At 38.3% G+C, this 227,490-nt stretch overlaps 1 protein-coding gene and 1 pseudogene across 2 annotated transcripts; both read left to right on the top strand.

The window, feature by feature from the left end:
- The first annotated feature begins 67,663 nt into the window (after nt 1–67,663).
- On the top strand, nt 67,664–204,062 carry BVES (blood vessel epicardial substance). 2 transcript variants are annotated; one of them, XM_044002998.1, is made up of 14 exons: nt 67,664–67,882; nt 92,955–93,676; nt 100,110–100,218; nt 102,017–102,169; nt 112,615–112,620; nt 134,148–134,155; nt 137,532–137,539; nt 146,984–147,220; nt 149,176–149,300; nt 153,040–153,227; nt 153,908–154,016; nt 169,366–169,533; nt 171,532–171,673; nt 199,221–204,062. In XM_044002998.1, the coding sequence occupies exons 2-14, from the start codon at nt 93,192–93,194 to the stop codon at nt 199,361–199,363; spliced, it is 1,881 nt and encodes a 626-aa protein (XP_043858933.1). In that variant the 5' UTR covers nt 67,664–67,882; nt 92,955–93,191; the 3' UTR covers nt 199,364–204,062. The 2 variants fall into 2 exon arrangements, with proteins under 2 accessions (XP_043858933.1, XP_043858932.1); XM_044002997.1 differs by lacking the exons at nt 67,664–67,882; nt 92,955–93,676; nt 100,110–100,218; ... (2 more) ...; nt 134,148–134,155; nt 137,532–137,539 and adding exons at nt 136,537–136,976; nt 137,731–137,851.
- A 9,580-nt stretch (nt 204,063–213,642) lies between these two features.
- Nucleotides 213,643–214,835, top strand: LOC122755103 (annotated as a pseudogene).
- Nucleotides 214,836–227,490: the final 12,655 nt, after the last annotated feature.

Here is a 227,490-nt window from a genome sequence, read left to right as displayed (position 1 = left end):
GAGTGTTAAGTGTCTGAGGCCAGATTTGAACTCAGGTCCTCCTGACTCCAGGGCCGGTGCTCTATCCCCCTCGGTTTCTTTAACTGTGAAGTGGGAACATAATAGCACTTACCTTCCAGGGTTATTGTGAGGATAAAGTGAGGTAATATTTGTAAAGTATCTGGCATATAATAGGTGCTTAATAAATGCTTATTCCTTTCATCCTCTTCCCTCTATTTTTCAGTATCTTGTGATCTTTATCTTAAGTTTCACTCACTAAAGAATTAGACTGCTGAGCAAACAAATAGTTCACTCTTAAATTTAACTTTCCTCCCAGGTATCTCATCCTAGAATCCTGAAACTATTCTTTTTTAATAGCTTTCACCAGTAGAAATGGAAAATCACCAATAACAATTGAGGAAATCTTCAGATTTCCAACTGAAGTGAAGTGAAGGGTTGGCAATCAGTTTCAGATTAATTTTATACATTTCAGCCTTTCATTGCCAGAAGATTTAACAACCACAAATGTATATTTGCCTTAAGTATAAAATGTATCTAAGACACTCTTTTTTTTCTATTTGTGTGGCTGAAGATGGGAACTTGCATGAATCCTGAAAGAAAGGCCTAGCCATCGCTGTCATCATCATCCTTTAATTACTAAAGACACTGGCACACTGATAAACCACTTTTCTCAGGATCCATGCCCGGCAACTGCCTTATCACTTCATTTGATTGTTCAGTGATTAAGTTCCCTGGGATGGGGTCCATGCTGAACATCAAATTCCATTTTACAAAAAAAATCATTAAGTGCCACTGGTGTAATTTCAAAGGACATGGTGCTACACTGGACACTCCACCAAGCAAATGAGAAAACATGGCACCATAGTCCTTTCTAGCCATGTGTTTTCACTCCATTTGCCCTCTATAAACTTTTCTTGGAAGCTGAAATTTGATGCCTTAAAATCATCCAAAAGGGATGGAATTGGAAAAGAGCCTATTCATCATGCTGGCTTAGGACCCCAAGAGAAAATGGCCAGCCCTATGGAAAGAGTTCAATCCAGTAAACCATAGGAAGCAACCCTGCTGCCAAAGATAAAAAATACGCTACTCAGAGAGTGCAATAACAAATGAATTTCATTTTAGCCTTTTGTAATTATCAGTTTGCTTCTGCTATATACCATCACATACAAGATCAGGCCAAATAGAGCCAACATATCCTTCCATTAAGAAGAGCTTTTGGATGTGTGATTTGCAGCTATTAACACCTCTCAACTGTGGATTTGGTAATTATTTCTATATTACATTATCACCACTACCACCACCACCCCTTTTATTTTTTTTTACTACAGAGTTACTTTTCCCCCCTCACAATCAGAAGATTTTAATTTGGAAAATAAAATGGAGTCATTTCTTTCCACCAAGGTCCCTTCAAAACAAGATACAACTCACCTCTGCTTGGGGTTCAGGATTCAAATGTGGTTTGGTGCATCTCTGTGAAATGATCAGATTCTCAGCCTCTATCCTAAAAGATGAATTTGGCTTTCCCTGAAATTCACAAATAAGAAAATTGGGTTGCAGTAATTGGAAGGTATTGTGTGGCTTGATGGCACTAGGGGCCAGTCTTATTTGATTCCAAAGAGATGCTTCAGTCTCTGCCTATTGAATTTTGCAATCTGGATGAAAGGGGGTATAAAAAATGCCAAATCAGGGAGGAAAACTGACTTGAAAGCATGTTGCTTGCCTACGTACAGGTGTGTAACAGCTTTTATTGGTAATGGACCTCATGCCTGTGCTTTGAAGAGACAGTAAATACCCTTAGGTACAGTCTGTCTCTCAAAATGGACTGAGCATCCTTTCCTCCACATCCATCTAGGAAAAACTATTACTGAGGAATCTGTTCAGAAGCCTGCTTCTTCATTATTCTTTGGCCTTTCAGTCCATCAGTAAAAACAGATTATATCATTCCATTTGCAGTTAATTCTATTTCATTTGCTCAAATGTTGCACTGAATCTCCGGAAATGAAAATTTCCTTCAGTGGATAAGCCGAGCCCTTTTCTTTTCAATCAGATAAACATAAACAGAAAGGCAAATATGATCAGCTCATTAACAATAAATTTTTTATTCTATGTTCTCCAGCTTGTCTACTTAGCCTGCATAAAAACAAGTTCTTTATTTTTAATGTATTATGATCATTCTTTAGCACTTACATTGTATTTTCTGTTTCCAACTGTGATGGATTCATTTATTAGTAATATCTCTTGTTTTCCGATAGGAAAACGAAAGCACAGTTCATCTAGCCCAACCAGCTGCACACTCCTCTCCTAAAGGTTTGTGGGATAAGGTTGGAAGCATGGGGTTTTCTTCAAAATAGTTAATGAGGATGAAATGGTAAATGAGAAATCAGAAGATCTTGGAAAAACATGAGCCTGTCATTCTAGCTACTTCACAAAACTACCAAAACTAATGATATTATTATCAATAATAAGAAGAGCTGCCATTTCTATAGCAGTTGGAGTTTGCTAAACATCCATATATGTTGGAGGCTCAAAATCACCCAGGAAGAAAGTAAAGAAAGAAGGAAGGAAGGGGGGAGGGAGGGAGGGAGGGAGGAAGAGAGGAAGGAAGGGAGGGAGGGAACAAATATCTGTTGTGACCCTCCTTATATAGCCTAAACAATTCTAGTTCCTTCAACTGGACTTCATGTGGTCTGGACTCCAATCTTCCTCAGTGTTGGTTGGCCTTTCTCTAGAAGTTCTATGGCTTGTTAATCCTTATTAAAATGTAATATCCAGGGGCAGCTAGGTGGCACAGTGGATAGAGCACCAGCCCTGGATTCAGGAGGACCTGAGTTCAAATCTGGCATCAGACACTTATCACTTACTAGCTGTGTGACCCTAGGCAAGTCACTTAACCCCAATTGCCGCACCAAAAAAAAAAAAAAGTAATATCCAGAACTGAACCTCGTATATTTTGTATGGTTTGATCTATCAGACTGTACTTTAAATTAAACTTTTCAGTCATGCTCCCTGAATTTGCTTGTGCACAGACCAAGGGATTCATGTAGTCACTTGTAAAGTATAGTGCTAACTTCTCACCTCACCATTTTTCACCTACTGTAAGCATGAAATAATAGTAATGATAGCTAGCATTTATATAACATTTGCAGTGGACAGCATTTTGCAAAGTGTTTTGTTTCTTTTCTTTTTTCTTTTTTTTTTTTTTTTGGTGAGGCAATTGGGGTTAAGTGTCTTGCCCAAGGTCACACAGCTAGTAAGTGTTAAGTGTCTGAGGCTGGATTTGAACTCAGGTACTCTTGACTCCAGGGCCAGTGCTTTATCCACCAGAGTGTTTTGTTAATCTTATATCATTTCAAACTCACAGAAACTCTCAGAGGTAGGTGTTGTTATTATTATCCCCATTTTACACAAGGGAACTGAGAAAAGCAGAGACTAAGTGATTTGCTTAAGTTCACACAGTAAGTGTCTGAAATTGGATTTGAACTCAGGTCTTTCTGACTCCAAGTCCAGATTTCTATTCACAGTAGAACCAAGCTGCCATAAATTTAGAGACAGCTTTAACTTCTTTATGACTTCATGTCTAGTCACTGAATCTGTGGGGTACTAACTGTGGGGCAGCTAGGTGGCACAGTAGATAAAGCACTGACCCTGGAGTCAGGAGGACCTGAGTTCAAATCTGGCCTCAGACACTTGACACTTACTAGCTGTGTGATCCTGGGCAAGTCACTTAACCCTCATTGCCCCACTTAAAAAAAAAAAAGAAAAGAAAAGAAAACATGTATCCCTTCCCTCCTTCCTCACTCCTTCTTTCTTCCTTCCTTCTCTTCCATCTTTCTTTCTTCCCTCCCTCCCTTCCCTCCTCCCTCCCTCCTTTCCTTCCTTCCTTCCTTCCTTCTTTCCTTCCTTCCTTCCTTCTTGTGCCCATTGACAGCAATGCCCTTAATCTATGGAGAGAGACACCATGGAAAATCACAGATAGGGGTTTATGGCCATGACAACCAGCTGGGAGATCTACCAGTCTCCAATCACTCTACTTTCAGCTGAATTGTAAAACTGCATCCTGCCTCTCCACAACAGTATGTGCCTTTGCTCATCTTGTTTCTTGGGCCTATAATGCCCTCCTCCCTCCCTTGAGGGTAATGTGATGTCATGGAAAGGGCCCTGCACTCTGGAAGATATGAGTTCTAGTCCAGTCCCTGATACATCCAGGCTGTGTGACCCTGGGCAAGTCACTTATCCTCTCAATGCTGTAGGCAGGTCTGTAAGAGCATGACTTGCAGAGAAGATGCCAACTCACATCAGTGACAGTGCATAAACTATGTTACCAACTCTATTTACTTTCTGATAGGCTCTTTAATTACAGGGGTGACTTTCCATAGGTCCTCTCCCAGGGCTTTCTCCAGTCTTTTCCAAGAAACAATAACTGTGGAAGGGCCACAAGGTTCTTCCTAGAGAAGGAAGGGAAATTTGCCCTAGAATGGAAAGTTTTAAAGGACAGTGACAGTTCTTATATTCCCCTAAGGAAGGTTGGACAGGCCAGAGCTAGAGACAGGAGGGTTCAAGTGGGTCTCGAGTGAGACTTCTACCCCAGCTGGGTTAGACATTGGACTCTAACTTCTGCTCATAGTACATGAGGTGGGGAGGGGAGGGTGGCCGGGGTGGGAATGGGGGAGGGAACCTAGAGGTTGGGAGGGAAAACTGGCCCTGGCCCAATGAGCTGATCCCCTTAGTGACAACAACAGTACCTTTTTCAAGGCCCATCTGGCAGCTGTGCCCTTTAGGGAAAGGAGGAAGTCCAGAGTTAAGCCTTGCTTCTATTCATCAGCTCCCAGAAAGAAGGATTGGCCCTGCAGGAGGGGGCAAGCCCAGGAAAGGCAGATAGACCCAGGTGGCACTTGGAGTGAATTAGGGTTTCCCTCCCTGCTCCACTGCTTGCCTTGAGCTGCGAGATCTGAGGCCACCACTCTGGAAGAGCCCATGAGAGGCTAAATTTCAACAACCTGCCTAATAGAGACCTAGACTAGAAGTCATGAGACCTAGGTTCTGGTCCCTGCACTAGCCCTGGGCCTCTATAAGATAAGGAAGTTAGGCAAAGTAGTTTCCAAAGCTCCTTCCAACTCCCATAGCCCACATTAGCCTGTGAGATTTGTGCTCCATGTGACTCTACCTCATCTCAGCCTCAGGGTCAATGAGTCAGATAAGCTTTCCTCTGGAACCTTGGGCAAGTTTCTTTGTCCTCTGGAAGCTCAGTTTCCCGCTCTATAAAATGAAGACATTGGGTAACATTATACTTTGAGGTATATCCCTCCCCCACTTCCAGTAATCAGTCTTCTTAGATGCCAAATATGATCAAATAACTGACTTTAGCAACTGAGCATCAAGAATAATATGTTCAAATAGGAAGCTACCAGATGGTCCAATTCAAGGGGGAAGGGGGCGGTCTACCCAGAAGTAGCCTCTTGATGCTCCAAATTCAGGGAAGGAAAGGAATTAAGCTTTCCCTTCCCCCTCCCCCATGAGAAAGCCTCATGCCCATTTTCTGTGACTCTTGAATTTTTGCATGATGTTATGTTTTTGATGTTTTAAAATTGCTATGTCACCCTTGGGCAAGTCATTGAATCTCTCTGGGTCTCAGTTTCTTTATTTGTAAAATGAGGGAGTTTGTTTAAATCTTCTCTAAATTTGGTTGGTTAATCCAAAGTAAACAGGATAATTAAATTAAATGTACTCAGTTAATATACCTGGATGATTAATCATATTACTAAGAGTGATTAGGTTCCCAGACAACTGAGGTGTGAACTACTGAGTTAGTAATCTACTGATAAACAAGGGTTGGTTTTTTTGTGTTTTTTTTTAACGAAGAGTTGCTTAATCTTCACATGAATTGTTGACTAAGGTTTCCACTTCAGTGAATTTTCTTCAAGACTGCTAAATAGATTTGACAATGTTCTTAATCTGAATCTCTCTCACATTTTTATTTTAATGAATAATGTATGTCTTGTAATACTTTCTACTTTTCATTTCTGACAAGGATGCCCCTGTGCTTTTAACAGAGATTTTCATTCAGGTCATGACAAGATGCCAATATGAAAGAATACCTCAGCACTGGTATAATGGCATTCCCTTAACAGGGTAGGAAAGAACTAGCTGATAACTAGGACTCCATAGTGGAGGAATACAAGACCTATCACTACATGCAAACCCCTCAAGGTATTGACCTCTGTATTGAGCCTTGAGGAAGTTCCTCAGAGGTTTGCAGCTATCTTTAAAATAAAACTAGGAAGCAGTCAGTGTACAGGAGAATGGAAAGGCATTGAATTTGTAGTGAGAGACCTTATCTCCTTGTACCTCAATTTTCTTTTCTACTAAAAAGTGTTAGGGGGAACCTACAGTTGGATTACATGAATTTTATGGTCTCTTCTGATTATAAATCTTAGAATCCTGGAAACTTCTCAGCCCCTATATTAGACACAATCAGAGATATGATCCTTTCAATCTATGATCTTATTGTTTGGTTTGGACCTGTGAGTTCATTGGGTGGGAAAACCCTTCCTCTGATGCAGGGTAGTTTGTAATTATCATCTTAGAGAATTACCTGAAGGCATTGAGAGGCTAACTCCCTTATCCTTAGTCAGATAACTAGAATATCTCAGAGGTATACTTAAACCCAGGCCTTCTTGACTCCAAGTCCAGCTCTCTATCAATTAGGCCACACTGCCTCTCATCAAGATATTTAACATATCAGTAACTCAGCAATCATTTATTTATTTTATTTCAATTAAATTTTTTCCTTCTTTTCAAATAAAAATCGTCCTTGTCTCCTTCCCACTGTCCCTCCCTACCTCTATTTAGAAAACAAAACAAATAGAATCCCTATCACAAACATATAGTCAAACAAAACAAATTCCAGCACTGGCCATGTCCAAAATATTTTGTTTCAATCTTCACTCTGAGTGCATCAGCTCTATCTGGAGGTGGATAGCATGTTTCATCATGAGTCCTTTGGAATTATGTCTAGTCATTGTGTTGATCTCAAGTTCTTTCAAAATTGTCTTCACAATATCATCATTTTTGTAAAAAATTGTTCTCCCTGCTCTGCTCATTTTATTCTACATCAGTTCATTCAAGTCTTCCAAGGTTTCTTTGAAACTGCCCCTTCGTCATTTCTTATAGCAAAATAGTGTTTTATCACAGTGATATGCCATAACTTGAAAGTTATCATTACAAGCCATTTCCCAATTGATGAAGACTCCTTCATTTTCCAATTCCTTGTCACCACAAAAAGGGCTGCTATAAATATTTTTGTCTATATAGATCCCCTTTCTTTTTTTGTGTGTTTTTTTTTAAATGGGAAATGAGGGTTAAGTGACTTGCCCAAGGTCCCACAGCTACTAAGTGTCAAGTATCTGAGGCCATATTTGAACTCAGGTCCTCCTGAATCCAGGGCCAGTGCTTTATCCACTGTGCCACCTAGCTGCCCCCGATCCCTTTTCTCCTTCTTTAATCTCTTTGTGCCATAAACCTAGTATCAGTATCTAGGGATCCAAGGGAATGCACATATTAATAGTTTCTTGGGCATAGTTCCAAATTGCTTTTCATAATGGCTGGACCAGTTCACAACTCTACAAACAGTGAATTAATGTACCTGTTCTCCCATTGCCCCTCCAGTATTTATCAATTTCCTTTTCTGTCACCTTCGTCAGTCTGATGGATGTGAAGTGGAACCTCAAAGTTGTATTCATTTGCTTAGAGCATTTTTTTCATTTGCTATTGATAACTTAGATTTCTTCCTCTGAAAATTGCCTTTTCATATCCTTTGACCATTAATATAGTAGGCACTTAGTAAATGTTTATTGATTGGTTGATTTATCAATTGTGGATTGGCTCTTATCAATTTGAAGCAGTTGCCCTATATGTCTTAGAAATGAGACCTTTATCAGAAAAACTTATTGCAAGGATTTCTTCCCTTCCCCTCTCCCTCATTTATCTGCTTCTCTTCCAGCAAACATTTATTAAGCATTTACCACATGCCAGGTTAGACATTAATATATAAGTTTACATACTCTGTTTTCCCATGTATATTATTGGTTTGTTGATCCTCTTTTCTATTTAGATTATAAACAGCCTGAGGACAAAGTCCACTTCTCTTATTCCTTTCATAATCCCGAGGAATCTGACATATTGTTCTGTACACAGTGAACATTCGATAAAATTCATAGCCTGGCTGGTGAGGCTGGGGCATGGAACTTGATCATTTGCTTTGCTCTCCCAAGAAAATTGTATGAGGACTTTTTTTTATGGTCACCAATAAAAAGCTGTCACTCTGAATTTCATAAGATTATTTTCCTCAGTAAAACATTTATGTTCTTAAAACTTAATTTTCCAGTGCTTAATGATAAGAAATCAGCAAGAGATTTAAAAGATTATATCTTATTGGGCAGAAATGTGGATTTCAGGTATGAAGAAATCCAATTTGGATATTTAGCTGTAGAAGGGCTTCTGATCTAAGCCAACATCTAACCATGTAAGATTTATTGGATATTATGTTGAGAACTTCTTTATCAGAATTCAAGGCATGTCTTAATTTCCTGTCATTACAAAGAGCCTGGGAGCAGAGATGGGTAGGCAGAAGGGTCCTATGGGAGGATAAATAATAAACATGCTAATGTATGGATCTCAGACTAACCTTTTCTTGGACAATCAGGTGCCTTTGTAGAGGTATCTATAGTAGTGACTAGCCCTGATGATTTTGGACATTGCTGGCAGCATTTATAGAAAAGCAAGGTAATTTTAAAATACAGGACATTTTTTGATTGTCTGAGTTTGGGACTTGAATTTTATGCTAATGATTGACTAGGACTCTTAAAGGGCCAGTAAAATTTATCAATAACTTTGAGTCCACAAGTCAATTCCAGGCAACTTATTTTGAGACTGGCTTCGAAAAATCACCTGGACAGCAACCAAATGAAATTGGAGAGGGACAGAAAAGGCCCTTGCAGCAAAACAGTGGCTTTGTCAAGCCTGGAACAAAAAGAAAGGGTAATTTAAAATTAATTGGGCTTTGTTAAAAGGCAGTGTGAAACCAGCTAGCCTTAACTGTGCCATTTGAGACAGCTCAGAAACTCCAGAAAGCCCCCTAGCATGTGAGAGGATATTGATAAGAGTGTCATAGGATATGAGGCTATAAATGGGTTAAAGTCTGAATCATTAAAGACAATACTCAAGTCAAATCAACAAGCACTGTCAAGCACTGTGCTGAGTAGTAGAAATACAAATACAAGCAGAAAGAAACCCAAATCACTAAGATCACAAATTTTTGAATGTCTGCTTCAAGAGGCAGAGGTGGTGGCAGGGGTCAATCGATTCCCTACATGGGAGATGGTGTGAGCCTAATAGTATGGAGACAAGAGAGAGAAGACAGGCAAGCATGGGAGTCAGGATTAGTCTAGCTAAGCTAGAACATGGACTATGTGAAGAGAGATAATAAGGGAGAAGGTGGGATAGAACATCTGAAGTGACTAGAGGGTCTTAAATTTCAAGGTCAGGAGTTTAAATATTATTTGGTAGGTAACAGGGAGTCATTCAAGGTTTTTGAGTAGAAGAGTGACATAATGATGGTGATACATTTGGAAGCAAACTAAAGCTATGATATGGAGCAGAGTAGATAGGCCAAAAGCAGACGCAATCACTTAGCTAACTATTCCAGTAAGTAGTCTTGGTGAGAAGAGATAAGGACCTATATACTAGGATGGTTGTAGTGGAAGTGGAGAGAAGGAGCAGCATACAGCAATAGGAGAAACAGCAGTGTTACTCCAAAACACTCACTACCTGTGTGGCCTTAATAACTCATACCCCTAGGCTTCAGTTTTCTCATCTGCAAGATGGGACAGTTGGACAACCTGGCCTCTGAGGTAACTTCCAGCTCTAAATCTATGATACTATGACCCTATGTGTCAGTCAGTCAATTAACATTGAAGTGCCTACTGTGTGCCAGGCAAGTTCTGGGGATATAAAGAAAGGTTTAAAAAAAAACACCAACTACTTGGGGCAGTTAGGTGGCGAAGTGGATAAAGCACCGGCCTTGGATTCAGGAGGACCCAAGTTCAAATCCATACTTACTAGCGGTGTGACTCTGGGCAAGTCGCTTAACCCTCATTACCCTGCAAAAAAAGCAAAACAAACAAACCAAAAAACCTCCAACCAACTACTTGCTCTCAAGGAGCTCCCAGTCTAATGGGGGAGGAAATCTGCCAACAGTTATGGATCTCCCAGCTCTAGAAGACTATGCAAAGACCAAGCTACAGTATGGGCTAACAAAAGACCTGGTCTTGACCCTTCACTGTGACCAGGGGTTATTAGGATAGCATAAAACTGATGGTAATAGGGTTCCTTTTCTAGAATTCCTAAGTTTGCTTTCTTTCTAGAAGGAGTCCAAACCCGTACAGTAGCACCATTAGGCTATGTGTTTATTCCAGGGGTAAACATGAGTTTCATCAAAATGTGTATGGGTGTTGCATCTCCAGAGACTTTGTTTCTCTTCTGAATTGAGTCCAAAGATAGGGTAGCACTATGAATCTGCAAGAGCTTGTAGGGTCTGGGACGAGGCGGGGTTGGGAATGAGACTCCCTGGAAAGTGAGGAGAATTGTGTCAGTTCTTTAGGTGCTACTGTGAGTCCTTCATATATTTTCTGCAGTTTTTGTGGAAATGAAATAGTTTATCCTTTTATCTGTTTTTCATTGTTCTCTTGAATGCTTGAACAGGAGACCCAAAGGGATACTTTTACCCACATCTGTAAAGTTATAGAGTACTGGGTCTGGAGTCCAGAAGATGTGAGCTCAAATCCAGTCCCAGACACTTATTAATTGTATCACCCTGGGCAAGTCACTTCACCTCCATCTGCTTCAGTTTCCTCATCTGTAAAATGGGGATAATAATAGCTTCTACCTCCCAGGGTTTTTGTGAGGATCAAATGAGATAATAATTGTAAAGTGCTTAGCACACTGCCTGGCACATAGCAAGTGCTATATAACTATTATTGTTGTTGCTATTATTACTATTACGTTACTATTACTAACTATTACTATTACTATTTTAAAAAACTATTACTATTTAAAAAACATTTATTTATTTATTCATTAATTCATTAATCCATTCATTTTTTATTTGTTTGTTTATTTGTTTATTATTTCATTCATCTATTTTTTGCAGGGCAATGATGGTTAAGTGACTTGCCCAGGGTCACACAGCTAGTACAAATCAAGTGTCTGAGCCTAGATTTGAACTCAGGTCCTCCTGAATCTAGGGCTGATGCTTTATTCACTGTGCCATCTAGCTGCCCCGTACTATTACTACTACTACTATTATTACTACTACTACTACTACTACTACTACTACTACTACTATTACTCCTACTCCTACTCCTACTATTACTACTGCTATTACTATTACTATTACTACTATTACTACTACTATTACTATTACTATTACTATTACTATTACTATTACTATTAATTACTATTACTATTACTATTACTATTACTATTACTATTACTATTACTATTACTATTACTATTACTATTACTACTGCTCTGATATTTCCCAGAATGAACTCTGAGCAGGGGGAAGATAAGCCAATGACAGTGATTTGGGGATGATATTGTGATGTTCTAAGTACAGCTTCAGTATCAGAGGCATCTCTCCTAAATATTCTACTCAGAAAGTTTTGCCCTATTATTGAAATTTAGTGTTGATACTTTGACCAAGGAGCTATTTTATGACTATCTTTCCACCTTGTTCTTATTATGTTCCTTTGCCCCTAGGTTGTTATGAACCCAGTACTGCAATCCATAGAATATGATGGCTTTCTATCACGGTTCTCTTTTTTTTTTTTAAGTCAAATCTTCACATATTCTTGAAAATTCAGTATGATAGCATTCATTGCTCTTATATGTTCAAAATATGAAAGGAGACAATAAAATTCCCCCCAAATTGTATATACCTAAAAAAACCAGTTCTGAAAACCTCTCTGTAGAAGTGTGGCTTTGAACATTTGGCACATGGGTTTCTATAATGTACACTTATCCATCTGTCTGTCTATGTGTATATTACATATATAATACTATATACATACATATGCATGCTTATATAGGTATGTAACCTTTATGTCTGACTGCAGTGTTTTAGGTCTCACTGACATATACAAATGATTTATTGAAAAGATGGGCTTTTGCTTTTGAGGGAGTAAGCTTGTAAATCCACATATCCATGTATATACATAGATATACTGACATATAAATACAAATGCATTTGCACATATATACAAAATGTCATAGAAAGTAAAATGTGTGCTTCTTTGTGTATACATATATACACATACACATTCAAACTGAAAACTCACATCAGGATCAAAGTTTCCATATATTCTCCTTCCAGAAAGAAACAAATAAATTGTTCCTGCACTAATGAATGAGCAATACCATATGGAAGAGAGAAGATAAGCCAGTTTAGTACTGGATCATATTATTATTATGGTTGTAGGTCATTACTATTTATACTCTTAGATGCACCAAGAGCAAATAGATATTTCAGGAATGACAGTTACAGGAATTCTTAGAGCTCTATCATAATGAAGGTAGCATAGACTGGGAAAAGTTCCGAAAGGGCACTTTACCATATAGCATACTATTCAAAGACTGAATTACTGACATCCTGAGTTTAGAAATCCTGAATGCATCTTAAGTTCTAAAAAGGATCACATCTGCATTTGTTGAATGTCCTTGCCATTAATGATAAGTAAACAGATGTTGGCAGTTGTTTTGTGGACCCATTAATTTTCATGGTCTTTAAACCATGAATATTATACTAAAAGTTCATGAGCATCTTGTGATCTGAAGAGGTAAAACTCAGTTTCAAAATGTGATTTTAAAATTTTAGGTAAAAACATAAATCTGTAAGTTCACTCCTGAATATAATCCAATGGAATATAGTCCATAACTAGTAATGATAATGTAATGTAAAGATAACAAATTACATTTAGATCAGGCTTTCAGATTTGCAAAATTATATACATATACATATATACAATATATACATTCATATAATTTTATAAGTGCAATTTACAGAATAAAATTATATATATTACACACACATACTCAACTGATTCTTACAATAACCTTTACAAAGTAGTATTGCAGATATCATTATCCCCATTTTATAGATGAAAAAATTTAGATGCAGAGGAGTTAAGTGATTTGCCTATGGTCACACAGTTATTAAATATCAGAGGCCAAACTAAAAAGTTGTTCTCTCCACTTCCATTTCAACATTCTTTCTTTGACCACTCTGCTTCTCAGTATTTGACTCAATAATTATCTGTTTTAATGGAAGGAATCATGGTACAAATAATACAAAAGAGAAATACAAATAATATATATTTTTAAAGGCACATGCATGCTGATGACTTCTATATTCAGAGTAATGAAGACTATGAACTAGATAATAACAAACTGTGTTGGGTCTCTGATTACACAACTAGGGTTTTGTAATAAAAGAAAAGAGAGCCTTTTGGGGGAGGCAATAGTCTCACATACCTGTTAAGAATTTCCAAAGTAAAATTGCATTTATGGCGAATAGGAAGCAAGTCTTCTGGTTCCCTATTCTTCAATTTCAAAAAGAATGGATAGTTTAGCTTTGTCTTTGTGGGACTGACTGGAAACACAGAATCACAACATTGGGAAGGACCTCAGAGATCATTCAATCTAACCTGTACCTTATAAGTCTAACTCATACCTGAATGTCCTTGACAACATTCTGGCAAATGGTCATCCAGGCAATACCCAGACTCTTCAATGACCAGGAATTCATTGATTTCTTATTCTATTGTCCAGCAACAGATTTCTATTACTATTTCTCCCAGAATCCTGCTACCCACAAATATGACAAGTATACAGTCTATTCCTATATCCAAGTCATTGATCAAAATGTTAAACAGCATGTAGGCTAGGCAGAGATTCCTGGGACACTCCACTAAAAGCCTTCTCAAGTTTGAAATGGATCCATCAATGATGGCTCTTTGGGTTCAGTCATTCAAACAGTTCCAAATGGAGCTAAATGTACAATCACCTCACCCACATCTCATCTTATTTACAAAAGTATCATAAAAAATATTTGCAGAATCTCAGAATTGGCATGGAATTCAGAAGCCATCCATCTAATCCAACCCTTTCCTACACCAGAATCCCACCAGACAATTGGTTATCCATCCTTTGCTTGAAGACCTCAAGAGAGGGAGAACACAATCTCACCTGAGGCAGTCCACTAGACTTCTGGATAGCTCATAATTTTAGGCAGTATTTTCCTCATATTAAGCCTAAGTGTACCACTTTGCAGCTTCTGTGTATTTATCATTTCTTACAGAACAGCAACATTCTATTACATTCATGTATAAGCACAGTTTGGTAGGACATTCTCCAAACCATGGGCATTTACATTGTTTCTAGTTCTTGACTATTAAAAAAAAATGTCAACAGCCAATAAGCATCTATTAAGTACCTTGTATGTGCAGGCACTGCTATTATAAGTATTTTCTTTCCTTCTTTCCTTTTCCTTTCTTTCTTTTTTAACTAATTGGATATTTCTATAGCCGACCATTTTGGATTATATACTTAATAACTGGAACCTCTGAGTCAGAGGAAATGAACATTTTAGTCATTTTCTTAGTATAATTACCACTTGAATTCAGAATGATTGGGCCAATTCACAGCTCCATGAAGTTTTTAAAGATCATCAACAGCAACTCAGTAATCCTTTTCAATTCAACAACTATTAGCCACACAAAAAGTTCAAGGCACTGTTATAGGTGTTGGGGAGATACAAACAAAAATGTAACACAACTCTATCCTCAAGGAGCTTACATATTAGAGGGAGAATGCAACAAGTACACAAACATGTACACTAGAATATTGTTCATCTGGGATTGGGGATTTGAGTATGCCGAGGAAAAATAATTGCATTCTTACATTCTTATTAATATTAATAATATAATTGTATTTATATAGTACTTAGAGATTTGCAAAACACTTCACCTATAGTATTTCATTTAATACTCACAAAACCAGATATAAAACTGAAGCCTAGAGAGATTATATGACTTATCTGTGGTAGCACAGCTATTTGAAGCAAGATTAAAACTCATGCCTTCTTGACTTCAGATCCTACACTCTATTGACTGCACCACATAGCTGATTCAGCTTTAATGTAATTCTCCATAGTAAGGAAACCAAAATTTCAGTAGGTCTATCTGCTTTTCATCATATGTTATCATCATGCTATCCACCCTGAGTGCCAACTCTATCCCTCCTATTAGCCTCCTCTTTTCCTCAACTTGTCTTTGTTATGATAGATAGCTTTAGCTCATTCATTTTTTAACTCTAATGCTCTTGAAACTATTCTTTTTCATTTATTTTCTATTACTTGTCTGCCTTATTTTCTATACATATCTTCTTAAAGTCTGTTAGTCAATGAATTGTCTATGCATCTACGTAGGTCTCTTTAGACCTTTCTTCATTATTAGAATTGTTTGCGTTTATGTCATTGGAATTTTATTTTTGAACTAGGAACACTTGAACATAGTCAACAAACATTTGTTGAATGCTTACTCTGTGCCAGGCACTGCTCTAAGTGTTAGAGATACTAAGAAAGAGGAGGGAGTAAGTCCCTAGTCTCAAGGAGCTCACAATCTAACGAGGGAGAGAACATGCAAACATATAAAGAAGATATATAGAAGATAAATCGGAGATGATTAACAAAGGGAAGGCATTAGCATTAAACGGTCTTCTCTTAAAAGATGGGATTTTTGCTGGGACTTGAAGGAAGTCTCGGAAGCTAAGAGCAGGAGATAAGGGAGAGAAAGAATTTCAGACATGGGGGACAACCAGTGAATATGCATGGAGCTGGGAAATAGATTGTCATGTTTGAAAAATTGTAAGAAACTCAATGTCATTGGAGTAAGAGGGGTGAGTAAAGAAAGATTGGAAAGGTAGAAGGTGGCCAGATCCTGTACAACTCTGAACTCTAAACAGAAAATTTTATATTTGATCCTGGAGATTTTAGAGAACTATTGGAGTTTATTGAATAGAGCAGTAACATGGTCAGATCTGGGTTTTAGGAAGATCAATTTGACAGCTGTTGTCTAACCTAAAAAAGAAAAGAAAAAAAAAACATTACCAGGACAAGAATTTCCTGTTCATTAAGAACTTCTGGAAAACCAGAAAGCAGTTTCCTATCTTACATGATACATCACAACTTATGCTATATACTAAAATAAGCTCCAAGTGAACAACCAATATAATAAACATAAAAGGTCATGTAATTTTTAAAATGTAGAGAAGAAGAGAAGGAGGTACCTTTTATTATTCTGGCTATGAGAAGAATAAAGAGGTGGCCATAAAAACTTACATAAACAGGTCCAAGGACATAAAATTTTAAAAGCTTTTGCACAAACAAATCAATGCAGCTGCAATGAGAGGAGAAGCTATTGATTGGAGGGAAAATCTCCCCATCAAATATTACTGATAAAGATTTGCTATCTAAGATGAAGAATTGCTAGAATTATGTAAAAAGATCTATTTCCCAACAAATAAGTGATTAAAGAATATGAATAGTCAATTAAAATAAGATTTGCCAGCTATCATGGCCTACATGAAAACATGTTCCAAATCACTAATAATAAGAGAAATACAAAGTAAAATAACTCTGAACTTTCACTTCCCACCCAATTATAAATGTTGGAGAAAATGTGCAAAGGCAGGAACACTATCACACTGATTTTGAAGCTATCACTTGTTTCAACTATTCTGGATAGAGATTTGAAAATACACTTGAAAAATTACCACATTCTACATTCCCTTTCACCCTGAGTTATAACAACTGAGTTTATATCCTAAGGGTCAAAGAGAGAATGGTTCCATATATATTTATATCACCACTTATATCACTTTTTATCTTTATGTTTTTATGTTTAGCAAAAACTAGGAAAAAAGTATATTTTCATCAATTAAGGAATTGTTATTCAAATTTTAATGTATAAATGTTTTGTCCCATAAGAAATGGTAAATATGAATAATTCAGCCATTAGGAATACATGTAAGAACTGATATGATATTATATAAGCAAAATCAAAACTATGATTACTTAATGACCACAATAGAGTAAAGGCTTGAAATGTATCAAAACTCTGGTCAATGCAATTACTAACCTTGCCTTCAGATAATTCATGGTGAAACATATTTCTCTTCTCTTTGAGGAGTCTCTGAGTTATATGTTGCTAAACAAGGTCTATTTGTTGATATGCTTTACTTAAATATATTTTTTTTTCTGGCAAGGGGAGAATTTCATCATTGATAAGTGACAGCAATGCAAAAAAAACCCACCAATAACGTATGGGTATGTTTTTAGAGAATTGCATTGTTGAGTGCATCCTATTTCCTTTGTTTTGCTTTTCCCCCTGTAGAATTTAGGCCATCCCTAAATTGGATTCTGGCTATCCCTATTCTGAAGTCTTTGAAATCCATACTTCAGATATCATGGTTGTAAATTAAACTATACCCAACTCTCTCCTGGGATGGAGTTGTCACTTTTTTTGTGTGTGTGGGGCAATTGGGGTTAAATGACTTACCCAGGGTCACATAGCTAGTAAGTGCCAAGTGTCTGAGGACAGATTTGAACTCAGGTCCTCCTGAATCCAGGGCTGGTACTTTATCCACGGAGTTGTCACTTTCAAGGATCCCATTACTTCTATTTAAGCAAACACTTCAGTCCTTATTGATCATAATAAGGTTCAGAATAATAGCTCACTTTCTTTGCCTTTTGAAGAATGAAACTGTCATTAAATCAAGAATTCTTGAGCTGCTCTGCTTTTAGTAGAAAGAGACCTCCACCACATGTCCAGATAGTTGAAGTTCATCATCACTATTATATCATGCCTCCGTGCTAGGTTTGTGATGTAGTTCATTGATTCCAAGCCCATTGTCTATTTCCTCCCTCTGCTTTGGTGGGTTGTAGTATATTCCTATTGCAAATGACATTTCTCTTTTTCATTTCACTGATCACTTCTCAGAACATGCCTCTCCATGTTGGTTCCTCCTTTCCCTCGCATTAGTGCATCTAATTTTCAATGCTATTTCACCATCTATTTTTATCTAATATATTCCTTTTAAATAAAGTGTACCCTTTCAAAGGCATAGTGCAATCATGACTCATACCACTGTCTTAGAAATACCCATGATGTCAAATTTACTTTTTTGCTTCGAGTGCTATAATTAAACTTATTTGCTATCCATGCTTTGCAATTTGTATATAGACATTTGAAGATGTGTCTCATGGCTATCTTCCTTCTTGAATATTGCCATTCAATAACAACGGGTCCTAATATGCCCCGTCAACTACTTTTTGTGGTTTCTGGGTTGGTAGGTAGAGATAGGCACTTTCAGTTTAAAGTGTTCTTGATAATATTTGAAAATCTTCTGACCCAACATTCATATATCTGAATTGCAAATCCAGCCTTTGGATATCATCTTCTTAACCACCCATGCTGACTTCCTAAATCTGCTTTTTTATTCTGAAGACACTCCCTTTAAATTGGCAATAGGGATGAAATCATCACTTTTTCCTCTAAGGTCTTCAATCTCTTACCCAGGAATTCAGAATCCCTAACATTGATTTCTACATTCCTTCTAGCAGTATCATTTGTCCCCATGTGAATTTGCAGGGTGGGTAGTGAACATCTGCTTTGACAATAGTAACCAGGAACATTAATGTAGTACTTTAAAGCTTGCAAAGTTTGAAAAAAATCTTATTTGAGATGAGAGAGAGAGAGAGAGAGAGAGAGACTTAAAACTGCACAAAGATTTTTGGGACACACTGCATAAAGCCAAAAGAAGTTTTAGAGGCCACTTAGTCCAACCACTTTATTTTTATAGAAGAGGAAAGTGAATCAAAAAGAACTGTATTCAAATCTAGGCTCAGACATTTACTAGCTGTGTGACCCTGTGCAAGTCACATGCTTCCCACAGTTAAATATTTGCTGTCCTCAGCAAATAGACTGAAGTATAATTGGATCGATATTCCCAATTCTGGAAAGTACTAAGGGCTCCAGCATTGTCTTTTCAAGGATCTCCCTAGTGTCTTGAGTTAAACAGTCTCCAAAAGGTCCATATGGTAATAGTTTTTAACCATTTCATAAACACAATGTAAATAGTCCTGGAAGTCCACAAAACATACTTCTTACACAGTATTGTTTAAGGAGACCCACCATAGCCCAGGGCAATGAAGAGCCCAATCACTCCAAGATACAAAGTTTTGCAAATTCAGCAAACACAGGACATTTTACAAAGTTCTCACAGGTTATTTCAGTAAAGCTTGTTGATCAGTTCTTTTCCAAGGTGGGCACACAGAGTCTCAGTTTGCCATGTGGATGCCTATGTCGTTTTACATGATGTAGAGACACACTCAGCTATTCTCTGCTAACAGGGCTCCTCGGACTTTTTCTTGATATTCCTTTATCCCCCAATAAATAGGATGACTTAGCAGAAGCCTGACAAAGAAACACTTTTGAAGAATGATCTTCACATAAAAAAAGATAAGAAAAAACTGGTCCATATTCCAGAATAAAATGTGTTCCTATGTTATTTTGGGAATATTCCATTGAATCTAGAAATTCAACCAAATAACTCATTCAGTTATGATTTCATTGGTTTAGGGAACTCCTGATTGAAGAAAATCACCCTATCAATGCAAATCTGCAATTGCTCTTTACCTTATAGTCTTAAAGAGTTGCCTAGGGTATTAAGAACTTAAATGACTTACCCAGGGTAATACAGTCATCATGTGTCAGAGGCAGGAATTAAACCCAGGTCTTCTCAGCTCCAAGGCTGGCTCACTACCCACTATGCAACACTAACTCGGCCAAGGAAAGCAATTTAAAAAGAAACTTCATTTTTATTTTCAACTCAAAGGGAATAATAGATTGTGGTCTTTGGGTAGCTGTATATTTCAGTAAACTGCTACCTGGTGGTGTTTGGCTGGTCAGTCATATCCAAGTCTTTATGACCCCCATGGACCATACTGTCCATGGCAAAGATACTGGAGTGGTTTGCCATTTTCTTCTCCAATGGATTAAGGAAAACAAAGGTTAAGTGACTTGCCCATGGTCATATAGCTAGTAAGTGTCTGAGGCCCAATTACACTCAGTATTCCTGATTCCAGGCCTAATGCTCTACCCACTGAGCCATCTAGCAGCCCCTGCTATCTGGCACTTGGGTGTTTTCGAAGCTATTTTCACAAGACCTTCTAATCTTGTGTGTTTCAGATTTCTCTTAGTGTCAATCAATTCTCAGCAGCTGACAGAACAAAATTCTTTCTATGGTCACATCTCTCACAGAGTTTTATTTTGATGTACACATGAGAAACGTGATGTCTGAGGAGAGCCTCAAGATAGCATTTTGCTCTACTGAGTCACACACTTGTTCCTGTGAAAGGCATTATTTCTTTTCTCTAAAAATAAACCTCAAAGCTAATATGATTTAAGTTCTCCTTCAACTTTGACAGTTGACTTTGTTCATAAAATCTTATCTGTCAAGGCCACACTATCAGAAAAAGACACTGACAAACCTGAGCATTTTCAAAATCTCTCCCCTTTACTTTGTATCTAGAATCTTCAACACCCTATACTTGGGAATGGCCCAACCTAGTAATTTCCCAGTTTATTCCTGATATTCCTTTCTCTTCTTATTTCAAGAAAAAGTTATTTTGTCATAGCAGAACTAGAATTCCTTAATGCCTCTTATTTGGACTTCCTGAATCTTGGGGAGAAGTATCTGCTTAAATTCTAAACACAGTGTGGTGGCTTCTTCCAAGGTGAACTTCACAAGAGTCATAGAGTCAAAAGGTTAGAAGGTATATCACAGGGCATCTAGTACAACACATAATATTAAAAATAATAATAACTGATATTGATATAGTACTTATATTATATTTAAGTGTTATTACTGTTCCCTCCACAAAGCAGGTATTATGAATCAGTTAATCAACAGGGGGTGGGGCAGCTAGGTGGCACAGTGGATAGAGTACCGGCCCTGGATTCAGGAGGATCTGAATTCAAATCTGGCTTCAGACACTTGACACTAGCTGTGTGACCCTGGACAAGTCACTTAACCCTCATTTCCCCACCCCCCCCAAAAAAGTTAATCAACAAGTATCTATTAAATGCCTAAAAACTATGCTAGGTGCTAGAGACCCAAAGACATAAATGGAAACAACCCCTGCCCTTAAGAAATTTACATTTTACTAGAGGAACCAACCTGTTCATTTCAAAATATATGCAATTATATTTGAAATAAATATGAGGTAATTTCAGGCATGGGGGAGACGCCTGAAGCTGTCAGAATCAAGGAAGGTCTTACATAGTAGGTGGCATTTGGATTGAGCTTTGATGGAAACTAGACATTCTACTGGGAGGACTAAGAGATGGAGGGTGGAGAGTGTGCAAAGTCAATGAGGTGAGAGGTGGAATGTTGTGTGTGAAGAAGAGCAGGTATAATATTATAATAACATAGATATTGTTATCCTTATTTTTACAGATAAAGAACCTGAGACTCAAAGAGATGAAATTAATTGCCCGTGGTCATAGAACTAGTAAATGTTAGAATTGAGACTTAAACCAAAGTCTCTCATGATTCCAAGAATCCTCTCTATAACATTACTAATGATTAGACATCCAGCTTCTGCTTGGAGAGTTCCAGGAAAAGAGAACAACTACCTCTCAAGGCAGTTGAGCCTGTGGCCCAACCAACTCTGGACCATCATAGATTTGGTTTTAAATCTTGGGGATTTCCAATGGTAATTTACTTCTCTGGTTCTCTATTACAGTTATCTTGTTAGAAAACTGGGAACTTCTAAAAGAAACAGATCAGATTATTCAATTAGACATTTTGCTAACAAACCTGTGAAAGGAATAGCATTGAAACAAAGAAACACTTAATTTAGGCAAATCAATATTATGGCAACATCAGACAATTTCAGCTCAGTCCCAGTGGTTCCAAAGGTTAAAAACTTATTTCCTTCCCCTTCTTTAATCTCTACTGCTTCTTCTTTCCAGAGTAATTTGGTTTCTGAGTACCTCCAAGCTTGTGAATCCAATACACAGTCCTTCTGAGTATCAAGAGTGAGGAATTTGGAACCCTCAATAAAGACAGCCAGCTTTAGCATCCTACTGGCATCTTACTCCCAGATGCCAATGTCAATATGTAGCTCCCAACTTGGCTTGTCTTACTCATCATAGACCACTCGCTCTGCATCTACCCTCACCCTGGCTTGTTTCTCCTTCTATGTGACTACAAATCTTGCAGAGTACTAGATTCCTCCTCCAGTCTCCTGGAACTCTTTACATTTCAATAACTATTATATTATAAGCACTTAGTCTTATGGGAAATGGAGTTCTTGTTTTCTTCCACCTGGCACTTATTCTCTGGGACCAGGAATCCTGGAAATTGTAGTCCTTTCTCACTTTGGCCATAATTTGATCAATCATTCTTTGAAGTACCCTCAAGGAACTTTTATTCTACCTGAGGAAATAGAACATTAATATATAATGAAATACAAAATAATTTGGGGGAGGTGGGACACTAGTTGCTGAAGGGTTCAGGAAAGTTCTAATGTAGAAGGTGGAACTTGAACTGAATTTTAAGGGAAGCTAGGTCAAGAGGCAAGGAAGGTGTTCATTCTAAGCTTGGGGATCAGCCCAAACTAAAGCTGAGACAAGGGAGGTGTTATTTATGAGGAACAATAAATGGGTCGGTTTGACTGGACCAACAACCTGATTTTTAAATGCACACTAAAATAACGTAACATGATATATTATTAAATCCTTTACAATGCCCGTGTTTACCATTTATCAAAACAATAACCATGTTAATACTATTAATATGTGAGCTTTTAAAAAAAGTACTTGTGTAAATCTTGTCATTGATGATTTTGTTAGTCTTAATTCTTTTCCAGCCATCAATCAAATGTCAAGAGCATATCCCGACTTATGGTTGTTGTTCTTTATTCTCAAAGAGGACCAAAATGACATCACTATATTAGAGTCAGGTTATAGTGTGTCTGACTGTGGCCAATCAGACCAATACAAGCTCAGAATGCTCTATCACAGGTCAAGCACAAATAACCCATGTGAACATTTGGATTGGATTCTCTAAATTTGCTCATCTCCCATTTCTTTTGAGCTGCTTCAGTTCTACTTTGTCCACAGAGCACAGCGCCTTCTCTGATGAAGGCATGCCATGCTGGACAGTCCTGTGCTAGTGTCTCCCATGCCATGCAATCAATTCCAAAGTTCTTAAGAAAGACCCAGATCTTAGAACACTCCCTACCCACAGAGGATGTGCTCCATGGTTTGGAAATCTTTGCTTTAGATTATCTTAGTATTTGATGACTTGGCAATTAGGACAAGTAAGTCTAAAACTGAGTGACCAAGGGGCTTTATTCAGGATGGCATCTACTCTCCTGTGTGAGTTCCTTTCAGCTTTTAAAAATGCTTAGGAAAAGCTGAATGGAGTTCTCAGATCATGTTACAATAGAACTAAGAACCTTTAAAAGGCTTCCATTGTCTTGCTGTCTTAATACTGATTTATATGTGGATTCATAGTCCACAAAGGAGGAAAAGCACATAATTAATCAAAGACACAAAGAAAAGGCACACTGTCTACCATTATTCATTAGGAGACTGTTTCCAGCAATATTTATTTTGGTAATTCAAACCTGTTCACATGAATTGGAGGAATGAAGTTGAGATGCATGAAGGGATCTGTGGCTATTTTTATACCATGGAAGTAAATGTTGAACTTACACAATCTGCAACTTTCTAAGGGGGGTGTGTGTGGAGGGGGTGGGTAGAGATAGGATGTGGAAATCAGAGGAAATAGGTAGGGTGGGAAGAAGATAGTAATGGTCCTAAAGATGCAATCTGAAACCCATATAACACAGGTAGAACTACTCTGAGCAGTGTCAAATGGAAGAATGAATGCAAAGGATTGGGAACCAGAGGACCTGAGTTCACATCTTGACTTCTATTTAGCTGTGTGATCCTGGTCAAGACACTGATCCCCTGGAACTCAGTTCCCTCATCTAGTAAAAGGAAGCATATGGACCAGATGGTTTTGAAAGCTCCTTCTACTTCAAAATTTATTTTTATGAAAGTGTTTTTTTTACAAATGGAGGTTATTACCTCCCTGACAAATCAGGTCATAAGAAAGGGACGAAGTAAAGACACCTTTGTTTATATGAAAATGTCAAAGAGACTGATTTTCTACTCATCACACAATGTCATCATTCTTTCGCAAGTCAGATATAGTGACATCAGATTGATAGAACATGATTGAAACTCTTCCCAATCTATTTCATCACTCTCACGATGCCTGCCTCTAAAATGATAGTGAGGATGCTATTGTGGTATTTTAAAAGTTTGAGAGACATAATTTCTGGGTAATTAATCATTTAATTAGTAATGCTAGCATTTTAATAAAAGAGGTCAGTAGCACTCTTGAATGCCAAAGACCCCTCATGGTGGTGGGCTAACATTTTATAAGGCCTTGGAAGAGTAGATGTTCTTGGCAGTGGCAATCAACTCTGATTTAGTCAACCAGCAATGAGAGAGAATGAATATTATAATGGAAGGTGAGCTATATTACATTAAGGGTCTTGGGGTACATGATTTATATCACTCGAGTCTTGGTCAAAGAGACATCAATTTCTACATCACCTATCTGACAAAAGGGAGAATCACCATTTTCCCAGACCCATGTGAGTAAACACAATGAGCAGGAATCCACCCATTAACCTAAACTTAGAATTTCTTTTGCTGTTTTCTGATTAGATCTTTAGCCTGGGTAAGTCTTAAAGAAAGATTTCTCACACTGGTTGATTTCTGGATGAGGAAGTAGAAAAGGATATTGAAAAGCCTTGGCCCTGATTCAATAATTAGTTATTAAACTCAAGAGAAAAATAATCATTTTTTTTCAGTATCCATTGGTAGAGCTACCATAGGTCTTGAATTTTAAAGGACAGTCTCAGTGTTAAGGAGAAAAGGTATATATTTAATAAGGTTTTGCAAAATGACTATTTGTTGTCAGATCATGTGTCCCAATTTTTAGTTCAGAAAATATGGGGCTTAGAATATAGAAGGTGCTTGACAAATATTAAACACAACCTATCTATCAGAGGTAGTAATGTTGATAGGGTACTGATGGGTTTTTCCAGAATTGACAGGGTTTTGCTAATAGCATTTGAGAAGTTATTCATAACAGAGAAGAATGACTATTTCCCATGGATAGGAAGAAAGTCTTTCCTGGCCTTGAACCCATGTGAAACCGTGCAAAACTAAATCACTTACAAAGATGCTAATCAAGGGCAGACATTTGTTTGTTGGTGGAAAATGTTACTGTTCAGTACTTGAAAACTAGCTACTGTCATGGGGCGCAGAGCACCCCAGAATTTCTCTGGGGCACACCGAGGAATCTTCTCCTTGAGAAACTAAACCAGAGGACAGATAAGGCCTAGAGGAACCAAATCGGACTGAGCTAGCTTGGGATTTCTACCCTTCATTCCGGTCTCCCTTATCCTGGGGAGATAAGTTTGGGTGTGGCTTCGGCCTTTGTGTTCTGAGGAGGGATCCGTAGCCACCCCTCACCCAATTCCTCTAGTCACTACTAGTGGGGGATGGTCCACCTTCACTAAAGGAACTTTCCACAGGCAGATGGTCCACCCCCATCAGGCCTCTATAAAAGTACCTTCCAGTCTCCTGTTCGAGGAGATTTGGTACCTCTGAGCCATGTGCTTTATGCCAAATCTCCCCATGAAAAGTCTAAGGATTTCTTTCATGGTTTCCCTCCCCCCACCCTTCCCTTCCCTTGCTCCTAAATAAACTATCACCTTGTTCTAAGTTTTGTGTGCAAGAGGGTGTAATTCTTTAAAGAGGAATTCCTAAGAACCCCAACCCCAACTCGTACCCCATTTTCCCACCATATCACTACTATGGTCCAATCACTGAAATAGCCCAAGTATGTGTCTAGTTTCACACAGAGCATTTCCTTCGAGATATAAAGGTAGTCTTGTATATTTCATTCTTACAGGAGTAGAGTCATAGATGGCTCTCCAAAGATACTCCCAAATAATCAAATGTATCTTGATATCATCAACTTAGATGTTCCCCTCCAATGATACATATAGCAACTCCTCTATATCTATTTATTCAGTGAGACTCTTTTCTGTGCCCTTCCATAAGTTTTCCACAGGGGGTCCACCAAACACACTAGAAGCTTTTCTTGATTTCTCCTGACATTACAAGTCTTGTGTGGGATTTGGCTATCTACTTGTCAACCTTAAGCCTTTTCATGTGGCCATGCCAGCTTCTCTTTGTACCATGCATTTTCATGATGAAATCTGTTACTCACGTTCTTTTTCAAAACTCCTCATTGGTTCTATGTTGTAGCCTACTCACTATTACATCATATACTTATCCAATGTTCTCTGATATTTATTTTTTAGTTCTTTAGCCTTAAAGATCCTCAGCAAAGTAGTTTCCCTTCTCTTGACATCCTCTAGTTTATCAATATCCTGCTTAAATCATGTCATCCAGAACTGAACACATATGCCAGAGACAGAGTATGATGGAATTATCATCTTTCTATTCCTTTAAGCTATGCTTCTCTTAATGCAACCTAAGATCACATTAGCTTTTCTTACTGCCACATAATACTGTTTACTTTGGATCATCTCTCTTTATCACAAATTTCAGGAGGAAGTTATCATTTCCCATGATGAAATGAGATAATATTTTTAAAAAATACTTATCACAGGGGCAGCTAGTTGGCGCAGTGGATAGAACACTGGCCCTGGGTTCAGGAGTACCTGAGTTCAAATCCAGCCTCAGACACTTGACACTTAACTAGCTGTGTGACCCTGGGCAAGTCACTTAACCCTCATTGCCCTGCAAAAAACGAAAACAAAACAAAAAATGCTTAGCACGATGCCTGGCACATAGTAGGTGCTACATAAATTCTTATTCCACCCCCTATCCCCCACAAATCCTTTCCATCCCAGTCATCAGTTCTTCTCCGTTGATGTGAAACAGATCTAGCATAGAATTTACTCTTGTTGGTTCCATGTTCAGTGTAGGCTGTTTTGAGTAATCTGTTTTATAATTCACAATTCGAATGTTCATCTGTGCTACATCCTCTATTTTAAAACCAGGCAATCCACAAATCCCAAACCAAAAGCATTTAATTAAGATATAAAATCAGAGTGAATAACAAAAATAATATAGTAACATTCTTTGTCCCCATGCTCAAAAAAGGGGTGCCAACCTCTTCATAAACTCAAGGAAGATTATAATTTAATCCATTCTTGATCTCCAATAGTGATAGAGTAAATCCTCTTCAATAATTTTGAGAGTTATAGAATTTTGCTTAAACTCCTGGGCTTGGGGATGCCTTAACTAGATAGGTCTATGTGTTCCCCTTCCATGTTCCTGCTATGACCACAGCTCATGGTTTCTCTACTACAAAGCTTCTTAAACTTTGGTTGCGACCACAAAGGGGGTAACTGAATGTGAGGGTTGTGAAAAATTTGGCAACAGTAAAAGGTTATGTATAACTATTTTATATACCTATATACCCGGGATTGTGTAAAAATTTCTCAGGTGAAAAGGGGTCTCAAGTGGAAAAAGTTTAAGAAGCTTTGCTCTACTATATTTCTTTTCGCCTCCAACAGCCCTGTGGTAAACCCTAGGATAAATGCAGAGTTTAGAAAAGATCCATGCCTTCCTGAAGTTTACTGTCTAGTAGGGAAGATAGGACATATACACTGATAATTTAAGATAAAATAATCCATGGTACCTGTGCTAGAGAATTGCTTATGTGAAATCTCAGAGAGAAAGCTATTATAGTCAAGGGCCTCATAAAAAAACTTCCTGGAAAGAGTGGCCTTTAAGTTGAACTTTTTTTTTTCTTTGTTTTTGTTGTTGTTTTTTTGCAGGGCAATGAGGGTTAAGTGACTTGCCCAGGGTCACACAGCTGGCGTCAAGTGTCTGAGGCTGGATTTGAACTCATGTCCTCCTGAATCCAAGGCCAGTGCTTTATCCACTGCACCACCTAGCTGCCCCCTTAAGTTGAACTTTAAAGGAAGAATGTGTATTTAAAAAGTGAAGGGCAGAACATTAAAAGTACAGGGAAGGATTAGAACTAGGAACAATGATTGGAGATTGCAATAAGTCAATATTTAAGGTCTGATCTCAAATAAAACTTACTAAGGGTTATCAGAAAGTAGAAGAAACTGCCTTGGGAAGTTTCCCCTCTCTGGAGGTCCTCAAACAGATGCTGGATGACCACTTGTCAGGTATGATATGGTGAGGGGTCCTTTCACATATGGGTTGGATTAGATGCCCCCTAAGGTGCTGTCCGTTCTAAATTCTCTGATTCACAGCTGAGCTGGGACTTTGCATTGTTCCCTGGCATATACTGACTCTTGCATTTGCCCATCTGCACTCACTAAAATCACCCTCACCTGACTTCCTCCCTTTTCCTTTCACTCCCTCTTCTCCTTATAGGCACTGAATTGATCCTCTAAAATGATCACTTTTTCAACATTCTCTCAGTTACCATTTCCTCACTGCTGTTAAAATCTCTAAGCAGTCAATACCTGCTCAAAACAAATGCTAATTCTCTTTTGGAGCTCTCAGAGCCACTACTTCCAGGCTGGTTTAACCACTCAAACACAAGCCCTGAGAGTATCTTAGATCCAGAGGATTGCAGGCAGTTGCATGGAGGCTTCCATACCCCACCTAGACACCAACATATAGCTTCAGGAATAGAGCTCCTTCTCCATTTAATCATGTAGCATGTAAAAATAACTCTACAAAACTGTGAAAGTACACAAAAGGCACAAAGTGCTAGAGAAATTTAAGAAAGGAAATATAACTTCTAGTTGGAGAGAAAAGGAGCGCTTCACAGAGGAGGTGGTATTGGAAATAGACCTTAAAGGATGGGTGGGATTTCTACATGCTCTGTCTGATGGAGACAAGAAGGTAATCTAAGCATATTGGATGGCACGAAGAGTTTCATAGAGGTGGGGAAGAGCAGAATGATTTTGTGAAACAGTGAATAGTCTAGTTTGGCAAGAGTGGAAAGTGTGAAGGGGAATGCTAAAAGATAAAGCTAGTAAGATAGGCTACAGACATATGGCCAGCTTGTAGATACCATATAAAAATGCATGGACTTGGAAATGTAGTCTCTTATGTGAAGAACAGCAAGGAAGTCAGTGTCACTGGAATGCCAAGTACATGACGGATATAAGGTTTAAGAAGCCTGGAAAGGTCAAAAGGGGCCAGATTATGAAAGGGTTTAAAAGCCCAATAGAATATTTTATATTTGCAGTAGGTGCTTAATAAATGCTTATTGAACAAACCTACTCACTGCTTGAAAAATCCCTATAGGCACTCCTACTCTGTTTCTCTAGCCTTTTCAGAGGTTTTTAACCCATTAGATCTGTTCTAGTTTCAAGTCATTGATGATAGGACATCTTTCCTGGGTTCGGTATTATTTATCTTTCATGAAATAACCCTAGGAATGAGTTTGAAATTTTTTTCTCCCTACTCCTTTATTCTTCAATCTGTTCTGACCTTGACCAGAATAGAAATTCTGGAGGAAATGCATGCAATTAGTCCTTTACAGTCTTACTAAGATCTTGTGACACCACTTTTCAGATAGGATGTGGCTACTGACCAAGGAGAAAACTCCTTAGCACTTAATTTCCCATAATGTCTGAAACCTACAGAACATCTTTCATTGGAATAAAATCCCTAGACTATGTTTCTCAAAGAGTATGTATGTTGAGACACACAGAATGGTAGCATGTCCATGTGAAGACTCTGATTGGTAGAGAGTCTATGACCCTGTGATGGCATGTGCCATGTTCTTTGGGACTCACTTGACACATTTGGGGAGAAATTATTTATCTGTGAGGAGTATACAACTCAAATCCCACTGCCCACATACCCTGACATTTACCCAAAATGTGAAAACAGTACCCAAGACGAACTAACTCTAATGTATTGGATGAGGGCCAGCCTGTTTTAGTGAGTAGACAGCCACTAGAGTCAGAGATGGATAGGTTTGAGTTCCACTTTTGTCATAAATGGGACATATGAGCAGGTCACTTAACTTTTTAGTACCTGAGATAATTCTTATAGACTATGGCTGAAGAGCTGCCAATTTGCACTCAAAGGTTTTTCTCACTGAGAGCTCCCTAGACTGATGAAATCACAAGTTCCGATTTTTTTTAAATTGTAAACCTCAAAGTGCTATTCAAATGTTAGCTATTAATACAATTACTATTCTTAATAATGAGGAAGCTAAATGGCAGAAGGGATAGAGCTCTAGTCTTGTGGTCAGGAAGATTTGAGTTTGAATCCTGCCTCAGACACTTACTAGTTATAAGATCCTGGGCAAATCACTTAACCTCTATGGGCCTCGATTCTTTATCTCTAAAATGAGGATGTTATACTCAATGACTACCATAATAGCACTGGCCCTGGATTCAGGAGGACCTGAGCTCAAATCCAGCCTCAGACACTTGACACTTACTAGCTGTGTGACCCTGGGTAAAACACTTAACCCTCATTGCTCCGCCAAAAAAAAAAAATGACTACCATAATGTCCCTTCCAGCTTAAATCCGTTATCCCATGATCCTTTTTCAAAAATGGCTAATGTGGAATCAACAAACAGGACCAGGCTCTGAAATAGCAGCTATTCGTATAGCCCAAAGTACAGTCTTTGGGTAGATGTGTGTGGGCAGAAGTATAGGTCATGTGTCAGCCCTTTCAGGAAAAAAAAAACACATTTCATACAACAGACAATGAAACTTACATTATTTATGCTACAGTCCATATTTTGATGAAAGAGACCATTCCTTCATCTGCAGAAGGGACCTAGTTAATTTGTTGATAACTGAACCATAATTTGAGAACAGTGTGCATAATACAAAGGCTCTCTTCCATCTTTGTATAATTTGGTTTGGATGCAAGCAAAAGAAGTGGCGCTGTATTTGCAACTGCAGTCATGGTCAAGTAGTGATATTGTAATGAAAGAACATTTGTGTTCCCCAAAAGCCACTTCTCACTGGAGCCCACCTTGGGAAGAGGAAAGTTCTTAAGTGTCAACTCCATGAATACCTCTCTATGCTTTGACACCAAAAATACACCTTGAGATTTATCTCTGGCTTACCTCAAAAATGAAGTTGAACAGCATCCACCCTTTGAGACCTTGTGAATTGTTTGCCCCTCAGGATTCACAATCATACTTCCACAGGTCACTGTTGTGTCTATGAAGTTCAGTCCAGAGAAATTAAGGGAAAAGATTATGCCCCATCACGTGAATGGTTACCAGTCAGCATTTTCCAGGTCTATGAAAAAGGGCTCTGTGTTTACATAAGATTTTTTCCTTAAGCAAAAGAAAATGGAAGTAGACTCGGCATCTTGTATTTGAAAAGCAAGTGAACAGATGTAAAAGTGGACAACCATATGAGCATCCCATTGAAAAGTACTGGATGATTAATACACAACAAACAGTTTGGGACAGCATGATTTATATCTATCTCAAAATGGAAACCTATGATGCAGAAAATGAGGTTAAAATGAAAAATGTAGAAATCATGACAAACAACGGTAAAACAAATAATCTATGTTTAAAATGAGGTCATAAATTAAAAAGAAAGGCTAAAGCTGTCTGTGGAAAGGACTCTAGGCTATACCAACAAATTCTGGTCAGTAAGGTTGGATTACTTTCTTAGATAAATCAATTTCTCTACCACAGGACCATACATTCAGTATGCCTAATATCCTCAGGACTACTTTTCCACTTAAAAAATAACAATGTAGGGAAAGGACAAAAAGGAGAGGTGGAATTCACTCAAGTTTGAATGCCAAGCAATGGGAAGCTTCCTATACTCTTGGTATAGAAACCATTTAGCAGTTAGGCCAATTCACACCTGGATCCAAAGGGGACTGATTAATGACTCAATGTCAATCTAGAGCAAAGGTTGGCAAACCATAGCCCATGGACCAAATCTGGTCCACTGCCTGTTTTTATATGACCTGTAAGCTAAGAATGATTTTTACACTTTTAAATACAAAACAAAACAAACAAAAAAACAACACCGTAAAGCTATTCTTAGCTCAAAAGTCACAGGTCATACAAAAACAGGCAGCAGGACAGATTTGGCCCACAGGCCATAGTTTGCTAACCCCAGACCTAGAGGACAGTTTCTAGAAGACTTCCATAGGGCTCTACCCTTGACTCTATTCTGTTCAACATTTTAATGAAGGCATAAATTGTATGAAATCAAACTTTTGGATGACATGAAGCTGAAATAGCAAATAAATTGGATTGATGGAATTAGAATGTAAAAAATACCTTGATGGGCTAGAATGATCTGCCAAACCTAAGTAATACAATAATATTTAAGGGGAATGAGTGGAAAGACTAATTGATATGCAAATGTCAAATAGTGGGGGGTTTTGGTGCTAGCGTTGTTAGAAAAAGCATGGTGCAACAGAGAGCTAGTTTTGGGGTCAGGAAGACCTGGGTGATAGTGCTACCTTCCTAGTCATTCTGGCTGTGTGATTCTCAGGGCCCCTGTGCAACTTTCAAAGACTAGAAAGTGTCTAGAAGTTGCTGACCTGAATTGCTAGAGGGAGGAGCTTCGAAGGCTGACACGTGAAAAGATTACATTTGTTCCATCTTTTTGGACCCAGTAGACAAGCCTAGGCAAAATGGGTGGAAACTGCAGAGGCAAATTTGGATTTGAGGTCAGGAAAAACTTTCCAAAAATGAGAACTATCAGAAAGTGGAATGCATTTCTGCAAGAAGTAGTGGATTCCCACTCTCTAGAGATCTTCCAACAATGGCTAAATAACCATTTGTCCCCTATCTTGTAAAGAGGATTCTTGAGAAGGGTTGGACTTAAATGGCCTCTGGTCCCTTTCAGTTCTGAGTTTTTATGATTCTTTTTTTTTTTTGGTGCGGCAATGGGGGTAAGTGACTTGCCCAGGGTCACACAGCTAGTTAAATGTCAAGTGTCAAAACCAGATTTGAACTCAGGTCCTCCTGACTGCAGGGCCATTGCATTATCCACTTACGATTCTTAAAAAAGGAAAACTATTATAAAGTTGGTTGTTTGCATAGGAGTTAGCTCTGTGGGTGTTTTTGAAATTTCACATTTTAAAAATATTTATTATTATATCCTTATGATTTTAAAAGTATTTAATGTTACTCATAATTCAATGTGCATGTCACAATTCTTAAAGCACTGGTAAATATGATTGTAACATCAATGGGAATGGAAAAATTATTGTTAAAATTTTTGCTTAAAATCTTTCCAGTGATTCTTTTTAAAATGATATATTGAGATTCTGACTACAATTTAAAACCAACAATTCCCAAAATTTATTAGTACATATTAAAAGAATTCATTCTTGTACACAAAAAGGAAATTCAGCATTGCTAATAAAAACCTGATACATCTTCCTAAGCCATTTGGACACTCTAATACATCTATGGAAGAAATGTTTATATATTGCCTTTACTAATAAATCATTTCAAACAGGGTTTTAAAAAAAGTGTTATTGAGGCCTTTTGTTTTTTGACAGTTCTTCCATAATATACTGCCAGAATTTTGAACTTTCTCTTGTAAAGCAGTAAAAATAACTGCAAAACCAGCTAAAACATTGTCTAACAGCAAATTCAACATTACAAAGTCATAATCCCCTATTCTCTCCACACCCTATCCACAATGCTCCCCCCACCCCCCAACCCAATCTATTTTCTGGACTAAAGACTAGTCATGAAAATTCCTCCTCTGGGCTCTGCTCCTGATTCTTTCCACCACAATCCAACAGTCTTCTCATTCAGTAGATCCCTCTTCCCCTGCAGTTCTTTCCTTGACTTGATCAGTTCTTCCCAGAACCCCCTTCTCTGGGCCTTGCTCCTACCCTTCTAGACTTTTTTCTCAAATCTGGCTCAGCAGAAGGAGCCTTCTCCTCACCCCCCTAATCCATTTCAGTTTCCTCTTATGAGTTGTCTTCTACCATTAGAATGCAAGCTGCTTGAGGGCAGAGTCTGTCTTTATTTTTGCTTCTATCTGAATTCTAAAGATTTAGCACAATGCCTGCCCTGTGGTAAGTAACTACTTGAATGCTTGTTGATTTGACTTTATGATTTGATTATAATTAATCACAGATTGACTTTCAGTGGTCCCTTGCCAATCTGGATATGGGGACTCAGTGACATTTAATCTCCCTAACTAAGGATGAGGCAGATACTTTCTACCCAATGAACTCCTTATGCCAATCAGAATTCCCACCTAACCCATGACACCCTTAACCTGACACTGACCAGGGAACTGGTGACTTTATCTGATCTCAGAACAAGATCATCTGCTTCATCACCGTGTACCTGAACTCTAAAGCTGGATGTCTGACCCCACCAGAAGCTGTATCTGTGGTGAATCAGTGTCACTCTAGGAAAGAGATCTCCCTTGTCCATTAGTTTCTTAAATACAGCCTTAGTAAGATATACAATAAGGACAGTCTGCTTTTGGGCACACTGCTGGCTGACCCTCTCCAGCCTTTCTTTGTTCTTTCCCTGGCCGAGGTCCCTAACCCTCAAAGGGTTCTATATACCTTGGGGGAAAACTCAGATCCCTCCCAATTTGCATGTCTCCTTTCTTCCTGGATGATTCAGACAATTCACTTATAGAAAGGTCTTGTGGGACTAAGTGGTAATATTTTGGAGTGATTCTTGCTTTCTAACAACTGTCACTAAATAGCTATGATAAATGTGTATTTGCCTCAAAGAAATGGGATTCCCAGATGACTTGGCGGTCATCCTGAGGTAATCTTCAGGTAAACGTGAGGAAGATAAAGGAGAATCCTTTTTTAATCTCTATGAAATATTGGAGAAATCTCTCAGCAGAGGATTCAAAAGGGCTAGAAGGGTATTATTTCCACAATGCAGCTTCTAAGGGATAATGAAGGGCAAGTCTTACTATCAATGCTGGGATTAGGGACAGGCTGTTTTCAAGAGAGTAATGACCCCTCAGGGACCTTACCACAGATGATGCAAACACATGATGAAGAACTGGCTTTGCTAGATGTGTCATCATCTGTGTTGTGACCCTAATGTTCGTGGTGTTGTTCTTACTCATTATCACTATTTTTCATCAAGAAACCCAAAGTGAGCTACAAAGACCTCTTATATTACTACTACAAGTGACTCTAACCTGTGATGAAGAATTGTTGACTATGCCAGGGATATAATCATCTGTGATGTAGCTCTAATATTATTGATGCTGCTCCTGTTTATCATTTTTATCTTACATCAAGAGATATACTATGGGTTGCAAAAATTTAGCTTCACTCACCACATGGACTAGATTATAGTAAGGGTATTTGGTCCTTATAAAATAGGGAGGTAAAGCCTAGGAGTTCTGGCCAATCTTGTCCACATCTGGTCACTCCTTCTGTGTAAAATTAAATGTTTTGCTCATTTGTGTTAATTTAGTTTGTTTCTTCTTTTTTCTCCAGTATTGCTCATGCTAGGTTCCTTGTGTTCATGAGATTAGTGTCGTCGAATAATAGCTGTAAATCCATTTAAAAGGTACTCTAGAATCCTTTTGGGATGTTTCCACCAAGAGTTGGGATGGGACAGGATCAATATCTACCAGAGTTCTTCCTTGACATGTAGGTTAGGTTCATTCTTTCCCTAGAAGGGAAAGACATTGCCTCCAAGATTTGATTGGCTCAGTGGGATAAAGAAATACTGTGAGGTAGGTACTACAGACCTACTTCAAGCCCAGTCTCCAAGATCATCATTGAGAGCAATATCATTATTGAGAACGAGCCCACCTTCCTCACCACCAGCAGCAACGATTGCTAACCTCTACCATGGCTGAAGGAGAGAGAGAGATCAGTGAACACCCTTTAAATTTTGATACACTTTCAGTTAGTTTTGGCTATGGTATTGGAAAAACACTGAACTGGGAGTCAGAAGACCTCATTTCATCTCAGGCACCTCCCACTTATTAATTATGTGACCCTTGACAAGTCTTCATGAGCTTCAGTTTCCTCACCTATAAAATAGCAATGTTATTGCGCTGAGTGATTTCTACAGTCCCCCTTGCCCTCCATGGTTCCATGAATTGCCTATAAGCATTGATTTTCATCATACCAAAAGCTCTGTGCTCATTTTCCCAGCTGAATTGTTAATATAACTGTGTCAATACCCGAGAGATACCTGGGGCATAAACTCTGTTGCCTCCAGTAATCCAGACGAGATGTGAAGGAAGGGTTTCTTCCTTCTGTGGCTAGGGAGAGTGAGGTAATGTCTAGTCAAGTGGGAACAATCAAAGACATGATTTACCTCCTAGTTCCCACCTATTTTAAGGAAACACTGGAGAATAATGTAAATAAAAAGGGGAAATTTTGCAACCTTAAATCTGTCTCCTCCCTTTACTCTTGACAGGGTGTGGGAAATCTGAAAGGTAATTAATCATTTTTGCTTCTTTTCCTTATTTTCATCTTACTAGTCCTTCAGATACCTCTAGTCAAGATAAAACAAAATAATGGATTGTTAGGCATAGTAGGGACTTGAAATAATTTCAGCTAAAATACATATTTGTATTTAGTATGCTATGCCAATTTATCGTTTCATATTGATTTCTTTGTAAAGCACAAGAAACAAAAGTAGCTCTGGAATGAATCCCAGCAGAGTACAATGATTAAAATGGTTCAGTACAGAGACCTACTATTGAGAAACAGTTCACATAGTCTGATCACCTACGAACACTATTTTTAATTTTCCAATTTAATTTTACCATTTTGCCCCTTCATTTTTATTTCCATGCTTGTTATTATACCTTGCATGGGGTTAAGCAGGTTCAAGACTTCCAAACCCAAGACTGGTTAAGAAAGACCAGATTTTGATAACACAATTCTTCTTCTGTCCTTGGGTCAGTATTCTAGCTCTGCCTCAGGCTCTCATCTGTAGAAGTCAATGTGAGCCCAGTTCTCTTGTCATACTAAGGCCAAACTGGGCATACTTCCCAGCCCTTTGGGCATTCATTTAGTCAATACTCATCTACTAGCATTACTAAATACCACCCTAGTGGCATGGAAAAATCAAAGCTGCTTCTGGGAGTATACAATCTTGTTACAAAGAGCAGCTTACTGTCTCAGACAGTGATGGATCACTAACTCCTCAAAAGAATATGACTACCAAAAAAAAAAAAAAAGGAATATGACTACATGCTTACACCATGCAGAATTGGACTTCCTGATGGGTTTCACATCTTAATTGACATTTTCAAAGGTATATTTCATCCACCATGGAGTTTTTTTTTCTCTCCTATGTGATGGAGTTTCCTGAGAGGAGGAAGTGGACATACTTCCGTGTAATTTCTTCTTGTGGTAGGAGCAATATCCTGATTCTCTTTCTCTGCGAAAGTCAGGATATTTTCTCTTAAAAGGCATTGAGGGGCAACTAGGTGGCGCAGTGGATAGAGCACTGGCCTTGGATTCCAGAAGACCTGAGTTCAAATCCGACCTCAGACACTTGACACTTACTAGCTGTGTGACCCTGGGCAAGTCACTTAACCCCAATTGCCTCATAAAAAACAAACCAAAAAAAAGGCATTGAGACATTCCTTGAGACCTGGTTGGTTCATAGAACTAAAGGTTCAGACTATTGACATAACTTGCTCATCTCCTGAGTACAAGACAACCCTGAGGATCTGGAGGTTTGGACTGTTGTATCCAAGATGAATAAGCAAGGGAGCTTCATCCAGATGAATCAACTTGAAATGTCTTTAACACCTATCCTTATTGAATATCTTTTGCCTGCTATGGCTAAATAAATCTCCTTTTGTTAACTATCTTCAATGAACCAAAATGATAAATAATCTAAACTACCAGGGCTCTGGCTGAGTCAGGTCTAGCCTAGAACGCTTCCCATTTCATTTATTTTCTAAGGGGGATGCTAAAAGTCCTGCCCAAAGGGCTTCTGATGAGCTATACATTCCTTGTGAGTATACTTCTTTTTTTTTCTTTTTTTTTTTTTTTTTGGTGAGGCAATTGGGTTTAAGTGATTTGCCCAGGGTCACACAGCTAAGTAAGTGTCAATTGTCTGAGGCCAGATTTGAACTCAGGTACTCCTGACTCCAGGGCCGGTGCTCTATCCACTGTACCACCTAGCTGCCCTGTGAGTATACTTCTAAGAAGTGCCCATACCAAACACAAATATGGGTAATTGTAAAAGGAAATACACTTCACCCATCTTTACTCCTCAGTTCTCCGTCCCTTTGTTGACATTTTTCACTATCTTTTTTTTTTTTTTGGTGGGGCAATGAGGGTTAAGTGACTTGCCCAGGGTCACACAGCTAGTAAGTGTCAAGTGTCTGAGGCCATATTTGAACTCAGTTCCTCCTGAATCCAAGACTGATGCTTTATCCACTTCGCCACCTTGCTGCCCCCTTTCACTATCTTTTTGATGCCATACTCTTCCTGAATAAGGCTTAATAATTCAAAAACCAAACTACAAGGCTGTCAGCAGAGGGTTGCCTTTGTGAGACACTCTCTATAAGTTGCTTAGTGGAAGCAGCTGTGAGTTTTGCCTCTATGAGTGTGTGTGTGTGTGCACATGCACAAATGTGTGCATTTAGAAAAAGCACTTTATAAGTACATAATGTGTATGGGAGTGACCTGGAACTGATATCTTGTAATTGTATCTCCACTTGCTCTGCATATCTATTCAAAAACCTGTACTTGTCAGCGGGCAGCTTAATTGGAAGGCCAAATAAACCCAGCAGGCTAACATGATCTTTCCTCTGACTTTCCCCATGAACAGCTTGCAGTAGCTCTCTGTTCCAGCAAAGGAGCACAGGCTGCCTCGCAGGAACGGCTTGCTCATTCTGCAGATGAATTAGTAGCATCCGCTTGCCAGAAACAAAACAGCAATCTGGGGAAGATTTCTGCAAAACTCAATCCTTCATCCAAATGAGAAGAAAAGCCGCCAAAGAAGCCCTGCTACTACCACTGCCGCGACGAGATAACTTGGAACGGGGAGTCAAAGTAGGCAGTGCCAGCCTTCTGCCCAAGAAGGAACTGTGCCAGCTGCTTTTCCTCGGCTCCCTGTTTATATCACAGCGTTCTAGAAGAGTTACAAAGCTAAGTCTAGTCTGGCCTTCTAGTCAGAGGATCAGAAGTAAGGGTCAAAGGATGGAACCCCTCAAGTTGGACAAGGATTGGCAGAAACAGTATTGCTTAGGGGATAGGCATCTTGCTGGATATGGTAATATAGTAACACTGGGTCATAGCTAAGAACTAAAATCATAGGTATAACAGGAAAGTTGGGGATTGGATGATATAATCTGGTCTTTTAATACTGACTCGTATGCCATATGGCCAATTATTTACTTGTTCTTTGGGGGCCTCAGTGTACCTAACTATGAAATAGGTATAATAAATTTTGAGGGTAGCACTAATAAGAATTATGTAAATGATGGGAGGAAATAGTTTAAATTCATTTTCCAAATTCAGAGGGAGTTATCCCTGAGGATTGGTTCTGATTGCTAATTTTCTACATCATTCACACATTTCTGATTCATATATCATTAACGGTTCAAAATGTTGCCTTTTACATCTGGGACAGCTACAGTGCAAGGAGATTTACGAATGCTTTATGACCCAAGTTTGAGTATGGAAGCAGTTTCTTTTTCTGAATTCCACCTCCCTCCTTACCTACCCTTCTCCCCAACACATTCAGTTTCTCTACTAGCCAGCATTTCAAATGAGGGGAGAGAGCTGAGGAACAGAAAAGAAATTGGAATGGTTTCTTTTCCATCAACCTTAGCTATGTTTTGAAGAAGGAAGAGGTGAGTAAGAAGAGAAGAAAATGGAAAAGGAAGACTTCCAAAGTTCTCGGTACTATTTTTTCACCTCTTAAAAGTCATCATTTGTGGAATGGCTAAGCAAATTATGGTTATATGAATGTAATTGAATAGGTACTAAGGAGCCATAAGAAACAACAAATATGAAAAATACATGGAGGCACAGAAAGATATACAAACGAATGCAAGTGAAAGAAGTAGACCAAGAAAATGACATACACAATAACTACAACAATGTAAATAGAACAGCAAGGAGAACAGAAATTGAAAGGGATGGTTTTGTAATTTTAATAACCAAACTTGACCCCAAAGAAAAGCTATGTAGAGGCACCTCTCCTTTTTTTGCAAAGGTTTTTTGGGGTTCATTGATTAATTTTATTAAATTGTTTTAATCTTGTTCTTTTTTTTTCTTTTCTCATAAGAGATGGTTCTCTGGATGGGGATAAGGGAGGGATATATTTGTGGATATAGGTAGAATAAGTGTGGAGAATTGCACATTAATGTCAGATTTTTGGTTGATTCTGATTAACTTTTTTTCTCTTTTAAATTCTTTCTTATAAGGAATAGTTCCATGAATGGGAGGGGGAGGAATCTATTTTAAAATTAAGATAATGTAAAAACAAAAGGTATCAATTTAATTTTTTCATTAAAAAAAAAAGTGCGAGAGTAAAATTTAAGTGACCCCAAACAGAGTCATTTATTGCCCTATAAGGCCAGCCTTGGAACTGAGAAAGCCTAGGTTCAAACCTTGCCTCTAATTTATACTATGTCACCATGAGTCAATCGCTTAATTTCTCATTACCCCCAGACTGCTCTTCAAGACTCCACATACCAGTCATCAGCCTATGTCAGGGGAGCTTCCACATCGAGAGTTTCCTATACCAACAAAATCACAGGGTCAAACAACCTTCTTTCCTACAACTTCTCCCTCTCCTTCCCCCACCCCAAAAGAAAAAAACCCAACAACGGCATGTTTAATTAAGAAGGTAGGAGACATCAGCTGCCTGCTTGCTTGGTCAGGGTCTCATGCAGTGTCTATGCCTACTATGGTCCACGGTTCTGGTCCTCAGCTTTGCATATTCAGGAATTTGATTTTGTTAGTTCCTGTAGGGTAATCAGGCTCAGAGGGGCTGTTTCACACCTACCAAGCTCATAGAAAGCTGCATGCTAAAGCAGAAAGAAAATTTATTAATTTAGGCCTAAAAACCAAGGGTTTGGTAATGTTGCCATCGGCTATTTCTAATAGGAATATACTTGGGAAATCACATTAAGACCAGGATACAGTTTAATTCAACTGGCATTTAAGCACCTACTATGAGCCAGGCACTCGGGATAGAAAGGTAAAAACACAATGGTTCCTGATCTCAAGAAGCATGTAGTCTATTAGTAAGAAGCTACACATAGGCACACACATGAATAATTACAAAATAGATATGCCTTTGTTGTACAGTCTTTGTTGGGAACAAAAGTACCAGGAAAGGCCTTTTGAAGAAGGTGGTACTTGAGGGGAGCCTTGAAAAAGAGAAGGGTTCTGAGAGGCAAAGGTGAGGGAGAACATTACAGATATGGGAGACAGCCTGGGCAAAGACATGGAAGAAGGAGGTTAAGTGTCATGACCATACAGGTAAATATTGCTCATTGTGTGTAGGGCCAGAATTAGAAGACTTAGATGACCCTGATAAAGAGAGTCTTCAATTTCCATTCTAGGCATATACCTGCTGAGCAGACATCCTCATGTCAACCAGTCAAGATTGACCAGATTAACTCTCCTCTAGATTAGTGCTGAAGGTAGCTTAACAATGTCATTCTCTTTGACTCTCCTTTTTAGTAAACTCCATATAGACTTTTGCTCCCACTCTTCTGTTATGAGATTACGTTGGATATGTAACATTTACTTAGATCACATCTTTTATGTTAGTTATAATCTAGTCTTTTTAAAGAGATTCGAGAGGCATCTTACTTTCCTTAAGGCAATTTGGCATAGTGGAAATCATTTCAGATTTGGAGTCGGGAAAAATCTGAGTTCAAATCTTAATTTACTGTGTGGCCCTGGGCAAATCACTTAGCTTCTCTGAGCCTCAATTTCCCTTAAAATGAGAATAATGAATATTACCCGTAGCACATTTTTCATGAGTCTCTTGTAAGGATTAAATTAAATCATTTATGTACAGCATTTTGCAAACCATATATAATATCAGATCTCATGATTTCATTGACAGAGGCTAGAAAGAATCATATATTCTTCCTTAGGTTAATAGTGGGAAAAGGGCCTTAGAGATCAACTAGTCAAAGCATCATATAATTATAGATTTGGAGATGGAAGGAGATCATTGAGTTCAATTCTCCTCATTTTAGAAATGAGAAATCTAAAGTCCAGAGAGATGAAGTGACTTACTTGAAGTCACATGGGTGCCAGCCCCTAGATGAAATTTGGGAAGCAGTGTCAGCTCAGTGGCAAGCCATTTTTGTTTGTTTGTTGGTTTGGGGGTTTTTTGGTGATGAAATTGGGGTTAAGTGACTTGCCCTGGGCCACACAGCTAGTGTTAAGTGTCTGAGGCCGAACTTGAACTCAGGTCTTCCTGAATTCAGGGCCTGTGCTCTATCCACTGCGCCACCTAGCTACCCCCGCAAGCCATTTTAAAAAATCTTGCTCCCATAATCTGAATGAAGACAAGCCCTATCTGGGGCTTGCATTTCCCCTAAGAACTTACCATACCCTTCACCTCAAACACTGTGCTTACATTGTTTAATGTGTCAGGAACATTAAATTGGACTAAGACAGCTGAAAATCAATTTGGATACCCTTGAGCAAGGAACTACCATATCTGTGTAAATTCAAGGTGTTTATTATGATAGTGGTTGTTCCAGAAACACTGGGCTACCTTAGACTGAAGGAATAGAAGCTGGAGCAAAAGAGCCTGTCACCCAAACAAGCTCCTTGGCTGGGGGTTGGAGTCAGAGAACCTCAGTTCAAATCTCAGCTCTGCTACTTACTTCCAGTATCATTTTGCATCCCTTGGTCTCAGGTTCTTCATTTGTAAAATGAAGAAATTGGAATAAATGGCTCCTGAGGTCCTTTCTACATCTAAATCTATGATTTGGTTCTCATAGATTGATATATGATCCATGATCACAGACTGATAGATTGGCCTTGATTTAGATGCTGCCCAGGATGGATCAGACCTTTGTTAGAGAACTATGTTGCTTTTGAGGTTCTACAACTTCAGCACCAAGCATGGCACCATGAACACCTGTCACTTCGTTAATGACTTGTTTGGGAGGACTTCTTGGTGTGGTAAAAACCCATCTATAACTCAGTCTTTTTTTGTGTGTAGGGCAATGAGGGTTAAGTGACTTGCCCAGGGTCAAGTGTCTGAGGGCAGATTGGAACTCAGGTCCTCCTAACTCCAGGGCCGGTGCTCTATTCACTGTGACACCTAGCTACCCTGTAACTCAGTCTTAAAGAGCTGACTGAGGCACATGGTGAATTGCCCATGGTCATAATAGTTAGTGTCAAGGGTTAGATTTTAATTCAGGTCTTCCTGACACCAAGTTTAGTAATAGATCTACTTTATTATACTTTGCTTATTATTATTGTTGTTATTATTTTGCTTTGTCCTAGGCCTTTGTTTTATCAATGTAAACAACTCCTAATGAGAAAACTCTTCCCACTAATGCAAATTGATAATTCCTGCAATTTTGAGTTTCCGGGAAACACTAAGAGGTTAAGTCAGTCACTCAGTAAACATTTACTGAGTGCCTACTACATACCAGGCACTCTGCTAATCAATAGAGATATACAGAAAGGTAAGAGACAGTCTCTACCTGCAAGGAGCTCACAATCTAACAAGGGAGACAAAATGTAAGCAATGCATATAACATAAATTGAGTATAACTAACAAAAGGAAAGCAGTAGAATTAAGAGGGATTGGGAAAGACTTCCTGTAAAAGATGGGATTTTCCTTGGAACTTGAAGAAAGCTAGGAGATGGAGTAATTTATCCAATGACTTTAAGTGATTTGTCCAGGGTTACACAGCCAATGTGTGTCAGGGATGGACTTTGAACCCAGGTCTTCCTAATTCCCAAACCAACCCTCTTTGCACCATCCCATGCTGCCTCTTCACCTTGTTCATAGTAGACTAGTGATAGATGTCCAGTTAAACTAGGATTCCCACAGAATGGACTGAATCTGCACAAGACCAATTCCCACTGGAGAAAGGCTTTACACTCTATCTTAACCAGTTCCAAAGAGGCTACAGGTTTGTTGGGGCTGGCCCAATTCTGGCCTACTCCCCAGGCAGGACACAATACTTCAGAAATTCTGGAATTGCACCTCTGGAACTGTGGTGGTTGTGGTGGTGGTGATGATGGATGGTAGTGTAGTAATAGTTGTTGTTGTAATTAGCATGGATATGGTATCTTAAGGTTTGCAAAGGGCTTTATGAATATTATTAACTTTTATCCTCAAAAATAACCCTGGGATGCAGGTGTTGTTATTATTATTATTATTATTGTTGTTATCATTATTATTATCCCCATTTTACAGATGAGGAAACTGAAGCTAAGAGAGATTAAGTGAATTGCCCAGAGACACACAGCTAGTAAGTCTCAGAGGCTAGATTTGAACTCAGGTTTTCCTTACTCCAAGTCCAGTGCTCTATCCACTGTAATTGTCACTGCAAAGAAAAGAAAAAAATATATCAAATTATCCCTATGGGAAAAATTATTGAGGCTTTCTCTCTATGAGGGAATTGCCATTTTTTTATAGTTGCTGTATCATCTCCCTAAGTAAACTTCCCAAAGCTAGGGCTTAAAGAGATAGAAGCTCAGGCTAGAAAGATGCTGATTCCTTCCTGCCTGGGGCTTTCTGTCACACCCCTTCCCTGTTCTTCTCTCTCCTCCTCCCACACATAGCAAAATGCTATAAACACATTAAAGCTAAAATCCAATCTGGCTGATATTAAGATTAGCTAGCCATCTAATTTTCATTTTAGCCAGAATGTTATGGCTAATATTAAATCTTTTTAAATATAAGCAAAAATGAACACTACCCAGAGGCCAAATCTTGTGTGAATAATATCCTTTTTTTAAAAGCTCAGCTAATGAGAAAAAGGTAATATTTGCTTTTCTGGGAGACTTAGCTGTGGCTAGACTTCTCAGGTGAGTGATATGATTCGATATAGCCAAGAGCTTAGATTGTAGTCGCATTTTGGGGAGATTCTCTAAAGATTGATTATTTTGTTCATTTTCCTTTTTTGGGGGGGGGTCCTTTGGCTGCTAATGTTGGTGGCAATATCAACATTTGAAGTGATACTAATGATCTTGAGGAAAAAAATGTTGAGCTAAACAAAGAGAATCCCATTTTCCATGAACATAAATTTTGGACTATAGCCTCTAGCATTTTATATTTTGGCCAATATGCTTGCAATACAGTTTGAGAGTGGATAAGAATTTTGAAAATTAATATCAAAGTAGGCCATTCAGACTCTTTTTCTTTTCTCCTCCTCCTCAGTTTTATTTGTTTGGACTTAGTCTCTATTTTTTCCAGTGATTCTTTGAGCAAAAATTATTCTTTCTCTAATGCAGTGATAATTTATGTATTAAAAAATCCTTAAGACTCCTGAATTTTAATATGGTCTTATAGTAGATCCTGATGTATGGCCTTCTAGTATGTGTGATTTGTCTGTATAGCTCCTTTGTCTCTCTTTTCTCTGTGTGTCTATTCCATCTATTAGTTAAAAGGCAGGGGGGAGAACATACCTATCTTTTTACTAATAGGTTCCATAAATTAACACAACCAAACAAATGAGCAGAAGCATAGGGTTTATAACAGGGATGCATAATCTTTTTTATGCCATGTATGACCCTGGACAAGTCTTTTAAATTCTGTCTGCCTCAGTTTCCTCAAATGAAAAATGAGAATTACAGCCACTTCACAGGGTTGTTGTGAAGATCAGATGAGATATTTGTAAAGCACTTAGCACAATGCCTGGCACATATTATATGCTATGCAAATGCTAGTTGTTGTTGTTGTTGTTGACTCTTTGTCATTGTTTGTCCTTCATTCTTTTTTTTTTTTTTTGGTGAGGCAATTGGGGTTAAGTGACTTGCCCAGGGTCACACAGCCAGTAAGTGTTAAGTGTCTGAGGCCAGATTTGAACTCAGGTCCTCCTGACTCCAGGGCCAGTGCTCTACCCACTGTGCCATCTAGCTGCCCCCTGTCCTTCATTCTTAAAGAGGACCATGATGACATCATGACTTGCAGTGAATTGGATTTAAGTGAGGGAGGGCTGGGCAAGGTCATCAACCTCACTCTCTCCTCCACTGTCATCTAGGTCCAGTGGCAAGATTTATATCAGGACAACTAGATATGCCCCTGGATGTTTTAAAGCAACTGGGGTTAAGTGCCCAGGGTCACACAGCTTGTAGGTGTCTGAGGTTAAGACTTGAATTCAGGTCCTTCTCACTTTAGAGTCAGTGCTTTATCCACTGTACCACCTAGCTGCCTTTTATTGATCCTTTGGCAGTCTGGTTAAAACTATGGACCTTTTCTCAGAAAAATGTTTCTAAATTCATAAAATAGGATATACAAGATTACAAAGAAATTAATTGTATAGTATATGTATAACATAATATTATATAATATGGTACTTTGTAAAATAAATAAATTGTAATTTTTTACTTACATCAAAATTAAAATGTAATTTTTTCCCCATTCAAGTTCATAGATCCTCTTCTCCCCTCATATCTATCAATGGTCTTTCCCAGGTTAAGAACTCTTGTTTTTTTTTTTTTGTTTGTTTGTTTGTTTTTAAAGGAGACTTGGTGGGGTAGAAATTGGTTGAGGACTTATTCATATGCCTAAGGGTTATAAAACTGTGCATACCCTTTGGTTCAGCAATACCACTGCTAGGTTTATATCCCAAAGACATTTAAAAAAGAGAAAAAGACCTATTTGTACAAAAATATTTCTAGCAACTCTTTTTTATGGTGGTTAAGAATTGGAAATGAAAGGAATGCCCATTAACTGGGGAATGGATAAACAAGCTGTGGTATATGATGGTGATGGAATATTATTGTGCTATAAGAAATAATAAGCAGGATGATTTAGAAAGGCCTGGAAAGACTCACATGAACTGATGTATAGTGAAGTGAGCAGAACCAGGAGAACTTTGTGCACAGTGACAGCAATATTGTTTAATGAGGAACTGTGAATGACAACTATTCTCAGCAGTACAATGATCCAAGACAATCCCAAAGGACTCATGATGAAGCATATTATCCACCTCCAAAGAAATAACTGATATTGATTGAACACAGACTGAAGCATGCTCTTTTTCACTTTATTCCTTTTTTACCTTTTGTTCAATTTTTTATACAAAATGACTAATATGTCAATGTTTTAAATAATTGCACATGTATAACCAATATCTGAATGCTTGCTGAGGGGGAAGGAGAGAGAGGGATAGAAATTAGAACTCAAAACTTTAAATAAAAATGTTTATTAAAAAGAAGAAAAAGTTATTTAGCTCTGCTTTTTCTATTTATCTTTCACTGAAAGTTGAGTTTAAGAGTGAACTTTGAATATATTTTAGTATGAGACTCAAATATACCAAAAGATGCCAAACTGGAGAATAGGCCCAAAGTGACCAGTGTGAATTTCTATATTTGCAACAGATGTCACCAATTAGAGGATATAGATCCTTTCGAGAACTCTAGCCATTCCCAGTGCTTATAGTTACCAAGAAACCTATCCTTACTTGGAAGTATGGATAGGGGAATCACTACTTTAAAGGGTCTAACAGATAGTAGGCATTTAATTCCAGAATCTGAGATTTCAAAGGAACAATAGTGGGCATCTAATCCAACCCATACAAGGAATCCCCTCCATAACCTAGTCAATAATTGGTCACCCCTTCTATGCCAGAAGGGCAGGAGGGAGACACTGTACACCACCTCTAGAGGTAGCCTATTCCACTTTGGGGAAGCTTTAATTATTAGACATCAAGTATAAATTGGTTCTTTCCAATTTCCATCCATTCTTCCTGATTCTCCTCTCTTGGATGGTACAAGACAGGACAAATCTAGTTCATCTTCCATACTTGAAATACTTGAAAGATATCAGCCCTTGAAATACTTAAAGATATCTGTTATGTCTCCATCTCTGCCTTTCCCCAAACTAAAGCCTCAGGTTCTTTCAAATGATTCTCACATGACATAAACTCAAAGCCCTTCACCATCCTAGTTGTCCTTTGAATATTCTCTGGCTTATCAATTTTCTCCTTAAACTGTGCTGCTCAGATTGTTGATTGATGGATGGATCAACTAAGAAGTAGCTAAAAGCCATCTCCATGCAGAAGAGAAGGAATACCATCCCTTCCATTCCTCCTTCCTTCATGTATCTTATTCCCCCTTCTACCACCACCACCATCACCAACAAGGGAGGCAGGGTTAGCAATGAAGAAAACATCACAAGGTCATAAACTTCCTAAACCTCAGAACACTGGCAAAAGTACAAATAAATCCCAAGTTCCTAAGAAGCATTTCCAGTGAGAGTCCCATTATCCTCTGTGATCAACAACTCATATTTAAACAGTACTTTTTCCCCTAAAGTATTTTCCTCACAATGACCCCATGAGTCAAATATTACTATGCCCATCAAACAGATGAAGAAACAAAGACTCAGAGAAGTAAAATGACTTGCCCAGGTTCATATGGCTAATAAATGACAGAGCTAGGACTTGAGTGAGGTCTTCAGATAAGTTCACTCACCTTTCTAGATTCCTTCCACTACTATGAATTGGGGTCTCCTGAAAATAAGTGACCTTAGTAGACTGACCCTTCCCCAAGGTTACTATAGATTGATGGATAATAATATAATAATAATGGCTGGCCTTTATATAGTGCTTCAAAGTTTACAAAGCACTATATATATATATAAAATTTGATCTTCACAACAACCCTGTAATCTAGGTACTATTATTATATCTTTCATATGACAAACTGAAACCGAAACAAGGTTAAATGATTTGTCCAGGGTCACTAGTCAATAAGTAGCTGAGGCAGGATTTGAATATTGTACTTCCTGACTCCAAGTCCAATACTCAATAGATTTTTTTCCCTTTATGACAGTTAATTTAATAATATACAATTTTAGAAGGAGGGCCTCAGCCATTGTGCTATAAGGAGATAGTAAAGAAACAGCCTTCTGAGTAGGACCCAATTCTGACTACCCATGATCATGAACTATCTCTCAAATAGGAAGCCCCTCCAAAACATATACACCATTCATTGTTAAGGGGAACTTTCCATTTTGTTAAGTCCAGAATTTTTTTTTTTTTGCTTTTTAATTAGGTTTTGGCCATAGAAGATAAAATCCACCACAGAAGATTATTTTAACACAGTCTCTTTCTAATCACCTCATGATTAGGGATGGAGGTCCAGTACCTTGATAAACAAAAGTCCATTTATTTCTTTTGCAAGGACTGAAGAGATAATGGAATTTTGTTTTCTATGTGCTCTGTTATAACACATATACATGTATGTATACACTGTGCCATCTACTTGGATAATCATAGATGAGCAAAGGTAGATTGAGAGAACTGAGAGAAATTATTTTTCTATTATATTAATAACCAATTATCAAATTGAGATCCAGGATTTCCCCCTCAATTTCTTTATTGAGGCCCAGCAACTGTGGAAAATCAGCCTCTGAAGGACATGGGTGATTGACAGTAATCTAACCCTCATTGAATATACTCTTTGGTCTTCTGTCAGATCCCACCCAACTAGAAGACCTTACTTCTGTTTAAAGTGTAAACAGAATCCAGTCTAGGTGAGTTCTTATCCCAAAGGAAATTAGTCCCTGTCCTTGTACCCCTCCATTAGAATTTAGGGTGACCCAGCTCATGAAGGAGAAAACCAACTAGAGTGGTCCAAACTAGAGATGGATTCCCCCCTGTCTAGATTGTTGGAGGTGGCTAAGACTCATGATCAAGCCACATTTTCAGCAAGAGGAGTTGAAGACTTCTAACCTATCTTCTCATTAAATGTCCACCAGTCAGGGTTGATTGTCAGTTATCAAAGGAATTCTCTTTCAAGTATTATTTAAAACTTTCAAGCTCTCCATGTCTTTTACCTTTGGTTGCACAAAGAAACCCCTGACCATCAATTTATTGATTACTAGCTAGCCAAATTAACAAATTGATTATTAATTACCCAAACATCCTTTCTTGAATTTTTCCATTCATCACAAAACAAAAATGACATGTTTTTAGAATATCAGTACTTCAGGTCCGGGTTGATAAGTATTGGACACTTAGTTCAGGAGAGTTGTGTCAACATCCACATTGCTACAACTCCTGCCCATACTCAAGGAAGGGTTTAGGCCACTGTAGAAAAAGATCCTAATAGCAAGGGAGGAGTGACAGAATCAGAGAAGCCCAGAAGCTATCTTTTTTTAAAAAATAAAATTATTTTTTTATTTTCCAATTTCATGTAAGGATAGTTTTCAACATTTGTTTTCATAGGATTTTTAGTTCCAAATTTTTCTCCCACCCTTCCTTTCCTCCCCCTCCCCAAGATGGAAAGCAATCTGATATAGGTTATGTAAGTATATTCACATTAAACATATTTCTGCATTAGTCATATTGTGAAAGAAGAATCAGAGCTCAAGGGGAAAACCTCAAAAAAGAAGGAAAATAAAACAGCCAAAAAGTAGAAACAGTGTGGTTTAATTTACATTCAGAATCCACAGTTCTTTCTTCTGGATGTGGAAAACATTTTCTATCATGAGTTCTTTGAAATTGTTTTGGATCATTGCACTACTGAAAAGAGCCAAGTCTATCACAGTTGAACATCACACAGTGTTGCTGTTACTGTGTACAATGTTCTCCTGGTTCTGCTCCTCTCACTCAGCATCAGTTCATGTAAGTCCTTCCAGGTTTCTCTGAAATCCTCCTGCTCATCATTTCTTACAGCACAATAGTATTCCATTACATTCATATACCACAACTTGTTTAGCCATTTCCCAATTGATAGGCATTCCCTTGATTTCCAGTTCTTTGCCACCACAAAGAGAGCTGCTATAAGTATGTTTGTACATGTGAATCCTTTTCCCTTTTCTATGATCTCTTTGGGATACAGACCTAGTAGTGGTATTACTGGTTCAAAGGGTATGCACAGTCCCATAGCCCTTTGGGTATAGTTCCAAATTGTTCTCCAGAATGGTTGGATCAATTCATGGCTCCACCAACAATGCATTAGTGTTCCAATTTTTCCACAATTTCTTCAACACTTATTATTTTCCTTTTTTGTCACATTAGCCAATCTGATAGGTGTCAGGTGGTACCTCAGAGTTGTTTTAATTTGCATTTCTCTGATCAATAGTGATTTAGAGCATTTTTTCATATGGCAATAGATAGCTTTGATTTCTTCAGCCCAGCAGCTATCTATTCTAGATATGCATAAGAATTTCCCTTCCCATTCCTAAAGTGTGAATGCCTTGAAGTTAGGAATTTTTTTTCCTTTTGTCTTTGTATATACTCAGTGCCTACCATATCTTGTACATAGTATACCCTTAAAATGTTTGTTGACTTGAATTGAGCATTTTAATGAATTATCATCAATTACTGACAGACTAAAGGGAACCCTTCCTTCAGTTGAGCCTCATATCTTTCTAAAGGCTATAACCCTGAAATCATGGTAGATGAGGATGCAACCTTTTTCATTAGGGACCAGAATCTAGACTAATAGATCCAAATTCTTTAAGACCTAGAGGATCAGAGTTTTGGTTTTGGGGGTTTTTTTGTTTGTTTTGTTTTCGTGGGGCAATGAGGGTTAAGTGACTTGCCCAGGGTCACACAGCTAGTAAGTGTCAAGTGTCTGAATCCTGATTTGAACTCAGGTCCTCCTGAATGCAGAGCTGTTACCTTATCCACTGTGCCACTTAGCTGTCCCCTACAGAAGAGTTTAACTATGAAGTGCCAGGAATACAAGGTGGAAGTAGTCTCTTCAGGGGAGAGGGAGAGGGAATAAGCATTTATTAAACTTCTTTTATGTGCCAGGCATTGTTCTAAATGCTTTACAAATATAAGCTCATTTGCTTTGGGCATTCATTGAGGGTAACAAGCCTATTAGGAATTCTCTCTGTTATTAATGAAAACCCCAGTATAATAGAAACCTTGAACTAGAAGAGATCTTAGACACTGATCAGTCAGTAAGTCAATATGCATTTATCAAGTGCTTACTGTAATGCCCGGCACTGTGTTATAACTGGGGATAGGAAGAGAAGCAAAAGTACAGTGTCTGCTCCCCAGGAGTAGCCAGTCTAATAAGGGAGACAAACATGAAAATGAGGAAGGACATATGAAATAGATGCAGAGTAGGTGGCAGAGAAGCAGCTAGGTGTCACAGTGGATAGAGTGCCAGGCCTGGGGTCAGGAACACTTACCTTCTTGAGTTCAAATCTGCCCTCAGATACTTACTAGTCACGTGGTCCTGGGCAAATCACTCAACCTCGTTTGCCTCAGTTTCCTCATCTGTAAAATGAACTGGAGAAGGAAATGGCAATATCCAATATCTCTGCCAAGAAAACTCTGAGTGGGGTCATGAAGAGTCAGACACAACTGAAAAATGCCTGAATTACAGCAACAAAATAGAGAGGAGATAGAAGATCATCTCATAAGGGAAGGCACTAGGGGGTGGAGGTAGGGCAGGAGGATGGGTGGGTAGGAGCCAGGAAAGACTACCTTGAAAAAGAGCCGGTAGATAGAAAGAAATTAAAGAATAGAGACAGTGGGGATGAAAAAGGCAGTGATCAATTTGCTAGAAGATGGAAGAGATTTGGAACAAGAATTCATTATTTTGTAAAAATTGTTGGAAAAGCTGGAAAACAGTCTGGCAGAAACTGGGCATAGACCAATATCTTACACCATTGACCAGGATAAGGTCAAAATGGATACATGACCTAAGTATAAAGAGAGGCATTACAGGAAAATTAGAAGAACATGGAACATATTACCTAACAGATTTATGGTCAGGTAAATAATTTATGAACAAATGATAGAGCAAAGTTAGGTGTAAAATGGATCATTTTGATTACATTAAATGTAAAAGTTTTGTACAAATAAAACAAATGTAGCCAAGATCAGAAGGAAAGCAGAAAATGGCATGTGGGGGAGGGGTTAGAGATAGTTCCTCAGATAAAGGTCTCATATCTCAAATATATAAAGAACTTTGTCAAATCTATAGTAATATGCCATTTCCAAATTAATAAATGGTCAACGGATATGAAACAGGCAGTTTTCCAATGAAGAAATCAAAACCATTTATAGTCATATAAAAATACTCAATCATTAGTGATTAGAGAAATTCAAATTAAAACAACTTTGAGATGTAATTTTACACTTGTCAGATTGGCTAAAATGATAGAAGGGGAAAGTGACAAATGTTGAAGGAGATATGGAAAAAAGGGGACACTAATTCATTGTTGGTGGATCTGTGAGCTGGTCCAACAATTTTGGAAAGTAATCTGGAATTATGCTAAAATAGTTATTAAACTGCCTAAATTCTTTGACCCAGCAATACCACTACTAGGTCTCTTTCCCAAGGTGATTAGGGAAAAGGGGGAAAAACCCTATATGTTCTAAAATATTTATAGCATCTTTCTTTGTGGTGGCAAAGAACTGGAAATTGCAGGGATACCTATCAATTAGGGAATGTATGAATAAGTTGTGGTATATGTCCATGATAGAATATTATTCTGCAATAAGAAATGATGAATTCAATGATCTTAGAAAAATATGGAAAGACTTGCATGAAATAGGGAAGAGTGAAATGAATAGAACCAAGAGAATGTTTATACAGTCACAGAAACATCATTTTAAGAATGATTTTGAGTGACCTAGTCGTTTGATTATAAATACCCAAATTAACTGCAAAGGTCCTATGAAGGAAGATGCTGTTTGCACCCAAAGAACTAATATATACATATAATATAATATAGATCTGTGTGTATATGTTGATGTAGATATAGATTGTAGATGTAGATCTAAATGTATGTATATGTTTCATATATACATAATATATATGCCATGTGTATACATGGGTATGTATATAACACACGCATATATGTGTGTGTTTATATATACATATATGTATCACAAGACATCCCAGGAACATGTACACACATGTGTTTGTATATATATATACATATACACATGCACATGCATACACATATACATATTTGTGTCTAATGGTAGCCATCTCTAGATTGGGGGAGAGGGAGGGGAAAAAAGGAAAGTTATATGATAACTGTTGTATATTTAAAAGGAATAGCAAATTGTAAATAATAGATCTGTAATTTCAGGTCCAATTCTCTTTTCTCCTATTCTGCTTTGTTATGGAAATCCTGTTTTTATTTCTTAAGTTCAGAATTTTAAAAAATATAAAATTTTAAAAAGAAGATGGGAGAGGATAGACTTGAGGGCTTGGCCTTGGCAAGGAGAAGAACTACCTAGTCATTTAAAAGAGGAGTAAAAGAGAAGGTGGTGAAGTAAGATGACTGTGAGGGAACAAGAAGGAGCTCTCAGAGAACAGCCTCTAATTTTTCAGTGATGTATGAAGCAAGATGCCCAGTTGAGAGGGTGGGAGGGTGCTGTAGAAAGCCTGAGGAGAGTGCAAAATACTTGGAACAGCTGCTGTGGGGAGAAGGATATCCAATCTATTTGGGAAGAGTAGAAGGAATGCCTTGTGACATTAGGGCACAGCTGAGATTGGCTAACCTAAATTTGTTGTGGTCTCAGTCAGCATTATGCTGTGATTTCCTTCAGCTCCATTCAGGCCCATGTGAATAAGAGTGAAGGGGACAGGTGGTGGCAGTAATCCAAGGCTGGGGTTGGTGAAGCATGATTGGCAAGAGTCCAACAGCTTGGTCAAAGGATAAATCCCCTCTATAATATTCCTGACAAATTGTCATCCAGTCTCTGCTTGAACCATTCCAAAAACAAAGAACTCACTACATCATGAGGCAGCCTACACTTTTGGGAACTATTTTAATTGTTATAAAGTTTTAACTCTGTCCAATTTGTTCTAATTTCCTTTTTCTATTTTACATTGTCTTGAACCTTCCTCATCTGGCCGACCTCCAAGCCTCAGGCTGCCTATCTCTATGACCTCATTAGAATTCTGCAAATATGCTCAAATCCTGCCTGAAATTGTGACCTGTTTCAGCTCTGGCCTGTTTGATAAAAAAAAAATATATATCTTCTGTGTAAAGTTTCTAATCTCCGGCCACCTTCTCCTGCCTGCTGCTACTATTTCTACCCACTGCTTTGGCTAAGATATTCCAACCACCTGTTACTCTCTCAGTGTCTTTAATAATTAAGAGTAAAGCATATTCATCTTGCCAACCTTAAAATTACATTTTTCACTATTTTAACTCTACCCCTTTTTATTTCACCACAACTCTGTCTGCCCCTTACATTATACACCCTCTATAATTCCATTCCATAACTAATAAACTTCCCTTCATTTTGGATCTTTTACTCTCATGTACCTTCTACCTCCTGTACCTCACTCACAGAGATCTGACTTCCCCCAGACAACATTGAATCACTGATCCTTCCCTCAAGCACTAGCCGAACCTTCTCTCTTGTACTCTGAATAAAAAACAACCACTGCTGGGCCAGGCAGACAAGAGGAATTGCCTTCTCTTTCCCTTCTAAGGGGCCCCTCTTCTCTGGACTAGGGAACTTGCTGCCTTGGTTCAGTCCTAGAGGAACCTAGCCCCTAAAGAGAGAAATGAAGTAAGAAAGCATTTATTAAAGACAAACTGTGTGCCAGCCACTGTGCTAAGCATTTTGCAAATATTATTTTATTTAATCCTCACAACAACCCTGCAAGGCGGATGCTATTATCATTCCCATTGTAGACTTGAGGAAACTGAGGCAGAAATTAAGTTGACTTGCCCAGAGTCAATCAGCTATTAAGCAACTAAAGTTAGATTTGAACTCTGGTCTTCCTGATTCCAGAAAATATGGAGAATTATTTAAAATTATGGTTTAGCTCATTTTTAGGGTCTCCCCCCAAATAGCAATATACTTATTGTACAGTGTAAATCAGGTATAGCTGAGCTATTTCCTCTATGTAAATTAAATGGTAAACACACATGAAACTCACAAGCATTCATTGCCAGAAAAACAATCAGCAGTAATAAAATAACTATTGTTCTAGTTTCCAGGGAGGTTTAGATTGTTTATATTTCACCTTAGCTCTACCTTGTCTAGACAACACAGACTGACCAAGCCCATGTGTTCTGGGCTCACCATTCCACTTGTGGTCATTCTCTCTGAAATGGAAACTTCATGCTGCTAGTTACTTCTGGCTAAAGGATCCAGGAGCTCCAATCTCTCTTATAAGACTGCCTTCAAGGCTAAACATGTACACCTCAGCATCCCTATCCCATCACTCACGTTCAGAAAAGAATCAGAAAGCAGAAAAGGCAGCTAGGGACCCAAAGCCTAAACTAAGATCACCCAGTTTAGCTGCCATATATAGGAAGATGTCATGGGGCTGGAGTGCTTAGAAGGTCACTGCCCCTCCCTGACACTTCACAGGAACTTCACAGGAATCTCAGGGAGAGAAAGCTACTTGTCACACATTCCACCGACAGGAAGGAAGTTATCCTTCCTTTTAAATTGATGCAGTGCCCTGGCCTGCCATTGTCAAGGTCATCAGAGAGACTACCTAGAGTTTGCTGGACCATACAAAACACCAAGTCCTTTCAGCATCGAGCCACATGTTTTCCTGAAAGTGGCTTGGGTGCAGGCTCAGCTTGAATATGCTTTAGCTAGGGCAAGGGTGGAAGTGCTGCTCCACACCCGCCCTTTGCAGTTCTTGGATAGAGACCACCCACTTGTTCCTTCTGACCTCCCCTTTTGCACCATTGCTTGGCAAGCTCTTTTGGTTTTGATTTTTGTTTTGTTTTTTGGGTTTTTTTAGTGAGGCAATTGGGGTTAAGTGACTTGCCCAGGGTCACACAGCTAGTAAGTGTTCAGTGTCTGAGGCCAGATTTGAACTCAGGTCCTCCTGACTCCAGGGCCAGTGTTCTATCCACTGCGCCACCTAGCTGCCCCGCTCTTTTGGTTTTTGAAGTTCAAAATGCATCGCTAAATCCAGGTCTGAGTGTCCATGACCTCCTGCCCCACCCCCCTCCAAGCATCTTCCCTCTTTTCTCCAGTTGTTCAGGACTTGATCTTCCTCTCATGCCAAATTCCTGACCTTACACTAGGGGACTTCAATGTACCTGTTGGTGCTCTAGCCTCCTAACATCCTCACCTCCAGTTCCCTGATCTCCTCAAATCCTATGGTCTATTCCACTCTACCGAACAAAGAGTCACACCCTACATTTGACCATGACTCACAAGTGTTTCCCTTCCCTGATCAAAATCCCAAATATTATTTTATCTGATGATAGCATTCTATTATTCCATCTTTGCCTGTGCATTACCCACCCCAACCTATTTTGGTCCTCCCTGTGACCTCCAATTCTTCTACCTCTCAGAACTATTTAGGCCATTACCCATGTGCTGGATTGATTTTCTTCCCTTCCTAATCTCAACCCTATACTTAAGTAGTTCAATTTTACACAGTCTTCTCTTGAATCCCTGCTAATACCTAATCAAAACCAAGGGCTGAATTGTTCCCATCATCTCCTTCCATTGCTACTCATGGGCTTCTATGTAGAGCTATCGCTATCATCCTTTGTTCTCGAAGAGGACCGTGACATTGAAGTGATGTCATGACTTGCAATGAATTGGATTTAAGTGAGTGCAAAGTCACCAGCCTCACTCTCTTCTCCAGAACCACCTGGGTCCAGTAGCAAGATATGTATCAGGACAACTGGAGATGGCCCTGGGTGTTTAAGACAAGTGGAGTTGTGACTTGCCCAGGAACACACAGCTAGTAGGTTTCTGAGATCAGATTTGAACTCAGGTCCTCCTAACTTGAAGGCCAGTGCTCTATCCACTGAGCCACCTAGCTGCCCCTGTGTAGAGCTAGAAAAGTTCCAAAGGAGCTGACTCCACTACAAATTTATGTTATCTAACCTCAACTAAGGTTTTACTGTAGAAAAGCAGATTTTTTATTCTTTCCTAATTGATTCCCTAGCTCATTTTCCACATAGGTTTCCCAAGCTTTCTCTTCTCTCCTCAAACTTTCCACACCACCTCCCAACCCCACTAGGCTTTCAAAGTAAATCTTCTTTTCTTACTTTACTGAAAAAAATGAGGTCTTTTTAAGGGAAGTCTCTATTTTCTCCATTTTCTTCATCTTAAACCCTCTGGCATCATCCCCATCTCTCTTCTTTCCACCAGTCTCTGATAATCAAATGGCCCTTCCCTTTGCTAATCCCTCTTCTGTGCATTTGCTCTCATTCCCTCGAGTTTCTCTAGCAGATTACCCCCCTCAATAATTTCCCTCTTTTTAATCTAAACTTTAACTTCTCCCTATCTATTTTCCTTCCCTATTTCCTTCAAACATACACAAGTCTCCCAATTCTTAAAAAAAAAGCCTTTTGTACCATCCCCTCAAGCTATCTTTCCATACTTCTCCTTACTCTTTCTTGAGCAAACTCCAAGAAAAAGCTACCAACTATACTGATTGCCTCTACTTCCTCTCCTCTACCTGGTTTCTCATCCCTTTGCAAAATCTAGTTTCTGATCTCATCATTCAACTGAAACTACTCTAAAATTATCAATGATCCCTTAATTGCTGAATCTAATCATTTTCCTCAATCCTCCTCCTCCTCCTTCCTCTTCTCCTTCTCTCTCTCTCTCTCTCTCTCTCTCTCTCTCTCTCTCTCTCTCTCTCTCTCTCATTTTAATCTCTTTGCAACTTTGATACTGTTGACCACTCTCTCCTGCTGGATACTTTCTCTTCTATGGGTTTTTATGGCACTACTCTTTCATGTACTCCTACCTCTCTTGCTGATGCTTCTTAATCTCCTTTATTTGCTAATCATCTATATCATGCTCCCTAGCTGTGGGTGTATCCCAAGGCTCTGTCCTGGTCCCCCTTCTTCATCTTTCCACTCTCTCATAGAGACAGTATGGTAGTGGGGTGGGGTGGGGGGATATTTAATCAAAAGCTCTGGGTACCAATCTCACCTCTGATGTCTATTGCCTGTGGGACTTTGTGCAAATCCCTTAAACTCTCTTGGTTTCAGTTCCTTCATCTGTAAAATGAAGGGGTTGAACTAAGTAATCTCTGAAATGCTTTTTAGCTCTAGCTCTATGATCCAGTGAAAACTCATAAGCTCCCATGAGTTTAACTATTGGTCCATGCAAATGACTCTATGTATCCAGCACCAATCTCCTCATTTACTTTCAACCCAACATCACCATTGCCTATAGATATTTCAAACCAGATATCCTATAAACATATCAAAATCAACACATCCCAAACAAAACTCATTATCTTTCCTCAAAAGTTCCCATCTCTTCCAAATATCCTTATTTTGGTCTAGGGCACTAGCCTTCTTTCAGTCTCTCAACTTCATATTTTGCCATTATCCACCTCCAAATGGCTGTCAAATCTTGCAATTTCTGTCTCTATACTATCTCTTATATTCAACCTCTTCTTGATACTCCCATAGGCAACTCTGTGACTATGCCCTCATCATCTCTCATGTGGACTATCAGAATAGCCTTCTAATTGTACTACCTGCTTCAGGTCTTTCCGCATTTCAATCTATCCTCCACAAAGCTGCCAAAATTCCTTAAGTGATCTGACCATGTCACTCCCTTACTCAATAAACTCCAGTGGCTCCATTTTTCCATTAACATAAATGTATAAACTCTGCTTGATTTTTTTTTTTGCAGGGCAATGAGGGTTAAGTGACTTGCCCAGGGTCACACAGCTAGTAAGTGTCAAGTGTCTGAGGCTGGATTTGAACTCAGGTCCTCCTGAATCCAAGGCCGGTGCTTTCTCCACTGTACCGCCTACCTGCCCCTCTGTTTGATTTTTAAATAACCGCCTTCACAAACCTACCCCCAGCCTACCTTTCTAGTCTCATTATACATTACTCCCCTTCCTGCACTCTATGTTCCAAATAAATTGGTCTTCTTGCTGTTTATCACACAGAGTTTTCCATCTCCCACCTCTATGACTTTGCCTTGGCTGTTCCCTCTGCCTAGAACCAATCCCTTCTCACCTCTGCCTGACAGAATACCTTATTTGTTTCAAGACTTAGTTCAAGGGCCACCTTCTGCATTAAGCCTCTTTGGAATCTTTCAATGTCAAGTGCCCTCGATCCTTAAAATGCTTTGCATTTATTTTGTATTTCTTTTTCACATGTGAACTTTATTATACATTGTAGGCATACACATCACCTTTCCAAATAGAATGTAAGTTCCTGGAGTACAAGCATTGTTCTTTTTGTCTTTTGTATTCACACATCTTAACACAGTCCCTGGCACCTCCCAGGCATTTAATGAACACTTATTGTTTAACTGAATTAAACTGTCAGTTGTTAAGGGAACTACCAAGAAAGAACAGTGGCCCAAGGATTTGGGGGTTAGAGGAGATCTTAGCCTATAGAAAGGGAAATGAAATGGGAGGATCCTAAGATACAGTGATTATACTTTTAATTTTTATATCACATTCATTTGTGAATACATCCCTCTTTCCCCTTCTACCAAGTAAGCCTTTCCTTGCAGCAAAAAATTTTTAAAAAGGAAAAAATTCAGACAAACCAACTAATATATTAGCTGCCCACAAATACATCATCCGACAGCATTTACAATATTTCATACCCATTGTTCCTCATCTCCTCAATGAAGGGAGGGAGGTATAATGATTTGATTTAATCTTGTACCAAGCCAATTATAAAAAATAATTTATACTTTATTTATTTTAACATTCATTTAAAATTTTTTTTGATTTCTAAATTCTCCCTCCAGCCTTTTCCCCATCCATTGAGAAGACAAGCAATATCAATTATACATGTGAAGTCATGTAAAACATTTCCATGTTGTGAAAAAAAGCAAGAAAAATGAAGTGGAAAAAAAGTATGCTTCAATCTGAAACTCCAGAGAGAAAGAACTGATGAATTCTGAGTGCCAAGATAATTTTTATGTCATTTCTAACAAACATTTATTAAATGCCTATTGCTTGCAGAGTATTCCATGTTTCTAGGAGAATTCAAAGTTTAGAAAGGATCCAGTGTCCATCCTCAAAGAGCTCACAACCTCATGGGTATAAGAACCCAACACAGATAGCTGTAATAAGAACTTTTACATGGTAAGTACAATTGTTACAAAACAAAGTGCCATATTGAGTGATCACATATACTTAATGTGCACATGGACTTGATCTCGAAAGTCCTTCACACTGTGGTCAAAATAAATACTGCCAAAAATACTGTGCCTGTTCTAAATCTACCATAGTGTATAGATAGATTGAGGGAGGGATATAGAAGAATCTCAGTAAGTCCCATGGCCCCGGTCTTTGAGTAGAAATCTTTCTCTTGATTTTCCTGGTGGCAAGTGCAAAAAGTTAATCAAAGAAGTGGCAATAAGGCATCCTTCTGGGCAGTTCGAAGGTGCCTGTTACAAAAGATTCCTAGAAAAGAGGGCTTTCTTGGTGCAGCTAGGTGGTGCAGTGGATAAAGCACTGGCCCTGGATTCAGGAGGACCTGAGTTCAAATTTGACCTCAGACACTTGACACTTACTAGCTGTGTGACCCTGGGCAAGTCATTTTAACCCTCATTGCCCTGCAAAATAATAAAAAAAAGAAAGGGACTTCTTGGATAGTTTGACCACCTCTGAGAAGTCTTGTCATTTCCTACCACTTTTCATAGGATTATACACTTAAAACTAAAAGGAACCTTCAAGTCTTTAATCCATTACTTACATTTTACAGGTAAGAAAACTAAGGTCGAAGGAGGGGAAATAACTTATTCAAGGTCATGCAGGTAGTAAATAGCAGAGCTGAGATTAAACTCAGATTTTCTAATTACACATTGTACATTTCCCCCAGGACACCACATTGTTCCTTATACTTTGCCTTTCTAGTGTTTTTGTATATTTCTGGGGGAAAGGCTCTGAGCTAAGTCTTGGTGGAAGTATGAGAATCATAGCAAGCAAAGGTCTAGATCGGGAAGGGACCTTGGAAGCTGTCCAGTCCAAACCCATCACTTTTTAAAATAAGGAAACTGATGCCCAGAGAACTAAGGTGACTGGTCTAGGGTCACACAGGTGTGTCAGAGGCAGGATTCAAACCCAGGTCTTCTTACTCCAGTGACTGTGCCTTTCTGACTGTACCCCACTGCCTCTGTAATCTATCAGTCAATAAATATTGATGAAATTCCCACAATACACCAGGAGCTATAGTGACCCTAGGGATACAAAGACAAAAATGAAACATTCCTGAGATGACACAATATACCTAGAAGCATAGATAAAATCCATATTAGGTGATTTCAAAGGTGAGACTCAAGAAAAGTTTCATTTAGCGCTTGGGATTTGAGAAGTATAATGGGGAAATTGAAGGGGGCTTGGGGTAGGGGTCTTTAGGAATTCCTCTTTAAAGAATTCTACCCTCTTGCACACAAATCCAATTAGAATAAAATAATAGTTTATTTAGGTGCCAGGGAAAGGAAACCAAGAGAGAAATCCTTGGACTTCTCATAGAGAGAAGGCACGGCACAGAGGCGTGGCTCTCTGAGATACCTTCTTTCTCATCCAGCAGGAGACAGGCAGATACTTTTATAGAGAACCGATGGTGGTCTGATGAGGTGACCTCTGACTGTGGAAAGTTCCTTTATGGGGGAGGACCATCCCCCACTGATGGTAGCTGGGGGAAATTGGGTGAGGGGCTCCGGATCTCTCAAGCCATCTCTGTCCTCCTCATGCCACAAAGGCAGAAGCCACACCTAATCTTATCTCCCCAGGGGTGGGGGAGACTGGAATGAAGGGTGTTGGTCCTGGAGCTAATTCAGTCCGGATCCATCTCTTTAGGTGTTTCTGTTCTTTGGTTTAGTTTCTCAAGGAGAAGGTTCTTTTCTTTACCCCAGAAAATTTCTGAGGTACCCAGGAGCCCATAACAAGAAGAAAGAAAAAAAAGGTTTTTGAAGGGTAAATGATTAGCCTTTCATTTCAATATTGCCAGAAAACAGGCTCATTGTTCTATGTAGTCATGCATGATCATGTGAAAAATCATATTTGAATATATTTATTTACCTGAGTTTTGAAAAAATCAATTTGGGGCAGCTAGGTAGTGCAGTAGAAAGAGCACTGGCCCTGGATTCAGGAGTACCTGAGTTCAAATTCGGGCTCAGAGACTTAACACTTACTACTTGTGTGACCCTGGGCAAGTCACTTAACTCCAATTGCCTCACCAAAAAAAAAAAAATCAATTTGGATGTAGTCATGAGAAAAATCATAATGGAGAATGACCCTCTAGTTGTGGGTTGTCTAATCTTAAAATCAAGACTAAATGCAAGTCATTTCTGGAAATATTTGGGTTCATCTGTCCATATAAAAGTATATTTTCTTTCATAGAACCCCTTAAAGGGAAGCTGATCGATGCTATATCTTTGTAAAAAGAATTAGAATAACCATGAACGAACATGTAGAATAGTTCTAGAGTTGTAGGTCAGTTGAGAAGTATCTATTAAACTACTACTGTTTTGTCAGGCACAGTGCTAAGCACTAGGGATACAAAGAAAGGCAAAAAACAGCCCTGCCCTCAAAGAGTTAACATTCTAATGGACAAGACAAACATGACAATTAATTAAGTGTGCACAAGATAAATACAGAGTAAATGGAAGCAAATCTGAGAGTTAAGGCACTACTAATGGCAACTGGGGAAATCAGAACCAGCCTCCTACAGAACATGAGATTTCAGCTGAGTCTTGAAGTTTGATTAAACTGGAGGTTTGGGAACATCTCCTGCATTACTGATAAGAAATTATTATCTTTGATCAGCTTGCAGGCTATATTTCACTGTTGCTATCAATAAAAAATTCATGCCTACACCCATATGGATTCCTGATTACATGGGCCACTCTAGAAAAATTGTGAATTGCCCTTTCTAAGTACAGTAGTAGGAATTGTGAAAAAATGGTTCAGTCAGGAGAGTAAGGGCTGCTGGTAGTGATGATAGCAATCATACTAGCTCTCACTCCAGAATCTGAGTGACTGGAGTTGTTGGGAAAGATGGGGATTGGAGGGGGGTGGAGAAGAGATAGACCATCAATGGAAGCTAGAGCTATTTCTCACCTGGACCATTCTTCCACAGGGCTCAATAGACTGATGCTGTTCTGACTGAAACCAAGTGGAATATGGACTGATAAATGGAGTCAAAACTGGAAGAAACTTTTAGGGCAGGTGCTTTCCAAGGGATTGAATCTGTGATAAGGATTCTCTTTCTAGCAATACAAATTGGCAACTTATGGTCTTGGGAAGTTGCCTAGAGCAGAGAAGTTAAGTAAATTCAAAATGACTAATATGGAAATGTTTTACATAATTGCACATGCATAATCTATATCTGATTGTTTATTCCCTCAAGGAAAGGGGAGCTGAGGGAGGAAGGGATAGAATTTGGAAATCAAAATTTCAAATAATTTAATAAAAAAGAAGTTAAGCAAGTTACCCACAGTCAGTACATGTTGGAGGCAGAACTTGAACCCAGGTCTTTTAGGGTATTCTGCTTATATTTGTATTTCCAGCATTTAGTTTTGTGTCTGGCAGCTAGTAGATGTTTAATATATTATTGTTGACTTTTGAAGCTAGCTCACTATTGTGAGGACCAAATTTATTATGGGGAGAGTTAACTGGGTGGCTTGCTGTAATATTGGGGTTCAGAAAATAATGAGAGACCTCTAGGTCCAAAGTTTCCTCCCTTCCAAACTGCCTTTTTTAGTTATTTTTCCCAGCCTAAAAAGAAAGGAGATTAACAGCCTCTTTTCCACAAACAAATCAGGTTTTATTAATGGGAATAAAATTTACAACAAAGGTGAAGTTAATAAAGCCAGGGACAATGAAATAGGGGAAGAGAAAAACGGATAATCTCCCTGGCTTTAGCAAAGACTGACTCAAACCCCCAAATTACTTCCAGCTCAGCTAACTCAAAGAGCTGGCCTTGCTTCTAATAACTCACCACCTGGGGTCCATAGTTTCAATGGGAGTTAGCTGTGTAGTCCCTCTCCGGTATGCTCTCGAAGTTCACCAAACGGAAAGAGACTTCTCAGAGCCAGCGTTCCCCCTCTTACTTTCTCTCTCCCTTCTCCAAAGGGGAGGTCCTTCAAGCTGGTTGGCTGAGAGTGCTCCCGTGTTAACGTCAGTAGTACACCAACACGTCACTCAGGGCTGGCCAGGTGTGGCTACAATTTAATCATCCCCAAGTAGGTACTTAGCCAGTTTCTCATTCTCACCCAATTCAAACAATACTAAATCAATCAGGTGGGACCCCTGGGCGGCTGCTAAATTCCATTATTTTATCACACTATTAATTAATAAGTTGATTGATAAGCATTTATTAAGGACCTATTATGTGTCACTATGCTGTTGCCTTTCATTTTAATTTTAATAAGAATAAAATAAAGCATTTTCATATCTATGGCCTCATAAGAAGAAAAGCTTTGAGAAAGAATGGATATGCAATAAATTACAGCAGAAAACTATGGACTCATATTTGCAGGTCCAAATAAAATTAAACATTTCATATCGGGGGTCAGGAATTTCTAGGGGGGGAGAATGATGAACAGTAAGGAACAATAAATAGCTGCCCTGTGGTGGTAGCAGCTGCAAATGTCGAGGACATGTCAATCAGCAATCAGTCCCTGAGCACTTGCTGTGTGCACAGCACACAGACATGGCCTCCACCTCTGAGGAGTTTACAATCACCTAGACAACTAAGCTTCTCAGGGAGGACATTCTATGTCCTTAAATTAAAAACATGTCACCAGAAACTGGAATCCAGATTTTGGCACCACAGAATTGACTAATAAGCATGGCACATCTTATTAGTGCTTCTTGAGCAAAAATGAGGCCTCAGAAGACAAAAGATGAGAACAAGACTTGCTTATGAAACAGTCCCTCTCATACGTTCGAGGATCAGAGGAGATAATGTATGGAAAATCTTACACTTATTTACATATATAAACCTTCCATGTATTTGTAAACCTTAAAAGGTGATAGAAAATGTTAGCTCTTTCATTACTATTGTAATAATAATTGTTATTATCATTATGGCAGTAAAGATACAGCCTGTGATGAAGTGATATTAAGTCTTAAAAACAGCTTTTGCAAAATTTCTGAGACTGGCTTCTCAAAGAGCCTAGAAAGGTTTTAGAGTTCAGATTTGTATTGCTGTTGATGGTGAGTTATAGGCATATATTGCAGGAATCAAACCCTGGACAGAGATCTTATTGTATCATATTTGGGGTTGCTTTTCTAGAGAGAGAAAAAAAAAAGACTTACTAAGTTATAGTGGATTGACCGCATTGGTGGAGAGGATGCTGACAATTGCACTATTATGGAAAAGCAATGACTGGAGGGTGGGTAACTTAACCTCTTCGGCTCTGTTTCTTCCTTTATAAAATTAAGGTTTGGGGCCAGATGATCTTTAATCCCCTTCCCACTATGATTTGTGAAATGTAATTGGTTACAACTTTGCAAAGTATTTGCAAACGATCTCATTTGTTTGTAAATATTGCCCTTTCAAATCTATTTATATGTTATGGAACAATTGTTTACTAATGGTAGCAGTGTGCATCAAATCTTAAAAACAGGAAGCTTTTTGTAGATCACGTGTCACACAGGGAAGGTGATGGAGTCCACCTAGGAACATAGAAGACTTACTATGGGTGTGACAAATCACTTGTCTTTTCTGGGTCTCAAGTTTCTCATCCCTAGAATGTGAGAAATGGACCAATGTCTCTTCCAACTATTTTTATTGAGATTGCTCAGATCCTTTGCACCAGAAACACACCAACACACTAGAAAGACAAAGTATTAGGAACAATGTTACTATTATATGTTTGTTTGACCTTGGACAAGTCACTTTCCCTTCATGTGCCCCAGTTTTCTGATGTGCAAAATCTGAGTATTGAATAATGTTCGGAGCTTTAATCTCTGAGTCCATGATCCTACTAGGTGAGAAACTCTATCACCCCAAGAGCTTCTCTCTTAAAACATTTAATGCCAAATGAGGAAGATTAAAATGTGGATTTGAACATATGTGATGTACATTCCATAGTGTGAAATGTTATTAATCATGGGTACAAGGTACTCAAGGCGTAGTGTATTTATAAAGAGGAACTGGAGTTTATCAAAGTTTTCAAACAGTAGTCTCGTTCTTCTCCCGAGCGTCTGCTGTTACCGAGCGGGGTGTTCCTCACCACCTTCTTGGCTCAGGCCCCGCGGGTTCCTCCCAGATGTGGCTCCAGCTGCTCCCACCCCATCGCAGCTGGTCTCAGTGTCTCCGCCTGCCAAGCGCTGCTGCAGCTACAGCTGCAGCCGCATCTGGGGGGCGCGTGCGCCGTGGCAGCCGGTGCCCGGGCACCGCCGCCTCCTCCCCGCTACCCTGCCTATTTTAGTCCAAGCAGCCGCGGCCCGGCGCGGGGCCCGCCTGGAGCCAGGGGCTGAGCGCAGGGGCGCGGAGCTGACCCGCTGGGCCGGGGTCGCTGGCACCCACCCCGAATAAGAAGGGGAGCCGGAGCAGTCCGGTCAGCTCCAGCCTCCCGGGCTCTTAGCCTCCCTGCCAGAGTCCGGCTCGGACCTGAAACTTTTGTCATGCAACCCTGGAGCTTGTGCCGAGCGAAAGAAAAAGGTAAGAAGGAGTTGGGAGAGGAGCTGCTGGCGGTGCAACCAACCGCCTCCTGCTCGGGTGTCGACTTACAGACTGGCACCTCGCGGGGCTAAAAATGGAAGCGAAAGTTGGAGGCACCCCGGGCTTGGGAGCAACTTTCCCGGAGCTCTCCAGCCCCCACCCCTGCCTCTTCCTCTCTGTGCTCTGCAGCTACTCATGCTCCCTCTCTTGCCCCAGGTCGGTTACTTGGTACTGTCATTTTTCCTTGGCTGCTCTATTTCCGTCCCCTTCCTCAGTCCCTTCCCACGTTTTGCCCTTTTGCCTACCCCAGTCCTCCATCACTACTTTCTCTGTTGCCTTGATCTCCATTCCTTTTTGCCTGTCAATCCTGCCTATTCCGTGTCCTCAGGGCCCCCTTAAGAGAGTTGGGGAGGGGATCTAGTAGAGGGAAAGGAGCCCTCTTAGATTCTCATGGGCGTCTGTGTTTTTAGCCGCTGTCAGTCTCCTGCACTGGACCCTAGAGAGAACAGGATTGGTTCCCCTTGTCTTCACTTGCACACCGACTTGGTGAGAATTGCCACATCTAGCTATGCATCTCCATCCTCTCTCACTGGTCCTGTGGACAAGTCTCGTTGTGGAGGAAAAGAAACGTGATTCTTAATGTTTCCCATTCATGTTCTACGCAAGGAGTTTAAAATGAAGAGGCAGGCTTGGAAAAGCATTTGAGGAGGGAGGTTACTGTCACTCCAAAAGGAGTTTTCTTCTTACCCCCTTTCCTCCCATCCTTCCTTCTTTTCTTTCCTTGCTTACTTCCTTCTTTCCCTTTTCCTTCTTTCCTACTTTGTTTCTTTTCTTCCTTCCTTTCCTTCTTTTCTTCCTCCCTCCCTTTCTCTCCCTTCCCTTCCCTTCCCTTTCTTCCTTCCTTCCTTCCTTCCTTCCTTCCTTCCTTCCTTCCTTCCTTCCTTCCTTCCTTCCTTCCTTCCTTCCTTCCTTCCTTCCTTCCTTCCTTCCTTCCTTCCTTCCTTCCTTCCTTCCTCCCCACCTTGTAAGCAAGCCAAAGGATCTCTAATATTCAAGAAAATAATCCTTGATGGGACCATGGTCAAGTCATTTCTCTTCTCTATTCTTCTTTCCTCATTTGTAAACTATAATGGGGCCGAACTAGATGATTTTTAAGGGTTCATCCAGCTCTGGTGAGCCTTGACCCCTGTATTGATTGAAAACACAAATAGAAAATTAATAACATACCGATGCTGAGAATTGTTTTCAGCAAAGAGGAACTCATCAAATTTGGAAACAAATTCAAAACCTTTCCACCAAACAGGTACATTTAATGATTTTTTAAAAAATGTTAACCATTGTGTTTTAAGTATTTTGAAATTTCATGGTAAGCATAAATTATATTTATTTCTTCATATTTTTAATCCCCAAGGACATTTGCATAAAATATTATAGTATTGTAAGTGGGAATTGTTCTTTTTGGTAATAAATAAAGAACTAAACAAGAATGCTTGATTGAGAACATGAACAGGACTGATCAAATCACCTCCATGAGCTTCAGTTTCCTGACCTATAAAATGAAAGCACTGGACTGAATGATCCCTAGGATTCCTTCCAGTTCTAGCATTCCATAACATTAGAGTAACTTCAAGACAATATTTTCCAAAAGCCAATTTAATATTGAGGCATTACCTGCTGTCTAAAACTGCGTGCATTTAAGCCCTCAGACAGTTGGTAAGCAGTTGGATTTCTTTAATTATACAAATCTCTTGTAATAGCTGAATCATAGAACAAACTAAAGTTCTAAATGGTGACATTCTATGTTGTTAAATTTAAAAATGTGTCACCAGAAACTGGAATCCAGACTTTGTACCACAGAACTGACTAATAAGGTTGGCACATCTTTTTAGTGCTACTTGGTCAAAAAAGGAGGCCTCAGAAGACTGAAGATGAAGACAAGATCTCTTTATGAAATAGTCTTCACACATGGGCACTGCAATAGGGACACTACCTGCATTGACAAAGTGATATTAAATTTTAAGATAGCTTTTGCAAAATTTGTGAAACTGGTCCTTCAAAAAGTAGAAGATAACTTCAGAGTTTAGATTTTGCTGCTATCAGTGAGGGTCCTGGGCATACAGAGCAACAAGCAAGCCTCCAAATGAGATCGTATTGTATTTTTTTGATTACCTTTGTAAAGGAAAAAAAAAATAAGATTTCCCCTCACTCACCTTCCCCTCCCCCACCTCTTTTCTTTTTTTTTCTTTTTTTTTTTAGTGAGGCAATTGGGGTTAAGTGACTTGCCCAGGGTCACACAGCTAGTAAGGGTTAAGTGTCTGAGGCCGTATTTGAACTCAGGTACTCCTGACTCCAGGGCTGGTGCTCTATCCACTGTGCCACCTAGGTGCCCCCCCCCCACACACTTCTTTTCAAGAAATGTACAAGAAAATGCTTCAAAGTGAAAGTCACAGAGGTGTCATAAAAACTTTAGTTTTATTGTTATTAGACAAATCTGTTGTTTATTTAGGTTTAATAATTCCTAGTTATGTCCTTACATGCTGAGCATTTATATTGCACAAAATCCATTGCTAATGTAAAAGACACAGAGGATGGATAAAGTTGTGCAACTAAATTATTCATAGAGTTAACAGATGTGTCTTGATGAGGACAGAAGGCTATATGTTTGCCTTCGGAATAAGTATGGGAAGAGGATAAAACCCATCCTGCTTGAAATCTGTAGAATCCTTGGTCTTTTTGATTTTTGCCTAAATTTTGAATGGCTGACAAATTCAATGTGCCTTAAAAGAGATATGGCCATTAATTTTCCCATCATATAATCTAGCTGAGTATACAGCACAACCTCTTTATACAGGTGAGGAAAAGCACCAATGCAGACTTTTGTATTAGAATGCAAACCAGGTGCTTGTGAAGTCTAATTTACCTATTCTATGAATAGTAAGTAAATACAGTCAAAGAAAAAATTACATTTTTCTTCATATCCCTTAGACTTGAAATGAGGCTTAAGGTAATCCTTCAGATTTGCAATAATGGACTTATTGCAAATAGATTGAAGCAATTAATATTTTTTTCATTGAAGTGCACTTTTAGTTTGAATGGCCAGTAAACTGAGCGATTCCTGAATCCCCAAACTTCTTTTGTCCTCTTAAAACACCTACTTATTACTTATAAAAATTAGAAGTTTTTTTAATGTCAAATTAAGGGAATAGTCAGTGTACCAGTTTGGCCAAATATAGTGTATATGAGGGCAAAAAAGATATAATTAGTCTGGAAATGGAGGTAGGAGCCAGATTATGGAAGATTATGAATACCAACCTAAAGAGTTTGTATCTTAGAAGCAATAAGGAGTTACTGAAGTTTTTTCAGGAACACATATATAGACTTGATGACCAGAAAAGAGAACATTATTCGATTAAGGAGATTAAGGAGTAGTTAGGTAGAGATAAATAATATGCTTAATAATACCTAATATTTAGATAATGCTTACTATGTGTACCAGGTATTATACTAAGCACTTCAAAACTATTATCTCATTTAAGCTTTGCAACAACTCTGGGGGAAGTTAAATGATTTCCCTAGGGTCACACAGTTCATAAGTATCTGAGGCCATTTTTGAACTCATCTTCCTGATGCTAGGCCCAGCATCCTATCCCCTATGCCAACCAGCTTACAATAATTAATAATTAATATAATAACTGTTGTATAGCATTTAAAGGTTAGCAAAACGCTTTGCACAGGTTTTCATTGTATCCTCACAACAGAAAAGTAAGAGGGGAACCAAAGGAGAGCAATGTCACAGAAGCCAAAGAATGAGAGAGTATCCACGAGGAGGAGGTGGTTGGTTGACAGTGTTACAGGCTAGAGAGAGGTAAAGTAGAATGAGGACAACTAAGGACACTGGATTCAGCAGTTGAGATAGTTACAAATAGCGAGTTCAATAGAGTGATGAGATCAGAAGCCAGAATACAAGAGTTTGAGAAGTAAGAGAAGGTCCGAATATCAAAACAATGTCTTTTTCTAGGAGTTTGACTTTGAAAGGGAGAAGAGTTCTAGGACAAAAGAAGGTTTGGAATAAGCTGCTGTTCCAAGGAGATGATGTTACTAAGAGGAACATAAAAGGATAGCCGCATAGTAATAGAGATGCAGTTGAGATTAGAGCAAACAAATCTGTTGAGTACCAAAAGAGCATGTTTATGTAGCTGTTAGTGTCATACCCTCAAGTTACCTTCCATATATTCAGCAATTATGTTGTATGTACTAATTTTGTATATTTTTCCCCAATTAGAATATAAACCTCCATAGTCTTTAAACAGATAGGTTTTTGCTTCTTCTTTGTAACCCTGTGATTACCACAATTCCTGGAACACAGTTAAGTACATATATATATATATATATATATATATATATATATATATATATATATATATATACACACATATATATATATACACACACATATATATATATATACACACACACACACATATATATATACACACACATATATATATACACACACATATATATATACACACACATATATATATACACACACATATATATATACACACACATATATATACACACACATATATATACACACACACATATATATACACACACATATATATATACACACACACATATATATACACACACATATATATATACACACACATATATATATACACACACATATATATATACACACACATATATATATACACACACATATATATATACACACACATATATATATACACACACATATATATATACACACACATATATATATACACACACACATATATATACACACACACATATATATATACACACATATATATATACACACACATATATATATACACACACATATATATACACACACATATATATATACACACACATATATATATACACACACATATATATATACACACACATATATATATACACACACACATATATATACACACACACATATATATACACACACACATATATATACACACACATATATATATATACACACACATATATATATACACACACACATATATATACACACACATATATATATACACACACATATATATATACACACACATATATATATACACACACATATATATATATATATGCATATATATGACTTTGAGCCACACAGTTCCTCTCTCTCGACATCTGTTTCCTCATCTATCAAATGAGCTGGACTGAATTATACTAATAGCTCACATTTCTGAATTGCTTTCCAACTTACCAAATGAGTTTGTTCTTCCTGGCAATTTTGCAAGATAGCTATAGTGGGCATCATTGTTGACATTATAACACATGATGAAATTAAGACTTGAAGTTTGTTACTCAGGTATTAGATGGTGTCCTGCAATGGGGTCGAACTCAAAGACAAACAGATCCCTGCAGGCATATTGACAAGAAAAACAAAAATCAAGATGATTTATTTTGTATTTTGTATTAATTTTTTGTTAAATATTTCCTAATTATATGTTAACATCTTTATTTATTTTACTTTTCAATTATGAAATTAAACAAGCATTTCCATAACATAGAAGAGTTTGCTGAGAAGTTGAAGGCCTCTAGTTTGACATCTCTGCTAGAGTGGATACCTGAGTTTGAATTAGATGTTAACTAGCTGTGTGACCCTGGGCAAGTCACTTATCCTCTCAGCCTCAGTTTCCCCCCTTAAAATAGAGATAAAAAGAGCACCTATCACATAGGATTAAAAGAGATAATATATGTAAAGTGCTTTGGAAAACCTCAAAGAATTACATAATCTTTAGCTATTATTGTTGTTGTCAGAGGTGAGATTTGAATTCAAATCTTCTAAATCTAAGTCTAGTACTCTTTTCACTAGACCAGACTGGAGGAAGAAAGCCAAACATGAACCACATGGAAATCAAATACTTATGAATCTCCCTTACACACCAGGCACTCTGGTGCCATCTATCACAAAGGGTAGGATCAGTAGACATTTACAATTTTATGTTATATTCAAATGATCTCTAAAGTCAAATGTAGGAACAGATTTAAAGCTTGAAGGGACTGAGGCTCAAGAAGGCAAAATAATGTCCAAGGTCACACAGGTAGTAAGGGGCAAAATCAGGAATCAAACCCAAGTTATCTGAACATAAATCTGATGAACTTCCATTGTCTAACTCTTTCTAACTTTCTTTTTTTTTTTTTTAAATTTTTTTTTTTTTGGTGAGGCAATTGGGGTTAAGTGACTTGCCCAGGGTCACACAGCTAGTAAGTGTTAAGTGTCTGAGGCCGGATTTGAACTCAGGTCCTCCTGACTCCAGGGCCGGTGCTCTATCCACTGCGCCACCTAGCTGCCCCTCTTTCTAACTTTCTAACGATGATCGTGTGGAGAAAATCCATGAATCTCTCCGAGCCTCAGTTTCCTTATCTGCAAAGTGGAGGCAATCATCTTGTCACTTTTTCCCTTGCTGCATTTCGTGGGGATCAGAGGCAAAGGTAGAATGTTAAGTGTTTTGTTAATATGATGCTTTGAACTTTGTGGTCCTTTTTGGAGCAGGACAGACTGTTATTATTTGACTTTGTGTTGTTCCCTCCCCCGAATTGCTGCAAAGTGTGTGTGCATGGCAGGTTTTTGTGTGTATGTGTGGGCGTGTCATTTATTTCAGAGTTTTGAAAGATCTCTTGTTTAATTGGTGTGTTTATTCCTTCTATCAACACAGATCAGGAGCCCTTTCCTTTCAGAATGGTCTTTATGAGTTCCTGTGCCTAAAAATATAACTGAAATATAACTGGCTTTTTTGGTCATGATTCTCTCCTGGTTTACCTAAGTTGGCCTTTGGATGGCTGTGGGGGATAGACCATCACCAGGACATTCTCACATTACAATTCACATTTCACGAGCATTTTAATGCTGACAAAGCAACAAACCCGTGAGGAAGGTAATACAAGTATTTATATCTCTATTTTATAGCTGAAGGAACTTGCTAATAAGCAACAGAGTCAAGATATGAACTCAGGACACCTGACTTCAAATCCAGTACCCTTTCCATTGTCATGTTTTGGTCAGACTTTCTAGAACTTTGGTTTCATTGGTGTAACTTCCAAGCCCCGCCCTCCCCCCCCCCCAGTCACTTCTAGAAGATATTAAGCAAAAGAATACTTCTGGTATCTACTCAAAAAAGAGAAGAGAGTCCTTTGGTCTTCTCACCAACCTAAGAGAGACATTGGGGTGTGATACACATACATACACACAAACATAAACCCCAAAACATACACATACACATGCATCTGTGAGTCATCAGCATAAAGATGAGTTAAACCCATGCAAACTGACAAGGTTCTCAAGAGAAAGTGTAGAGGAAGAAGAGAAGAGGGCCTATAACTCCACACTGGAGAATGCTCACAATGAGGGGCATCATGATGTTAATGAGCCAGCAAAGGAGACCAAGAAGGAGTGGTCCTATAGGTAGAAAAAGAATGAGCAGAGAACAGTGTCACGAAAACTTAGCGATCAGAGAGTATCTGGGATTAGCAGGCAGTCAATAGTGTCAAATACATCAAAGAGCTTGAGAATGATAATGACTGAAAAAAGGCTATCAGCTTTGCCAATTAAGAGATCATTGTGGGATATCTAAAAAGTTCCAGAGACATAATTTCTGGGTAATTAATCATCTTATTAATCATGCTAGCAGATAATTTAAAAAAGAGGTCAGTGGCATTCTAGAAAGCCAAAGACCCCTTCAGGGACATTTATATCCATTCAACACTTATATGCCCTTGGAAGAATGGGTGTTCCTGAGAGTGACAATCAACTCTGATTGGTTAACAATTACTGAGAAGAATGACTATTATAATAAAAGGTGTACCTATTCTAATGAGAGGCTAGGGGATGTGACTTTGATTATGTAATTTACTTCCAAATCACCCACAGGTCTGCACAGTCTAAACAAAGAATCTACCCATCCCTGCCCAAACCTGCCTTAGTGGGACACAATAGACCAGAATTTACCTTAGATTGGATTCTTTGTAATATATTCTAGTTGGGTTGGGCAACAACTCCACCTAGATAAGATCTGCTAGGTGAGGTACATTTTTGGGAAAGGTCAGGGATCTCCCCAATAATTTGTTATTTAATAATCATTTCTCCCAATTGATAAGTTTGAAGAGAGTAGTATCCCCTGGAAAACTAGATTGCAAAGAGCTGAGTGGCAAAAGAATAGCAGGTGGAGGCAACAATATGTACAGGAAAACAACCTGTAATTTTTGGTTAGAATTTTAACTCTGGGGGCAGCTAGGTGGCGCAGTGGATAAAGCACTGGCCCTGGAGTCAGGAGGACCTGAGTTCAAATCCAGCCTCAGACCCTTGACACTTACGAGCTGTGTGACTCTGGTCAAGTCACTTAACCCCAATTGCCTCACCCAAACCCCCCCCCCCCCAAAACAAAAAAATTTAACTCTGCTAAGGGTCCCTCTCTCTGTCATCCATCTTGTCACCATTTTTGACAGGAATTTAAAAGGGAAAAAATGCAAACTTACGTGACTGTTTAGCATTCATTCAGGCAGGAGTCAAAAGACCTCGGTTCGAATACCAACCCTGATTCTTTGTTGTTGTTCAGGCATGTTCCAGTCTTCATGACCCCTTTCAGGTTTTCTTGGCAGAGATACTGGAGTGGTTTGCTATTTCCTTCTCCAGTCCATTTTACAGATGAGGAAACTGAGGCAAACAGGGTTAAGTGACTTGCCTAAGGTCCCACAGCTAGTAAGTGTCCCAGACCAGATTTGAACTCATGAAGCTGAGTCTTTCTGACTCCAATCCCTACACTCTATCCATTGTGCTACCTCACTGCCCCCACCTTGATGCTTACCAATCATTTTATAACCCATCATCTGTAAAAATGGAGACTATAATAACTCTTCTATCTGCTTTATAGAGTTGTTGAGAGCATCAAATGAGATAATTTAAGTAAAATACTTTGTAAACCTCAACATAGTATATAAATGTCAGCTAGTGGCATATTATAATCATTAATACATTATGATTGCTATTCTTAAATTGGAGATAAATGAAGCCAACAGAAATGTGCTAGATGAGATAATTTCTAAATGCCTAGATGATAAATTACTTTAGAGTTCTTTGAGATAAGATACTAAGTTGTGATGAGAATTGACAATGACGACGACGATGATGAGCATCGTGGTATGGTAGAGAAAGCCCTGAACCTGGAGTCCCCTGTCCTGAGTTTGAATTCTTTCTCTGCCACTTTACTACCTTGTGGGACCTTGGGCAAGTCATTCAAACTTTCTAGGCCTCAGTGTCTTCATCTGTAAAATGGGGGTGGGGGTGGGTAGAGATTTGAACTACATGACTTCTCCAATCCTTTCTTGCTTGAGATCTATGGTCTGTGATTTTGTTTCCATTTGTTACATAAGGGAATTCCCCCCCCCCCCCCGCCCCACCCGCCCCGTGATTCCTAATATATGTTATAGCTCTTGGTGATTTTACAAGCCACAGTGAATAAGTAAGATGGTGCCCCATTCATTCTGTATGATCCTATAGGATAAAATCCTTTCTTGGTGAGAGATGAAATAGGACAAAAGATTAGTAACATCGATGATTTTACAAGACCCAGTGTATAAATCACATAGTGTTCCCTCTTGTATGAACCCAGTCTATGATAAAATCTTTCATAGTGAGAGATGAAATAGACCTAAAGGTATCTTAACATTTCTATTGGCCTTGATGCTACTTCATGCACCTCAAGTACATCTGCAAAGATAAATATCAACCAGACATGATAAAACACCAAAAACAGAACCAATTTCCTTTGGCTAAGTGGAAAAGGATATATATTCAGAGTGATGTCAAAAGTGAACAAATAGGGGGTTGGAAGACCTTATTGCCAATTCTGGCCCTGTCACTTATTAGATGTGTGAACTTCAGTGAGTCATTTCCTCTCTGGGCTTCAGTTCCTCCATCTGTAAATTAATGATGTTGGATCAGATTTCCATTGGCACTTCCAGCTATTGAAAGGAAAGAGACAGGGAGGAATCTTAAAAGAAGGAAAGATACTTATTCTTTGCCTATGTTTGCACATTGTATACATTGTAAGTCCCTTGATGATAAAGATGGTCTTTTCTGTGTCCTGTATTTAACAAAGATTATGGTGTCTCCCCATAGCATATCATTTGACTCATTATCATATTTAACCTTATTTATTCAATTAATCCTCAGTTATATTTAATCATCCCAATCTCTAGTATAATTCAGGAGTACATTTGGATATTTTCTTACTAATTAAGTTTATAACACTATCAATCAACTTAATTCAGAGCCTCTACCAGTTGATCAAAAATTAACTAAAGAAGCCTTTCCCAATAGTAATTATTTCTTTTCCTCTATATATTAAGTCCTTTTATCTCTAAGAAAGAATAAATATTAAATCTGTTGAACATATAATTTACTAACAAAATCAGTAACACAAAGATGTAGATAATTATTTACAATATTTTAGTTCTCAGAATGATTACAACCAGGGGCATTTCAAACCTTCAATATAACAGCAGGAAGGAAGGAAACACACATTTATTAAGCACTTACTAAGTGCCAGGCACTGTGCTAACTGTTTAACAAATAGTATCTCATTTGATCCTTATAATGACCCTAGGAGAAAGATGATATTGTTATCTCCATTTTATAGTTGCGAAAACTGAGGCAAACAGAAGTTAAATAACTTTCCTAATGTCACACAGCTAATAAGTGTCTGAGGCTGGATTGGAACTCAGGTCCTCATGACTCCAGGACCTTTGTACTATGCTACCTTGTTTCCTCTAGCACATGACTTCCCTTCTGAGAACATAGTCAGGATAACAAGTAAATGTTTTTTAAAATAATTTTTCTTCATCTTGTTCATACCCTAAAGATTAAAACAGTTCCATCAAAAAGGAAGACCTCTCAATCCTTTTTATCTTTCTTCTCTGCCTTTTTTTCTGACCATGACACACAAAAACAAAACAAAAAACTTTAAATCTTTAGCTTTTCCTAAGCCATCATCATGAGCTGTTTTTACAAATCTAGTATCAATATTACTTCTTGCACAATATTCCCTTTGGCTCTTAACATTATCTAAAACCTCTACAGGAAGATACTTTTGAAATAAATATTACACGTAGATGACTAAGTCCATTGACACACATATTGGTGATCAATAGCTATTTTTAAAATGCTAGGAATTCCTTTTGTCTTAGCACCATATTCATTTCTGGAAGTACTACATTATCATCCCAGTCTACTACCTCATGAATCTTCCCTTATACCATTAGGCAAAAACACCTAATTTTTGTGATCATGTTTAAAAAAATGCATATAACATTCTGCAAGGTCCAATGTTCATTGGATCATGGATTAAGATCTAAAAGACCATCCAGCCTTCTTATTTTGTAGGTGAGGAAACTGAGGCCTAGAAAAATAAAATGACTTACCCAAGGTAGGACTTGAATTCAGGTCTTCCAACTCCAGAAGAACTCCAGAGGCAGTGCTCTTACCACACCACATTGTCTCCAATATCTTTGCTAGGAGAAATGGACGGTATGCTTCATTAGCTATTCTCTGGACTCATTATCAGTTTTTCATTGACTTTGAGTTTGACTTCATTTAATAATCTTTTCCATTTCCATTGTTGTATCCTTGTGCATATTATTCTTTTTGATTGTGCTTGTTTAATACAAATTGTCCTATGTTTCTCTGAATTCCCCATATTAATTATTTCTTACTACAGAATACGATTTCATTACCATCACATGGCAATTTTTTTCATTCACTCCCCAATAGATGGACACCCATTTTGTTTGTATTTCCTTGCTACCACAAATACTGCTGGAGTGAAGGTTTCTATACATATTGAGTCTTCTTTCCTTCCTTCCTTCCTTCCTTCCTTCCTTCCTTCCTTCCTTCCTTCCTTCCTTCCTTCCTTCCTTCCTTCCTTCCTTCCTTCCTTCCTTCCTTCCTTCCTTCTTTCTTTCCTCCCTCCCTCCCTTCCTTCTTTCCCTCCTTCTTTCCTCCCCTCCCTTCCTTCTTTGCTTCCCTCCCTTCTTTCCTTCCTCCCCTCCTTCTTTCTTTCCATCCCTCCTTCTTTCCTTCTCTCCTCTTTTCCCTCTTTATTTCCCTCTTCCTTCCTTCTTTACTTCCTCCCTCCCTTCCTTCTTTCCTTTCTTCCCTCCTTCTTTCCTTCCATCCCTCCTTTCCTTCCTTTCTTCTCTCATTTCTTCCCTCTTCCTTCCTTTTTCCTTCCTACCTTCTTTCCTTCCTTCCTTTCTTTCTCTCACTTTCTTTCTTCCTTTCTAATCACTACATCAAAATTTTTTTCACATAATTCCAAATTGAATTTCATACAGGTTGGACCAATTCACAGTTCAAGCAGTAGTTTTATAATGTCCCTGTTTTCCCACATCCCTGCCAACATTGATTATTTATATTTTTATCATTTTTGCCCATTTTCATGTTGTAAAGTAAAACTTTACAGTTGTTTTAATTTACACTATTCTTACCTATTGGTAACTTGGAGCATGTTAACTTTTACAGACTTTTATAGTATAGATTAAAATTATTAATTTGAAATAATGATACCTTACATTTTATATAGTGTTTTACTCCACTTGAGGCATTTTAAAGATTATCAGTTTTGAGCCTCAAAACAGTCCTGTGAGGTAGAAAGGGAAATAATTATTATTCACAATTTACAAAAAAGGATACTGAGGTTCAAAGAGGCTAATTGACTTCCCTGTGGTCACAATACAAGTAAGTAGAATAAAATGGAATAGAAGTAGTAAGGCCTTGTAGGGCTTAGTTTAACTACAGTCTGGGAAAAGAGGAGGAAACCAATTTAGAGAAGTGATAATTTGACATCTGGAGTACATACTGAAACTGATACTAATTTAATAAATAAAATAGTGGTATAATTGTATTCCTCTGGATTGCCTAGCAACCAAAAACTAGCTCAATGATACATGCTGTCTAGAGTAATTGATTACAACCACATCAATACTTTAACTTGGGAATCCTGGGTTATAAGAAGATAACACGGTCCCAGTATAAATCCAATCTTACTACGAGGTATTTATTTTTTTAATTATTTTTAGAGATATTTTTTATTGATATCTTTGTTTTTACATAACCCACATTTCCTAATCTAGCTCTCTTCTTCCTTTTCTTCCTCTCAGAAAGCCATCCCTTATAACAAAGAATAAAAAAGATGGGGGAAAAATTCAGCAAAATTAAACAATACATCTAAGAATTCTGATAGGGGCAGCTAGATGGCGCAGTGGATACAGCACTGGCCCAGGATTCAGGAGAACCTGAGTTCAAATCCGGCCTCAGACACTTAACACTTACTAGCTGTGTGACCCTGGGCAAGTCACTTAACCCCAATTGCCTCACTAAAAAAAAAAAAAAAAAAAAAAAAGAATTCTGATATATGTAGAAAGGAGCAAAGTGTTCATGTCTCATATTTCTTCACTAGGGTGAAGTTTGGTCATTATAATTTCACTGCATTAAGTTTTCAGTATTTTGTTGCTATTATTCTTTTCATTTATATTATTGTAATCATTGTATGTATTGTTTCTCTGACTCTGCCTATTTCTTTTCGCATCACTTCATATTAGTCTTCCTATGTTTCTCTGTATTTATATTTGTCATTTCATACTGTACACTAATATTCCATTATGTTCGTATAAAACAACTTGTTTGTTTCATCATCCCCCGACCATCTAGTTTGTTTCTAGGAATACAAAAAGTGTAGACATTCATTTTAAAAGAGGAGGGGTTTGGTTCACTAACCACTTGTCTTTCTGCAATAGCATCTGAAGACTGGACCCTGTACAAAATGCCTTGTTGCTATTTCCACAACAGAAATATGGACCCCCACTGCCCTCCCCATCAGCTGGCGAGTATACTTCCTATGTCTCTTTAAACCATTCCCCCCACCCCCAATCAAGGAGAATGTTTGACTATTCTCTGGCTACTTGTGGTATGGGAATAGCAAAGGCTTCCTTCACAGATCTTTTGGATTGTTTTTTGGGTCATCATTCCATCATTTATTCATTTATTGGACCAGTGGAGCCTTTCATTTTAATACTACATCATGGCTGGTAGCCATCTTGGCCCATTTTTCCCTCTATTCCATTGATTTCTATGGAATTAATGTTTCCTTAAATAATCTTCAGATATGAATTGGCATTTGGGAAAAGTTTTCTACAGAGGCATTCTGTTCCCCCATACCTGGAAATCTCTCCCTCCTTGTCTCCATCCACACCAGGTTTCAAGTCTCAGCTAATGGGCCCCTTTCTATAAAAAGCCTTTCCTGGTCCTCCCCCTAGCTTGAAATCTTCCCTCTGAGATTTCCTATCTCTTGTTTGCATGTTTTCTTTCTCATTGAACAATGAGCTCCTCCAGAGCAGGGACTATTTTTTATTTGTATATTTGTCCTTTTCTTTGTATCCACAGCACTTAGCACAGTGCCTGGCACATATTTGGCACCTAATAAATTCTTGTTGAGCTGACTTGATGACTTGAATTTCATAGAAGATAAATAATCACAATTATAGTATGAGGTATTTTTATTCCAGATATGTCATGACTAGAAAGGCAAATACATACACATCTGAATAGATCTATCTGAAAACAGGTTAAGTCTTTTCCACATAACTTACTTTTGGAAGAGAGAGAAGGGAGGAAATGAGCATTTATGTAGCACCTGCATTTTGTCTCATTTGATCCTCACAAAAGCCTTAGGAGATAGATGCTATTATCATCCCCATTTTACAGGTGTGGAAACTGAGGCAAACAGAGGCTAAGTGATTAGCTCTTAACAGGGCTAGTAATTGTTTTGGGGCTGGATTTGAATTCAGGTCTTTCTGACTCCAGGCCCAGAACTCTATCCATTTCAACATATAGCTGCCTCTGCTGTAATGATGCAATTAATGACCAGATATTGTGAATGATTAAATGAGTATCTTGGCTTTGTAACCTAGTATCTAGCATAGTACTTTGAATACAGAATAGTGTTAGGGACTGGAGTTGGAGAAGCAGTATGGTAAAGTAGATAGAGTGCTGGCTTCAGAGCCTTCTCCATAATAGGTATTTAATTGGTTATTTAATTAAATTGAGGCCAAAGGTTCATTTTTTGGTGTTTTTGTTTTTGTCTGTTCGTTTGTTTTTACTATTCAGAAGCTTTATACTTCAGGAAGAAAGTTAGAAGGCTGCAGACATTGGAAGAACATTGCCAATTATAAAATTGACTATATGGTAGGAGACAGAAAATAGCAAGCTACCAATGTGGAAGGCATTTCTGAATCAACTATCAGTGTTCAAAGACTCGAAACAAATGTTAAACTAAACAAAGGATAAAAATGAGAATACACTATGGACAATTTCAATAGTTTGAACTTGACCTATCAAAATAAGCTATTGATGTTGAAATGGATAAAAAAAAGATATGGCCTCTACTTATAACCATTTCCTATGGATGTTTCAATAATTTTAAGTAATAAACACAAAAAGGAGACCAAAGGAACCCAAAATCAATTTTAGCCAGTGAAATCTTCAACTCTATGCCAAACAGAGAGACTTGGCAGCCCGGGGAAATATTGGTTTAGATTAAGATATATGCAAAACTTTGCAGGGGAAGACTGTGGAAGTTTATGAGCAATATTTCCTCACAAAATAGCAAAGATCCACAGAGTGGTAAAATGAGTTTGCATAAAACTTGGCATGATCCTCAATTAAGATAAATCATCTCAAGAGCATTTAGAGATGAAACTGAAAGACAATAAATTAATGCCTCACATGGGATAGACCTCACAGTGTTTCTATGTTAATAGAAATTGAGTGGAACTACCATATTTGGACTGTAATACCTCAATCTGTAATAATTGGAAATAGAAATGACACTTTAAAAACTAAATCGAGATGAGGTTTTTGAAAAAAAAATTATACTAGAGGGTGACATCTTCTGAGGATCTTTGTGGTAGGTGCCTAATAAATATTTGTGAGTAAACATTTTTAATCAGCCAAGTTTGTTTTTTTTAAAGGATCAAGGCAGATTGAGCCAGTGTTTGTTGGATTAACATTCTTGAACTAGCTTTTTCTACTTTTATGAATTTATCCTGAGCATATAAACAGTCTATACATGACTATTAATAATACATCTTTCTAGTTCATCTACATCACTGAAGTATGTTGGATGGATTGATGGATTGATACTCAGAGCCACTGATTGACAGTTCTTATCATTGTCCACATGAAGTCTCCTTCCAGGAATGTTTGGGAAAAGCTCCTGACTTTCTCCAAGTCCCATCTGGAAAAAGAGACTAATAGTTCTAGCATCACCTGTCTCAAAGCAAGAGATTTTTAAACACTGAAAGTACTGTAAAATTATAAATTATCATCTTCATTATTATTATTAAGGGGAAAGAATGAAAGAAAAACAACCCAAATTATAGCAAGTAGCACAATGCCCTTACACATGGCAGTATGTGAGTATGTTTGTTAACTTGCTGACAGAAGACCAGTATTATGCTTATATCTCACTTGTTGCTTTTTTACTTATGTCACTAGGGCCATACTTTTTTATGTGATATGCTTGAAATAGCCCGATTATGAAACAGTACCATCTAAGTCAATTGTTGATGCCAACCCCTGTGATGAAAGACAGAGGCCACACTCTCAATATTAATTTAGGAAATCTTCATACTGATTTGGGACATTCAACATTTTCTACCTAAGATTAGAATTCAAGATCCTTTACTGGCTGTAATTTTTAATGTGTGTATCCCCATTTCCTAACACAGTGCCTTGTACATAATAGGTGTTTTAATAAATATTTCTTGAAGAACCAACTGCATACTTTTTTTGTCTTTTCTTTTTTTGCTGAGGCAATTGGGGTGAAGTGACTTGCCCAGGCTCACACAGCTTATAAGTGTAAAGTGTCTGAGGCCTAATTTGAACTCAGGTCCTCCTGAATCCAGAGTCAGTGCTCTATCCACTGCACCACCTAGCTGCTCCCCAACTGCATACTTTTTTTTTCAGGGCAATGGGGGTTAAGTGATTTGCCCAGGATCACACAGCTAGGAAGTGTTAAGTGTCTGAAGCCTGATTTGAACTCGGGTCCTCCTGAATCTAGGGCCAGTGCTTTATCCACTGTGCCACCTAGCTGCCCCTCAACTGCATACTGTTAACTAAAGAGCTGATAGTAGAAAAGTCTTGTCAGGATCCTAATGTCCTCAACTCATGCCATATTCAACCCAAGAAAACGGTGGAGATCAGTTTGTGAATGCCATGAGAGCAAAGACTATTTCTGATCTAGCTTTGTATCTCCCTTTATGTCCATCATAATACAAGTGGTGCTAAATAAATGTTTATCCAATTTGTTGAGTAATAATAATCATTGCTAATATTTATGTAGCACTCTAAGGTTTGCAAAGCATTTTACATATATCATTTCATTGGATCCTCACCTGACAACAAGCTTATGAGGTATGTGCTATTATCTCCATTTTCAGATGAGGAAATTGAGGTAGAAAGTTAGTGACCTTCTCAGGGAGTTGAATGATTCTGTTCAATTCACCAAACGTTCATTATCACATTCTTATCATGTGCCAGGACTCTATATATAGAACAAAAAGGTTTTTCAAAATTTGGTTGGCTCCTGAACTCAAGGAGCTTGCAATGTTGTTGGTGTTTGGGGTGGAGAATTAGATCTATGTGACAAAAATCTATGATACAAAGGAGAATATAACTTTACATGAAATATGATTAAAATAGTCCAGTGGATAGAATGCGGGGCCGGAGTCAAGCAAATTCGTCTTCCTGAATTCTCAGACATTTACTAGCTGTGTGACCCTGGGCAAGCCACTTAACCCTGTTTGCCTCAGTTTCCTCATCTGTAAAATGATCTGGAGAAGGAAATGGCAAACTATTTCCTTGGTGGCAAAGACTCTAGTATCTCTGCCAAGAAAACTCTAAATGGGGTCACAAAGAATCAGACACAAATGAAAATGACACAAGTAAAATGCCAAAAAAATTCAAAGTAGGGAGGCTGGAACAATTGTCAATAGAAGGTGCCCTGGGTGAGGTAGGAATAGAAATATAAGTACAATTTCACCTGGAGGAAATGGAGGAGAGTAGGGAAGGGTATTCCTGGCAAAAATGAAGTAGGCAAGATTCCAGATTCCAGACAGTGAAAGGGTCACTTTAGGGACAGCAAGTATGCTGGAGCACAGGGTACATGAAAGCTAAATTGGAGCTTAATTGTAAAGACTGTTAAATGGGCAGACAGTGGAATCTGGATTTTATTCAGGAAGCACTAGGGACCATGTTAGGTTTTTTGGTTTTTTGTTTTGTTGTTGTTGGGGTTTTTTGGTTTTGTTTTTTTGTTTTTTTGCTGGGCAATGAGGGTTAAGTGACTTGCCCAGGGTCACACAGCTAGTAAGTGTCAAGTGTCTGAGGCTGGATTTGAACTCAGGTACTCCTGAATTCAGGACCGGTGCTTTATCCACTGCGCCACCTAGCTGCCCCCATGTTAGTTTTTGAGAAGTAGAATAATGTGATTAGACCTGAGCATTAGGAAGATTGATTCCCAAGTTTAGTGGACTTGATGCAGAAGAGGCTGGATGTTGGGCAAATGGAAGGGTCTATTGTCCTAGTCCGGCAGTGATGGCCTAAACCCCAGTGATGGCAGTAGCAATGGCAAAGATGGTATTGTTTTAAGGGACATCACAGGAGTAAAGCCCACAGTACTCGGTATCTGATTGGATCCTCTTCCAATACCGTTATCTCTCTAGAGCACTGCAACAATGAGACTCATTCCACACACACTCCCTTTATGAAGTTTATCATCTGACCAGGCAAGAGATTAGTGTAAGGTAAAGAACACTGGATTCACAGTTCAAATCCTGACCGAATGACTCATATATCCTCTGGGACCTTGGACACGTTATTTCAGCTTTCTGGGTTTCAGTTTCCTCTTCTATAGAATTAATCAATCCACAAACACTTATTAAATTCCAATGCCAAGCCAGGCATTGTGCCTGGAAATACAAAGATAAAAACAGTCTCTAACCTCAAGGGGCTTATATTCTAATAGAAGAGATGACATGCATATATCTATACACACACATGTATATGTACATAAAAGATATATACAAAACAATCTTGGTTACATGGAAGGCACTAGAAGCTGGGGAAACAAGAAGAGCCTAATGCAAAAGGTAGCTCTTATACTGAGTCTTGAAGGAAACCAAGAATTCCAAGAAGCAGAGACGAGGAGGGAAAATATTCTAGGCATAGGATCGTGTCAAGACACAAAGATGATACAGAGGAAATTGAGTATAAAAATGGAAGAATAGCAAGAAACATAGTTTGGCAGGTAAGTGGTGCAGTGGATTCAACCCTGGGCTTGGAATCAGGAACAGTTCAAATCTGGCCTCAGACACTTACTAGCTGTGTGACCCTGAGCGAGTCACTTTACCTTATTTGCCTCAGTTTCCTCATATGTAAAATAAGCTGGAGAAGGAAATGGCAAATCACTCCTGTGTCTTTGCCAAATGGGGTCGCAAAGAGTGGGACACGACTAAAAACAACTGAACAACAATAAAACTCAAAATAGTTCGGCTGGACCATAGTGCTCATGGATGTGTGTGTATGTAATATGTAATAAGGTTAGATGTAGGGGGCTTTAAATGCTAAACAGAAGAGTTTATATTTGATTTATATTTGAGGTAGTAAGGAACCATTGTCTTTAATGAATAAAGGGAGAATGTGTAGGTAGTATGTGATATACCTGCATAAAATAGAGGACCTGGAATTTAGGAAAGTCATTTTTGCAGCTGTGTGGAGGATGGATTTGAATGGAGAGGCCCTTTAGAGCAGGAGACCGATAAAAAATTATTGCAATAGTCTGGGCCAGTGGTTCTTAAACTTTTTGATCTCAGTACCCCTTAACCTTTTTAAAATTGTTGAGGATCCCCCAAAAAACTTTTGTTTGTGTTGGTTATAGTTATTGTATTAGAAATTAAAGCATATTATTATTAAAGTAGTTTTGACTTCAAGGGTCAAAAGATCACCTAAAAGGGTCTCTGGAACCACCTGAAAGGGTCTCAGGGACCAATAGGAGTCCCCAAATTGCTTTTCGAGAGCCTCTCTCTAGGTATGAGATGATAAGGATCTGGAGTAGGGTGGTGGCTATGTGAGTAAAGAGAAGTGGACATAGGGAAGAGATTATCAGTTCAGGCTTGATCTCTAACAGCCCTTCCAGATCTAACAGTCTATCCCTCTAAGTTTAAAATTAGTCCAGCTTCTTAATAGGAAAGTACTACAGAGTCTACATCTCACAGTCACATAGTAGATTCAAGGCAGAGAACAGATCACTGAGATACTCTTGGCTCGTACTCCACAGTCCTTCCATAAACTCTTCTCTAATCATCCAAGACTTTCCTGCTAACAAAGATTAAAAACAAAACAAATCAAAAATACCTGTACTTAAAAAGCAACACATCGGGGCAGCTAGGTGGCACAGTGGATAGAGCACCAGCCCTGGATTCAGGAGGACCTGAGTTCAAATCCAGCCTCAGACCCTTGACACTTACTAGCTGTGGGACCCTGGGCAAGTCACTTAACCCCAATTGCCTCACCAAAAAGAAGCAACATATCAAACATATCTGACCACATATATTATATTTTACACCCATAGTCTTCCCTTTCTTCAACAACAGAGGGACACGTATTTTCTCATCTCTTCTCCATGGTCGAGCTTGGTTATCATAAGTATATAACATTCAATTTTTTAATGTTTTCATCCTGTATAATGTTTTGCCCCTTTTGTTTATTTTGTTAGTTCATATGTCTTCCCATATTTCTCTGGATCCCTCATGTTCATTATTTTTTATGGTAAGAGAATATTCTTTTATATTAATGTACCATGATTCATTAAGCCTCTACCTTTTTTCTAGTGCTTTGCTCCACAATAGGTTTTGCTGTGATTGTTTTTATGTTTGTGGGACCTCTCTTTTTATCTTTGATCTCTAAGATATATACTCAGTAGTGGGATCTTTGGGTCAAAGAGTATAGATATTTTGACTTTCCCCCCCATATAGTTCCAAATTGTTTTCCAGCATGGGTGGACCAATTTACAGTTCTACCAACTCTGTATCATAGGATCATGGTACTTGACAGGCCTTTATAGTCCATCTCTAGACGTTTTTAACTTGGCATTCATGGATCTCCAAGGGTTCTATATAGAGATTTCAAGAAGTCCATTAATTTGGATAGGGAAAAAAAAGTTACATTTTTATTTTCACTACTTTCTAATTGAAATTTAGCATTTTCTTCAATTATTTGAAAACATTATTCTGTTGTGATGTCCAAAGGCTTCATCAGACCGACAAAGGGGTATATGTTACACAGAAAATGTTAAGAATCCCTGGCCTAGGGGGCAGCTAGGTGGAACAATGGATAAAGCACTGGCCCTGGATTCAGGACAACCTGTATTCAAATCCAACCTTAGACACTTGACAGTTACTTAGCTGTGTGACTCTGTGCAAGTCACTTAACCCTCATTGCCCTGCCCCCCCAAAAAAAAGTTATTCAAGAATCCCTGGCCTAGTCCAAGCACTTCATTTTATAGATGAAGAATTTGAGATTCTGAGAAATTAAGTGACTTGTCCAAGGCCACGTGAGTAGTGCCCAACAGAAGCAGCAGTGTGCTTATCTTCTCATAGTCTTTCCAAAATGAATTATTTCTATTTTTGTCATCTTTGCCAATTTACTAGGCATAGAGTAAGCCTTTAGATTTACTTTAATTTTCATTATCATCATTGACTTTGAATCTTTCAAAATGGTTGGGAAGAACTTAAGAGTTCTTCACTGGAGAAAGTGTTTGTTGATATGGACAAGTCCAATGGACCATTTCTCCTTTGGGGAATAACTCTTGCATATTTGTGTTAGTTCTCTCCCTATATTGAATGTCATGCCTTTATCACAAATGACCATGGAGTCCATATGGACCTATTTCAGAGATTATCCCTCCCCTCCAGGAAGGAGTCAGTACCAGAAGAGTCAGGGACAGGAGTTTTTAACTCCATTTGCGGCAGTGATGATGCTGGTTCCCCTTTCCCTCTGGCCAAGTCATTCTACTTCTCTATATAGTTTTTCCATGGAATGAGGCCATGATACCTGATATCTCATCAACAGAAGCTCTGCAAATAGACTGTTTTAAAAATAAAATTGCTAAAAATAGCCCCAAAGTTTACTTCTTTAGTTTGTTATCATAGGAAGAAAAACAAGCTCATCTTTCTAGTGGATGCCATTGCTGCTGATCAGAGCATCTGAGTGCCTCTATAATTGCTGTGGATCCTCCAGCTCCCACAGCATTGGGAATTCATTCTGTGTGACTCACATAGAATAAGAGTGCTTTTACCATATGGCCTAAAGGGAAGAGAATGTATGTGTAACAGAGCAGTGTTGGTAGTAACATTTTTGACCATCTGGTAAATCAGTATACAGTGGATGTAGCCAGGAGTATTCATAGCATTTGTTTAACTATATGAACTCAGCTTTTAACCTGAAATAACCTCTAATACATTAAGCTAAGATGGAATTATTTTTCTCAAATTTCTTGAAGTTTGGCTCATGTTCAAATTATTTTTCTGTCCATTGATTTATTAATGGGAGGGGGGATTGGAGGATGGCGAAAGAGTCTACTTATGTAGTCTGGCAGCTCGTCTGTGATTAGTAGAGAGTCACCTGGGAGCACTGAAAGGTTAAATTACTTACTCAGGGTCACACAACTAGTATGTATTGAAGACAGAGCCTGAAGCCAGGTCTTCCTAGCTCTAAGGCTCACCATCTAATCACTAGTGTAGATAGTCCACAATGGTTCTAAGTGATTTATTAAGAAACTATAAAATACCTTATTGAAAAATTATCTTATTTCCCTTTTGTTTTAATATTTATTTTTTATTGTTTTCAGAAATATATATTTATTTGTATCTATTATTTCACTGTACCTGTATTATTAATTTTTTTTTTTTAGTGAGGCAATTGGAGTTAAGTGACTTGCCCAGGGTCACACAGATAGTAAGTGTTAAGTGTCTGAGGCCGGATTTGAACTCAGGTACTCCTGATTACAGGGCTGGTGCTCTATCCACTGCACCAGCTAGCTGCCCCTGTACTATTAATTTTTCTTTTGTTTCTTGAGCAATGTGTAAATATGCAAATTTTTCAAAAGCCAAATTTTTGTACCATAGCATGTTATTAGTAAAGCCAAACTGTTATATAAATTTCTTGTTCATATCTTGGAATAGACCAATCAAAGATTTATAGCTTGAGTGAATATTAGAGGTCATTGTTTCTTTCTAAAGCTACCCAGTTACCCAGGTTCACAACTTTGGAGTTTTCCTGGATTCCTCAATCTGACTTTCTCTGCATGTCCAATCAGGTGCTAAGTAAGTCTTGTCCATTCAACCTCCCCAACAGTTCTCACATCAGTCTCCTTCTCTCTATTAACATAGCCCCTACTAAGGTTCAGGCTCAGGGCCTCATCATTTCTCCCATGAATTATTAAAATAATCACCCAAGTGATCTCCCTACTAACTGATTTCTCCTTTCTACAGTCCAGATTCCACATGGCTGCCAATGTTGTTCTTTTTAAAAAGCAATAATAAATCATTTTATTTAAAGTTTTTAGTTCCAAATTCTATCCCTCCTTCCCTCTTTTCCCACCACCTCTCCCCAGGTGGTAAACAATCAGATATAGGTTATTCACATGCAATTATGTAAAACATTACCATATTAGTCATTTTGTTTAAGAAAACTTGAAAAAAGAAAAAAAATGAAAGTGAAAAATAGCACTTGAATACTCTGTGTTCAATCAATATCAGTTCTTTCTTTGGAGGTGGATAGTAGGCTTCATCATTAGTCCTTTGGGATTGACTTAGATCATTGTATTGTTGAGAATAGTTAAGTCATTCACAGTTCCTCATCGAACAATATTGCTGTCAGTGTACACAACATTGTCCTGGTTCTGCTCACTTCACTATCAGTGTTGTTCTTAAACAAAGGTCTGACCATATTGCTTCTTGCTCCATAAACTCCAGTGGCTCCCCATTACCTCTAAGATCATAGCCAGATTTCCATTTTGAATTTAAAGCCCTTCATATCCTTGCTACAGTCTGCCTGGCCAAGTTTATCACATATTACTTTATTCATGCAACATAGACAAATTGGTTGTTATTTTTCACATTTGACATTCTATCTTCTATCTTCACTCCTTTAATGAACCAATTCATAACCTCTGCCTCTTAGAATCCTTGATTTCTTTCAAAGCTCAGCTCAAGCCCCACCTCTTACATGAAGTTTTTCCCTAATCTTCCTAGCTAGCAGTCCATATGACCAGTTCAAATGGATTATTTGTGCCCAACCTGTGGTAGAGTCTTCTGAACTTGTATTGATCTGATCAGCCACAGTTACACACACTGTACCTTGACCCCAACATAATGATGTCATTTTGGTCCTCTTTGAGAATGAAGGACAACCAACCAACCAACCAACCAGTTGCTAGTGCCTTAATCCCTCAAATTAACTTTGTATTTATTTTCTGTTATCCACATCCTTAAGTGTACGTATTATCTCCCCAAGCGAGAAATAAATTCTTTTTTGTCTATATTCCCCTTGTCAAGATTACACCTGGGGTAAAGTTGATACCTAATAGATGCTTACTGATTGATTGATCTAGTCTAATTCCCTTGTGAGGAAATTGAGGTCCAGGAAGGTGATAATACTTTGCCAAGGTCACACATATAGGAAGTGACAAAGTCCAGATTTGAACGATGTGCCTTTGACTATAGAAATCAATCTTTAAGAGACTTATTACCTGAGTACTCCCCAGACATGTATTTTAGGTATCCTACTTGACACCATGCAAATATTTGCAACTAAGTGTTGACTCTATTATTCTAAAGATTCTTTCAATGTATCTCTTGATTTTTTTAAATCTAAGTTAAATGTACTTTTTTTTCCCTTGGGCAGGGCAGATCATACTATGAAAAGACTGAATCCAAAATGGGAGGTCAGCTGAACCTACAGAAATTAGGATGGTCTCTTTAACACTTTCACTGCCATAAAGATTAAAGTCATCTATGTGAGCCCAAAGTATAAGATGTTCCTGGCCTAGTGACCAGTTAGCTTAATATCTGAGGATGCCGCTGCAAAAGATTCATTTATCTGCTTAAGAGCCTTCAAAGCAGAAGCCAGTTCCAGCCAGCCATGGGAGAAAATGCAAGCATATGGTGGAACTTGCTAGGTGAACATCCACTCTGCACGGCCTGGAAGCAAGAAGCAGAAGGGTCCATTTATCACCTTGCTAGTATCTTATTCATAGTCGGTTTCATGGGAGGGAGTGGATTCTTCGGGCTCCTCTATGTATTCAGTCTGCTTGGATTGGGCTTCCTCTGCTCTTCAGTCTGGGCCTGGATAGATGTCTGCGCTGCTGATATTTTCTCCTGGAACTTTGTCCTTTTCATCATCTGCTTCATGCAGTTCGTTCACGTGGCCTACCAAGTTCGAAGTGTCACCTTTGACAAAGAATTCCAGGAGCTCTACAACTCTCTGTTCCAGCCCCTGGGGATCACGTTGCCCATCTTCAGGAAGATTGTTTTGAGTTGCCAAGTGGTCTCGTTGGAAAAGGAGCATTGTTATGCCATGCAGGGCAAAACACCCATTGATAAACTCTCTTTACTTGTGTCGGGAAGGTCTGTACTCAGCTCTTCATGTTCTTTCTGTGTGGGTCAGTATGTGTTGCCTTTATGTTAATCTAGTTCCCATATTAGTGTGCAAAGTAGAGTTTAGCAAAAAAAGACTTAGTCTGTAACTGCTACCACAGAACCTTTTTGCCATAATGATCAACTGAATCATTCCATACCTGTAGCTACAGAGGCATTCCTTCATATGTGTTTTGATGTAATAGCAGATTCCATGAAAGAGGCAGCTAAGACCCAAGAGGTATCAGTAAGGAGATGTAGGACAGGGCATTATGTTGTTGAAACATGTTAATGTTCCAGGTCAAACATTTCTTCTCAGGAAACCATATTAATAATTCAATTCAAATAAAATAAAAATCTGTTTCTATGTATTATCATGGTTTGTGTGTTACCAATCTAAGGTGTTCCTAGCCAAGGGGAGAATGATATAAAAAATTCTGAAAACTTTTAGGTTACCACATATATATATATATGTGTGTGTGTGTGTGTGTGTGTATACACACACAAATAGCCTAAGTAGGGAAAACATTAATTTTATTATTCTCTCCCAATTACAATAATTATTAAAAATTATAAAACAATAGACAGTATGCTCCATTTTAGAAATTTCTAAAATACTTGAAAGAATCTTAGATCTTATGAATTCAGGAATTTTCTCCCATGATACAAACTAAAACCCATCCATGTCTACCTATCTTAGGTAACTTTTTCTTTTTTTGGTGAGGCAATTGGGGTTAAGTGACTTGCCCAGGGTTACACAGCTAGTGTCAAGTGTCTGAGGCCAGATTTGAACTCAGGTTCCCCTTAATCCAGGGCTGGTGCTTTATCCACTGTGCCACCTAGCTGCCCTGTATCTTATGTAACTTTTGCCCATATTCTCCCTCAGGGAATCCATTCAATATGCCAGATGCCTTCCTATAAAATTAAGCTTACAAAAATACAAAATTAGAGAACAGAAATTGCTGGTAGGCATGGAGAAGAAGCAGGTTTTCCTTCCTTCCTTCCTTCCTTCCTTCCTTCCTTCCTTCCTTCCTTCCTTCCTTCCTTCCTTCCTTCCTTCCTTCCTTCCTTCCTACCTTTCTTCCTGCCTTCCTTCCTTCCTCTGTTCCTTTATTAGTGTAAGGAATTCCCAGTGTGGAAATTCCTTCCAGGAATTCAGATCACCAACCCACATATAACATAGTTTTTTTTTTTTATACTTTTTTTTTTTTTAAGTGAGGCAATTGGGGTTAAGTGACTTGCCCAGGGTCACACAGCTAGTAAGTGTTAAGTGTCTGAGGCCGGATTTGAACTCAGGTACTCCTGACTCCAGGGCCGGTGCTCTATCCACTGTGCCACCTAGCTGCCCCTATAACATAGTTTTACAGGCATGCCTGGGCTACTGACTTGCCTGTGGTCACACAGTCAGCAAATGTCAGAATCAGGATGTGAATCCAGTTTTTCTTGACTCCAAAACTGGCCTTCTATCCACTACACCACGTTGTGTTTCATCAATTATTCAGCAAGGACATATTACCTACCTACTCTCTTCCAGACACCATGTTAGGTGCTGAGGTTACAAAGAAGGAAGAGGCTGAATGTACAAAGACCAATTAGGAGGCTGTTCCAATATTACAGGCCAGAGATAATGGGGACCTGAAGTAGAACGATTATAGTTTGAGTGGAAAGAAAGGGATGAAGGTGAAAAATAAGTTGGTGGTAGAATTGACACGACTTAGAAACTGATTGGATATGAGAGATAAGGTTACGGTAAGAGTAAAGAGTGACTCCTAGGTTGTGAACTTTGGTGACTGTCAGAATGGTAGATAGAAGAAGCAGTGGACAGAGCAGTAGATCTGAAGTCAGAAGCATTCTTCGGATTTACTAAGCCTAAGAAACCCTCAGAAAAAGGAGTTTGGTTGGGCAAGGTTTGTACTTAGATGAATTCCTGCTGGCCTGTAGTGAATTTAATTTCCATTTGGACAGTCTCTCCCCTTAATAAAGCTCACAATAGTATCTTTAGATATTCTATAATCTTTCTAGGAATCAATATCAAGCTCTTGAGTCTGAAATATTCACCTCCTTCCTCTTTTAGAAAATTAAGATGCAGTTAGGAATAAAGGCATACACTTAATCTGGCCCAAGACATTTATCAGCTGTGTGACCCTGGGCAAATCACTAAATAACTGTCTGTCTCAGTTTCCATGTTTGTAAAAAGGGGATAATAATAGCATCTATCTCCCAGTGCTATTGTGATAAAAAAATAATATTTGTCAAGTTCTATGCAAACCTTAAAGTCCTATATAAATGCTAACTCTCAAATGGTTTCCTTGACAGGAATAGTGAAGTTAAAAGGAAAGGTGGGGGCCGCTAGGTGATGCAGTGGATAAGCACCGGCCCTGGATTCAGGAGTACCTGAGTTCAAATCTGGCCTCAGATACTTGACACTTACTAGCTATGTGACCCTGGGCAAGGCACTTAACCCTCATTTCCCCACAAAATAATAATAATTATTATTATCTTTAGGGGGCAGGTAGGTGGAGCAGTGGATAAAGCACTGGCCCTGGATTCAGGAGGACTTGAGTTCAAATCCATCCTCGAACACTTGAAACTTACTAGTTGTGTGACCCTGGGCAAGTCACTTAACCCTCATTGCCCCGACCCCCCCAAAAAAAGTAAAGATGGGTTAAGGGGGAAATATATGATTACTTAGTTGTATAGAAATGATTATTTGCTTTATAAAATGATTCATAGCAGGTGTGAGCCTCCTTAGCACAGTTAAAATTGGGGCTTGATTTTACATTCAGTTTTTCAGGGATATACCTCTTGTATAAAATAACTTCAGTTTAGAAAGTGTTATAGAGTCAGTCCCCTGACTTATATATGTCAAGCTGATTATGAGGTCTTGGTAGCTCTAGTTCCTCTCTTCATCCCAGAATTCATGTCCCCCAACTTTCAACCTCAGGTTCTGGCTTCCATCTCTAGCACTGATTCTTGGGATGCCAGTGCCCCCAGGCCATAGAAATTGAGGTAAGGAGGGAGTGCAATCCAGGCACTTGAAGTGTCTCTACTGTTAGAGGACAGGGTATTGTTAATGATCCAAAGAAGCAGAGTGGAGTAGTAATACAGGTATGGGAAGAACCAACAGATGGTGAAATTATAAAAACCCAAAGAGGAGAAGGTATCCAGAGGGTGATCAATGACATCAAATGGTCTACATTTCTTTATCTTGTGCAAAAAGATACATTAGACATTCTATCAGATACCTTTCTGCAATTCATAGATGGCATCTATAATAATGTCCTGAATTACTAAGCCTAGGAACCTTATCTTAAAAGGAATTAATTTGGTCTGACAATTTGTTTTTAGATGTTTCCCTGTTGGCCTACAGGGATTTATTTATTTCCTTTTGTACAGTGTCTTCCCTTCTTCTTCTTTTTTTTTTTTGTGAGGCAATTGGGGTTAAGCGACTTGCCCAGGGTCACACAGCTAGTGTTAAGTGTCTGAGGCCGGATTTGAACTCAGGTACTCCTGACTCCAGGGCCGGTGCTCTATCCACTGTGCCACCTAGCTGCCCAGTGTCTTCCCTTCTTAAAGCTCACAACAGTACCTTTATACATTCTAGATTTTACTAGGAATCAATATCAAGTTCTTGGGTCTGAAATACTCACCTACATTCCCCTTTTAAGAAAATTGAGATGTAGCCAGGAATTGTGGTTCACACCTATAATCCAGCGATTGGGGAGGCTGAGGCTAGTGGATCTCTTGAGCTCAGGAGTTGTGAGCTGCAATAGGATAAGCTGATCAGGTGTCCATGCTAAGTTTGGAATTAATATGGTGAGGGTTGTTTGCTTATGGAGAGGTGAGCTGTCCCATGTCACAAACAACAGGTTACAGATCCTGTACTGATCAGAATAGACCATGCCAGTAAGCAACCCTTGTACTTCCAGCGTGGGAGAGATAGGGATACTCAGTCTTGGCAAAGCAAGGCAAAGAAAATGAGATGATTGCCCATATTTTGTCTCTCAGTACCTCTTTAGCTCATCATAATTCCTCAGAGATTTAAGACAGCCATTCAGCAATCGCATGTATAAGTTATTTCAGTATCTTCTTGATTATATGGTCCAGAAAAATCATATCCTATTCTTTATGCTATTTTGAAAATCAATTGCTCACTTCCTATATCCAACTTTATCTTCTAAAGGTCTTACCTCCAGTTGGAAGAACTGATGAAAGTATTACTTGTGTCTCTGACTTCTTCAGTTTCCTGCCCAAGTTCCCTCTGGCAGTATCATTTGTTCCCACATGGAATCATTGGTAGTGGGCAGCAACCTTCAGATTTGGCCAATGCCTAGACATTCTCCATGACATTCAGAATTTATGACCACATAGATGGCATAAGTTCTAATGGCCCATATCAGATCATCACACAAATGTTTGTATACCTCTTTTCAGAGAATTACCTATCACAACTCTTCTTCCCTGGAACCAATAACAGATGCCCCCATTAGGGGATCACTCCACTTTTCCTGGAATGTTAGGGAGCAAAGGAATATTCCTCTAGCCCCTTTAACCCATCATCAAGACTAGTTTGCACTTAATGTCCGCATATTTATTGATGTCAGCTAGGTGGCACAGTGGATAGAGTGCTATGCCTGAGGTTAGGAAGACTCATCTTCATGAGTTCAAATCTGGCCTCAAACACTTAATAGCCATGTGACCCTGGATAAGTCACTTAACCCTGTTTGCCCCAGTTTCTTCATCTGTAAAATGAGCTGGAGAAGGAAATGGCAAACTACTCCAGTATCTTTGCCAAGAGGACCCCAGATGGGATCACAAAGAATTGGACATGACTGAAGCTACTGAACAATAACAATTTATTGATGGTATGTGAAAGACACACAAACTTGATACAGGCGGTCTCCTAAAACTGACATTCTCTCTTATTTGAGGAAGTAGCATGATCTAATGGAGATCATGCTGAACTGTGGGGCCAGGAGAGTCCAGATCCAGCCTCTGGCAAACCTCTTAACTATGCCCAGCTTCCATTTCCTCAACAAGGAAGAAGGTCAACAAAACCTATAGTACTTTACCTCATAGGGTCATTGTAAGGATCAAATAAGATAATGTAAAATGCTTTGCAAATCCTTGTCTATAAAAAGTGAGAAATCATTATTTGTGGTTTCCTTGGCTTATAATGACAAAAAAAAAATGTTTTCCCCTACTACCTTAGAGATTGTCGCCTTTTTTCATAAGGAACTCAAGCTTCCTCCCTTCTTCTATACTTTTCCTACCCAATCTTTTCTTCTTGTTCAGTCGTTTTGGGTTGTGTCTGACTCTGTGACCCCATTTAAGGTTTTGTTGGCAAAGGTACTGGAGTGATTTGCCATTTCCTAATCCTGCTCATTTTGCAGATGAGGAAACTGAGACAAACAGGGTTAAGTGACTTGCCCAGGGTCACACAGCTAGTAAGCATCTGAGGCCACAAGTGAACTCAAAAAGTTGAGCCTTCTTGACTCCAGGTTCAGCACTCTATTCACTGCACCCCCCTAGCTGCCTCCTTCTAATCTACCAGGTGTGAATAATCAGTAGTTAGTCATCCAGTGCCCTAATTGCCCCCAGCACTAGCAGGTGTCTGGCACTGAGTAGAGGAAGGAATCATGCTCCACCCCAGAGGGGAAGAATGGTATCACTTAAGATGTCAGCATCTGAAGCAGAGTCCTGGTTATCCTGTTCAAACTATAACTCTGCCTTTTACTGCCTATGCTAAAGACATATTCCTGGCCTCCCAAAGTAACTCTGTGAATACTTTCTTCCTATAGAAACATTGTTCCACATGATGTTTGCCCCCTTCTGTATTGGTATAGTCCTGAACTTAAGGCATGTTTAAACTTTTGTGTGTTGACCTGTAGACTTAATTATAATTAATCATCGTGTTTTTTATGGGAAAATGTGTTGCTTGTTCCACACAACCAATGTATGCGTGAACTTTGAAATGTGACGATTAAGTTGAGGTCTGTATGAATGTGGTTATTCATGTTAATTCCTTGAGAGAAGGGACTGTTTTATTCTTTGTCTGGATGCACAGTACCTAGCACATGGAAGGCACTTAATAAATGCTTGTTGAAGGGGCAGCTAGGTGGTGCAGTGGATAGAGCACCAGCCCTGGATTCAGGAGGACCTGAGTTCAAATGCGGCCTCAGACGCTTAATACTTACTAGCTGTGTGACCCTGGGCAAGTCACTTAACCCCAATTGCCTCACCAAAAAAAAAAAAAAATGCTTGTTGATTAACAACAGTGTATGTGCTCTACCCTCCCCACCTTTTGTGTGGGTGGAGAGAGAGTCTTGGGGTGGTAAGAAAATGGGAAGATCCAAAATGTCTCTAGTATTAGAATGCCTTTTTCTTATATTTGTACAAATCACGCCCATTGTACTTGCTGTAGGATCAGAGTGACGGTGGACGGAGAGTTTCTGCATTACATTTTCCCCCTTCAATTCCTGGATTCTCCAGAATGGGATTCACTTAGACCCACAGAGGAGGGCATTTTTCAGGTAAAGCATTGATGAACTGCACTCAATTCTCTGGATTATTCACAATAAGAAAATATAAAAGCGAAAAACAGAAGAAAAATCACTCATGTTTTAATTAGTGTTATACTTACTATGTGATATCTTTCTTTAAAAAAACCCCAGGATTTGCTTTCCTAATTATGCTCAGCTCAAGCTTATAATATATCATATGAACGTGCATAAAACTGACTACAGCCATGGCGTGTAATTGTATATGATAGGAAAAAAACTAATGACAGATTTTTAAAAATTGTTTTAGATAATCAAACTGTGTTTAATTCAGGCTGTACCTTTAAAGCCATTGGGGGACAATTACCAGACTCTGAAATTCATTAGTGGGACAATTTAGAAATAAACTAAAATTCAAAGACATGTTTATTGCTAGAAGGGAGGTCATTTTTGTATTCTCTTGGAAGTGCCATTCTCTTGGGCATCATGAAAAATTATGACAACATCTGTTTGGCTCTGTTGCATCTAGTTATTTTGAAAGTTAATGGCTCAGTAGGTCCCATCATTAGATTTTACTTTTTTATTTCTATGGTTTCATATCTGAAACATACCCTTTTGTACTACCTACCTACAATATTTTGTGTACAGAATGTGTGCATCCAAAAGTATAGGCCTTGAGATGATTTTATTTTATTGTTGTTTGTGTTTCTTTGTCTTTGGAGGCAATTGGGGTTAAGGGACTTTGCCCAGGGACTTGCCCTAGTAAGTGTCTGAGGCTGGATTTGATCTCAGCTCCTCTTAACTCCAGGCCCAGCATTCTCTACCACTACTCCCCCTAGCTGCCCCAAAATGGTTTTATTTTAAACAATACTGGACGTCAGAAAAACCTATTAAACTTGTGTTGTAATAATTTATGTATTTTTAAGAATTAATTTTAACACATAAAATAGCATCAGATCATTTTAGTCACTTCCTCTAAGTATCATAATTCTTTGTTTATCCATTTATTCCTATTCACCCCTTTTCTTATATCACTGTAGTTAGTTTTTCACTTTGTCTTATTTCATAAAGGTCTTTCTATATTTATATTTCTCATTTTTTCAGTCTTAATAACATTAGAGTATTTATTTAGTAACATGATGCAATTTATTTAACAAGGACCCTTTAATTCTAAATTTCACAAATTGCCCCCTCCCCAATATGATAGTTATCCTATTAGCATCTGCCAATTGGAAAGATATAGATAGATAGATAGATAGATAGATAGATAGATAGATAGATAGATAGATAGATAGATAGATAAACACAAATATAAGATAGAATCAGTTATGTCTTTAAATGAATTTGTATTTTATTAATCATAATAGCATCTACATATATTTGGGAAATGTACAAGCCATTATGTATTCAGTGTAGGGAGATTGTGTTTGCTTATTTATGAATTCTCATGTGTTTTCATAGGCCCTTTGTAATAAGTCTGCAGCCCAGGGGTTGGGATCCATGGTTTTAAATCACAAAAGGGCCAGAGCCTCCAAAACACAGGACATCTTATTAAATTCTCAGTAGCTCTGGTTACTTTGGATACTTAACAATTCATAACAGCACTCGCTGCCCCCCCCCACTTCCTTATATACACACTTTTGGAATATGTTGTAGATGACCAAATTCTAGCCTAGAATTTAAAAGGAAATTAAATGAAGACTAAAAGAAATAAAATGGTAGTTTGGTTTTCTTTTCTGACATCAACAAAACAAATGCTATCAAGAGAGAAGCTGCCTGTGTTTATATTTGGTTCCTTTAATCTGTTTGTTTATGGTCTTATGTTTTGCAGGTAACCCTTACAGCAGAGACAGACTGTCGGTATGTGGCTTGGAGGAGAAAGAAACTGTATTTGCTCTTTGCTCAGCATCGTTTCATCTCCCGCCTGTTTTCCGTTTTAATTGGCAGTGATATTGCTGACAAACTCTATGCCTTGAATGACAGGGTACACATGGGTAAAGGCCATCGCTATGACATTCGATTACCTAACTTCTATCAAGCTGCCACCCCAGAAATACCCAGATCACCCCTGACAGAACATTTCCGGAAAAATACCAGAAGATACTGAGCTAACCATTTCTAAATGGGGACTTTTTTTTAAGCATAAAAAAATTCTCTCTATATCATTCCCGGAATTAAATAAGGAAATGAAATGGCAAAAGTTGAATTCACCAATATTTTTATAAATCACATTGAGAAGTCACAGGGTCAATGCCTCTTGTTAAGAACAGCTATTTTCATGCACCATATCAATATTTTTTTTTGCAACTATCCCACTCTTTTATGCATCTCAAATACTTTGGCACAGTTAAGCAGTTGGTATTGATTTCTTTGATGTATCTGATTGTTATTCTTGCAGCAGGGGGAGATCAGTAGTCATGGTATGTATTTGGTACCTATTGTATCAGAACTGGAAAAGCAAAATTTTATATGCTCATATCTTTTATTCAATTTATTCAAGCCTATGCCCAGTGACTTCTTTGGAGTAGGTGTACTGGTCAGCTTCTCTCTCTCTCTCTCTCTCTCTCTCTCTCTCTCTCTCTCTCTCTCTCTCTCTCTCTCTCTCTGTATGTGTGTCTATCTCTCCTACCAGCAAGTTAGCTCAAAGCAAATGCTACATCAGCTGTGGCTTTCACAGTTACTATTTGAAAATTTTGCATCCATCCCTTATTGATAGAAACGAGTTATTGCTTTGTAGTGGGTAGAGGTTGTTTATTTTCAATGTAATATTGGTTGATGTTACTTTTCAAATAAAATAAATTCTAGATAATATAAAATGCCTCTTTAAAAGACTATTTTTATAACTATAAATAATACACAGAAAAAAATATTTCATGTCAATAGGTCATAGACTATTATTAAAATGATGCCATCAATGCCATTGCTAAGAGTCCTCTAATTAGAAATCAGTTGCATAGTGCTTCTTTCTATTGTTAAGGTTATATTGAGAGAGTAAGAACTCCAATGGCACCAGATATACAATAAATAAATAAATAAACAGCAACAACACAAACATGGAAGTCTGTTTTAGGAGAGTTCTTTCAATCAGCTTTGTCAGAAAGAGACAAAAGGCATAAGCCTCCAGGCACTAAGCTGCTCTCAATACTTTTCATTCCTCTTTTCTAAAGATTACATATAAACTGGGTTTTTGTTGCATTGAGGCTGACTTAAAGTCACAGAAATACTTTCTTCCCATTTCTTAGGGTCAGAGATCTACAATTAAAAAAGAGACAGAGGCCTGTTGGTAAATATTTAACAACTGTCTCTGGGAAAACAACAACAACAATATACCCAACAACACAGATTTTTCTTTTCTTTTTTGAAGCAATCAGAGTTAAGTAACTTGCTCAGGGTCACACAGCTAGTAAGTGTCTGATGCTGGATTTGAACTCAGGTCCTTGTGACTCCAACGCACAACAGACTTTTATTTTTTTTCTTTTTAATAGTTTTATTTTTTAAATAATTTAAATTATAAATTTAATCATGACCATTTTGAATAATTAAATTAAAATCATAAAGTTGCCAAAAAACTCATGAAATTCATGAAATTTATACTTTGATCATTTTAAAAAATGAAATTCCATAAAACAATAACAACAGTTTTGCCATGGCAAATTCCATAAAACTGGATCTCAGAGTTGGGTTTTTTTTTTTGGGGGGGGTTTAAAGGTTTTGTCGATGCCCTTTATTTTTATGTGCCCATCATTTCTGGATACTCTCTGCCTCTCCCTCAATGAGCTCCCTCCATTGGGTTTGTTGTTTTATTGGATTTATTAAACAAAAACAGTAATGATGGTTGACATTTATATAGAGCCCTGTGGTTCACAAAGCACTTTATATCCATCATCTTTTTTTTTTAAAGAATAAAAATTTTTATTTAAAGTTTTGAGTTCCAAATTCTATCCCTCCTTCCCTCCCTCCCCTTCCCTCTCCCTGAGGCAGTAAGCAATCAGATATGGGTTATACATGTGCAATTATGTAAAACATTACCATATTAGTAATTTTGTATAAGAAAACTTGAATAAAAGAAAAAATTTAAAAAGTGAAAATAGCATGCTTCAGTCTGTGTTCCATTAATATCAGTTCTTTCTCTGGAGGTGGATAGTATGTTTCATCATTAGTCCTTTGGGATTATCTTGGATCATTGTATTGCTGAGAATAGTTAAGTCATTCACAGTTCTTTATCAAACAATATTGCTGTCACTGTGCACAACACCGTCCTGGTTCTGCTCACTTCACTACATATCAGTTTATATAAGTCTTTCCAGGCCTTTCTGAAATCATCCTGCTTGTCATTTCTTATAGCACAATAATATTCCATCACAATCATATACCACAACTTATTTAGTCATTCCCCAATTGATTGGCATTCCTTTGATTTCCAATTCTTAGCCACCACAAAAAGTGCTGCTATAAGTATTTTTCTACAAATAGTCTTTTTCTCTTTTTGGGGATGTCTTTGGGATATAAGCCTAGCAGTGGTATTGCTGGATCAAAGGATATGCACAGTTCAATAGCCCTTTGGGCATGGTTCCAAATTGTTCTTCAGAATGGTTGGATCTTCCATTATTCTCTGAGTCAAATTCAGCATCATTTCTTCAGATCTTTCTTCTGCCTCCCTCTCCTTTCAGCAGAGAGGTGGGAAAGTACTGTGCTGACCACTTTACAAATGTTCTCTCATTGAATCTTCAAAACCTTGGGAGGTAGGTGTCCTTATTTTTGGTGGAGCAATTGGGGTTAAGTGACTTGCCCAGGGTCACACAGCTAGTAAGTATCAAGTGTCTGAGGCCGGATTTGAACTCAGGTCCTCCTGACTCCAGGACCACTGCTCTATTCACTGCACCACCTAGCTGCCCCTATAGGTGTCCTTTTAAATCCCATTTTACAGTTGGAGAAACTGAGACAGGCAGAGGTTAAGTGAGACATGCCCAGGGTCACATGGCATTTGGATTTGAACTCACATTTTCTTGACTCAGGACCCAGTGTTCTATCTATGGTGACACCCGTTTATAAGCAGATGCAGAGCAGCTTCTTGGCTCTACATCCATTTTCCATTTTTCTCTCTTCTGGTGTTTTCTTTAAATCTTCCCATGCCTCATCTTTCTTAGGAAAGTTTGTACTCAGCTTTCCATTAGGTACGTTGCAAGCATTTTTTTCCAATGAGAGTCCATGCTATGGTGGTCATAACCTGAAGTGCTTCAGGGCTTTTGGAAGACATAGTTACAAAAGAGAACATGTCTTTCCCTCTTATTCCCAGCCCTCACTGCAATAGAGTATCCAGAAATGGAATAGGAAGTCAGGGAAAGACAGGGGAAAGAGGAGAGGAAAGACTGATGTGAATAGGGATGGGAGTGCAAGGAACCAGGGGAAAGAATTTCTGCCCTCAAAGATAGCAACTGTGGTAAAATAATGGAATTTGGCATATGCCCAGGGGTCTGACTTGATTGACTTAGTAGTGTTTGAATTGGTTGTGAATGAGAAACTACTAAGTACCCACTTAAAGGTGATTAGATTTTAGCCACACCTGGCCTGCCCTGTTAGCCACCTAGTTTAAATTTAGCCAACCCTGAGGAGAATGTGTTCTCAGAGGCTATGGACTGCAACATCAACAGGAAACTGCTCTCAGTCAATCAACTTGAAGGAAGCTAAGGCTGGCAGACAGGATCTTTCTCTTTTGGTTCGAGACATCAGCTTGGTGGCAGGACTTCATGTGGGCTGTTAGGAAGGCTAGGATTTCCATGCTATAAGGAATATGTTCTCAATCTTTCTCTCTCTTCACTATCTTATATCTTTTAATAAACCCTTAAAAGCCTAAACTCTTGGTGAATTTATCAATGATTTTAGCCTGTTTCTCCCCCAAATTGGGTAGGGGGACAGATTAGAACCCACATATAGATTTTTAAACAACACACAACCCTAAATCACAGGGATAAAGGACCAGGAAGTGGGATTTTTCCAGATGGATTTGGGTATTACCAGTTGATTAGGGTCACCAAATTCTAGAGTTCTTTAATAATTGAATATGGTATCAATATCGGGGCAATATTATCAGCTTCTTCCAAACCCCAAGAAGTGGTGGGAAGAGCATTCTGGTCTGGAATCTGGGTCAGTAAATACCTGGCCATCACATTGCCAGACCTGGACTAAGCTCATAGTTGGTTCCATCTCTGTAGTCTCATCCTAAGATAGTGGAGGGATTAGGTAAACCCAGAAGCTGGTCCACACATGAAGTATGCACATAGCTCATGGTGTCTGGGGCCCATGTTTGATGTTGTTGTTTTTTGATCCTTGAAATTCTATATAATAAGCCTCTCTATGTTCCACAAAAGGCAATTTGAGGGGCATTACTCCCACTCCCTTCTTACATTTCCCTTTGGCTTCAGATTTTGTGATTTGTTTTTCCTTTGACTACTTTTCTTTTATTATTATTATTATTCTGTGAGGCAATTGGAGTTAAGTGAGTTGCCCAAGGTGACACAGCTAGTAAGTGTTAAGTGTCTGAGGCTGGATTTGAACTCAGGTACTCCTGAATCCAGGGCCAGTGCTTTATCCACTGCACCACCTAGCTGCTCCGTTTTACTACTTTTCTTGAAACTCACCTGTACAAAAATATTGGGAAACAGTGATGATGGGGGGGGGAGGGGCACAATGGAATTTTTCTCAGGCCCCAAATGTCTTACCTGAGGTTTATCATTAATAAACATGGAGAAGGCTCTCCATGTGTGAGTTAAATTTTTTCTCTTCTAAAAGGAAAACTTTGATTCTATGTAGGCAGGGCATGAGTAGGGGTGGATAGGAATATGTAGAAAGGATTGTGATATAGCATAACATCAATGAACTTTTTGGTTTTAATAATAGGCTTAGGAAGAGTATAGCAGAAAGAATTTAAAAGACTGGAAATTATGATCAAGGAGGAGAATTTCAGATTGCAAGTACAAGTTCATAGAGGTGGTACAATTAGGGGTGATAACAAAATCTAAGCTATGACCCTCTCTGAGGGTAGCAGAAGTAAAGATTCCAAACCAAAAAAAAGCAGGGTGATAGCACCTCTTTTCATAAGAGCAGTTAAAGCGCCCTTTTCCCTGTATCTTGTACCCTCTTCCCCTAAAGTTCCCTCCCCCTCAGTAAGCTCTCTATATTATTATGCTGTAAATCCTAAAGAACAGGAAGGGAAGAATTAGCCTATTATCTCAGAGCCCAGTTAAGTAGGACCATAGACTCAGAAACTTAAAGCTAGATGTGATGTTCAAAGCAATTTAATTCAATCCACTCATTTCACAGATGTGGAAACTAGGACCCAAATGATTTGCCCAGGATCACAGAGCTTTTGCCATAGGGGAACTTCAAACCCAAGTCTTGTAGACTCCAAGTCTATCACTCAAAGTACTACCCCATGCTGCCCCATATATTTGGGAGACTCATAAAATTATAAAAGATATAATTATAAAAGCTAGGTAATCTGAAACATGGTGTAGTCAATTTAATTCAATAAGCATTTATTAAGTACCACGCATGGCACTGGGGCAGCTAGGTGACACAATGTAAAGAACTTGGGGCCTGGAGTCAGAAAAACCAGAATTCAAATCTGATCTCAGACACTTACTGGCTATGTGACCTTGGGTAAGTCACTTAACCTCTGCCTACAAAAAACTGGGGAAAGAAATGGCAAACCACTCCAGTATCTTTGCCAAGAAAATCCCATGGACGATATAAAAAATGCTAAACAAAACAAAAAAACATGACATTGGAAGATGAGCCCCTCAAGTCAAGGCCTGCTGTTCACAGGGTCAGGAAGAGTTAGACACGACTGAACAACTGAACAACCACCACAGCAAAGAATGCCGAAAGTGAAAACAGTTCTTGATCTCATGAAACTTACATTCTTCTGAAGGGTTTACATTTCACTGAGTCCAAGCTGAACATTGAAACAAGAATCTTAGAGCAGCATGAATAGAGGAGATAAGCTCTGACTCATAGATAACACAATCTCTGATTCAGGAAAGCCTTTTTCAACTGGATTTAATTGTATTCTCTGCTTTTCAGAAATCAAAAACAGGCCATCAAAAATGCTTCAACTAATAAAAGATTTCTTAGTAAAAAGGTTACTTTCATCTCTGTTATAGGAAAACAAACTAGGCTGATTAATTCCGTAATGATTTCTTTATTCTATTTAATTTAGATAAATACAATTAATAGGAAACAAATAAAAGTAGCATGGGACACTAGAATCACTTGTACATTTTATGATTTAATGCTGTTATTGTCATTCATCCTTTGTTTTCTAAGAGAACCAATAACGTCATGAAGGTGATGTCTTGACAGGCACATGAATGGGGTTTAAGTGAGGCAGAGTTGTACAAAGTCATCAGCTTCAATCTCTCTTCCAGAGTCATCAAAGTCTCCCTGCAAGAACAAAGTCAGGATGACTGCAATGGCTGAGGATGTAGTGGGCGACTGGTGTCTTTAATATCTAACCAAGGTCTAAGAGCTCCACAGCACCTGTTTCAGCCATCTTCATGGCCACTGATACTAATTATCCTCATCTGCCCATTCCACCAGGGGAAGTCTTCACATGCTTGGGGTAGACATCCTCCTAACTCACCAATTGGTTTAAGCCCTTTGGGTTACCCTCAACTTGGTTTGGCCCATCTGCCTATACAGTTTTACTGGAGTGTGACTGCTGTACATGCTACAGCTTCTTGGAGCCACAGGGGAGGGCTGAGTGCCAGGTGGACACCAAAGTGGATGAGGAACCATGAAAAGGACTTGGCAAATCCTCATACAAGAGATGCTAGTCCTCCCTAAATACCCCACTCACCTTATAACTAAGTGCAGAATGAACCTGGCAGAATTGGGCACTGTTTCTAAGGCAAATAAGGGGGGAAAAGTAAAGCAATGAAAAGATGCAAAGGAAGAAAATGTCAGATCTTACCCACCTGGATATAAGCGTAGTAATTTTTAAAGTTTCTTTATTTAGTATTTTGTTTTTCCCCAATTACACATAAAAACAATTTTAACATCCATTTTTAAAACTTTGAGTTCCAAATTCTCTTCCTTCCTCCCCCCCCCCCGCACTTTGATAAGGCAAATAATTCGATATCGGTTATACATGTGTAGTCATTGTAGAAGAAAACAGACAAAAAAAAACCTCAAGGAAAACAAAGAAAGCAAAAAAAATTATACTTCAATTCATATTCAGACACCATAAGTTCTTTCTCTGGGGATAGATAGCATTTTTCATCATAAGTCCTTTAGAGTAGTCTTGGATCCTTGTATTGCTAAGAATAGCTAAGTCATTATCAGCTGATCACCTTACAATATTGTTGTTACTTTGGGTTTTTTTGGGGGGTCACTAATTTTTTTACTCCCTTTTATTTTTTTTAATTATAAAACATTTTTATTTATAGTTTTGAATTCCAAATTTTATCCCTTTTTCCTTCCCTCCATCTGTCCCTGAGGCAGCAAATAATCAGATATGGCTTATACATGTACAACTATGTAAAACATTATCATATTAGTCATTTTGTACAAGAAAACTTAGATAAAAGAAAAAAAAGAAAGTGAAAACAACATGCTTCACTCTGTGTTGAGCCAATATCAGTTCTTTCTTTGGAGGTGGATCGTATATTTCATCATTAGTCCTTTGGGATTGTCTTGGATAATTGCATTGCTGAGAATAGTTCATTCACAGCTCTTCATCAAACAATATTGCTGTCTCTGTGCACATTCTCTTGGTTCTGCTCACTTCACTATACATCAGATTGCTATTACTTTATACACTGTACATTTCACTTTGCATCAGCTCATGAAAGTCTTTTCAGGTTTTTCTGAGAGCATTACTTCATCTGAAAACTGTCCATATCTTTTGATCATTTATCAATTGAGGAATGGCTCTTATTTTTATATATTTGACTCAGTTCTCTATATGTTTGAGAAATGAAGCCTTTATCAGAGAAACTTGCTTCAATTTTTTTTTTTCATAGTTACTATTGGGAGTATTTTCCACCTTCCTATTCCCCTCCCCTCTTCACTCTCCCTTCACCCTGTCCCTTGTCAAAAGTTTTTTGCTTCTGACTACCCCTTCCCTCAATCTACCTTCCCTTGTATTACTCACCTCATACACTCTTATCCCCTTACCCTCTTATTTTCCTGCAGGATAAGATAGATTTCTATACCCAATTGCATATGTTATTCTCTCTTTGAGCCAATTCTGATGAGTAAGGTTCACATCACCTTCCTCCTCTTCCTCTCCACTGTTTTAACTATTTTTTTCCTTTTTTTAAAGTGAAATAATTTACCCCATTCTACCTCTCACTTTTCCTTTCTCCCAATGCATTTCTCTCTCTCCCCTTAATATTTTTTGTTTTGTTCTGGGTTTTTGTGGGTCAATGAGGGTTAAGTGACTTGCCCAGGGTCACACAGCTAGTAAATGTCAAGTATCTGAATCTGGATTTGAACTCAGGTCCTCCTGAATCCAGGGCCGGTGCTTTACTAGCTGTGCCACCTAGCTGCCCCCCTCCCCTTAATGTTTTTTTAGATATCATCCCTTCATATTCAACTTATACCTGTGCCCTCTGTCTATATATACTCCTTCCAACTGCCCTGACAATGGGAAAGTTCTTATGAGTTACAAGTATCATCTTCCCATGAAGGAATGTAAACAGTTGAACCTTTTAAAATCCCTCATGATTTCTTTTTCCTATTTACTTTTTTATGCTTCTCTTGAGTCTTGTATTTGAAAGTTAAATTTTCTATTCAGCTCTGGTCTTTTCATTAAGAATGCCTGAGGGGCAGCTAGGTGGTGCAGTGGATAGAGCACTGGCCCTGGAGTCAGGAGTACCTGAGTTCAAATCCAGCCTCAGACACTTAACACTTACTAGCTGTGTGACAATGGGCAAGTCACTTAACCCCAATTGCCTCACCAAAAAAGAAGAATGCCTGAAAGAGGGGGCAGCTAGGTGGCACAGTGGATAGAGCCAGTGGCCCTGGAGTCAGGAGGACCTGAGTTCACATCTGGCCTTAGACACTTGACACTCACTAGCTGTGTGACCCTGGGCAAGTCACTTAACCTCAATTGTCCTGCCCCCCCCCCAAAAAAAAGAATGCCTGAAAGTCCTATTTTTCAATGAATGCCCACTTTTCCCCTGAAGGATTATGCTCAATTTTGCTATATAAGTGATTCTTGGTTGTAATCCCAGTTCCTTTGCCCTCTGGAATATCATATTCCAAGCCCACTGATCCTTTTATGTAGAAGATACTAAACCTTGTGTGATCCTGACTGTGGCTCCATGATACTTGATTTGTTTTTTCTGCTTGCAATATTTTCTCCTTGATCTGGGACCTCTGGAATTTGGCTATAATATTCCTGGGACTTTTCATTTTGGGATCTCTTTCAGGAGGTGATTGGGTGGACTCTTTCAATTTCTATTATACCCTCTTGTTCTAGAATATCAGGGCAGCTTTCCTTGATAATTTCTTTTTTTTGTGTGGGCAATGAGGGTCAAGTAACTTGCCCGGGGTCACACAGCTAGTAAGAGTCAAGTATTTGAGGCCGGATCTGAACTCAGGTCCTCCTGAATCCAGGGCCAGTGCTTTATCCACTGCACTACCTAGCTGTCCCTCCTTGATAATTTCTTGAAAAATTATGTCTAGGCTCTTTTTTTTATCATGGCTTTTAGGCAGTCCAGTAATTTTAAAATTATCTCTCCTGGATCTATTTTCCAGGATAGTTGTTTTTCCAATGAGATATTTTGTATTGTCTTCTATTTTTTCTTTCTTATGGTTTTGTTTTATTGTTTCTAGGTTACTCATAAAATTATTAGCTTCCATTTGCTCAATTCTAAATTTTAAGGAATTATTTTCTTCAATGAGCTTTTGTACCTCCTTTTCCATTTGGCCAATTCTACTTTTTAAGAAGTTTTTTTTTCTTCAGTGAATTTTTGTGCCTTTTTCCATTTGGCCAATCCACCTTTTCAAGTCATTCTTCTCCTCACTGGCTTTTTGTACCTCTTTTACCATTTGGTCTAGTCTGTTTTTTTAAGGTGTTACTTTCCTCAGTATTTTTTTTTTGCATGTTTTCTTTACCAAGCTGTTGACATTTTTTCTTGCATCACTCTCATTTCTCTTCCCAATTTTTCCTGTACCTCTCTTACTTTATTTTCAAAGTCTTTTTTGAACTCTTCTGTGGCCTGAGACCAATTCATATTTTTCTTGGGGGCTTTGCATGTAGAAGTTTTAACTTTATATCTCCTTATTAGGGTATGTTTTGATCTTCCTTGTCACCACAGTAACTTTCTATGGTCAGAATGTGTTCTATTTGCTCATTTTCCAGTTTATTTCTTTACTTTTAACTCTTTGTTAAAGTGGGGGCACTGCTTCCAGGGTGGAGAGTGCACTGTCCCAAGCTTCAGGGATTTTGTGCAGCTGTTTTCAGAGCTACTTCTAGAGACCTGTAAGTTTTCATTTCTTTCAAAGTTGTATGATCTAAGGAGAGGTTTGTTTGCTACTCTCCTGGTCTGTGCTCTGGTTTATGAGAGACCACAAGCCCTCTTTTCTTCCCTGGAACTGTGATGAGGGTTCCAGCTCCACTGAAGCTGCAAGCTCTGGTGTGCTAGTGCTTCTCCCAGCCCTGGGATTGCCCCCAGGACTGCAACCTGGACCTGAATATGGGCAAAACAACAGAGTCCTGCCTTAGTGCCAGGAAAGAGATTCCTGTAATCTCCTTCTTACTAGTTGTTCAACCCCCTTACCATGTGTAGACTGAGAGTTCCAGAAGCAGTTGCTGCTGCTGCTGCTAATTCAGTAGTTCCCAAGACTTACTTGTGGTTTTCTGGTACCTGGTCTATGCTGGCATGGCCTACATTGGACTGTACTCCACTCTCACCTTGGTATTAGAGACCTTTCCTGCCAACCTTCTAAGTTGTCTTTGGCTAGAAAATGTTTTACTCTGTCCTTTTGTGTGTTCCACAGCAACAAGAATTGTCTTATTGCATTATTTAAAGGGATTTGGAGGGATATGGGGGAGAGCTCAGGTGAGTTGCTGCCTTTCCTCTGCTATCTTGGCTCCTCCCCCCTAGTAATTTTTTAAAATAAAAGTTTTTAAATTAAAATATTGAATTCTACATTGATGGATCATATATATATATATGTATATATATATGTTTTTGCTATCAGAGGAAATCAGGAAGGAACCACTGAATTTTATATTTGCATAAAATAGCATGGTGCTTGAATATAATTTTGAATTTCATCATTATGCTAAATCTAAATATATTTACAATTCACTGGCTATCAAAAGAGAGGCAGAATCATAAGACACTTTCATTGGTAGTGATCTTTGAGGAAAAAACACATTTAGGCTTGATGTTAGGAAATACTTCCTAATAATTAGAGCTGTCTGTGAGAGGAAAGGGGTGGCTACATAATAGGTATTGTGGGGACGAATTTTTAATTTTTAATTGGGGAGTGTTAGCTAAGTGGCTCACCAGCAATATTGGGGCAAGGAAGGAGACCTGCAGCCTCCTTCAAAACAGAATAGGATTTATTTTAACAAGAACGAACTTAAAAAAAAACCACGAACAGGATCAGTAGGATCAAGGGAAAGGAAATAAAATGGGGAAAGGGAATTTATACAACCTGAAGAAATACCACAGCCCAGGAATCATCTGAGAATACACAGCAGAGCTCCTGTTGCCTTCCAGCATCAAGCTAGAATGCCCAATTCTCCTCCCCCAATCCCAGAAACCCCCACACAGCCCCAGCCAATGGGATGGCCGCTCTGACAGTCACATGACTGTCCTCACTAGGCTTCCAATCATTATCATTTTGCCAGGTCCATGTAGGCATCGGAGAGTGGTTATGACATGAGGTGCCAGCACCATGGCAACGGCTACAACCAGTAGGTGGAGCACCATGCGGTTTGCGGAGCCTCAGGCCAGTGTGGGCCGAGGTATAAAAACCTCAAATAACAATTAATTCTTTACAGTATGATATAGTGGGGATTCCTTTTTGGGTATGAATTGGAATATATGGTCAATAAGATATATATATATATATTCTGATGCTTATGCTAATGGTATCCAAAAATTGTTGTATTGAATCAATTTGCAGTAGGAATTCAGCCCTGGTTGATATAAAATTTGATGTTTTGAGTCACCTGTCCCAACCATCCCAGAAAGAATCTCAGAGATGATCTTGTCCAACCTCCTGACTTGCATAATGATAGAATCTTAGAATTAGAAACACAAATCTCTTCTACAACATTTGAGTCAAAGGACCACCCAGCTTCTCCTTAAAGTCCCCAATGATAATAGACTCACTATTTCCCTAAGTTGCCCATTCCATTTTGGGACAATTCTAATTATTAGTTAGAAATGAACTGAAATCTCAACATAAGATGTTATATAGCTTCTTTGCAACTTCCTTCCTAGCCACTCCCTTTGGGGCCCAAACAAAACAAGTCTAATTCAGCTATCACATAACCCTTTCAGGATTTAAAGGCAGTGATTGTTTTGTCCCAAATGCAGGCAAAGCATCCCCAGGCCTTTCAAAGTATATTCACAATATATCGTTTTGAGGCTCAGTATTCTGATTGTCTTCCTTTGGACATGTTCCAATTTGCCCATGTCTTTCAAAAAATATGGTGCTCCAAACTGAGCATATGATTGTAGTGATATACAGATGAAGAAACAGAGGCTCAGATAGATCAAATGACCAGGTTTTGCAAGTGTAATTAAGGGCAAAGGCAATGTAAAATGGCTCCCAGATTATGTTGGGAATACCTGAAAAATAATATTTCAAAGATAACTCAAATTATGTCCATTGACAAGTATTTATTTGGAGGCTACCACATTCCAGGCACTGTGCTAGGTAGAGGGGAAACAAAGAAAAAAATCTAATAGTTAAACTGCTTTCAAGTAGTTTATATTCTATTGCAGAGACATATAAAAATAGAAACATATACAAAATCATTGCAAGATAAGTGAGCAAGGTGACATTGGGTGGAAAGATCAGGAACGGTCTTATTGTGTTTGAGCTCTGAGGAAGCTAAGGAGTCCAAGGTGGAGTAAGGAAGGACATTTCAATCATGGGGTGGCAGATTTTGGGGAGCCTCTACAAAGATACAGAGAAACAGTCAATGTCATAAACTTACAGCTAAAAAAGATATTGGAGGCTAATGAGTCTATCTCTTCTCCCTGTACAAATGAGCAAACTGAAGCTGGGAGAGGTTCAGTCGTTTGCCCAGAATCACACAGTGAATTTTGGAGGGAGGAATTGAATTCAAGTTTTTCTGACTTTAAACCTAGCATTATCTCCACTTTACTACTTTGTTACACGTGATGAACGACAAGAAAGCCAGTTTGTCTGGACCACAGAATGAGTAAAGGAGAGTAATTTATCATAAACCTGAAAAGGAAATCCATCCAAGTTGGATGGAAGGAGAATTCAAGCACAAAATACCAGAGGCATTTCTACTCAGATCCATTAATAACAGCTCCAGGAACATTATTCAAACATGAGTCTTTATAATTAGTGAAGACCCAGAAAGCAGCTTGAACTGAAAACGGGTTTACATTTCACCTCAATTCTGAGTCAATACTTCACAAAAATTGCTGTAAAATTTTAAAAGAAGAGGCTGGGGGTGAGCTCCCTTTGATGCAGTCAGTTTACATAAGCCTTTCAAGGGTTGGGTCTTTCCAATTGCATTTTCAGGCACTTACAAGGCTTATTTGTGAGCTCTCTGGGAGTTTCCTAAGAGAAGTCTTCAGCTGAACCCATCAAGTTTAATATCCTCTGAGAAGGCCCTGCACTGTGGGAGAATTAGTTCACTGCCCCTTCAGGTGCTGTTTATTGTCAAAATTTGGGGGTGAGGAGGGAGGCAGGGTACTGTATATACAATGAAACTTTGTAAAGGGGGATCTCTGAGAGACCTGGATGCAATTTAGAGTGCACCTCTTGTCCTTTGGGTCCTTTGTTAGTCGGAAAAACTACATTTCTGCTAAATTAGTTTGTGTGCCTTCGGGGCAGGCTTTGGAAACAGGGTATTATTGTTGGATATAAATGGGTTCATCTAAGAGATGATGGCTTAGCCCATGGATAAGCACTTACTTTTCCAAGAAATCCAGTTCCTCCTTTTTCTTTCTTTATAAGGTAAATGTCTAGAAAAATTTCCCCTTCCTCCTTTTCCTACCTCTTTATCTGAATCAGCGTGTTTTTCTTATTCTTGCCTCCATATTGATCTTAGGCATGCAACACACCAAAAGAATAGATTTTTTTTTTCCAAGAAATAAAATCCTAAGCTTGGTACAGTCTCAGCTATACTGTCTACTTGAAGTTTTATATTACTAAAGGAACTTTTTCAGAACACATTCTTCCCCCCCCCCACCACCATGGAGGTGTTGAAGTGAATTTCATAAGTTCTTGTTAAGAATATAAAGTTATGGGGCAGCTAGGTGGTGCAGTGGATAAAGCACCAGCCCTGGATTCAGGAGGACCTGAGTTCAAATCCACCCTCAGACACTTGACACTAGCTGTGTGACCCTGGCCAAGTCACTTAACCCTCATTGCCCTGCAAAACCAAAAACATGAATATAAAGTTGTTAACTTTACTGTTCCAAATTTTTTTCTTGGTCTTAGAAGAGCTACTGAAGGTTGAGTGAAAACAATGAATGAATCTTTGTGCCCTCTGTAAATATTTCTTGTCATTTTTTTCCCTTTTTACTCTGAAAATGTGCACTGCTACATTTTTTTCATGTGTTTGCTTTCCCTGAGTTACTTATATCAAGTTACATATATTTTGTGGAATGCCTTTAATCTTACCTTAATGTACTTCTCCAGGGTTTTTTGTTTTTTGCTGTTCTATGCAAAAGTTAGCCTCATGCATTCATTTTATTTATTGATTTACAGTATCAGGTTTCTACTACATCTTTCCTTCCAAAGGCTTACATCAGTGCCATACAATGAACCTTTTAAATTGAAGGAGGAAGCACCCTGCAAAAATTATGAAGGGTAGGTGGAAAGAGTAAGGAGTTGGGGACAGCAATGAAAGGAAATGAAAAAAGAAAATGGCCATGTTCAGGCCATCAGAGTGAAATAAGTAGTACCATGTTTAGCAGGGTGCACTGGGAAGACCATTGGACTAGGAGTCAGAATCTCTGTTTCATGTACATGTAGGAGGCCCTCGTTTATGTGACTGCTCTGTCCTGGACTTCTTTGTCTATGCCCTTTCTCTGTAAAGCTCCTCAGTTTCCATGCATTTAATTATGATCTCTATCCTGATGGTTCCTATTTGTGTGTATACACACACACACACACACACACACACATATACATAAACAGATATATGTATACGTGAGTATATATATATATGTATTGTTGTTGTTCAGTTACTTCAGTTGTGTCCAATTCTTTATGACCCCATTTGGGATTTCCTTAGCAGATACTGGAGTGATTTGCCATGTCCTTCTCCAGCTCATTTTACAGATGAGAAAACAGGCAAACAAAATTAAGTGATTTGCCCAGGGTCACATAGCTAGTAAGTGTCTGAGGCCAGATTTGAACTCAGGAAGATGAGTCATCCTGCTTCTAGGCCCAGTGCCCTATCCACTGTGCCACCTAGCTGCTGTATATGTATATATACACATAATACATGTGTGTGTATATATATATATATATATATATATACACGTATGTATAGATGTATTATATATGTATACCATGAGCTCCTTTACTTTAACCCAGGTTTGTGACCTCAGAATCATCCTCAATTCTTCACTATCACTCAGCTTTGCACTCGCTGCTCCATCCCATTGGTTAGCAAATCTTGTCAATTCTGTCTCCATATAATTTCTTGCATTTGTCATTTTTCAGTTCACGCAGCCATTGCCCTAGTTCAGGCTTTCTCAATTCCTCAGTATTCTCCCTCTCCAGTCCATGTTCTGCATTGCTGCCAAAATGATATTCCTAAAGCACATGTCTGACCATGTTACTTCTCAGCCTGAAAATCTTCAGTAGCTCCCTATCACCTAAAGCCCTATGCTATCTTATTTGAGCTTACCTTTGCAGACTTAGCAGAAACCACTGCCCATCATGCACTCTCTTTTCCAGCAAAACTGGTTTATTTGATCTTCCTCTCACACATTACAACTCTCATCTCCATTTTTGTATATCCTCCTCACCTCCCCAGTTTCCTTCAAAGCCCAGCTCAAACATTATCTCCTCAATGAGCCCTTTCCTGATTCCTGCTATCAAATTTGCTTTGACCTTCCTTTGTATATTTTTCATATGTAGTCTAACTTTTGGAGCTTAGCCAAAAAGTGTTTTAGAATTGAGTGAAGATAGACAGAATGAGGCCCATAGCCTTGTTCATGCTCCCTAAACTCCAAGAAGATTTTCTATTTTACCTGAGGGCTTGGGATGCTACCTTTGGAGGGAGTTGCAGGCCAGGTCTGACTCGGGCTGATCTGATAGGTCAGGTTCCAGATGGAATAAAATTGTAGACCATCTAGCAATGAACAAAAGGAGGTCTATTTAACCATGCTATGGAAAGACTATTCAGCAAGGATACAGCATAGATTCGGTTGAACACAGATTCCCAGGCCCGGTGGTGGCCATACTGATGCACCTGTCAAGCCTGAGGGAGGAACCCCAGGTTGTTTGGAGGGCTGACTTTTGAATCTAGGTTTACAGGAAGCTATGTCATTGCTTTATGCCTTAACCCCCCAGACCAATTAAGTCTTGAGAATGTTTTTAAAATCTTTTAAGGAAAAACTAGCCTGACCTGCATGAGGTACAGGGTGGGCCAAAAGTCACGAAGTCACAAAGGGGCTTCAATATTGAATAATTCTGTTATTTTTGTTTTTAATTTACAATACCATAGCATCGCATATAAGAAATTAATTTGTCTATATAGGAAATAAGGAAAAAATAAATTTCAAAAAGTTATTAAAACATCAGACTCCATGACTTTGGACCCACCCTATATATGTTGCTCCTATTACTGAGGGAACTTTGATCTTAAAGGGAAATTAAGGGTATTTCACCCTCAGGTAAAGTCTGAAATCTCCTTGGATCTTAGCATTGGGAAAGGGACCTACCTGCCGCCAGCCACACACATCTCCCATTGTTCCATTTCAAGCCTTTTTGGTAGAGTTCCCAAAGGGGGTTATATTAGAACATATAATGTTTTCTCCAACAGGAAGTATGTTGAGGGAAGAGACTGTTGAATTTTTTTCTTTACATCCTCAGCACCAAGGATGGTGCCTGGTGCATGGTAAGTACTTAATGAATAATGGGCACTTAATTAAATAACTGTTGATTGAAGGATGATTAAATGATTGACTATGCCCTTCTGGGGCACAGTTTCCTCATCTATAATATGAGGAGTTTGGACTTAGATTATCTCTAAAGGCAGTGGTGTGATGATAAATATTTATCAACTGGCTGGGGTGGGGGACACACTTTTAGGTTTAATCTGCATTATTACAATTTTCTCTATCACTTTCTTAAGTCTAAACAATCGACAGAACAATAAAGCAAACCCTTGATTTATAACAGTTGCTAAATGCCAAGGTGTAAATGCTTAAACTGAAAACTGGTTTGAGCTGACTCCAGCATACCCCTGTCTAAAGGTACTTTCTACAAGTATCAATCTATGAATTCTCAATAAGCAGCATCTTCTGATATCTCTCCTACAGGCTTATTTCCTATTAGTAATAGCTAATAATAATAATGATAATGAAGATGAAGATGATGATGATAACAATAATAGCATTCAGCAATTGGGTATCTGTCATGGCAATAACAGTCAGCTTAGGCCATTCTGCAGCATTTGAGGACAGAGAACTGAGTTTCCAGAGAGTAGATCTTCAAGGCGCTTATTGTGGCCTTTATATATATATATATATATATATATATATATATATATATATATATATATATATATATATATATTTGGGGGGGCAGGGCAATGGGGGTTAAGTGACTTGCCCAGGGTCACACAGCTAGTAAGTGTCAAGTGTCTGAGGCCAGATTTGAACTCAGGAACTCCTGAATCCAGGGCCGGTGCTTTATCCACTGTGCCACCTAGCTGCCCCATGGCCTTTACATTATAAACTCTGAAGCAGCTGCTCACCAGTGATATAATCTCAGAATCTAACCCAAGTTTCTTAAGTGAATAATTATGACTCTTAGGGCTACTGAACATATCCCTGCTCTGCGACCTCTTACATTTCTCATTTCCAGTTTGTTCCCACTTCACCATTAAAATAAAGTGATCTTCATAATCTTAGCAAATTCATGCAAGCAGTTTGTTTTTTCACTTCAAAAATCTTTTATTTCATTCATCTGGGTACCCCTTCTACTGACACTGTTCTCCATGAGAGTTGAGGATCTTCCTGAGTTTCTGTGACCTAAGAATAAATTACTTGTGGACCAAGGTTCTGGTTTTGACTCTCTAATTTGTTGTTCTTAAAAAAATGAACTGCTTTACTCTAATATATTGTTGGTGCAGTTGTGAATTGGCCAACCACTCAGGGAAAAAAATAGAACTCTGCTAGAATCATAGATATAGAATGAGAAGGGACCTAAGAGGCTACCTAGTTGTTGTTCAGTTGTTTCAGTTGTGTCTGACTCTTTGTGATCCCATTTAGGGTTTTCTTGGCAAAGATACAACAGTAGTTTGCCATTCATTTTACAGAGGAAGAAACTGAGGTAAATGGAGCTAAAAGTGACTTGCCCCATATAGTGTCTGAGGCCAGATTTGAACTCAGGAAGATGAGTCATCTGACACTAGGCCCAGAACTCTATCTTCTGTACCACTTAACTGCCCAAGAGGTGATCTGGTACAACTCCCTAACTTGATAAATTACAAAACTGAAGCCCAGGAAGATTAAGTGACTTACTCAAGGTGACACAGGTAGTAAGCATAAGAGTCAGGATTTGAACCCAATTCCTCTAACTCCGAAGACTCTTCCCACTGTACCATGCTCAAAAACTGACGAAGCCTTTTGACTCCTTTTGTTGTTCAGGTGTTTCAGTTTTGTCCAACTTGGCATGGCTCCATTTGGGGTTTTCTTGGCAAAGATACTGGAATGATTTGCCATTTTCTTCTCCAGCTCATTTAACAGCTGAGGAAACAGAAACAAATGGGGTTAAGTGACTTTCCCAGGATCACTTAGTGAGTTACTGAAGTCAGATTTGAACTAAGGAAGATGAGTCTACCCGCATTTTATCCACTGTGCCACCAAGCTGCCCTTTTAGTTATTTATCCCAAGAAAGTCAAAGACAGAGGGAAAGGTACTATGTATACCAAATTATGTGCAAGAGCAGTTTCTACAGGATAGTAAAAACTAGAAATAAAAGAGCTGCTCTTTGTGGTGACAAAAAATTGGAAATTGAGGGGATGTCCAACAATTGGGGAATGACTAAACAAGTTTTAGCATATGAATGTAATGGAATACTATTGTACTATAAGAAATAATGAGCAGGCAGATTTCAGAAAAACTCAGAAAGACTTACATGAACTGATGTTGAGTGAAGTGAGCAGAACCAAGAGAACATTATACATAGTAGCAGCAGCATTGTGTGATGAACAACTGTGATAGACTCTTCTCAGCAATACAATGATCCAAGACAATTCCAAAGGACTCATGGTAGAAAATGCTCTCCACATGCAGAAAAAAGAACTGTGGAATCTGAATGCAGATTGAACCATACTGCTTCTACTTTATTGTTGTTGTTGTTTTTCTATTTTGAGGTTTTTCCCTTTTGTTCTGATTCTTCTTTCACAACATGACTAATACAGAAATATGTTTAATGTAATTGTACATATATAACTATATCAGATTGTTTTCTGCCTTGGGGAAGGGGGAGAGAAGGAAGGGAGGGAGAAAAATTTAGAACTCAAAATCTTATAAAAACAAATGTTAAAAACTATCTTTACATGTAACTGGAAAACAATAAAATACTTTTAAGATAAAAAAGAAATAAAAGAGCTGTTCACTAATTGGGGCATGGTCAAAATAATGTGATACAAGAATATAATGAATAAAATGATCACTTTGATGTCATATTATAAATGACAAGTGTAATACTCAGTCAAACTTGGGATAACTTGTATATGTAGATAGTTCAGTGGATAGAGCGATGGTCCTGAGTCTGGAGGACCCGAGTTTGAATCTGGCCTTAGACACCATGTGTGTTTGTGTGTGTGTATATGTGTGTATATATGTATGGGTGTATATGTATATATCATAAAGTTCATAAGCAGCACTTTTGTGATAGCAAAAGACTGGGGGGAAATGGATGCACAGAGATTGGGAAATTACTTAATATATTTCGGTAGATGATTATAATGCAATACTATTACCTTAGTAGAAAAGGTAAATGTAAGGAATTTAGAAAAACATGAGAAGGCTTACAAACTGATGCACAGTGAAGTATATAGAACCAGGAAAATAACACATGCACAAGTTATTAAAATATATATACAGAAAATAACAATAAATGCCGACTGAAATCAGACTAATTGCAATGAAGAATCTTAGTCTCAGACATCAAGTGATAAAACACACTTCCTTATTCTTCATAGAGAGAGATGGGATACTATGGGAATAGAATGTCACATACAGACACAGTTGTTTTTTTCTGCTTGTTTTGCTTACCTGTTTTCTTTAGCACCATATGGGGCCAAAGTGGGAGAGGGAGAATGATGGTGATGTCAGTAGACCAAGAAATGACCATAATGTAAAAAGTAAATGGCTCCAATTAAACTTTAAAAATAAATGAATGAAGCTAACATTTTAAAAAATTAATCACCTTTTTGAAGAACCTATAAAAATATATTCTTTTCAAAGAAAACTAATGAAGGTACTTAACTTGCATTTTATGATGAATAGCAATGTGGAACAATGGATAGAGAAAGTCAACCTTAACCACAGGAAAAATGGAATTCAATTATTGTCAGACATATACTGGCTATGTAACCATGGTCAAGTTGATTAACTTCTCAGTTCCCCATGCAGTGCTCTAAGACCAAAAATTATGGACCTGAATTGGTAGAGGAAATTTCTCTGCCAGGGTTCCCAACAGCAATTAAATCACAGGGCTGGAAAATGTTATATACGTACATACATACATACATACATACATACATACATACATACATACACACAGACACACAGACACACAGACATATAGATATATAGATATATGTGTGTATATATGCACATATATATTTTATACCAATTGAAATATATGATCTTTCCCCAGTTCCCACCCCAACTAAATTGCCAGGACTACTAGCCTTCTTTGAACTTCTGTTTGTTTCTCACTAAGGCATCTTTGGCCTGTCATTGGATGGCTTAGATTAGTTATATATTTTCTTCTATAATTTTTGATACCTCAATTTCCTTGAAATTGAGTATTTCACTTGGCTATTAAAAAAATTCAGGTAGAAACCCAAGAAAAATTTCTTGAATGAGGTTGTCACATTTTGATGGTTTATGAAACCATGCTCTGGGCTTAAAATATATGCCACTTGTCTTCAGGTATTTTGAATGTTCTATAGTTGATTTAAAAATGCCCCCAGAACAACTGAATAGTAAGTAATGTTTTAAAGTCGCTATGATTGTTTCTAAGGCCTGGCTCTATAGCTTTGAACATAGCATCAAAGCACAAATCATCCATATCAGGACATATTTTGCCCCAAATGTTTCCATTCTTGTCACAAATAATAAATTTAAAAGGCTTTTTAAAATGCTTGGTTTCTCTAAATGCCACAACCTTATTTCCCCTGTGATGGTGTATGACAGTCTCTGTGATCCCCATACCAACTATTATTTCCTTTGTGTGGTCCTCTTAAAAATGCAGCAGAAGAATTTATAAATATAAACAGCAAAAGAACCTTCTCTTCCCCAAGAATTCCCCATCCAATTTCTCAGAATTTTCAATCTGGAGACCATTAATCTGGACAATCTTAACTGCCACCAGGATATAAAGGTTAAGCAGGGCTTATAGCAGATTTCTGGATCAGTCACAACCCTGACCTATCAAGGTAAACAAGTATAGAAAGAAAATACAAAATGCATTTCCTTGAACTAAAGAAATGGTTAAACTTTTTAGCCATTTAGCTTTCATTTGATGCTCAGTGAATACATTGTTGGCAATGGAATATTTTGGAAAAAAATGCCTTATAAATATTTCAATCATCTTTATATATTCATTAAGCTAGTGAGGTGTCTTGTTTTCATGAATTTATAACAACAATAGAAGTAGTAGTAATAATAATCATTTGCATTTAAATAATTTCTTTCCCCCCCAGGGAACTGAGAGTACTTTAGTGTATCAATTAATGCTCCTTGGCTGTATCATTATCCTGTTTCTGTTATTATTCCATCTTTTTAATGTACTGTTTGCTGTTTTTGTTTTTCAGTCCCATGTCAATTGCTTTTCTGAATACCATTAGATATTACATTTGCCTCCAAATAAAAAAACATTTCCCCTCATGGAGGACAGAAACCTTTTAGTGATTATAGGATAAAAGGATATGGCGTTTTTTTCTTCTCTTTGAGAGTGATTTTATCCATACCATTATTTAAGTAAATTTTATTCAAAAGATATCCATCAACTGAAGTTGAGCATGTTATAATGAATAGACATCAAGTCTTTAAGCCAGGAAGTTGTTGCCTTTGAGTCGTTTTAGTTATGTCTGATTCTCCATGAGCCCATTTGGGGTTTTCTTGACAAAGACACTGGAGTGGTTGACCATTTCCTTCTCCAGCTCATTTTACAGATGAGGAAACTGAGGCAAATAGAGTTAAGTGACTTGTCCAGGGTCACACAGCTAATGTTGGAGGCTAGATTTTAACTCATGTCCTCCTAACTCCAGGGCTGGAGCTCTATCCACTGTGCCACCTAGGTGCTCTAAGCCAGGAATACCTGGGGCCAATTCCTGCCTCTAATGTACACTGGCTATGGAGAAATAATTGATCCTTTCCTTTCCCCAGGCAACTGTCATATGTAAGTTGCTGATCTGCATTGGTAGAGGGAGTTTCCTACACTAAAGGAATCAAAGTTCCAGACTCCTTCTCACCCCAATTTGTTGTTGTTCAATCATTTCAGTTGTATCTGACTCTTTGTGACCCCATTTATTGTTTTCCTGACAGAGATACTGGAGTGGTTTGCCACTTCCTCCTCCAGATCATTTTACAGATGAGGAAACTGAGGTTAACAGGATTAAATGATAAGTCTTTATAGCTAATAAATGTCTGAGGCCAGATTTGAACTCACAAAGATGAGACTTCCTGACTCCAGGCCCACTATTCTACTCATTGTACCACCTAGCTGCGACCCATCCCATATTAATCATCCAGTTTTCCAGGATTAGTTGTTCTTTCTTGCAAGTCAGGATATAATCTTCTAAATTTCTTCTTCCATAAGATTAAAGTATCTTTCAAACCCTTGTGGTTTAAAAGAATTAAAGCACATTTAAAGAATGATATATGTGATGATTCTCACTTTCACTTTTCAGAAACGCCATTCCTTTCCCAGCCAAACGAAAAAAAAAAATTGATACAACTCCATGTTTCAGAAAAGTGTACACTAATGAGAAAATTCAATAGTATGCTTCTTGAATGTTGAAACTACTTATTATTTCTATGTTCTAACTCCAAGCATGGTGCCTGGCATGTAATAGGTACTTAGTGAGTGTTTGTTGATGAATGAATGAATGAAGAAATGAATGAAGAAAGGTGATTTTAATGTTAAGAGCTTGAAAAGCTTTCTATCTAAAAATAAATGGTTGTCATCTTCCTCTTCCCCTAGGAGGTACTAGAAGGGCCTGGAGTGAAGCAGAGTTGTGCAAAATTACCTTGTATTTCATTCCAGCCATTTTGAGCAACCTACCCAAAATAGAGATTAGGTATATTAAGGGAAAGTGGTTCCTTCGCAGGAATGTAGGTTCAGACTAGGATACATTCAGTAAAGGATGGTCTATTCTTGTCTAGAGCTATTCTGGAAGGCTCATTTGGCGCTGCCTAAGGTTCCTTGGGAAGCACAAGAATCTTTTCTCAGACACCCATTTTCAGATTGTGTGTATACATTTTCCCCAACCTCTCAGCTCCATCTTCTATTCTTAGTGCCTATTCCTGCCTTCATATCTGACTTTATCCACCTTTAACACAATTCCCCTGGACCCAATCACTTCTAATGATTTCCTTTTCACAATTTTGAAATAGTTTTCTGAAAGATTAAAACAAATTCAAGTATTTATCAATCATTTCCTCTATCCAAGACACTGGGCTAGGTGCTGGGAACACAATGATGAAAAATGACACAGCCCACACCCTCAAGGGTGCTACATGTGTAGCACTGTATCTGAATATTTCCCCAGTGTAGCATTCACAAGTTTGTAGGCCGGGTCCTTTTAGGGGTGACTACTCCCAGGTTCAAGGGCATTTTGTGAAATCATACTCCACCAACTATAGTTCACAAGTCTTATGGGTGCACATACCTTTAATGGTCAGTCAGTAGACATAGCTTAAAGCAAAATGATTGACTAAGATGGCTTAGTAAGAACAGTAGCTACAAAATATTATTTCTCTGAAGTTGGAGCATGTTTCCCCACAAATACACACAAGTTTCAGGAGGAAGAGTAGGTACAAACTTAAACTAGTAATGGGACACAAATGTAGGGAACACATGACCAAGACAATTCATACCTTCGTTACTACAGGATCTCATCTTGTGGAGTCCTCACACTGATCTGTAATAGATCCATTCAGATGACCTCTCTGTGTCTGATCTTCTCCATACTTCTTTCTTGGGTCCATAGTTGGCTCTTTTCTCTACTGCCAGAGTTCATACTCCTGGAGGCCATTTTTAAAAAACTTTTTCCATAGATGGCAGATATAGTTTTTTAAAGGCCATTGTGGTCTTGGCCAATTTTTGCCAGTCAAAGGCCAGCTGTCCTTCTAATACCTTCAGAGAAACTTCATATTTTGTGAAGAAATAACAAGGTATAGATATGTCTTTGCAATGTATTTTTATATTATCACCGCCTTAGTTCTGTTGTTTATCTTGCTTTCTGTGATTAAATCAGTTGGTGGGAGGGAGATGAACTATACACAGCTAACTATTACACAAATTATATTTAAATACACAAATGGATCTATTAACTCACTGATGTCAATATTCCTTCCCACAAGGCAGATGGCAGCTCAATTATGTCTGCCTAACTAGTGTACTTCTTGTCCATATCCTCTAATACATTATACAGGGTTAACTGTTACAAGGTTATCAAAGGAGTTCTAGCCAATGTACTCTAGATGTTCCCTGACTTCTTTTTACTTCTGCCCTCTTGTTGCCTTCCATTTACTTTGTTCGTAAATGGCATTTGCACGAAGCCTCCCTCGTTTACATGTAAGATCCTTGAGGGCAAGGATGATTTTTCCATTCCTCTGTATCCTCAGCACTTAAAAGGGTGTCTGGCACATAATTAGTCTTTAATAAATGCTTGTTGATTGAATGAATGACTGATGTTATGCAGATACCAGGAATGCACATGGGCTCTCCATCAGTGATCACTTCTTCACTCTTGCCATGTGCTAGCTCATATTTTTTTCTGATCATATATTTCTTTGATGACTCCCCTAAGTCCAGTTCTCTTTGTAGTTCTTGTCTGAAATGTATCGCAGCTGCTCACATCCATCATGGATGCTTCCATCACCCTCTGAGTGATACTTCCTTTTAACTAGATACTTCCTTTTAACCTGCAGCAATACAAGAATACCAATAGAATACTGAAATTAAAAATCTGAACCTTTGTTTTAGTGAGAACATTTGATCAAGAATTTTCTAAAATCATGAAATATGTTAGTAAAGATAAACAAGTAGGCCAGGTAGGTCAATGTAGGCCAAGAAATTCAAGGAGGGAGGGATGATTCCTAGCTGGGGGAACCAAGGAAGGCATGAAGAAGGAGGGGACCCCTTAGCTGTACTAAAAAGAAGATCAGTGTTAGTGGTTAGAGAAGGTGGGGGAGGAGGGGAGACTAAGTTCCAGGCATAGGGAACAGTGTATACAATGATTTAGAAGCATCACTCATTTAGTCTCCAAACATTTATTACATGCTTCCTCTGTGCCAAGAGCTGTGCTAAGAACTGGAGAAACAATGACAACAAACAAAAGACAACTGAGGTGGGGGTCGATGATATCTTTGGGGAGGAGGGCAAGTTCAAAGGACAGCATCCTGTTAGTAAATGAAGAGACAGCTGCCCTAGGCACTCTCCTTAAAGGGAAGTTCTAAGACACTCTCATCCTCCAATCAAAGAAAAGGGCATCAGGGACAGAAGGTACTCTTTGGATATGAGTTCCAGAGCTGAGGTGGTCTTCCAGGATGAAGAGGTGTAAAGGGCAGAATAAGACTGGAAAACAGCAAAGAGTTCAGTATGATTAGAGAACTGAATGCATGAAAGGGACTAATGTGAATTAGAGCTTAAAAAAAGGTAATTTAGAGGCAGATTGCTGAGGGGTTCTAATTATCTGATCAGAAGATGCTGAAATTTTATGAGCAGGGGAATGACATGGTCAGATCTGTGCATTAAAAACACAGATAGATTTACAGAATTTAAAACTCAAAGAAATCACCTATAGCATCGAGTCTAACGCCCTTGTTGTACACTAGAGAAACCTGAGACAGAATGAGGTGGTCACTTATTCACAGCTGTGCAGTTAATATGTTGCAAAGCTGGTGTTTGAACCCAATTCCTTGGACTCCAAATTCAGAACTTTTACACTGTGCTATGTTGTCTCTTCGGCAATTATATGAAGAATGTACTGACACAGGGAAACCAGTGAGGAGGCCATAGCAATAGGAAAGACTTGAGTACAAATAAAAGTGATAGAATGGTAGGAGGAGACCCAAAGGGGATACATGGGAGAGAGATTTCAAGAGGTGAATCAATAGGATTTGGCCATTGTTTGAATGGAGGTGAAAGTGAGAAAAAGCAATCAAAGGGAACTCTGAGGTTTTGAGCCTGGGTAACTTGGAGTTTACCCAGATAATGTCATCAACAAAAATGGAACAGTTAGGAGGTGGAGCAAGTTTTAGAGATAGATAATGAGTTAGTTGAGCTTGAGGTACTGTTATCACATCAAGGCAGAATATGGCAATGTCCAGCAGACAACTGGAAATATAGGACTGGAGAGAGGTAGAGGGGTGATAACATGGATGTGGGAGTCATCTACATGGGGAAAAGAACTCCCTGATGAGGAAACTCCTTTTACCAATGCAAATGGGTATGTTTTCTGCAATTTATAGTCAAAGCACTGAAAGTACTGAGGAGATAAGTGACTTATCCAGAGCCACGCTGCCAATATGTACCAGAGATGAGACTTGAACACAGGTCTTTCTAACTCTGATGTCATCTCTCAAGGAACTATACCACACCGCCTCTCATCTGAACAGAGATGAAAAGACTCAATAATAAGACTTGGGGGATGCCCAGCGAAAGAGGAGCCAGTCAAAGAAAGGGCCCATCAGATGGGTAGGAAGAGGAATAGCACAGAAGACTAGGAATGAGAAAATACCAAGAAGTTGTGATTAACAATGTCAAATGCTACAAATCTTTGTTCCTTCCCCCCCCCCATACACATACACATACACACATACCCCTTGCACAATAGACAACTCATAAAACATTTTCCCATCTGTTTCTCATCCTTTCCCTTGCTTTTCACTTAAAAACAAAAAAGCAAACAGAAACAAATAAAAGATATACAAGAAACAGCAGGGAGAGAGAATATCAAGCCCATAGTTTCTGACACTGCAATTACTTGCAGGTGCTGTTGCCAACCTCAAGTCAGTGAATTACTATAGTTCAGTCCTGTTACACCCATTTTTTCCCCTGGAATTTGGGCTATTACATATTTCATGAGTCTGCTTCTGGAGCTAGTACCTAATTTCTAGATTCTCCAGGGAAATCCTAACCCACTGAAATTTGTACATTTGTTAAAGTTTTGCAATTTGCCCATCTGTTTGAGTTGAAACAATAGGGCCTTATGTATGCTATGCCCAATTTATTTAGAACAGCTAAGACCAAAAAAAAAATTACATTTTTTAAAAAAAGAAAACAGGATTGACCAAAGCTTCTGCATGCTATCTCTAAGATAAATAGGATATTTGCATTATTTCTTCAGATAAGCAGTAAATGTTAATGTTTGGAATCCAGTACAGTTTAATAAATACTTACTGAGTGCCTACTATATGAAGCATAGTGTTAGATACTATGGGGGAAGGGGAGAAGGTAGAAGTGTTCAAGATGTCCTGTTGGGATTCAGTATCATCTTTTTTCTGAATTGTTCCTGTGCTATTGCTTTCTTGCATCCAATCTATTGGGAAAACACTCACCTATGTGGATATTTCCTGCAACAATGAAGATAGCATCTCATTTGTGAAGGCTCAGCCCAAATGTCTTTCATCCATGTTGTTGTTGTTCAGTCATTTGAATCGTGTCTCACACTCTGTGACCCCTTTTGGGGTTTTCTTGGCAAAGACACTGGAATGGTTTGCCATTTCCTTCTCCAGCTCATTTGACAGATGAGGAAACTGAGGCAAACAGGATTAAGTGACTTGCCTAGGGTCACACAACTAGTCTGAGGCTAGATTTCCACTCATGAAGATAAGTTTTCCTGACTTCAGGCCCTCATCCATGTCCTTCCACTATTTGCCATATGGGGATCTCATCCAATGTACTAGAAGCCATCTATTTATATTGAAAGAGTGACAATGGAATTCATGAATTGTCTATTAAGTTATCCCCCACTCTCCCAATGCGACGACCCATCTTTTCTTTTTTCTCGTCATAGATTTCTTTTATTATATAATTTGTACCACTTTCTCTATGTATTTCCTTGTTGACAAGTTGAAGCCTGCTCATTTACCTCTTCTCTATTGCTCTTTAAATCCTCCTCAACTATATTTCTTTGGAGTTTGTGTTCCATTAGTCTAAGTAATTCATGACTACTGAAGAAAAGTTATTAATTAATTAATTTTAAAACAATTATTAAAAGTTAAATATAGAGTCAGATTTTCCTCAAGCCTCAAGGCCAAGTTTTATTTGGGACATATTTGGTGTTTAACTTGTGGGGGACACATGGTTTGGCAGGAAACAGTTATATGAAAGTGAATCCATCTGATGTACTCCAGTAGAAGTTACTATTTCTGATCCCCAGTTTGTGAGTCTAGCAAGTCACTCAAGACAAAAAGTAGTCATTTGCATTTTATGAAGAAATTTATTCAATTATTTTCACAACCTATCTCCACCCAGCAATTCAGTTTTTTTTAATAAGCCCTTTTATTGTACATTTTTTTCTTTTTTCTTTTTCAGCTAGTCAGTTTTTAACAAAAAAACAAAGCCCAAACTAAACTATTTGACTGAGGCAACTGTTACAATCGATTCCACGCATGAACACAAAAGTTAATGCAGCTTCAGGGGCAGCTAGGTGGCGCAGTGGATAGAGCACCGGCCCTGGAGTCAGGAGGACCTGAGTTCAAATCCGGCCTCAGAAACTTAACCCTTACTAGCTGTGTGATCCTGGGCAAGTCACTTAACCCCAATTGCCTCACCAAAAAACAAACAAACAAACAAAAAACACCCCCCCCCAAAAAAAAGTTAATGCAGCTTCTAGAGATGCATAAATACAGATAAGGAAGGACTAAACAGAAAGACCCTGGCTCAGTAGCCAATTAACAGTGTGTGGCTGCCTAGCACTGTGTGGTTGACTAAAAAGGGGTTATATAAAAGTGAATTCTTAGAAAGACACAATCCCTATACATTTAAAGTCCGCAATCTAAAGAAATGTCACATTGATTCAAACTTATAGGGAGGTACTCAAGGCAGTAAAAAAGTGTGTGATTTTGTTCTTATTATACTCTACAGGGATTTCAAAACTTTTTTTCTACTCTTAAAAATAAAATTACCTCTCAATCTTGTTCAATTACTGCAAAAGTACACTCTTTTCTCAAATATTAAGTCTCATCAATCTTCTTTTGTTCAGACGGTAAAAGGACAGGGTTTCTGGAAAGGTGATGATAGAAATAGCTGCTTATGTCAAAGTTATATCAGCTACTTGGTTCTGCCGGGGAGCTAGGCGAGCCTATAACAAGTAAGTGGCTATTCCATCCTTCCCCCCAAACCCCTACCCTTTTTCTTTCTTCACTTCTGTGAAACCTGTCTTTTGTTTTACATTAGTTTTCAACTAGTGCTAGGAAATCTTGGCAATGTGACCTCTCCATGCCTAGCATGAGTAATCCAATGACTATGAGGGGAAACAAACCTATGATCTCATGTCTAGAATTCTTGATTTAGATTTGAAAGCTTTAGTAGTCATAATACATTTTTCTTATAATAATGTAGGAAGCTTATAACATTTGGTATTATCCAGCTTTGAGGCAAGGCTCTGACTGAAATTTCAAATTGATCACACTTAAGGTACATCATCTTCCCATCAAAAAGATTGTCCCAGGACTTGGTTCCAGAGACTAGAAATATAGTGAGTCTTAAACTCATAGAATGATAGCATTGTAGAGTTAGAACGGGAAGAAACCTTTTATAGGTCATCAGTTTTGACCTTTTCATCTAAGAGATGAGAAAATCGAGGTTCAGGGAGGTTATGACTTGACCAGGATAACATAGCTAAGCAACAGTCTTAGGCAGGATTTGAACCAAGTTCTTCCTGCCTTAGCCCTAGAAAGATATAAACAGTATATGATGGATTAACCTTAACTTTTCTTTCTTTGGTGGGGCAAGGAGGGTTAAGTGACTTGCCCAAGGTCACACAGCTAGTAAGTGTCAAGTGTCTGAGACTGGATTTGAACTCAGGTCCTCCTGAATCCAGGGCTGGTGCTTTATCCACTGTGCCACCTAGCTGTTCCCTAACCTTAACCTTTTATAGGCTTACCAAATAAAACCTATAAAAGACTTGCAACTGATTGAAAAAGAAAGAGATAAAGGTAACTAAAAAGATAAAGAGAGTGAGGGATGGTGAGACAGAGACATAGTGATGGCACAGACAATAGACCGAAGGCCTCAAGAATCATGAGTTCTAGGCTCACTACTGGTTCATACTGGTTTTGTGACTCTCAGCATGTCACTTAACCCCTCACTGTCCCCAGGCAACTGTTTAAGAGCATAAGTTGAAGAGCAGGTCCCTAGCTACATCAGTAGCGGAAGTTTCCTCAAAAAAATCCCAAAACATCACAGTTTTGAACAAAAAAAGAATCATTGTACTTCTGTGATGTTATGGGCAGGGATGGTGCTCTGGACCTGTAATTTCCACAGTGAAGGGAAGTCATAATGTGAAAATTCTTTCCACTAAGTTTGGCAACTTGTTCATAGCTTATGGTCTTAGAGGGTTGTCTGAGGCACTGAGAAGTTATGTGACTTACCGAGGGTCACATAGCCAATATGTGTCAAATGAGGACTTGAGGCCAGCATGTCCTTACTTCTAAACTGACCTTCTATCCACCATGCCACTATGCTTCTGTCATAAACACACACACACACACCTATTTTTCTTCATGCGAATTGCTCTGATATCCCTAAATCGGTATATTTGAATATATTCTTTTTTGGCATGAGGGGAAGTTCAAATGTCAAGCCTAGACTTTTGTCAAACAATGTGTTTTAGGGACCAACATATATAAGTTTCAGCCTTTCATAAAGCCAGTGGGTTTCTACTTAATTGTCTCTTCCTTTCCTCGCTTTCAAATTTCCATTCATCTTCTATTCATTTGCTACCTTTTTCAGTCTTGACAAAATTCACAAAAAGTCTTTGAAAAAATACTTTTTTCACTTCTTACAAAGTAATTTTGCTCTTCATTATGTCCGAATTTCTGCCAATAGATTGTGGGTTTGGGCTCAAGAAGTGGTCCAGGTAGAAAGTTCAAGGTCAAATGCATCCCTTATTCCTTTCTCATTTACCCCACCCCTTCCTCTAAAGTCCCAGACACTTCTAACCCATGACATTTGCATACCCTAAGCAAGGTTTGAAAAGTGCCTCCCACGTCTTAGAAAAATGTAACCTCTTCCATGTTACTGTCCACCAGAGGGTTGAGCCTTCACTGAATCACACATACATTTGGCTCATTGATCAATAAGCCAATCAACAAACATTTATCAGGTACTTATTCTGTGCTTGGTACTGTTTTCAAGGTACTTAAATTCTACCAGAGAAAACAAAATGTGTACATATATTCAAATACAAAATATATACAAAGTATTTTTTAAAGTGGTTGTTGTAGCTGCTGAGGGGGTCAGACAAGGTCTCATGCAGGAGGCAGCCCTTGACCTGAGCTATAAAGGAGTTAGGGATATTAAGAAGTGATGGTGGTGGTGGTGAGAATTAATGTATTCCAGGCAGAGGGACATTCCGTGTAAAGGTGCATAGATAGATGGTGGAGTTGTTTGTCCTTCTTTCTCCAAGAGGACCATGACATCAGGCTGACTTGCACTGAATTGCATTTAAGTAAGGGAAGGCTCTGCAAAGTCACCAACCTCCCTCTCTCCTCCAGAACTCTCTGGGTCCAGTGGCAAGATATACATCAGGACAACTATAGATGGCCCCAGATGTATAAGGCAATTGGGGTGAAGTGATTTGCCCAGGGCCACACAGCTAGAAAGTGTCTGAGGTGAGATTTGAACTCAGGTCCTCTACTCCAGGACCAGTGCTCCATCAACTGTGCCACTGGTGAATGAGGAGGAGGAGGAAGGAAGAGGAGGAATGTTAGAGGAGTTTATTATTATCCTAGATGAAACAAGGAACCACCAAAGCTTACTGAGAAGAATGACATGATTAAAATCATGGTTTGAGAAAATAACTGTCATCACAAAATAAAAACCTTGTAGCATTGATATGTTATAAAATTAATCATATTTAATACAATAATGTTTACAATACTTATAATAATTAATACAACATGTTTCTCATTATGTTCTTCATGTTTTGCCCTAGGCAGCTATCTTACCCAGGTCTAGTCCCAGTTGTGGTCCCAGAATTGTCTGGCTGTGACTCCCGCTGAAGAAAATTGGCAGTGAGTTACTAGTCAGTCCCTAGGGTATGGTAAGCACCATTAATTAATATTACTGGGCTGCAAGCATCTTTGGCTCACATATACCCTGGACCAAAGGAGCTCTGAAGCCTCCTCTTGAATCTGCTCTTCTGCAGATCAGCAGACTCACCCAGAGTTGGTATCAAATGGCATATCCCAGTTAATAAAGGGGAATATTATATCGAGAGGCAGTGTATCACAGTGTAGAGGCACATAGTAGGCCTTCAGCAAATGTTTATTGACTTGTGGGCTGACCTTAGTGGGAAAAATGCTGGATTTAGTCAGATGACCTGGTTTCAGATCTTTTCTTTGTACTCCCTGTGTGACTTTGGGCAAGTCACTTGACCTTCCTAGTTTCCTCATTTCTGAAAAGTGGAGCTTGTATTAGATGACCCCTGGTGTTCCACTTCATCTCTAAATTTAGGATCTTAATATGCCTTCCTCCTCTAAATTGCTGGCTTTTTAGCCCTACCCAAAGGTATCTTGGAAGAAATGGAGGACTGAGAAGCTGAATAGAAAAAAATGTTGTAAACCAGGTTATTTATTTAAAGGTATGCTTATGCAAGTAAGCTTATTAGCTTCCAAGCAATACTTGCAAGGGACTTGATTGCAAATGGCTCTCAGAAGGAAGGATGACAGACTCAGCAAGGAGTTGGGCAAAAATAGGAAATGGTGCGGGTGAAGCTGGAGGGGAAATGAAGATGTGTTCCATTTCCTATTGTGACTTGTGACTCAACTTGGGTTACCTCCGAGAAGAGAAGGTGAATGCCTCAAAGTAAAACAAGAGGCAGAGAGGGAAGAAACATACCTTGAAGTTTACATTGATTACTTGGTCTTACAGAGGCAGCAGGAACTAATGAATGGGGTGAGAATGACTTGGATCTACGTTCTGCCTCTCAGAAGCTCTTCTGGCCATGGGCAAGTGCCTTAACTTCTCTTAGCATCACTAGAGAAAACTTATACCTGTAAGTCAAGGATGACTATGGAGGGAGTTCCACAGACCTATGAAATCACAAGTCCGAAACGGATAACGCCACAAAACTTGCAGCCGCACGTTTTGTCACCCGGAGCTACCCGTTTTTGACATCAGACGCTCCCAGTGCAAGTAGCTTCTTTGCTCTCCATTCCTTAGATCCTTGAACAATAATGGGAACAGAGCAGGGGATTAAATGAATCGCGTGAAGAAAAGTGGGTGGGAGAAGCGTCGTCGCGCTCCTGCCCTGTACCCCTGATGCACTGCTCCTAGAGCTCCCTCCCCGTCGTCCTTGCCTCCAAGCGGCTCTTGAGCAAGCGGCGGGGCTCAGTGTCTCCGCCTGCCAAGCAGCTCGGCACTTGCAGCTGTGGGTGAATCTGGGGGGCGCGTGCGCCGTGACAGCCCGTGCCCGGGCACGGCCGCCACCACCTCCTCCCGGCCCCGATGCCTATTTTAGTCCCAGCTGCGGCCGGGATCAGGGGCTGGGGCCGAAAGGAAGGGGCTGAGAAGAGTAGAGTGGCCGGGGACGGTCCCCTGCAACCTCCTACCCCACACCCCGGGCGTTGCAGCACCGGCGCCGAACCTTGCGCCCCAGATCCTGGGAGCGCTTGATCGCTCGCTCTGGGAGAAACTTTGGCCCGTATGAGCTCGGTTGTCCGAGGCGGGAACGAGAGGTAAGAGGTGCTGGGCTGGGGAGAGAAGCACCCCAATTTCGGTCTCTTTCTCTTATTTCCTCCCCCCTCTCTCCCCAGGGTAGGGAGCGCATATGCAACCTGGCGGGCGCCTTGTGGGTGAAAATTGGAAGCGAAAGTTGGAGGAGCGGGGGCTTAGCAATAACTTTTCCCGAAGTCCCAGGAGCGCACGGCTGTGACCTTTCTTCACCCGGGGCTCTGCCCACGTCCCAGTCTCTACCCTTCCTGGGGACTCTGCCCCCTTGTTTCGTGATGCGGCCGAAAGCCATAGGTTGGGCTTCACTGCCCCGGTTCTGGGATCCTGGCACCCCATTTTTCCTGCGTCCTTTACAAATCATCGCAGGTTTAAATGGTACAGGACGGAGGCCTTGCTTCGCCCCTTACTATTTACAGGATTTGGGGGAGCACTGGGCCCTGGTTTCCTCCTTCTAAACATATGGCCCTTTGCTATCTTGCCCAACTTGATGGCCATTCTGGATCTCTCGCACCTTCTCATTCCTTCCTTTTTAAAAAGAAAGTACTCCTGTTTCGTCTGAGAGGTCTGGGTCGAGCCAGGAGCGGGGGTGGGGGTGGGGGTGGGGGGTTGCCAGGGGATTTAGTCTAGTCCCCCCCCAAATCCCCCAGAAAAGATGGAGAGCCTTCTGGATAAAGGGAGGTAGCTGCAGGTTCCCTAGCTGTCTTTTCTGGAGCGCCACGGCTTCACTAAATCTGGCTGCTCTTTCTTCCGCCCCTCCAGGGCCCAGGAAAACTGCAGGTCAGGGAAGAACCAAAAGAAATTTCATCCTTCAGGAATCTCAGAATCTCAGTTGAAAGGAATACCAGTAGCAGCTATTTAGGCTTCCTCCGGAAGGAACAAGGTAAGCTGGATCTTGTGTGAACTTGCCTCGGGGTCAGGATCCTCAGTCAATATTGATGGTGTTTCATAACAGGTTAGGCAGGGTCAGGGCGGAAACTGCAGGGCCTCCTTTGAAGAATGGGATAGGTGCACCGTAGTCCAACTTTAAAAGAGAAACGAGTAATCCTAAAGTTTGCCAAAAGTGAGCCTAAGTAGCTTCTCCTCCCGACCCCTATGTTTCCTTGGGGATGAATGGGGATGGTGGGAATAATTTTTCTATAAATCCCCCCAAATCTTCCATTTTAATAATCAGTTACTCCAATTATATTTAACAAATGAATGATGTAGCATATTGTAAGAGTCAGAAGGAAAGATTGGGGTGGAGGAGGAACCCTATTCTCCTTAAATACTTTAAAATTGTCAGCTCAGTAAACCAGGAGCTGAGAGATATGTTCAATATTTATGGACAGCTGGAAACATAGGATTTTTCTAGAGCATATGCTTTTTGTAACAGAAACTTGTTTAATATGGGCTTAGACAATTGTTGTACAGTAGTAGACACCATGTACTCACCAGTATTTTCTGCATCTCTGGGCTCAGTAATTTGCAACTACAAATTACTGTCAAGTATCTGATCTCTATCGATAGAGGGAGTTTTCATACCAAGGTTTTTTCCTAAGCTGATAAAATTCTAGGTCAGACTTAAAACAACCCTTCTCCCCACCACACACACCATATACTTAATCATGTCTTTTGTTTTGGTGGTTGGTAGGACACCCAAGAAATGTAAAGCAAAATCTTGCCCTGCACCCAGCATATAGTAGGGATTTCACAGACGTTTGTTAACTTGACTTGACATGTATTTGCTCAACTATTATTCCTTTTTTTAAAAAAAAATATTATTCCTTTTGCTTCATTTGTGTTCATACTCTCTCTTAAAAAAAAAAGGATGGCTTGTCAAGTAATATATTATGATGTTTAACTATGCGGTTGTTATTCATGGATTAGGGATGCACAGCACAGAAAAGAGAAAACCAGGATTGTGAAGTTTCATTTTTTCTACTTGTTGGCCTCAGGACCCCTTTACACTAAATTATTGAAGACCCTCCAAAGGGCTTTTGTTTATGTGGGTTATATCTATCTATATTTACTGTAGTAAACAGTAAGACCTCTTAGTATTATTATGAAAAAAGTTTTGAACTTGTGCACCTTTTGAAATGGTCTTAGGGACCCTCAGAAGACCCTGAATCAAGTGGATAGAATGCTGTTTTAGAGTCTGTAAGACCTAGACTCATTTTCTGTAAGATGATGGGCAAACTACTTGATCTCTTAGAGCCTCTCAGCTTCCTCATCTGTAAAATGAGGATAATAATAACTGTAATACTTGCCTGAAAGGATTGTTGTGTGACCAAAGGAAGATAGTATTTAAAAGTGCTATGCTTACTTTAAGGCACTGTAGAAATGTCAGCCATTATTACTACTAGCAGTGTCACCTTGGGCAAGTCACTTAAGTGCCCGAGTTTCTTCATTTGTAAAGGAATTAGAATGAATATTATGTGTCCTACCTAACTTATAAGGTTGTCTGGAGGAAAGATCTTGGAATATTATAAAACACTTCTTCTAAATGTGAGCTATTCTAATTTTGTATAATTTATGAATATATTCATGTAATATATTTGAATTTTATTTGTATGCATGTATTTTTAATGTATTTGTATAATTTTGTATAATTCATGAAAGATTTTGCATTTTCCGTCAACCAGTGGAAATTGCATTCCAAATTTGCATAGTGTGGTATACTAGTAACTACTTTGGTTTTTCCATAGAACTTTTCTGAAAACTTAGAGCAAGAAGGAAATTTTTCAATGATTTAGTTGACTGGCATGGAGCCCGAGTTGTCCAGTCATATTCCATTCCTATTCATACCACTCCTCAAACGCTGCCATTTTTATTATTTTGAAGAGAAAAATGTGATACTATTAAAGCAGCCTCAGATTTTGTGGTGTTTGAACTTTCATATTTTAAAAATGTGAATTTGTAATTGGAAATTTGACAGAAAGCAAAGATTTTGACTCAAGTCAAATTATGTTAACAGTGCCACCTGTTTCAGTGTTCCATTTTGTGTGTTTCTATAGTTACCTAAAAGGTGGGAGAAATACCTTTATGCCTTTTGCAGAGTTTAATACTCTTAAAATTTACCACCATACTTGCTATAAATCAGGATTGTGTTGGATTACAAACCTTTCTTTCTGAGAGATAGAATTTGTGCAAGACTGGTGAATATTCTGCTTAACTGTTAAGTGCAGAGATAGTCCTAGATCCATGATTCCCCATCACGAACCAAATACCATCTTGTGGCATAGGGAGAATCTCAAACATGACTATGACTTTACCACACCCAATAGGGTAACTTAGCAAAATTAATTCTATTGACTTCAATTTCGAGACTGTGTACCATCTCACATTGTTACAATAGTGTAATAGATAGATTACTGTATTGAAGTCTTGCCTCCAACATTTGTGACCCAAGGAAAATTACTTTTTCAAGACTCAGTTTGGTCATAAATAAAGTAGGAATTCTGATGCTTACAATAACTCTTACAGCAGTATCATAATGCTTTTTGTAAAGAGCTGTAAAAAATATGAGCTATTTTAGTTAGTGTTAAGAAATTGGTTGGGGTAAAGCAATAGTGAGAGAAAGAGATGTTTTCATAAAAGATTTAATGACAATAATGACAATATATCACAATATGTAAAAGCTCTGGAATACCTCCCCTAAGTAGTTCAGGGATTCCCACAGAATGACTAATTTTTAAAATTCTATATCCATTTTCTTTGCCTAATCTTAATTACTGCAATTAAATGCAATCATATTATAATCAACTTTCTTTGAATTGATGAGTTCCTTTGTGAAGTAAATTATAACTGTATCATGCTATAATAAATCTATACAATACAAAAAAAATCCCATTATTTGCTCTCTAGGCAAAACAGTGGAGCTTTTTGAAATTTAGCATTCTGTTTCTTTAACTTCATTTAGTCTTGGTTTTATTTACTTTGCCCTACTTTTTAAAGCAATTGCATCTTAATCTGCAATCTTCTATTGAAATAGCATTTCCTATCAATAAACTTAATTTACAGTAATCAAGTCTTCAAAATATAATGTCTCCGTAGCCATGTAGGGATTGCATCGCTTTAGAGATCAAGGAAATCAATTTTTCTTTGTATTTTAAAGTTAGTTTATCAGGGAAAATATATGGCTTTAAGTGCGTCTTCAGGAAATTTTAAATATTTTGTTGTTGCTGTGAACACTAATTACAACTTCAGTTGATTCCAAATATTTAAAATATGCGTGTATGTTTGTATATATAAAACAAGCATGTTTTATAGTTTATATACATACATATATATGTATAAGTGACAGGTTGGTTTTGTTGTTGTTGTTTTTTTTTTTTTTTAGGCAATGGGGGTTAAGTGATTTGCCCACAGTCACACAGCTAGTAAATGTCAAGTGTCTGAGGCCGGATTTGAACTCAGGTACTCCTGAATCCAGGGCTGGTGCTTTAACCACTGCGCCATCTAGCTGCCCCTATAAGTGACAGTTTAAAAGTAACATTACTAAAAATTCCATGTCAGACCTTCTGAGATTCTACTCCATAAAAGGTCCATTTCTGCCACAGAGTCATCTGATTCAGTTAGTTTGGGAGGCATATTGCAGTATAGAATCTGATCTTCTTTATGTACTTCATTGATGGATGAAATCATCAGGATGCCTGCAAGGAAGATACGGCAATCAATAATAATGTGGCTGACAGTTTTCTTTGTCTATTCTTAATTCAGGAGGAAGAAATTAGTAGGCTAAAATACCAACACAGAAGTATACACGGAAAACAGTCCAACTCCTCTGACTTTTCTTTAGCTGCAGCTAGATTATGAATATCTGGGGTTTTTTTCTCTGGGATTTTTTAAAAGAATGATTATTCAGGGAAAATTAAGCCTAATGTAGGGGAGGATTTGCTAATAAGAAATGTTTCATCAGCTACCATTTATGTCATCAAGAATATTTAATATGTCTTCCTGGGGTGATCAGAGCCAATTTATGGACTGTGAGGTTTAGTAATTAGTAGAAAAGAAACTGGAATTTAACCTCAGGCTTTTTTCTTCCTCAAATTATAACATTTGAGTGCTTTGCAATTCTCTAATGGGATTATCCTGTATTTTAGTTATTTCTATGTTTTCTAATTCCTCTACTAAACAGTAAACTCCATGAGGATAGGGATCTTATCTGAATTTATCTTTCTCCATGTGCTTAGTATAATATTTTGCAGACAGTATAAGTCTGATAATTGTTTATTGAATTGCAGTGAAGGGAGTTGCATTATTTATCTTCTATATAGTGTATGGGTATGGTCAGCTTTCAAAAAAAGATGTTTCATGAGTGAATCCTAATGTAAAATAAGTCACTAGATAAGTCTTGATAGGAATACATTTGTTTTAACATGGACATTTTAAATGCACTTGAATTCTATGCTGTCCTAGTTTCTTTTCTCTGGCAAATTGTATCTAAGTCGGCACTAGCATTTTGATAGTAACCATTATACTTTTGAGCTTTAGAACAATGCAGAAATTAGGTGTTACTTCTAGTAAACATCTTTCAAGTCTACTTAATGATTTTCCAGTAACTCATCTATTAAATGAAGAAGTTGGATTCCAAATTCTATTATTATGTTTCCTGTAAATTTTGCAAAAGCTGAAAACAAACGTTTTTCAGCATTTAAGCAAATCATCTTTTTTATTGTACAATGTTATGGAAATGCCTGTTTTATCCATAGATATATATTAGTGTGATAAAAAATAAAGGGGAAAAAAAGAAATGTAGAATTCTTCCAAAATTTCGTTTAACTTTGACTACAAGTTCTGACTCTTACCTAACTCATACTAATTATTCTGCTTCTTAAAAAATCTTTATTTTGCATGTTTTCGGTCATGGAATGAGGTAAAGTTGCCAAATGGAGAAACAGATATTTTAAACTAAATTAAATATTATAAACTGCTCCCATTTAAGTCATTATTTTTCTGAAATAACTACATTAATATTTTAGGGTTTTCTCCAAAAAGCGAGGTCGTTTTTGTAATGGACCAGGTTTCAGAGAGTTTATAATAAAACATTTTTAAGAGGGATAACCCACAAATGATAAGGAAGTCAGCAAATGGTGCCACTTGGTGTTTAGTTTTATGTAAGCAAGCACTGACCACATGGATTTTCTCCAAACTATATTTATTAAAGATAGGAGTATTTAAATAAATAGTACTATAACTGAGAAGTGAACACAAAGTAGTTTCAGATTGAGAAATTAATTTGGTTTGGGGAATCAGTAAAGACGTAAGATTTTTTTTAACTGTTAAATAGTCATGTATACCAAAATAAGATATTTAGATTCCAGGAAGGAATTTCTAAGTTTTCACATCAGTAGACTTCTAATTACAGATAATCTTGAGCTCCTCATTTAAATTTTTTATTAAATTAACATTCAAATTATAGCTTTAATTTTATAATTCACAGGCCCTTATTTTTAAAAATAATTGTTTCCTTGATGCTCTTTTTTTCACAAATTTCAAGTGACTTTCCTACCTCCATACCCAGTCAAGCCCCTCTTGAGAACAACTAAGAGAACAGCTAAGTAAATAAACCAACCTTCGAGCTATGTCTGACTATATATACCTAATTGTTCACCTGTAAGCTACCCTCTTTCTTGGGAAGAGGGAATCACTATACTGTGTAGAAGTACACTTTTTAATTTCTGAAGTACAACATAGGGAAGTCACTACCTAGAAAGTAAAACAAGATTTAATAATAAATGAATAATCAATAATTTGATGATGATGATGATCAAGCTGTGTGTGTGTGTGTGTGTGTGTCTGTGAGGGTGGGCGGAATTGACAGAGACACAAAGAGAGGGGAATTGATTAATTGGTTATATTATCATTTGAAGTTCATGAATTAATAAAACTTAATATTGCCTTTACAAAAATATGCTATTTTAAAAAGAATTTAATGAAGGGATTTTGACCACATGAAACTTTTGAAGCTTGATTTTCCTGAGTTGTTCTTTTACTGTATAAAGAACTTTATAACGTTTGTAACCAGTAGACTTTATTGATTACCTTTTACAACTGCATAGTCCCCCACCCTTAATAGTGAATTAATTAATTTTAATTATGTAATAAATTAACAAATTTGGGATTCACTCCTATATCTATCATTATTGCCTGTCTCATTATTATTATTGCCTGTCATGAACTTTTTGTGGATTCAAGATGTGGTTTATAAGAGAAGCAGAGTGCTCCACTGCTTAGAGTGCTGGCCATGGGGTTAGAAAGTCCTAGATTCAAATCCTGCCTCTTACAGACAGCTGCATTACCATAGAAGCCATTTAACCTTTTTTTATTTTTTATTTATTTTTTTCTTTTGTGGGGCAATGAAGGTTAAGTGACTTGCCCAGGGTCACAGAGCTAGTAAGTGTCAAGTGTTTGAGGCCGAATTTGAACTCAGGTCCTCCTGTATCAAGAGCAGGTGTTTTATCCACTGTGCCACCTAGCTGCACCACCACTTAACCTTTTAATACCCTAGGTAGTTCTCTAAGATTAAATGTTACAAACCAGCTATTGTTTTGCATGGAAAGAAGTGACTTTCCCTATATCAGAGAAAGCACGGGCTCACACTGTTGCCTCTCATTGCAGGAAAGAAAGAAGGAAGAAGGAAGGAAGGAAGAGGATTTATAGCTTGTGTGCAAAATGAGATCTCAATTCTCTTTTAGGCAGGTAGATGGCACATGAGATAGAGTACTGTTGTTTGTCCTTCATTCTTGAAGAGGACCATAAATGACATCAGGAGGTGATGTCATGACTTACAGTGAATTGGATTTAAGTGAGGGAGGGCTGTGCAGAATCACCTGCTTCACTCTCTTCTCTGGAGCCATCTGGGTCCAGTGGCAAGATATACCTCAGGATGACTGGAGATGGCCTTAGATATTTGAGGCAATTGGGGTTAAGTGACTTGTCCAGGGTCACACATCTAGTCAGTGTCTGAGGTGAGATTTAGACTCAGGTCCTCCTGACTCCAAGGCCAGTGCTCTATCCACTGCATCACCTAGCTGCCCCTCTGAGTATAAAGTTAGAAAGACTTGAATTTAATTCCAGCTTCATACACTAACTATGGACTTGTTTTTTGTGTTTTTTGTTGTTCAGTTGTTTCATTTATGTCCAACTCTCCATAACCCCATTTGGGGTCCTCTTGTCAAAGATACTAGAATGGTCTGCCATTTTCTTCTTCAGCTCATTTTATACATGAGGAAACTGAGGCAAACAGGTTTAAGTGACTTGCCCAGGGTCACACAGCTAGTAAGTATCTGAGGCTGGATTTGAATTCCGGGCTTTCTGACTCCAGGCTGGGCACTCTATCCACTGCTCCCTGTGCTCCCCATGTGACTCTAGTCAAGTTATTTAACTTCTACTTGCTTTAGTTTCTCTAACCATAAAATGAGGATGATAAAAATAGCACCTATTTCTCAGGCTTGTCAAAATCAAATGAGATAAGATTCTTACAACGCTTAGTTCCTGGCACAACGTAGGCATTTATAAATGCTTGTTTCCTTCCTCCTTTTTAGTACTTTTGAATACAATACACACCCCACTTTAAACAAAAAAAAGAAAAATGAGGCAGTTGGAATTGATAATATTCCCAATGGTATGTGCACTTTTGTTATTTATCCCCTATTAGTTTATCTGGAACTTCCTCAATTAAAATCTCATTCCAGTGCCCAATTGTGGCATGGAGGTGATCCTGAGTTTTAATGGCAGTGTCAGTGGAACATCAGGTCTTGTAGATCCTTCCAAGGTAGAAGGGTTTTAAGCCTGGACCTAGTCATGGCCAGACTGTATGTCTGTCTTCTGAGGACCAGCCTAGCCAAGTAGGCAAATAGGCTTACTACTGGAAGGTTAGCCCCAGGTGATGAAGTGGTAACTCATGAAGACCACTGGCTGACACATTGTAAAGGCTTTGAGCTGCATAGTTGAAAGGATCCTCACTGATGAAATCAAAGATCTTTGACAATTAATAATACATAATTAGGTAATCATTAATAAATAAACAATAGCAAAATTAATGATAATAAATATATCATATAATAAATAACAAAAATAATCAAGTAAACAAATAAATAATCAAGTAATTAAATGTATCTTAGGAGGTCCTTGCACTGTATTCATTTCACAAAATGATCCACTATAAAGATTCCTTTTAACATAAGGCATAAGGATTCCTTTATAATTAGAATTCTTTTTAAATTCATTTTTAATTTATGGAATATAACCAGCATTTTCATAACATAGTACAATAAAAAAGGAGATTGCACACGAAACTGCAAAACTACCATGCATGACTTGCTATTTTTTCAAAGTTACAAAATTATGTAAATTTATTTTTCTTTTCTTCCCTATCCCCAACCTCTAAACTAGAGATGGCTACCTTTAGACACAAATAGGTGTGTGTGTATTATGTGTGTGTGTGTGTATATATATATATATATAGATAGATAGATATATAAATATATATATACACATATATGTATATATGTATGTAAATTATTCTAGACATACTTTTATTTATTAGTTCTTTCTCTAGATGCAGATAGCATCTTTCATCATATGTCCTTTATAGTTAATTTGGATATCTATAGTAGTCAAAATAACTATAATTGGAGTTCTTTTTAATTGAAGCTTCTAATACATTTTAAAGTATGATTTAATTTATAACAATTTGGGGGCAGCTAGGTGGCGCAGTGGATAGAGCACTGGCCCTGGAGTCAGTAGTACCTGAGTTCAAATCCGGCCTCAGACACTTAACACTTACTAGCTGTGTGACCCTGGGCAAGTCACTTAACCCCAATTGCCTCACTAAAAAACAAAACAAAACAAAAAAATTTATAACAATTTAACTTCTAAGAAATTTTTCAAAATAATCATTTGGGTAAAATGAAGCCTAACTTATTTCTATGAATGTCAACCAGTAGTTTTGTTGCTAAGAAAGGAATCCTCATATAGTGTTAAATAATATAACTAAGTTTTAGCTTTTCTTATTTTTTTTTCTTCACAGGAATTTTTACAATGAATCATATAGATCCCACTTCACTGAATGAATTAACAACAAGAAGTCTTACATCTGAATTTGAAAACCTCATGCCTGTGCCCTCCAATGAAACCACTTGTGAAAATTGGCAGGAGATACATCATCTGGTTTTCCACGTAGCAAATATCTGTTTTGCAGCTGCGTTGGTTATTCCAACTACTTTGACTCTTCATATGATATTTCTTAGGGGGTTGTTAACTATAGGTAAGCTAAATAAGATTGTTTTTTCATCATTTTCCTTTATTATTATCGTATGGTTTCTTGGTTTGACCAATTTATTTATCTTTTTGTTAGGTTTACACATCACAAAAATTAAATCAAAGGGTTTTTTTATTATCATAATTATCTCTGGTCAACCTAAAGAGCTGACTGAGGTGTTTACGTTCCCCCAATACTTATCCTTTTGGGTAAAGGCACATATGTTCTTTTTTGTCATATTTCATACATTCATCTATGATTACATGGTTTTCTGATGCCTTGTTTTTAATGTTTCAAATGTTGCTTACTAACTGTGGTCAGTAATGTAAAGTAGAGGACTGAGGCACCTACCTATTAGGGCAGTGATGCAAGTGAAACCTCTTTTGACTTTGTTGTTCGGTATAGGCAGAATCAAGGGTTTTGTTTGAAATATATAAATGACAACAACAGTTTTGGTGTGATGTGATGGAAAAGCCTGGATTTAGTTTCAGAAAATCCGAGTTCAAATCTTGCCTCTGACATGTATTACCACTGTGACATTGGTCATCACTTCCCTTTCTGGTCTTTAGTTTTCTTGTCTGCAAAAAGAGGAAGCTGGAGTAGATGTCCTCTAAGGTTCCTTCCTGCTCTAAGAATCTGTGCTCTTTGACAGAGAATCTTGCCTTTATGGTTGTTTGTCTGATGTCAAATGAGCTAACTTTATAAAAAGGCATTCTGATTTTTTTTTATTAAGCTAAGAACATATTAAAGGCAGAATCATAGAAGTTTGGGCTAGAAGGACTCTTAGAGATGATCTAGCCTAGCCCCTATATTTTATGTAAAAGGAAACCAAAGCCTAGAAAGTTTAAATGGAATAACTTGTAGAATTAGGAAAAATTATGCATTTGAGTTTGTTATTATTGAATAGACACTAAGGAGACTTTTTGGGACTGGACCTGTGGTTTTATTGGTATAGGTAAATTCAGGTTAGGAAAGAATTTACATAGAACATTTGCAAGAATTACATAAGGCATTGAGATGTTATGACTTGGCCAGGATCATACATCTACTATATATATATATATACATATATACACACTATAAATTGGGTCTAATTAATGATGCTCAAAAAATTAGATGAAATTCTCAAGTGAATTATTTTTGTGTATTGTTTTTGGAAATTAGAATGCCTCTGTTCCTGCGCTATATGGTCCTGTGAATCTAGTCTTTTTTTTTTTTTTTTTTTTTTTTTTTTACGGGGCAATGGGGTTAAGTGACTTGCCCAGAGTCACACAGCTAGTAAGTGTCAAGTGTCTGAGGCCGGATTTGAACTCAGGAACTCCTGAATCCAGGGCCGGTGCTTTATCCACTGCGCCACCTAACCGCCCCGAATCTAGTCTTTTAACAATTTGGTTTAATTAAATTTTATTTTTTCAATTAATAAAAATCTGGTTTTCTTCCTTCTACCTTACTGTAACCCAGAGTCAGGGGGAGGGAGGGAGGGAGGGAGGGAGAGAGAACTGTTTTAACAAATATACATAATCAAGCAAATAAATTCCCATATTGGCTATGTCCAAAAAAAAAATAGATATTGTTCTGGATCCTGAGTCCATCACCTCTCTGTCAGGAGAAAGGTAGTACACTTCATCATTGGTTCTCTGGGATCATAATTGGTCTTTGCACTGATCAGAGTTCTTAAGTCTTTTCTTTCAAAGCTGTCTGCTTTACAATACTGCTCTTTTTGTAGACATTCTCCTGTTTCTGCTCTCTTCACTTTTCACCAGTTCATACAAGTCTCCCCAGGTTTCTCTCAAACTATGTCTTTCATCATTTGTTAATGTAATGTTTCACTTTTGCACAGTGTTTAAGTGATTCAGGAATATCTGTTGGGTATTATTACATATTAGAGAAGATATTTTACATGGATATTGAAGTTAGACTTGAAACTTCCAATAATTTATCTTTTATTTGTTATTTGACAGGATGTGCCCTTTTTATTGTCTGGGCTACACTCTACCGGTGTGCCTTGGATATAATGATCTGGAATTGTGCGTTCCTGATTATCAACCTGATGCATTTTCTATACCTGTTGTACAAAAAGAGACCGGTATGTAGTGCCTATACTCTATAGAGGAAAAAGGGCCTCTCATAAGTTAATAATGAGTATAAGTTTAATGCGAATTTTGAACCGGAATTTTCATGGGTTCATGTATGAGTTCCTAGTTATTTCAGTTCTTCTGTGCTCTAACTTCTCTAGTGGATTTTCTGTTTCTGTATACATAAAAGTAACATTTTTGGAAACTACAAGAAGTTGTAACTTTGGAACTTGTAGTTCCAAGAAAAAGAGCACGGCATAGAGGATAGAGGACCAGTCTTGAAGTCAAGAAGACCTGGGTACAAGCTCTGCCTCTAGCATATGTTAGCGGTGTGATCTGGGCAAACCATTTAACTTTGTGGTGGATGAGACAACTCCCTAGGAATCTTAAGTTGCAAAATGAATACCACTGTGTATTGGCAAACCAATGAAATCATAGGTTGAGACCCTCCCCACATATACACACAAAAAAGTTCTACACAAACTAAATATTTATTTAGAATTTACGGACAAGATAAAAACTACAGGTAATGTGGGTATATTAATCTTCCTGAATAGCATTCAGATGAGAAATTTGAATGAGAATCTGTAAATTCTAAAAACTAGTCGATAATCTTATGTCTAGTTTACGGGATCTTTTTTTTTTTCCCCACAAAAAAAAATGCTTTGACTTTTTTTTTTTTAAGTAAGGCAATTGGGGTTAAGTGACTTGCCCAGGATCACACAGCTAGTAAGTGTCAAGTATCTGAGGCCCGGTATGAACTCAGGTAGTCCTGAATCCAGGGCCGGTGCTCTATCCACTGCGCCACCTAGCTGCCCCAATGCTTCGACTTTTAAGGCAATATTTATTTCAATTATTTTCCTAGGCTTAAAATTTTGTTATCCTATTCTAAAAGTATCTGTTTTTAACATTTCCTTCTACATTATGAGTTAGCTTGGTTTTTAAATTTTTTGATGGCAATAAGAATACATGATGCGAAAAAATCATTTCATCATAGCTGTGGCTGATGTTACTTATTCTGGGCCCAGCAGAATGGAGTATTACACACAAAATACTTTCAAGAAAGTCACATTCTTCCTGGAAAGACTGGGCTTACACAAACAGTGCAATGAAAGCACAAAATCATAACATACCCTGAAATGCTAAATTGTGAGTAGAATTTAGGCAGGGAAAAAGTGAATTAAAACGGGGACTCAACTTATAGAGAAAGATTCTTCAAGGATGGCAAACTTGATAGATGGGCTAGACCAGGGCTACAGGGGATATCTGGTCTGCAACTTAAAGTCTTAGGGAAAGGCCTAAGAAGTAACTTTCTCAGGGTCTCATAGTCAGTGTATCAGAAGCAGGATCTGAAACCAGGTCTCTGAAGCTGGCTCTTTCTTCACTCCGCCAAGATGTCATTATCTTAAAGATGAACAATGTGGGTCAAAGAAATTTGAGACTCAGGTACTCCTGAATCCAGGCCGGTGCTTATCTACTGCGCTGCCACCTAGCCGCCCCTAGCATATTGAGTTTTGTTTTTGTTTTTGTTTGTTTGTTTGTTTTAAGTGAGGCAATTGGGGTTAAGTGACTTGCCCAGGGTCACACAGCTAGTAAGTGCCAAGTGTCTGAGGGCCAGATTTGAACTCAGGAACTCCTGAATCCAGGGCCGGTGCTTTATCCACTGCGCCACCTAGCCGCCCCCTAGCTATTGAGTTTTAATCCTGAAATAAAAATTGGCATTTTTCGGCATTTCTAATACACCTCCTCATTAAAGTGAAATTCAGAAAAGCACAAAGTTAGAATGAGTCCTCAAGACCTTTCAGTAGATGCATTGCCCTGTAGGCTCTCTGGTGCTCATGAGATCTGTTGGGTTAGGCCTTAAAATTGTGCACACTTTGCACTGTCATTTTCCATTGTTCTCAGTCGCTTCCCAGAGAGGGAGAGTAGCTCAGGTCAGAGTATAATCAAACATTAGACATGTTTAAATTGTGGAATGTGGTTTGGGGATGAATGTTTTCCAATGACCAGGGTTTATAAACCTTATTAGGTATTTCCATGTGCCAAACACTGATAAGTATATTGGGGAACTATAAAGATTAAATAATCTTTGATCCAGAGATCACAGATATTATTGTATCGTATTGTATCGTATCATATAGTATAATACAATATAGTGTAGTATATCCTATCCTGTCCTGTCCTGTTCTGTCATGTCACATCATATCATGCTGTACTATATTATGTTATATAGTATTATATTATATCCCACAGTATAATAGCCTATGTGACATGTTTACTAGTAATGAAAACAAAAAATAATTTAAAAAAATGACAGGCAGTAAGTTATAATGGATAAAGAATTGGCCTCAAAACAAGACCTTGAATTAAGTGCCACCTCTGACATATATTGACTGTAATTCTGGGCAGTCACTTAACTTCTCTATTCTCCTAGACCAGTGGTTCTGAAACTTTTGGTCTCAGGACCTCTTTACACTCTTGAAAAATTATTGAGGGGGGCAGCTAGGTGGCACAGTGGATAGAGCACCGGCCCTGGATTCAGGAGTACCTGAGTTCAAAAATGGCCTCAGACACTTGACACTTACTAGCTGTGTGACCCTGGGCAAGTCACCTAACCCTCATTGCCCTGCAAAAAAAAAAAAAAAAGAAAGAAAAGAAAAGAAAAATTATTGAGGATCCTCCTGAGAACTTTGTTTATGTGAATTATACCTAATGATATTCACCATGTTAAAATTTAAACAAACATTTAAAAATTTAATTCATTTTAAAATAATGATAATAAACCCATAACATATCAACATGTCATATTTTTAATGAAAAATAACTGTATTTCCTTTACACATTTTGGAAAATGTATTTGATATCTGACTTAATAGAAGACAGCTGGATTCTCAAATCCACTTCTGCTTTTCAGTCTGTGTGATTTGCAATTTTGATTGATGTATATGAAGAAAATTTGGCCTCATACAGGTAAATAGTGGAAAAGAGAAGAGTAATTTAATAAGAAAAATAATATCTTAGAATTATATTTAAATAGTTTTGACCTTGGGGACATCCAGAACCATATGGACCATGCTCAAGTGAACTGCTGCATATTTTCTAATAGTGACTGTTTTATATACTATTTCTAATCCTAATGCAATATTTTAAAGTGATCATGTTTTGTTTTGTTTTTTCAATGCATACACACTATTTAAAAGGGTATTCCAATCATGGCAAGTTTAAGTATTTTATTGAAAGAACTAGGAAAGGCAGCTATATTGCATTATGACATCAGGTAATATATGACAAAAACTCAGTTATTTCATAACCCATAGGAAGAGAAGTTATGAATATAAAGACCCTTCTTATGCATTTATTTACACTGTCAATTTCAGTGAAAATATGCCCTAAGTAGAGTGTAGGCAAGAATATGCCTATGGTATCATCAGTTATTTTGCTTAATTTTTCCCCCCTTTATACAAGGGATATTTTTATTCTGGACCAGGGGTGTAATTAGAAGGAGGAGGTTGTATATCTAGAAATGACTTTGTAAAAACAAAAGCCATCAGTAAATCTTATTTTTTAAATGAATCTAAGTAGAAATCAACATTATCACTTCATCTCTCCGCAAGCAATACAGTTGAGATGAGTGCAGGATCCATAATTTAAATTAGAAACATGTTTACCCTTAAGAAGAGGCTATAGAAATAGATCTTTTATGTTTACTGAATCAACCCTTTCAGCTAGTCCTTATTTTTTGTATTCCAGATAAAGATCGAAAAGGAACTCACTGGTGTATACCGGCGAATGTTTGAGCCACTGCATGTACCCCCAGAATTGTTCAAAAGATTAACTGGACAGTTTTGCAGTATTCAGACCCTTAAAAAGGGTCAGACCTATGCTGCAGAGGATAAAACATCTGTGGATGACCGTCTGAGTATCTTACTGAAAGGAAAGTAGGTACTATATGAAAACTGAGGCTCTTTAGATAGCAATAAAATAGTAATAATTGGTGACAGTAACTGGATTTGTTTTGATATAACTGGTAAAGATTGTTAGAATTGATTTCTATACACCTTGGTGAAGTCACAGGATTCTCAGTTGTTTGTAAGATGCTCATTTCTCCATACACATTTTTTCCTATTAAAGTTAGAGGGTCAGAATTACATTTGTCATAAGGGATAATAATAAAATTAGAATAAAAAATAGAGACTCTTCTTAAAGCTTTGATGCAGTGTTTTAAGTCTTACCTCTTGGGGGAAAAGCAGATTTGGTTGTTTTATTCTTTGGTGATTTCCAGAAACATAACTTCTAAGAGTGATGGCAAACATCACAGGATTGAAATTGTTGCGTAAAAACAACCATGACTTGAGATATCACAACATCAACAATGGATTCTGCCTTTGGGAGTGCTTCAGAAATGTCAAGAGAGTTCATTGGTAAAATATTTGTCCAGAGATTAAGTGAGAGCACTCAGATGTATCTCACATCTGCAGTCAGTCTTGAAAAACAAACCAAAACAACTTCAAAACACCAGACAGTGATGAGGATTGTAAATATGTTGAGATTAAATTCATATTGCCATTTGTTGCCAAAATGTTATGTGCATGTGATTAACAAATATTTTTATCATCAGAATGAAGGTCTCCTATCGAGGACATTTTCTGCATAATATTTACCCCTGTGCCTTTATAGATTCCCCTGAATTTCGATCAACTCAGATGAACCGGGGTGAAAAATTTCAGGTATGGTTCAGTGTGGTTTATAATAAGTAAGTGTAGGTCAAAGAAAACTGCAAAACTGTGTCATGATTCCACAAAAATCAAATAGATGGTCATAAGGAATGCTAGCTGTGAATAATCAATGTACAACATCCATGACATAGGTACAGAGTTCACTTAAAAATCGATGCCTTTCATATACAGATGAACCCGCAAATTGGCTTGGGTCTATGGAACTTATGGAACCTTGAAAATCCTTATAAGGAGAGAATAATGAACTTTCTTATACTTAATGAACACACTTGAGAATGAATTTCTTTACCTGGTGATCATTTAAATGTGAATAATCCAGTATGCGTAATTTCTCTTGTGTCCTCAGAAAGGAAATACTGCTTCATTACCTGACACTCTTCTCTTTTTATGTAAAGAAAAAAAATACTGCCCTATTATTTCCAGTAACCATTATTTCATTAACTCTAGGAAGATAGTGAAGGAATTTTTTTTTCTTAGCTGCTGTTTTTCTCTCTTCTTGGCCAAGCCATAACTTTGATTCATTCATACTTTGAAAGATGTATGATTTCATCAGTGTTAGTACTCTTTCCATCTTATCCTCTTGCAACAAAAAGCTCTAAAGTATGAGATTTAGAAATGGCTAAGCTATGGGTGGGCTAAATCTTATGGAAAATATGGCTCTTGAAATATGGATGGAATAGTGGAATAGAACAGAGTGACATAATTCCTTATGTAAAGGTAACTGGGAAGAAAAAGTCAAGTGATGGGTGTCAGTGAAATTTTACATTTTGGAACTTTACTGAAAAGACTTGTTGAGGGTAAAAATGCAAATAGAGTTTTAGGAACTGTCGAGCCTCAGACTTCCCTCTGAGACTACCCCCAGTTCATCCTGTACATATCTTATTTGTACATAGTTGTTTGCATGTTGTCTTCCCTGTTAGACTATAATTTCCTTGAGAATAGACTGTTTTTGTCTTTCTTTGTATCCTAGCACTTAGCATAGTGCCTGCCACAGAGTAGGTCCTAAATAAATGTTAGGTGACTGTCTTCCTCCCCTTCCTGATAGCAAAGTAGTTAGTATTGATATGTTTAAAACTTCCCCTTCCCCATCCCTCCCAAATTAACTTGTTCCACTAGCTTAAACTATTTCTTCCTGGAAACTGCGAGTTAAAGAGGTTTGATCCTTAAGGTAACATGGCTTAGTGAAGTCTTGGCTTTTCCAGGAGCTTTGCTCAGCATGTCTCTGGTAGAAAGTGCCTGGAGGGCTATTTCTCAGTGGACAAATGGATCATTATTGATGATGATTACGATAATGGCAGTGGTGGTGGTTATAGTAAAAGAACCGTTGAGATTTGCAAAATGCTTATTATCATATATTATCTCATTTAACCTTCAAAATAACCATAGTAGGTAGGTATAAAAGCTGAGAGCATCATAACTAATAAATGTTTGACTTGGAATTCGAACTCCAGTCTTCCTTACTCCCAATCCAAGATTTTATCCACTTTGCCATGCCTAAGAATTCTATAATTAGAAGCAGGAGTAGCTAATAAAAGCCCATGAGAGACATTATGGTTTTGTTGTTTCAAAAATTCTATTGCTGGCAATGTTCAAGAATAAAAATAGTCCTCAGATATCTGTGTTTGTCATTTGCCAGCCAGTCCACAGATGGCCAAGTCTGTGCTTATAGCCAGTTCTCTATTACCCATGCCAGTGAAAGAATGATTGAAATCCATGGACAAAATAGCTCTTCTCCTCTCCATTTTAGCCATAAATTATAACCTTTTCCCCCAGAGAATATTGTGCAAGTGTTTTATGACAAATGGCATCATCAAATGTTTGAATTTTCATTCTTTCTTTGTTACTTTTTAATTAGTGTGGCACAGAGATGAGTGCTAGACCTGGGGTCAGGAGTCCTGGGTTCGGTTGTCACCTGAGACACATGTTGCTTGTGCGATCATGGGAACAATCACTTAGCTCTCCTTCTCTTCAAAATGAGGGTAGCAATTCTTGCCTTTTCTGTCCAAGGTTCCTTAAAAGGAAAGTGCTTTGTTATTGTAAAGGCAATTAGGTGGTATATTGGGCTAGAGATGTTGGATTGTCAGGAAAACCTGAGTGTAAATCCTGCCTTAGACATTTACTAGCAGTGTGCCTCTGATCAAGTCCAATCAACCCCTTTCAGGCTCAGTTTTGTCATCTGTAAAATATAAATAATAATAGCACCTTCCAAAAAAAGTAAAAAAAAAAATAATAGTACCTTCCTTATAGCATTGTGATGAGACTCAAAGGAAATAATATATGTAAATACTCTGCAAACCATAAAGGACTCTAAAAATTAGTTATTGATATAAACTTTAAAGTTCTGTAGAGGGGCAGCTAGGTGGCACAGTGGTTAGAGCACCAGCCCTGGAGTCAGGAGTACCTGAGTTCAAATCCAGTCTCAGACACTTAACACTTAACTAGCTGTGTGACCCTGGGCAAGTCACTTAACCCCAATTGCCTGATAAAAAAAAACAAAAACCTATAGAAATGTAAAAGTTGCCTTTGTTGTCATAAAAGACAAGAGAGAGATTGAACAAATATTAGGGCTAAGAGAAGGGGAAAGTCCAATGGGTGGAATAATTGCCTGTTAGACTGTCACAGAGGATAAGATTTGGGGAAGCACTGCCAGAATTGCTATTTGTGATACTTGTGAGAGATATATGTATATATGTAACTAAGTAGTCTAATAACTTGGCTTTCTATTCTATCTCTTTCCCATGGAGCACATATGATTTCTTAGGTAGCTGATTCCTAAAGTCACCAACAGGAGAGTTCTAATCTCTTTGGGCAATGGTCTCTCTGGCAGTGGAACTGGTTTTTATGTAAATTGAGTTTTCTATAAAACTTTATATAAAAACTGCCCCCCTGCTGTTGTTTTCTAGCAAAATCAACAGCTTGTTCTGTGGCCTGAAGACTTGGAAACCAAAGCTTTATTGGCCCAAAGGGAAGTGGGGAAGGGGGGAGTTCTAGAGGAATGGATTTTTCCATGGATAACAGCTTGTCTGCTTCTGTTCCATATTTGTCAAAAATTCAAACCCAGAGTAGAAGTGACCTGGCTGATTTCACAGGTTGTCGAGCTGATAGGAAGTGGGTGAACTCTTAAGTTTTAACCAGGATTCACATAAAACAGGATCTTAATTTACAAAGGCAAAACTTCAAATTATGCAGTAAAGCAATTCCATCTGTCACTGGCCAGTTTCCAACCTTATATCTTTTAGTACCTAGTATACAGTTCCAGCCACCCTATGGGAATTCAATAAGTATTAAGAGAATGAATAAACCTTTTTCTCAGGACACATTCCCTTGTTCTTGGTGTATGTAATATAGTGCCATGCCCAAAAAGATTAGGTAAATTTTCCACAGAATGAAGACAGCCAATACTTCACAACTAAACAGAGTTCTATATTTCCAGTTCTACCATGTTGAGACATTCCTTCTTTTTCTTTCCCCTTTCATGCTAGTATTTTTTATTTGTTTGTCAAATCCACTTTCCTTTTTTCAGTGGCAAAGAGCCTGAGAACATATGTTTTTTATGGCCAGGAAAACAAATAGGAACTGTTTTTCTCAAAATGTTAAGAATAAAGAAACTGTTGATGTGTGGCCATGAGTGGCTTGAATAAGCTACAGTCTCATTATGTTGGAAAGGGTGTGGGATGGGTTTAGAGCCTAAAATCAGGAGCTGATGCACTGTTTGCCAGGCAGGCCCTCCCTTGGGCATAGGCCCAGGAGAGGAAGGTTGTGAAGGTTTACTGTAATTCCCAAACCAAAAGAAATCCTTGTACTTCTAACTTGACACCATTATGAGCTGTATTTCCTCAGCAGGAGCTCAAATATGGCATGGAAGAGAGCCATGTTAATTGGTCTGGAAGCAAATTTAGTCTACTGTAGCTTTGAAAATTCCTGGAATCTATTATAAAACTTTCATGTTTTATAAAAGTCTGTTGTCAGCTAACTGGTGAGACAGCTTTGCTTTTAGATAAAACTGCTCAGTTAGCAGAAATAAACCATTACCCACAAAATTGAATGACTTTAGTTATTATGCTTATGACTAACCCCCATATCTAAATATCCTCAGAGGAATAGAAAGAAATATTTACCTCCGAAGCTTGCAAGAATATCTTACGATAAAATCTCCTCATTTGAATTCCACTTAACTCAAAATATGTCATCAATTAAGAACTCAACTGAAATACACCTTTATACCATTTGTGGAGAAGGGATTTAATAAGTAAATTAGTATAGAAGATTTCAAGGAAAATATTGGACTTAGTAAAGAGACTTGAGTTTTCAATTATTTTAAAGCTCATATTCGTATATAGACATAATTTATGAATTACAGATCATTCTTGTCCATTAAAAGAGTTCTGCTATGTATCTTTTCTTGGTAACATTTTGTTTCTTTAATTATAGTTATTTAAATATATCTAAAAGTAATAAAATTATATATCCTTATTAATTATCCTTTCAGACCGTCTTTTTAACCAATGAACAGGAGCAAGTCAACTTTCTTTTCAATCTGATTCTGTATTCTTAGAACCTAGCTAATTTTAAATCTTAGAACTGGACAGGGCTTGAGAAAGGCTTTAAAAGGATATTTGTTTATATGTTGTAAAGTCTGTAAATAAGGTCTTACATAAAAATAATTGATAATTTTCTAAAAGGTTACATGCAGTTTCTAGTTTTAGCAATTTATTTCTATTCTTTAATTCTTCAGATTAATAAGAAAATTAATCCTAGGCTAGTCTTTTAGGCAAATACTGTAGAAAGTGGAGATGTGTGTGTATATATGTATGAATGTGTTATTATACATAAAAGGCATTTCATAAAAGCCTACAGGATTTAACTGAATTTAATTTCTAAATAACATGATTCTAAAACAAATGAGTTGCTAATCTGTGCAATGGGGAAGTTTTCACACTGAGGCCAATTTGCGATTTGATCTGTATGAGGGAGCTCATTCCTCTATTGGATAATTCTATTCTTAGAAAGTTCTTTACATCTAGACCGAAATTATCTTTTTACAATTACTATCCATTGTTCTTAGTTCTAGCTTCCTGTGGTCAGTCACAAAGTATCTATACCACTTTCCATGGACCAGTCTTCAAATATTTGAATTTGACTATTGTAGTCCCCCTAAGTCTTGTCTTTTCCAGGCTAAACAGCTTCATTTGCTTTGCTTGCTCTTTCTACAACATGATCATGAGTTTCTTCACCATCCTGCCTGATATCCTCTGGAAGGATTCAAGCTTATTAGGATCCACCCTTCAATGTAGCACCTAGAACTGAAGATATTTCTCCAGATGTGGTAGACCTCAGACACTTGACACTTACTATCTGTGTGACCCTGGGCAAGTCACTTAATCCCCATTACCTCACCAAAGAAAAAGAGAGATTATTGGTAACTTTGGAGAGGGTATTTCAGTCAAATGACATCAGAAACCAAATTATAGAGGATTAAGAACACAATGAGGGGCAGCTAGGTGGCGCAGTGGATAGAGCACTGGCCCTGGAGTCAGGAGTACCTGAGTTCAAATCTGGCCTCAGACACTTAACACTTACTAGCTGTGTGACCCTGGGCAAGTCACTTAACCCCAATTGCCTCACTAAAAAAATAAAAATTAAAAATTAAAAAAAAATTTTAAAAAGAGAACACAATGAGAGGAGAGAAAGCGATGACAATAACTTCGGACTGCTTTCTTGAGGTGTCTACACATGAAAGGGAAGAGAGATATTACATGATAGTTATCAGGAATGGTCGGATCAAGTGAGTTTTTTTGAGAATGGGGGAGACATGAGCATGTTTTTAGGCAACAGGGAAGGAGCCAGTAGAGAGGGAGAAATTGAGGATAAGAGAAAGAGTGGGGATGATAATGGAGACAAATTTTATGGAGAAGTCAGGAGGGGAGGGCATTGAAGGCCCAGGGCACAGCACAGCAATACCATACAGGACCTTAATCTTGGAGACTATGCATCTCAGTATAATCTGGGCTCATACTCAATTTGCATATTCCTAAAATCCTGAGCCACAAGCTGTTATCTATTAGGTTCTCCTCCATCTTGTACTAACAACACCTATTTTTTTAAAATCATAGTTAAGTCTTTTTCAAAATCCCTATTCAGTTTTTAAAAATAGATTTTCCTCAATATTTTCATCTGTCAAGCTCTTTCTAGATTCTGCCTCTTTCAAACAACATATGAGCTCACCATCCCAATTTTGTGTCAGTTATAAATTTAACAGGCATGGCATATATATTTCATTTAAGAAATTAGTAAAAAATGTCACAATACAAAGCATTTATACCTGGTGTAGTCCACTAGAAGTGCCAAACATGGGGCCTCTCACACTCCCAACTAGAGCACAAACCCAATAAAAATGTAATTAGGAAATATTTAACAAAAGAAATAAAAATACAATTAAACATAATGTTAATTTGTAGTTTTCCAAGACAATATGCATTCCACAAGGATCTTTAGTGAGCCTTGTTTCAATTTTAGCTTGTCATCACTGTGCTAGAGACCTTCTTCAAAGTGGGCACTGAAATATTAATGACTTTCCGCTGGATATGGCCATTCAACAAGTTCTGAATCCAGTGCTTACACAGTACCTGGCACATAGTAGGTGCTTAATAAATGTTGATTGATTGATTAAATCCACCTAACTTTTCTTTTACCTAACCTACATCTTTCTATCTTTTTCACAAGAATAGTGTAAGAGAAACTATTAAATGTTTTGCTAAAATCTAGGTAAATTATTATTTATAGCAATTCCTTCATCTACCCATCTAATACTTTTAGCCAAACAAGAAAAGCTAATTAATCTGTCATGACCTGTTATTGATGAAACCATATAATATGTATATATAGTATATAGTATTGGGGCAGCTAGATGGCGCAGTGGTTAAAGAACCAGCCCTAGATTCAGGAGTATCTGAGTTCAAATCCAGCCTCAGACACTTGACACTTACTAGCTGTGTGACCCTGGGCAAGTCACTTAACCCCCATTGTCTGCAAAAAATAAAAAATAGTATATCGTATTGACTACAGCTCTTTTATGCAATTATTGCAGTTAAAAATAAAGTGTGATATGAGTTGAAATTAAGATAATGGTTGATTATTTTCCAGATATAAATGTATTTTTTAAAACAATCATTGAATCAATCAGTATATTTCAGGGAGATTGTCCAAATATTAGTTGATAGGATTTGTTCATTCAGTAAATATTTATTCAACACCTACTATGTGCAAGGTACTTAGAGAATATTGAAATAAAAATAAAACTGCTTTGGGTAGGGAGTGGCAATAACATAAAATATAAATGCAGATTTATTTTAGGGGGAGGGCACTAGCAAGTTAGGGGAATCAGGAAAAGCCCTATGTAGGAGGTATTGCTTGAGCTTTCTTTTGAGAACAGATGCAACAAAAGACTGAGTTTCAGGTGTGGGAGAAAAGTCTGTGCAATAGCATGGAGTGGAAGATGGAATGTCATGGTTGAGAGACACTGAGTAAGCCAATTTGTCTGAAACATAGTATGCATGAGGGTGAGTAATGTATGATGAGCCCAGAAGGGTTGCTCAGATGTAGATTACGAAGGACTTTGAATGCCAACAAGTGGAGTTTTTAGTTTATAAGAGAGGCCATAGAGAGCTACTGAAACTTCTAGAGTAGGGGGCTCATTTAGTTGTATCTGCATCTTAGCAATATTGATTTGGCAGTTTGTGGAGGAGGGATTAGAGGGAAGAGACAGAAACCAATTAAGAAGCCACATCCAACAGTAAAAATATGTTTTTAGAGCCAGTTGTTCCCTGGATTATTCCCAACCCCCCCTTTTATCCCATTTCTCTACTGCATATGAACTGCATTGTCTAGAGTCACCAATGATGACTTGTAAGACTAAGAGACATGTTTTACTTACTTCAGTCACCCTACAGCTTTTGTCACAATGACGACTACTGGAGTTCAGTCCTCATCTAGTTTGCTTGCTATCTCCTTTTAATTCTACGCAGTCATTGATTGCTTTTCTTTAACTATTCTGCTTTCTATAAACCCTATAGAGATCAGCCTTTAGTATTCCATTCTATTCCTTATACATCAGGCCCTAGAGATACTGATCATTTAATCAGAAGGATTCAACTATCAGTTGTATTAGTGGTATACAAGAAGTTGATACAAGCCAATCTTATGGCAATTGTATTAATATTTTTATTATATATTTTCTTTTTTGCACATCTTTTAACTTTGTTTCCCAACACTTGGCACAGTACCCAGTTCATAAATTTAATAAATGCTTGTCAACTGACTCTATTATGTATTTTTGTATTAATTTGTATATATCTACCTGTGACAGCTAATACACAGAGTCAGATCTTTTTGGATCTTGAATTATGCCCAGAAAGTTTACCAGATTGTATATACTAGCTATTTAGCTAGTTACATAGACCTATGTAGAAATTCAAGAAAGAGGGGGGCAGCTAGGTGGCACAGTGGATAAAGCAACGGCCATGGATTCAGGAGGACCTGAGTGCAAATTAGGCCTCAGACACTTGATACTTACTAGCTGTGTGACCCTGGGCAAGTCACTTAACCCTCATTGCCCCGGCCAACAAAAAGAAAGAAAGAAAGAAAGAGAAGAAAGAAAGAAATTCAATCTGTGTATGCAAATATATTTGCAGTAGTTCTTTTCATGGTAGACCCAAATTGGAAACTAAATTGGTGGTTTTCCAACACATTTCTTGGAAAATGGCTGAACATATTGTAGTATAGAAATGTAATGAAATATTGTGCCATAAGAAATGATGAAGGTGCAGCTAGGTGGTACAGTGGATAAAGCATCAGCCCTGGATTCAGGAGTACCTAAGTTCAAATCTGGCCTCAGATACTTGACACTTACTAGCTATGTAACCCTGGACAAGTCAATTAACTCTAATTGCCCCATAAAAAAATTATGAAATGAACAATTTCAGAGGAAACTGAAAAGATCTTTATGAACTAATACAGAGTGAAGTGAACAGAACTAGAACAGTTCATACAATGATGACAGCATTGTAGGGAAAAATAACTTTGAAAGATTTTTTAATTCTTATCAACACAATAAACCATGAGTCCAAAAGAATAAAGATGAAACATGCAACTCACTTTCTGACAGAGAGATGATGACCTTCAAATGAAAAATGAGATGTATCTTCAGACATGACTGATTTGGGAATTTTCTTTGCTGGATAAGCAACTCTATATTGAGGGGCTTAAAATTTTCTTTTTACTATATTGTCAGACTGGAGAGAGCAAAGAGAAGGACAGGTTAATCTTAAAAACTTGTTACTTGAAAAATAAGAATAATAAATTATATAAAACCCAAAGGATCTAAAGAATTGGGCTGAATCTAATGAATGAAATTGAGAATAAATGTAGCTCTTGTTTTAGGATAAAAAATTAACTGCATAGGTACAAGATGGGGGAAGAATCCTTAGAAAGCAATTGTTCTGAAAAAGATTGGGATGAGTGTTGTAAGTGGACTACAAACATAAACCACCATCAATAGGATGTGATGGCCAAAAAAAGCTAATGACATCTTGGGCTGGATTAAAAGAACCAAACCTCGGGGGCAGCTAGGTGGCACAGTGGATAGAGCACCAGCCCTGGATTCAGGAGGACCTGAGTTCAAATACGACCTCATATACTTGACACTTACTAGCTGTGTGACCCTGGGCAAGTCACTTAACCCCAATTGCCTCACCAAAAAAAAAAAAAAAAGCAGACCTCCTAGGAACAAGGGGGCATGCTACCCTTATCAGACTTCTATCTGAAGTGTTTTCTTCAGTTCTTAGTGTTCCAGAAAGACAGTGATAAACAACAGGAAAGTATGCCAAGGAGAGCAGCTAGCACAGTGAAGGAACTTGAGTGAGTTTATATTATGGAAGGATAAGTGAAGAAATTTAACATGTTTAACTTGGAAAAGAGAAAACTCAAAGGAGACATGACCATTATCTTCAAGTATTTGATGGTATCACAGGGAGAAAAATATTAGACTTATTCTGTTTTGTCCTAGACAGCAGAATCAAGAGCCATGGGAAGATGACAGAAGAAAATCTAGGTTTGACATCAGGAAAAATTTGTTAAGAATATAAGCTGTCCCAAAGTGGTATGGGCTGCTTCAAGTGGTCATAGTTTCCTCATCTTCAGTGGTCTTCAGTCAGTGGTTGAATTACCTGCTTGTCCAGGATAAGTATAATGGGAATTCCTTTCACATATGGATTTAATTAGGTAGCCTAGTGAGATTCTTCTCTCTGCTTCTGTTCCATGACTTGCACTGATGTCTCACCACTTGACAAATATGAATATTTAAAAAGCTGGGTCTTTATTTGAGAGAATATTGGAGTCATTAAAATAACTATGGGGGGGGCAGCTAGGTGGCGCAGTGGATAAAGCACTAGCCCTAGAGTCAGGAGGACCTGAGTTCAAATCCGGCCTCAGACACTTGACACTTACTAGCTGTGTGAACCTGGGCAAGTCACTTAATCCCCATTGCCCCCCAAAACAAAACAAAACAAAAAAACTATGCACTTTCCCAAAGGCAATCTGGTCTGCTCTCTTCCTAATTTTCTGTTGTGGATCCACCTCAATACCTATTTGCATTACCTGTCCAAGATATATGATCTCATAGACAAGCTCTTTGGGTAGCCCATCCAGCTTTATATTATAGTCTGGATGGTAAGCATTCTTCATTCACTTATTTTTTTTCCTGTGTAGATAGAAACACTGTACTCACTTGAATAGCTTTGGTTTTCATTAGGAAAGCTCTACAATATTCTAGGGCTTTATGTATCATTATATCTGAAAACAGGAGATCTAGAGAACTGCAGTTATAGTTGATAGAGTATTGGACTTGGTTTTGAGAAGACTTTGGTTCAGATTTCTTCTCAGATACTTGTTAGCTCTCATCCGAGGTTAATCATTTAATTTCTTTGGCCTACTGTAAAATAAAAAGGTTGGGGGACAGCTAGGTGGTGCAGTGGATAATGCACTGGCCCTGGATTCAGGAGGACCTGAGTTCAAATCCAACTTCAGACCCTTGACACTTACTAGCTGTGTGACCCTGGGCAAGTCACTTAACCCCAATTGCCTCACTGAAAAATAAAAAAATTTAAAAATAAAAAGGTTGGACCTGAGCTCTAAAGTTGTTGTTTTTTTTTTCCTAGCTCTAAATCTCTGATCCAGTGATTTCTAGAAAATCACTGTTCTATTTTGTATATGAACTGAACTTCTTTTGTAACAGTGGCAAACACCTTGATGAATATCTGTCTTCTCCATAAGATTTTATAAATGAGTTTGTATTCCAAACTGTCATTGCCCTTGTTTGTTATAGCTCTCAGCTTGGCAAGGAGATTACATGTTCACTGACTCGTGTGATTTTTCAGTCCTTTTGGTCTCCTCATTTTGGTAATTATTTGCCACCAGTTAAACGTTTTAAAGTAAAGGTTGTAATCTTTGTCAATGTCCATTTTTCCATCTAGGTTTTGGAATCAGCAGCTCACTTAAATATGTTTGCTAGGAAATGTTTTATTGTTTGTTTTTTTGTGGGGCAGTGAGAGTTAAGTGACTTGCCCAGGGTCACACAGCTAGTAAGTGTCAAGTGTCTGAGGCTGGATTTGACCTCAGGTCCTCCTGAATCCAGGGCCAGTGCTTTATCCACTGCACCCCCTAGCTGCCCCTGGGAAATGTTTTAATTGCATATCATCACATTGTTCATTTTGATCTTTACAAATTAAAAGTTTGACTATATATGATTATAGAATCACATTTGATTTGAGAATGACTCCCATATCAGTAATAAATTTCCTATCTGTTAAAGTATATAACCAGTTTCTTTTCTTTTTCTTTTCTTTTTTTTTTTTTGTGCTGTCAGTGTTTGACATATATAGCACCTGCCAATTCTTTTCTTAGGAAAAAAAAAGTTTTCATGATATGTAAAGATGAAACTTTTTGGTAGATTACATGTCTTTAGACTTTCTTTTATCTTACTTCAGAACCAAATTTTCCAACATATAGTTTATGAACTCCTGCCATATCTCCCTTTGCATTGACATTACTATGTTTCAAGGTATATGTTAATTTAATTTGGATAGTCTTCTTGAGTTCTTTGTAGAATTTCTCTACCTTTTCATCCTCCTCAACAAGGGTGGATGCTTAAGTTTTAGTTGTTTTTCAAAATATCTTGGTCTTTCAGCAATTTATCACAAGTACCAAAATATGAGATGACCAAGTGTCCTGTGAAATTCTTGTTGCTACGATTAAACCAACTCTGCCAAATCCATTATTTGTCTCTGCAAGGAGAACTTCTGAGCCATCCTTCCACTTAACTATAGCATCTTGTTTGTTTTCTGGTTTCATTCATGGTGAAAGTGTCAAGATTAAGACAATTGGGGCAACTAGGTGGTGCAGTGGATAGAGCACTGGCCCTGGATTCAGGGGGACCTGAGTTCAAATCCGGCCTCAGACACTTAGCACTTACGAGCTGTGTGACCCTGGGCAAGTCACTTAATCCCAATTGCCTCACCAAAAGAAAAAAAAAAGATTAATACAATTAAGTTCTTCCAATAGTATGTCCACTTGTTTATACAAGAATCTTACATTTAGAATGCCAACAGCTAAATAAATATTTGTATACAGTCTAAAGACTACTTGGTTCTTAGTACCTTAGGACTTAGTAATATCACTGGAGAAACAGAAAGAGGCCTCACAGGACTGGGGATAATTTTTGATTTTTCTTTTTTTTCATGCATTGGCACATGCAAAGAATTTAAAACTAAGTAGCCAGCCGATTTAATAAGCCTCTCCATGCTTAGCTGCTATTTTCCTCCAAAAGTAGACATGATAGAGGCAGCTAGATGGTGCAGTGGATAGAGCACCGGCCCTGGATTCAGGAGGACCTGAGTTCAAATCCGTCCTCAGACACTTAACACTTACTAGCTGTGTGACCCTGGGCAAGTCACTTAATCCCAGTTGCCTCGCCAAAAAAAAAAAAAAAAAAAAAAAGTAGACATGATAGACATTATCTATCTATTGCTAGGACTATACCTAAAGATTTTCCAGCTTGCTAGAGATTTTGCATTGCTGGCATAGCCCTGAAGAACCAAAGACTGCTCCAATGCTGTGAAGAAACTTTGGACTGGTATTTTAGTGGAAGTTCTGGACATAGATGATACTTAATAGACCTATGAAATGTTCTGGACTAGTAATCAGGAAATGTGTTAGACAGCTGTCACTGACTAGCTTTGTGACATTCCTTTATTGTACTATCCCTCAGTTTTCTTATTTTGATGATCTGCAAGTTAATATAGGAATTAGTATTAAAATCAGTATGTGAAATTACTCATTAGAGTGTTCCTAGCGTGATTTCATCGATATAGAAGAAAGCCTATGGAGAATCTACAGATACTTTTCAGGTTTGAAGCACTGTTATTTACCGCCATGGCTTACCATTGCAGTTTTGTGGAATCTTAAGCCTCATTACATTCTTTTTTATGCTTTTGTTTTCTGCTTGAGGAGAACTTTAGCTTACTGTGGTCATTCCTCATACCCTTTTCTTGGTTCTCAAGTCAAGGGACTTGGGTTCAATTTCTCAATTTCTTGTGCTCTGGCCCTGGCCACCTCAAACTCAGACTGCTTAATTGCTCACTACCTGGGCTACTCTTTACAGCACACCTGGCTTGGATACATTGGGAATCACCAATTCTGTTCCTACCAATAAATAAAAAGAATATCACATCCTAACCCCTTAACCTACCACTAGCACCTCTGTGCCCTAGAGACCCTGTGAACTGTGATATGACTTACTGATGATGTTATCCCAAGGACCCCTGGTGCCATCTACCCAGACCCTTCGTCCCCAGGGCCTCTGGGTCTTCTCATATGCCCTTCACCTAAACTTTGCTTTATATGTTGTCTTCCCTATTTGAGTATGAACTTCTTAAGAACAGGAATTAGATTGCTTTCTCTGCTTCTCCAGAGCCTAGCACATAGTAAACACTTAAATTCACTTTGGACAAGTCAACCTAGCTGGGCCTCAATGAATTTGAGATGTTGGATTAGATGAACTCCAACATCCCTTTTTTAATCTTTCACTAAGCCCATTATTTCCCTTTTAAAAAGTTAACTCTTCAGGGCAGCTAGGTGGCGCAGAGGATAGAGCACTGGCCCTGGAGTCAGGAGGACCTGAGTTCAAATTTGGCCTCAGACACTTAACACTTACTGGCTGTGTGACCCTGGGCAAGTCACTTAACCCCAGTTGTCTCACCAAAAAAAAAAAAAAAGTTAACTCTTCCAACTTGCTAAGTATCACTTATTTAGGAATATGTGTCCAGAGAGGAAGGAAAGAAAACTGTATCTTTCCATTAAAATCCCTATATTACAAAGGGGCTAGTGAAGTATTTTGGTTTGCAAGTAATAGTAGATAAGGTAGCCTTTCTGACATTCTTTCTGGAGGACCAGAATTTAATTTTACAAGATTAGCAGATATGCTTTATTTTGAAAGTGCTTTTTTTCTTTCTTTTTTTTTTCTATAATCAAGTTTAAAAGAGGTCTGTGTTTTTAGTTCTTATCTCCCAGTTTTGACTGGTTCTGGTAGATCACCCATAAAGTAGTACAAACTGGATTGCTAAAGAATAGAGCTAATTCCCCACCCCTTCTTCCCCACTTCTGCTCCAAGCAATGGGCCACTCAGTAGCCAAACTTTTCCTTTGGCAACCAGCCCTGGGATATCAAATTAATTTGCACAAAAGCCAGTTGTTAGAAATGAAAGCATTTACAAAGCTAATCTAGTTCATCCGTCAATTTCCTGCCTTGAGAAACTCACTTCTGTCTCTTTAAACTTTGTTCTGAGAAGCAGTTACCCATAAATCATCCCTGCACCAGGAATATCAATTCACCACAGGTCTTTGACCAACTGATCGGCCCCTTGTGATGAGCATATTGAACAAACCTAATCTATACCTAGATATCCTGCAAGGCTGCCCCTCCAACCCCTGGTATTCCTCCCTTGTTCTGTTTACAAAATATCTCAGGTGTTAAAGCTGTTATATAGGTCTCTATAAGGTTGCTTTTATTTAGTGAAGCAACTACATCTTATTATAATCTTATGCACACGGCAGGGGACCTGTGTGTTGTGATATTTGTTTTGAATTAATTAAACTGATTGAATAAAGAATTGTTGCAATAATTTTTGTTAAATAAACTCTTTTCTCCATTCCTCTAGTGTGGTCTAGTCACAATTCACATAACCAAATCTGTTCATTTTTTTCCCCCTGCATATTTTTATCTTTTCCAGGTCACCATTGTTGCAGATGATACCTGTAGATTCTTGTGCTGGTCAAGAGAGAGGTTAACTTTTTTTCTGGAGTCAGAACCATTCCTTTATGAAATATTTAGATACCTTATTGGGAAAGATATCACAAATAAGCTATATTCCCTGAATGATCCCACATTAAATGATAAGGTAAGTAACAGACAGTATTTCAGAGTTAAAAGGTACCTTAGAATCTGTTCGACCAATATAGTCTTTTGTGTTTATTTTTTAATTTGTAAAAAAAAAAAAACCCACCACACTACAGTTGTATATTTATGCAATATAAGTTCCCAAAAGTTCACTTAAATATCTATAGTGATAACTCTAATGGCATGAACATAACTCCAGGTTCTCAGAACTTGTCAGCTCAAAAATAACTTTGAAAGGACCTACCAAGCTGGAAAGGCTTCAGATATGGACCCCGTGATGAACTTTGCGTCTGTTGCCTAAGGACGAGATTGGCCAAGTTCTAAGAGGTTCTAAAGGTTGGCCACCAAGTAGTCTATGTCTTTGACCACAGCAACTTATTAAATCATTTTCTAAAGGATAGAAGGATTAGAATCTGCATAGCTGATGGGGGAATATCCAAGCCAACGAAATCATAGATCCTTGGATTGGTGAAGTATGTTTATAAGCATCATATATATTTTGATCTTTGTGAATGGAATTTTGCTTAGATAGATGTTTAAAGGAAATCAGTACTAAAGCATTTTGCAATTATGATGTTTGTCATTATGTAGTAAGGTTGGAAATGTAAGGCTAACATTATAAAAGCTTGTCATTTCTTCCTAAATCGGGACTGTAACTTGGAAGGAGGGAGTTGACAAGAAAAAGCCTCAGGGAGCAAGAGGGAGGTGTTCCAGTGATTTCCAGTATTTCAATTCAGACAGTTTCCAACCCCATCTGCTTCCCCACCATGAATATCCATCCAGAAGGGAGTTTGCCGTTATCTTTTGGGTTTTTTTTGTCCATACTAATCTTATCTCCATCTGTATAAAGTGTATCTAAGCTTGTGATTATTTCTTTTCATTGGAAAAAAATGTTTCCTTAGCAACCAAGTCACTAACAGTCCATTTCTTTTGCAGGTATTGGTTATCATTGAATTAGCTCCTTGCTAAACCCTACTGTGTTGTACAACCTCTTTAGGCCAACCTTATCTTTAAAAGCAGTTAAACTTTCCTTCCACCCTTTAATCATCTAATATACACAATTTGAACTCATAAGAAATTTGTATAGAACGAGGGGGAGCATGCCATTGTCTCCGCCTAGCATTATAAATAATAACCTCCTTTTTCTGTTTTATAAATTTGGGTTTTCACAAACTAGAATTTCTCATGATAAAGTACATCAAAACTATATTGAGAATAACTGCCCCCTCCATATTTTTTGTTCTTGTTAACTTGTTTTGGATTGGTGCACAAATTACTTTATTTGTTGTTATAGTATCCCTAACAGTTCTCTTAGAACTGACGTTGTCTTGCATTTTTTGTTTTGGTCCTGAAAATGGACATGAACTGTAAACCAATGATAATAGAGTAACGCATATATATGTGTGTGTGTGTGTGTGTGTGTGTGTGTGTGTGTGTGTGTGTGTATCATAACTAAATAGTATTGCAAAAAAGTTCATCCCAAAGTGAATAGTTTACTTTTGATACCATTTCTTTAAAAAACATCAGCATCAGTCAGCAAGTATCTGTTAAGCACTTTTCCTAGGCCAGGGACTGTGCGAGGTGCTTGGTTATTATAAGACAAAAGTGAGTTTCTATTCTTGAGGATTTAAAAATCTAGTTGGGAAAGATAGCTGTATATTATATGCATGTATGCATGTATATATGTATACACACATGCTGTCCCAAAAGTCTTAGTTCAGTTTTAAGATTTAATACAGATTAATTACAATAAACATTGGATATTTTATTCTTCACTGGAGTGTTTTTATATAACTTGATAAATACTCTAGTACATTGAAGCAGTAAGTTTTGTCAGTAATAGTTTGGAGACCTGAAAAAAGTAAAGGCTTCCCTTAGAAAGGAAATTAAATTAAACTGAGGCAGTTAAGTGCAGGAATAATCTGAATCTCTATTCAAGAATCTCATTTATTGACTCTACATGCTGCTTGATGATACGTCTGAAATCTTTGCTTTATAGAATTCCAAAAGGTTGGAACGCAAGCCTAGTCTTTGCTCACAGATTTCAGTGATGCAAATGAGAAACAGTATGGCTAGTTCAAGTGACAGTGAAGATGGCTTACAGCATTTCCTCCGGGGGACCTCCACTGCATCGTCTATTCGTAAGTAACCCTAAAGAGTGATGATGTAAATTTTGTCTTGATTTAAAAGAGCTCATGGGGAAGACATTTGGTACGCACAGATGTGGATGGAGAGATGGCAAAAAGATGGGGAGTTAACTTCTTCATCCAGAGATGGTAAGAGGATCAGAGAATGTTATACGCTTGGTCTCTTAATTTTACAAAGTAAATATCCAGTCGGTCATAAATAAAGGAAAAATACAAAGGAAATCCAGGGCTAATTAATTTCTGTGATTCTTCTTTTACACTCTAACTTATATTCAAAGTTTTAAACTATTAAAGTATTTAAATAAAACCAATGTATTTATCCATATATTCACCGGGACCTAATTTGGTGACTATTTTGTTATTTTGCTCATACCTTTAAAGTAAAACCCTGCTAGTACAGAATCTAGGCTCTTCATTAAGAGCTTCAGTAATGAAGACAGATAGATGTTTGTATCTTCACTGGTTGTTTCCTAGTGTGAGCAGCCAGGTGTTCACAGCTGGCTTGGAAACTTAACATCCCTGAAGATGAGTGGGAGAAATTAACAGCTTTTGTGAACAACACCTTTCAGACTTAATCTAGCTGCTGATTCTACAAGACAATAATTTACCCAGGGAAGACTCATCTGTGGCTAAGACAGCTAAAAGGCAACTAATGAACACTAACAATATAAATATATGCTGAAGATCAAAAGCTAAATTATCATTCCTTGCCTTCTGGACTAACACTACTACTACCACTACTACTACTACTACTACTACTACTACTACTACTACTACTACTACTACTACCACCACCACTACCAACACCACCACCAACACCACCACTGTTTCTGCTGCTACTATTTGTATATTGAAGACCATTTAACAAATCCAAGGGAAAAACATAAATCCGTGGATTTCCTACACTTGCATGTACTTAATGACTTCTATTAATGTTTTAGATCGGATTTTAAACTTCAGTTAACTTTAAACAGCAAAGGACTTTATCCCCCAAACCTAAAAGTGTGTTTTAATCTTGCACAATTTATGTTATAGATAAATTAGATAAACGATTCTGGTTATTAATGTATTCAGGGAAAAATTATTTTCAAGGCATGTAATTTGTACAGACCTTCAAAGAGTTATTTAGGCATGGACAGTACTTTGTTGTTGACCAAAAAAAATTATAGTTTCTATTTCAAATACAAAATGTTGAGCAGTTGTCTTTAGGGTTTCTTCCAGTGCAATTTCCAAAGGAGTTAATGATTTTTATTAAATTTGGAACACTTTCTAAAGGGTGTAAAAATTGACCTTCCATTTCAATTTTAAATTGTCTGCTGTCTTGAAACAATATGGTAGCAAGCAGAATGTTTTAGATGGGCCTATGTGCTATTTTGTGGAGTTCATTGAAATTTTCTGTATGTATAGAAGTTACAGAGGTATATGACTGACCAGAATGAGATCTACAATTCATAAAACCATTAAAAGGGTAGTTAAGAAATCAAATATTAAGGTCTATTTGAATGAACTGTTTCCCCATTGAATAAATTGTTATTCAAAAATTATTATTCCATACTTTCTTTGAACAATTCTAGATTAGCACTGGATGTGTACCAAAAGTAAGCCCCATAGTATAAATGCTTATTTATATGTTATCTTTGTTGGCATATGATCTTTAATTGTAAGAAATTTTCACAGGGTAAAATAAAAATTTAAGGAAAATGGTTTCAGTTCATTGGTTCATTTTTCTGTATAATATCTTTTCTCCTGGGAACAGTGGCATATGTAAATTATATTAAAATGGCTTTACTTGATTCCAATTTTTTTTTTGTACCTTCCTAACAAAAATAGTACAGGATGCTTTTTGGAATGTGTGAATTTGTACATATGGACAGGCATAACACAATAAAACCTATTGTCTTTCCCATTGTCTGACACCACATTAGCCAAATATCTCTAGAAATCCTTCATACCATTTTACGTTGCTTTGAAGCAGCGACTTTGAATAAGGAATTAAGGCTGGGCTCCTTATCCTGTTCAATCTCCAAGCCAGTCTTTTGGCCATCCAGCTGGTACAGAACCATTCTTGGCTGCTGCCTGATACAGGCAAATGACTAAGGCCCTAAGGTCTAATCCTGCTCATCCCAGACTGGCCCCTTTACTCCACTTTCCTTCATCTCACAGCCTCCTGTGTCAGTGATAATAGTGGTAGAGGTGACCTTTCATCTGAATCCTGCCTTGCCTATGAACACTTCTGAAAGGAAAAACATCTGAAAGCAAAGCAGCTGGTGAAAAACTACTAGCAGCGATCCCATGGGAGGGATAACTGAGGTGCTGAATTATGTCCTATATTTCTCAACCCTGATGATGAGGGGGATGATAGCTAGCTTTTAGGTAGTATTCTAAGGTTTTCAAAGCACTTCACATATACTACTTCATTTGATCCTTGTGAGGTAGGTGGTATTATTAACCCCATTTTACAGATGAATAATGTGAGGCAAAGGGAGGTGAAGCAATTTGCTCACGGTCACACAGCTAATAAGTACTGGAGGCAGGATTTGAACTCAGGTATTCCTGACTCTGAGTCCATCATTCCATCCACTATACTACCTAGCTGCCTGCTCATAGTTTATGCTTTTTATGCTGTTATAGGTTTGACTATTTTCCCCTTTAAATGACTGTTGGTAAGTATATCTTCCCTACCTTGGATTTCACTTCTATATTTCCCCATCATCATCTCATTGACTGTCACAACCATAGCACTGTGCAGCAGTGGCGAATTCCCTGCCTATGCATTTTTGAGTCTCCTGTGTTTCAAGTCTGAGATCCCTGATACAGATTCTCCAAAATGTAACACCCCAAAATATACTCTCTGCAGTTAGTTTGTACAGGACTTTTCTGAGTGCCCTTGGATTCATTTTTAAATTTCTTGGCCTCTTCCCCTGCTTAATGGGATACTAGTATTTGAGTACTGAGAAATTGAAGCATATCAGCACATTAATATTGAATGTGAGTAGTTTCATTCCCTTTAAGAGGATTTTTCAGAACTGATCCAGGCCTGGATTTGAATCTTGGATGTCTTTTAGGTCTCAGAGACTCAGTGGAGCCTTAATGTGGTTTTCTCTTTTTTCCCTTTTGAAACTCTGTTTAGCATAGCTTTTATTTTTGCATATTTGGAGGTAAATGTTTTTTTGGTTTTTTTGTTTTTTGTTTTAGTGAGGCAATTGGGGTTAAGTGACTTGCCCAGGGTCACACAGCTAGTAAGTGTCAAGTGTCTGAGGCCGGATTTGAACTCAGGTACTCCAGACTCCAGGGCCGGTGCTCTATCCACTGCGCCACCTAGCTGCCCCTGGAGGTAAATGTTTTTAATGTTAAATTTTATCCATATTACCGATTATGTTACCTGATACTGGAAACATACACACACACATACCATAGTTTGATGAAATTTCTTTCAACAAATTTTAGCTGAAGAAAAGGAATTTAATTCTTCCTTGTTTGGGGAAGGGAAGTTTGTTTTGTTTGGTTTTTTGTTTTTATTTTCACCTGGGATTTAATTAGTGGAAGGAACTTCCAGTGATAAAACTGGGGTCAATAATTGCTTCTAGCTTATAGTTTTAGAAAATTGTCTCTGAGAAGCTGAGAGGTTAAGTGACTTGCCCATCTAGTATGTCAGAGATAGAACTCAAACCCAGGTCTTCCTGATTTTGAGGCTGGTCCTCCATCCTCCCTGCCTCTTGATTCTTCCTTACCCTTTAAAAAGAATGCAAAGAAGTCACTTAGACTATCTGGGCCTCAGTTTCCTCATCTATAATATGAAGCAGTTATTGTGTCTTGGTGGTTTCCAAAGCCCTTCCTTACTCCAACCCAAGATACTGTGAACATAAAAAAACCCTGAAATCAAATGTGTTAATCTCAGACCCAAAGATAACTGTGTACCTGCAGAATTTGAAGATGTCTATAGTTAGTTGTTTAGCTTGAAGGATGAACTATGGGGGAAAAATCTGTTCATTGGAGAAACAGAAAGCCCATACCTTTTGGGATTTTCTAGACCAACCTTTTTGGTTGGAAAAAGGGGTGAAGCTATTTCTTAAGGAAGGAGTAACTTTGGGGGCAGCTGGGTGGCACAGTGGATAAAGCACCAGCCCTGAATTCAGAAGGACCCAAGTTCAAATCTAGCATCAGACACTTGACAGTTACTAGCTGTGTGACCCTTGGCAAGTCACTTACCCCTCATTGCCCTGCAAAAACAAACAAACAAACAAACAACAACAAAAAAAAAACACACAGCAAAACAACAAAAAAAAAGGAGTAACTTTAAGATACAAACATAGAATTTGCTGGACCTAGCCAAATATGTTTTTCATGTCTGAATAGTAACATTCAAAATTAATTCATTCAGATGTGGGCATATGACAGAGTAAGAAAAAGAAAACATGGTTTTGAAGTTACAAGCCTAAGTGACTTGATGCAACTATCATTCTTGCCAAATTTCTACCTTCACATCTTTCATATACATGCCCTACTCTTCACACACATAGCCACTCTTCACAGGCCCTTATCACCTCTCCCTGGACTATTTCAATAGCCTCTAATTGGTGTCTCTGCTTCCAGTCTTTCAACCACTCCAATCCATGTTCCATTTGCCTGCCAAGGTGATCTTTCAAAAGTATGGATCTGACCATGTCATTCTCTCTGCTCAGTGAGATTCAGCAACTCCCTATTATTTCCAGGATCAAATACAAACTCCTCTTCTTGGTATTTAAACCTCTCTATAACATGGACCCTTCTTACCTTTCTGGGTCTTATACTTTATTCTCTCCTACACAATCTTACAATATGGCTACACTACCTTACTTTACTATTCTTCACACACAACAAATCATCTCCCATCTCTCTGCCTCTGTGCTGGTTCTCCCTCTTCCTGCCCCACCTCCCATGGCTGTAATGCTCTGTCCTCTCATCCATGCATCGTAGTTTACCTGGCTGCCTTCAAAACTCAGCTCATTCCATCTTCTGTACAAAGTTTTTCCTGGTCACGCCAGCTGCTAGCACCTTTCTCTTTGAGATCACCTTACATGTATATCTATATATCTTGTATAAACCTAGATATTTACATGGCCTCCCTATTAAAATGTGTACTCTTGAGGAGAGGGACTGTTGTGGTTCATTGTACCCCCAGTACACAGTACACAGTGCCTAGTGCCTAGCACCTAGTAAGTATTTTAAGAGATGTTTGTTGACCAGCTGCAGAAGAAAGTTAGCAGGAAGAAGGTGATTCCTTTTTATGTGGTGTGAGAAGTAGAAGTCAGAGGAGAAATAATTGATTCACTGTGGGGCTTATTGAGTTTGAGGTACCACCAATATATCCAGTTAATGTGGAATAGGAAGTTGAAAATTCAGAATTAAAGATAAAGAAGAGTTTGGCCAAGAGAGAAAGATTTGGCAATCTGCATAGAGGTACATTCTAAATCATGAGATTGGGTAAGAGATCCATGATTGAGAGGCAGCTTGGTTGAGTGAAAATAACACTGGATTTGAAATAAAAGAATTTGGAGTTGAATGTTGGTTCTCATTTGCTAACCGTCTGATAGGTGACAACTTTTTTCTCATCCATAAAATGAGATGAAACTAGATGACTTCCAAGGTACCTATCAGTTTTAAATTGATGATCCTAGGAACTATTTATTAAATGCTTATTTTGTGAACAGTGCTTCATGGGAATGGAAAGAGGCTAGTAACTACTGCACAGATTCTGTAGATTATATCTTTAGTTCAGCCATGGACAGTTGACTAAACCCCTAAAAAGTTCAATCTGCAATCACTGTGTCTATTCCATTATTCCTTTGTAGTACATGCTCTAGAACTATCTTTCCAAATCCTGTTTACACTCACCAGCTGAGGCTTCAAAGGGCATCTGCTGTGTCTTCATTTAGGACTCTAGGGTTAACCCTAAGGGATTGGGGGTCATGGGGCATCTTTCTAATGCTGTACCTCACCCAGTGGACTTCTTACTGTGCTTACCTGTTGCTACCCCTTTGTTAGTGAACCTTAATTAGCTTTTAGAAAGGGCTATTTACTAAGGTGCTATAGTAAGAACAGTTAGAATAATATATCCCTTTCTTCCTCTCCCCACTTCCAAAGTTTATGACTCAGTCTTCCATAAGTACATATAGAATCTAGGGGAAAGTGGAATCAAATGGAAAGAGCATGAGTATGAAAATGGTAACTCACAGCTCCTTAAAGTCCTTTTTCTAGAGTCCTCAAGATGCTACAAGTAATTATGGTATATCTTTTCTGCGGGGCTCATTGCGGAGCCTTTGGCTCAGTCCAACAAATTCAATTTTTCTATCTTAAAGTTACTCCTTCTTTAAGAAATAGATTCACCCCCTTTTTCTGACCAAAAAGCTTAGTCTAGAAAATCCCAAAAGGTATGGGCTTTGTTTCCCCAATGAACAATAATGCCTTTCCTTATCATGTCCAGTCTGTTCTTGGGTCCCAATGAAGACAATGCCATTAGCTGTTTTGAGTTGCTACTAGGATGCTAGTCTTAGTGGGAAGTTCAAAATCCTTCTAGACCCTTTGAATTTTACAAGATCCTCCTCCAGCCAAAAGAAGGATGGGGGTGGGGTGGATAAAGTACTTCCCCTCCACTTCAGAAGTACTTCAGAGTAATTTCCTTGCAAGGACTTGGCATGAGATTCCCACCCCATAGCTACCAGCTACTCAGATGACTCCACACTAGTTTGACTGGTTTTTACAAGTCCTACAGGGACCTAGTCCCTTCAAGTCCAAAAAAAATTACTTTAAATGTCTTTGATTGATTCATTGTAGATGTCTAGGACTGGTTCACACCTCTGATTGAGTCCACTGATGTGTGTTCTCACCTCATAAAGGTATCAGGAATAAGTGGAGTGAGGTTATTGATTGACTTAAATAGAACACCCAGCCTCCTCCATCCCTATTCATTCCTCAGCTTCTTGCAGTCTGGCATTCATCCACTCCATTCTACAGAAACTGCTTGCTTCATGGTCACAGATGACCTCTTAATTGCCAAATCCAATGTGTTTTTCCCCTATCAAATCTCATCTTGGTTTATCTCTGTGTGGCATTTAACTCTTTTCACTCCCCTTCCTTTTAGATACTCTTCTCCCTCTACCCCCACTTTGGCTTTCTCCTCCCCCCCTCTCTCCCTCTCTCCACTCCTTCACGTTCTTTTCTGATTCTTTGTCTTCTTTCCAAATGTAGATATCCACCCAATATTCTGTCCTTGGCCCTTTCCTCTTCTGTCTGTACTCCCTCCTTTGGTGATCTACTTTACTTCCATGGTTCAAAAGATAACCACTATGTAGGTGAGATGAGCCCCAATTCTGTATAAACAACCTTGGCCTTTTTCCTGAGCTCCAGTTCAATATCTTTAACTACCTGCTAGTTATCTCAGCCTACATCCCCCTCCATTACCTCGGACCCAATGTGGAAAAATTTGAGTCATTCCCCCCAAACTACCACTTCTTTCAACTTCCCCATTTCTGTGATGGACATCATTATTCTCCCAGTTACCCCAGCTTGAAACTTCAAAGTCAAAACTCTTTCTTCTTCCTCATACCTTCACTCACATATAATCAATTATTAAATTCTGTCAGTTTTATCTACACAATCTCACATCTATACGCTTTCCTCTAATCTTATCTCACAACCCTTATTCAACTTCTCATCACTTTCCAACTGTATTGTAGTAGTTTCCTTTTATCCATGCTGCTAATCTCTTCCCTCTCCACTTCATCCTTTATTCAATAACCAAACCAGCCTTCCTAATATATAGATCTAACCCGGGGCAAATAATTTAACCTCTCTTGGTTTTTTGTCTAGAAAATAAAACTTGAACTCCATTTCAGTCAAATTTTAAGATCAACTACAATCTGGCTCCAATTTACATTTCCACCTTCACTTCGGAAAACTCTCTTTTTTTTTTCTTTTTTTTTTTTTGGTGAGGCAATTGGGGTTAATTGACTTGCCCAGGGTCACACAGCTAGTAAGTGTTAAGTGTCTGAGGCCGGATTTGAACTCAGGTACTCCTGAATCCAGGGCCAGTGCTTTATCCACTGCACCATCTAACTGCCCCCAGAAAACTCTTACACATTATCAATTTCCTCAAAACTGTATCACTACTGATCTTGTATCATACTCTCTTGCTTTTTTTCCCCTTCAAATAGATTCAAATGATTACTTCTATGAAGGGACAATACTGTCTCTACTCTCTCCCACTTCTGGAATTCTTCTTTCTTTGGGACCTAGATCAGGTTACACTTCCTCCATGGAATCTCCCTTGAATTTTTTGCCCTTGTAGTTGAAAATAATCCCTCCCTCATTTCCCTAGATTACTTTGCATCTCTCTTTTGTTTTTTCACACATTCTACATTCTATCATGCTTATTTATATGTTGTATCTGCTTTTCCTCCACCATCCTGGTTTGATTGCAAGTTTCTTGACTGGTTTTTTTTTTTTGGGGGGGGGGTTGAGTCCCCAGCACTTAGCTCAATGCCTTGCTTTTAATTGATGGCTAAGAGATTTTTTTTTCTGAGATTGAGTGAATTGAATTAAATGAATTGACTCTGGCAGGGCAAGTACCTTAAACTTTCTGTATTCCAGTTTCCTGAACTGTAAAATTACATGGGTGGAGTGGACAGGAAATAGGTAGATGAAGATAAACATGTTATTAGAGCATTTTGTTAAAGCATTTTTGCCCCCTCAGATAGAAAGGGTTTCATTAGGAGACTGTATCTTTTACAGTTTCCAAATTTCCTCACCCAAGCTATATGTGTTTATTTGAATGAATTTAGTAGCAGTCAATTTGTTCTCCTTAAAATTTCATAGTGAATCTGAAGCCTTAGTCCTTGGTTGCAAACTGTGAAACGATTCAGTAAAGAAAGGGTATATTAGATAGAAAGGAAATTGTGTAGTAAGTTAGTAGAATGAAATCAGCTTCCTAAAATATTAGTAGAGTTCTTTGCATTTGAATTATGGCATAGGGGAATCTTTTCCCAATTTTAATAGAGCAACGCCCTTTACCATTGCCTTTATTATTAACCAATTAAGTTGCTTCTAAAATACATTAAGTAGTTCTCCACATGTGGTATGTTTGGGTTAATAGTTACTTCAGTAAAGATTTTATCTTTGGGTTTTGTTGTTATATTGGAAAAGAACATTTAAAACTTTGTTTTCTTTTGAAAAAAGATTTATTGATATATTTTGCTTTTATGTCACCTTAACATTCAAATTTATCCTTTATCCCTCCCCTACTCAGAGAGCTATCCCTTGTAACAAATGATACAAAATAAAGGGAGAAAAACAATTCAATGAAATTAGCCAATACATCAGCTGTGTTTTACAGGAAATGCAGTGTTCCTTTAGTCTCCAACCTTTGCAAAGAAGAAAGGGGTACCTATATTTTCTCATCTCTTTGGATTAGAAAATTCCATTAGATAATAAGCTCTTTGAGGACAGAAACTGTTATTTCCTTTATTTGTATCTCCAGAACTTAATACACTACTTAGCACATAGTAAAATCCTTGTGGTCCAATTGATTCTTTGGGCCAAACTTGGTTATTATAATTTCTGTCAACTCTGAAAACAAATGAGCAAAGAGTCACAGAGATTATGCAATTGCTACTAACTCTGAAAAACACCAAAGAGTACACACAAGTTATTACAAACACAGTTAACCCTTAAAAAAATTAAAACAAAGAGCTAACAGTGGTTATAAGCTTTTTTTATTCCATTAGAAGAAGAAAACCAGACATACATGTTGGGGCCTCCTCTAGGAGAAGACTCACTTTAGTGATGCCAAACCTTGATACACATAGCAGGGGCTACACAGTGAGCCATAGCTGTGACAACAGCAACAATGAGACAAGTTTGATTAGTAGCAGGACTTTGTGGCAGGAACATGGCTCCTGCAAGTGTTTGTCTGGGTTTAGGGACCACGTAAACTGTGTGGAAACAATTCTGGGATTTTGCTGCAGAAAAGTTCATCCAGAGAGTGAGTGCAAAGGATTGTTGTTATGCCAAGCTCAGGGGACAGTTTGCTTTCTGGGCCTTAGCTCTGGAAAACAGGATGTCTCCTAATAGTAAAAAGAGCGGGGTGGTCTTGGGATGGGAATCCTGACATTGCATCATGTTTGATATAATTTTTCTTTGTCTTTTTTCCATTTATGTAATTTTATTGCTATCTTCTTTTTATAAAAACTGGATTTCTCATTGCATTAAGCCCCTTTTCTCCTCTCAAATATCCATCCCTTATAACCAAGACTAAAACAGAAGAAAGGGTAATTTTTAAAAGTCTCTTAAATGCTGTGCTTCATACCACAGCCCTCCTCCTCCTCTTCAGTGAAAAGTGGGGAGTTTGGGGGAGAGGTACCTTCTCATAGGCCTTCTCTGGGACCAAGCTTAGTCATTATACTTTATATCATTTTATGTTGTTATAGTTATTCCTGGTTCTGCTTGCTTCATTTTGCATCATTCCTATGTCTTTTTATGCTTCTTTGAATTCTTCATATTCATCATTTCCTATGGCATAGGGATATCAGAAAAAATAGAGAAAATATTAATATCAGATAATATTAGAAAAAATATTAGAGAAAACCTTTCTCAAACCCATGCTGTTTTAGTGTTAACTCCCAGTATGCCAGTGTATATAAGAAATCTTTATGCATTATAGACAAGCATAGCATACCATTTTAAAAACTCGTTTGTGCAATTTTATAGTATTTATAGGATGCTCTCAGTTTCTTATAAAGATTTTTTTTTGGCAATGGGGGTCAAGTGACTTGCCCAGGGTCACACAGCTAGTAAGTGTCAAGTGTCTGAGGCCGGATTTGAACTCAGGTACTCCTGAATTCAGGGCCGGTGCTTTAACCACTGCGACATCTAGCTGCTCCCTGCTCTCAGTTTCTTAAGCCAAAATATGCTAGTAAATTTAACATTAACCTTTACCCTTAAAGGAATATGTTAAAGAGATAGGGAAATAAATGGGTGGTATGGTGTAGTAGAAAGAAAACTGGACTTGGACTCAGGAGACCTCCCTGAGTTGGAGGCATTACTTGGCTTACTGAAGCCACTTCACTTTCCTAAGTCTCAAGTTCCTCATCTGTAAAGTGGGGATAATAACATTTGCCCTACTTACTTTACAGAGTGGCCATGATAGTTAAATGAGATAATGGACATTAGTGCTTTATAGTTAAAGTGTCCTATGAATGTAAGTTCCTATAAATAATGATAGTATATCTTAAAGAACCATTGTAATGGAGAAAATGATGTAATGAATGTAATGTAATGTTTCAAGAAACGTTAAATATGATTAATACTGAGAAGCATGGAAAGATTTAACTGATGCAAAATGAAGTGGGTAGAGCCAAGAGAAAAAGATACCCAATGACTTAACAATGTAAAAGAAAATAACCACAAAAGAATCAGAAATGATGGTTACAAAATTTAAAATGATAAGCTTGGCCTCAAAGAAGAGATATAAGAAGACACTTTCCTTGATTCCTTTGTAAGAGAAGGGGAGTATGGGTCACAAAAATGGGCACATTACTATATTATCAGTTTTTTCAGTAGTATTAAATCAGCTTGTGTTGATATTTTTCCTCTATCTTCCTCTTTTTCTTTGAAAATAAGTTCTCAGGAGAAGGGATGTGAAGGTAAGTTTAGGTGATTAAAAAATATAACACTTATTTTTTAAATACTGGATATAATACCATTAAAATGTGTCATAACTATGCTCAGGAAATCTAAGAGTAATGATGCATAGAAAGATAAAGGGGGATGACTTGTTGGCTCACTCCCATCCCACCCCACCAAGTTCTATTTCAGCAGAATAGTTGCTGTTAGTATTTCTTATTGAGTTCCCACTTTACACTTGTCACATGAAATCTAATCGTTGACAAGATCGCTGTAGCAGTAAAGAGGAAAGAAAGGAAACATTGTAAGCCTTGTCTGCAGCTGGATATAATCCATGTTGTACTCCATGTTCAACCACATGCTTGACATCTTGCTTGGAGTAAAGTCTTGACATTTAAAGGAAGGGAAGTAAAGAGATAGCTTTAGACATTACAGTAACAAGAAGGAAAACTAGTTAAGGGAAATCCTGGTATATGGAGAGATTTAGTAACTGATCAAACCTAATTATTGTTTTACTTCAATGTCCTAGTTTATATTACCCTCCTCAATTTCCCATCACCTCCAATTCCACCCTACCTTACTCCCCACAGGATGGTCATGCCTTAGACCTCACCATCACCGCATAATGACAACACCTCCATGACCTTCAATTCTGAATTTCCCTTCTAAATGCACTCTCCTGCCCTTCTGTCACTCTCCTCTGCCTCACTCTACCAAATAAATTCTTGCCCACACTGTGGATCTCTGGTGCCTCCTTTATTTCCCTTTTCTCTCATTCTGTCACCATATTTTGGACTCAATTTCCTCTATTTGCACTCCTGATTCTAAATTGTTACAAGATTTACTATTTTGAGTACTTTATTCTTGAAGCCTATTTCCCATGCTGCTGAATTGAAGTTATCAATTTGCTGACTCAGTCTACCACAAACTCATTTTTATTTACACTCTCAACTAGACCTCCAGTGCCACATTAGTTAATCTTTTTTGACTTTTCCAGTGTCCCCACAGCGGTGGTCCCAAGCTGTGTCAGGAAATGACCTTGTCTCCTACTTTACTGAGGAAATCAGGGCTATCTCACTAGAGTTCCCTCATCTTTTCTACTCTATGTCTCAACACACCTACAGATCTCTATCTGTCATACTTTTTGCTCCACTCTCTGAGGAAGAGATGGCTCTTCTTGCCAAGGCTAACCCTCTATTTTTATCCCTGAGTTCACCTCCTTTCTCCTCTGTTCTCTGCACCTTCCATCTTCAATCTTTTCTTTCCTACTAGTTCTTTCTCTGCTACATGTAAATATGGGCAAGTTTCCCTCATCCTTAAAAACTCTTCACCGTGACTGGAAAGAGAATTGTTTGTAGTAGCGCCTCTAGTTCCTCACTACCCACTCCTCAATCCCTTGTAATCTGGATTCTGACCCCATTGTTTGACCAAAACTGCTCCATCAGAATTTACCCATTATCCCCTAGCAGCTACATATATTGGTCTTATTCTCAGTCCTTATGCTCTTTGACCTCTGTGGAGTTTCTAACACTGTTTACCACCCTTTCTCTTGGTTATTCTCTTTCCTAAGTAAAACAACTATTTTTTTACTTCTTCCATATAGCCAGAACTTCAGTATTCTTTGTTACATCAAGTGGTTCCTGCCCCTAATATAAATGCATCCCCCCACCCAATGCTGTGATTTTATGTATGTGGAAAGAAAGGCCCAGAGAAGTGATACAACTTGTCCAGAGTTTCACTAGCAGTAAGTTGTAGAGCCACAATTTAGGCCAAAGTTCTGTCTCTGTATCCAGGATTCTTTTCACTGCTTCCTACTCAGTTTATTTGGTAAATTCCATTGTTGACACCTGAAAGAGTAAGATTTGCTTGTTCACACTGAACATTGGCCAGTTCTTCAGGAGAATGTTGGCTTTTAACTTATATTTGAACATTACCTGATTCTTTCTATGTTCCCAACCCACTTCCAAGATCTCTTGTCTCCATTCTTATACACAACTTTTAAGGAATGTGTATGTCTGTGTCAGTACCCAGTTTAAAAACCTTCAGTGACTCACCATTGCCTTTAGAATAAAATAATTGTCTTTAAAGACTGAGGAGTCGGCGGGGTGGGGCGGGGTAGCTAGGTGGCACGGTGCATAAAAGCACCAGCCCTGGATTCAGGAGGACCTGAGTTCAAATCCAGCCTCAGACACTTGACACTTACTAGCTTTGTGACCCTGGGCAAGTCACTTAATCCCCATTGCCCCCACAAAAACAAACAAAATAAAAAAGACTGAGGAGTCCTCCAATATTTGTCCTCCAATTTACCTTTCCAATCTTATTTCAAGTTACTTCATCCACTTCCAATGTTCCACCAAATTGGACTATTAGCTCCTCCTTGAACTGAGCATTTTCTCTCCCAAATGCGTGCCTTATTACAGGGCTTTTTAAATTTTTCCCACTTGTGACCCCTTTTCACCTGAGAAATTTTTCATGGGACACCAGTATATAAATAGGTATACATAACCTTTTACTGTTGCTAAATTTTTTGCAGCCCCTACATTCTATTACCTACACTTTAAGAAGCTAGGCCCTACAACAAAGCAAGTCCTTCTACTCTTCTTTTTGAAATTCTCATCTTCCTTTAAGGCTCAATTTAACTGCCACTTCCTTCTTGAAGACTAATGTGATACCTTTTATTGTTAATTATCTGTCTATCATTCTCAAATTACCTTTTATTTACTTATTTGGGGTACATGAGGATTTTCTTCAGTAGAATGCAAACTCCTTCAGGGGCAGGGGGATATTTCATTTTTGTTTTTGCATCTCACAGGGCCTTACACTAGGTGGCAGGTATTTAGTTGTGTTGTGTTGAATTGAATTGAATTTCCTATTCCTTTTATATTATTGGGTAAGCAACCATACAAATCGAAGGCAGTCATGGTGTCATGTTCTTGGAATCTGGAGGCCTGGTTTCCAGTCCTGTCTTTAAACCCCTATTTGCTGTGTAGTTACCTCATGAAATCGTGTGTAAGAAAAGTACAGAAACAGTATATAAAGGTGAGTTTTTGTTGATAGTTAGTTGCTGGAAGAGATGAGAGAAAGGTGGAATCTTTTGGAGGATTTGGGAAGAGATTTAGAATGAATTATTTCTGGTACTTGCAGATGAACCTCAAACAGAGACTAGGTTTGGAGTCAGGAACACCTGAGTTCAAATTCTGTCTCAGACGCTTAATAGCTGTGTGACCTTGAGCAAATCACTTCCCCTCTTTTGGTCTCAGTTTCCTCATCTGTACAATGAGGATAATAATAGTACTTACCTCACAGTTAGGTGATGAGGATCAAGTGATATGCAAAACCTTATTCTGTAAGCCTTAAGAATACTATATGCATGTTAGCTATTGTTGTTGCTATTATTATCATTATCACTGTATGTCACCCCCCTTATCTTCTTAGTCCCTGGCCACTAGAGATTGGAAGTATTCAACTCACACTCATTCAACTAGTGAATCAGAGAAAAAAAGAGATTGCCCGAGCAATGTCATCACGGAGAAGTGGGGAACAGCAATGGTTGTCATTGGCAACCTAGAGGGTATTTTATATTTTTCCTGAAAGCCTCAGCACCTCCATTTTAGTTGATCTGAGCTAAGATAACTTCAGGTAGGTTTTTTTTGTTTTGGTATTTTTGATGCTTACTCTACAGCAGTCAGTTGACTTTAAGCTTTTAAAGTTTTATTATGAAAGCATGCTGGTTTTTTCCTTAGTTTCTCAGACTTTATTGTCTTTTCTTTAGGTCTCTATGAATAGAAAATCAGAAAATTACTCTCTGAGAGACAAGAGAAATACTCCCCCCCTTTCAAGGTTCATAGTTATTATTTATTGTTGTTGTTCCCAAGACAGGGTCCTTGTCCATCAAGGTGGTTTCATTTTACCTGGTTATCTCTATTTGCTTTTCGTCTGTCAGGAGGGGCCGCACATCAGCCACTCCCTCACATGGCTGTGTGTACCTAATGGGGGCTGCTTTTTTTATTTCTGCTAAGATACTGCCCCCTGTCAGAAAAGGCAAACATAACATCTGATGCTTCCTGAGTGTCTGCTCTTTCTGCTGCATGAATTCAGGACAGTCACCTGAAAAGAGACAAAAAGGAAAACACCGGCTGCTTTCCTTTTAAGGTTGACTCATCAAAGGTTATTTCTAAGTACAATTCACATCAAGGTAATACTTCAATTCCCCTTTTATCAAACCTTGCCTTCTGAATGGAAAAAACTGACAAGGCCTATAAGCAGTTCTCCAGAGAGACAGGATAGAACTGCTGTAGCTGCTACAATAACACATGGGGCACAGGCATTTACATAGTCTAATCCTGTTCAGGTATTACTAGGAAAACAACTTCAAGACAACTCTCTGTCATGTACAAGGTTCAATACCAAGAGTAATTTTCAGGGCAGGGGAGAAATAAAAGGAATATTCACTATATCTTAATAAGCATGTTCCCAATCGGGCAAATTAATTTAGTTTATGATATATAAAATAGAATCTTTTGTAGCATTAATGTCACAAGGGCAGAGCTGACTCAGTTACAGGCTAGCTATATTACATCAGGCTATGTACTACTTTCTTAGGGGACATGATTTGATCTGGGTTGGTGTTCGGATATTTTTTACTGATGTGCTGGTATACAAGTCTCCTCTGATTTTTAAAAACCTTGGACCTTCTCTATGGGATTGTGGAAAGGGGTGCTGGATTGGGAGCGAGAGGCCTTGGGTTCAAGCTCCAGTCTTACCATGTGTGACAGTGAGCAAATCACTTAGACCTCTCTGGGCCTCCTGTTTCCCCATCTTTAAAATGAAAGGATTGGGCTAGATGACTCCATTCCTGCTCTAAGTCTATGATCTTGTGATTTACTGACCAAATTAGCCTGCCTTGACAATTCAGACAGATGTCTTTAAGGTTCAGGGTATGGCTATTTATCCTCGGACAGAGCACAGTAATCACAAATCTGATTTCAACACGAGCATTTCCAGCAAACCAGAAGCAATTTCAAAATGAAATGATCCACCTAAATCGATAAACTATTTCAAGAATTTTCACCTCATTCTTAGTTTCATAAAACTTCGACAACTAGAAGTGGATGGTTGAGGATAGGGCAAGTAGGATATTGGGAACCGGTCTGAGCGTTAAAGGGAGCCTTTAAGCCATGTTCTGCTTCCTTATACCAATGTGTCTGGATACCTGATAGGCCACAGGAAGTCTCTCACCCACCCAGCTGCCACTCTTTGGGATCTCCCTTTCTGTCCCTTTCCCCTTTCATGGGCTGCCTGGACCACCTCCCCACTCCCATAACACCCCTGCTTCTCAGATCCCAAGGCAGGTCCAGGTGGCAGGTTTTCTTTTTCTTTTCTTTTTTAAAAGTATAAACATTTTCATTTGTAGTTTTGAGTTCCAATTTTTATCCCTCCTTCCCTCCCTCTCCTGCCCCCCTCCCTTGAGGCAGTAAGCAATCAGGTATGGGTCAGGGTCATTGACTTCTTATAGTGTGACCAAAAAGCCCTCCCCAGTAGTTTCTGTGAAGTTTGGTAGAATCTTTGTCATGGGGAAGAGGGTGGTTGGTTCTTAGGTATTCCTTAATAAAGAATTACACCTCTTGAAACACAGTTCAGTTAGAATAAAGTGGTCTTTTATTTATTGCTAAGGAAAGTGATGGAGTGGGGAAGTCAAAGACTTTACCCCCAGGGAGGAGAGCTTAGAAACATCCTCTTCCTCTACCAGAGAGAAGGCAAAAGCTTTTATAGAGTATAGATGGGGTGTCCACTTGAAAACTGGAAAGTTCCCTTTTGGGGTGGAGTCATGAAAGCTTGGATGCTTGTCAAATGCCTGAGAATCAAGGGGGATTTTTTTGAAATAAGGGTCCTGACCTTTGGGGTTATTTCTGTCTCCTAGCTCTGGTCAGGTAGTAGCCACATCTAATTGGCTTTTCTGCTATAGAATTTTATCTTCCCTTACTTACTAGCTGTGTGACCCTGGGCAAGTCACTTAAGCCCCATTGCCCAGCAAAAAAAAAAAAAAAAGAAAAGAAAAAAGAAACATGAGGCATATGCTCCAGGAGGTCCCTTCTAGCTCTGAATCTCATGATGTTAAGCTTCCCTCCCCCTTCCTGGCCAATCACCCATAGTGAATTTCTGGTTTCTTTACTGTCCTAGCACAAGATTTCTTCCTCTGATCTAATTTGGGTTAGAGGAAGGAGTTTTAGTATTAGCTAGAATTTACTTAAAGGACTAGACCCATAAAGCTTGGGTGTTAGACTAGCAGTGATGGAATTATTTTTCTTAAAGTTGAACTCATCAGGGGACATCAGAGTATATTAAAATTTCAGTGATGGGGGCAGTGACTGACCCTTGACTGTCACAGATGGTAAAGAGAATCAATTCAGTCCCCAGGCACTGTATGTTGGAAATGCACACAGTTATATAATTGTGCTCAGCTCAAATTTACCTAGGTTCTCTTAATGGCAAAAAAGATCTATAGTTACCTCTTAACAACAAAAGGATTACCCAAATCATCACAGCTTCAAGGTTTAGAAATGTTCTTATAGAGAAAAGTAATCCTTCCTTATTTAAAGGCAATGTTTTTTTTCCCTAGAGTGGAATTACTGTCATTTCAAATTATTGTTTTCTAACTTTGATGGGAGACTTTGTAGGCTTTCGGTAAAGTTCTATTCTGATACCTCCTCACAGTGAGAAAGTGACCTTGAAGCTATGCAGGCTGAGCCCAAGGCCTGGTAGGTGCTTTCCAAACTGGAAAGACTTCAGGTATGGGTTTGACAATCAATTATATGTCTCTTGTCTAGAGACTATCGTATATTTAAAAAGGCTCATTACTTAGTTGTATAAACGAGATGTGTTAGGGGAGGGGGAATTGGTGAGGTAGGGGTTTTTTTTAAAGACAACAACACCTAAAGACCACATAACTTTGCAGTTTCGGGGAGTGAGGAAGTGGGTTATAATTTGCCTTGGTGGAGGTAATTTCTACTCCAATGAAATTACAGGTCATTGAAGTGTTGAAAAACGATTGTTTTTTACTTGATGAGTTTATCCTACATTGTCTGTACCTGGCCACCATTGGGCCTCAAGTGCACAGGCAATGATAAGGAAGAAAATTAAAACTAAGATAATTTTCACTATTGAAAATGTGGAAGAAGACTCCAAGATCTTGAACTTGATTGTCTTCTATTACAGAAAACTGATTAGGTCTTTGATAAGGACAAAACAAAGAATTTTAAACTATCATACTTTCTCTTTGGCATTTTAAACCTAGAAGGTAATTTACAGGTCATCTAATCTTCATTTTACAAATGAGGAAACTGAGGCTCGGAGAGACTAAATTACCTGAGGTAAAACAGTAGTGAGTAACAGTGCTCAGACTTCAACCTGAATCCTCTGACTCCAAATTTATTATTATTATTACTACCTAGGGCTAGCCTGGTTACATAATCACTGTCTTAATGCATTATCGTAGCTATAATTAAGCAAGTAGTCTAGAATTGAAATGCACCTATTTTCTTGGAGAATAAGTAATTGAGTCCCATTAACCAATCTTAGTAGGTAGTAATAGCCAGGTTATAGAAAAGATTCCCAGGCTAGGGGCCAGGACCACTACCATCCATTCTAAGGTGGTCTTGTGTTAGACCATTTGACTTGGTGACCCAATGCTGTCATTAATTTACCTCTATCCTTATTTCTTCTTCAGCACCCATACAACTGCCCCCTCCCCCACCTTTAGCTACTTCCATATAGGTCCTCTGTTCCTATCTCTGGATTTTTTTTAAACTCTCACCTGTTTATTCTTACCTCTTCTCTGTCTGGGGCAAAGGAGGAAACTGAAATTTAATCCTTGATGAAGTATTCTCTATTCTCATTTACTTCCTCAGGTTAGCATGTCAAACTGAAAAGATTATTGCTGACTGCTTTAAGGTACTCTAGAAGGTAGGTGTGCCAGAATAAAATTCACACAATTTAAATTATAACCAAGTGAGATAATCAAGAAATAAAAGAGCTGGGGCAGCTAGGTGGCGCAGTGGATAGAGCACCGGCCCTGGAGTCAGGAGTACCTGAGTTCAAATCCGGTCTCAGACACATAACACTTACTAGCTGTGTAACTCTAGGCAAGTCACTTAACCCCAATTGCCTCACTAAAAAAAAAAAATTTTTTTTAAAAGAAATAAAAGAGCCTAGATGTTAAATAATCCCTTTGGGTAAATGAGGCATGTGTGATTGAACCTAAATAAAATGAGAATTTAAGGAAGAGTAGAAAGAAATAATTTGAGAGTGAAGAGATCTGGATTCTGGTATAGGCTAGGCCTAGGAGCCGAGTGATCCTAGTAGTTCTGCTTGCTGTTTAGTTTTAGGCAAGTCCTTTCATCTCTGTCAGCTTCACTGGTATCATCTGTAATCCCTGGGAGGTCAGATTAGATCAGGGTGTTCTTAAACTTTTTTTGTGTCATGGACTCTTTTAGATGATGTTCTCAGGATGGTGTTTTTAAATAATTGAAGGAAATGCTGAAGGTTAGTGAAAACAAAGGTGTAAGGGCAGCTAGGTGACACAGTGGATAAAGCACCAGCCCTGGATTCAGGAGTACCTGAATTCAAATGCGGCCTCAGACACTTGACACTTACTAGCTGTGTGACCCTGGGCAAGTCACTTAACCCCAATTGCCCCGCAAAAAAAAAAAAAAAAGGTGTAATTTTTTGTCATCCAAATACAGACCCCCTTGAAATTTATCTATAGGTCCTTCCCGAGGTCTGTAGAACCCAAGTTAAGACTCTTGGGAAATAGGTGAATTCTATGTTCTCTTCCGACTCTAAATTCTATTAAGTCTCCAGCTAGATGGTGCAGTGGATAGAGTGCTGGACAAGGAGTCAAGAAGACTCATGTTCCTGAGCTCACATCTGGCCTCAGACACTTGTTAGCTTTGTGACCCTGAGTAAGTCACTTAACCATGTTTGCCACAGTTTCTTCATCTGGAGAAGGAAATGGCAAACCACTACAGCATCTTTGCCAAGAAGAGTCACAAAGAGTCGGATACAACTGAAAAATGACTGAACAGCCTAGTCTAGCCATTTTACAAATGACAAAGACTGAGGTCTAGAGATTTGAGGTAACTTGCCCAACTTCATACAAATCACCTAAAAAGAAGCATTCTCCTTGGCTTTTAGCAGCAGAGCCCATTGGATTTATTTCTTTTGGATAAAAATTTCAAGATAAAAAATTCCTTATTCATAATTAAAATAAAAAAGAAGGAAAGAGGGGAAAAGAAATCGTTCCTTAATAGTTATTTTGTTTTAGGGCAATGAGGGTTAAGTGACTTGCCCAGGGTCACACAGCTAGCAAGGCTGGATTTAAACTCAGGTCCTCCTGAATCCAGGGTCAGTGCTTTATCCAGTGCACCACCTAGCTGCTCCCAGGGTTGTTCTCTTAAGGAACCTCCTTGTTTACAGGACAACCACTCTTCTATTTCTTCCCTCACCCCCTCCCCATTTTACCCCTGAATTCTGGGGGATTCACTCAGATCCTATTTCCATGAACATTCTTTTCTGTAACAAAGATATAAAGCTATTTCAGCATGACCATTAACAAGAGCCAAAGGTAATAGTTTTAGCCCCTTCAATTAATGAAGAAACAAGCCAGTAAGATAAAAATACAAATTTGAGAAAAGAAATATTTCTACAGAAGGTGTCAAAGCTTTCCTCTTCCAAATTAATTTGAAGAAATAAATCTAAGAAATTATATATGCTTAAATAAGATTTCAAAGGCCTGTGAGGTTTTTAATTACTTACCGAATTGGTTGGCCAGATGGCGGAGCATAATCAAAATAATAACATTTTCAAAGGAATTTTTTAAATGTTGTCAGAATTTTCAGGGCATAAAAGTCTCAAGGCATTTGATTCTGTGGTTTCCAAAATCATTTATAAATTTTAAATATATTGCTTGTGGGGAAAATAGTTTCCTTGACAAACTTTATAGAATAATGCTTTATTTAATTGAAGGTGATACTCTAGCAATTTCAGTTCCCTAGAACAAACCTCAAAACCAGAAGAAAATAAGACTGAAACAGTTGTCAAAATCTGTATAGTAAAGCCATTTCGCTGTATTCCATAGGTGAATATTTCAGGGTTCCTTACTCAGAACCTATTTACTCTAGCTTTACATACAATTCCAGCAAGCCAGCTGGGTTTCTGGCACATAGAAGACTGTGTCCAGTCATTTTCAGTCATGTCTAATTCTTTGTGATGCTATTTGGAGTTTTCTTGGCAGAGATACTGGAGTACTTTGCCTTTTTCTTCTCCAGTTCATTTTACAGATGAGGAAACTGAGGCAAATAGGGTTAAGTGACTTGTCTAGGGTCACACAGCTAGTAAGTAAGTGTCTGAGGCCAGATTTGAACTCAGGAAGATGAGTGTTCTTGACTCCTTGCCGAGCACTCTGTCCACTGCACCACCTAACTGCCCTCATGGAAGACTAGAAGGTGATTGCTGCTAACCATCAGAGAAAACACTATGATTCTCATTGACAGATGCAGAAAGTCCCATAGGACAGCAAAGGTAGAGGAACAAGAATTGTACATCTGAATCTGACCCCACATCATAGACCCCTAGAGGCATTTAGTGTAGAGACTGGCAGTTCTTTCCTCCTTAAGTACCCTTGAGGGTATATGGATCCCTCTGGCATAGTACAATAGCTGGTATTCAGAATGATGGTCCTGGACCAGGAGCAAAAAGTTCAATTATGTTCAGGATGCTCTATTTAAGAAGTTAGGAAAGTGTCTGTGTCTCTTAGAAAAAGTTTGAGTGTTTAAGAACTTCCCTGAGGGTACTGGATAAATAAGTTATTTGGATGTTTACTAATGAGGTGCTCAACTTCCTGGTGACCCAACCTCCATTAGCCAAGGGAGTGATGGAAATGCATATCTAATCCAAAATAAGCTCTATTGCACACCCACCCTTCCAACAAAATTAGTTTGTACCTTCTGGGCACAGTCCTGATGAGTTATAAAAGTTAGTGGGAAACAAGGCAAAGGAATCAAAAGGGATTTATCGCCACCCGGCTTGGGGTTATATAAAATTGTTTCCTTAGAGTATTCAATTTCCTCATTTTTACTCAAACTCCAAATTGGTTTTTTGATTTACTTAGTGAAAGAAATATTCATTTTTATTTTATGATGAAACCTAAATCTTTCCCAGAAAGAACTCAGATCTCTCTTCAGATTAGAAAACACCAAGTCTGATGAAAAATAATTCTCCCAGTATTTGAAGACTGATCTTCTGGCAGTGACCGCTGCAGAGAAATAGGCTGTCACTCCCATTTTCACCTTATGTGAATATCAGTCCGTGCACTCAAGACCATCCTGGGATTCTCACATCAAGAAAGGTTTAGGGAGTGGAACAGTGCTATCTGTGACAAGGAGTCCAGATTGGCATTAGAATGAAGGTCTCTCAAACCAGCCCAGGATGGATTGAAATAATTTCTTCTTGTTGGCTAAACTAAGAGTAAACAACAACAAAATAATAATAATAATAATAATAATAGGTAATAATTATATAGTGCTTACTATATGCCCTGTACAGTGCGATGTGCTTTATAATTATTATCTCATTAGAACCTGGAAAAGTAGGTGCTTTTATATAAGATCCCCATTTTAAAGAAGAGGAAACTGATGCAAACAGAGATTAAGTGACTTGCCCAGAGTCACACAGCTAGTTAGGGGGTAAGACCAGATTTTAACTCGGGTCTTCCTGCGTCTAGGCCCAGCACTGTGCCACCTAGCTACTTCTAGTGTTTTCTGAATATATCCTAAAGATTCCTGAGACTTGGCATCACAGACTTGGAGTATTTTCTCAAGGAGGGAGGGCACAGGCCACATGATTGGTTGTTAGGCTGCTAATCAGGAAACTTGTAGTATCCTTTGCTGCTCTGTCATTTACTATATTATGACCTTGGGCATTACTCTACTCAAGAAGCTTCAGTGGTTTCCTTTTGTCTCTGGGATAAAATATAAACTCTTCTGATTGGCATGTAAAGCTCTTCCCAATCTAATTACTCATTACTCCCTGTCACTATCTCTGGGGGCTTCAGCCTTCAGTCCTTCTTGTAATAATTTTCTTTCCCTCAATTCAGAGCCTTTGCACAGGTTGTCCTCCATGCCTGGGATGATGTCCTTTACTTTCTTCTCTTAGAAACTCTAGCTCCCTCCAAGTCTCAGGTCAAGTGCTTCTTCATCTATAAAGCTTTTTTCTGATTTTTCTGATTTTCTGATATTTCTGATTTTTTTTATAATGCTCCCCCCACCCCAATTTCTCTAACTGTTTGGACTCTAGCTTCTGAAATCACTGGGTATTTATTTTGTATATCTTTTGTTTTGACAGCCATGATCATGTAAACTCTTTGAGAGTACTTGTATTCTAAGCACTCACCTGGTGCACATTAAACACTTGACAAATGTTTGGTTGATTAATGAAAGAATGAAAATAATTTGTTATGTACTTACGTAAAAAATACCATGCTAATTGCTTAGAAAATAAATCAAAAAAGTGAGATAGTCCTTGCTTTCTAGAACCTCACATTCTAATAGGGAGAGATAAAACTCATAGCAAAGTGAAGGCTACAGTGTGGATAAAAATTTCTAATGGCGATTAGGTGCTGCAGCAAGGTAGGGGGTAAGGCCAAGTGGTCCAAATGGTAAAATATCCAATTTGGCTAACATGTAGAAAAAATAAACAAATGCATCTTTTTAGTGTTATTTCTTTTGAAAGAACAATATCCATTTGTTTTGTTTTTTTAACATATAAGGTATTTTATTTTTTCCATTACATGTAAAGATAGTTCTCAACTTTTGTTTATACAAGCTTTACAATTTCAGATTTTTCTCCCTCCCTCCCCTCCCTCCCCCCTCCCCTAGACAGCAGGTAATCTGATATAGGTTATATCTATATATCTAAATAGATATAGATATATCTATACACACACACACACATATATATATACACACATAATAACATTAATCCTATTTCTGCATTAGTCCTGTTATAAGAGAAAAAATCAGAGCAATGATGAAAAACCTCAAAATAGAAAAAAAAATAACAGCACCAAAAACAAAAAAAATAGTATGGTTCAATCAGCATCTATACTCCAAGTTCTTTTTTTTTTTTCTTGGATTTGGAGATCCTCTTCTATCATGAGTTCCCTGGAACTCTTCTGTACCATTGCATTGGTGAGAAGAATATAGTCCATCACAGTAGATCAACACTCAATGTTGATGTTACTGTGTACAATGTTCTTCTGGTTCTGCTCATCTCACTCATCATCAGCTCACATAAGAAACAATATCCATTTGTGATGTTTCACCATTTGACAGTGCCAAAGATTCTGGTGGCAAAAGCCCTTCTTCCAGGTCTTTAATACTTGTGGCTGCTGAGGAATCAGGGGCTGCAGCCCCAGCAAAGGAAGCTCTTAGGGCTACATCTCCATTGGGGTTACTTTGCTGGATGATTCTGGCAAGGTTGGTCTGATTCTGGAGGTAGGGATGGTGGCGGGGGGGGGGTGTCAAGGGATTTAGGGGTGTAGGGTCCTGGTTAAACTGATAAATTTTGATCTAGAAAGTACCATAGAGGTCATATAGTCTTTATATTATAGATGAAACTAAGGTTCAAAAAACTTAAGTCACATCGATAGTGACCTACAGACTTGGGATTCCAACCCTAATCCTCCAGTTGCAGATCCCACATGGCTACCCTTCCATTAATTAATGAACGATTTCAGTGGGGTTGGGAGGCTTGCTTATTAAACACATGAAAGTTGAAATGCTCTGTATCAAAATTGTCCTATGATGTTTGAAGGTATTCCTGACATTTCTTTCCAGGTGCCTGAGCAGAGCTTTAGAGATGAAGTCTGTAAGATTGCAACAGGGCTTACTGCTGCCTCCACAGCTGCTTTCAGACCTTTGGTTACTTAACAATGGGTTCGTTCAAGGGGAACCATCCCATCCATGACTGCTTCATGCCAGCTCAGGCCGGCCACCAGCTGCTATGATTGCTGCTGTCATTTCCTAGCTGGTATTGAAATTGATTTTATACTCTTTCAGGAGGACATTCTAGCGTTTCTTCTTCATGCCTTGAATGGGATTATACTGCTTCTGCTCCCTGTGAAGCAAACACATGACTTGCTTCGACCATTTGCTATCCAAAGTCAGTTGTACAGTGAATTTTTCTTCAGGGCTTATGGGCTGCCTGAATTCTCTAACTTGATAGCATCACTGGCCACTCAGCCCTACTTTTCTTTTTTTTTTTTTTTTTTTGCTGGGCAATGGGGGTTAAGTGACTTGCCCAAGGTCACACAGCTAGTAAGTGTCAAGTGTCTAAGGCCGGATTTGAACTCAGGAACTCCTGAATCCAGGGCCAGTGCTTTATCCACTGCGCCACTTAGCTGCCCTTTTTTTTTTTTCTTTTTTCTTTTTTTTTTTTTCAGCCCTACTTTTGAGCAGCAAACATGACATGGTGGTGGTAGGAATGAATGGCCCAGATTAAAAAAATCTGATGAAATTGACCCGGATGTTGAATATGACATTGTTGGGAGGTCTATTTATTATATCATGTTTTTAAAAGTATATATTCATCATTTATTATTATCACTCTTATTCAAACTGACCCTATGGTGATTTAGGTCCAATGACACTCACAGATCATTCTAACAGTTAAAAGGTTTACATAGTCATAGCCTAAAAAAGATATTGAAAAAGGATACAGTAAAGGAGTGGGGGGAGGGGTAAAAGAGGGGCTCACTTCCATATGGAAACACACATAGTCCAGGGTGTAGTGTAGGGCCTTGGGGCATTCGCCGAGTCTGAAGAACCCTGATTCCAGTTTGGTTGATCTTCAATGACCTTCAATGACCTGGAAACAAGAAGCTAGATCATCCAGTCAATAGTCCTGGGTCTTGAGCCTTTGCCCCTAGACCAATAAAGTCTTGGAGGATAACTTCCTTGACTTTTAGGTAAAAAATTACCCTGACTTATATGGAAGGAAAGAACCCTGCTAGATTTTTGACCCTGTCATAATCACCCACTGATAAGCTTTCACAATTATCTATAGAATAAATTAATTTATTCAGATACTTTTAAATGCTCCATAAATAAGTCAATATTTTTGTCTTATTTAGTCCAATTGGGAAAAACAATAGCATAGAACTGGTTGAATTAATTGCTTATATATTATTAGAAAATCCCATGCTACTATTCCCAAATATCGCTTCTTTGGGTTCCATATGCTTTACTTTAGTTTTCAACTAATATCTTGAATATCCAGCTACTATCTCTGTTCTAACCAGACTGAGTATTCAAGAAGGCTCATATTCTACAAGCCAATTTAGCAAAATCAATACAGGGGCAGCTAGGTGGCACAGTGGATAAAGCACTGGCCCTGGATTCAGGAGTACCTGAGTTCAAATCCGGCCTCAGACACTTAATACTTACTAGCTGTGTGACCCTGGGCAAGTCACTTAACCCCAATTGCCTCATTAAAAAAAAAATCGATACAAGTGTTCCCCCAAATAGAGGAGCATTGCTATTCTGAGTTCTGAGTTAGAAAAATCAGACTTAGGGCAAATATCCCTTCCCCATATCTCTGTTTCATTAAAATCAGAGCAGAGTTGCTGGCCTTTCAGATGAGGGACTAGTTTTTGTCTTGTCTTTGCATCTCTAGTGGCTAGCAGAGGTCCTGACACATAGTAGGTGTTCAACAAAATGTTGAGCTAAGCCATTGCCAATCTTTAGGTTTCCATGGTTTTGAACGATTTTACAATTTGAGGTTGGATATCAGGATATATTAATTTATTATCTTTGTGAAATGTTGACAGGCATGCCTTCCCCATATATGAGAGCCTCTGAAAAAATGAAGCCCATTGAAGAAGCTGTTGAAGATGATGTCTTTGAGCCAGAATCTCCAGTTAGAGCTAAAGTTCGTGGATTGTACCCAAGCATACAAAGGGTTGAAGAGTAAGGAGACTGTAGCTCTGGTCAATTAACCTAGTCACCTTGAAGAGATCCTGAAAGCTACCAGCTCTTGTCTTTCTTTTTTTGAAAAATTCATTTCAAACAGTCCTCCCACAATAAATTCAGATTGTTGAAATTTGGTGGCCAGTGATGACAATAAGGTGTTTTTTAAACTGTTTTTTTTTCTTTTTTACTGGTCAGCTTTTTAATGGTTCATTTTACTATGTGTCTTGATTGAGCAAAGTTCTAATTTGACCTACAAATGTTCATGTTTTATAGACATTTTATAAGTCAATATTCTTGTTATTGATTGATGTAGAACTTCCCATCATTTATTTTAATAGCTTATATTCCTGTAGTGTTTTGTGGTTATGACAGCCTTACCATATATTACTTCATCTGAGTCGCACAACATCTCTGTGAGGTAGATAGTGCAAATACACATTACTTTCTCTATTTTACAAAGGAAGAAACTGAGGGTCAGAGAAGTTATAGGACTTGTTGAAAGTCTAGTAATTGGTAGAGTCTAAATTTGAACTCAGGTCTTCTGACTCCTGTAATACTCTTTCTAATCTATTTTGTGAAACAGCCACAATTAGCAAGGAACAAACAGGGCTTTGCCCCAGGGCACTAAATTGGAGTGGGGGGGGTCTACTTTCCCCACCCCCAAAGTGACCAGCATCCACACTTTTTGCTTCATGTTCCTTTGCCAGGATGTGTCATCATGTGTCCTATTGCTTCAACTCCAGTTCAAGGTTTTTGTTGTTGTTTTATCATAAACAATAATCAATTCGCCATCATGAAGCACAGCTTTTGAGGTAACAGTCCTTTTAACTTACTCAAAAGACAATTTCAATCATATTAAATGGTTGTAAAACTCATTTTAAGTGGCAGTGAAAAGCAGGCAAACTTATTTGGGTTGTCTATGTGGGGCAACTATATTTCTTGTTTTCTTGAACAGAATTGACTGGTAATTTCAGAGAAATGATTAGTTTGACTGTTGTGGGTTACTCCCCCTCCTCCTGCTCCCTGTCCAAGTCGTTCCTAGAATAACTTAGTTTCCATTTTTATTTTTAATTTTTAAAAACTTTTTTTTTATTTTTAGTGAGGCAATTGGGTTTAAGTGACTTGCCCAGGGTCACACAGCTAGTAAGTGTTAAGTGTCTGAGGCCGGATTTGAACTCAGGTACTCCTGACTCCAGGGCCAGGGCTCTATCCTCTGCGCCACCTAGCTGCCCCCGTTTCCATTTTTAAATGAACCACTTTGGCAGCCTGATAAGAACAAAGCTCATTACATTCACCATTATGATATAGTTAGCATTATCATTATAAAATGGATGCCAATCCCAGAGTAAAGTAATGTTGAATCATTTTTCAGTCATTAGTCTCTATCTGCTCTCTTTTGGCTTTTCATATAGTTTTTCTCTTCTGCCCACCCCCATCCCACCCCAGGTCTGGTATCATTATGATTTTTCAACCTGAGGTAGGGTAGCTGAAAAAGCACAGGGAGCCATTGCTGATAGGAATGAGGGGTTGTTGCCACAGGGATGATAGACCACCAGGATTGCCTTCATTGTATTCTATTTTCAGAATTCTTATCCTAGGCCTCCCTAGCTATGCCTTTCTTTAATACATTGGCCATGTATCCAAAATTTGAGCACCCAAGCTTGATCTCAGGCAGAATAAACAAACTAGTAATAAAAGAACATTTTAGATGCATAGCCATGGCAATGCAAAAATTCAATGAGGACTTCAGAGAATGTGATTTTGAATTAAATGTTCATCTCTCAACTGGAATTGTGACTGTGCAAATAGGGGTATTCAAGTGACGGGGGCACAGTGTGACTTGGGTCTGATTGGATGATGGGCTAGTAGCCGTCAGGGTGCTTTGAGCAGACCAACCATGATGAGCCATACAAACTGGTTATATCCCATGACCATTTTTTTCCTTCTGTTTTGTTTTTGTTTTGTAGGCAATGGGGGTTAAGTGACTTGCCCAGGGTCACACAGCCAGCAAGTGTCAAGTGTCTGAGGCCAGATTTGAACTCAGGTACTCCTGAATCCAGGGCCAGTGCCTTAACCACTGCGCCATCTAGCTGTCCCCCTTGACCATTTTTTAAAAAAAATCTATTTCACATACATAGATACAGACTAAAGTAGTCCTTTATCACATACATACACACGTGCATGTGTATATATGTGTGTGTGTCTGTGTGTATAAATATACATGCATATCTATATACATATATGGGGAGTATATAGATAAACTCATCTCATCTAACCTAAACTCCCAAATCAATTACTTTAGTAATTTAATTTTGAACAAATTTCCCTCTGGTTTACTTATCGAAGATGTTGCACAAGATGTCAATCTGTTTGCATAGACACCAAGAAAATTATACATTTTAAATATGTGTTTTGGAAAAAGGGGTATTATCAAAAAGGCAATCCAGTTGATGAATGGTTTTCCATTTTCATAAAACGGATAGAAAAGTTTGGGTTTATTTTTCTTCAAGTGCATGCTATGTCATAATTCTTATATTTATTATCTAAGCTTTACCATAAATAATTGCTTCAGAATGTGTTCACTTAAGACATATGTATATTATTGTTCCTTTGTTATTAATGTCACTCATCCCTAACACATACAATATAATCTTCTCTTATAATAATGAAATACAGTTAAAATCTACAAAAACCAGAGCATCAATTGACACAATTTAAAAAATAATTTTATTTAGAAATAAAAATTTTCATCCAACATCTATTTTCTTTGCCTTATAGATTTTTGAATGCATTATGTCAATCATTACAGTATGGTCATTCAAGGTATTCTTAAATTCAGGCCCTTCTTTAAGCAATACAAAATAAGTCCTTTGACCCTTTGTGACAAAATATTCTTCCTTCCCTACCTGTATGTAGTGCATCACTTTTGCCCATTTTTTACTGGGGGAAAGGGAGAGGAGGGGAAGGAAACCAGGCAGCTTCTAGAGAGGAAAATCCCTTTACTAAAGCAGATAGGCAAAAAGCTTTCAACTTCTTATCCTGAGTAGTTGCCTGAGGACCCCAGGGGACCAAATGACTTAGCCAAGGTCCTAGAACCTGTGTAAGAGGCACCATAGGTGCTACTTAAACCTATGTCAGTCTTCTTGCCACTGAGGACTACTATTTCTCTACCAGGCTGCCTCTTCTGTGAATATGTTTTTAAAGAACTTCGGGTATTTCTCCAAATATCAGAAAAACAACAGCTTCCCCTTCACTTCACCAATGAAGTGTGAATTTTAGACAATGCACCCGTTATTCTTTTCGTTCTTAAAATATGAAAATCATAGACTAAAAGGCTTAATTTCACTTTGTATATCTTTAGCCCTTCTTTTTTTTTAATCAGAAATTATTTTTGCAAACTGAGGTACCTAGATCGGAGTATGTTTTTTTTGAAATTTGAGTAGTTTGGTGGATAATTGAGAACATTTGCATCCTTATGTTAAGATAGATTTTAAGATGATTTTCCTTTAAGTGCTGGAAAAAGACATGCTAGCTCTAAGTTTCATAAGACTAATTGACAAAAATCACTCCACAGAATGCCACATAAACCAATTTGACATAATGGTCCCTGATATGCAAATCATTTTAGATTAGAAGTAACCAGATGAGAGTTGGGCACTGAATACTGATGGTCAAGCCTTTACATGGGGTTTTTTAATCTAGAGGAGCTTGAAATCAATCTCTCTCCTTCCTTTCAAGCAGGATTCACTTCTGCTCTCCCAGACAGATGAGTGGGTAATTACTTAAAATTGACTTGGATAAGGGTTGTTTTTTCTTTTCCTCTTCCACTCTGGGAGTAAATCTTTAAAGAAGCAAACTGCTGAGATGGATAGATCTTAGAGCATTGGCTGGTTTTCTTTTGAGGTTGGAGGTTGGGGTTTTTTTGTTACCATTGTTAATAGATAATATGTCCATAAAGAATGATGTATTAAGATTTGAAATGTTTTAAAAAGTTCTGAACCTGAAGAGGAAAGAGCAGTAACCTGCTAGGGAAGGAAATGACATGGAGGAAAGTGGGGGAGAGGGAGAGGATAGGCATTAATTCTCTCATGCATTGGCTGAAAAACAGATACAACATACAACAGAACAGATACAGATAATGAAAAGGGTGGGCTATTCAGAAAGGGAAGAAACAACTCTTGAATATATAATTATTTTCTTGAAGGCCTTCGGAAATTAATTGTGTCACTTTACTATACAAATATGTATATAAAACATATCTACTAACATAAAATATGTGCTATGTTTTTGTAATCACTGGGGAATTGTTTTTAGTTGTTTAATGGAGGTCAAATAATCTGCTTGAAAATATTGTTAATAAAAACAGAAAGTTCTAGAAGGTGGGGATTGTTTTCTTTTATCTTTGTATCCCCATTCTCTACCACAATGTCTAGCACATAGTAAGTATCACCCCGAATGCCTTGTGTTTTGAGTATAAAACTAAGTGAATCATGGTAATACCCTTTGAGATCTGTTTCTTGTAAAGGTTTGAAAAATCCATCCACATAGGTACTCAGAGTATGGAAGGTTGTAGATTTCAATCTTCAAGAAAAAAATATCAACAAATTTTTTAAAAAGTTTTTAAACTAGGGTCCCTAAATTATTTTGGTTTTTTTATTTTTTTGTGGGGCAATGAGGGTTAAGTGACTTGCCCAGGGTCACACAGCTAGTGGGTGTCAAGTGTCTGAGGCCAGATTTGAACTCAGGTTCTCGTGAATCCCAGGCCAGTCCTTTATCCACTGTGCCACCTAGCTGCCCCCCTGGTCCCTAAACTTTCAATATTTCCTCTCCTCCCCTTCCCTCCAATTTGTGGTTTTTTATTCACAGAGTCTTCATGAAGACCTACCATGTTTTAAAACAGGTTTTATTACTTAAATATTTATAACTTAGGTCATAGGTATGATTGCAACCTAGAAACCTGGGGATTAGCAGGGAGTGAATTTTCTTTCCATATCCAATGGGTATTTCTGTCCTGCTCATCACAGGACAATTTATTTTCTAAGGCAAGGTGGTACATTTTGCTTGGGATCTATGATAAAAGGAAGTTGCATTAAAATCGTATCATGTACTTGTCTCAAACTTTAATGAATTTCCTCCAATGTGTACTGTTATCCCTAACGGTTCTAATTTAAAAGTGAAATGGGACTCTATGAAGACTCGACACAGGTGTATGTTTGGGTTTTTTGGAAATTCTTAAATTTTAATGGGATACAGAGAGACCTTCCTGATAAACAAAGCTAACCTTACAGAATCACAGAAATTTTTTCAAAAATGGCTTCAAAGATTTTCAAATCCATCCCATTCCTACATAGAAATTTGCTCTACAATATTTCTGACCAGTGGTCATCAAGCTTCTACTTAAAAACTTCCATTGATGAAGAACTCATTACTTCCTAAGGTAACTCATTCTACTTTGGGGCACCTCTAAGTGTTAACGACTCCTTTCCATGAGATAAAAAATGTGGCTAGCTGTACTACTGTACTAGCCTTCACAATATTGATTATGAAAATAAAGTGTGTGAAATGTTTTTTAACCATAAATTGCAACATCTGTCTCAAATTTGTTCCCTGCTCTCTTCTGATACTGCCACCACCTTGGTGCAGGCCTTCATCACATCATGGGCTGGACTCTTAGAATAGTGTGCTGGTGGGTCTACCAGTCGCAAATCTCTCCCAACTCCATTCCATCCTCCATTCAATTGCCAAAGGGATTTTCCTCAGACATAGGTCTAATCATGTCACCCCCATACTCAATAAATTCTAGTCGCTCCCCATCACCTCCAGCATCAAATGTAAATTCTTCAGTTTGGCATTCAAAACCCTTCATAACATAACCTCCCTCCCTGCGCTCCATTTCTAATCTTATACCCCATCATGTACTCTTTGATCCAGTGTCATTGGCTTCCTTGTGGTTTCACAATTTTCTCTCATTCTCTCTCATGCTTGAATTGATTTCTCCTCTTTTCTGCCTCTTGAGTTTCCTGGCTATCTTCAAGTCTGTGTACCTGACCAAATGATATCCAATTGCAAAGACTCTGGTTGCTGCATTGAAGTGAGGTGAATCAGGCCTTGTTTGGGGGGCAGTAAAACAAAAACAGAATGGTTATTGTGACCCAGCATGTATAAACTAAGTTTGGCCAAACACATTAACTGAAAGGCCTTCAAAATTGGTATTAAAAACACTAACTGGGGCAGCTAGGTGGTGCAGTGGATAAAACACTGGCCCTGGATTCAGGAGGACCTGAGTTCAAATCCAGCCTCAGAACTTGACACTTAGTAGCTGTGCAACCCTGGGCAAGTCACTTAACCCTCATGCCCACAAAAAAACCAAAACAAAAACCACTAACTGAACTTTTGATTTTTAACAAGTATCAGTTTAGGGGTTTTTAACCTGTGGTCCATGAACATTAAAAAATATATGTGTATTTAATAACTTTCAAAATATTTTTCCTTTGTAATTCTATGAATTTTATTTCTTGATTTAAAAACATTGTGATATGGGTTCAGACTGACCACTCTGCCAGTAGAGTCCATGACACACACACAAAGGTTAAGAGCTCTTGATTTAAAGCAAGTCAAACATTTTCCTCTGATTTTTTTTTATTAATCCTACTATGTGCTCTCTGGTCCTGAGTGGGAACAGAAGAATAATCTTACTTTGTCTCTTCAAGGTGAAAGGAGGGGTCCAATTCTCCTACCTCTAGCATAAGCACAAAGGATTTCCTTTCAAAGATTTATTTTGGCCAGCTTGCAATGGATAACTGGCTGTCTACCTTTCTGCTTGCCACCCAAGTTCCCTCAATACTTGACAAATTTGTAAGAGCCCTGTGGGGACCAATTTTTAACTGGATAGTGCTAGCTAAGCGGCTTGCTGCAATATTGGGGCAAGGAAGGAGACCGGCAGCCTCCCTCAAAACAGAACAAGATTTATTTTAACAAGAATGAACTTAAAAAAAACAAAACACAAACAGGATCAGTAGGATCAAGGGAAAGGAAATAAAAATGGGGAAAGGGAAATTATAATACCTGAAAAATACCACCGCTCAGGAATCAGCTGAAAATACTCAGCAGAACGCCTGTTGCTCTCCAGCTTCCACCTAGAATGCCCAATTCTCCTCCCCAAACCTAGAAACACCCCACACAGCCCCAGCCAATGGGATGGCCGCTCTGATAGTCACATGACTGCCCTCACTAGGCTTCCAATCATTATAATTTTGCCAGGCCCTTGTAGGCGGCGGTGCATGGTGAGGTGCCAGAGCCCTGGCAATGGCTACAACCAGTGGGTGGAGCACCGTGTGGTTTGCAGAGCCCCAGAGAGGCATAAAAACCTCAAATAACAATTAATTCTTTACAGCCCAAAGGACATAGACACAGCAAACAAATATCTAGTCAACTCACTGCTCACACCTCCCTAGAATAGGCACCTGCCCCTGGGATTGATTGAGATACACCCCACCCACTCATTGTGATTTATGAAGTAGTCACCAATGCCGAATCTCATTAGTAGTGAGCTTGCTGATTGTACATCAGGAAAAATAGGTCCTCTAGGAAGATCATCAGAATACTATTTGTTCACATGTCTATCAGCTTAGGACTCAATCACCCAGTGTCAGCTTTATATCACACTGAAACACTGACATCAATATAGTTAAATATCTGTGATTTTGTCAGGGTGAGCATTGCCCAAATCAATTCTGTAGAGAGGTGTAAAAAAATTGCCTAAGGTTCAAAGAGATTGTTGTTCGCCCAAGGTCAGATAGCTAAGGAGTCCCAGGCAGAATTTGAATACAGGTCTTCTTGACTCCCAAATTCAGTATTCTATGTCTGCCATGCCATACTCCTCTCTGTCTATAATGGAGATCAACAGGGGAAAAAATTTTACAAATTGCTTTTCTGGACAAACAACTTGTGAGCTCTCCCAGTGATACTTAGGTATCTCTGCATATTTAGGAGTCTGAGGAAAGGCTAAGAGGGAAATTCATTTGAATTTTAATTGTAACATTCCTTCCCTCTACAATCTGCCCATCCCCTCCCTACAGCAGCAGGAGGAAGACCCTGGGAGACCAATCTTGTTGTTGTTGTTTGTCCTTCTCTTGGACTGGACCAATGACTTCAGGAAGGTGATGTCTTCACTTTCAAGTGACTTGAATTTAAATGAGACAGGGCTGTGCAAAGTCAAGAGCCTCGATCCCTCCTCCTGAGCCATCTGGGTCCAATGGCAAGATTTAGATCTGAACTACTGGAGATGATCCCCAAAGCCTCAAATAATAAAAAAGGAAATAAATTGCTCTCTTGAGGTTAAACACATTCATTCAGGTTTAAGTTTCTTTTACACACACACACACACACACACACACACACACACACACACACACACACACACGCTGAAACTCTTTTGTTATAAAAGAGAATGCTGGCAATGGTACAAGCCAGGTACTGTGACCTAAATACAACAAGACCCGAGTTCAAATTTGACCTCAGACACTTGCTAGTTGTTTGACCCAGGAAAGGGAGGGATATAGGGAAGAAGCAGAAGTAAACCTGAAGGACACTTGAAGGGTTGGCATCTTTGGAGAATGATATTAGACTCTAGGCTTTCCAAAGAAAAAAAAGGAACAGGAAAAGACAAAATGGACCAGCATTTGAGATGTGGAGTTAGAAGGGATGCTAAAGGTCAATTCCCTTTTTTCACAGAAGTTAAGTGAGCTGCTGAAGAAATAGAAGCAGAATTGGAATTCAGGTCTTCTGACTTCTCAGCCAGGATTCTTATCTCATACCACAGAATGCTGCTCCTGGGCTCAGGGCTTCCTGCCCTCTAGTTACTTTCTTTTGAGAAGACTTAAAGAGTGAGGTTGTACCCTCTCTCTGGTGATGAGTACTCTGGAAAAAACAGTGGGGATGTGTGGCAGTGAGGAGTATGAGGTGGGGATATTACAAAGAAGAGCAGCTAGTAACTAGCATCAGGTGGAGAAGGAATCATTTAAGGAGACGAATCAGCAGCCCTGATTGGATCCATTCACATATACTAAACACTAAGACTAAGCAGAGAAGCTGCCATTTACAAAAGGGGCAGGGCTGGGGAAGAGAGGTATCCAACCCTCTGAGAGCCATAGAGAGCATTCCATTATCCCCAGAGCATCTTCTGGCGTGGAGTACTTAACTGCAGCTGTGAGAATTTGACTGACTCTTCTTGGCCCTTATTATCAAATAGAGGCGGGCACTTGAACAGCAGTGTTCCCTAGTGGTCTAAAAATCATATCGTTTTAATCACTTAAAAAAAAAACAAAAACCTGGGGCAGCTAGGTGGTGCAGTGGATAGAGCACTGACCCTGGAGTCAGGAGTACCTGAGTTCAAATCCGGCCTCAGACACTTAACACACACTTACTAGCTGTGTGACCCTGGGCAAGTCACTTAACCCCAATTGCCTCACTAAAAAAAAAAACAGGGGCAGCTAGGTAGCACAGTGGATAAAGCACCGGCCCTGGATTCAGGAGTACCTGAGTTCAAATCCGGCCTCAGACACTTGATACTTACTAGCTGTGTGACCCTGGGCAAGTCACTTAACCCCCATTGCCCTGCAAAAAAAAAAAAAAAAACAAAACAACAACAACAAAACAAAAAAACCCTCATGATTACTATTACTACAACTACTACTAGATTTACTATTATGACTACTACTACCATCACCACTACAACTTTTTTATGACTACTACTATAATAGCTAACATTTATGTATCATTTTATGGTTTGCAAAGTACTTTGCAAATATTATTTCATTTTATCCTCACAATAACCCTGGAAGGCAGAAAGCTCTTATTATTCCTATTTTTCCAGATGAGGAAATTGAGGCAGATAGTGGTTAAGTGACTTGTCTTTAGTCACACAGATAGTGTCTGAGGCTATATTTGAGCGTAGTTCTTCTTGACTCCAGATCAAATGCTCTATCTAATCAGTCAAGAAATATTTAGTAAGTGTATACTATGTGCCAAATGCTGTTACTAAGCACTGAGAAGAAAAAAAAAGAAAGCCAGCCAGCCACTGTCCTCAAGGAGATTATCGTCTAAGGGCTGGGGGTAGAAATCACATAAGCGATGAGAAGTCCAAAGGAGTGAAGCTGAGGGGGAAATGAAGAGATGGATGGCCTCAGGGCCTTCCTTAAATGGAAGTTGTGGGAGGAGCTCTCTGTCTCTACACTCTCCAATCAGAGGTAAGGGCTTCAGTAGCAAGGGGGCACTGATGAGATGCGAGTTCATTGTCCTACCTAGCTTTAGTTTGAAAGTCTATAATTTTAGAGTTATTTGAGTAAGCAAATGATTAATGAAATTTTTAGTTGGTCAAAACCAATTTCTCTTTGGCCTGATGAGCTGTGTTTGGCTGAAAACCCAGCAAGTTGAGGACAAATGCCCCTGTAATCTGCCATCACAAGTATTGTAAAGGTAGTGCCTCTGAACTAACTGTGGCATGCTGAATGTACCAGGATCAGAGTCATCCAGAGGTTCTTAGCTCTATTTCTGAACATAACAATTCTCAGTCAAGGATAAGGTCTCATTAAAAATGCAAACTCAGAAAGAGATGCAGACAAAATGATTGCTAAGGCATTTGACGCTGTATAAAAACTGCAACAGAGAGGAAACAGATCTGTGAGTGGGCAGCATCCTACCAGAGTAAAGAGGCAGTCATTGAAATCAGGGCCAATATAAAATGAAATAAGTGAATTTATTTGCTTCTTAGAATAATTTTTACTAGCTTTATTACCTTATGTTTACTTATCTGTGTTCAAGCTGTACTCACCACTCTACCCCCCCCCCAACTCTCCAAGTAGAATGAATGTACTCTCGTAGAGTACAGAAAATGTTTCAGCCTTGTTTATCTGCCTCCAACTATGATCTAGACAGTTGGCATGGCAAGTGGATAGAGTACTGAGATTACTCAGAGAGACTCTAATCGTGTTCCATCTAAAACACTCATTGGCTGTGTGATCCTGGACACATCCTTAATCTCTTAGGGCTGGTACTCTGCCTATATAGGTTAAGGAAGTTTGCTAACCCAGTTTCCTATGTCAATAAAACCCCAAGTCTAAACCAAACCAAACCAAACCAAACCAAAACTCCAACCTACTTCCCAAGGTGCTTAAAAAATGTTTCTTGAAGCAAATTCATGTTTTGAAATTGGTATTCTGAGAATGCTCTCTGCAAGAGGAAACCACTTTGACAGCCAGCAACATGTAAATTACATTTATTATATTTAGTGTGTATGTAAATATATAGAGAGATATATGCATATATGCACATGCATGTATGGGGAAGCAGCTTAGAATAGTAAAGAGAAAGCAGACCAATGACTAAAGCAAGTTGTGGGTTCATATCCCACCTCTGACATATACACTGACTGTGTAACCCAGGTCACTTAACCTCTCAGATCTAAGTAACTCTCAGACTATTAAATTGCAAGAAAAGAGCTAACTTGAATTGGCAGAAGGAGTTTCTTCCCCACCCCCAGGACTTTCCTACATAAATGAAAAAACAGGTAGTATATGTTCAGGCAAAGGTATACCCTATTTAGATTTCAATAAGGTTGAACCTCAAAGGCTCTCTCTCTCTCTCTCTCTCACACACACACACATACACACACAAACACAATTTGGAGCACAGGAATAGTATCTAAAATCAAGAATATGTTTAATGTTGAGTCTTATACTTGGTAGAGACTTAACAAAAGTTTGATGAGTGAATGACATTTCATTCAAAATGATTTGGGTACTCTAATCTGTGATCAGGTGAAAAATGTACCTATCTAATCTCCAGTTCCTATGCCAGTGACTGCCAAGTAGTTGTATCTCTGGCTAATAGCTATATACACAAGCTTCCTCAATTGTAGTTATCAGTCAGTCAACAAGCAGTGACTCTAATTACAATTATATATATGTATATGTATGTATGTATGTATGCATGTATATACACATGCACATACACTGTCTATACAGTTTTTCATATCAAATATTTTTTCTTCTCTGGTCAAAGTTGGCCATAGCTATTTCTGATTTGAAAAGGTTCTAATAAGAATAAAGGCTTAAGGGATAAAAGAAGGCACATTGTCTTAATTAATTATCCCTGTCACTTCATCTTCCTAAATGCTTGATGAAGGTGTGAATCTGGTTGGCAGACACAAGTAAAAGGGCTAGGATATCATCCAGATTGATGCAGAGAATACACTTGATTAAGTGGGTAGAAATGAGGAAATTGTGCAGTGTGGCTCCTTCTTCTTTCCTTATTTCATTTGGCTTTTCTAATCAAACCCATTGAAAATTCATTCATTTGACCAGACTATAATTCAAGGCTGTGAATATTAAGTTGATTTGGATTACATTAACCACCTTAATGAGCCATGTATAAGCATTTCAAATGGTAATATTATCATCGGTGACTAAGGAAGCAGTATGATTTGTCATAAATTAATCGTCAGTCTCCTTTGGTAGCCAATCTGTTCTAAGTACTGGATTCATCACACTACCACTTAAAGTAGCATAATCTGTCTAATGGTTATTCACATTAAGATGGCTTATTTGGGAAAAGAGGTGGTAGGAAGTCTTCTTTGTCCCCAAGAATCTGTATTTACATATGTGATCCAGTGATAGTATGCAAGATAGATCCAATTTCCTACCTATAATGACACATATATCCTTAACCCTTGGACTACATAGAAATCTGTCTCCTACAAAAGGGTCTGTGATAGAGGAAGGAGGTAGCCAGCCCTCTGAGAGCCACAGAGACCCATCTCCTGGGTAGATACAGCTTTTGTTTTTCTGCATATTAGGGCACCTAAGCCATTTTTAAATGAGGTAAATAATTTCCTTTAATTCTCCAAAGAATTGTTTAGTCCCTACTAGTACACAACACGGTGCTAGGCATTGCCTTAGAAAACATCTATGTGTTCAGGAGTTTTGGTGGCTGTGAGGAGAGCTGGGATGCAAAGGTTCCATGATATACTCTGCAGAAGTCCTGTGGACAAACCAAGACAACAGGTCCAGCCTAATCTACATACTACAGAGTTACTACTAGGACTCTTGTCTTTACTTGGTAGCTGCTGCCATGTAACTAGCTGTGCCCCAGTTTTGACTTCAGATATCAATAAACTAATCTTGGCAAAGATATACCACTACACACACCCACATTCACACCCACACACACCCACACACCTTAAGAAGAGGCCAGAACAGAAGTAATCTAAATTCACTTTTCTAAAAAAATAAAATAAAATTTTATTGATCTCTTTTTCTATAACAATTTTTCCTTGATGTATTCCTTCAACAATTTTTTAAAAGATGTGTTTATGTGTCTAACCAACATATTGAAAAAATTTAATATTATATGCTATATTCCATACTCAAAACTCCCCCTCTGCAAAGAAGCAGGGGAAAGACTTCTTGTCTTTTGGTTATTATAATTTCATATCACTAGGTTTCAGTTGAATTACATTCACTTCCTAAATACCAACTCTGAAACGCTGTGTTGCAAGTGGGAAGAAAAAGATTTTTAAAAATCATAAGTACAGGGGCAGCTAGGTGGCACAGTGGATAAAGCACCAGCCCTGGATTCAGGAGGACCCGAGTTCAAATCTGGCCTCAGACACTTACTAGCTGTGTGACCCTGGGCAAGTCACTTAACCCTCATTGCCCCCCCACCCCCGCCACAAAAGAATCATAAGTACAAAATTTATACACTTTTACTTAAATTGGCATAAAGTTCAATTTTAAATCTTTTATTTTATTTATACTACTCCATAGCATAGGTTACCCTTGGGCCAATTTATGTTCCCACCTTTTTTCAGCTGTTAAGAAATTGGACTCCAAGGGTGAAATAACAAATGAATATTTCTTTGCTCTAATTAGGAGCACAATTACCTCAACTTCCCTTAAACTAATTTGCTACATTTGACAGAGCTACAAACCTCTGCCCAGTTTTCAGGTGTAATGTGGTTTTCCCTTTATTCTTTATTTTGCATTTTTCAAAAGGTTATTCCAAACTGCCTTTTATGTTGGAGACATTTATTTATAATTTTTGTCTATTCTTCCTCATTTTTCTCTCACTGTGACTTGGTATTTTTTAAATTGACTTCTTAAAGGAGCCAGAATTGCCTTGGTACAAAATCGGATAAAACAAACAAAATTAAGCCATAATCTATCACAATGAATAAGTTACAGAAACATAAAACAAATTTCTTTGAGAGAAAGATTCTTGGAGATGCAGGCATGTTTGAAGGGAGAGAAAGTGGTGGCAGTAGCCTAGGCCATGAATTTCATCATAGAGGTGTCCTGCCCATCATCCAAAGGGCAGTGAGAAGCCTAAGACTGAGGACATGACATCCAAAGGCAATTTCTTAGACTTTTTGGCCACTTTGGGATCTATAAGGAGATGCCTAAGGATGAGGTATGGATGCTCACCTACCACAACTTCATGTTCCATAACTGGCACATATTCAAGAACAAAATCCATCAACATGGGCTCAGCACTGGCATCTTTTGCTTGTTTGCAGCCAAAGCTGGGTCAGTGGGATCCAATGCTCTGGCATTTCAGAGTACTCCATGAAAACTGTCAAGGCCAAAAGGCTAGACCATGTGGTAATTATTATCAAGGGAAATGTGAAGGTAGAACTACCGACGGACAAGGTGGATGTGATCACCAGTGAGTGGACAAGCTACTGCTTGTTCAATAAGTCCATGTTCAGCTTTATTTTATACATCCAAGACAAGTGGTTGGCCCCTAACATGCTCATCTTTCCTGACTAGGCAACACTGTATGTTACTACCACTGAGGATCAGCAGTACAAGGATTACAAGATCCACTGCACGGGGCAGCTAGGTGGCGCAGTGGATAGAGCACCGGCCCTGGAATCAGGAGTACCTGAGTTCAAATCCGGCCTCAGACACTTAACACTTACTAGCTGTGTGACCCTGGGCAAGTCACTTAACCCCAATTGCCTCACTAAAAAAAAAAAAAACAAACAAAACAAAACAAGATCCACTGCAGGGGAAGGGGGTGGGGCTTCTATGGCTTTGATGTATTTTGTATTGAAGACAGGGCCATCAGAGAGCCTCTCATTAGTGTTGTTGCCCCCTAGTGGCTGGTGATCAATGCTAGCCTCATCGAGGAGGTAGATATAATGAATGTGGACAACCTGAACTTCACCTCTTCCTTCTTCCTGTAAGTGAAGAGGACTGACTACAACCATGCTTTGATCACCTACTTCGACATTGCATTCACCCACTGGAAGCAGACCATCTTCTATACGGAAGATTATCTCAAATAAAGATAAGCAAGGAGATCTTTGACACCATTGGCATGTACCCCAACACCAAGAACATCAAGACCTCAAGTTCACCATCCACTTGGACTTTGAAGGGCAGCTGTGAGAACTGTCCTGCTCTACTTATTAACTATTGACTATATTAACTGAGTTATAGGAAAAGTATAAAACTAAAATATGAAATATAAAATAAAGATATAAATAAGTGAAATATATAAAAGGTATCATTAAGATTTCTAAAAATTAGCGATCAATAAATATATGTTTATGTCTGAGTGAATATAATACCATTTGTACAAAGACACTGATGATGGATTATAGGAAATGTTACAATGAACTGTGTAATCCTCTTTTATAGAAATTTGCTATATTACTTGACAAGATGCTCTGCCATTGATTTCTATGCATGGGCTATGTAGTACATAAAGCAAGATTACAGTTCATTTCATCCTCTCTGAATTTACTTTCCTCAAATTGGCATTTGTTCTCAACCTGAGGGCCTGACTAATCTGTCATTCACTTTTCTTAATTACTCCAATCAAATCTCTCCTAAGCTTTTTTTTTTCTTTCTGTTCCAATCCTTGTGATTTTGTACATGTAATTACTGTCATCTTGATTGATCTCAGCCATTTTCCTTGGATTACTTAAGGCACTTCCATCCCAAAATAGACAAGGATTCCTGTTATATACATGTGCATATATACCTATAGAGAGTGTTACAAAGTCTTAGTATAGTTTTAAGTTTTTAAAGCTTTTCAAATTTTAAGTTACACAAGCTTTAAACTTCACCAAGTCTTCTGGAATGCCCTTAAAATGCACATAGATACTTTTGAAAAGCAAAGGGGAAATGACATATTTAAAATTATGAATCAGGATCTAAGAAAGGGGAACCTTCATTATTCTTCCCTAAATTAGAGTTTTAAGATTGTACTCTTTCTATCAATTGCCTTCCTCTTAGAAAAAAGTTGTTAAAAACCCCAAAGTCTTGTTTTTAACTTTAGGATATGTATCCTGGGCTCTTCTTTGTAGGACCAGGATTCAAAAGCCCTGGGCTTTGCCTTAGATTATCTTCTAGGGCTAATCTTTCCCATGAACTGATAAGTACCACCATAAGCAAAGGAAAAGCACTCTTAAAGAGTGCTCAGAATTGAAATAAATGCCAGGGTGCATCTTGACTCTAGAGAACTGGAGTTCAGTGTTAAAGATGGGAATGTTTAACAAAAGGACTGTGCTTTCTTCAAAAAAAAACAATTGAATAGAGAGCAGTTGAGGAAGTCAGAGCTTTCTGTTTTTCCTCTCCTTAAAACCATAGGTCTAGGGGCAGCTAGGTGGCTCAGTGGTTAGAGCACCGGCCCCTGGATTCAGGAGGACTTGAGTTCAAATCCGGCCTCAGACACTTAACACTTATTAGCTGTGTGACCCTGGGCAAGTCACTTAACCCCACAATTGCCTCACCAAAAAAAAAAAAAATCATAGGTCTACAAGTTAGAAGAAACCTCAGAGGTCATCTAGACAAGCTCCTTTATTTTATGGATGAGGAAACTAAAGCCCAAGTGTATGAAAATGACTTGGCCAAGGTCACACAGGCAGAGTTGTTAGAAGTGGGTTTGGCTCACATCTCTGATTCTGGCCTCTCTGCTTTTTCTCTGGTAACTCCTGCTGCCACATGTTATCTGGTAGGCTATGCTTCTTAGCATTTCAGTGGCAGGAAGATGATGGGAGGTTGATGTAATCCTTCCTTGGTGACATCCATGTACAAGTTCTAAAAATACCTGGTAATGTCACCTGCCCTTTAAAATCCAAAATTGAAAGCCGAGGAGAGTTCACTACAGCTAGTACTTTGCTTACATTATCTCATTTAAGTCTCACTAAAAAAGCTATGGAGATAGGTGCTAAAGGTCACACTATCCCCATTTTAGAGATGAGGAGAGTGAGAGCTTAAGGTACTTAACCATGGTCACACAGTAAGTGTTAGAGGTTGGATTACTTGGTTTTAAATATGGTTTTACCACTTACATACTCTAAGAACTTGGACAAGTTGCTTGACCTAAGACTCACTTCACTCATTTGTAAAATGAGGGGGTTGGATGATATGGCCTGTAAGGTTTCTTTTGGTTTAAAAATCTATATTCCTATGATTTCTGACTCTAAGGTTTATCTACTCTAAGTACTTTCTACTATGCCACACTGTCTTTTCCAGAATTACATAATGTGAGTTGGAGAAGACTTCAGTGGACTTCTCTAGTCTAATCGATACTCAAACCCATACTACTACTGAACAAGTGGTCAGCAAACTTCTACTTGCTGATCTCCAAGGAAATAGAAACTCACCACCAACAATCATCTAATTCAACCAGCGTTTATTATGTGCTTCTCTTGTGCCAAACATGATTCTAGGATCTTAAGCTACAAAGATTAAAAACAAAATGAGTACTGTGCTCAAGTACCTTACCTTTTCGGGGTGGGAACAAAAAGTATGCATATAAAATGTAACAAAAAAGGAAAATATTGGAAGTTGGAGGGGATGTGGGAAAGCTGGGATGATAATCCACTACTGTTGGAATTGTGAATTGATCCAACTATTCTGGAGAGAAATTTGGAACTATGCCCAAAGGGCTATAAAACTTTGTATTGTGAGATTTTCCCTACCCTTTAGACATGTGATTTAACTATGGTAATAATCAGTTGATAGACTACAAACTGTGATTTAATATGTCTAGGTATTCTTTAGTAGCTTAAGCAAATAATAATGGAATAAGTAAGACAGATACTGGTAAAACTGATATAGGTGCTATATTGTAAACTGGTCTGGAGAACTGAAACCATCAACTCAATTACAATTGTGGTTAGGCATCTACCAATCAGCTTAAAGGTCAAATATAAAAAATAGTAACTTCTGAGCTGAAAGGAACTAATCAGAATTAAAGAAAAGTTAGAACATTAGTATGGTGGACAGCCAGCCAGTCATACAGCAACCAAGTTGGTATTGTTTTAGGTAAAAAAAATTAAATCCAATGGCTCAGCAAGTTGGGTGATGATAGACCGATGTTCTCTTTCTCTCTACTTCATACTTATTGTACATGTACCACTTGGGTTGTGTTTAAATTGTAGGAGGAGCTTATTGTGTATATCTGTGGATCCTGAGGCTCAGGGTCTTTGGGTCCTAGACCTGAAACTGGCTTTATTGTGAGACAGGATCCCTCTCTCAAAAAACCTATTTTCTTTGGCTTAGAAACTGGTTTTTCTTTATCTAACCCTTCGACTTAGAAATTTTTGTGAAGATGGTGGAGGAAAGGCAGTGAGCTCTTGAACTCACTACACAATCACTCCAAAACACATCAAAATACTTCCATAGGACAATTCCTGGAGCAACAAAATCCACAGAAGAATGTGTTGAGATCATTTTCCAAACAAGGCTGGCTTGGAAGGTCAGAAGGAGGGAGCTGCTGTGCTGAGACAGGAGTGGAACCCAACCCCACAGTCATGCTGACACAGATCCAGTCCCAGGAAGGCCTCAACAGAGAAAGAGACCCCCCCCCACCCCAGCCTCTGAATCAGCTGCAGTGCTAGTGTCATCTTGAACTAAGCTCACAATCTGATGAGAGGGCTGAGCCCTTGGCAGGGGGGGAGATTACAGGAGTCTCTGCTGGTGCTGAGGCAGAATTTGGGTTTTTCACCCCTGCTGGGAACTAGGAGGTAGGCTTGAGTACCAGTGGCCCAGGTGGGGGAGGGGCACGGGCTCATCAGAGCTGACAACCACAACACACAAAGCTGGTTGATTAGCAAGTTGGTCTGGGGTCATCTATGGGCCAGGGAACAGGCCAGGCAAGTGAAGAACCTGCTCCTCTTTAAATCATACCACCTAGGACTCCTGAAGCTTGGCATAGTGCAGCCTGGAATCAGTGCCCTAATTTAAGGAGTTAAAAGTCAAGTAAAAGAAAGGCAAGATGAGCAGACTGAGAAAGGTGAGGACTATAGAAAGTTTCTTTAGTGACAAGGAAGACCAAGGGGCACCCTCAGAGGAAGATGTCAACATCAGGGCCCCTATATCTAAAGCTTCCAAGAAAAATATGAAATGGTCTCAGGCCATGGAGGCACTCAAAAAGGACTTTGAAGATAAAGTTAGAGAGGTAGAGGAAAAAAATGGAAAGAGAAATGAGGGTGATGCAGGAAAGACATGAGAAAAAAGTCAACAGCTTGAAAAGCCAAATGGAAAAGCTCTCTGGTGAAAATAATTGCCTAAGAATTAGGATTGAACAAATGGAAGCCAGTGACTTTATGAGAAACCAAGACACAATAAAGCAAATCCAAATGAATGAAAAAATAGAGGGCAATGTGAAATATCTTCTTGGAAAAACTGCTGACATGGAAAATAGAGCCAGGAGAGATAATTTGAAAATTATTGGTCTACCTGAAAACCATGATCAAGGAAAGAGCTTAGATATCATCTTCCAAGATACTGTCAGGGAAGATTGCCCTGATATTTTAGAAGAGAAAGATAAAATAGAAATTGAAAGAATCCACTGATCACCTCCTGAAAGAGATCCCAAAAGCAAAGCTCCCAGGAATATTATAGCCAAATTCCAGAACTCTCAGGTTAAGGAGAAAATATTGCAAGCTGCCGAAAAGAAAGAATTCAAGTACTGTCAAGCCCCAATCAGGATAGCACAAGATCTAGCAGCTTCTACATTAAAGGACCAGAGGGCATGGAATATGATATTCCAGAGGTCAAAGGAATTGGGATTACAACCAAGAATCACATATCCAGCAAAACTGAGTATAATCTTTCAGAGGAAAAAATGGAGCCTTCAATGAAAAAAAGTACTTTCAGCCATTTGTAATGAAAAGACCTGAACTGAATGGAAAATTTGACTTTCAAATACAAGACCCTAGAGAACCATAAAAAATTGGAGTTGGGGGGTAGCTAGGTGGTGCAGTGGATAGAGCACTGGCCCTGGATTCAGGAGGGCCTGAGTTCAAATCCAGCCTCAGACACTTAACACTTACTAGCTGTGTGACCCTGGTCAAGTCACTTAACCCCCAATTGCCTCACTAAAAAAAAAAATTGAAGTTGGGGGACATACCTGGGGTTGTACAGTGGGTGTACAGTGTGTCTGAGGCCGGGTTTTGGGTGGGTTCCCCTGGGTCCAGGGGGGATGCTTTGTCCACTGTGTCACCTAGCTGCCCCATGATAACATCTTTAGGGTAAAATTGAGGGGTGAGAGGAATGCACTGGGGGAGGGGAAAGGGCAGAGGTAGCATGGGGTGAAATCCCACATGAAAGGAACAGGAAAGGACTTATGGAGTGGGGGAAGACATGGGGGAGGAGCAGGGCAGTAAATGTACTTTACACTCATCAGAACAGGCTCATCAGAATTGCCTCAAGGAGGGATTAACACACACACACCCAACTGGGTGGAGTAATCTATTTAACCCGGCAGGAAAACAGGAGGGGAAGGGGATAAAGAGAGAGGGGCAAAAGAAGGGAGAGCAGATTGGGGGAGGGGACAGACAGAAGCAAATCTCTTTTGAAGAGGGATAGGATGAAAGAAGATAGATAATAGAGTAAATATCATGGGGAAGGGAATAGGATGGAGGGAAACAGTTAATAATAGTAATCACAAGAAAGAGAAAAGGGGGAAAATTGTACAAAAAATATTTATAGCAACTCTTTGTGGTGGCTAAGAATTGGGAATCAAAGGAATGTCCATCAATTGAGGAATGACTGAAGAAGCTGTGGTGGTATATGATTGTAGTGGGATGGTATTATGCTATAGGAAATGACAAACAAGATGATCCCAGAAAAACCTAGAAAGACTCATATGAACTGATGTATAGTGAAGTGAGCAGAGCTGGAAGGACATTGTGCATAGTGACAGCAGTATTGTTCAATGAGGAATTGGGAATGACTTAACTACTCTCAGCAATACAATGACCCAAGACAATCCCAAGGGACTAATGATGAAGCATACTATCTACTCCCATGGAAAGAACTGATAAAAAGAGCACTTGTGGATTGAACATATATAACCTATACCAGATTGGTTGCTGTCTTGTGGAGGGGGGAGGAAAGGGAGGGAGGGAGAAAAATTTGGAATTCTAAATCTTATGAAAATGAATGTTGAAAACTACCCTTACATGTAACTGGAAAAAATAAAATAAATATTTGTTGCAAAAAAAAATAGAAAAAGTAAAAGAAAAAAGAAATTTTTGTTTGTTCCAGCAATACCACTGCTAGGTTTATATCCCAAAGACATCCCAAAAAAGAGAAAAATACATATTTGTACAAAGACATTTATAGTAGTTCTTTTTGTGATTGCTAAGAGTTGGAAATCAAAGGAATGTCCATCAGTTGGGGAATGGCTAAACAAGCTGTGGCATATGATTGTGATGGAATATTATTGTACTATAAGAAATGACAAGCAAGATGATTTCAGGAAAGCCTGGAAAGACTTATATGAACTGATCTATAGTGAGTGAGCAGAACCAGGAAATGTCATACACAATGACAGTAATATTGATCATTGAGGAACTGTGAATGACAACTATTCTCAATAATATAATGATCCAAGATAATTCCAAAGGATTAATGATAAAGCATACTATTCACCTTTAAAGAACTGATATTGATTGAATACAGACTGAAGCATGCTATTTTTCACTTTATTTCATTTTTTTCTTTTATTCAGTTTTTTTATACAAAAGGACTTATAAGGTAATGTTTTACATAATCGCACATGCATAGCCTATATCTGCTTACTGCCTCAGGGAAGTGAGGGGGGAGGGTGGGAAGAAGGGATAGAATTTGGAACTCAAAAGATCAAATGAAAATGTTTATTATCAAAAAAGTATGCATATATAAGTGAATTATCTTTTTATTGATTAATTCAATTATCCAGATCTGTGGCTTCACTGGTATAGTTAAGTCCCATTACAGAAGTTCTCTCCACCAGTGCAGACTCCTCGGACAATTAGTCTTAAGGGAGTTGCCCCAAAGTTATAGTGTTCAAGAGTTGGCTACAACACTGAGAAGTTAAGTAACTTGATGAGGGGTCAGACAGCAGGTATGTGTCGAAATAGGCCTTGATCTCAGGTCATCCTGAGTCTAAGGTTAGCCCTCTTGCCTTACTCTGCCTTTCAAATACAAAATATATACAAAGTAAAAATGGAAGTGGGCAGCTAGGTGGCACAGTGGAGAGAGTGCCAGATCTGGACTCCGAAAGACTTATCTTCCTAAGGTCAAATCCAGTCTTAGACTTACTAGCCCTGTGACCCTGGGCAAAGTCACTTGATCCCTGTTTGCCTCAGTATCCTTCTCTGTAAAATGAGCTGGAGAATGGGGTCACAAAGAGTCACACAACTGAAATGACTGAAGTAATCTGAAATGGAAGTAATCTGAAAATGACAGGTGAGGGTGGGATGAGAACAGAGTACTAACAACCAGAAAGGCATGGTCTAGAAGGTGGTATGTGAGCTAACCCTTGACAAGAGCCGGAGACTGATTCCATTTATAGAACATGTTCTGGGACCCTAAGTGGCTTAAGTCCTAAAACCGTCATGTTTCCTTGCCAAATTTCCTAACTTCAGAAAGAAAAGATTGGACTAGATGATCTCTACCTATGACCCTAAATTTGAGGTGGCAAAAAATGCCAATTAAAGTATAATATTCTAAAATGTATCCACATCAAGTTCTGCATTGTTATTCATATTTTCCCAAATAGAACCAGAAAATGCTAATGGAGGAAATTGCCTTAGAGGGGAAAAAAAAGCCACACACTTTATAAGACAGGAATTTAATGGAGGTCTTTGTTGAATCATCAGTGTTAAATTTATTTCTCACAGAGCTCAATATGTTTCCTACCACCTATGCTGAGAGGCCAGAGAGAATTCCTGATTGTTCCCCAGTGACTGGGGCCATCTTCCTGAGTTTCAGCAAGATGGATTCTTGTTAAAGCAACTCTCCCCTTCTATGATTTTTATAAGCAAGGAAATATGGTTCTTTCTATTTTCCTTCTTTTAGTGCTTTTTGAGCCATTCTCCTTTTTTATACCTTTTACTTTCCTTACACTTCCAACAAGGGGTAGAGGGAATTTCTATCCCTCAACCCCAAATAACAATGGTGAATTACAACAGCAGCCCACAGCAGCAGTAGACTTGTTTATGGCTTGAGACTGGAGACGCTCTCTGCCTTATTCTATTTTATTCTTTCCTTTTATGAGTGCAGGTCAGTTAACAGATATGTTGAGACATGGATTTTTCCAACTTTGTGGGTTTCCTCTTGGGTAATCCTGAGTTTGAAAGTTCCCAAGATCCTGAGTGAGGTGGTTGCTGTCCAGAGGAAAGATTTTCTAAACAGTATGCTTCTTGGAGAAGAGGGCCGACAGGATCATCCTGAAAAAGAAGGACTGAAACCATGTTTAAAGGTCCCAATCTAGACCATATTAAATCTCCAGGATAACTGCCATCATTTGCTGGGACAGTGCCTATTTGAGGCGAATGTGAAATATCTGTTTAAGAATCTCATGGGAGCAGCTAGGTGGCACAGTGGATAAAGCACAGGCCCTGGATTCAGGAGGACCTGAGTTCAAATCCAGCCTCAGACACTTGACACTTACTAGCTGTGTGACTTTGGTTAAGTCACTTACCCCTCACTGCCCCCCCCCAAAAGAATCTCACAGTGTTTTTACTTTGGGGGAGGGGAGAATCAATCAATCAACAAGCATTTATTAACCATTTACTATATGCCAAATACTGTTCTGGGGATACAAAAGGAAAAAAATAGCCAAAATAGGTCCTGCCCTCAATAAGCTTATATTCTACTGGGGGAGACAACATGTAAATAATTCGACCCCTCATAATACAGAGTAGATAGAAAGTAACCTTGGAGGGGAAGGTTCTATCATCTGGGTGGGGTGCCTTGGGGACACCAGGAAACACCTCCTGAAGTAGTTTGCATTTGAGGTGAATCCTAAAAACAGCCAGGAATTCTAATAGAGCATTCTAGGAATGGGGATAGCCAGCTCAAAGGCATGGAAACAGGTGATGGTGTCTCATCTACAAGGAAAAGTAAGTAGGCCAGCAAGGCCAGATCATAAAGTAAAGTATGAGTGCGTGCTCATACTTTACTCTTATACTTATAAGAGTAAAGTCTAAGTAAAGTATAGAGCAAATTATAAGAAGACTGGAAAGATAGGGAAACATATCATAAAGTGCTTTAAATGCCAAACAAAAAACTTTATTTTTGATCCCAGAGGTAAGAGAAAGCCATTGGAATCTAATGAGTTGAGAGGTGACATGGTCAGATTTTCACTTTAGGAAAATCACTTGGCATGATGAGTACAATGGGTTTATTTGAGTGTTTTCTACTTCTTGTATTTGTTAATACTTACCTCCAAGTCCTTTGTGTCTGTTATTGCCATTCCATATTGGAAGAAAGAAAAAGGTGACCCATATCTACTATCCATATTATACATTGAGAGTCTCTGTGGGAAGAGACTATCCACATCTGGGAAGACTGTTGTTGATATTGCCCTGGAGATGTGAGGACAGAGCCAGAGATTAAGTTGACTCCATTGGGGCTGATGAACCCATGTCTATATAAGCCCAGAGTGCATTGGGCAGAGGGTCCCTGGACCATGTCTATATCTATATTTGTTTATTTGTAAGAATGCCACCTTAGTAGAATGCAAGTTTCTTGACAGCAGGGGCTTTTCCCTCAAATCAAGGCACTTTGGCCAAGGGAACTGACAGCGCTTGTATTCCTTAGAGGCAGGTACCTAGTTAGCAAGAATAATTAGTCACACATAGCCCACCTATATTCCCCTGAGATACCCCTGGTAAATTCATCTGTGATGGAGCTCTACTTGGCTTTCTACTGGGGGAAGGAGGAGGGGAGGTGGTCCCAATACATGGTTAACTGGTATTTCTGTTTCCTCTACCACTTCTGTTTCGTGAGGTCTCTCCTCATGAGGCCTAGTATGCAAAGTCCACAGTCTATCAGTGAGGTCTCTTTTCCCTCTCTTTTTCCAAATGATGTTTTGCCAGGTGTCCCAGTTCTTGTGACAATTCTATGTCTAAGTGGGAAGGAAAACATCAGAAATTTTAAGAAAGCTACAAAACCCAACCAAGAGCTTAGTTTGGGAATCATAGTATTTCATAGTTCTTGAAAGGTAGATGGAGATTTAGAGGCCGAAAATCACTACAGGTTAAGATTCTGTCCATTCAAAGTACTGAAGCTTTTTGGCATAGAGAGACCCCAAATTTTGTCCAGTAGGACACCTGATAGTGGGCAGCCACTAGTGGTGTGAGTTCTACTTCACTATTCCCTGCACTTAGAAGGCTAATATATCATGTCCTGATGGGCCAAATGGTCTCTGAAGGAGCTAATGACTATAAGTATATGAAAACATATAACTCTCTCTCTCTCTCTCTCTCTCTCTCTCTCTCTCTCTCTCTATATATATATATATATATATATATATATATATATACACATATATATGCATATATATATATGTATACATGTGCTCATGGGATTCCTTAAGTAATTCTGTCGATAATATAAACTATTTTTTAAAAATCAATGGGTAGGAGAAAATACAAAACTGGGTGCAAGCAAACAAATCAAGATTGCCCCCTAGTGGCAATCCATTGCCATTAAATTGAATTGCACCTGGCCTCTAATCATGAGACCATTAAAATTAGAGTCTGCCCACATTTTCCTAAACAGTTTTAACTTTTATCCTCATCACAAGCCACATTCTTATACTTCTAAAAAACCTAGGTGTGGAAATGGGTTGAGACATATATCATCCAACAAGTGGATCATATTATTTAGATCATGGCATATATAAAATAGTCTAGACAGACTCTTATTTTTTACTCATAACGGTTTCTTAGTAGTGGAAAAAGTTCTAATTGGAGTTATATCACATTAAGAAATCATTTGTATGTAGGTGGATGGTGGTGGTGGTAGAATATTTTGACTCAAAAGGACCAATTTACTTTTCAGCCTTGTAAATGAAATGATGTCACTAACACAATGTGGACCTTGGTTTCCTGAGGATTGTTTGTGAAATTGTTGGGCTCTGATGAGCTTCTAGAGGAGTCTGTGGAATTTCCTTTTCTAGTAGTTTTTGAAAAAGTTTAGGCTCTCATCTATGGTCCAGTGATGGTTCTTTCTAACCACTTTATCCTAAGGAAAAAAAAATTATCTCCTCTCAATGTGATACATATTATCACATGAATGCTTCTCTAAATATAAGAATTTATACATTGCATCTCACTACTTATTTGTCCCATGCCCATTAATCAACAAATATTTATTAAATACTTATTTTGGAGCCATGATAGATACTAAAGATGCAAGAAAATAACATAGCCCCTTTTATAAAAGATCTTACATTCTACCAGGGGAGAGAAGATACATCTCTCTCTCCATCATATATAAAATACATACAAAATGGGCCAACTAGGTGGCACAGTGGATAAAGCACTGGCCCTGGATTCAGGAGGACCTGAGTTCAAATCTGGCCTTAGACACTTGACACTTACTAGCTGTGTGACCCTGGGCAAGTCACTTAACCCTCATTGCCCTGCAAAAAAAAAAAACAAAACAAAAACATACAAAATTAAAATACAGTAATAGGAGCATATCTGGGATCAGGAAAGACTTATTTAGAAGGTAGCACTTGAGCTTTGAAGAAAATTAGGGATTTTAAGAGATTGAGAGGCATGCATTTCAGGCATGGGAGACAGCTTGTGCAGACAAGCACAGAGTTAGGACATGGAATGGCATTTGTGAAGAACAGCAAGAAGGCCAGTTTTGCTGGACCATAAGGTTGGAAAAGTAAAGTGGAGCTAGATCACGAAGGGCTTCCAATGCCAACAGTTTGTATTTGATTGTAGAGAAAATAAGGAACCACTGGACTTTATTGAGCAAGGGAATGTCTTGCATGTGCTTTAGGTCTATTAACCAACCTCTCCTCACTTGTAAGATGGGGAAATTGGGCTAGATAATCTCTAAGGTCTCTTCTAGTCCTAAATTTGTGACCCTATGAGAGTGATCAAAATTAATTGAATCAATTAATTAATTGAAATTAAAAAGCCTTCATCGAGGCATACCCTTTTCATTAACTATATCAGAAGCATAGTGCTTTGTATGTGGCGGGCACATTATACTCATGTTTTTCAATTTCAATTTCAATTCAAGAGACTGGCTAGATTTGGATAGAAGTTAGTTAGGGATCCCATTTTGGATATAGAAGTAAACATAACCAGCTTATTGGTTACAGTCCGAGACCCACAGAACCACTGTCTTTTCATTTTAAGGCTCTGAATACCCACAATGATCTGGAAATAGACCTAGTCTTTTCATCATTACTTATAAGTAATGACCAAGGATTAATCCAGATCTCTTATAGTTACTGGGGAATATCTGACCTTCTGGGTTTAACTCCATCTTCCTCTTCTCTTTCATGGTAAGCCATAATCAGACCTTCAGTGTCTATATAATAGGACATAGGGGAAAATAGACATCCTCTTTCCTGTATTATGCTTAATGGCTTCCCAAGTTGGGAATATCCCCCTTTAGGACTGTCTCTCATGTATTCTTATTCTGACCTTCCAGATAGTCAACTATTATAGAACACAGGCACATCTTTAATAGCAGCTGAGTTGGGGCAGCTAGGTGGTGCAGTGGATAGAGCACTGGCCCTAGAGTCAGGAGGACCTGAGTTCAAATCCAGGCTCAGACACTTGACACTTACTAGCCATGTGACCTTGGG

Source organism: Dromiciops gliroides, chromosome 4 (genome assembly GCF_019393635.1).
Source record: "Dromiciops gliroides isolate mDroGli1 chromosome 4, mDroGli1.pri, whole genome shotgun sequence".
NCBI classification, from domain to species: Eukaryota; Metazoa; Chordata; class Mammalia; order Microbiotheria; family Microbiotheriidae; genus Dromiciops; species Dromiciops gliroides.
The sequence above is the reverse complement of the archived record's forward strand: the minus strand, read 5'-3'. Positions and strand labels throughout refer to the sequence as shown.

What these genes read in the sequence shown, in the direction of transcription:
- BVES (XM_044002998.1), top strand. Translation starts at nt 93,192, where the DNA reads ATGGGAGAAAATGCAAGCATATGGTGGAACTTGCTAGGTGAACATCCA. An exon ending in CAGAGGAGGGCATTTTTCAG is followed by an intron (nt 100,219 to 102,016) that starts GTAAAGCATTGA and finishes TATGTTTTGCAG; the next exon opens with GTAACCCTTACAGCAGAGAC. An exon ending in ACCGGGGTGAAAAATTTCAG is followed by an intron (nt 154,017 to 169,365) that starts GTATGGTTCAGT and finishes TATCTTTTCCAG; the next exon opens with GTCACCATTGTTGCAGATGA.